The sequence below is a fragment of the Carassius gibelio genome, chromosome B9, assembly GCF_023724105.1.
Source record: "Carassius gibelio isolate Cgi1373 ecotype wild population from Czech Republic chromosome B9, carGib1.2-hapl.c, whole genome shotgun sequence".
NCBI classification, from domain to species: domain Eukaryota; kingdom Metazoa; phylum Chordata; class Actinopteri; order Cypriniformes; family Cyprinidae; genus Carassius; species Carassius gibelio.
In genome coordinates, this window is record NC_068404.1 from 6,456,105 (window position 1) to 6,740,079 (window position 283,975).

General features: G+C 37.2%; 11 protein-coding genes across 37 annotated transcripts; 6 read left to right on the forward strand and 5 right to left on the reverse strand.

Moving 5' to 3' along the window:
- Positions 1-68,096: 68,096 nt before the first annotated feature.
- On the reverse strand, positions 68,097-77,041 carry stx19 (syntaxin 19). The gene is made up of 2 exons (XM_052566262.1): positions 76,840-77,041; positions 68,097-70,020 (listed from the first exon to the last, which is right to left on the reverse strand). The coding sequence occupies exon 2, from the start codon at positions 69,921-69,923 to the stop codon at positions 69,036-69,038; it is 888 nt and encodes a 295-aa protein (XP_052422222.1). The 5' UTR covers positions 69,924-70,020; positions 76,840-77,041; the 3' UTR covers positions 68,097-69,035.
- Positions 77,042-78,644: 1,603 nt separating this feature from the next.
- Positions 78,645-84,509, reverse strand: LOC127965383 (radial spoke head 1 homolog). 2 transcript variants are annotated; one of them, XM_052566189.1, is made up of 8 exons: positions 84,314-84,499; positions 84,122-84,235; positions 83,909-84,014; positions 83,285-83,375; positions 82,997-83,132; positions 82,643-82,714; positions 79,144-79,255; positions 78,645-78,845 (listed from the first exon to the last, which is right to left on the reverse strand). In XM_052566189.1, the coding sequence occupies exons 1-7, from the start codon at positions 84,362-84,364 to the stop codon at positions 79,172-79,174; spliced, it is 654 nt and encodes a 217-aa protein (XP_052422149.1). In that variant the 5' UTR covers positions 84,365-84,499; the 3' UTR covers positions 78,645-78,845; positions 79,144-79,171. The 2 variants fall into 2 exon arrangements, with proteins under 2 accessions (XP_052422149.1, XP_052422150.1); XM_052566190.1 differs by lacking the exon at positions 82,643-82,714 and having other exon boundaries at positions 84,314-84,509.
- A 900-nt stretch (positions 84,510-85,409) lies between these two features.
- On the forward strand, positions 85,410-87,687 carry cln5 (CLN5 intracellular trafficking protein). Its single transcript, XM_052565544.1, has 4 exons — positions 85,410-85,602; positions 86,432-86,606; positions 86,683-86,908; positions 87,126-87,687. The coding sequence occupies exons 1-4, from the start codon at positions 85,529-85,531 to the stop codon at positions 87,608-87,610; spliced, it is 960 nt and encodes a 319-aa protein (XP_052421504.1). The 5' UTR covers positions 85,410-85,528; the 3' UTR covers positions 87,611-87,687.
- Positions 87,688-89,270: 1,583 nt separating this feature from the next.
- On the reverse strand, positions 89,271-98,325 carry fbxl3a (F-box and leucine-rich repeat protein 3a). Of its 2 annotated transcripts, none has more exons than XM_052565542.1 (5): positions 98,017-98,325; positions 96,992-97,370; positions 94,922-95,044; positions 94,674-94,845; positions 89,271-92,474 (listed from the first exon to the last, which is right to left on the reverse strand). In XM_052565542.1, exons 2-5 carry the CDS (start codon positions 97,349-97,351, stop codon positions 91,834-91,836), a joined length of 1,296 nt encoding a protein of 431 aa, XP_052421502.1. In that variant the 5' UTR covers positions 97,352-97,370; positions 98,017-98,325; the 3' UTR covers positions 89,271-91,833. The 2 variants fall into 2 exon arrangements, with proteins under 2 accessions (XP_052421502.1, XP_052421503.1); XM_052565543.1 differs by having other exon boundaries at positions 98,042-98,324.
- A 2,742-nt stretch (positions 98,326-101,067) lies between these two features.
- Positions 101,068-199,951, reverse strand: LOC127965571 (E3 ubiquitin-protein ligase MYCBP2). Of its 17 annotated transcripts, none has more exons than XM_052566396.1 (86): positions 199,260-199,951; positions 195,587-195,662; positions 184,868-185,083; positions 180,908-181,061; positions 180,631-180,827; positions 176,089-176,331; positions 175,800-175,871; positions 175,540-175,636; positions 175,149-175,222; positions 170,986-171,124; positions 170,786-170,862; positions 167,516-167,720; positions 167,268-167,432; positions 165,807-165,965; positions 165,339-165,543; positions 163,639-163,784; positions 163,210-163,296; positions 162,197-162,301; positions 160,206-160,325; positions 159,974-160,055; positions 158,977-159,094; positions 158,662-158,866; positions 158,408-158,561; positions 158,016-158,188; positions 156,372-156,497; positions 155,972-156,099; positions 155,801-155,892; positions 153,129-153,263; positions 152,953-153,036; positions 152,764-152,860; positions 151,352-151,544; positions 150,132-150,406; positions 148,970-149,191; positions 148,694-148,885; positions 146,978-147,184; positions 145,662-145,799; positions 145,400-145,578; positions 145,170-145,312; positions 144,826-144,926; positions 144,450-144,668; positions 142,160-142,382; positions 138,804-138,922; positions 138,327-138,414; positions 137,417-137,466; positions 137,160-137,332; positions 136,899-137,043; positions 136,617-136,823; positions 135,841-135,896; positions 135,627-135,742; positions 135,356-135,453; positions 132,137-132,253; positions 130,270-130,410; positions 126,935-127,009; positions 125,393-125,614; positions 124,029-124,161; positions 123,708-123,830; positions 120,245-120,409; positions 118,237-118,335; positions 116,067-117,683; positions 115,788-115,957; positions 115,444-115,688; positions 115,175-115,342; positions 114,887-115,044; positions 114,267-114,466; positions 113,928-114,077; positions 113,658-113,818; positions 113,377-113,533; positions 113,010-113,234; positions 111,990-112,055; positions 111,634-111,873; positions 111,462-111,551; positions 111,275-111,355; positions 110,908-111,174; positions 110,553-110,836; positions 110,029-110,125; positions 108,426-108,545; positions 108,086-108,187; positions 107,834-107,962; positions 107,533-107,665; positions 104,803-104,906; positions 104,501-104,689; positions 104,300-104,407; positions 103,823-104,032; positions 103,383-103,490; positions 102,500-102,665; positions 101,068-102,322 (listed from the first exon to the last, which is right to left on the reverse strand). In XM_052566396.1, the coding sequence occupies exons 1-86, from the start codon at positions 199,532-199,534 to the stop codon at positions 102,207-102,209; spliced, it is 14,286 nt and encodes a 4,761-aa protein (XP_052422356.1). In that variant the 5' UTR covers positions 199,535-199,951; the 3' UTR covers positions 101,068-102,206. The 17 variants fall into 17 exon arrangements, with proteins under 17 accessions (XP_052422356.1, XP_052422355.1, XP_052422354.1 ...); XM_052566395.1 differs by having other exon boundaries at positions 114,267-114,463; positions 163,210-163,320; XM_052566394.1 differs by having other exon boundaries at positions 163,210-163,320.
- Positions 199,952-203,527: 3,576 nt separating this feature from the next.
- Positions 203,528-213,840, forward strand: LOC127965364 (sciellin-like). 5 transcript variants are annotated; one of them, XM_052566154.1, is made up of 29 exons: positions 203,528-203,674; positions 204,908-204,955; positions 205,052-205,163; positions 205,312-205,374; positions 205,464-205,550; positions 206,334-206,369; positions 206,647-206,691; positions 206,781-206,852; positions 206,998-207,078; positions 207,329-207,382; positions 207,477-207,506; positions 207,597-207,668; positions 207,754-207,825; positions 209,264-209,317; positions 209,627-209,656; positions 209,770-209,832; positions 209,956-210,009; positions 210,358-210,387; positions 210,492-210,554; positions 210,681-210,734; positions 211,723-211,752; positions 211,829-211,897; positions 211,986-212,057; positions 212,259-212,315; positions 212,395-212,454; positions 212,574-212,642; positions 212,721-212,829; positions 213,107-213,209; positions 213,288-213,840. In XM_052566154.1, the coding sequence occupies exons 2-29, from the start codon at positions 204,916-204,918 to the stop codon at positions 213,302-213,304; spliced, it is 1,698 nt and encodes a 565-aa protein (XP_052422114.1). In that variant the 5' UTR covers positions 203,528-203,674; positions 204,908-204,915; the 3' UTR covers positions 213,305-213,840. The 5 variants fall into 5 exon arrangements, with proteins under 5 accessions (XP_052422114.1, XP_052422117.1, XP_052422116.1 ...); XM_052566157.1 differs by lacking the exons at positions 209,770-209,832; positions 209,956-210,009; positions 210,358-210,387 and having other exon boundaries at positions 203,535-203,674; positions 213,288-213,833; XM_052566156.1 differs by lacking the exons at positions 210,358-210,387; positions 210,492-210,554; positions 210,681-210,734 and having other exon boundaries at positions 203,536-203,674; positions 213,288-213,833.
- Positions 213,841-215,098: 1,258 nt separating this feature from the next.
- Positions 215,099-225,533, forward strand: slain1a (SLAIN motif family, member 1a). Of its 4 annotated transcripts, none has more exons than XM_052564904.1 (9): positions 215,099-215,691; positions 217,207-217,343; positions 219,145-219,261; positions 220,200-220,301; positions 221,015-221,164; positions 222,341-222,676; positions 222,929-223,108; positions 223,216-223,504; positions 224,733-225,533. In XM_052564904.1, exons 1-9 carry the CDS (start codon positions 215,303-215,305, stop codon positions 224,806-224,808), a joined length of 1,776 nt encoding a protein of 591 aa, XP_052420864.1. In that variant the 5' UTR covers positions 215,099-215,302; the 3' UTR covers positions 224,809-225,533. The 4 variants fall into 4 exon arrangements, with proteins under 4 accessions (XP_052420864.1, XP_052420865.1, XP_052420866.1 ...); XM_052564905.1 differs by having other exon boundaries at positions 220,203-220,301; XM_052564906.1 differs by lacking the exon at positions 219,145-219,261.
- A 6,487-nt stretch (positions 225,534-232,020) lies between these two features.
- wu:fc50b12 (uncharacterized protein LOC103911624 homolog) lies at positions 232,021-233,396 on the forward strand. 2 transcript variants are annotated; one of them, XM_052564524.1, is made up of 3 exons: positions 232,021-232,247; positions 232,331-232,494; positions 232,647-233,396. In XM_052564524.1, the coding sequence occupies exons 1-3, from the start codon at positions 232,227-232,229 to the stop codon at positions 232,879-232,881; spliced, it is 420 nt and encodes a 139-aa protein (XP_052420484.1). In that variant the 5' UTR covers positions 232,021-232,226; the 3' UTR covers positions 232,882-233,396. The 2 variants fall into 2 exon arrangements, with proteins under 2 accessions (XP_052420484.1, XP_052420485.1); XM_052564525.1 differs by having other exon boundaries at positions 232,201-232,247; positions 232,361-232,494.
- A 1,931-nt stretch (positions 233,397-235,327) lies between these two features.
- zgc:101559 (Ras-related protein Rab-33B-like) lies at positions 235,328-237,300 on the forward strand. The gene is made up of 2 exons (XM_052564523.1): positions 235,328-235,621; positions 235,952-237,300. The coding sequence occupies exons 1-2, from the start codon at positions 235,364-235,366 to the stop codon at positions 236,393-236,395; spliced, it is 702 nt and encodes a 233-aa protein (XP_052420483.1). The 5' UTR covers positions 235,328-235,363; the 3' UTR covers positions 236,396-237,300.
- Positions 237,301-238,756: 1,456 nt separating this feature from the next.
- On the forward strand, positions 238,757-243,362 carry rgcc (regulator of cell cycle). The gene is made up of 5 exons (XM_052566292.1): positions 238,757-239,420; positions 239,549-239,722; positions 241,717-241,818; positions 241,911-241,973; positions 242,885-243,362. Exons 1-5 carry the CDS (start codon positions 239,387-239,389, stop codon positions 242,890-242,892), a joined length of 381 nt encoding a protein of 126 aa, XP_052422252.1. The 5' UTR covers positions 238,757-239,386; the 3' UTR covers positions 242,893-243,362.
- An 18,312-nt stretch (positions 243,363-261,674) lies between these two features.
- LOC127965334 (von Willebrand factor A domain-containing protein 8-like) lies at positions 261,675-262,843 on the reverse strand. The gene is made up of 2 exons (XM_052566105.1): positions 262,665-262,843; positions 261,675-261,922 (listed from the first exon to the last, which is right to left on the reverse strand). The coding sequence occupies exons 1-2, from the start codon at positions 262,790-262,792 to the stop codon at positions 261,676-261,678; spliced, it is 375 nt and encodes a 124-aa protein (XP_052422065.1). The 5' UTR covers positions 262,793-262,843; the 3' UTR covers position 261,675.
- Between the last annotated feature and the right edge of the window lie 21,132 nt (positions 262,844-283,975).

Sequence of the window (283,975 nt, forward strand, 5' to 3'; positions counted from 1 at the left end):
ACCGTACCGAACCGAACCGTGACATCAGTGAATCGTATCGAACCGAACCGTGAATTTTGTGAACCGTTACACCCCTAATATATATATATATATATATCAATCACAGTTAACAATAGTAAATAAATCATTGAAAATCCCATTTTTAATTCCCTTAAATATCATATTTGAAAGTGTTTTTTTTTTTTTTACATTTTACTGAATGAGTAGAAGGTACAGTATGTTTACATTCATATAATTCATTGTCTGTATTGTATTCTTATTATATATTTAATGACTTACTAGATACAAATAATTTAAAATGTAAATAAAATCAGCAAGTCATAGACGTGTACAGTATCTTTCCGTTGTGGAAATTCCTAGTTCTTCTAAAATGATCAGAATAAGTAGATTAATTTGTGCCAGCTCTTCATCAACACCTCAGAAGTGTGAATATGAGCACTGTGTTTGGGCTCTCCGCAGGTGTGAAGGAGGGCACACACAGGCGTCTGATCTGGGTCACAGATTCTGCTAGGCTCAGATAAGACACTATTATGTTTAGGCCTGAGGGAGCCCCACATGGCTGCTCTTTAGACGCTGCTCTGGACACATGCACTGTACAGTGGGTGGCTAATAGATTTATTAAGGTCATCTCTGTGGTGCATGGACCGTAAATGAACACCTGCTGATGCACCACCCACCTTGGACAAACAACTATTACAGGATCAGTGATAAGTATGGAAGAATAAGAGTGATAAAAGTCTAGTTAATGATATGCCAAAAAGGAAAAAAAAAGAAAAATGTATCCTTGAAAAATTTTAACTTTATGTTAATGTTGGTTTCACACACATACACACAGAGAGAGATGCATGTGTATGCAAAAAAAGAAAAAGAAAAAAAAAAGTGTTTAAGGAGTTTAAAATATCAAATGGTGTAAAATCAATAAAATATATACACTACATATCTCACAATTCTGTTAATATCTCTCAACTTTCTGCATAAATATTGTAATTTTGCATTTATATCTTGCAATTATGAATACAGAACTGTGAGTTTGATTTGTGAGATAAAAACTCAGAATTGTGAGGGAAAAAAATCTGGATTATGAGATAAAAATAAAAAATAAATAAAAATAAAAAAGTTGCAGTGACCCTTTTTTCATCCTGAAGTGTAAGCAATCTTTAATTAAGTTTAATAAAAAAAAAAAAATCAATTCAATTCAATTATCTGTATTTCAAAGAAATTGTTATATATTGTATATTTATCAAAGATAGAAGAAATTCAGAAAAACTCAATTTTGAGCAGTACAACAGTTTTCAAGTTTTCAACACCTATAATATGATTATAATAAATGTTGAAGACTGGAGTAAGAACTGAGTAATGATGATGAAACAGCCTTGACATCACAGGAATTAATGACATTTTTAAAATATATTCAAATAGAAAATTAGGTCACACTTTATTTTAGGGTCCAATTCTCACTATTAACTATCCATTAACTATGACTTTTGCCTCAATTAACTCCTTATTTGCTGCTTATTAATAGTTTATGGTGGTTGTTAAGTTTAGGGTATTGGGTAGGATTATGGATGTCATGCATTATATGTACTTTATAATCACTAATAAACAGCCAATATGTTAATAATAGACATGATAATAAGCAACTAGTTAATGGACCATATACTAAAGTGTTACTGAAAATTATTATTATTTCAATTAAAATGTTCTATTATTATTTTAATGACAAAATAAGAGACTTCTTTCAAAAACATGAAAACATTTCTCAGACCTTTTGAACGGTTATATATGAAACCAACATTAATACATTTATAAGACTGAATTAATAACTTGCCACATGCATTTTAAAATAGATTTTGTAAGGTTTCTACGTTTTACACATCCTTATGCTTCACTGGCCCATATCCATTACATACAGTCGTTTTAATTTTATTTCAAACTTTCTCTCCCTCTATTTTGTCCTTTAATAAATCTTTTTCTGGACATCGGATGATTATTAACAGTCAACAGTCGTAGGCACTATCTAATTAGTGGGATTTAACTGTCTTACCACAGTTCCACTCCAAACAAACTAAAATAACCTGCAAATCACCAAGATATTTGGCACACACCGGACCCATTGACAGCCACAGAGAAAGGATTTAATTAGAGGATGTAATTTTTGCCATCCATCAGCAGTAAGTCTAAGTCTCCTGTAGTTTCAGTGCACTCTCCTTTTTCCTTCCCTTTCCCCTACCATCACAGTCTTCCACTCGTGTGTCTTATTTGTTAAAACGCAGGCCAGTTTGAACAAAGCAGGCATTGTTAGGAATAGGCTATGCCATCTGAAAGTGAATTTTTGGAACGTATTCCTCCAAAATACGAATCGAATATCACCACCGTAAATCTAAGACTGAAGATGAGTGTTAGGGAAAAGTGACAACACTTTCTGGCAAAGCGAAGGCTTCCCAAGGCTTTAGTTTTAGCGCTGCACATATGGCCAGCAGCTCCACAAGTTTCAGGCTTCTGTTCTCAGAACATAATGGATCGTCTGAGAAGCCCATGTTACAGCCCTCTATCGATAAAACATTTCATACCCCTACAGATATCGTTAGGCGTGTAATTTATTGTCTGATTTTAATGCAACCTATCTTTAGAATTCCAAGGCAGTCAAACATGGCTGTTCCCAGCGGGGTGAATGATGCCGGCTCGACTCGACCTAGAGAGCTTGAGAAGGAGCAGATGTGCTGCTGCAGATGTGCCTGATGTTCACAGGAAGAGCGGGGGAGAGCAGGTTCAGAGGCAATGAATTCAGTATGTGGGATGCTGCTCAATTTGTTCAGCAGGTGATCTACTGCTCTGCTCCAGGAGGACTCTTGTGGGCTGAGGATAATGAAATGAAATGTAAAGCAGACAGGCAGGTATAAGCTCAGAGTCAATGCCTTTGACACACTGTATCTTTCGCACATAAGTATAACAAGGCCGCAGGAGTGTTGTGTGTGATATTATGCTCCGATGGGGTAGGTGAACTACATTAGTCATGTGAGATGGGCGCTTTTATGTGCTCCTCGGATACTTATGAGGACTGTTAGCCAAACACCTAGTACACTGATTGGAGATGCAGTGGGGATATCTAGTAGAAATTATTATTATTATTATTATTTTTTATTATTATTTTTAAATATATCAACATGATGGAGTTAAAAAAAAATGCATTCACTATGTGGGTCCATGACATTATGCTCCTTTCTGTCTAGATAATACATTCATTTACACATAAAAAAATACATATAATGATCTGAATACAGCTGATATATTTATATATAGAGAGAGAGAGTTTTTTAATTTATTTATTTATTATTTTTTATGTTTTATGGGCAAAACAAAGCAGGGTTAGTAGTACAGTTAACGAAAACCAAACAACATTTCTCTTATTACGGCGGAAACAAACTCATTTTCATTTAGTTTAAAGCTTCAGTGGGGAACTTTTGCAAGATATTAATAAAAACATATTATAGTACCTCAATGATACTAAAATAAGGGGGGCGAGGTTGATACAACTGCCCTGGTATGATATTAAAAAAACGCCTTAAAAACTTGAATTAAGTAGTTTTGAGAAATCTTTTATTAGCATTTCCTGGGGTAGTCTTTCTTTATTTAATATTATTTATATATTCAGATCAAACGTTTTAATAAAATGTTTTATTGGTATTTAAATATGTGGTAAACTTTAAATCCTTTTTATATATAATTCAATATAAAAAATAGTTTTAATGCATTAATTATGTCTTGCTATTCACCTTATTAAGCATTATTTGATTTTGTAAATAATTGTAACCACAATCATAATACATCGGTGATACTTATCTATTTATTGCCTTTACCTTTCAAAAGTATAATGAATTAAAACACATAGAAACCTTCGAAATATTATAATGTGTCTTCCTTTTGAAATCAACATTCATTGAAAAATGTTTCTTTTGAAAAAAAAAATAATAATAAAAAATCGAATTTTCCGGATATTTAAAACGTTGTCAGCGCAGTCTGGACTGCACAGTACATGTCGTAGAGTTCAACTCTAATGATACCAGTCTGATTTCATAGCTGGCTTCATTCCAGCGGGGTTGTGTGAGTACGTCATCATAATCTCATGGTAAGTTATTGTTTTGTTGTAGTCTTTTTGACATGCATTTCAAAAACAAACTGCAAAAGAGTCCACTGTCCCAAACGGTGTGGCTACAAGTAGGGGATTAGGGGAGCTCCTCCGAGACAAAGTAGGTGGCAAGACTTTGAAGTCAAACGACCTCTAAACTTCCGCTCATGTGCAACGGATCAGATGACCAGAATGACAAACAAGACAGCTGAGTTTTCTTGAAAAAACTCCAGCGCTTTCAAAAGCCTCCAGCTGTTTGCAGCTGTAGCACAAAGCAGAGCAGCACCTTGCAAAGCCATAAGCAGCCTTTCTTTTGGCAGTCTCAGGGCTGAGTGAACGTCGTCCACACAGGTCACTTCCTGGAAAGGGTCTGGGGTCAGCGATAGAGTTGGCACGTCATGTGTTTATCATTGACTTGTTTTTCTGTCCTCAAAGACACTAGGATTCAAGAACAAAAATGTAGAAATGGATCAATGCCACAACCTGTTTCTGTTTCAATAGACACTTGTGCATTGTGCTGAAAAAGTCTTTGTTTTTGTTTTTTCGATAGATTTTTAGTAAAATATCCAAACATAACAAACTTATGGTAAAATTAAATAAATAATAATTAATAAGGATATAACTTAACTTCCTAAAGAGAATATCTAGAAGATACTGTATCTTGGGTCTCTTTTTCTCACCTCATTTGCAAGTGTTTTTTTTTTTTTTTTCTGGTTTTAAGCATACATTTTAGTTGTTGTTAGATTTGCTTTAACAAGAAGAAAAAATAGTTATGAATTGGCATTAGATTTGGTTGAAATATTCATGTTAGTTTACAGTGCATTAACTAGATTAATGTTAACAGATGATCTTTAAAAAAGGTGTTGGTAAATGTTTAAAATTAACGTTATCCAAGATTAATAAATGCTGTAAAAGTAGGCTATTGTTCATTGCAGATCATGTTAAAGGGATAGTTAACCCATAAAAGAAAATTCTGTCATCATTTATTACCCTCATGTCGTTCCAAACCTGTATGAATTTTTTTTTTCTTTTCTCCCTACTATAGTTGTGAACAAATGTGTTAGCCGTAATGCTAACGGAATGTTATCTGATCCTAGGCAAACTTTACATGATACTATTTTCATCTTAAAACAGGGGATCTGAAAATGCTAACTTCTAAAAACGGGTTCAAAGTGCAAGTGTTTGAAAACAATACCATTATTGTTTAAATGCAAATTTGTCATGCATAGCACATGTTTGTATAATGTTTCTTTACAAAGCGACATCGCCAACTACAGGGCTGGAGTACATAATACAGTGTTTTTGCAGATCTGTGTGAACAGGGATTGTTTTGACAATGAAAACTTTTCAGCTGATTTGTTTCGTTAACTCAGAATTTTTTATTTTACTGTATGTTCATGGAACATTCTTCTGAAATATTTTTTGCCATTATTGTTATTACTATGTTATTACTACTTGTTTCATATGGTTCGGGCAACATTCAAAAATAACCTTCCAATGATGATTGGAAGATTTGCAAAATAATATAAATGAACATTCCCTTAATGTCTTCACCCAACCAAGAAACAGTGTCTTTAAAACATTTTGAAAATGTTCTTAAAACATACGCTTGTTAACTATAATGTCAATGTTTCTAAAACAAAAGATATCAAGGATATTTTAACTGCTACAGAAGAAAAAAACACTATCGTGTTCAAAAATGTATTCAGCAACATGCAAATGATGACTGAAAAACAATTAAAAGTGTCGGCTGGTGGCATGATTGACTGGAAGCAGGGCCTCGGGGCCGGAGCGCAGGCCTAACAGTGTTTTATCACACACACGGCATGAGCTGGAGGAGATGTGCGCTGTGTGTGCCAGAAAGGATGATGGCTGAGACATACATCGAGGAGGGGGTCTCTGTAGTACTGAGACTGGACTGGCTCGTCAATCTCACTGGAACCATGGGAAAATTCAATGTCACTCCAAGTAGGAAACAGGTCGGGGGATTAAACACGCTTCTCTGTTCTTGTCTGCTTAACAAATGATCTGTCGGATGCGCAGGGGAAATTATCATCACAAATGCTCCACAATGAGGTTTTTCCACTTACAGCCGAGGAAAGAATCTTTCCTCTCCATCTCTATTTCATACAAATCTCAAGGTATTAAATATTAGCCCATGACATTCTGCACAATTAATATTGCATCTCTGGGAAGCATATTAATCACTCTGATGGCTTGTTTTTTTTCTTAGACCACAATGATTTGAATCTAAGATGAAATCTGAATTGTATTTGTTGTTTGGCTGGTTATCATGGCCCAGTTAGCCTCTGTTGGTGAATGCAGTAAGTACATCATACAGAATTTCTCTCAATTTACGGCTACTTAAAGATATTCAGACTATTCTTTTAGAAGTTATATCAAAACCTTTCATCAAAGTACTCCTAAAACTTTAACACAAAATGCATTCTTGCAACTTGCAGTTTTTTTTATCCACTTCAAATGTTGACTATTGTAGTTGTTGACTGCTCTAAACATTTTTGATGGTGTCTGAGATGCTTAATGGTTACACTTTTGGGGTAAGTAAACCCATGAATAGTATACTTGTAGTAGTCAATGAACATTAAACTGGGTTAAGAAAAATGTATTTTAGCATAAAAAATAAAGTTTTATTCAGACCTCCTTGGTTTAGGCAGAAGCTGCTATTCTTCTTTCTTTCTTTTTCCGCTCTTCATGTCTTAAAGATTTACCAGATGATTCTGTGATTGATTGTGTTGAATCGTCTGAAGTGGGACAACTAAAAACCACTCAAGCACACTTACTCATTTCCAAACATTTGCCACGGAGATGAAGAACAGACGTCTTCATTTCCATGGTCCGGATCAGGCATCCTCTTCCCCGGTTTGGAGAATTAGCTTGGGTCCATTACATCACTGCTGCTTTGCAATATGCATGTCGACATGAACTAATTATGAAACCCTAATCTGTACATCCCACAACAATACATCACGGCGAGGGTTTTTAAGCATGACAGCTATTGAATGTAGGCGTAATTACATTTGTCCTGAGTTTGCAGATTAATACTACGGTTGTCTTCAGAGTGAGGCTAATAAGTACAGAGGGCAACAGCTGGGTCTGTGATGTCTGTCGCGAGCGCAGCCTCCATCTTCACAATGATAATTGATTTCAGACAAAGGATGAGTGATTTGAAGAGGCTGCTCATCACACAATAACCGAGCCGGGCGACCACAGCTCGAACCCGTCTCCGGGCGAGATTCTCTTGATTATGACATTTGGTTGGCGCCGTTGAAGCTACTGCAGTTCACTCTTTACAATCGGCTCCCACTCTCTGATCTCATATTGGAGATATATCTCATACAGTGCTGCCACAGATCAAAAGCAGTTAACTGAACCCTATAGAAGATTTACAGGCCTCTAACAATCATCATCTTTCCCCTGTGACTTTTATGGTATGGACCAGAGGCTGGTGATCGAGTGCCCTTTTGCTGACTGATCTCTCAAAACTTCCCATCTGACCCTGGATGTGACACTTGGAGGTGCGACTGCAGTGATCTGTAGCTCTTGACTGTTTGACGCATTTTACCAGCTATACGTGAGATTCATTATCTTGACTTATGTAGCTTTAAAGTTTAGGCATTTTCGGCTGGTGAATGATCTTTGTTGGAGCGTACTTGTCCTGTCCTGTACTACACTGTAATTGTAGAAAAATCACTTGGCTTTATGTGGTAAGATTTCGTTATCAGGTTTTAAATCTGTCCAATCCTACAGAGGATAAACATTTGGAGGATGGATGGATGGTTTTTAAGGGGGGTATTTAACATGATCAAATCAACCTGATTTTGTTAGTTTACACCAATGGTTTCTAAACAAGATATATAAATAAATATAATAAAATGATTTAAAAAATAAATAGAAATATATCTAAATAAAAATATAATAATATGAAATAAGTGCATTTTTTTCACCTGCAGTAAACGGTTGGTGAAAGGGAGGTATTTTATTTTCACAAAATGTTTGTCATCAAAATCAGGACAAATTTAATTTGAAGTATATTCAGCAATTGATCATAATCAAATTTCAATATATAACATTAATAAAAGTCATTTAAAAACTACATTTTATTATTAAATTAAATTAAATTAAATTAAATTAAATTAAATTAAATTAAATTAAATTAAATTAAATTGAAAAAAACATTGTAGTTACACTAAAGGTTTTCAAACTGGGGTCTGGGAATTTTTAATAATTATTTTTTTATTAACAATAATATATAAAAAAAAAACAATTAATTATTTAAATTGATTTATGTAATTTAATTGTTAATATTATTAATTATATTTTTCCTCACAAATGAGCCCTAAAACTTATAGCTGTTTTATATTGTATTTTAAAATGAAAATGCACACTTCATTTTTAAGAATGTAATCAGCCTGGACAGTTTTGACATGATCTTGAAATGCACTATTTTTTAAAGTAATTTAAATTGGAACAGATGTTTGTTTCAGTGTCAGGGAATGCTCCAGTATGTTGAGTTGAATTCACTGAGGTGATTGGTGCTGAAGCAGGTCAGGCCGCTGCACTGAGGGCCGGTTGACCGGGCAACATCTGGACACCAGGGGGACGGGGTGGACGAGGCTCCCCGCGGACAGCAGCGGCCAGCAGACAAAGACACCACAGAGCTGCCTGGAAGCTGCATGCTGGGAGGAGAGCCCACAAGAGCAGAGCTATTAACCAGCCTGAGAAGAGCAGAGGGAATCAGCTGTATGCAAGCCATAACTCACTGGTAAAACAACACTGAGCGGTGACTGTTTTGACCTAAGAGTTCTCGACGCTGAGGTTGACGCTGCCCTACAGGCTACCAACCGCCGAAGAGGCTGCTCTAATGTCTGCTCTGAGCTTTCCCAATCCACAAATCTTGAGGAATGCAGTTGTTTTTGTGTTTTAATTTGATTCCTTTCATTAGCTTGTCTTGCCTCCCCCTGCATGTGCAGTGTTTCCATGCTCTTCAGACATGACCAATCCTTTCCGCCTTCCACCATGAAATCTGCTCCAGCCTTAAACATAGTAATTCCTCGGGAATTTTGAAACCCTAATCTCACTGCTGGACTCGTTTCAAATCAGGCTTTTCATATCTGGTCAAGACAGTGTCCTTCTGGGATGATTATATATATATATATAATATATATTTTTTTCAATATAAAATGTACTAAATATCTTTAAGGAACATGATCTTTACTAATGATTTTTGGCATGAAAGAAAATCTATAATTTTGACCCATACAGTGTATTTTTCACTATTGCTACAATTATACGTGCTACTTCTGACTAGTTTTGTTCTCCATGGTCACACACACACAAACACACACACACACACACACACACACACACTTTATAATTATTATAATTGTTGTTGTTTTTGTTCATAGGTTTATTTTATTTTTATACTTTGTTGGGTTTGCTCAAATGAGTAAACCTTAGATACTGAACAGATCAAAGTCACAGTTTAAAAGAGGATGCAGACATTTTATGTGTTTGTAAAATGACATTTTTATTTTATAAAAAAAAAAAAAAGATAACTTTATGATAACAGTTTATGAAACATATATAAAATTGTAACTTGTGCCTCTAATGCTTAGGAAACAAATGTTGGGACACCAAAGTAAAAGGGGCTGCTTGTTGTACTTATATTGTTCATTATAAATTTGAAGCTCTTTTTTCATCTCCATTATTTTGCATCTGTGCGACTCTTTGAATCCTGATAACATCTCAACTCTGTAAACTGCAAAGCGTACTCTCTTGTTGTTTCCATCATGATTTTTTCGAGATTTAAAAAGCGTTGAGACACGGTTGCTTTATTTACCTCATGGGAAACTGAGAAATTATTTCATGTTTGCGTCTTGGATGAAACAGATGTTGTGGCGATAACAAACTCTTTCATGAATCACAAACCACTTATTATGCTATTGTTCATTAAGTGTAACATGTTTCTCCAATTAGGCGCTGTCACAACAGGGTTTGTTCAGTTGGAGTGCGCTGCCAGACAAAAGCCTCCCGTTGGGAAGAGGGAGCGTGTTTTCCATGGATTCTGCATTGTTGATCCGCGGCACTAAGGTACAGCTATTTATTCCCCTCTTAATTATGCCTGACATTTACAATTACTGACCATTTGGGTTCTGGCCATGACTCTTTCACTAGTGCTTTGGATTGTCAAACACTGTTAGTAGCGCTTAGATCAGGCAGGGCTTTATGGGGACAGTGCAGAGGCCTTTACAAGCACATTGCGACTCGCTTCCAAAGCTTCTCAATTTCCTAGTAATGTCATAAGCAGATCAATGCACGCATTATTTAATTGTTTTACCAAAATCTAGATGTTACAGAGATGAAGCCTTTGTAAATAAAGATAACTTTACCAGGCTCTCAACCACAAATAAGAGCGGAAGAGATGAGTTGAGGAGGACGAGAGCGGTGAATGGAAACAGGGTTTGTGTTTAGGGTCAGAAACTACAGCAATTAGATGAACCTGTCTCATGTGAAGTGAGATGTATCTCTCTCTTTAGAAGAATGGGATTTCTTGTGGCAGGCCCTTTCAAACAAACTGGAGCTGTGACTCGTACAGTTTTAATTGTGTGATGGTCCACTAACACTTCTGGAGATCTTTGGAAATGTTAACTGTGGACGTGGCTCATGCAGTCAGATAAAATATTAAATGTTTGTCTTTCAGTTGGAGAAATGATCTCTTATGCAGCTTTAATGTGTATATGCTTTCCATTGTGTGAGGCTTTCATGCATGTGTTTCATCACGCAAGTCCCAAGATCACTATGAGAAATATGATTATGGCCATCAAGTAGATTTTTGCAGTCATAAAAATGATCTTAAGCACTTTTTAAAGTACCCCTGTTATGGGTTATGAAAGGTTCATATTTTGGTTTTGGGAGGCTCAACAACAGATTGACAGCATGCAAGGTCAAGACACACATTCATTGTCTTATAATATGCATTTATTTTTACCTTACTTGCTCAATGAATCCCAAACGATTCACCTGATGATACATTTTTCCAAACTCCTCCTTTGCGTGACGCTTATCTGCTGTGATTGGTCGGATTGGTCTCATTTTAATTTCATCATGCCTGACTGATAAAGCAGCGTTTGTGAGCGCAGTGCTGCTTTGTGTACAGCGTTACCAGGGAAACCGAAGCATCTAGCGGCAAAGAATAAATTAGCATTTTCCTTCAGACCAACAGGAAAAGACCAACAAGTGGGCGGCAATATGCCAATGTTTCATGTTGACTTCAACATGAAATGGCTCAGGATTCGTTTTAAAATAAAAATTTGTTTCAGTGATTCAGAGTCGACTCTTTCTGAGAGACAATAACTTTATAAACGGTGCACTTTCAGATTTAAAACTTTGCAGGACGTTTTCATTCACTAGAGCTGTGTTACACAATGCATGAAAATAATTTTGAAAAATCCATAGTGGGGACACTTTAAGAAACTGTTATGTTATCATATCATTGTAATTTTTATACGTACAGCATGGGATTTTTGGCCACCAGGGATCACTCAATCAAAATAATAACATAAGACGTACTTTGATGACGTCGGGAAAGAGCGTAAGGCTCATGGGAGTTGTTGTTCATTGAAACACACGCTCTGTCGCTCCTTGTCATTCCTCACTCATTCTAACTTAGTATTTTGACAATCATGTCTTTTCGAACTGAGAGATATATGAATTATGAGACCCCTATCAAATCAATATTCCATCTAGCTAGTAGTAATATATGTTAAAAAACACGGTCGCCTTTCATTATTAATTATAATTAAGTTTAAACTATGATATCGAACAAGATACTGAACTGCATTTGAAGCTACTTTATCCAGCTAAATATAAAACAAATGTAGATTTACATGAGAGTTAGTCTGCGTTTTACACAAGACATCATCGTTTCACAAAATATACGGATAGATACAGTTAGCTGAATGGATGCATACCCGTTTATCAGAATGCAAGCGAGTTCGGCATCTCTCTGTAGTTTCAGCTTGTCACGAAACTCTATCTTGGAAATGCTTATCTTGGAGATAAGTTTCTTATCTTGTCCCAAAACCATCTCGGGTCATTTATTTCACCAGTACGTTTGCGCTTCACAGAACATGCAGGCAAAGCATAATCATGATCCATAACTAAGTTATTGATTGAGGTATAAATATGAATATAAACAATATAAACATATAATATAATAGTCTCGATTAAGGCTAGCTACTACTTTTTCTTCTTCGTCTCGTCATTGCTTCTGTTCAGCTTTGTATTTGGCAGTTCCGCAGGAAGTTAGATAAACTAAAAGGGTCAAAGTTTAAATGACACCATAGACGGGCAACAAAACGGAAATAAAGAAACGTGCCATGTCTTCTAATTAAACTATAATTTTCTCCGGATTTGAAAGTTTGTGGAAACTGTCGGGATCAAAACCTCTTAAAGTCAGCTTTGCAATTTAATATGATCCACACCAATGAACTCTCTTTTTCTTAATTATACTTTAATACATTTTTTGATAATATTATATATGTATGTGCACTGTTATTATGTAGCCTATGTATAAATAAACACAAATACAGTATATATATTTTAAATATTTACATGTTTATACATTTATATATTCATATTCTTTTGTTTTATATTATATATAAATATATTTAATATATAAACATAACATATTTTTCTATATACATGCATGTCTTGTGTGTGTGTATATATATATATATATATATATATATATATATATATATATATATACGCACATAATAAATATGCTCACTATACACACATGTTATGTTAACAAAAACTTTAAATTTGGATGTGATTAATTGTTTGACAGCACTAAAATATATAAATAAACAAATAAAAACTGCAAATGTTTCTATGCGTTCAAATGCTTATATTTTTGAACCATGTCCCAGACTTTCCTCTCTTAAACTATGTGAAAATCCATAATGAATGCATTGATACGTTTTAACAAGTGCAGTATTAATAAATGTAATGTATTATTTATTAATGTATGTAATGTATTATTAATCTGTTATAGAAAAAATAATTAATGTAATGTAGTGTAAATGTATATATTTAATTTTGAAAACAAATAAATAGCTTTTTTTTTTTTTACACCAGAGCCCCCATTGAGACGAAATTACTAGCACAATTACATTTAAAAAATTGCAACTAAAACATTTTTTTTTTTTAAGTTATTGTATTTGTCTAATAGGTAGACAACAGTAAAGAGCTTGACATTAGTATTAGACATGATTTATGAACAAAATATCAAAACAAACAACATTATTACTTTCGTCTCCTATTTCCAAGCTGTAATATTGTCAAATTATACGAAAAGTGTGAAAATATTAGCATATGTTGGATGTGGGAGCTATTAAGTTCACAATTAACAAGACAAAGGAATCTGTCATTTTATTACAAAACTGGTTAAAATCTGATTTTCTCCACCAACGTCATTTCCATCGCAAAAAGAAGAGTGATTTAATGTGTGGTGCAGATGGCATTTATCATTTCTCCATGAAGGTTGAGGGAGGAAAAATTAGAGTTATCTTGTGATGCATCTGTAAACATTGTTGGATATTTGGACAAATTAAATAAAACTATTGAGACTAATAAAACGTGTGTTTTAATAGAGATCAAATTGTTGAAGCCAAAGTGCAGACATAAAAACAAAAGCCTTCAAAAGAGCATTGTCACGATCAGCAAACCTCTGTAGCTTGAACATAGATGTCTGAGTATTTATACTTTAAGTATAAAGTCTAATCTTACTTAATTCTCCTTGCAATCGAAGGTCGTACATGTCCCTTGTTGTAGATGTTGTATTTGGACAAAAAGCAATCTGGTTTGTTATTATCCAATCTCATCTGGAAGTGGCTTTCATCTGCAAAACATTCAGAGTCTAGTGTGTGGCCCGTTGAATAAGCTTTGAATCCACTGAGCTTGCTGATAATACCAAGACCTTATTGAAATCTGCTCCTGGAGTGCAACCAACATTTCTGAGGTCTTGCTCATGCAAGATATAAACAAGTCAAATGTTGTGCACAGCAGGTATTGACACTATAATCATACCCTTGGTTTGTCAATTCCGTTTAGAGTGCAACCAATCGGAAAACTGGCTGTATATCTTCTGCATATGGGATCCTTTTGTTTACAGTGCTTTGAAAAGCCTGCTGCTTATGTCTGACAGCCTGGTTTAATATGATGGGATGTTTAGATTGTTCCAATATGTTTGAAATCGTCTTACCCTCTATTGCCATTTAATTACTGCTTATTATGATCTTTTGAAAAAGAAAAGTACCACACTTTAAAAAAGAGTATATTTATTAGGTAGATAAGTGATGTTAAACAAATTTTACTTAAAGTGCGAACTGAATAGAATGTTTTGGACTCCTAATTGCATGTTAATTGCAATTAAATTAAAAAGTATTAGAGTTTAACTTTGCATTAAATGCAGTTAGCTCAACTGTAGAGTGCTTTCTGACCCACTACATCTTTGTCTCTATTTTACTACTGTGTGTGTGTGTGTGTGTGTGTGTGTGTGTGTGTGTGTGTGTGTGTGTGTGTGTGTGTGTGTGTGTGCCTCAAACTAAAATATGTCATTTCTATTGAAACTTGTCTGTGATGTTAAATATATTTGTAATTTTACATTTGTAATGATGAAGTTGCGGTTATATTAAATGTAAATGTAATTGAGAGTAACACACTATTTACAGTTATAAATACTTTAGCATGTTAGTCAACAAATCACAACATTGATTTAAAAAATGTAAATGTTAAATTACTACAAAATGTTTTGAATAAAGTCATGAAAGTGTGCTGTATGCACATTTAAATAGCCTTTTATTTAATATCATATTAAATGCAGGTACATATACATATATATATATATATATGTGCACTTTTAAGATTTTAAGTAGAGTACTGTGGATCCTTATTTAGCATGTATGGTATAATTATTCATTTATTTAGGAAATTACAAGACACTTAACCCATAACACACACAGCTACATTTATTCCCCCAACTGCCCTTGAGTTATAACTATAAAACTACTTGTTCTGTCAATGAAAATGTTATGATAATTAAACGGTAAGTGATCATTAATTATGATTACACATTTTTAATTCATTTTTTTATTTTATTATTATTTAATAATTGTATTAATTTATTTTCATTCGTATTTTATTTATTGAGCGAATTATTGATTGAGAGAAATTTAAATGTATTTTTAATTTACTTTGGAGGTTCACACATATATATATATATATATATATATATATATATATATATATATATATATATATATATATATATATATATATATATATATATATATATATATATATATATATAGGTGGGCATAGATAATTTTTTTTTTATCTAAATTAATCTCACTGTGATCTTGAAATTAATCTAGATGAATCTAGATTAAAATGGCTCATTCGAATTCTGCAGACGGCATTCAGAATATGTGTGTTATCCAAATAAAATTGACAAACAGTAAGTCTTTGAGAAGGGGTTTATCAAGCTAGGTGGTGCATTAGAAATGTACGTCTCATTTTTCCAAAATGCATCACAAACTGCTTGAAAAAGCAGTAAACTAATTCCACACTGCACAAGGTGCAAACAACCGTACGCCTGTTTCACACATACTCTGTCTGCAGTGGGTATGCATTGCATATTTTTTTTACGCACCCATGTTAACTGATTCCAGTTGCGTTCCAGGAGCGTTGCGTCTGCTGCAGTGCAGCGATCGTTTACGTACTGATTAGCGAACTGCAAACGCGTCCTGTGTGAAAGCACGTCGAGCCCTTGCTGCACCACATACGTAACGCTCACGGACTGCATAGACACTGCAGATGGAGTATGTGAGAAACAGGGGTGAAGGCTGTAGCTGGGGTCAGCGGGGAGCCGGTGAAGGTTGTACCAGTGGGCCCTGTTTGAAATTGTTTAATTTTTATATTCGTTTATTTTTAATTATTTGTGCTATTTACACAATGTTTAAGTTTTTTTCAAGTTTGTAGGTGTCAAGGTCATGAAACTAAATAATTAAATGTAAAAAAGCACTGGATAGTCTTCAATGTAAAACTGAAATATACAATGAAACCTACATTTATTCCGACATCTTCAACATTTCTCACATTATTAAAGTTTTTCTATATATAAAAAATATATCTGGTGTCTGAATAATTTTTGGTTTGACTGTTAAAACTACAAAGTATTCAAGAGCAGTGAGTGATTTTAATTTTAATTTTCTTGGATTAACATTACAGCAGCCAGTAGCTAAATTAGGCGCGCATCCAATATAATACACATCCCATTTTTTTTCCTCAACTGTTTACTTTAACTTAAGTAATAACTGACAGTTATTTCGAGCATAATTTCCAAGGTGGATAGTTTGACATATTTTGCATGAATTTGTTGGCACTAGAGCAAAAAGAAGCAAATTCGATGTTCAAGTGTTTTGAACAAAAACCTTTCTCTGCGTGAGCCCTGAACACCAGAACACCGCGAGTATTTAATTGTGCTCTTTCACATCTTGTTGTTTGTTTCAAACTGCGATCTGTATTTGTTCGTTCCGGTGCAGGAGGGACTTTGAGGAGAACATCGCAGAAGAGAGCTCGGTTCAATGTCGCTGTCCGTTAGGCTGGCCTCAACCAGTCGGTTATATAAAATATCAAGGTGCAAGTCATCATAGCTCTCAACCCAACTTTGAGAATAGATTAACGGCGATATTTTTTTTATCGCCCGATAAGAGTCTCGCGTTAACGCAGCACGTTAACGCCGATAACTGTCCACCACTAATATGTATATATATATATATATATATATATACACACACACACACACACACACACACACACATTATGCTTATACTGGAATTTACAGTTCTCTTTTAATTAAATCCAGAATGGTGCACAACCTTGGAGAAAGAAAAAAAAAGAAAAAAAAAATGTACGAAAAGCATGTGGTTAGCAGTAGGCTAGTTCAGTGCTGGTGCACAGCACACGTTGCTTTCACACTTCTGTCTACTTTAAGATGGAGACCCAGCATCCCAACAGAAAACCACCATAATTTAACATGGGAGTTTGCAGTCTTACTGGAGATGAAGCCACAGCAAGCAGAGCTCCGTGATGTTTGTTCCCTCACATGGACGAGAGTAAGAGGTGCTGTGGATCACACCTGTGACAGAAGGCCGGGACGCCACCACACTCACACTGCAAACACCAATCTCACACACCTGCGTGCCTGAAGCGCTAATTTATTTCAGAGCGCAGGCTGAGAAACGAGGAAAGGTATGTGTGCTGCTCACACGCTCCTGACCAAATCAACAGAGCGATTCGTCAAATAATTATTGCACTTAAAGAGTCATAATGTAGCCCACAGCCTACTTTCAAATAATCAATCTACTGTAAGACAATCATCATGCTTATATCCTCTAATCAGTTTGGGATATGGGCTTTAAGTTAAATTGCTGGACAGCCAGTTAATTTAAAAATGAAAATTCAAGTTTGGTTCCCCATGCAGATGTTTTCCTATCATTTTTAAGCCATCAGCTTGCAGATGCCTTTTCAATTTAGGGCGAGCTGACTTTTATGTAGCCACTGTTTTACCTTCGGAACATGCAGTTTACTTTCAGCTGAAAGACTGATTGCAGTGTGGTAAGTCACTTTGCTTGAAAAAAAAAAAAAACCTCTGGTCAAGTCAATGAAGGCTTTCATTGGTGCAGATGTTTCTAACTGGCTCATAAGAAGGCTTCTGGACATGTACTTGCATATCATTAATCAAAGACATTGAAATATTGCAGGAGGCTTATTTGTAACCTGGGAAAATATTTTCTACAAATTAGGACGAGGTCTGTTTTCTTTGGTCACACCTATAAGGTAACAGAACCGTTCCAGCTCTCTGCTCAAATGATGTTTCCCGACCGAGTCTGAAAACAGACGTCCGTTGAGATCATCTAACAACCGACTACTCACATTTCAATTTAGAGCATTAATATCCAAAATGAGAATTCATCAAACATCTATAAGGTAATCTGTGCTTTGAAATTAAAATCACATGTAAACCGGAATGACAATAATTAGCCCACTTCTACAGGACTATGGAAGGATTGCAGAAATGAATGAGAAAGGCTTGTGCAAACAATATCTGTCATGTGGGTGGGTATGGCTCGCGATCAGAGATAAATTAGTGAAGTAAAGTAGAGAACTGAATCTTGGGGGATTGCAGCGGACTGTAACCGTAATGCCAAGAGCAAAGGGCCACATATGTTTGCGGCATGATTGACTCGCTGAAAGCGAAAAGAAACATTCTGTGCCTACAAGGTTATATGCCTTACTACACATGGGTTGCAGATTATAATGTTTAGCACTCAGGATTTAGCACTATGATTTGTGTGTTGGTCATTCATCAGATGCCTAAACATCTTTATGCATCTGTTAGAAGATTTTTATTTTCATTTTTTTCCAGACTAGAGGATGATTTATGATGTAGAGGAGACCATGCTGAAACAAATCATTGATTTCCCTTTTGAAAAATAAAAAATAAAAAGGTTTGTTCAATTGTAAGGAGTGTGAAGCTGTTATGTACTTGAGCTCTTAAATGTATATTTAAAAAATACCTTTACTTGCAGATAATATAATATTGATTAAATAAAAGTCTGTTTAAGTGAACTTTAAAATAATAGACCTTTTTCAAAGTGTATTTTGTAATAATTTAAAATACATATTTTGTACTTTAAATTACATTTTAAATCACTGTTTTAATAATCTTTGTCATGCTTTAAAGAACTACGTTTTATATACTAAACGCATGGAAAGTAATTGATTATAATTTTAACTTGTACAGTCAATATTTTATAGTTAATATATTTTAATTGTTAAATTGTAACTTAATTAGTAAAAAAAAAAATATTATTACCATTACACGATTTGCCATTTTTAATACAAATGACGTTAAAGTATATTTTAGTTTACCATAAATGCTAGTCAGTACATTCAACACAGGCTATACAACAATGTTAATTGCATTTAATGTAAATTTACAGTTTTTCAACTGTTTGCACAATTTTTTTTTTACTTTGCCTCTTTTTAAAAAACTTTTCACACAAATCCAAGAATTACACACACAAAATCCAAAATGCCTCACGTATATTGCAAAATTAAAAGCACCGCATTCAAAATATCACAAACACATCTCAAAAGCAAACATTGTGTGTGTGTGTGTGTGTGTTTATATATATATATATATATATATATATATATATATATATATATATGTATAATTGTATATTGTGTGTGTGTTTAAAGTTGCATAAATTAAATATATTGCTGACATATATTTTAATGAAAAAATATCATATATTATTACTATATGTATACATCTTAAATTTGACAGTGTGGATTATTTATATATGTTGTAAATTTATATCTTCATCTACCCAAACAATGTATGTACCACCTTTATGATAACACATATGGCAATATCACTCTTGATATACTGTAGGTCAATATGTGAAATCATATTTCAGCTGGGACACTACAGGTTTTTAGATTGGATTTCATATATTTTATGTCTTTCTACATTTGTTTTCAGATTTATTTCCCATTTTGAAATCAATTATTATTATTATTATTTTTTTTTTTTTGCGATTTCTAATTTGTAAAATGATATAATAGTGGAAAATGGTGATGCGGAAAAGCTTCTATAGACTATTTCAGACACATGTTGCAAAAAAAACAGTTACAGACCAAATGTATTTCAACACTCTCTGGTCCACCTTAATGCATGCAACATGACTTTGATATCCTTCTTCCTCCCATAAAACCAGCAGGTGCTGCTTGTGTTGGGTTGACCTTCACGTCAGTCAGAGAGCTTTCATTCAGCAGCATCAAATGGAACAGGTGTTTCTGATACACTGAGATGGATTGGCTTTGTTTGTGGATGAACACTTTCATGAACAGACAAATCCTGTGCACAATCACATGACTACAGAGAGAGGACTGACATCAAAAGAGCATCCCTGGTTTACATTAGAGCTGCCCTGCAGTCTGTTCCTCATAAAACAAGCAGCATTAGCCACCATCACTTAGCTAATAACATCACTGGATTTAGTTGAGCTGCAATATGACAAAGCAATACAGTGTAATTCAGCCAGTTAAACAAGAGCAGCATCGCTGGACTGTGGCCAGCAGCCCTCACTGCATCCTTCTTCTGAATCGAGCTTTCTGTCTGTGTGCCTTTAACATGATATATTTACTGCTTTATTTCATTGTGCTCTATTGAAGATGTAATGTAATCATATTTGTAGTATTAATGAGGGCATTAGGTTCTTAACTGAGTTTTTTTTTTTTAGTTTTTTTTTTTTTAGTTTTACAATAGAAAAAAATGCTCTGAAGATGGAAACCTTTGCTTTTAGGATTCATTTAGGTTTCAAGTGGAAGATTTTGGGATAGGATTATATTTCAGAAACATCCAGAGGAGCCCTATATGAATGGAAAACCAATACGTGTAGCTAGAAGACAACTGGGATGAATTATTTTATGGCACGTCTACAGTCCTTCTAGAAACTCTAGAGACATTCATTATACAGTGATATATCCACAAAAGCATATCTGCTTTGGTAATAAGGGCCACAAAAAATATTATAGAAGAAATACACTTAAGTATAGCTTTAAATGAGTGCTTATTATGGAATTTTAAGAAAACTTTAGTAGTTGAGTGGTAACACTTTAGGGAATGCATATCTACTAGACAACTAAGTGTTTTCCTCAATTAACTCCTAATTTTTTATGTATTAATTGTTAGTAAGGTAGTTGTTAATACTGTCATGCTGAATAAATGCTTTATAAGTACTAATAAACAGCCTATATGCTAGTAATATGCATGCTAATATAAAACTGGTTAATAGTGAGAATTGGTCTCTAAACTAAAGCGTTACCAAATTAATATACTTTAAGAGAATTTACTTAAATATAAATAAAATATAATGTTTACTGCATGTAAATAAATATTTATTATAGTTTCAGTTTATATTAAAATTAAACTGGCTGAACTTTAGATTTCTTTTTACCCACTTAAGTTGGATTTAAGTACTTGAGTTTTTGTATGTAATTTCATGTCTATTGTCTTTGGAATATGGTTAAAGTTCACTGCTAAATGTATTAAGAAACATTTCTGATATATTTAAATAAGCTGTCATTCGCATTAAAACTTCTGTTATTTATTTAAATAAATTATCTATATTCAATGTATAATGTAATATTTAATGACATTTAACTACAGTTAAAATAAAAAATACAAATACATTAAATGTGCTTTTGTATGTTGGTTAACACATCAAAAAGAGTTTAGTTTTTTAAAGCATGAAAAACAAAATATTATTAAAACAAAGATTTTAAGTAAATCTTTTGGGTAACACTTTATTTTAAGGGGTCCTTGTTACACGTTACATGTACTATTATAATAAAAATAAATATTGCATAATAACATGCAAGTAACCCTAATCCTAAACCTAACCATAATTAATATTAATATTATTCACTACGTAATCTATATTACATTGTAACAAGGACACCTTAAAATAAAGTGTAACCAACTTTTGACATTAGTAAGTGCACTTTTTAAAAGTGTACTTAAGTGTGTTATAAAAGTGTACTCTTGAATAAGCATTTCTTGAATAAGTTATAGTCCATTGCATCTGACCTCATTAATACAGACTGTATGGTCACAGGTGTGCATTCATCAGCCTTTTATGGTTTCTAACTCGGCTCATCCAAACAGAATTTATAGACAGACCTACCTATATATAATCAACATTTAACAGCATCTGTAAAATAAATGTAAAGCTGCAACTCTTGAACTTCACTTGGAAAATATTCCAGATACTTGGAAACCATTCATTTCTAAAAAAAAAAAAAAGTCTTATTTTCGTTTGGAATCATCTGAAGGATTCGGGTCAAGGTTGAATTCCACTCTTTAGATAAAGATCGAGCACGGCCCGTTCATTTTTCACTGTAATCTAGCTTGTGTCTTAATTTTAAGCCACAAGCTCTCAGTGAAAAATGGCTTTGCTACACTCTCTTTATCACCTGGCGGCACTGATTCCTCGCACCAACCTGAGCAACACTTCCACACTTCTGCCCAATTCCATTTGCTCTTCTCTTCCGCTAAGATGACTAAGTATTCCCTCCATTAGCGGCCGTGGATCAGTCCCAGCCTTTTAAAATACAGTTGTGGGCTCTCTCATCAGTCAGCAGGGGCCATTTTAAAGCCCAGCATTTACACAGCGCCTGAGTGATTCATCACAATGACAAAGCACTGCTGTACTCCTGTAAACGATTGTTTCCCTTAAGATAAAAACAACTAGGGATTATGCATTGCTTTTTATGGATGCTTTCTGCAAACATCTGGCTGCACAATAAAGGGCTCTGAAATAACCTCACAGATCAAGCCCACAGTTCACAGAGGGCCTGATGGGATCGATATGTCATTGCTTAAGGTAGAACATAGGAGAGATTTTACGTAAGCGCTGACAACAAACAGGGAACATCCCAAAGAAGATGACGGGATAAATCCTGTTATTGTGTTTTTTGGCTCGGATGCTTCCGCTCCCTAAACACTAACTCATTAAATGCATTCAGAAAAGAAGAAGAAATAATGAAAAGCAGGCATTCGTCTGGAATTGTTGGAGTCAATTAAAGACGAGTTTGTTATTATTTCATAGCATATCAGAAATGGGTTCTGTGAAACGACTCCAAAATCAGTCACACGGTTCTGACGGTGTGTTGTGGGATATGGGAACGTTCCATTCGGATTGTTGCTCTGAAGCCACTGTATTAGTTAGTCCAGACTCTGTAACATTCATCAGCATGATCCCAAGGCATTCGCACGCTCCAGGGCACTTTCTTCTGGCTGGCGTTCTCACACCACACTTTGATTCGGGATGTTGACAGATCACCCCGGTTCCCTGACACAAATTGGTTTAATTGGGTAGAAGTCAAGTGGTGGTAGAGGGTCAGCTCAGCACTGTGGGCTTGTGGGTCTGAGGAGGGTGGGGTGTTGTGGGTAAACAAAAGAGGGGACTACCACTGGGGAGGTCAACTGGGTTCTGCCACTTTCCCCAACACAGCAAGACCTGAAAAGCTCTGATGGATTCTTTAACCTATTCATCCAGACACAGAGATCCAGATCTCCTGCATCCCATCATTAACTCACCATTAGTCAGCCCTGCTTCAGATACATGTTTGCATATCCTTTTCATAATCTGTAACATGTTTAGCATTTAAAATTAAGATCTTAAAAAGAAGATCATAAAAAGTTTTTTTTTTTTTTTTGGTGATTGTAGTTTTGATAATGTAAATACATAAAATAATAAATAAAAAAGCAAACTGCAAACATTTGCAAAAGTAAGACTTTTAGAAAGATTACTTATTACTTTATTGCATTAACTTTAACACATAACATGTAAACTAAAGTGAAGAATAGTAAAAAAAAAAAAAAGAAAAAAAAAAAGTTCCAAAAAAAAGCTGAACTTTAAAGAGCTTTTTAAGACCCAAATAAGTAGGGCATAAGTACATCTTTATATGTAATTTCATAATTATGTTGAGTTTGAAATATGGTTAAAAAGTACTGACTGACAAGCATTTATGGTAAACTAAAATATATTTTAATGTAATATTTTAATGTAAATTGTAACAGAAAAGTAAGTGAAAATGAATTTGTAATTGAAAATGTAAAATAAGTTGCAATTTAAAACATTTTTATAAAATATTTTAACTTTAAATGCAATATTGAATAAGATTATTTACAGCTATGATCTAGTACTTTACATGTGCTTCAGTATGTTAGTCAACACAAAAATAAGTCTACTTCTTTGAAGCACTATAAATTATTTTAAAAACATTTTACTTTTGAGATTTAAAGTCCACAAAGTCCACATTCAATATAAGTGCTACTTCTTTTTCAGAATGTAATTTTTCATTTTACTTTTAAAAATGGCTGAATATCAATACACATTCTGCAATGGGTTTGTAAAATCATGTGGAAAAGCTCAGAGATGAGAAGCGTAAACAATACGCTAATCAAGCATACACATGAAACGCAGATGATGGGACCTATTTAATGCCCATTCTTCTCCTTGTTGTTTTGATCTAAATGACTTCAGAGAGCCACTGATGGCCAGAAAATACAGAAGCTGCGTACATAGACCGCACAGAAGGGGAAATGCATGGTGGGTGGTATTTCATGCTGGACTACGTTTCAATAAGTCACGCCAAGCCGCGGGTGGATTTTGGCCTCAGTGGCATTTAGCGGAGTCGTTCTAGTTGTAAATGTATTCCATAGAGTGAGGTTAGTTCCTTCCTTTGCTATGCTCAAATTCAGCTGGTGACAAAGTGTGACAGGTGAGATAGTTCAAGAAGTCTGACCTTCACTGTGAGCCATAGGAAGTGTTGAAATAAGAGGAGAGCTAGTGCAGTGTGTGAAAATGATCAAGGAATGTTCCGGGTACAATACGAGATAAGCTCTTTTGACAGTATCGGTGACATGCTGTCGATTGCCACCCAAAATATTTGGACTCATTTAAGTACAGTAAAGCACTTACCACCAGGTCAACATTCCAGAAGGTTTCAAGCACTAAAATAAAGTGGTACAATGATTATTATTTGAGATGTAGAGTTGTCTAAATATTTTCTTTTTTATTTTTATGGTAGGAATACTTTTCTAAGTAGATGAACCTGTGGTTGAGTATTACTGATGGAACTTCTGTTGATTTACTGTCCATGTAAACGTTAACAGGCTTCGACTTGGTGTTACATGCATGACACACGTTAAAACAACTGGAAAAGACTTTGCACTTTTGTTGTTAAATAGAAAAAACAACTATTAGGGTGACTATATGTCAATTATAAAGGTACCTTGTAAAAAAATAATAATAATAATTCCGCAGCAGGCTTGTAAGTTGTGATGTTTCAGGAAATATGCAGAGTAGCAGGTGCTACACACATCCAGAAACAAGGTCTGGTTGAAGCCTGGAGCACAACAAACCAATATCAAAAAACTACCAGTGATGAAAGTTGACTGTGTTGCCTTGCATCGTCTGCAAGTTATACATAAAAGTTAGAACTTATAAAGCATATATTCTGCATAGCCATTTTCTATGTCCCTATAATACTACCCAAACCCATAAAATGATTTACATTTTTAATTTTGAACATTCTGAAAACATTCAGAAATAATGCTTTCATAAATGAATGGGAACACTAGTAAAACATTCTTAGAACATATTTTGGTTAGCTGGGATCTGGGTGTGTCTTTTTAACTTTTCTTCTCGTGCACTGGCTTACTGAACAGCCAATCAGAGTGATCTTTCTCTCCATCTGCATGCCAGCAATTGAGCATTCTCATCTGACAGACACTCCACTATGGCTCACAAGATCTCAGAACAAGCCATTTTTGGTTTTTCAGATCTTTGGATGTTTTTAGACAATCTGCTTAAAGGGCTTTGTATTCATCCACTGCAGTTGACAAGAGTTGTGTAACATGTAAATAAGGGGACTTCATTAACACTACAGAAGACAGAAAAGTGCAGACAATGTGTGCTGTCTGTTTAAAGTGTCCATTCTATAATCAAGACATGCTTCATTCACTACATGCACATGTGCAATAATTTTGCTATAAACAGAATAACTTTTAAATACTTATCCAGAATCATGGATGAAAATGCGTTATATCTGCTGCAATTAATCACACTATTCCACAGTTGCAGCACACTGTTATCCTTCATTATTTCATTCTCAGCATTCCAGAGAGTCCTTCACTTAGGTTTTGGGATATGCTTCATTATGTACGAAAGCTACTGTGTCTAAAAGGGCTAATAAATTTCCCAGTTCACTATTTAATTACAGGGTGGGATCTTCAGCCATTCTTTTGTTGAATTTTATGGGCTGTATTGCAATAGAAGTTTCCAGATAGAGAGAGGGGATCCAAGCCACAAGCTTGATGGATTACGTTGAAGGTTGAACAATGAGAGCGGGAAGTGGTGTGGGAAGAGATAAAAGCCTGTATGGAATGATGATGGTTTGTTGTTCATTGATTGCTGTCATTGCACACACGGTCACGACACACACACAGAAGCGTGCCATTGGCAGTAGAGAGAAATGTTTGGAAGTAGATTCTCTTCACAGGTATGTTGTTTTTGTGAAGGTCGAGTTACCTGAAGAAAGCTATTTGTTAGCATTCCCATTCATCTCAATGGCAGTTGCCCGGCTGGAGGTATGCAAATTATGGGCACTCAGTTCTGTACACATTTGCTTTTTGGGCCAATCACCTGAGTCGTAAATACCATGTGACCCATGACTCAGGAGCCACAGGAAAATTGGATATTATTAAACCTATTAAAATATAATGAAGCTCTTTCATGATCAAATAACTGAGGTCAAGCTGAGAAAGATCCCCACAGCTAGCCAATGATCTACAGTGCATGTATTTTAGGTCATTTGAATTACTGTAAATGTTTGTGTAACCTGGTTTACGCTCTTTAGAGTTCAGTTCATTGTTGTTGACTGTTTCTCACCATCTGAAGCCAAAGGAACGACAAAGCATCTTCTCTCACTTCAGCCACATGGGACTTCCAGACTCATGTGAACATGTCCTGCCTTGATTTGTGATATATTCCCGTTTCAACATCTTAGAAGCTGTTTTGATGTAATGTGGATGATATCACCGAGGGCAGACATCTAAACATATTTCTGCCTTAACTTATCACTGTCAGGTGAAATCCTTTTAATACCATCTGAGTTGTTATTCAGAGTGATTTAGTTCACACATGATTTCCATTTGGAAATGAGATAAGCACCCTATCATAACAATATTGTATGTTTTGAGCTGGTCATGGGTTTGGTAATGACTTGAGGGAAGCCAGAGACTTCTGCAGTCATAGAAGGAATTCAATTTATGGAGGATGGTCGCTGTGGAGATGCAGATAGAGGCGCGTCCAAAAACACATCCTTATCTTAATAGGATTAAACATTAATTTCCCATTATTCCCCTCAAAGACTGAATTGGCAAATCAAACTCCTATGAATTTTAATCAAAGCTCTCAATACTGTTATCCAGGCCTTTGCGTAATGCGTTTTATTTATGTCTTAGCTGAAGACGAGGAGGTTGAAATGAGATGGTTTCCTCATGAAACAACATTACTGACTGACTGAAAAAAAAAATGTGATGTTAAATAAAACCATTTTTAATATTACAGGCTTAAGTAAAACAACAACAAAAAAATTAAAGAACCGTTTTTCTATTTTAATGTATTGCTAAATGTAATGTATTCCTGTGGTGCAATGCTGAATTTTCAGCATCATCAGTGTCACATGATCCTTCAGAAATCATTCAAATGATTAGTACTGAAGAAACATTTTCTATAATCACAGGTAAAAACAGTTGTGCTGCTTCATAATTTTGTCAAAACATATAAATATATATATATTTTTTTTATGGATACATTGATGAATATAAAGTTAAAAATGGTGCATTTATTTGAAATGGAAATCTTTTGTAACATTACACAACATTAATTTGTTATTTTTAATCCATCTGAATGAAAGTATTTATACTTTAAAACAATGATTTATTTAAATGTATTTTTAACATTGATAGTGTTAAAGAAGCTGCAAACTTTGGGTGGGTTGACATGGTGCAAAGAGTATTGGAGGGTATACCAGAATGTGAATGATGGAAAATTTACATGCTTATACCATTAGTATGAAACTCAAAAACTGTACTGCTTAATTGTACTATGTGAATACTGTATACTCCAGAAATATTACATACAGTACATGTATTCCGAACATTCCCCATCAATGTGTAAAATGCAATGTCTGGAAAGCTAAGAAAAACTAACACAGAGATTCAGAACAAGATGGTTTTCACAGAGCCGCCATGATTGGAGCAGGAGAGAAAATCAAGTGCTCAGGATGTCTTTAAAACAGGAGTTAAATCTGTCTTTGTCATATATCATCAAAGAGAGTCATTAGGGTGACTGTGCTGCAATGAATCTGCTCAGAGCAGCTGTCCGATTCATATCTCCTTTAACAGTAACAGTACATTTACTGCTGCGTTCACAGAGGTGCCTGTACAGTAAATTATTGAGCTTCCTCCTAAAGAGTTTTGGAGTGTAACTCTATGAGGGTGTACCCTCTCCTGAGTTCAGCTAATGCTCAGACCAGTAAATCTGTCAGCTGATGGTTTTCCAAGATGGCAACAATGGGGCGGTCGGAGAAGGGAGGGTGGGACTCAGAGGTTCAAAGTTTGGGTCTGCAGGGATGAGGGCCTCTGAGATGCTGCACAAATGATGTGATAGATCTGGCCGCAAGGTTGTAAATAGCCTGCACACCGAGGACTAGGACACCGGGAGGTATACTTTATACATCAACATCCTCTCTGAAACACGACCCTTTGTGCACTGTTTTACAACTTTCTCTCTTCGCCGTCCATGTTTATAGCTGCGCATGTACATTTTAAAAGTATTTGCAAGAGACAAGTCAAGGACCTTGAAATCATTTATGCTTCACCTTTTTCTCATCAATGAAAAAAAAAAAAAGCCTCTATCTTGTAGTCATTCTTTTTTTTAAATGCAGAAATAAGCGGGTGTTTTCTACTAAATACTCTGCATCGTTTTGACAACATTGTCTTATATATGCGTACATAACTATTAAAAAAGGCAAAAGAAAAACTTTTGTTGTGTACAAATGCGCACCATTTGACAACAGCAATTTAACAAAGTAAATTCAATAACCCAAATGTTTATTTACAATATAAAATCAGAATGTTTATGTTTTTTTTACACTATAAATCACTGTATTTCCGACACTGGTGTTCTAAGTTTCTTTCTTTGCTTGAATTTTTATGAAAGGAATTAATGTCTAGTTTGGAGCTCGGAGGTCATACAAAACTGCATCACAATAGGCTTTAAAAAAGGTATTGATGCAGCACACACTATATTAAGAACTGAGAGAGATGACCATTTAATTAGGGACGTGTACTCTGGATGACATGCTTATGCTTTGTACTGTTTTAAAGCCGTGTTCATTTAAACCTGAACATTCTATTATTATGATGATGTCATGCACTGGAACACAGTCTTTAGTTTAGTTTTTTCTCTACCCTTGATTCTCTTCATCTACATGCCACTGTTTCAGCCCTTACTCTGGTAAAATATGGGCCAGGCAACAACATTAAACTTTAACACTGTAATGTACTGTATGTTGAACAATTGAAATGTTTATTACAGTATAAAGTGAGAGTGCTTTTGTTTTTACATACAGTGGCTGTGTTAGTTTCATGTTCTTGTTTCACTCCCTGTTCTGTTCTCACATAAATCATTATCTGCTGTCTATGTATTCATAAATAATACGGATAATGTGTAGCCAGGTGGTCATTATCACAAAATCAACCCCTTCAAATTGATACCAAACCTCTCCATTTCTCATTAATTTTGTATTCTGCAATAAAGGTCAGCTTTCTGTACACTATCCTCTGCTAACATTATTGCCCAATCACTATTTGACAGTCAGCACACCTGAATATCACTGCATTGTGAATAATACACCAACTTCTACTCTAAACACACCATTCTTACACCTGTTTGCACACCTTTCCATGTTAAGTAGCACCATGCCTGCTGTAATACCTGCTCTCTCATACAACACAAACTTGGGTGTGAATGTGAAGGGACAATATTAATTGAATAGTGTTTTGTGGTTGCGGATCCACTGGAAAATAGAGGCAGGTGAAAACAGTGAGCGGTGGAGATCACAGGCCTCCAGGACTGGCACGTCTGCGTGGTGAGGTAAGTGAAAATAGCTTTTCTTCTCATCAGAGGCTTCATTCAAGCTCGGTCAAGCGAGAAGGAGCTTAGAGGGGCCTGTGTTACGCTTTTCTTTTTTGTATTTTAACTTGCTCTCTTCAAAGCACAGAGAATATGGCTCCTATTTTTCATTACAGTATCTCTACTTGAAGAGGCATACGTTATTAAAATACATCGCAGAGTTAAAATGATTGATTCAATGTGTAATACTCTTGATTTGCTTAATACCAAGTGTTTAATGTTAGGTATTACAGATATAAAGTGGGATTGATAAAAACAGAAGGGGCATATCATAAATCCATTTCTTCATAATAGATTTTGAATGAATCACTGGCTGCGAATAATTCCTGGAATTTATATCTATTTAAAATTCAATTTAAAGTTGAAGGTATCCAAAAGCCTATTTTTCCTCGAAGAGATCTATATAATTCCTGAATAAAGATTTCCATTCATTTTAATGGCAGTTACATATGGTTGTATGGTTCAGTGGTTGTTTCGTAAATAAAAATACATTAAAATGAACACAATTTTTTTAACTGTATTGTATAGTGGCTTGCTCTTTGAAGGGCCGCCAATAGGGAAATATTAATGTTTGGTCCCACTTTATATTAACTACTATGTACTAACATTTAAATTAATAATTTGGTACAGTGCACTTATTGTGTACATACATGTTTTTACATTGTACTTATATTTAAAAAATATATATTTGTAATTACGGTGAGCGTAATTAGCGTGTCACCAAGTACAACTTGTTCCTGGATCAACATCCTTGTTGATCTTCGAAACAACATTTCAATCAACCATTCAGAATTGAGATATAACTTTTCAGGGAATATCTGTTTTAGGCTTCAGGGTTAGGTGCTTCTACACCCTTGTTAATCAGCTATAATTTCCCACTGATTTTAGGAATAAATTATAGGGTTAAGTTTGCATTGGGTTAAATCTATATTTTTAATAATAATGTTGATCCAGGAACATGTCGTACTTGGTGAAATCACGGCAACCGTATAATTAATTTCTGTAATTAAATTTATAATTACACTATTTCCCATCCCTTACACCTCAACCCACCCTTAAACCTTTAAACCTACCCATACCACCAAACCTGTCCCTAACCTTACCCACATCACACCTCTATTAGCAGTACATTGTACATATTTTTTGATGTAAGTACATAGTACTGATGTTAGTAGTTTAATTCTGGCATTTTCCATGGTTTACTAACAATCCGAAACTTTCCAACGGTTTTACTATATGTTGTGATCAAAGAAACTCCATCAGGCTAAACCATGAACACGTGTGAGAAAACCACACACTAAAAATCTTCCTCTCCAGTTTATCACATCTTATAGGAAGACAAATAGCGTTGACATTGTCACAGCATGTTGACGCCACCAACCTGCGATTCTCTGAGGCATTTCCCCTTTATCAGCTGCTCTCTGAACAGGTTATGTGACTAGAAGCTCTACCAGAAGGCCTATTGAATATTAATTGGCTGTACAGCAGATGGTTCACAATAGGGAGCAGGGTCTGCCCTGTGTCTGTCAGACCTCCAGAACCCATAAATGCATGTAAAACAAACAGCTTAATTGCATGTGAAAGGCTACTGAGTAGAGTTATACTCCTCGGTAGGGCACAAGGACAGAGCTACGGCCCTGTCTGAACATCATTGATTGCTAATGTATCCTGCTTGGACCTGTTTGCTCATTAGTAACATGGGACACGTTGAAATGCGGAGCTAATAAAGCTACATTAAGAAGAGCATACCTCAATTAAAACTATTATTGCTTTACATAGAATTTGTAGAATGTAGTACTTTTCCTTGACTTGACTGATGGATTCAGGGCTAAACATTTAGCAGAGACAGTATATGACTTTTTATTTTTGGCAATCCCAGCGGAAATTTTACCTTAAATGTAGCAGGATTTGCAATAAATTGTACAATCCAGACTTCTGTTCAATTATCCCACAGAACGTTCATGAGGAAGAGGCAAAGAACAAAACGGTTATCGTATCAGATATGAGTCTGATCTCAGTGCATATGGATCAGGTGTTTGTTTAGATGTGTCTTAAAGAGTCTTCATATTTGTACATTTTCTATCCAAAAAAACTGTTATGTGCTACATGTTTGAGCTTGTGTTGTCTTCTCAGTATTCAAGTAAGAACAGAAATAAACGCACATCATGTTTAGATTATTGGGGGAGGAAAAAACAAATGGAGCCCCAGAGACAAAATAAGACATTTTCTCATCATCCATCTGAGAAACAACACCTACAGCCTATTTACACCTCTGCAGGATGCCTGTCTTTCTCTGTGTGTGTGTGTGTGTGTGCGCGCGCACGCGTGTGCGTGTGTGTGTTAGAGATGAAAAGAGATTCTTTGTTTTTCTCCATTTTATTGGTCATATCTCTACCAAATCCAGAAGGAACGACCACGTTAATTACATATATGACACAGAAATCTAACTAAATCTGTTATTGTCAGATGTCAGTGGAACATGCATACTAATGTAATAAACTTTAACTGCAGTAATTCACAATTAAGAAATTACAGATGTATGCCAGAAAATATTAAGTTACATACAGTAATAATTCTGTCTATCAGTAAATATCAGTAATATGTATATCCAGCAATATGTAATATGCATGCTAATAAGCAGCTAGTTAACAGAACTGGCCCTTCATTATTTTTATTTAAAGGGGGGGGGGGTGCTCGTTTTCACTCAATATCCTGTTAATCTTGAGTACCTATAGAGTAGTACTGCATCCTTCATATCTCCAAAAAGTCTTTAGTTTTATTATATTTATAAGAGAAAAATAGTCTGTGCCGATTTTTTTCGGAAAAACACGAGTCGCTGGAGCTGTGACGTGTGGGCGGAGCTAAAGAATCACGAGCACCAGTAGGCTTTTGCGTTGAGAGCGTCTGGAAGCTGTGACATTACCAGATCCAGAGGCTGAAACTGAACGAGAGCAGCAGCAACGACTACAGCAGGACGTCTCTATGTGGTATGTATTGAAACTGTATATATTTGCTTAGCGGTTTTGGAAAATCCACTTTATGTCGTCTTTTTTTTTTTCTTTAAAGGTGTACAAGGTTTACTTGATGTGCTTACGCGGCGATAGCTAAGTTAACAACACAGAGATATTTGAAGCAGTTTTACTCACCGCATGCGGTTCAAACACACGATCGTGACCCTTTTTCATTGGGACTGCATTATCCTTAAGAAATAAACGATGTGCAAATCCGACGTCAAACTGGGCCTTGTTTTTAAAACAAGCATCTTCGAAATGCAGGGAACAAACAAAAACACTTGCACAACTCCGTCGATGCTCTGTAAAAATAACCTCCATCCACTGGTCCCTTAATGTTTTTTTTTTTTGGTAATCTGTGCAGGGTTGTCTTGCCCTGGCAACCAAAAACACACTTCTTTTGTGACATTTCGCTCTCGCTCTGATCAGTGAACGTCTGTTGTGCTCTCAGTGCTCTGCTATATGGGAGCGCGCCCTCTTCCGGGAGAAGTGCCCTTAGGACCCATATAAGGAAATTCCGCTCCATCTAACGTCACACAGAGCCATACTCGAAAAAAACTTTCCGAAACTTGTGACAAACCGGAAGGAGTATTTTTGGAACAAAAATACTCCTTCAAACGTACAACTTAATTTTTGACAATTTGTCCATGTTTAGCATGGGAATCCAACTCTTTAACAGTGTCAAAAACTCAGTATTCGTGAAATAGCATTTCACCCCCCTTTTAACTTTTTTTTTTTCATTAGCTTGCAGATGTCACTGTTTTAATTCATACAGTTTTACATTAGTAGTAAATGGGACCCACTTTATATTAAGCGGCCTTAACTACTATGCACTTACATTTTAATTAATAATTTAGTACAATGTACTTATTGTGTACATACATGTTTTTACATTGTACTTATATTTAAAAAAAACTACATGTAATTACATCTGTATTTAATTTCCGTAATTACATTTATAATTACACTGTTGACCCATACACCTTAACCCACCCTTAAACTTACCCATACCTCCAACCCTCTCCCTAACCTTACCCCTATCCCACCACAATAGCAGCAAAAGTGTTTTACAATACAATATGAACACAATAAGTACATTGTACTTATTTTTTTATGTAAGTACATAGTAGTTAAAGCCACCTAATATAAAGTGGGACCAGTAAAGGATTTAAAAATGAAAATTGTGAAATTATACAAATGATCATTTAACTTTTGTTTGTTCTAAAACACATTATAACAAATATATATTTATTTATACATACATCTGTTGTTTTATAGCATTTATGCCTATTACAGCATTCTGTCTGATGCAGCAGCCTTGGTGGTAAAAATGTCCTGACAGAGCAGGACGTAGTTTACTTTCACCTTGAGTGAGCAGACACTGCCAGCGTCCAGATGGCCTCAGACAGAGTATGAAGAAGACAAAGACGGAGACGAGTGCAAGAGAGAGAAAGAGAGAAATAAGAATTTGACATCTCATTCACCTTTCAGCCATCCGTGTACAGCTCATCACTCACAGGCCCATTGTTGATGTTACTTTGAATGTATTATTCTATTAAACAGATAGTCCGCCAGTTCACATGATCCTTCATGTAAATGGCATGCTGATAGGGTGAGTGTGTCTTCTTCTACAAACATCTTAGACTGGGGACACAGTGTCCTTTGACAAATAACGGAAACCAAAAAGGCTTCTTCATCCCAGCGCTCTGATTTGTTTAACCAAGATAAAGTAAAAACCTACAGGACCTTTTAATAACGACCCATAACCATCACAGGCACTGCATTATAGAGTGATATTACATAAATAGTATGAAATTTGATGAGGTTAAATGGTTCTTTCACCTCACAATGCGTGGGACTAGAAAAGAAAGGCTCTCAGCTGATTGTTTGATGACCTCCATCGGGTGACCAGTCTTAATAAGGTTGTGTCAGCTGCCTGGAGCGAACACACTGTTTTCAAAATAAGCAAATTCCTTCAGAGATTGGTATTCTGGTGTAGATCCACCCCTTCCCCAAATCACAGCCATCTTATGTGTCCCTAACTGATACATCCCAAGGCAAACAAACAGACAAATATGTTAATTATATTTCTCAAGGAGGAAGTTGTTTTTGGGAACGCATGATTATAAAATATTATAATGGCTGAAAAGCACTCTCAAATTTGAAGACATCTCAGTAGCAGTTCATAATGCACTAACCCAAATCCCAAAGAAACCATCACTTATGTGGTTTTTGTCTTACTCCAGGGGTATGTAGGGGAAAGTATAACAGATTGAGTTCCACAGTAACACCACCAGTTTAACATATAACATGTAGAAATTAGCTAGAGGGCTGAAAATCAAACACTTTCCTAAGCAGACATTGTAAAACTCTGTAAAGAAATAATTAAACATTTTTAATGATAATAGAAGTTATGTCACTGACAAAACTGTCAAAAAATAATTTACATATCAAAAACAAAGCAGAATGTGCATCTCCACAGAGTAGTGGTGTTATATTCTAACATCAAAGAGTGTATTTTAACAAATGGGTTGAGTGTATAATTTAATGACTTACAGTATAAAAGATGATTCAACTATCTTATGGTTATGTATGTATGTATTCCAGATTCCTGAGATGTAAACAAGACTATCGCCTCGTAGCACTCAAACCCATTATTATGAAGTGCTTTGAGCGACTGGTCCTAGCACACCTCAAGGACTGCCTTCCACCCACACTTGACCCACACCAATTTGCCTACCATAGGAATAAGAGCACAGAGGAAGCAGTATGCACAGTGCTGCACTCTGCACTCACACACTTGGACAATAACAACACATATGTTAGGATGTTGTTTGTTGTCTTCAGTTCAGCATTTAACACCGTAATTCCCTCAAAGCTGATTACAAAACTTGGAGACCTGGACATTAACACCTCCCTCTGCAACCAGATTATGGACTTTCTGACCAACATACCTCACCATGTTAGGTCAGGCCACACCCACTCCATCACCATCACACTTAACACCGGTGTACCACAGGGCTGTGTGCTGAGCCCATTCCTTTACTCCCTTTACACCCACGACTGCAAGCCTGTGCATGGAACCAACTCCATCATTAAGTTTATAGATGACACCACGGTGACTGGCCTCATCAGTGACAACGATGAGACTGCCTACAGGGAAGAGGTACAGCACCTGGCCACATGGTGCGCTGACAATAACCTGCTCCTTTACACCAGTAAGACAAAGGAGTTCATTGTTTAAGAAGAAAGGAAGCATGCATGACCCCATCCACATTAACGGGAGGGTTGTTGAACGTGTCTCCAGCTTCAAGTTCCTGGGAACCACCATCTCTCACTTCTACCGGTGTACGATCGAGAGCATCCTGACCAATTAAATCACAGTCTGGTATGGGAACTTCTCAGCGGCTGACCGCAAGGCACTGCAGAGGATGGTGAAAACTGCCCAACGCATCACAGGGAAACCACTTCCTGCTCTTGAGGACATCCAGAGGAAATGCTGCTTGAAGCTAGCAAATTTTACATATTGAGCAATTTTGTTTACAATTAGAAATAAAGCTGAATTTATGATCGTTTGAAAGGGCCATGAACTAAGCACTCAAAACGTTCTCATTAGTCTAAAAACAGCTTGCACTGAAACCAGTCTGCCAAAACAATAGCTTGTGGAAAGTATCACTCTATAATGTGATAGTATGGCTAAACACTGCCTCCGCAGAAAAAGATCAATGCCTGCTTCTACATCGCTGCCTGTTTAGCCCCACCCACCGATTTGCACATGTAGTGTTTACTAGAGAGGCAAACGGGCAGATCTACACAGAAACCAAATGATAAAGATGCGGCCAAGACAACAAAACACTGGAGTGCCAAGTTGTGGAATATTTGAATTGCATTGCCTCTCATCTGATCCCAACGTTAGGAAACAGACCACATCAATAAGAACTTGGTCCTTCGACACAGGAATTTCAGAACGATTGAAACCAAAAGATGATAGTGTGCTAACTGTTTTTATTACATGGTCACTATTGCTTTGTCTGTTATTATTGATCTTTTGATATGTACTGAGTATTTAAGTGTTTAACCTAAATCTGATGGTCACTTTTTCTGAAAGTGTTACAACCTACCCTACCGCTATCTCTTTATATTTTACACTGATGCATGAGGTATAGGAAATAGATTTCAGAATTTTTTTTTTTAAATCAAAACTTTTGAAAAGTTGAAAAGAAAGAATTCATAGCAGATAAATGTAACAGATGTTGAAATAAAACACTAGCTGATCTCCCTGCAGTTGCTGAATAAATGGATGTCACACTTATCGGTCGCATTTACCAACCGCATCCTTGTCTCCCTTGGTCTAGTGGGGTGGTCTAGAAACAGGACAGTTAAAAAAGACAAATAGTGAGGGAGGACTGGTCTGCATCAAAGCAAAACATGTAACCATATCCCAGACACCCTTAGAAAAAAAGACTCTTACATATCTAAGATAGGCACAGTTCAAACACACATCTGTATGTTTACATTTTCCTGCCAGAAAAACACTGACTTGATTCGTAGAAATAACTGGAGCAACTGAAACTCTTTACACACAGATAGTAAAATGAAGGTTGGATTATGGTGGAGGGGGGTGATGATGGGGGGTGTCGAAAGATTGATGTCAGTGCTGGTAATGAATTAGCCATTATCTGTGAAACTGTGGTGTCCTTGAACTCCAAGGCTTGCCATATGTTGCAGAGGACAGAGGGTCTGTGGAAAGGTGAGCACCTCAATCAGTGCTGTTTCCTTGGCTCAAAGCAGGTCAGCGAGACCTTGGTGGATTTGAGAAAACGAAACCCCTTGGGACCAGTTTGTGGGTCCAGTAGCTGGTTTCAGTGTGGTGAAAGTCCTTTTTACATCGATAACAATTATTTACACCACTATAACCAACTATTTTCAAACGGTGTTAAGCGGTTTTCTTTAGAAATGCAAAGGGGAAAAAAATAGTTTTATGTTATAAAAACATGCATTTAATACTTGTTTCCTAAAGGTTCATATAAACTATGAATTAAAATGATTTATTTACAGCATAACACAGATACATAAACATTAGGTTTAAAATTACCAAGAAAACTATTTTGTCAATTTTTTACATTTACAAACATAATGTTTTTATTATATCATTTTTTTATTGTGTTAGTTAGCTGTATTTTTTTTAACCTAATCAAAATAACCCAACTACCTGAGATTAATCAGAATGCACAATGAAAAAAAAAACTAGATTTTAGAAAATTGTTAAAAACAGTTACTTGTTTTTTTTCAAATTAACTCTTCAAATTTTAAAGATATTTCACCTTATTTAAAGCTCTATTTCCAGTTGCAGAAGTGAACCGACCGTCTTAGAGAGAAATTTAGCAATGATAGATATGAAATGTGTGCTAATGCATTGCTCCTCAGTAAGCACTTTTGTCCTTTAACACGTCTGCTGCAAATGAACATGTACTTCGCAGACAAAACACAAGTCTAGAATCACACTCTCGAGTCCCTCTGTGGAAAAAAAATAGAAAAAGAAAAGACAAGTCTGATTAATTGTATGTAATGTGGACTTGTAGTGTGCTTCAAATCTTAAAAGTATGTTTAAAAAAAAAACTTTACTTGCAGATACAGTATAATGAAATAAAGGTCCACTTAAAATGCACTCAGAGACAACATGCTTTTAACACACTGAAGTACACTTTAATAAGTGCACATTAACCATGATCTTTTAATAATATTTATCATGCTTTAAAGTGTACTTATTTTGATGTGTTGACTAACATACTAAATCACATAATGTTAACAGCAGTGTGTTTGATAACATAATAAATTAATACATTTTTAAATGTACTAAATTATAAGTATATTATTACCCTAAAGTACTCTCTTTAATTTTTCGCAAGGGTTGTCATAGTTGAGCATTTCTGCATGGACTGCATTAGGATTTGTCTGTTTGAAATGAATGAAACAATGTTCCACTGAGACTTTAAGTTCTATGCTCTTTCTCTTTTTTCTGCGCATATCAAGTGTAATTCAATTAGCTTTGTTCTCTTTTGTAACGTGATGAATAATTGCAGCTTTAACATGTTAATGGATTAGTTCCAGTAAACAGTGTTTCAGAAATTCACAGGCTACACTGGCATTGAGAAATAACAGAATGACTGAATTAATTTTGTTTTTTTTCCACAGAGCCGTCTCCTTGGGTTTCTTTTTTCTTTTCCTTCTTTTGGTTGATGGTTTTGAATGAAACACTGAGTTTAGCGCTGAAGTAGTGAATGCAAAAGAGGCCTGATGAATAAAGCCATCAGACTTATATTTACCAATTGTATAAAGTTATCTCAATGCCATTTCTGTGATAGGAAAATAAAAACTTGCAGACGTCCGCTGTGACAGCTGTCGGTGGTATGGGACGCACCAGGAGATATGTTGGGTTAGATTATACAGTCCCACTGAATACGTATCTCTTACGTATGTTATGACTGGTATGAACTGTGAACTTATGTTAGAAATAGCAGGATGTCGCATATATATATATATACAGTACAGACCAAAAGTTTGCAAACATTACTATTTTTAATGTTTTTGAAAGAAGTTTCTTCTGCTCATCAAGCCTGCATTTATTTGATCAAAAATACAGAGAAAACTGTAATATTGTGAAATATTATTACAACTTAAAATGATAGTTTTCTATTTGAATATACTTAAAAAAAATAATTTATTCCTGTGATACAAAGCTGAATTTTCAGCATCATTCCTCCAGCCTTCAGTGTCACATGTAACATCCAGTCGATCACATGATCATTTAGAAATCATTCTAATATTCTGATTTATTCTGAGTGTTGGAAACATTTCTGCTGTCTAATATATTTGATGAATAAAAGGTTAAAAAGAATTGCATTTATTCAAAAAAAAAAAAATTCTAATAATATATATTCTTTACTATCACTTTTTTATCAATTTAACACATCCTTGCTGAATAAAAGTATTGATTTTATTAAAAAAAAGAAAGAAAGAAAATTACTGACCCCAAATTACTGACCAGTAGTGTATATTGTTATTACTAAATTTTATTTTATTTTTTTTTTACTTTTTATTCATCAAAGTATCCTAAAAAAGTATCACATGTTCTGAAAAAATATTAAGCAGCAGAACTGTTTCCAACTTTGATTATGAATCATCATATTAGAATGATTTCTAAAGGATCATGTGATAATGATCCTACAAATTCAGCTTTGCATAACATAAATAAATGATCATTTAAAGTATAATACATTTAAAAACAATTATTTTAAATTGTAATAATATATCACAATATTACATTTTTTTCTTCTGTATTTTTGATCAAATAAATGCAGGCTTGATGAGCAGAAGAAACTTCTTTCAAAAACATTAAAAATAGTAATGTTTCCAAACTTTTGGTCTGTACTGTATATATATCAGTATGATAAAGTCTAACTTGTAATGTGAATAACCTTTATTCCTTTCACAAATCAAACTAAACTTAAAAGACTTTGCAGAAGCACAACCAATCACGCTCACGGAAAGTAACGAGTAACTGGTCAAACTAAAATGATGGATTTTGTTAATTAAATAAAACTGTAAATTCCCCCCGTGCTTAACAACAAAGAGCAGCTCCGAGGCCGTGTTCAGATGCCACAGAGGTACGGGACATAAAACTGACAAGCAAACTAATTATCTCCAAAATTACAACATCTTAATGTCCATGCTCATAAGACAGCTATGCTCATTAGTCAGGGAAGGAGGCCATTAAATTTGTTGTGAACACAGGCAGCTGTGTGGTGTTATAATCACGCCTGGCATAGAGATGTCCCTCTCTCAGCTGCACGAAACAATACAGGAGGTGAAGAGCGCCGCTGTGAGAGAAATACCACAGTGTTGAGGTAATTGACTGGAATAAGGTCATGCTTACTTGATTACAAATGGCGTTATCTTTGTTTTTGCTTTAAGATACTTGCTTTTCTTATGAGGCAAAACTGATCCGAATGTGACAGAAGGGTTAAAATGTGTTTATGTGTTTTTGTGTGTGTGTGTGTGTGTGTGTGTGCGCGTGTTTGTGTGTGTGTGTGTGTGTGTGTGTGTGTGTGTGTGTGTTTTACCCATTGTATGCGTGGCTCTGTAGTCCATGGCTGCTCATAACAGAGACTCTGTGTTTCTTTGTCCCACTTCTTTTTCCCTTCTCTCTTTTCTCTCGCCCCTGATTCAGCTTAATCCTGACGTTCACATTCGTCTCTTTTTGACACCACACAGGGTCCAGAGTGAGGGTTAATCTTCCATCCGATGTGAGCCGAGCTTTAATCGCGGGGCCAGGAATGAAAGTCACGCAGTCTTAGCTTACTTAAGATTGTACAAGACAAGTCACTGCTATTCCCCTCCGGAGAGTCCCTTTACACATTAAATATGAGATATCTGAGCTGGAAATCCCACATGAATGTCACACTGCTGTTTGTAGGAATCAGGAAATGTGATAAAGGACAAAGCTCACGTTCTACAGTGATAATAAAACTGGCTGTAGTTGCTTCTCTGTTATCACACAGACAGAGATTAGCATTATGAACAGACAGTTTCTTCGCTAAAAGGGATTTATCTGAGATACAAAACTCACATTTTCTTACAATTCACAGGTCAAAGCCTTTTATTTCTTGCTTTTATTACTAGAGTTGCTTTTATGCATTTTTAAAGTGTATAGTCCTTGATTAAATAAATAAAATGGAAAAATAAAATAGCTGTTTATATATATATATATATATATATATATATGTGTGTGTGTGTGTGTGTGTGTGTGTGTGTGTGTGTGTGTGTGTGTGTGTGTGTGTAATTTATCAATGTTATGACAAAGCTGGATTTTCAGGATCTTTACTCCATTCTTCAGTGTCACATGATCCTTCAGGAATCATTATAATAAGTTAATTCTAATAAGTTTATTATAAGTTCATTTACTATCAATGTCGGAAACCTTTGCGCTTATTTTTGTGCAAACATGATAAATGCCCTTACGAAAGGAAAATATATTTACCAATATATTTCTTAAAATATATTGTGATATATTGTAATATATTATTTTCCCTTTTTATTTTCTAATATTTTATATATTTGAATACATTTAATAATATATTGATGATACATATATTATATAATTTATTGATGATACATATATTATATAATATATTGCAAAATATACAAATGATTGCCGCTTTCAATATATTGCAATATATTGGAAAAATATCAATATATATAGGAATATATGCCTAATATATTACATGATATTTTCCAATATACTGCAATATATTTTTGTTTCCTAAGGGTGTTTTCAGTATTATTTGAAAAACAGAAAGTTTGCAAGAATAGCATTTATTTTAAATTAGAACTATTTTGTAATTTCTTTAAAAAAAAACATATTTTGTCACTTTTAATGCTGTATAAAATGTTCTTTCAGAAAAATAAAATCCCCCAATTTTTGAACAATAGTGTATATTCTCATGGTTTATCTCAGTCATGACAATTATATTTCTCTCTAAGACTTAGGCAAAACATCTGAGACAAAGTGGATACTTAAAGCTGAAGTCTCTGGAGCTCATCAATCATATCTCTGTGAAATGCTCTTTTGCGGACAGCGCTGTAATCAACTGAGTCGGGCTGGTTTTGTCCTGTGTGCTCTTAGAGAGCGAGACGGTTGTGGTCAGGTGTCCTCTCGTCCCTCTGTCTGCTCTCAGACAGGCAGCAGACTCCATTATATGCACTCAGCAGTGATGACCTAGTTAACAGAAAAGACTTCACTTTCCTCAGGCTGCATCTGCATGTTGACCTTACTGCTCATGCAATATTACTGCTTATTACAGTCACACATGCCCAACAATTGCACATAGTTCTCAAATCAGTTGTTTTTTTGTTGTGATTCTAGTTTCAGTGTTTGGAAACGGAAATGATAAAATCGCTATGAATGAACAACAAAATTATGATATTTTGACAGGTGTTCTGTGATCAATCTTGTTTTGAGAAAAAAAAATGCAGCAGGCATTTTCTTAAAAATGAAAGCAATCAGGAAAATGGACGTCTATGTGAAGCATGATTTACACAAAACGTTATGTTAGAGACAGCGATGTATTTCCTGTAACAAAAGACTCCGAGCGTATATTATATCCAGTGGATTCAAATAATTCAGGTCTGCTAATGTAGCTTCACTCAAAGTGGTAATCTAAAATTATATCTCCATAAAGAAAATGAAAGGCTATTTGACAAAATCGGAACGGTTGGTGACCACCAAATGCATTCCCTAAGTCTTATTAATTTCCTCATCAAAATCCAGTCTAGACATATGACCCCTGCTGAATTCTATTTCAGAAACGCAAAATGACAGTATTACTGTGAGAGAAAACCAGGGTAAGGGGTTCTGGAGGAGGCCAAAAATAAAATAAAATCAAAGAGGTGAGAGGAGAAATTATTCAATTCTTCTTTTCAAAGGAGCGGGCCAGTCAACTATTTACTTTTGCTGGTGGAGGAGAGCTCTCTTTGATGCAGTAATGAATAGATATGGTGTGAGCTCAGGGCTCAAGGCTATTTCACTGAAAAAAAAGTGCATATAATTCTTATTCTTTCTTACCCAAGACTATTAATTTCACATGCAGACCTTTCAACAGAAAATATGTCCCAATGCAAGAGCTCAGAATAGGAGAACAGAAAGGAAGCATAAATGAGATACGATGTCAAGGTAGTAATTATCATCGAATTTACACACACATTTTCCTTCATATAAAGGGAGAAACTTTAAAACAGCTGCAATGAAAAATCTGATTACAATCTCCTAAGAGTTTGTCTAATACGATAAAAAAAAAAAAAAAAAAAAAGTTGCTCGGTTTTGTTTGTGGTTTTTAGTCTTTTTAGTCTTTTGTCTATGAATGCATTGAAAAAAATACTTATGGTTTTTGTCTGTTCTGTCCTGTTTTGTTTGCACTTTTAAGTCTCTTTTAAGTCTTTTGTTTATGGATACAATTAAAATATTCTAGCAGTTCTAAAAATAAAAAATAAAAAGTTTTTTGTCCTGATCTGTTTTGCTTGTTTGTTTAGGACTGATTAGCGAATTATCTAGCAATTTAAAAATAAATAAATTACTTTTTATTTTTTATTTTTTTTTGTCTTTTCTGTTTTCTGTTCTGTTTTGTTTGCTTGTTTTTAAATTATACATTCTATTCTTAAAAGTAGTTTTAAAATAGCTTTTTATCTTGTTTGTTGTCTCTTTATAGTCTTGTCTCTAAATGCAGTGAATAGCCTACATTCAAATCATGTAATCAAGCTTTAAATTGTGACTTTTGTTTTTTTGTTTTGTTTGCTTGCTTGTTTTGGTTTTTAGTCTTTTTTTCTTATCTTTCATCTCTAAATGCAATAAAATGTTATACACATATACAGCAGGTAAAATTATTTTTGTGTGTGAGGGGTGGGGGTTGCTTGTTTGTTATGACTTTATACATCTCTTAGCACAAATGAATCTCAAGCTCAGTGACAGTCTGCTTTTTATTTTGACATGATTGTTCAGATGACAGAACCAGCATCTATGCTATTAGATCACCCTCTGTTGGCTAAATGCAGTACAACTTTGTTTCCAGACTGGCTCCTACGTATGGAATTATATTTGCTTCAATAAAAATGAACGTAACTTTATAAAGCTGTACGTAACTTTTTCAGAAAATATAAAAAATATGCCATTACAAAACAAGAAAAACACAATGAAAATGAAAAAAAAAAAAAATTAACTAAGATGCACAAATTTAACAGGCTCTTCAAATATGCTTCATTCTTTGTTAATGTTTTTCAACGATTCGTTTTCGCTAATCGTGGATTCTGAAAGCATTGCCGCAGATTTCACTTATGCTTCGCAGTTTTTAGTTTGGTGTTTTGACACAAACTTCTCGTGGGGGCGGGGTTAACATTGATCTACTCTGATTGGATAGTGAGCTTTTGATTGACAGGTGCTCTCTGACCAGGAACAGACGTCACCCAGTGGCACGCATATTGGAAAGCTCTCGCGGTGATTAAATCTGGTGTTTACCGCAAAAATTCTTTTTCACAGACAAAATGAAATAAATTTATTTTAAGCTCATACAGAGGTTCTACCCTGTAAAGAAGTTTATACAAAGATTTAAATCTGACATTGATCTTACACACTCTTTTTGTTTGAGTTCTGTAGAAACGGTACACTTATTCTGGTCATGTCATACACTCAGAAACTTTGGGATGATTTTGCCAGGCTTCTCAGTTCATATGAAAAACATTATATTTGGGTATTATGACTCTAACCCCACAAACGAAAATATACGTTTTGTTATTAATTTAAAATATTTCCTAAACAAATTTTACATTCACAAATGCAAATTCTCCAACTGTAAACCTGTCTTCTCTGTTTTCATAAAAGAAATGGAAAACTATTTGAATGTAATCTCAGTATCTACTAATAAAAAAGCTATAAGGACTGTTAGAATTTGTTCTGCTTTTGATCTCATTGTGTAATTTTGTTTAGATTTTGGCCCTCTTTTCTTTAGCTCTATTTTATTCTTTATTTATTTTTTTTATTTTTTTGGGGTCGATATTATGTGATGTATGTTTATACTTTTGTAAGTTTTTGTTCTCTCCATTAATAAAAAAAGAAAAAGAAAAAGGAAAAAAAAACTCTCGCAGTGATTTGTATGCAATACGTCGTGCTTTGTATTACTAAATATGTAAATAATATTTGACCTTCAATTGTCTCAGTCTGTAAAGATGAGCTCTCAGGAGACACGGAGCGGCATCATCTTCCTCCTCCGCTTGTCCTTCAGAGAGCTTGAAGTAAGCTTGTGTTACTGAAGTAACCAATAACATCGATACAAGTTTTTCGTGTTACAGTGTGCTACAGTTTGTTGCGGGTTATTATTGTCATTCAGTAACACATTCTTACTTCAAGCTGCCTTGAAGGACAATATTGGAAGGTCAAATATTATTTACATATTTAGTAATACAAATCACAGCAAGAGCTTTCTAATATACGCGCCACTGAGTGACGTCTGTACTTCCCAGTCAGAGAGCACCTGTCCATCAAAAGCTCACTGTCCAATCAGAGTAGATCAATGTTAACCCCACCCCCACGAGAGGTTTGTTTCAAAACACCAAACGAAAAACTGCGAAACGTAAGCAAAATCTGTGTCAGTGCATTCAGAATCCACGATTAGCGAAAACGAATCTTTAAAAAACATTAACAAAGGATGAAGCATATTTGAAGAGCCTGTTAAATTTGTGCAATTGAGTTAATTTTAGTTTAGTTTTTCTTCTTTTGTAATGGCATATTTTTGATAATTTCTGAAAAAGTTGTGATCAGTTTTATAAAGTTTAGTTCCTTTTTATTGAAGCAAATGTAATTCCATACTACAGAGCTCTAAAAATAAAAGAAGAGAAAATAATGAAAAATCATACTAACATTTTCAAGCACAAGGATCTCATGAATCTCATCTCATCTTCTCTGTAAGGCGCTATGAACACTTTTTTTAAAGTTATATTTGGTCAGTTTTATCACATCACCCACACTGTTTTTTATGTAAGTTGTTGTGTAAAACATTTAGAACAGTTTGTGGTTCTAGCTGGATGTACCACCAACTGCTGTAAAACAGCACTAACTGCTCATTCTGTATTAAAGTTTCCATTGTCTGGTTTTTATTTAAATCCATTCTATATGCTAAACCATAACACTGCTTTCTGAAGGAAAGGCTCATTTTAGTTGCATGTTTGAGAATTATTTTGTTTTTGTGTCTTTTTTTTACAGTCTGGATTAAGTTTTACAGCATGACTGAATGTATTGTAAGTACAATCCAAATACTCTAAGACAAACCGAACAAAAGATGTCACTGGAGTGGTATCCTTTCCAAAGGAACACATTTGTACCTCATTTATAAATTGTATATATTTGTATTGAGAAGGTTCCTCCCCAATGACAGCTTTTGTGTCCTTTTCTGAGAGTGTACACCTTAATAAATACCCCCCCCCCCCAAAAAAAAGTGAAATGTTATATTTTTATCTCAAATGATACACCATTTTCCTAAAGCAATACTGTAAGCACAAAACTAAAACTGCATATTCAGGTATTATCAAACAGTTGGAAGTGCTATTTGAGCCAATAGCCTTGTGGGATATTTTTTATTTATTTATTTATTTTATCTTTATTATTTCAGATACTGTCTTCAAACTTTTTAAAATGACACATACATCTAAAAATGATTAGTGAAGGGCTTTTTTTCTGGTGAGCGTCAGTCTGTCTCTTATGCTCACTCCTCCATTTGCCGTGCCATCACTGTCAGCAGCTTTGTCCCTTCTGCATCTTTCTCTCCCAGCAACAGGAAAGGCAAAGCACCACCTCTTAACCTTGCATCCATTCATGCGTGGCCAGCAGTGACATCAGCTAAAGCATCTGTGCTCAGGCCTGCCTCTGGAGGCCCCCAGTTCTGGCCCCTGCTTGGGGAAACTGGCACATGTGCACATGTGATACCAGGGGACGCTGACCTTGCACTGCCACTGGCCTGATACATCCTCCAGTCTTCTCACAAACACGATGACTTCCCCCCAGCTTTGCAAGATTATTATTCCCATACAGAGCAAGGAAATCTGATGAAAGCATTTGGGAGTATTGTAAAAACCTGAAATCTAGTGTAAATATACTGTATGCTGTATATTGCTTAAGTAACCAAAAATAAATAAATGCAATGTGCAAAGTTGTTGATGAAAAGTATGATTTTTATTCATGCTGGTTTCATATATTCACTGAATACATACATGTATCGATTAATCATTCATTGAAAAAATATATCATTATGATGATGATGATGTAGAAAAAAGAAAATATTTAGTATTGTGTCTTTGAATGCAATGAAAATATTCAATACATGTAGAGCAGGGTTTTTTTTTAATAAGTTGTATTTTTGTTTTGTTCGCTTTTTTTGGCTTTTAGTCTCTTTTAATGCAATGAAAATATGCAAAAGTTTACATATACAACAGTTTTAAAAATACTTGTTTTTTCTGTTGTTCTGTTCTGTTTTGTTTGCTAAAGTAAGGTCCAATTTGTTAATAGTAAATGCATAAGCTAACATGGACTAATAATGAGCTATAAAATATAAAGTATTTTTTTAATCTTTGACAATGTTAGTAAAAATAGAATTGTTTATTGTTTGTTCAAGTTACTGTTGTTCACACGTTAATATTAACAGATAGACTTTTTGATTTTACAAATATTACTATTATGTTATATATATTAACTAATGTAGATAATGTGTTAAATTAAACCATATTGTGTTACCAATATGATTTTACCAATATTATGCTTTTTACAGATATTTTTTTCATCATTAAACAACATAAACTAAGTCAACATTTTATTTTATTTTATTTTATTTTCACTTCATTTAACTTCATTTTAACTAACGTTGACATGTATTTTTACCACTTTTTTCTTTCTTTGCCCTGGTCAAAATGTAATTAATGCCAAACTCGGTGAACATTTTCCTTTCTCTAAATCAGAAATATAAACATGTCCATCATAGATGATGTGTATTTGAGTCACATCTCATTGCATGCATGATTGCATGTATGAACTAATGAATGATTTAAATAATAGTTTGGACAGAAAATGAGTGTCACGTCATTGACCCAGGTGTGCTGAAGCACAATGTTTGTCTAATAAGTATGACTTTAGAATATGAATTCATACCAAATGTTGAGCCTGTAAGCTTAAATGAGGCATTTGATCTTTTAATCAGAAGAACTGTGGAGATCTTTAAAGCACTGCAGCAATACTTGCCAATCATGGTTTAAGTTTCATCATGGAAAAGCTCTTCCTTACATCTTAAACCTGCTGAAGTAGGTTTGATTCTGCTCTTGTTTTCCATAATCGAAAGCCAGACATTTACCTCATTGTCCTATTGCATGAGAAGAAAATAATTGTTTCCCCTTTTACCATTTGGAAAAATGGACCCTACCTATTTGCAGTCTGACATTCAGCTTTGGGGCAGATGTATCTGGCTGACCTTGCTGGAGCTCTCATTGCTGCGCTGGACTCATGAGGTGTGTGAGCTGAAGCGTGGAGCAGGTGGCTGGAGGAGAGAATGAGCCGTATACTGGGTGCAGCACAGCCCCCTGCAATTAATCTAACATAATAACATCCATCCAATGCTGCTAATCGCAGACTGGACCAGCCCAGGAGGAGACGGTGATCTGCCTTCGCCTGACACTTTGATAATGCAAGTTTGGGGAAACTTCTTGCTTCCTCAAACAGTGATTCTAAGTTTTGTGTTTTCTTTTGTTTTGAACACTGTTTTTCATGTTCTGTTTTGTTTGTTTTTGTATTTGTTTTTGTTTTTGTTTTTGTTTTATTTTATTTTATTTTGTTTTAAACAGTGGTTCCCAGTTTTGTTTTGTGATTTGTTTTTGACAATTCTTAGTTTTATGTGTTTTGTGTTTTGTTATGAACAGTGGTTCAAAGTTTTGATTTGTGTTTTTTTCTGCTTTGTTTTAAAAAGTGCTTCTCAGTTTTGTTTTGTTTTATTTTATTTATTTATTTATTTTATTTTTTTTGGCTTCTGTGTATTGTTCTGTTTCGTTAATCCATTGGCAATAAAAACACTTTGTGCCCCCAGATTGACCACTGTATTTATTTATTATTTTTATTTTTTTGAACGATGTAAAGTTAAAGGGGGGGTGAAATGCTCGTTTTCACTCAATCTCCTGTTAATCTTGAGTACCGAGTAGTACTGCATCCTTCATATCTCCAAAAAGTCTTTAGTTTTATTATATTCATAAGAGAAAGATAGTCTGTACCGATTTTTCCCAGAAAAACACGACCGGCTGGAGGCGTGACGTGTGGGCTGAGCTAAAGAATCACGAGCGCGAGTAGGCTTTTGCTTTGAGAGCTAGAAGGACCAAAACAAACCATGCCTAACAGTCAGTTTCAGCGTATATTTATGATCCAGAATCAGATCCAGAGGCTGAAATTTAACAAGAACAGCAGCAGCAACAACGTCTCTATGTGGTACTGAAACTGTATATATTTGCTTAGCGGTTTTGTAAATGACTAAGCTCCACTTTGTCGTCTTTTTTTTTTTTTTTTTTAATCTGTACATGTGGAAAGTGCAGTTTGATGACAACATCGCATGTTGTTTACTTGATGTGCTTACGCGCCGATAGCTAAGTTAACAACACAGAGATATTTGAAGCAGTTTTACTCACCGCCTGCGGTTCCAACACACGATCGTGACCCTTTCTCGTTGGGACTGCATTATCCTTGAGAAATAAACGATGTGCAAATCCGTCGTCAAACTGGGCCTTGTTTGTAAAACAAGCATCTTCTAAATGCAGGGAACAAACACAAACACTTGCACAACTCCGTTGATGCTCTGTAAAAATAAACTTTTTTTGAAACTTTGTCCATGTTTAGCATGGGAATCAAACTCTTTAACAGTGTAAAAAAAATCAGTATGCATGAAATAGCATTTCACCCCCTCTCTACATCACTGTGTGGGTAGATTTGCATAACACTGCCCAAATGTTCACGCAAAGAAACAAGGTGTAACCTTTGATTGTCGCTGTTGCCGCCGACACCATGTTGTTATGATGCTGTTTCGTTGTGAAAATACTTTGTTTGGTCTTCCAAAAGAGGACATGACTAGAAATCAGTGGTTAAGTTGTATTTACAACACTGTTCCAGAACAGTTCAACCCAAATATTTAGTTAGCAGTACATTTTATGGAGGACTGTTTCCTGATCCTGGAAGAGAAGACTACAATGCCGGGTGTTCTGACTCACAGTCTGTAAATACGATTACATGTGTAAAGGATTTGCCACTGATGATTCAAAGGTGAGTTTTGACTAGTGTAGAGCTGATTCTATTGGAGCACAGTTCATTCACGGAGCTCACTTCTAACTAGCTGATTATCTGAATCAGGTTTGTCAACAAAGAGAGACATGCTAAATAAGCAGAGCTGGGGGCGCGAGGACTGGAATTGAGAACCGCTGATGTAGAGTAGAGCTTGTTGTTGTCGTTTTTCAGGTCACAGATGCAGACATAGTTTAATGTTTACACGGCACGATGCAACACAACTCGTAAAAAGACAGTATAAATCATCATAATCTGTAATTATGTCCCCACTGGATGTAATAAAGGGCTCGTTTGTAATGGGTTTCATTGTTTTTGTCTTGTCTCGTTCTAACCACGTTTCAGAAGGCGGGGAATAGAGGAGAAACAATATTGTACAATATGTGAAAAATAATGTGTTTTTTTAACCTTAAACCGCATAAACACATTTCATTACACCAAATACACAAAATAATATTTTTTTCTCTTTAATAAAACGAATCATGCAGTGAAAGAACGAGCACTGGCTTTACCTACTAGACTTCCTGCTGCATTAGCTAAACTTTAGCTAACTCACATGGCAGCTCTCTCATGAGTCAGGGATGTTAGCACGACAATTTAACTGTAGTTCAAGGCAAAGCTAGCTTATTCTTTTGTTCATCACCGCTCACCTCCACACCAAGATAAAACATAACTGGAAAGGGAGGCAGGGCTTCACATCTGCGGCTCTGTCTGTGATGTGCATGTGCCGATCAATGTGTGCTAAACTGCTGTGCTGCGCCTGCGCAGAAGGGAGAAAGGCAGTGGAACTCAACAGAGTCAACATTTTTCGACCCAACCTGATATTTTCATCTTTCAACTTTCTCTCCAAGAAGAAAAAGGGTAGGTGCTCAAGCCCCCTTTGATGTCTATGTGTGCACGTGCCTGGTCCCAACATGATTATCATGTACAGCTGGTATGACATCATGAATGCACAAGCAATCAATGTACAGTGGCACTTCTGCTGAAGTGTTCTTGAATGGATTATCAGCTGCAGATCTTAATCTACAGCTTTTGGCAGAGATCCCTGTCTGATTGGATGGGTCTTGCTCCCCGAATGACTCCAGTGGAATGATATATGGATTGGAAATAGTAATCCCATATTATGTATGGGCAAGTGAAAGCTTCACTCTGGAATAATGCTGGTAATTTATTGTGCTTTCCTTTTGTTACACGAGTGCACTTTATTTCCACTTCACCAGTGGGAGGTTTTTGGTATGTGTGAAAGATTGTGGGATAAAATAACTGCCTGGCCATTTTTTTTCTTCATATATGTTTTGTGTGTGTGTGTGTGTGTGTGTGTGTGTGTGTGTGTGTGTGTGTGTGTGTGTGTGTGTGTGTGTGCGTTGTGCGTGCGTGCGTGTGTGTGTGTGTGTGTGATATTTTCAGCAAGGAGGTGGAGAGCTGAGAGTCCTTGGTGACATTGCCCACAGCACTCTCACAATTACCCATTTGTATGCGTCCATGTGTGTGTGTACATCACTTGCAACAAGCTGCACCCACGTGCCTTTTCCCCAGAACAGCAAGGGCATGGCTCACATTTGCTTATTGAGTTATAGGGCATTGGTGTGAGAGCATAATGGAATTTTCATTGACTTGATTTATTCCAGGCATGATCTGTCATGAAGAAGAGGGTCATGGGACAAAGTCACTAACAAGCAACAGATATAGGTCTGATGAAGAGACCGACTCAAGTACAGATGCTGACAACATGGACATTTCTGCAAATGAGTAACATTTTTAAACTGTAAAAATGTATGTTTCTTTTTTTTTTTTTTTTTTTTTTTTTTTTTACTTTTCTACTTATCCTTTTGAAAAATAAGTTACTTTAGCATATGTTTGAAAAGTGTATGCTATATATATATATATATATATATATATATATATATATATATATATATATATATATATATATATATAGCATACTCTTTATATATTTTCAAAATCTGTTTTCTGTCGAAAATTGCTAAGTTAAGTTTCAGAAATAGCAAGTAAAGGAATGAATTAAATGTGAAATTCTGAAATAGAAACACTTAAGTAGTACTTTATTGTTAAAATATACTCCAATTATATATTTCTTTGTATTTACACCTTAAATCTTTTTTATTTAAAGCTTCGAAAAAATATATTTTTACTGTAATTAATATGGAACTAATGTACTTTAAGTGAATGCACTTAAGTGTGAACTGTGTGTAATGTTTTCAGACACATGAATGCTTATTAATTGAAATTAAATTAAAAATAATTAAAATTATGTGTATATTATATATGTGCCTTTAATACACATACAGTATAAAGTATAAATATATATTTATATTACATGCAAGTAGACTACTTAAGTCTAGAGTGATTTTTGATGCACTAGAAAGGCTTAATTATACCAATATGTAATTTTATGATTACAGCTATTGAAATTTTTTTAAACCGTACTGCTGGATTTATAGTAAGCTAAAATATGCTTTAATGTCATTTTTTTTAAACTTGCATGTCATTGCATTCGCAATTACACATTTGTAATGATGAAGTTGAAATGTATTGCATTTATATGTAATAACAGTACATACACTGAACAAAATTATAAATGCACCACTTTTGTTTTTGCCCCCATTTTTCATGAGCTGAACTTTTTCTATGTACACAAAAGGCCTATTTCTCTCAAATATTGTTCACAAATCTGTCTAAATCTGTGTTAGTGAGCACTTCTGCTTTGCCGAGATAATCCATCCATCTCACAGGTGTGGCATATCAAGATGCTGATTAGACAAAGCATGATTATTGCCTTTGACTGGACACAATAAACATTTCTAATAAACAATAGGACATTTATATATTCATTTAATATTTGAAGTATATAACTGTTTGTTGAGTATGATTCTTTTGCACAAAGATAAATTATTAGCAGCACCAAAAAGAAGAATAATGCTGCAGTTTTACATTCATACCTTTATTTTATAATGTCAATTTATGAAGAGAAAATTCAAATGAGAAAGAGACGTTTCCAAACTGCTTTGCCTACATCAGGATGCTGGAGCCTATCCCATCTCCTCAGGCCAAAGGCAGGGAAATACCCTAAATGGATGGCCAGTCCATCACAAAGTAACAGTGATTCACACCGCATATAAATCAAATGCCCAGAAAGTTTTGAGACAAACACTGGAGAATGTCTGTGTGTCTGCAGTGGAGCTGTTGAGTCACACACTGCTGTTTCCTGCACTCATCAATGATCCGCACAGATCACATCTCTCCAGTGCATTGTTCAACACTCTGATCATCCTGCACCTGCTCGGGAAACTCGACTTTTATGAAACACGTAGTTCTGTCTTTGAATTTAATTGAAATGCAGTGACATCTGGTTGCAATATGAGGAGAGGGACATGCTATTCGATACATCCAACCATGCTTAATTTATGACATACAATAGTGCTCAAACACTGAGTTCGAAAGTCAAGGGTCCCGTTTGTGGGTCATCCATCAAAAAAGAATTTGGAAATGTCAAAAGATGCCTATGCCAAAAACATGACACTTTCTGCATGCTTCCTATCAAACACACTTCTGTATTGTCTCTGTGCATTTTTATTGTTCTTTCCAGAGCAGCTGATTTCTCTGCTTTATGTTGACTGTCAGGCTGACAAATAAAACCAATCAGCCTCAGATGTCCAATATGTTGCCCAAGGCCAGAGAATGATCGGGCTCTCTGTGGCTAGAAAGGTATTGGAAAGAATCGAATTGTGTGGCAAACCATACGTCAGTAAACAAGTTATTCTCAAGCATGATAAATTTGCTAAGGTGGGTTAGTAAGCAGCAGTGATGGGATTTTAAACTGCAAAAGAGTGCTCGCCCAGCATCCCTGACCCCCTGCTATTAGACTGTCTCATTTTATGTGTGAGGGCATTATTTGGATAGACTGGTGATGTATGGGGCTTCAGTGTCATTTTCATGTTGTGGCATATGATAAAGTGGGCCAGACTAGTGTGCAGAGCGTCTCATTACATTCTCAGCTGTTGACTGAAGGTCTAAAGTACACAATTCATAATTCTTGAGTGGCACACACCACCACTTCATCCTCAATGACCCATTCAAACTCTCAGATTATGGCTTCCCTTACAGGGATAGAAGTGGAAATATCCACACATTTGTATCATTCTGAAAAGGAACTTTGAAGCTTTGTCATGAAACTCTTCTGTAACACTTCCTGTAACACATTTTTGGTAACAATTTACTTAAAGCCTTTATGTACAATGCATTATAAAGGGTTATACAGCATTATAATTATTCATAGTGTGCGTTGGGATACATTATACATTGTCATAAATAATTGTGACCGAATTTAAAATGCATAGCCTAACAAGTGTTATAATAAATTAACTGTGGTTACAATTAGTCGTGAGATTGCACAGTGCATTTTAAGATGCATTACAAGGCTCAATTCATTCATTAAAATTACTTTTATAATGCATTATACATTCAGGCTTTAAGTAAAGTGTAACCACATTTTCCTTAGTCCTCCACCTCCCCAGCACCACCTGTCTATATCTACTATGAATGAGGCATGTATTTAATCTATGTAATGTAAAGTATGTAATTCTGAGTAGGTTTCAACAGAAAGCTTCACTCATGCTAACAACAGCAACAAAGCAGTAATTTGCCAAGATTAACCATATTTTCAAGAGGTGATACTACACTCACTTAACATTTTGGCTCGATGTATGATTCTGATCTTGCATACTTTAATTGATCATCTAATGCTACTTTACACAAAAACAAAATATAGTTAAAAAGGGTTTTTAATTATTACTTAAAAGACAGAATTATAAACAAAGAGTACTGTTCAATAAATGGTCTTTATCCTTCCCCTACGTGCAAAGATGACACCAAAATAGAAATATTAATTATTCTTTTTAGCTAAAAGTAAGAATTACGTTAGACACATTTGCTTGCTGGTGATACAGTGCAGGTACAGTATGTCTGTTGTAACAGTCAACAGGTGTGTGGATGGAATTATGGGAAAAGAAGTCCATGAAGCAGAATAAAGACAATAAGTGTGACAAGAGTGAAGACGGTGAGGAGGAACTAGCTGAAATAATGCCCTGTCCCCGACTATATTTTAACAAATAAGATATTTTAACAATAATTTATAAACACTATAGCTCAAATGTGTGTACTTCCAGGTTTACCATATTTGATGTGCTCTTTGTATGTATAATGATCATTGCTGATATGTAAATAAAAGCCTAACGTACAGTATTTTTTGGACTATAAGTTGCACCTGAGTATAAGTCGCATCAGTCCAAAAACACGTAATGATGAGGAAAAAAACATATAAAAGTCACACTGGACTATAAGTCGCATTTATTAAGAACCAAGAACCAAGAGAAAACATTACCGTCTACAGCCGCGAGAGGGTTCATGTCAAATTAATTTTGATAAATAAGTCGCACCTGACTAGAAGTCTTAGATCCAGCCAAACTATGAAAAAAAGTGCAACTTATAGTCTGGAAAATACGGTAATCAATCTAAACTTTCATTTCTGAGTGAAGTGCTGTCATTAACAAAACATTTTGTTGCATTTTTGTATTGCAGTATATTGTGGCACAATATAATGTTACACCCCTACTATCTACACTCCATTCTTATCAATAAAATGCTGTTGAAATGTATTTCAAAAGTTAATTATGAACTGTTCTGTGACTGTTATTGCAAAACCTGACCCGTTATGTTACTAATGGTTACATTTTGGCAAAACACAAAACAAAAAGTTTGAGAATATGGGTTTATCAGAACTGTAATATCTGGTAAATAGGAGCAGTCTTTATTTAAAGCATCAAGCCAAGTATTATTTAAAAAGAGAGGCATTATTAACTTTTCACCCATTTAGTTTTACCAGGACTCAGAGTTTTCCACCCTCAGCATAGATGTGGTTTTCTGCTCACACCATGAGCTCTAAATTCCCAGCTACAGTAGAGAGGCTATGGAATGGTAATTGAATTCATTTTATATTTAGATTAAGCTAAATTACAGGGTTTGGCTGTACATTTTAACAGTAGCCCTCCCTTGTACATCACTGTTGGATTGTTGGAAAAATACTTAGAATCAAACAGCCATCAGAGAAATATGCAAACATGTTTTAAGCGTTCAGCATTCACATGATCTATATCTATGATTCATGTGACACGTTCTCCATATGAAATCCAAATGTGTTATTGGTAATCAATGTGTTGCTGTTCAGAACATGAATTCAGTTCTGCATCTGTTACCACGTTTGCACCGTTTGGCTTAGTCACTCATACCACGGAAGTGAGCATGCTGAGTTATACTGAGTCACACCGCTGGAAGAAAACGACTGGCCCAAAACGGCTCCACGTGAGCTCTCCGTAGTTCCTCTCCTGTTAATAGAGGAGTCGCTGTGAGACATGCATCATTCATATGACATAATGAGGTCACAACCACGTCAAGAGTATCCACAGGAACACAAACATTTAGCCGTAAAGCCTGGATATTTCTAAATCGCTGGTTTTCTTTCAGCTCTCGCTTTTCGTATGATGACAGTCCTGGCTTTGAGAAATGGTTTGCTTATGTGTTGGCTGCATTTTCCTCACTGTTTCAGTGATTCTGATGGTCACCCAGCGCCATCCCAATCACGGTCTACATGAAAGCGCTCCAGTCGGCCCACAATAGACAAGAGAACGACTCAATCGTGATTCAGAGCCACAGTTTAAATGCTCGCGAGTCTCAATTCAAATTCAGCCCAGACAAGTCTGCTTGATGTTGCTCACAATACATCATGTAACGCAGACCGCAATGATAAAATGCTATGTGCCATTAAGGACTTAAGGAATGCCATTATGTGCATTCCCAGGAAAAAAGTAATAAAAAGATGAAAAATTGTTGAAATTGAGTGCACTTCAGGCACTTTTATTAGTCAGGGGTTGATTTTTATTAACACTAACAGAATTGATCTCTTTTCTATGTGAAGGTCACATTTAAGACTAGTGAAATCTTTTTACAATGCTTTTATCATTTATTGTACTTAAAAAAAAAAATTAAAGCATAAATGTTATGTTTTGTCCCAGACACAGACATTCAGTCTTCAACCATGAAAATCCATTATATATATATATATATATATATATATATATATATATATATATATATATATATATATATATATATATATATATATATATATATATAAAGATTACATTTTTAAAACCGTGAGTGGATCTATTGCTAGTATACTTTGGGTAAATTTTACAGTTTTGCATTTAATGACCAATTTTATTCTAATATCAATACAATCCTCATCAATATTGACACATTTTGGGCTTAAAATTAAGAAATGTGCATTGTGCACAAGTAGTAGTCCAAATAACGTTTAACTATCATTTTTAAGTCTCAAGCAATATGTCAGTAAATATGTTAACATATTTGAACTATTCTTAGTATAAAATAAATGTATTTGAAATAAACTACTTTTTTTTTTTACTCTGGAAAAGTGTGTGGAAAAAAATAACAAAAGCCTACTTGATTATTATATTTATTTAGCAAAAATATCTACATTAATTTCTACACACCAAGATGTTAAGTGTGAAGAAAACAAAGAAAAATCACCTATGAATAGAATATATTTATTGTTCGTAATTTATAAGCAGCTGTTATTTAGTTAAATTATGAAAAGGCGATAACATGCATAAAAATCAGTCTCCGCAAGACAAAAGGAGTCTGCCATTATTCCAAAATTTGCTTCTGATTTCCATCACAGAATGCTATTAAACACAATTGATCATCTGAGATATCCTGGTGCTGGATACGCCTTTGTAATGGAAATAAAAAAAACTAGTGAGGGTGTGAAAAGTGCATTTCTTTTCTAAAAGTCCACAGGGTCAAAAGTGGCCCTGGTTGAAGAAACAGCCATAACTGAAACAAATGCATCACTAATTTTGTCGGCTGTTGCATATCAGTGCAGATTCACATTTTAAGCTGACAACGACATCGCTAATGCTGATGAAATGCATGAAACGGTAATGAAATGTGCAGTCATTTCCTCACAATGAGCGTTTGGAAAGTCTAAGTTATGTGGGAGATGATTGCTTATCACCCCCTGCCAAAAATGTAGATGATATTATAATTTGAAGCCGGATGAAATGGAATTCAGGTGAGTGTTGTCAGAGGTTTTAATGTAATGCAGGAACTGGATTGAAGAAAGGCACAGAATAGCAGTAAATGTGTTGAACAGCCTTTGTGATGAAAGATTTAAAACCTTTCTCCCGGTGCCTTTCAGAATAATGCAACTGTACACACAAGTCTTCAGGAAATCAAATAAACCAAGACCATAATATCAAAGCACTGTAATGCCGCAATCTTAGAGGAATTTCAGACATTTCACTGTGGATTTTCTCATCATCATTTTGAAGGAGGAAGGATTTCGACTCTGTGCGTGAGTGAGTTTGCACTGTTCGGAGTCAGTCTGAGAGAGACGAGAGAGGTTTTAAAGGCCTCGCCGGATGTTAAAGATTTTATGGACGCTTTTATTCACTTGTAACTCCTCGTTCTCCTGCCAGAGTAAATAAACACAATGATATTTCACCGTTTAAAAATGTGCAAGATTAAGAGCAGGAGTCTATATAAGATTAAAGCAGTTAAACACACACACATGCACACACACTTGCTCACATGGATGGAGGTATAAGGTTATATAATTAGACCTCCAATTTAAACCTTAAACTAGCTTTGAATTCTGATGAGTCAAAACATGCAACTTTACAAAGCAAATAATTCTAAACTTTTTAACTAGAGAAAGCTAAAGTATTAGAGAAAACATTAAAGTGCAAACTGATTGTAGTGTTGTTGTTTTTTGGACTCGTAACTGTTCTTTGCAATTAAAGGAAAATGTATTCTAGTTCATATACAATTAGCTGAACTTCGGTGTGCTTTATACCCCACTTACTGTATACACAGGACTTCAGAAAATGTGTATATATACTTTATATTTTATATTTTAAATGTACTTAAAGCAAAGATTAGAAGCACACTACAAGTGCACATTCAATACAATTAAGTGCACTTCTTCACATCGCTATGAACAATCCACTTCACGTTTTTTATATATTAAACAGTTCTGCTGAAACAGCTTTTTTTCTGACCATGAACATGAATTGCAATCACTAAACATGTTTAACGGCACTTCTAATGTTATGTGGGAAGCTATCCTTCATCCAAATCAAACAGTAACACATTAAGACATATGGTTTCTCTTCATTTTTATTCCGATGTTTACTTCAAACCCCAAAATAAAATCAACCCTCAACTAAAATGAAAATGCAGCACGAGAACATTTTCAAAGCCTTGGTCCCGTTTCAGACAGCTAATAGGCATGGGAACCAGTTTAAACCTGAACGCAGACTGAATGTGCCCATGAAGAGCGCAGTCATCTCTATTGTGACCTAAATTAACAGTAAAACATTCCCTTGTGCATTTAGCCATTAAGACTCGAGGAAAGCCAGAAGTTTGTGCATGTAAGTGTCAGGAAATTACGCAGACCACACGCTCCCAGACCAAACAGACCGATCTCCAAATTAGCTTTACGTGACTGAGGCTCATATCAGAGAGAATAATTTATAGGGCCATAAATAAGTAATTGCGTGGAGTTCGAATGATTAAAAGTTTGATATACAACATTGTGAAGTATTTGGACACAAGCTGGTGGCAGATCGATGTTTGGCTGGACAGATGTGAGTGTCAGGATTGAAGTGTACAGTAGGACATGGCCTTCACATTAGACTCCAAAAGAAGCCCACAGCTTTTATACTCCGTCCCACACACATTAAAAGACCCGCTTGCCTTCCGTTTTCTCATTTCCTTGCAGCATCTTTTCTTCTGTGTTCAGGTGTGTTATATCTAAATGTGTATTGATATGTTTTACAGTTTATAGTAGCAATACATTTTTAGCAAAAACCATATATAAGCGGAGTTGTATGAATAAAACTAGGCTGAACTCATCAGTGTAAATATATTTAGCAGTTATGGGTCTCATGATAGTCATAATGGGATCTAGTGTATGGGGTGGTTTATGGTGAATTGTGGAACCGCGCTGTGTGAAAACCAAGCCGTCGTAAATCCTAATGTGTAATTAAAAATGACAACAATATTATTTATTATCACTCCTATTAATCACTGCTTTTATTATATTTTCATCCACACAAAAAAGAAGTAAAACAAATTCAAGTACACATATGAGTATGTTTTACAAAAGAAAAAAGTTAAGTTAAGTCTTTTTACTTAATAAGTTCCCTTTTATGTATCTTCTCCTATTTATTTTTCTATTCATTTATTTTAGCTTACTAATTGTATATCCAAACTATCAAACCATAATTTTATAAAAGTAATAATATTTTATATTTGCTCTGTTGTTAAATAAATCTAAAACAATGTCAAATCTTAAACTAAATGAAACAATTATTCTAATGTGTATGTACATTTCATTTCATATTTGTTTTGTAATTTTTGTTACTCTCAGTGGTGATTCCCTCTAGATTTACAGTATTGTGATATGCTTATTATTTTTCCATACTGTTTGTACAGTAAAATAATAATAATATATTACAAAAGGTTTCAAGGGAGTACAACAAATACTACATGCTATAGAAATACTTAAATCATTATTTTAATAATTATATTATTAAATTACAGTAATGAGAGTGGGGTTTTGAGCATTTGGGCATTTGGAGGAGAGGGTGTTTAATTATCAAGAAATTATGTCATGATGCAAAAAATAAAAAAAATCCTGAAAATAATTTTTTTAAGCTCTTATCTTCTATTATTCTTTCTTGTAATGTTGGGATGAAATATGATCCAGACAGGTTTTAATAATGTGAAACCTAATTTACCAATTAATGGTATGACAGCACAACTCAAAAATTAAATATAATATATATATATATATATATATATATATATATATATATATATATATATATATATATATATATATATATATATATATATATATATATATATATATATATATGAACAACACTAAAAAGTGCAATTAAAAATAAAATTTTAACATTAGAACATTTTGACATCAAAAGACATCATAACATTTTCTTTCTTTAATTGGAATCTATTTGTGACTATGAATTTACATTTACATTTATTTATTTAGCAGACGCTTTTATCCAAAGTGACTTACAAATGAGGACAGTGGAAGCAATCAAAAAAACAACACAAGAGCAATGATATACAAGTGCTATGACAAGTTTACCTCAGAATGAAGAGAAAGTGACATGATTTGAGTCTCCATAACACTTTACACAATAACTTGAAAGATGTGCTTTGTGTGTGTGTGTGTGTGTGTGTGTGTGTGTGTGTGTGTGTGTGTGTGTTTGTGTGTTACTTGCAGTCTTTTACCTGTTAACAGTAAATATCTGCACGTGAAAGCCAGGTCTGTATACAGATTTTACAAACATTTGCAGAAGAATGTGTCTGATATAGAAAAACAGATGGCGGTATGTTAAAGTGTCTGGCAATATTTATGAGTGTTGCTCAAATAAGAAATTCAAGAAGTACAACTGTGGCAGCTGTGACATCAAAATGTCACAGCCACGGTCCTCTTCGGTCTGCACCTTGGAATTCACGAGTATCACTTTCACTGTGGAAGCCAGGATCCATCTCTCTCCCAAACCTGGACTGACAGAGCAGCAGCCGAGCGCCTCGGACTGCCACGGGACGGGCAGCTTGGGGAAAGAGATGCGGTGCTTTAGCAGATCCTGACTTCTCGGGGCAGGTGTTGAGATGTCCTGCAGTGTGAGCGAAGAACAGCGCGGGGTCGAGTGAGAGTAATATCCACCTGCATTAGAGCTGTTATAGCGCAGATAACAAGGCTTTCTTCCTGCACTCTCAACGTGGATTATTCTTTCATCTGTTTCCGGGAAATCAGATTAAAGTCTGGCCCTTCAGATGCATTTAGAAATCTGGCTGTGGTGCCTTTTCAAAATACATTTCTGTAAGATTTTCATCATTCTATCAGACAAAGAAGGTCTGTAAGGGCTGAAGAATTGCATTTTGGGATATGGGATATTATGAACGGAGGGCTAAACCAATGGTTGCAGTTCTCCCTGTGTTCAAGATTATGGCCTCATATGATTATCATTCAAGACTCAAGAGTGAACAGTAACTTTCCTTGGGGAAAAAAGAAATGTGATGGTGAATATGTCAACAAAAACAATGGTAACATTTTATTTGTAGGTGTACTTGTTACACATGTTAGGTGTACTTACTGTTATAATAATAACATGCAACAAACCCTGAACCAAACCCCAATCCTAATCATATAGTAAGTACATGTATTTAATTAATATTACTCTCTACTTAAATGTATAATTACACGGTAACAAGAACACATTCAAATAAAGTGTAATCAAAAAACGTAATAATGTGAAATGCCTCTAGAAATTGGCCTCTGAAATCTCTGTAACAAGTTCTCAATTGTTACCATCAGTTAATTCATTAACCAACATCAACTAATGATAAGCAACTTATATTTGCAGCATTTATTAACCCTTAATAACTAATGTTGACAAATCAAACCTTATTGTAAAGTGTGCAATTTATGCAAATTATGTCACTTCATTTAAAATGATACTTCACTATTTTGAGGTACATTCATGAACACAAATACATTTATTTTATTTTTTAAATAGAATGCTATGAATGTTAGAATGAATTAATGTAATTTTAAAACATATTTTTTTCATCATATTAACAATGTATAGTGTTAATTGCCAAAGTAAAATGTGTTTTTATGTTGTTGTTGTTTCAGACATTTAATGCGTATGCTCCCTTACATTAATCATATAAAGTATTATTTCTAACATAATAAGTCTATAATTAATTTTGAAATGATATCTTCTAGCATTACTGTGACCCATGGTTTGAAGAATGGGTGGACACACACACACACACACACATATATAGTGTTGTTTTTTGACAGATACTGTTGTGCCCTGACTAGTGAGCCAGTCCTATCAAACGCAGCTGGCTGCTTGTTGTAATTCTTGAAGCTCTCTCGTAATGTCGGCTCAAGATTTCCACAGTCGTCCTGGTTTGGCAGTGTGGCAGAGATGTGAGGCTCACAGAGCAAACACTGAAGCCACGCTCCCCAGCAGCAATCACAAAGCTTCAGACTGGTGAAGGCCTCTTCTTCTGGCGACCAAATGTCTAATGCACTCTTCACCACAACATTTCTCCTGATTGCTTCGCCAAATCTCTTGCTATCCACTGCAGACATGTCATGCCATAATGGATATCTGTCACCATCCTGAGTCTCCACATACAGCAAGACTCACTTCCAGACCAAATAACAGTTTAATGATGTTCAGTTTGGATTATTTGGGATCTCATTAACTCCAGTAAAGGCGTAGATGATGCATTGTAAATAAAATGTCTATACCACATGCTTTAGGTTAAATCTATTTCCTGATTAGCATTTTTCACTCTCATTTTCAGTGCTTTAATGTAAAGCTCACACTGAAGATAATATGTCACGGATCTATCTCATCTCTCGCTGTCACTCTCTGATTTTTTATCCTTTTTAATGCACAAATGGAGCAATTTCTATGGAAATAGTATTATCCTAGTTTAAAACACATTCATGAGGGGTGTTAACAGATAACATGCACTAGAACATCAAGATTTAATCTTAAAATTATATATGAATATATAAAGAATACTTTTGTTGCTTTAACATGTCACTCAAACACACACACGCACACACACATATATGGAAATAATATAAATAAATAGTCTAATTTATCTTTGGACACTTTATTGCATGTTAATTGCAATTAAATGAAATATAATTTGTATTATATTATATTGGTGAATGCTTTTATATTATATTAAATACAATTAACTGAAGTTCAGAGTTCAAAAGTATGATGCAAATAGATCTTTATGTCTATTTTTTAAATATTAATGAATATACTGATGATCATTAATAGCATACTAAAATATTAAAACTTGTCCTGTGCTACACAATTTAATTGTGAAGCTGCAATTTTGTTTTTTAAAAAACATTGACTGTAAGTATAGTTTCTAATTCTAATTAAAAACTTTACATAGTCAACACATTATGCACTGCATTACAGCATGACAAATTATTATTAAAACATAATGATATCAAATGTACTGTAAAAAAGGAATTTGGCATTATTTTATGTGCGCTTTTTAAAAGTGTATTTAAGAAACATAAGTGGTTTTAAGTGGTCTTTAATTTTAGTAATATTATATTATCTTCAAGGTTTTTAAAAAATATATAATTTTAAGAATTAAAGTACTGTACAGTACAGTTAAGAGCATGTTTTCCCAAGGGTTACTCCATACATGATTAACTCAAAAATTAGACATAAATATCTAAGTATTTTTACATGCTGTCATTACCATATTATTGAGACTGGGGCTTTTAGTCTTGAAATCACACAACTGACCTTTTTATTTCCTGAAAAGTGATTTCTAGAAAACACACATTTGAGTATTGTGGGAAAGCCATCACCTGAGTGACATTTCCTTAATGATCCACCACTAAACTCGCTCCTTACCGAGAGTGAGTTCATCCCTGGAGCCCTGTTCGTCTAATGAGGCAGCAAAATAAAGAAGTATTAGGGAAGCACGGCCCTCCAAATATCCGCGGTTCAGAGCATGCGTGTCACCGGTGGCGGTAAAAGAGACGGGCCAGCTGGGGCTGGGGTGGCTCCTATTGAGTGCAAGTGTTTCCTGAGGCAGTGAAACACTCTTCCAGGGACACTGCAGTCTGCCGAGCTGATGAACCTCATCAGGACCTGGCGGTTACAGCCAAAATATTACAGACCGGGACCAGGGAACAAAGAGCTCTATTCACTCATTCTGAAGCGGTCGGGTAGTGAAAGTTTATTAAACCACTGATGTGATCTTTTAAAAGCTGAATCAGTGATGTAATTCATGTTAATAAGGACGAGCAAATTTACTTTTGACCTTTTCTGCTTCCTACTTGGTAGGAAGTTCAATAAATTTTATATCAGTGCTTTGAGATAATGCTATTAGGTATTACCCATGTAACGTATACTTTACTTCACAGTACGGGTCAATTCATTGTTATAACTGGCCTAAGGGAAAAAAAAGACAGGATTTTTTTTTTTTTTTCAGAACGGTGCACATTCATCTTTTCCAGCAAATCCTTCTGTTTTCATTTTTCATGTTTTTTTATGCATTTGTTTAACAGTAACCTCTGAACAGAGGTGTTTATTGACCTCTTGAAAGAATTAATAGGATGTAGTTTCATCCTTACAAAGCACAAACCCTCGGAAGATTTCAGTTGTGATTGTGCAAGCAAAAAAAGTGCTGAGTTTTCTCCACACACCGCCTCTAACAAAATCACAGCAAGTTATTCAATTGGACAAATAGCATGATATAGCCACTGGGATGTTTAATCTTTTTATCTGGGTGTATTAATCATATTGTACCAATGTCAGTCCGTAAACTCTTTAAACCGGAGTGAAAATGCCAGTCCAGCCAAAAAGGCTGCTGCAACCGTAATACCATTCATCTCAGGGTGATATATATTTACCAGGATTATAATATAATATAATGTATTATTTCAATGTTTTTCTTTTTCGTTTGTTTTGTTTTATTGAGTTTTTCAGAGAACAGCCCAAAAACACAGTTATGTTCTTAAGCATTTTGAGAAGTGACTAAAGTGAAATATGTAATGTATAAAGAAAATAAAAATATATATCTTGTCCTATCTGAAGAATGGAAATGTTGACTGATTAAATCTTCCTTACTAAAACACTTTTACATTTAGTATATGCCTACATTTCCCCCAATACATTCATACACGCTGTAAACTAAAACCTTTATGTAGGCCTAGGCTATATTAGAAGGAATGATATGTTGTGGGGACTATTCTCAGATTCATGTCTAGAAAGCTGGGTTGTTGTTACTGAATGGAGGACTAAGCATCTATTATTTGTGTTCTTACTCTAATCTGATAACGATATGACACAGACCGAAGCACACAGTACACTGCAGACCTCGCAGAATACACCCACAAACACTCTCCAGCTCTTTCCCGATCAAACTCTTCGTCTTGCAGCTGCTGCAGTGTTGTGATGGTGGATTCAATCTCTTCTGTTGGAGCACCATCTAGTGTCCATCAGCTTTTACAGTCACATGAAGAGTAGCCTACAAGATCTTCGACTCTGAAAAGACGCTAACGTTTTATAAAGAGCTGATGCAATGAAAACAAAACTTGCCTTTGAATTATATAACTAGCATTAGCTACAAGCTAAATTACTTGTATTCGAGCAGCTCCACACGACGAGCAAGATGCTTCAACAGATCTTTGTGTGCCGATGAATTACCCAGATTTCTGTTATCATTTACCCAGGTATTATACGTGAAAATAGTTTTCTTTTAGTGTCCCTCGGAAGAATACTAGCGTCCCTTATGAGAGACGTTTTCTTTTTGAGTGAACTGCATTTTTAAAGACTCTTTTTGTGATTATATTTAAGTGTTGTGTGATTGACATAACTAGACAGTTGACCTTTGACTCGGATGTTGATTGACAGTGTGGAGGGTGCTCTGTCTGCTTACTTCAGAAGTACTTCGAAACGTCTTTGTAGTCTTCAACATAATGATACTTCACTTCTGTGACATTACCTGTTCAGTGATGTCCCACATGGACTTCTCTAAAATAGACTTCATGCTGAGGTCAAATGAAAATCAGGGACATTTTTGCAATGGCATAGACTCACATGGGATGTTGTTTGTTCAAGTACAGTAACCTTCATGTTGCCAATGCTATATACAATGTCCTCCTCCTCACTAATGTAGTCAAAGGAATGTGTGCATGTGCTTTCTCCTTCAAAAATCAAGGCCAATTTGTACTTCAAGTATTTGTCAACAGATGGCAATGTTGTCAAAGCGTTTAAACTTGCTGCTTCTTTTCCTATGAGGACTTCCTGCTTTGACAATGTTCATCTGACTCCATTCATTCAATGCAATCTCACTGTATGCAGCTTGAAAAAAAAAAAAACATAATAGTTTCTTTTAAAAATAATAATAATTTAGTCAAATGAAGTACATTTCAAGTTTTAATAATATTCAAGTATTGGTTTTTGGAAAATCGAAACATTCATGGGCTATTATTTTCTGACTTATTTCATTCATTCTATAGAACATACTCTTTTAACAATTGAGAAGTGAATGAAACACAATTTCAAAAGTTTGCATTGCAGGCCCCCAAAATGCCATTGTTGTGTAGCTTAATGAAAAACCAAAACGCATAAAACGTTTAAATCTTGCAGAAATCTTTCAGAAGTCCTTTTGCTTGAAAAAAAAGGACGTATTTGCTTAGTCTTATCTCTTATAACAGAATATCTATTTTTAGCTTAGATATTTGATCAACATAACGCAGACAATACATTAGTGAAGACAAATGTAAAATAATTCTGACATAAAAAACTGAAGTCAGCTAAATACGTTGGCAACTTCCAAAATAGTGCACCTTTTCCACAATAATAAATATAAAATAAACTTGCCTTTGATTAACTCTTACATAACTTATGTAATGTAACAAAACATAATAACCTTTTGTGAAATCTGTGACCATTTGAAGCTAAAGGTCTTCATTGCAACACTCTTAAAAATAAAGGTTCTTTATTGGCATCAATGGTTCCACAAAGAACCTTTACCAATCATGGAATCTTTTCATTACACAAAAGGTTCTTTACGGTGGAGAAAGATTCTTAAAATGTTCTTTACAATAAGAAAAAATGGTTCTTTTAAGAACTGTTCACTCAAAGGTTCTTTGGCATCGCTGTGAAAACACCCTTTTGGAACCTTCATTTTTAAGAGTCTTCCTATTTTAATATTTTCAACAAAAAAAAGTGCTTTGTGCCCTTGCTTTTTATCTTCATCAGACAGAGGTCAATGTCTGCAGTTAGTGTATTCAGCCCTGGAGAGCACAATGAACGAGCAATGTTCCCATGGTTTATTCTACCAGCCTTGCTCTGCTATCTGAACCAAGGACAGCAACAACAGCACAGTCTTCTGAGAGGGTTCTTCTTCTTGTATCTCGCAGCCATTTTGAACTTCTCCTTCGTGACTGCTACATAATCTTTTGTCTTCTCCACATTGGCTTGTATGTTCTCGATCTGGTGGCCTTGTTCTTCCACCAGCATGAACACTTCTAGAAAGAGATCTCGCAGGTCCTTCATGTTGCTCTCCAGGTTCAGGAGCTCTTTGTGGCGCTGCTCGATCTCTGAGAGCTGCGTACGGGTGATCTTTGCATCCACTATTATGTTCTCATTAAAGATCTCCCACTTGCCTTGCTCTATCATGTTGTCCACCTCATCTTCGGACACCTCGCGGCCCGATACCTCCAACTGACGGATGATGAACTGCTTGCATTTGTTCTGCTTGCTCAGGATCGAGTCATTGTGTTGGCGCATCACCTGCTGGAACTGGCGAAAGAGGGCTGCGTGCTGGGCCTTCTGGATACGGGACGTGGCGACATCCGGGCCCAGCTCGGCCTCGGTTTGCTTAGCCTGCTTGGAAAGCATGTCTAACCTTTTATGCAGGCTCTCGGCCAACAGCTTGATGTCTCGTGTCATGCTGCTCTCCTTTTTCATGATGCTGAGGCGCCTGATGGTGGCCACAAAGTTGCTCTGCTGCTGACTGAACTTACTGACTTCAGAGTTCAGCTCCTCGATGCTGTCACGAATGCTCTGAGCCTCCTTCAGGAAGATCTCCAGGACCGGCTCTGTCTCGAAGATCACGGCCTGCAGGCCTATGAGCGAGGATGGGTCCTCCTCCTCCTCCTCCTCGTTGAAGGGGTTGTTGTCCACCGGCTTATCGCTGGCCTTCATTCGCTGACGCAACTCCTCCATGCGGTCCTTCATGATTGCAGATACAGAAGACCTTGATGAAGACCAGGGCAGATTTTCTCTTAGATTTGAGTGTTGTATGTGTGTAAAATGTTCCTCTGCTTCTCATATCCTATAAATAACCAGAGAAGGGATATTGAGTTAACCATAACAGTAACAGTATTGTCACATTTGTCTTTTCGGTCCTCATATTTAGTGTCAGTTTTTTCTATGTAATTTCTGGTTTATGTAATTTCCTATAAAGGATAGTTCACCTGTAATGTAAATTGTCAATATTAGTTCACCCTCATGTTGTTCCAAATTTGCATGCTGTTTTTTTCTTCTTACAACCAGTTATATTTATAATATTTTAATATTTTATATTGTAATAATTTACTATTGTGTGACCATGCCTTTTAATCTATCTATCTATCTATCTATCTATCTATATATATATATATATATATATATATATATATATATATATATACATAAATTAAAAACACACATAATCCATATGAATTTAAATCTGGATTATCAGACATGATAATCAATGCTATTTTTGTCATTGGTGAAGCCAAAACTTTGGAGCTTAATTGGTTAAGTCTTCACAGAAACAACATCACAGACCCCTAAAGAGACATAGTGATGGGGAAAAATATATATATAGGTCTATCAGTGTTTTTGTAATCACTCGAAAATATTTTGCATTCCCCCAAGCTTTGCATATGCTCACTAAGAATATAAACGTTTTGCGTCTAAAGGCAAAGTTTCTTGGGAGCATGAAAAACAAAAGCAATTCAAGCACGCACGAAAAACAAAACAAATAGAAATTTAATTTTATATTTCATAAATATAAAATAAAAAAGTTAATAATAAGAATTTGGCCATAACCATAGCCCTACATTTGTTAAGTAAGACATTTTTTTTTAGTAGCCTACTAACGTTAGGCCTATTGTTTACATAGCTACTATAGTAACGTTAGTATTCATTCATATTTTAAATAAGCTTCTATTTTTATGTTTAGGCTACAGTTTATTTGTTTGTAACCTAATTTTAGTTTATACTTTATGAATTTTGTTAAGTACTTTTGTCGAAGTCTGATATTAACCATAAGATCATTTTGTCGAGGTAACGACATCCTTATGTCGTGGCCTCGAGATCCTATGTTGAGGGAACGACAAGTTTTTCTCGTGGCCACGAGTTTAATGCGTAAACAAACCTGCGTGACCATAGCAACCCAGGATTATCAGAGATGGAATCATTCATATTTTATTTTGAATTAAGTAATTATATTACTTAATATAATGAAGTAATATTATCATATTATCACGTTCCCACAAGTTATTATGCCGTGGTCACAACAAAACTAAGTAAACCGAACAAGCCACCTTATGGGCACCGTAGAGATCATCTTTCATTTATATAACGTTAGATTAGTGGACAGACGCACTGGCACAGAAATACTGTACAAGCTCACTGTTCGTCATGCTACTCATGCTACTCAACACTGAATCATGGGAGAGGGCTATGATTCTAGCCTATCTCTGAAGAGAAGTTACTGTTACTTTAACAGAAAACATAATAATGTTGCGATGGCATTTTCCTTTCATCCTACCTTAAAGAAGCATTAATAAGCATGCATCTGCTTTGTTTACATCGGTAACCAAGGAAATGGCATTACGAAAGTTCCATAAGCGCCACCTGTTGTCAGAGAGTGAGTTTGCATTTTTAGAATAATTTCACAAATCTACAGCCAGTCATACCATTCTGTTGCTTTTAAAGGGGACATATAATGTGATTTTTATTCCTTTCTTTTTGGAGTGTTACAAGCTCTTTGTGCATAAAGAAGGTCTGTAAAGTTGCAAAGACTAAAGTATCAAATCGAAAGAGCTATTCTTTAGTTAAAGACTTAAGTTAAGACTCTGCCACTCCACCTCAAAACTCCTCATGCCCCCACATCTCTACGTCACTATGCGGGAAGATTTGAGGAAATACATCAACTTTGCTCTGTGGACCGCCAGATTGGCTTTCACTGTTGATGAGGCGTAGTCCAGCCTGGGGTCATCACATGTGGTTGCCGTAACCGCTCCTTCTTTGAATCTGCCGGCCATTCCTCGCTCTAGCCCGTGACTGCCTCTCATTTCAAGCTCCCAGCTTATTCCTCACTCAAGCCACCGGCTTGCCACTCACTCAAGTCGCCGGCTTGTTCCTCACTCAAGCCCCCGGCTGTTCCTCACTCAAGCCACCGGCTTGCCACTCACTCAAGCCACCGGCTGTTTCTCACTCAAGCCCCCAACTTGTTCCTCACTCAAGCCACCGGCTGTGCCTCACTGTAGCCCCTGACTGTTCCTCACTCAAACCCCCAGCTGTTTCTCACTCAAGCCACCGGCTGTTTCTCACTCAAGCCCCCAACTTGTTCCTCACTCAAGCCACCGGCTGTGCCTCACTGTAGCCCCTGACTGTTCCTCACTCAAACCCCCAGCTGTTTCTCACTCAAGCCCCTGGCTTGTTCCACACTCAAGCCACCGGCTGTTCCTCACTCAAGCCACTGGCTGTTCCTCACTCAAACCCCCAGCTGTTTCTCACTCAAGCCCCCGGCTTGTTCCACACTCAAGCCACCGGCTGTTCCTCACTCAAGCCAACGGCTGTTCCTCACTCAAGCCACTGGCTGTTCCTCACTCAAGCCACCGACTGTTTCTCACTCAAGCCCCCGGCTTGTTCCACACTCAAGCCACCGGCTGTTCCTCACTCAAGCCACCGGCTGTTCCTCACTCAAGCCACCGGCTGTTTCTCACTCAAGCCCCCGGCTGTTCTTCACTCAATCCCCCGGCTGTTCCTCACTCAAGCCACCGGCTGTTCCTCACTCAAGCCACTGGCTGTTCCTCACTCAAGCCCCCGGCTTGTTCCTCACTGTAGCCCCCAGCTGTTCCTCACTCAAGCCACCGGCTGTTCCTCACTCAAGCCCCCGGCTTGTTCCTAGCTGTAGCCCCCAGCTGTTCCTCACTCAAGCCCCGGGATGTTCCTCACTCAAGCCACCGGCTGTTCCTCACTCAAGCCACCGGCTGCTCCTCACTCAAGCCACCGGGTGTTCCTCAGTCAAGCCCCCGGCTTGTTCCTCACTGTAGCCCCCAGCTGTTCCTCACTCAAGCCCCCGGCTGTTCCTCACTCAAGCCACCGGCTGTTCCTCACTCAAGCCACCGGCTGCTCCTCACTCAAGCCACCGGCTGTTCCTCAGTCAAGCCCCCGGCTTGTTCCTCACTGTAGCCCCCAGCTGTTCCTCACTCAAGCCACCAGCTGTTCCTCACTCAAGCCCCCGGCTTGTTCCTCACTGTAGCCCCCAGCTGTTCCTCACTCAAGCCCCCGGCTGTTCCTCACTCAAGCCACCGGCTGCTCCTCACTCAAGCCACCGGCTGTTCCTCAGTCAAGCCCCCGGCTTGTTCCTCACTGTAGCCCCCAGCTGTTCCTCACTCAAGCCCCCGGCTGTTCCTCACTCAAGCCACCGGCTGTTCCTCACTCAAGCCACCGGCTGCTCCTCACTCAAGCCACCGGCTGTTCCTCAGTCAAGCCCCCGGCTTGTTCCTCATTGTAGTCCCCAGCTGTTCCTCACTCAAGCCCCCGGCTGTTCCTCACTCAAGCCCCTGGCTTGTTCCTCACTCAAACCCTCGGCTGTTCTTCACTCTAGCCCCCGGCTGTTCCTCACTTTTTGCAAGGACAGCTTCTGACTCATGGTATGCAAAATTTACACACTCTAAAAAACACTGGGTTGTTTTTCAACCCAAATGCTGGGTTGCAACTGCTGGGTAGGACATTGGATTGTTTTAACCCAAGTTTGGGTTGAAAATTGGTCTCGGTTATAACCCATAATGGGAACGCGGACATGGAGGAGAGCACGCACGTCTCCAGTGCGAGAAGTCACCATTTTCTCAGCGTGAAAGAAGTTAGAAGTTAGTGAAAGACATTATGGAAATTAAGATTCAAAGTGTAAAGTTATAATTTATTGTTTTTGTCCGGGAGTAGTTTGACATTTCATGAAAGTAAAAAAAAAGAGCTTATATTGAAAAATATGTGGACGCCGTTTTCGCCTCAGAAATGGAGGTCTTAACAGCCTCTTTTAATGAACAGAAGAGGTAACGTTACTTTTAATATAACGTCCGTGAGTGTCTTATATCATATTTACAAAAGATTTTACAACCTTTTTGAGGTGTTAATAGACGGTTATGGTTACGGTTAGACTCATGTTAATTTAATCTTATTTTTCGTGGTTAAACTGAACGGACGTTAGTTTCCTAAAGGAAACAGCATTATGTAATAAAGACTAGCATAATTATTTTTAGGCTGTTGAAGTGGTAATTGTTAAGAATGTTTTACATGTAATATTTCAGATTTGTTGAGCTTGTGTCATCATTAGTCGCTTTTCCATTGTCGGTCAAGTGCAGTCAGTGCTTTAAACAGGCCGGGTGGGGCTAATAGCCTCAATGCAACGTGTAAAAAGACAGTATAAGTCATTATAATCAGTAATTATGTCCCCACTGGATACAACAACTGCCCTGTTTGTAATGCGTTTTATTGTTTTTGTCCTGTCATGCCAGTGTTCTGACCGGGACACGCCATAACAGTATATGCTGAGATGTGTAACATTTCCATTACACGCTTGAAACATTTAGCCAGTCACAACGCACTGGATAGCTGGCCAATCAGAGCACACCTTGCTTTTCAAAAAATCTAAGTGTTTCAGAAGGCGGGGCATAGGGGAGAAGCAATAATGTACATTATGTAGAAAATAATAATGTTTTTAAACCTTAAACCACACAAACACATTTCATTAGACCAAATATACAAAATATTTTTTTTGCTGTTCTGTTCTTTGGACTGTGATTAAAATGCTTTTTTTGTTTGTTTTGTTTTGTTTCATTCTGGAGTAGTTAACTTCCAGAATGAAAATCTATCATCATTTACTCACCCTCCACTTCCAAACCTGTGAGTTTCTTTCTTCTGTTGAAGATATTTTTTTTAAATGTTAGTATCCGAACAGTTGATGAGCACCATTGACTTGCATAGTATATTTATTTTCCTATTATGCATGTCAGTGGTGCTTATCAACTTATCAACTCCTTTAAGGCCAGTTAAGCCTGTAATAAAGCAAATAAACTGTCTGTTCTTGTACACTTTCATTCGTTCTTTTAGCATGCTTAAAGGGTTTAAAAAGTAATTCAATCGGTATCAAAATCAGTACAGCAATTAATACTTTTAAAGCTTTTTGACTTTGATATATTTTATAGAATATTTTCCATTAACAAAAACAATTGTAATAGTTTTAATTTTAGTTAACAATAACAAACCTGGTGTGATCATGTGTTTTTCTAGTAAAATCGTCCTAGTTGGTATTGAGTAACAGAAAACAGACTATATTTGTAAAGGTCACATTTTTGTCAGATGCTTATCCATGCATTATGCCTTCAGCTGCAGCTCTCGTGTCAAAGGAAGGATTAAACTCTGGCTTTTATTCAAAACCTGTGCTGTATTCCCAGTCCACATATCACTGCTGCGCATTCATCATGATCACTGTAATTTATAAAGTCTGTTCTGACACTGTACTGAACATGATATATTAGCATTCACTGGGATCTGCTTCCAAATATCCCACTGACTGGCTCCTTCACCAAAAGTAAGATGCATGACTGCTGATGTTTTATCCTTAGTCTAGATGCCTGGACTGTGGTTTTGGAAAGTGAGCATAACGCCAAGGCCTGGGTATTCTGAACTTGTCTGAGGAAAGTAAAATAGAGCGCTCCAAATCACCGACTATCCGGTTACTAGAAGGATTTCAAACAGGAAAGACTGCAGTTGCATGTGTGTGTGTGTGTGTGCGTGTGAACAGCCCACCCAAGCTCCTTAGGGAGAAAGATTATGAATATAAGAGTGGCCTTTGTTTTCTGCAGGATACTCGAGGAAGTCACACACACCTATGAATTGCACAACAATCTCTAATCCATTCTTCTGATTATGTTGGTTTACTGAATTTGCAATAACTAGATCATATTCAATCGTAAGATTCCTCTTTATTTGATCAGTGTCTCTGCTTTCCATGAGCCACGAGTTTATGTTTTAAATGATATTCAGGCTGTTATATTGATATTATTCCTTCCGCTGAGTGCTATTCTATTATAATTATTTTCATCATTTTAACTGGCGTTTGTTATTTTATATTACATTTACAGTTCTATATTATTCTATATATTATTATATTAATATATTATTATTATATATTACATTTATATATTAAATTTCAACAAAACACATATATTCAGTAAGCGTGTTTAATACTTTGCCCCTGTGTCATTCCACTTTATTATTCAGAGCTTGATTTCTGAACTTATTTGTATTATTTTCTTTGTATGTCTGGATTACTTGGGTTGTTACCGACATCTGGTGAAAAATTCATGTCAACAGCACCTTTAGAAATATATTTACTGACAAAAATGCTGTTGTGTTTAATACTTATTTTATATATGTTTGTGTGTGTGTGTGTACATTATTATTATTATTAATAATACATTACCAGTTTCAATATATATATATATATATATATATATATATATATATATATATATATATATATATATATACACACACACATACTAAAACAAAAATTTCTTAATCTGCCGCATTTGGATTGTTTGTGTTTTTTAATGATATGTTCAATTATGTATCCATATGTATCACACCATAGTGTTGAAAAACTGCATTTCTGTAATAATTCAATGTAATTTAATTGAATTGTACTAGATAACAGTGATTTATTTCTGTATTTCATATCTTCCACTGATCTACAGAAGAATGTTTCTTAAAAATCGAAATCCTGGATATCAATATATCATGCTTTCTCTTTCTCTTTCTCTCTACTAAACTGATAATCATGGGATAAAAAAGAAAAGAAAAAAAACATTACCTTGTATTGCTTTTAATCCCTGGCTGGTTGAATATTGTTTCATTTTGAGTAGTCCAGATTTTTTTTTAGTCAACTCTGTGTTATGGCATGGACTTGTGAGCTCTAAGCCGGATCTGTTGAAGCATTCAGGAAGCACTTGGAATATTCTCAGCTCCCAGCAACACAAATATGTGCAAGTGTGAGTTTTCCCTCTGCTCCACTGGTGCCAGTTACAGTATGAACTGTAGTGTATATGAAAGAAACACAACACAGACTCCTGGGAAATCTGGTCAAGCCAGTTTAAACCACACCCCCAGTCACAGTTAGACATCTGTTTGACCGATGGAGGGTGATGCTCATTAAACAGGAGAAGTGTGGGTGACCTGATTCAAAAAGGCATTGAAAGAGCACATGCGGTGACCCAAGCGTTGCCCTCGCCCTCTGCACCCGCTATTGTATATAAGACAACAATGAGCTCTGGAAACTTCTGCGATTATTATTGACAACGCTTGCCTACACAGACGTGTCTATTCTTAGCACCCATATTTAGTTTCCTGATCATTTCCACTAATTGTAGCACATTCATCTGAACCATGGTTAGTAAAAATAAGAAGAATGTCATTGGCCGCTTTTGTTGTTAAATAAGTATTAATACACGGGTGAGACAGTTTGACAAACCTGTTTAGGAAGCGTGTAAAGATAACATTTGAAAGCAAACTGTGTTATTTCTGTTAGATTTGATATAGCCTACTTATGCATTTAAACATGAATAGATGGTGATTAATACAGCTGGGATAAGAGCAATGTTTGTCTGATGATGAACAGTCAGTGTTTCATTTCCTAATTACCAGTACTTGTGCTAAATAAGCTTTTACTCATTTTAATAGTAAAAACACATTGTAATAAAACAATGATGAAAATAATGAGAATTTGAAAATAAATGATACCCTGAGGCATTATGGATATTATTATTGCAAGGGCACATTAATTTCCTCTAAAGAGACATTTAAGACATATATAGCATTACAAAAGAATTATTTTATTATTCAAATGAATATTGTTCTTTCTATCCGTGAAAATAAATAAATAAAGCAGTTCAACTGTTTTCTACATTAATAATAATAATAATGTTTCTTGAGCAGCAAATCAGCATATTAAAATATCTGAAGGATCATGACTGGAGGAATGATGCTGAAAATTCAGCTTTGATCACAGGAATAAATTGCATTTTTATTTATATTAAAATAGAAAACAGTTATTTTAAAATTGTAATAATATTAAGCAATATTACAGTTCCTGTGTTTTAATCAAAGGTAGAAATGGCTACACAAATCCAAGTAAACAGTGGCGAATGTAATACCATAATCAGATTTCAGGTTTCTGTATCAACAGTTAAATAATGGCTGTCAGAAATCATATGTTGCCCCTTTCCCTGAACTCAACTTCCCCTCGGATCAATCCTTTCTTCAGCTTTGGTCTGGACTGATCCTGACCAAATAATTGATGCAAATAGAAGAAGCATTCTGGGTCTCCCAAAGAAACTCTCAGTTGTCTGGTGTAATGCGCCCTCTGCTGGTTTTACAATCACAACACTTTTCAGTTCCAGCGCATCCAAATCACGTGAAAATCGATTTTTCTGTTTGTGAATTAGACTTCACAGTCTCTGAATACTCACCTCTGATTGGTCAGCTGCAGCTTTCTGTGGTCAGATAATTAGTGTAACTGTATAACTGACACTTGACACAAACTCATTTCCTTCATCATTGTGGCATGCTTCATGACTCATTCTTCTGATATCATTAATTAATTAAAACGCAAACAAATAGTGCATGTCCATTTATTTATTTGTCAAGAGGCCATGTAATAAGCGTGATAATGTACAGTCAGAAACTCATATGCCGATACAGGATCCCATTGTGACAGTGTCAGATATAATGAACCGGAGGTCCCCTTTTCTTTATCATCTTTTGGTGTTCTATGTTTCTGACGGTCTGTATGTCTTTCTCACTTTTCCACCACTGCTTGATCTGCAATGAGGAGACACAGTACTTCAGTTCAGCTTACTGTATATGAAAGTACTAAAATAATAAAACAGCAGTATATAGGTGATGTTTTATCACTGATGCACTTCCAGATTTTGTTTATATGAGGATGCACTCTGCATCATTTCTCATATTTGTGAATATGATGTTAGTAACATCAAACCCCCCTGAAAGGTGATAGAAGGTGACTACGAATGGTATATAATGACACAATGCATAATGATAAGCAGTCCTACAGTATATCATCAGTATGTTTGATATTCAGAGCTGGATATGAATGTACCCGAGGTGGCAGAATCCTTCTCATTGGTCTAAACAGAAAGCCCAGTAACTGCCTTTGGTTTCCACTTTAAGAAGGTGGTTATGAGAGTCTCATCTTCCTCTGCTTCTCTGTCCTGCAGTCAAAACATCTTATAAAAAAATAGGATTTGGTATCACGCAAAAATACTGTGCATCTTTTTTTTTTCAGTATATAAGGGACAATAGAGCTACAGTGATTGTCCACAAACTGTATGATGATGATCCAAAAATGTATTCATTTTAAATAAATTAAAAATGCACGTAAAACATTTTTTAAATATCTGACTTGAATTAATCTTGAGCTACAAAAACAACTTTTAAAAGACATATTTAATTAATTTGCCCTATTGTACCTGACTGTTAATCTCTAAAAGACACAGAATATCATGTTTTTATTGTCTTGGTATGCTCTCATGTATTAAGGTTTATCATGTTCTGTATTCATAGGCTTCATTTGCTTGTAACAGGTTTGAGATATGATAACATTTGTTTTATCTACTCAGAGGTTGGCAGCGTTTACTAGCATGCCACGCTGTAAACGTCTGACACTCAGGTGAAGTGCTTCATCCACTCGACGCTCTGAGGGCATTCCACGACTGACTACAGTCTATTAAGGGAAGAACTCTGCAGAAAACTGTTGTCTTCATGAGCCTCTGTTGGCATGAAGCAGGCAACAGGCAAACTGCACTACTGAGAGGCAAAAGGACACCATAAAACCTCATCTCCAAAAGCTGAAAGGGCAATAGAGAATCTGGCCCTGATCACGATGAGAACGCAATTTCACGGCCTTTTCTTCCTTACTGGTTGCTTCATCTAGTGCCTGCTGAAGATTTAGTGAAGCAAGTTCATTTTAAAACAAGAAAATTTGCCTTTTGAGAAAGTAGGTCCATATGTATTTGGACACAGGCAAAATTTGTATTATTTTAGCTGTTGACCAAAACATATTCACTTTACAGTTATATAATAAATAGGGGTGTTCCGATCACGATCGGCCGATCGTTATGCGTATCTCGTCAGTAAAGCCGGTTTTCTAATCAGCGGTTAATTCCATCAGGTGCGTGATTTCACATAGAACAGCTGTTACTACACAGAGCCGTTGTTAATAGAGAAGATGCGCAAATCATGTTAATTTTCAGCGTTTTTTGGCGCATCTTCTCAGTTAACAACGGCTCTGTGTAGTGACAGCTGCTCTATGTGAAATCATTCACCTGATGGAATTAACCGCTGATTAGAGAACCGGCTTTACTGACGAGATGCGCATTAACGATCGGCCGATCGTGATCGGAGCACCCCTAATAATAAATATGGGCACACTCAGCTTTAATTTGAGGGTGTTCTCATCACAATTGTTATGTACCTCCCCCTTTTTCAAGGGACCATTAGTAATTAGACTCAAAGCTGTTTCATGGACAGGTGTGAGCTATTATTTTGTTATTTCTACATGAATTAAGCAGGTAAAAGGTCTGGAGGTGATTCTATGAGTGCCATTTGCATTTGGAGGACAACAATGGAGGATGATCGGAGAATGATCGGAGAGTCCTCTCCATGGTAAAGAAATACCTTTCACAACATCCAAGAGAAGAACACTCTCCAAGAGGCAGACATTTCTCTGTCAAAGTTTACACCTACACTACACATCTACACTTCACCTGGGCAAATACAGAGGTTTTCTTCTTGATTGTTTCATTTCAATTCTATTCTGGTGGCCTGAGCCACAATTATGAAAATTGTGTCCTGTCCACACACACACACACATTTATATTTATATATATATATATATATATATATATATATTAGGGGTGTAACGATACGCGTATTCGTATTGAACCGTTCGGTACGACGCTTTCGGTTCGGTACGCGGTACGCATTATGTATACCGAACGGTTCGTTGGAGTATTTAATTATATTTGAAAAAAAAAAAAAAAAGAGAGAGAGAGAGAAATATAATGATATGCGTTCAACAAGGTAGCCCAATAACCCAAACAACGTAACAGGCAACGCCCCTGACACTCCCGAAGAAGAAAAAAACACCATCTTATATGTTTATGTTAGGCTACTCAGCAGGCGCTCGCTCACTCAGTACGCGCTGAAGGCTCGTTGCAAAATAGCCAATGCGTTTAACAGACTAGAAATGAGAAGATCCTCCAATAACCAACAGGTCTGGTGTTTGGGTGCACTTTGGATTCCCTTTAAGCTATAATGGTGATGGCAAGAGAGTGGTGGATAAAAAAACAACGGTATGTCGGATCTGCAACATGACAGGGTACACCAGCGGGAATACAAAAAAAAAAAAAAAACACCAGCGGGAATATCTGGGATATATGCGTCAGTACTATCTGGGAAAAGACAAAAAAAAAGGAGAAACATGCACGCAGCAAACTATCCCTGCAGCATTTAGACACTATAGCTTACAGGGAATCCAACCCAAACACCAGACCTGTTGGTTATTTTAGGATCTTATATTTCTGGTCTGTTAAATGCATTCGACATTTTGCAACGAGCCTTCAGCGCGTGCTGAGTGAGCGAGCGCCTTAGGGGCCGTTCACATATCGTGCCTAAAAACGCATGGAAAACGCTAAGCGCGTCTTTCTCCTACTTTCCAAAGCGCTCGGGCAGAAGCGCTCATGAGGCGTCTGTCTTTGCTAAGCAACAATGACGTGCTCTCTCCATGAGACGCGGAAATTTCAGCGAAGGATAAATGGATTTGCAGCTCTAAAAATCGCTTGCAGTAGCTCTGCTACTAAATTTATTTCAAAATTGCAATCCATATACAACTATGATCAGCTGTTCCTTCATCTTGGCTGAGCTCTCAACGTTGTTACGGGAAAGGATGAAGCTGATTGGTTGGTTCTTGTCACATGACCCGCGGTGCGCTTGCGGCATTCTGAAAAGTTGAGATGTTTTTACATTTTGCTGTATCTAAAACGTATCGAACCGAACCGAACCGAACCGTGACATCAGTGTATCGTATCGAACCGAACCGTGAATTTTGTGAACCGTTACACCCCTAATATATATATATATGAACCTAATTGTATATTTTCAGACACTTAACCACGTTAATTGAAATTTAGTGAAAATGTAATATAGTTTAGTTTAGCTTATAGTTTACAACATCAGAATGTAATGTGTACTTTCAATGTCGAACTTTTAATTTGACTTCATTTCAGTTTTTAAAGGTGTACTTGTGTTAAGAAATAGTCGTGAAACTGTGCTCTCTTTAAATAAACTTAATATAAATGATAATATTGTTATATATATATATATGTGTGTGTGTGTGTGTGTGTACTTTTAAGATTTTAACAACGCTACAAGTGCATATTCTGTACATTTAAGTGCACTTCTTTTTCATAAGGGTATGTAAACAATTCTCATAACAGATGTATACCAGCAAAACTCTTTCTGCAGGTTTTTATGATCATTTCACCTAAAATACATTCTCATGAATGTAAAGACATCTTGTAAAGCATGAAGAGACGTACCGGCTCTAACTGGAAATACTCTCCATGCTGCTCACAGCCAATGTCAAACACATACTTCCCTGGACCAGAGGGCTACAAAATAACAAATAAGAGATCACTGTGTGACAGAAAGGCAAGTGTCTTGCTATATTTAATGCTGGAGTTAATATAGAACAAATTAAAACAACGGTTTTTTTTAGGATGCACAATTTAAGTTAAGTCTATTTATTCGGCTATTTGGACTATACAGTTAGTTGCATTTTATTATTAAATAGTAATGGGTTTTCCTTGCTGTCTGCACTCAATTTGATCAGATCAACAAATCATTTGCTACAAGCCACCAGCTCAGAACCACAAATGTGGAGTGTTACCTACATTATTATTGAAAAAGTTGCCCTGATATCTGTGGTTCAGATGGATCAGCTGCCCAGTGGACGCCATCTTTCCCATGACCCATGTGCCCATGTACTGAGAGCCAGTTTCGTGATGTGTGTATGTACCCTGCCCATGTCTAAGAGAGAAACACAGAGATACAGTAGAAACTTTATAAGAATGCTTTGCCATTCATTTTTAGCTAAACTGAAGTCGTTATGAATACTTTTATAACTAATATCCATAGAGTAGACATATAGATAACCAGATTAGATCAGTGAGAAAGACTACCTTTGATGGTGCAGCCATTCCCCATCATATGTGTCTCCATTGGGGTATGTGTAAACACCATGACCCTGCCGCTGGTCATCCACCCAGCTTCCTGTGCAAGAAATATGACATGAGAAGATGGCATTTCATGCTATAAACTTAGACCACTATAATTATTATTACTACTTGAATACATTTTTAATTCTAAATTATATTACCAGCATAATATTGCTGATATGAAAAATGCACATTAATTTCTAAATGTTTTTTTTTAAAGTCAAATCAATGTTATTTGAGTGTCACTCTTATAATTGTATTAATATTTTGAATAAGCGTTTACATTTTCCATATTTATTTCATATTTATAAATAGTCTTGATTAATTACTTAGTTTTATTTATTTATTTTATTATTTCAGTTAGTAGTCTCAGTATTTCCACTTACTTCTTCTAACTGATGTTAGTAGTATAGTCTAGTATTTTATTTAGCTATAGTTAATTAACAAATATATTTTTAACCGTTTTAGTTCAAGATAACAACTCTCTGTTAAGTACATTGTTCATCATAACTAATCTGCATTAAAAAACTGAACCTAAATCAATGTTCTTGAGATATTATAACGTTAGAAAATGTTGACTTAAGTTACCTTCATATTTGGAGCCATCTGGGTAATAAAACACACCCTCTCCGTGTTTTAAATTCATGTACCATTCTCCAATGTATCTGGCCCCTTTCTTGAACTTATATGTCCCCTGATATACAGACAACACAAGCTTTATCGTATGTTTATGCTTATGAGAACAGAAACTGCATGTAGGGCAGAACTGATCTAACGGGTGTGTTTGATGAGCAGAATGACCTGGCCACATCTCTTGCCGGTTTCATAAGCTCCTTGGTAAGTGTCTCCCTTCGGCAGGACAGCTCTGCCCTGTCCATGTCTCTCTCCTGCTTCATTTCTGTCTCCCTCGTACTCCTGCAACACACGACTGTTGTCCCTTACTGTCTACTCACCGTTAGTTCAGCCGAACTAGCGTTACTGAGAGTAACTCACCCCCAGAGAGCCCTGCTCCTCGTCAAACTCTTCAGAGCCCGCGTCTGACATGATGAGCTAGAGATCACTGAACAGAGAAGAAGAACCACGCCGAAACAACCGCTTCACTTCCACACTGTTTACCGTTACCATAGCAATTAACTTCAGACCAACAACAACAACACTTTGTTATAAAACGTTACCACTTTTTATCCTATTTTTAAATTTTATTTTTTTATGTATATGTTTTTTAATACATTTTATGTTCTTTTTGTTGTTTTTATCTGTTATAGATAACGTTACTTTGAACTGTACGACGCTGCCTTATTTGCCTTTTACTTTCTGCATAAAATAACAGTTTTAAAACATTGAAAATAAATAATACTTTTTCAAAATAGACCACTAATTTGAAATGATGGATAGATTAACCTTGAATTTGGAGACAAATGCAAATAATTTTAAATACATTTTTAAGAAAATAATCACAAAGTTGCTTTTGACTCCTCATGTTTGATTTTAGTGTATACATTTTTATATTAATTTGTGTTGTAAATTTAATTTATACAATCTTTAGAAATCGTACACAATGGTAATTCAAAGTGCTTAACATAAAATAAAGTAAAATAGTAATGAAGAAAAATAAAAACAAACGATTTTAAAACTTTGGAAATTATTTAAAAATGGACTTATTTAAAATGAAAAACAGAAAATGATTTTTACATAAAATACAGTGAATACGTAAAATACAGTGCAATCGGTTCGGACACTGCACAGTGCTCAATCAGTAAATTCACAGCTAAACAGATGAGTTTTGAGTCTAGATTTAAATGTGACTAATGTTTTAGCACATCTGATCTCTTCTGGAAGCTGATTCCCCCTTGTTTTATTTGAACCCTTGATTTCTAAATAATCGATCTAATCGATCCTAATAATAATAATAATAATTATAATAATAATAATAAAAAGTGGTATTATTGTTATTGTTTAGATATAATATCAATCATATGAATGTTACGTTGGCTACTATTATGTATTATAATAACGAGACTTTTATTTTGACAGGATCGTAGCACGTGACAACAACAACAAAAAAAGCGCGTGACTGACCAGGTGACTCAATTTAGAGAGTCACGTGATCCATGTTCTCTAAAACAAGGATGTGAGACAGAAACAATCTTTTAGACAGCTGCAAGTCGGACAAACATCACATGAGTGTTTCTGCGAGCCCGTGCTGACATGAAGTTTTTGGTGTTCTTCTGTTGGATTGTGGGATCGCTCAGTGGACAGCAGCTCTGGCCTGTGCCTTACGAGTGAGTCAGAACCACAGTCAAATGTGTTCACTCTCACTGTCAGCTTGCTTCATAGTGTTTCGTTTTCAGTACACTGTTTGCAAGTTACTTTTCACAATGGTTTATTGGTTTCATTTTTTTATTTTATTTTATTTAGCAGGCTATTTAAATATTAATATGAAAATGAATCACACAATTGAATGTTAAACAATGATTTCTTACACGCATACAATTATACACTAACTTGTGTATATCTAACTTGTGTATATCTAACTTGTGCATATCTAACTTGTGTTGAATCATTTATTTTAGTGGTCAAATCTGTTCTTTAGAAGGGCGCCCCATAGTTTATCCCCAGTGATACACTATTTCATGGTTATATTCTGATTAATGTGACCCTGGACCACAAAACCTTAAGTCTTCAGTGTCGATTTTTCAAAATTGAGATGTATACTTCACATGAGAGCTGAATAAATAAGCTTTCTATTGATGTATGGTTTGTTAGGAACGGACAATATTTGACCGAGATGCAACTATTTGGAAATCTGAGAGTGCAAAAAAAAAAAAATAATAATAATAATTTTTCAAAATATTGCGAAAATCACCTTTAAACTTGTCCACATGAAGTCCTTAGCATATTAAATATCCTCACAGAACACGATCTTTACTTAACGATATCCTAATGATTTTTGGAATAAAAGAAAAATCTATAATTTTGTCCCATACAGTGTATTCTTGGCTATTGCTTCAAATATACTCCTGTTACTTATGACTGGTTTTGTGCTCCGGGGTCACAAATATTAATTTTGTTATATGACAAGCACCAACCCATTGTAATATTAATTTCTAGGCGACTTGACAGGCGTCCAGATGTGGATCCCTACTGCCAGGCTTTGTACCCGTTCTGCCCGAGCGGGGATCCAGACGGCCGGATCCCTGTGATGACCGACTCGGACATCATCTCGGTGTTCAGACTGCAGACTCCGGTGTGGGAGTTCAAATACGGAGACATGCTGGGAAAGTTTGTAAGTGAACAGCAGACCCCTGTCCTCTAAGAGTTTGCTCGCTGGAGTCTAACCGAAGGTTTTGCACACTCTTCAGCATATCATGCATGATGCCGTCGGCTTTGGAAGCGCAAGAACGGGACGAAACTTCACCTTGGAGTGGTACGAGCTGTTTCAGCTGGGGAACTGCACCTTTCCGCACGAGAGAGCGAGCGTGAGCGCGCCCTTCTGGTGTAATCAGGGAGCCGCCTGTTTCTACGAGGGCATCGATGACATCCACTGGAAACAGAACGGCACTCTGGAGAAGATCGGAGAGATTTCGGGTAAGCCTGGCGAAAATATTAATGATAATGATGTATTTGTATTACTATTAAACGCACACGCATGTCCATGTTTTATGGGTACATTCCATAGACATGATGGTTTTTATATTGTAAAAACTGTAAACCTACCCCTCACACACAAGTTTCTGTGAATTAAGAAAGCTGGTGTATCCCGAAGCTCTCAAACAAACAAACATGATGGTTTTATTTTTATTAGGCGAGGTGTTTAATGAGATGGCTCGCTGGGTTCAGGAGGACAACGAAACGGGTGTTTATTACGAGACTTGGACGGTCAAGTCAGATGCTGGTGCAAACGCCACCACGTGGTTTGAGTCCTACGACTGTTCTCAGTTTGTGCACCGCACATATAAGAAGTTGCTGGATTTGGGCGCCGAGCTGTCCAGCCAGACGCCTACTTATTACACCAAGATCTATCTGTTCAGCGGAGAGCCGGTCCATTTGGGAAACGACTCCATCTTTCAGCAGTCCTCCACCAAAGATCTGGCCACAGACATCAAGAAGTTCTTCCACTCGTTCCGCTCGCACCAGTCCTTCGTGGAAATGATTGAAAGCTTGTTGGAGGCTTTTGAAAAGGTGGTCCTAGAGAAGACCTTCTATTTCTACTACAACTCTGAATATTGGAAGCTGCCGATGAAATATCCTTACATTAAAATAACCTTTGAGGAGATTCCTCTACCATAACCACCATATTGTTTTTGCCTAAACGATATTGGACAACCCCTATTTTTGCTTGTAAATAAAATTACATTTTAAATGTTTTATTTCCTTTGCAGATGATGGCGGATTTATCAGATTAAGTGTTAATCATTTATACTAATGTCAGAAATCATTTTTAATGTCTTGTTGTCGCTGCACTGTATATTGATGAATATTGTTGCCTTCTTATACAGGTGCTGGTCATATAATTAGAATATCATCAAAAAGTTGATTTATTTCACTAATTCCATTCAAAATAATGAAACTTGAATATTATATTAATTCATTACACACAGACTGATATATTCCAAATGTCTATTTCTTTTAATCTTGATGATTATAACTCACAACTAAGGAAAATCCCAAATTTAGTATCTCAGGAAATTAGAATATTACAAGTATGAGCATGTACAGCACTCAATACTTAGTTTGGGCTCCTTTTACCTGAATTACTGCAGCAATGCGGTGTGACATGGAGTGGATCAGTCTGTGGCTCTGCTTAGGTGTTATGAGAGCCCAGGCTGCTCTGATAGTGGCCTTCAGCTCTTCTGCATTCTTGGGTCTGGCATATCGCATCTTCCTCTTCACAATACCCCATCGATTTTCTATGGGGTCAAGGTCAGGCGAGTTTACTGGCCAGTTAAGAACAGGGATACCATGGTCCTTAAACCAGGCACTGGTAGCTTTGGCACTGTGTGCAGGTGCCAAGTCCTGTTGGAAAATGAAATCTGCATCTCCATAAAGCTGGTCAGCAGCAGGAAGCATGAAGTGCTCTAAAACTTCCTTGTATACGGCTGTGTTGACCTTGGACCTCAGAAAACACAGTGGACCAACACCAGCAGATGACATGGCACCCCAAACCATCACTGACTGTGGAAACTTTACACTGGACCTCAAGCAACGTGGATTGTGTGCCTTTCCTCTCTTGCTCCAGAATCTGGGACCCTGATTTTTGACCCTGAAAATTTACTTTCATCAGAGAACATAACTTTGGACCACTCAGCAGCAGTCCAGTCCTTTTTGAAACGAGACACTTCTGACGCTGTCTGTTGTTCAAGAGTGGCTTGACACCAGGAATGTGAAGCTGAAACCCATGTCTTGCATACGTCTGTGTGTAGTGGTTCTTGAAGCACTGACTCCAACTGCAGTCCACTCTTTGTGAATCTCCCCCACATTTTTGAATGGGTTTCTACCACATCTTTTCCTCTCTATTAATGTGCTTGGACACAGAGCACTGTGAACAGCCAGCCTCTTTTGCAATGACCTTTTGTGTCTTGTCCTCCTTGTGCAAGGTGTCAATGGTCGTCTTTTGGACAACTGTCAAGTCAGCAGTCTTCCCCATGATTGTGTAGCCTACAGAACTAAACTGAGAGACCATTTAAAGGCCTTTGCAGGTGTTTTGAGTTAATCAGCTGATTAGAGTGTGGCGCCAGGTGTCTTCAATTTTGAACCTTTTCACAATATTCTAATTTCCTGAGATATTGAATTTGGGATTTTCCTTAGTTATCAGTTATAATCATCAAAATTAAAATAAATAAACAAGTTTCACTTTTTAAGTAGAATTAGTTAAATAAATCAACTTTTTGATGATATTCTAATTATATGACTAGCACCTTTAATTGATGATCTGTAAAACAGTCACACCAAGTTTTCACACAATGTTTATTCACCCTTATTTCAATAAAAGACAATGTTATATACATTTTTTGTACAACAACACAAAAATGAAATGTGATGCTTTCATATTCGCAATACAAGCAATATGCTCACTTGCTTCAGAAAAAAAAAAATCAAATACATAAGCACTGGGTTTGATGCTATTTGTACATTTTTTCTCATTTCCTGTGCTCTGGTTTGCATCGAGTTGTTGATGTAATTCACTCCAGCTTGCATATCCAAAAAAGCTAGTCTAACAAAAAGCTTTTTGTTTCAAATTGGCAAGATATGCACAGCTGACTAAAGCAGAGCTCGTGTATTTTAATTTGTATGTGAACTAATGGGCTGTGACTTCCCTTTTCTGATCGTTTTTTAAAAGAATATTTCACTTTCAAATGCTGGCAGGAATCTTAAGTTTCCTTAATTTAGTCACTACAACAATTTGCAAAAGATAAAACCGCTTTAATTCTAAAAACGGTTAAACAAATGAAAAAACAAAACAAAAAACTATTGACTAATGATATAATATGCATATAAATCAAAAAGGAGCATCTCACTTAAAGCTTAACTATCATAAGATGATAATTAATAATGAAAAAGTATATCAATAAATTATAATGATTAAATCTAATCCAAGGGTACAAAGAACCATCACAGAGTAATTCCCACTCATCTTAAAGAGATCAGCAAAGAAACACTTCAAACCTCCACAGAGAAATAAGCATTTCTATTTATATCAAACACACAGCATTTTATATACAGACACGTGGGACTTCCTTCTTAAAGGAAAATGTTTTCACTGCATCACTCCAATACTGAATCATATTGAACTGAAATTAAGGGGTGGATTTTAACGCAGCCAGATCGTGCATTGCGTACATATCCAGACTAATTCATTCATTATGTGGTCGTATCCCATCATTGCACAACATTCTTCATGCAATCTAATAGAAACCAGTCAACGCTTCATTGTATCCCTAAGGTGCTTTAACAATATTCTTCCAAATCTGAGGACCCAAGTGTGCTGTCAGCCAAACACTGATCCTTTCCTTTCCTTCCTCTCTGACAAACCTTGAAAATATGCTGTTTTATTATTCCCTGCTACACCAAAACATGAGCAATTAAACCACCAGAAAGAGAGATTTCAATTTGGTACATATATAAGGTGCAAAATATTCACTATACATCTTTGTACAAAAGCACTGCAATACCAAACCTGTAATATTATACAAATCACATAAAATATTGTTAATCATCTATCTACATAAACCAAAAGCCCAACCCACTTCCTTTTATCTTTATTTTTGTGTTGGTTAGTGAACCTTGGCCACTAGTTGGCAAGGGACAACCGTGTTATGGTTTTTCATGCCATTAAGATCTGCTGGAGATTCATAGTGAGAACTTGCAACACAAAGCAGCCTTCAGATTGGGCAGATTAATCAAAAGCCCAGATGCAACATCCTTGTAGACAAGCATTTGGCAAAATGGATGGTAAGTTGCTTAAACGTTGAGCCACTGAAGACAGATATAGATGCACAGCAGAACTAAGTGACTAAGAAATAGTGAAGCATCTGCTTAGGATGTCAACAAAGACAAAGAGCCTATTCCTTGAAAACCATGAATAATGACTATCTGCAGTGAAATAAAACAGCGGCCTGTTGCAGTTTCCTTTCTAGATTAAATGTATCATTTTTGTCCTGCAAAACAATCTGTTGTACAGTATATACATTTTTTTCCATGTACAGCAATATTTGATTTAGTTTTATAAAGAAAATGTCCAGAGAAAAAAAAAAGATAAATTAGTAAATTTAACAAAATATCAAGGACTTTTTCCCGAAAGCATCATATTCCTTTTAACATCGTAGACCCATTGCCACCAATGGAACTAGGATCAATGTATGCTTTTGGTAAACGCAGTGCAGGTTATGTTACATCTCAAAAATCAATAATGCAAACTTATTTTTCACAAGTAAGCTTAATTTTGTAATCTATAGTACAAAATACTTAGATCCTAGCAGTTTTTTAATATATAGATCATAGTGAATTTTGTTGCACTGCCTTTATGCAGATTAAATATCAATAGAGCTGTTGCAATTCCTTTATTGCAGTAACGAGTATCTAATGGGACTAATAATAAGTCAAACAATAATTATATTGGTAAAAAATGCTTGATTGTTATTTATGGCAAAAATCTTAATGGGAAATGGTTCATTGAAAAATAATATAAATGCCAGGTCATGTCATTCTACAAACCTGTGTGACTTTCTTCCGTGAAATGTTTTTGTGTATGTGTGTGTCAATACAATGACGTTAATGGACACCAAAACAGATATCAACATTCTTCAAAATATCTTCTTTCAAGATCCACAGAAGAAGATCATACATGTTTGAAAGGACTCAAGGGTGAGTAAATGATGTTCATTTCTGTGTGAACTATCACTTTACAACATTCCACATTCACTATAGCACTGTGGGAATATCCATCGCAAACTGTGAAACTCACAGAAAGCCATTGAGTCCATATTACCAAAGGCTTGCACGGTCTTCTGGTTTCACCAGGTGGGCATCATATCTGGAAACCAGACGCGCCCGAGGTGCTTGGACACTTCCCAGTGGATCTCATCCAGGCTGTATTTGTGGTCTGGGATGAGCACCTCCTCCATGATGGAGAGCTGGGAGAGACGGCGGCCACACATCTTCACGAACTCCACGAAAGCACTGCAGGAGACCTCGCACTCGCCCAGTCCGATGGCCGACAGGTGCTGGCAGCGCTCGGCGATACGGATCAGCTCCTCGTCCAGCGGCCGCAGACCGTTGGCACAGACCACCAGCTCCACCAGACGCGGACAATTCATGCCCACGCGGCCCAGGACCTCTTTACTGACCGAGCGGCCGAAGTACAGGTGCGTGACGGGGATCTCGTCACGGAAAAAGGGCCCAAACTCATCCTCGTACAGGAAGAAGTACATGACCAGGTTGAATTTGGGCGAATGGCGCACCATGGCGTCCCAGCTGCTCTTCTTGATGGTGTGGAACTGCTGGCCGGGGTTCTCGCTCACCACGTCTATGCGCAGATGCTCGAGGTGCACGTGCTTCTCGGAGGACAGCGCCAGCAGCAGCTCGTCGCTCAGTAAGTGATAGTTCAGAGCCAGCTCTCTCAGACCGTGACACTGATCAGCCACGCACAGAATACCTGCAACAACAGCAGACGGATGGGTTTCACCTAACTAGACACTACAGATAATATACAAAGCACAGCTGCTTGATCTAAATAAGGTGTTAATCAAGTTTCCTCGATTCAATTAAAATACTCGATTATATAAAATCAGAGACATTTTGCATGTGCCGAGTATAGGGATGGGCGATAGGGAGTAACAATTAACCGCAGGCCGGTTGAAAATCGATTAAAATATGTGATGATTCAAATCCGTTGAGATGCCAAACAAATCACAATTCAATTGGAGTAAGAGTTTATATGAATGTATATCAGAGGGGAACTGATTGTCTTTCAAAAAGACTGATCTGCTTTGTTTTTCAGCGGTAACCCAGGAAACACTGTATCATTGCTGTTCATAAGCGCCACCTGCTGGCAGAAAGTGAATTTGTGTCTCATTCAGAGCTTCTGCTGTTTCGTGCAGATGTTTTATGTAGTATGGTTTCACAAAACTAAAGCCAGACCAGTCTGTTTTTGCTTTAAATTTTGAAATTATACAATCTAATTTAGATTAAAAACTACTCATGCTGCATCTTTGTTTGGATGATAATCAAAATACAGTGGTTGCTTCATTTTAAATGGAAAGTGAACAGACAAAGCCTTAGATTGTTTATATGAAGAGATTTTTTTGTGTGTGTGTGTAACTTGCTTATTTGTTTTGGGATTCGTTTTAAAAAATAAAATTTAGTTTTTTTATATATTTCTATTTCACTAAGAAACATGCAGCGATAGTCCAATAAAAGAACACCACAGTAATTACTTTAGAATGTCTTCAATTTCATTTTGATAAAAAAAAGCATAAGAAAATTTATTTGTTAAATCAAAATCGTGAATCGAATCATGAGTGGAGTGAACAGTTACTTCCCTATCCCTAATGAGTGATATCTCGTCGTTAGAGATGTACCAGTAGAAATTCTTCTCAAGATAAGAACTAGTCTTCCCGCGATAATACCAATAAAATCTAGTAGTTAACACATTTCTGTGTGTGACTGTGCGAAGTGACATTGCAGAGTTTATTGATAAACAAGGAGCTCCTTTTACAATCTGGAACTGGTTTGGTTAGGGCTGTACAGTGCACAAAGAATCAGCCTGAATTAGTAGCATGTGTGAGCCTGTTGTCAAACCTGTTGTCCAACAAAGATATCATTTATTGACAAAATCATAAAGCATAATTCTACTGTGAATTCACAAACTTTACAATTAAATTGAATAAATACATCCAATGCAGGTTTAATATGCGCTGTATGTCCATGCATGTAGGTCACAATCGTGCGTGTCGGAACAGCTCTGTTCACAGTAAATGCCACTCCAACCGAACTGTCTAACTGTAACTGTTAACTGTTAATTTATGATGTGTGGAGCATCTCTGCACGTTTGGGTTTATTATAACGTTCATCTGGGAATGCAACATGTGCCATTTTCATCAGATTTGTAAGGAAAACACTTATAAACATAAACCATTTATGCACTTTTATTGGACTTCAAAATCTCAACCCCCATTCACTGTCATTATAAACCTGGGAAGAGTCAAGACATTTTTTAATATAACTATAAGAATATAAATAATTTTCATTTTGGGTGAACTATTCATTTAATGGGGTGGTGATGGCGCAGTGGATAGGACGCATGCCATTGGTCGGAGAGACCTGGGTTCGAATCCACTGGTTGACATCAATGTGTCCCTGAGCAAGACACCCCTAGTTGCTCCAGAGGCGTGCGACCTCTGACATATATAGCAATTGTAATTCGCTTTGGATAAAAGTGTCAGCTAAATGAATAAAAATGTAAATGTTAATGTGAACAAACCTAATGGTGTTTGCTGTCAGTGCTCCATATTTGTAGTCCATACAACCTTTGTAAACTATTTCAGATTTTCAGTGAATAAGGAATTCATTTGCTTTATTATTAACTGCTTTGTTACTTTCTTTGTTTTGCATGAAATGGCTTAGAAAGACTTTGTACCTAAAGCACAAGTGATATGGACTACTTTCGATTTGAAACTTAATAGCACCCGTCCGTAATTAACAGTTTTAATTAAAATTAATAAACTTTTTGAATAAAAGAATGTGCTCAAGCAACCGAATTCGGCGTTGAGTATATTTCCTGCACTGACCAACACTATAGAATCACAGTTCCCCAAATAGCATCACATTCCAGCGTCAGATGAGTAAGTCATACCTGCAGGAGAAACATGAGGGCAGCTGCTCATCTTCAGCAGCTTGAGTGTGTCACTGTTGTTGGCCACCAGGACCTTGAGCGAAGGATCATCCACTGGCGTGTCGTCAATTTTCAGAGACGACAGAGACTTGGAGTTGACAAACACCACGGTGAGTGCAGAGATGAAGTGGGACTGAAGAGAGGAAACAATCAGACATCAGAAAACAACCGACCCATCAGCCCAGCCTCAGTTACACAGGTCCTGATACCTTCGGCAGCTCCATGAAGCTCGGCCGAGCAGTGGAGATCAGCCCAAGCGTCTTCAGAGAGCAGTTGACCAGCTGAGACAGGATGTCACACGCAGCCTCCGCTGACTCTGTGCTGCTGTCCACCTGTGCACACAGACCACACACACTTAACATCAGCTCCAGCGACTCGACTGATCAGACGAGCCATGCTCAGAGCTACCGTAATACAGCCATCATATGCACATCCACTCACTTTTAATTAAAGCAAGTCTATATAATATTTACTGCTGGGCAAACGAATATTCGCATCCAAAATAGAGGTTTTGTGTAACAAATATATGTATGTGTACTATGTATATTTAATATGTATACACACACAAGCATGTATATATTTAAGAAATATATGATTTGTTTATATAAGTGCTGTCAAATGATTAATCGCAATTAATCGCCTCCAAAATAAAAGTTTTGTGTACGTTATTCATGTGTGTGTATTGTGTATATTTATCATGTGTATATAAATTCACACACATGTATGTATATATTTAAGAAAGATACGTTATGTTTATATATATAAATATATTTAATATGATATAATTTATATGAATATATAAATATATACACGTATTTTCAAAATATATGCTGTCTGTATATATGCATGATAAATATTCACAGTACACACTTATACATTATGTAAACAAAAACTTATTTTGGATGCGATTAATCGTGATGCATATATACACAGCAAATAAGAAGTTTATTGAAGCAAAAGCCGTAGTCAGTGGTTTGCTACTAGCAAGTATTGGGGCTGAAATAAAGTGTGACCGAAAAAATCTGTCATCATTTACTCACCCTCATGACAAACCCACAAGATATCAATTTATCTTTGAAACTAATACATTTCTAATGAAAAGCTAAGAGATTTCTGTCCCTCCATTGAATGTCTATGCAATCAGTTTTTAAGGCTTCAAAATGTTTATAAAGACATTTCAAAAGTTAACTATACCAAACCATTGGTTTAATCCAAGACATTCATCCATCATATCTAACAAGTATATCAGATCTATTCTGTTTACCATATGTGATCAGTGTTTATATGTAAATAAAAGCCTAGATTAAATCTGTTTGCATATTAAGTTGTCTCTTCAGAAGATCCGGTTTAAATAACTTGATTCCTACAGATTACATTATGTACTTTTTGATGTACTTTTGGTTGTGTGGACTTTCAGAGGTTTTATTACAAATATTTTAATTTGTATTTTAAAGATAATTGTCTTATAGGTTTGGAATGACATGATTTGGTTATATACATGTAAATTATAGTTTAGTTAGAATAGTACACCGTCCCAAAATATATATATATTTTAACACTGTTTTAAGCCTGTATGAGATTCTTTAATCTTTGAATCATAAAAAATTATATATACTGTATGTGACCTTGGGCCACCTCACCAGTCATAAGTCATATATTTGGAGCAATAGCAAACTATACACTGTATGGGACAAACTTATCTTTTTTCTTTTATGCTAAAAAGCATTAGGATATCAAGTTAAGATCATGTTCCATGAAGATATTTTGTAAATTTCCTACCGTAAATATATTCAAACTTAATATTTGATAAGTAATATGTATTGCCAAGAACTTCATTTGGACAAATTTATTTTCTCAAAATTTTTTTTTTTTTTACACCCTCAGATTGAGATTTTCAGATAGATGCATCTTAGCCAAATATTGTGGTTTCCTAAAAAAAAAAAAAAAAAACCTTATTAGAAAGCTTATATATTCAGCATTCAGATGATGTATAAATGTCAATTCCAAAGAAATGACAGTTATGACTGGTTTTGGCCACATATATGAATCCTGGTAACCAAACCAAATTTTGGTTTCCATCGCCACACATCGGTTACCAGCATTCTTCCAAATATCTTAATGCTCTGCAGAAAAAAAGATACTCATACAGGTTTGAAACCACATGATTTTGGTCAGTAAATTTAGCCTGAAATGTAAATTTTGGGTGAACTATCGCTTTGATGTGAGCTTGATTTCTGAGCTGTGATGTGGAGCCAGCTGGTAACCGTCCTCTTCCTCACCTTGAAGCTGACGTACTGTAGATGATTGGAGTGCCTCTTGATGATTTGTTTTATCAGGTCTGGATGGGTGGCCTTCAGGTAAGAGCTGGCGGGCTGGTTGAGCTCAAACTCGAAGCACCTCCACAGCTCGGGCATGTGGAAGGCCTCGTTCCAGCCGCGGCAGACCTGCGAGGCGAAGGCGCGGTCCAGGAGAGGCAGGAACTGGAAGATGTGGAGCAGGATCTCCTGCGGCAGGCGAGCCCAGTCGGGCGGCAGATCTCCAGAGTCCTCTGCGGGCTGTCTGACCCTCTTGCAGGAGTCCGTCGGCCCCTCGCAGGATGAGGTGCTGTCCTCACACTCTCTGCTCAACCTCCTTTTCATTCTCGAGGGCCTGCGAGAGCTGAGAAGCAAAAGAAATGACGTATAAACAGACCCAATGCAAACACACAGTGGCAGATACAAACATGCAGGACGCACGTTCGAACAGGACATGCATACTAAAATGAGATCATTTTACAGGTTTAGCTATATTTATTACGTTTGAATGGCTTTGAGCTTTTCTGGAAATAAGGGAAACGTAATATTAGTAGCATTCGTCCAAACTTTAGATTTTTCTTTTATACTAAAAACCATTAGGATATCAAGTAAAGCTCATGTTCCATGAAGATATTTAGTAAATTCCATACCATAAATATATAAATTCTTATTTTTGATTAGTGATATGCATTGCGAAGTACTTCATTTAGACAACTTTAAAGGCGATTTACTCAAATAGTTGCATCTCAGCCAAATACTGTCCTAACAAACCATGCATCAGCGGAAATCTTATTTGTTGTATAAATGTAAAATCAAAAACAAGTGACACATTTCACTCGAAGCGACTTTAAGTTGCGTAAAAAACTCGAAGGCTGACCAGCAATCAATTATCATGACGGATGAGATATTCTCCGTGAATAAACACACCATTAATCCAATAAACACATTGCACACAAGCATTTAGTCACAGAGGCGGTGATCTAGTTAGATTAAGCCAACAACAATCTTACTGCGCTGCTGCGGATCCCAAATGACCTGTTTTGCGCGTTGCTCGTGTTATCTCCACTCAGATCGCTCGCGAACAGTGAAAAATAATCCAAATCCTGAGAAGTGGTCTGAACGTTAACCAGGACCGGGAGCTGAACACATCCGAGCGGCGCAGGGCACACGCATTGGAGTCGAACGAGGGCGGATTTCTGTGTTTATGTGTTGTTTTCTCGGGAGTCTCGCAGATGTCGCTGCTTGACCTACTTCTCACTGCGCTGTCACTGTTTACCGAGGGACATCCCAGCGGCCCGCCTCCTCCAGCGATGAAAATGGCGCTGTTGTTGTTATTGTTGAGTCGGACGTGCGTGCGTGCGCGTGCGTGTGTGCGTGTGTGCGTGCGCGCGCGCGCGTGACTGGACTCTTCCTCCAGGAGGCGCTCACTCAGAAAGATCAATCATTTTTGTTTTTTTCTTTTGATAGACATTTATGAGTAGACGCGTTTAATGTGATTCTAATTATTAGTGTGAGGGACTTACAGTGACAGACTGTGATTGGTCGAGCCTATACACGAAGATAAAGGTTACATGCACCACGTGACAATAACAGCAGCATCCGTGACTCTAATGCAGTAAAGTTACTCTTGTTGTTTTTGATGTGCTTTTAAATGCGCTGAAAGTGCACAACTATGGTTTGCATGAATGATTTTTTTTTTCAGCACAATTTGAAACTTTCGTCTTAGATTCAATATTTGCTTGCATTCGTTAATATTCAGTTGCGTGTGTATACTTAGGAGTATCAGTAAAAATTGAAAAGCAGGTATTACCTACAATACTCTTTTGAGAAATAAATACATATTAAAAAGCTATACAGGTCCTTCAACAAAAATTAGCATATTGTGAAAAATATCTTTTTTTTTTCCATAATGTAATTATAAAAATTAAACTTTCATATATTTTAGATTCATTGCACACCAACTGAAATATTTCAGGTCTTTTATTGTTTTAATACTGATGATTTTGGCATACAGCTCATGAAAACCCAAAATTCCTATCTCAAAAAATTTGCATATTTCATCCGACCACTAAGAGAAAAGTGTTTTTAATACAAAAAAAGTCAACCTTCAAATAATTATGTTCAGTTATGCACTCAATACTTGGTCGGGAATCTTTTTGCAGAAATGACTGCTTCAATGCGGCGTGGCATGCAGGCGATCAGCCTGTGGCACTGCTGAGGTGTTATGGAGGCCCAGGATGCTTCGATAGCGGCCTTAAGCTCATCCAGAGTGTTGGGTCTTGCGTCTCTCAACTCTCTCTTCACAATATCCCACAGATTCTCTATGGGGATCAGGTCAGGAGAGTTGGCAGGCCAATTGAGCACAGTAATCCCATGGTCAGTAAACCATTTACCAGTGGTATTGGCACTGTGAGCAGGTGCCAGGTCGTGCTGAAAAACGAAATCTTCATCTCCATAAAGCTTTTCAGCAGATGGAAGCATGGAAGTGCTCCAAAATCTCCTGATAGCTAGCTTTATTGCCCCTGCCCTCGATAAAACACAGTGGACCAACACCAGCAGCTGACATGTTACCCCAGACCATCACTGACTGTGGGTACTTGACACTGGAGTACTTTGGACCACTGAGCAACAGTCCAGTGCTGCTTCTCTGTAGCCCATTTCCTGCACACGCCTGTGCACGGTGGCTCTGGATGTTTCTACTCCAGACTCAGTCCACTGCTTCCGCAGGTCCCCCAAGGTCTGGAATCGGTCCTTCTCCACAATCTTCCTCAGGGTCCGGTCACCTCTTCTCATTGTGCAGCGTTTTTTGCCACACTTTTTCCTTCCCACAGACTTCCCACTGAGGTGCCTTGATACAGCACTCTGGGAACAGCCTATTCGTTCAGAAATTTCTTTCTGTGTCTTACCCTCTCGCTTGAGGGTGTCAATGATGGCCTTCTGGACAGCAGTCAGGTCAGCAGTCTTACCCATGATTGCGGTTTTGAGTAATGAACCAGGCTGGGAGTTTTTAAAAGCCTCAGGAATCTTTTGCAGGTTTTAGAGTTAATTAGTTGATTCAGATGATTAGGTTAATAGCTCGTTTAGAGAACCTTTTCATGATATGCTAATTCTTTGAGATAGGAGATTTGGGGTTTTCATGAGCTGTATGCCAAAATCATCAGTATTAAAACAATAAAAGACCTGAAATATTTCAGTTGGTGTGCAATGAATCTAAAAATATGAAAGTTAAATTTTTATCATTACATTATGGAAAATAATGAACTTTTTCACAATATGCTATTTTTTTGAGGACCTGTAGAACATGGCATTACAAATGAAAAGTTTTTTTTTTCTTATCAGACCACAAAATAACTTTAATTTGCCTCTTTGCATTGGAATTTAAAACCATTTATTATATTTTAACCTTAAACACACTGTAACATAATTAATATAAATATTAGAAATATATTTTAGGTGATCATTAATGGAACATAATTATTGCACAAATAGTATTAAGTGCCAAAAGATCTAAAAAAATATTTTAAATACATATTACTGATATAAAATATTTAACTATGGTCACATTATAAGTAAGGAATTCCTGAAGGTTAAATTCAAGAAAAATATATTAAAGTTTCCAGCTCCATTGCTCTCCAGAATCAAATGATACAGTAAATGTCATCGATATGCTGTAATGTTGAAGGCAGATTGAAAATCATCTTGCATTACATCTATTCAAAACACATGATGTTGTGATAGGACAAAGTATTTATGCATATAAATGATATATTTGCATATTAACTGCATTTCTCACATCTGTTTTGCATTCTGGTCTTCTCACACAAACAGACAATTTGTGACTGACACAGCTTATATTATATGCCTAAGACAATATACATATACGAAATAAATGTACAACATTAAACAATAATCGGTTCCCCAAACTCTGCCCTTCTGAAGCTCCTAAAACATCTTGACAGGAGCCATGCTTTTCGCCTTTTTTATCTGTATTTTATATAAACAACTTTCATTTTTGAGCTTGCATGTTTCAGGATGAATGAAAAAAAAGCACAGGACACTCCTTTTGTAATGTACCTTGCTGAACAGAGAACCCGGTTTATTAATACCATTCAGCTCCATCCACAGATAATAATATAAAGCAGATTCACAAGTTGCATTTTTTAGTCTTTTACAGCAGCTGTTCATCAGCCCCCCCCCCCCCCCCCCCTCCAAAAAAAAAAAAACATTCCTTCCTATATGCCTCCAAAACAACCACTAAATAGCCACAATTTCTAATATATGTCGTTTTGCTTTGATTTGGTGTGAAGACTGGCCCCAAGGAGTCTTGTTCTTCCAATACAAAAGCAGAACATACTCACCTTCGTTTTTAAAATGACAGAAATAAGGGGTTTATATCACGTTATTGAGACAAAAGGGCAGACACTGCAGACAACAAGCCCCTTGATAACAATCTGACTACAGAAATGATGGCACACTTGCTGGGGAAAACACAACAAACAGCGTGTGCATCACTGTATCGAAATGTACAGCGGCTTTATTGACATACATTCCATATGTTTACATCTGCGAGGAGGAGGCACACCCAGTATTGCACTTCATTAAAAGTTCTGGCTCAAAACATAAGCCAGAATATCAAACGAAACTGAAGTGAAGAGAGTAGCAACGCCGGAATACACATATGAAGGGTTACTGTCATTATATACAAGATTAGATAAATCGTACACTATTTTCCTCCAGCGTCACATACTTAAGTCCTCTTAAAGCATTTGAATCTTACCCATGATGCACTCCGAAAGTGAAGGAATACTGTACAGGATTACGAAAACAAAGTCAGTTTACATACAACAATAAAATCTTAAACTTGTATTCCAGAAGCTGAAATCATGGCCCATCCACGTGGTCTCGGATCCCAAAATCCTCCATACATTGTTACCCTTCAGTGGTCAGGAGGTGTGCAACGTTCCTACAAGCCGCAGGGTTACAACGGCTGCATGCAAACACGTCACAACTTCGTTTTATTTTGTTCTTTTTTTTTCATTCTTTCTGCGTCTAAAGAGGGGAGGATGCACCCTGGGCCCGTCACAGCCCCCTCAGAACGGGACGTCCGGTGTATCTGCTCTCGGGCTGTGCTGAAGAGGGATCCGGCCGCCACAGGAGGGTGAATATATATATATATATAGAGAGAGATCATTGTAGGTGTTTAGAAGGTATGGGCATTTCTACACACGCCGCAGCCCAGAGCGAACTCCTCTCCGGTGGGAGGATGCACCACATGCAGGGGACACTCGCTTCCTTCTAACTGCTTTCCTTTTGGTCCTGTGAGGGAAGAAAGAAATTGAAGTCAACATGTTGTCGGCTGAAGAAGTTTCAATAACAGCTCGTAATGGAACAAAAGGCCAAATTCAAGAAGACGTGAGTTTCAGACAGACCAAAAATGGTGGTGGGACTTTTTTTTTTTTTTTTTATTATTATTCAAGCATTTAAGTGTTGTACCAGCAGGACAATGAGGCAGCTCTTCTTTCGGGACACTGGTCATCCTCTGGAAATCATCATGACAGGCGTTGCAAAAATGCGTCGTCCCAAAGCAGAAGAACACCGCCACAGAGCAACAGTAACGACATTTATACTCCAGGAAATCTGTCCCGTGTTTAGAGCACATCTGCAACAAAAAGAACGAGGGGTAAACAAACTCTCTCTCTCTCTGTTACAAACAATCCCATGAAATCAGAAACTGAAGCAACACTTTTATAATGCAAAAACATTCGATTTTCGAGGGTAAATGTGCATAACTGTCATGAAAATAATGTTAGAATTTATGATGATATGATTAATTTTATAAAAGTAACTATTTTTTAAATAATAAATATTTTAAGAATATTTGAATTTAAAAATGCATACATAATATATTTATAAATATTTGAGAAAGCATATATAATATATTTATAAATATTTGAAAAAAAAAATCATTTTTATGAAATAAGTTATTTAAGTGTAAAATATATGCTTAAATATATGCAGAAGTGCTGATAAACTGAAAAGCAGCCATGACTGAGCCACTGTATCACACTGATCAGCCAAGTAAACATTTACATTTGTAAAACTAAATCATTTGGATGCGCAGACCTCACGAATGTCAATAGGGAACAATCCCAGGATGAAGTATAATAGAGCATCTTATTTTTAGGGCAACCTGATTCTTACATGATAATCCTCACAAATTAACTTTTGAAGCCTAAATACCTTCACCTAAAGTCAAAAGTTAAAGTTAGGCTAAACATTTTTTCCTTGGCTTTCAGACTCATTTCTGCAGCTGTCTATTGTGTTAAAAACAGAATCCTAAACAAATGCAAGCACATGATGTGTGTGTCCCACTGACCTGTGCTCTGGACACATCTGAGCAAGCGCCACAGATGAGCTCACGGGGATCATAATCGTCACCTTGTCCTGCCTCGGCATCACAGCGAGCCTCTCCCCCAAAATAGGCCTGGATGAGTCAGAAGGCACACTGTTAGCACAACAGCTGGAGAAATGGCTTCATTATGGCAGTCTAAATCTCATTTCATGCTGGCAAATAGCTCTTGCTCCACAGGAGTGAGCTGCTTTAATCGTTTTTGCCAACCATGTTTTTCCATTCTATTCACAGTGAACAGAGACATCCTTAAAGGGACGGTTCACTCAAACCCAACTGTTCTCTTTCTGAAAGCTTCCTCAGCTATAATATACAAGGAGGAAGATGGTTTTAAAGCACTGCTTCCTGTGCTCCACTGAAGGTCTGAGAGCACCACAGAAAACAAACAACACTCGGGAAGATCGAACCTTTTTGCACTTGAAGCAGACGTAGTAAGCGTATCTGTTCATGGCAAATCCAGCGGGGTTGTTGTAGAACCGAGCTCCAGACATCGTGATGGCTTCACTCTTGTGCAGTCCTTCATACTCCAGTCTCATTAAAGCCTTCCTCCTCACGTCCTCATACAGCTCTTTGATGGGGTCCAGCAGATCTTTTAGGACAGAGTGGTTGATTTTGTTCTAAAAAGAAATGCGGAAACAGGAAAGACGCATCAAAATCGAACTGTGGCTTTTGCAATTATATATTTTTATTGCAATTTAAAATGTGAGCTGCTCACGTGTAAATGAACACAGTGCTGTCCTTCTCTCTGACAGCACATATGTCTACTTAAAATGCAATCTTGGCGATTAGATATCTCACCAAGCAATAGTGTGATTTAGATTTTATTCTGATTACCCACTCAGGCTGACTTTTACCTCAAAGTGAGTCCAGACTAGCTTATTTACCTTGCAAATAGGGCACGACATGAACCCGAAGGTTATCCTGGGCCCAAGCCAGCGGTTCTCCAGAACCCTTCTTGTGCACTGAAGATGGAACACGTGACTGCAGTCCATCTGCATATAAACCAGGACAAACAGTTACACTGTATGCATGTAACTATATATCCTCTATATGTCATCACACGCAGTGACTGTATTCTACTGTACCTGGATTGCTGGAGCAGCAGACAGAGCCTCAGTGAAGCAAATCATGCACATATCATCAGCGTCCTGTTTCAGACAGGTGGCGCTTTTGTCACAACCATGTAAACAGGGCAGACACAGCTCTTCATTTTTGACCCCTCCACACGGGTGACCGCACGGATGAGTCTTACTGCAGGCCAGCTTTGCGTACTCCTACACAACAGTTCAAATACATACTGTAAGTATGCTTATGAAATCACTGATTCCAGGAAAACATTTCACAGTGTAAAAAAAGTGGCCAGAAAAGTGGCATTTTAAGTAAATACCTGACAGTCTTGGTCTGAACATACACTTCCTACTGCAGACAGCTCTGTGCCGTTCCTGGTGCCACAGAAGCGGCAGACGTCTGAACTGCTGGAAGCGGGTTTCCCTGAAAGACAGTACAATAATGACATTTAAGCTATAACTAGCAATAAAATAAAGCCACTGGTCGAATAAAGAGGAATACTGGAAATAGGACGCGTCACAGCTATGGCCTAGCAGTTAGGGGTCAGAAACTATGCAGGCCTCAGGGCAAAAATGCCACCAAAACTGACAGAAATGCCACAGATATTTAAATAATGGGGGGAATATCATCCCTGTTGTGAATTGCTCTGTTTTTTAATGTTATCTAACATTTAACATACATTTCATAATATTCTGTTCCAGACTTGTAGCTGTATTTACAGTCTCAGAGGCGAGTTTAGATGAAACAACAACAAAACAAAAGATTCTAAAGAAACCCTTGATTCCCAACAGCTTGAAACAGTCATATACAGGTGCTGGTGATATAATTAGAATATCATCAAAAAGTTTATTTCACTAATTCCATTCAAAAAGTGAAACTTGTATATTATATTCATTCATTACAAACAGAATGATATATTTCAAATGTTTATTTCTTTTGATTTTGATTATTATAACTGACAACTAGGGAATTCAGTATCTGAGAAAATTTTAATTTGGTGAAAAGGTTCAATATTGAAGACACCTGGTGCCACACTCTAATCAGCTGATTAACTCAAAACACCTGCAAAGGCTTTAAATGGTCTCTCAGTTTAGTTCTGTAGGCTGCACAATCATGGAGAAGACTGCTGACTTGACAGTTGTCCAAAAGACGACCATTGACACCTTGCACAAGAAGGGCAAGACACAAAAGGTCATTGTAAAAGAGGCTGGCTGTTCACAGAGCTCTGTGTTCAAGCACATTAATAGAGAGGCGAAGGGAAGGAAAAGATGTGGTAGAAAAAAAGTGTACAAAGCAATAGAGATAACTGCACCCTGGAGTGGATTGTGAAACAAAACCCATTCAAAAAAGAGTGGACTGCAGCTGGAGTCAGTGCTTCAAGAACCACTACACACAGACGTACGTAAGACATGGGTTTCAGCTGTCGCACTCCTTGGGACAAGCCACTCTTGAACAACAGACAGCGTCAGAAGCGTCTCGCTTAAAAAAGGACTGGACTGCTGCTGAGTGGTCCAAAGTTATGTTCTCTGATGAAAGAAAATTTTGCATTTCCTTTGGAAATCAGGGTCCCAGATTCTGGAGCAAGAGAGGAAAGGCACACAATCCACGTTGCTTGAGGTCCAGTGTAAAGTTTCCACAGTCAGTGATGGTTTGGGGTGCCATGTCATCTGCTGGTGTTGGTCCACTGTGTTTTCTGAGGTCCAAGGTCAACACAGCCGTATACCAGGAAGTTTTAGAGCACTTCATTCTTCCTGCTGCTGATCAACTTTATGGAGATGCAGATTTCATTTTCCAGCAGGACTTGGCACCTGCACACAGTGCCAAAGCTACCAGTATCTGGTTTAAGGACCATGTTATCCCTGTTCTTGACTGGCCAGAAAATTCACCTGACCTTAACTCCATAGAAAATCTATGGGGTATTCAGACCCAAAAATGCAGAATAGCTGAAGGCCACTATCAGAGCAACCTGGGCTCTTATAACACCTGAGCAGTGCCACAGACTGATCGACTCCATGCCACACAGCATTGCTGCAGTAATTCAGGCAAAAGGAGCCCAAACTAAGTATTGAGTGCTGTACATGCTCATACTTGTCATGTTCATACTTTTCAGTTGAGAGTTCAGTTCAGATTTTCCTTAGTTTCAGTTATAATCATCAAAATGAAAATAAATAAAAAATGAAATACATCAGACTGTGTAATGAATGAATAAAATATACAAGCTTCACTTTTTGAATGGAATTAGTGAAATAAATCAACTTGTTGATGATATTCTAATTAGTGAATAACAAGTGTTCTCATGTCTTGTAAGTTACTTAAAGCTAGTTTATATATATATATATATATATATATATATATATATATATATATATATATATATATATATATATATATATATATATAGGCCAAAAAATGAAGGTTTGCTAGAGGTTTTGATAGACCTGGTACTGCGTGACTCCAAGTTGCCTTTTATTTCCTGAAGCAAATTAAAAATAACATGGACTGGCAAACAATATGATATGCAAACTAAATGTGTTCTTCTGGCATACCAGATAAAATAATACATGTGGAAAAAATCCTCTCCCTTCTACCACACGCTCTATTGTCCCCTGCAGCGCCTCCTCCTAACAACAATAATTGCATTTCAAGCACAAAACAGTTTAAGACGTGATTTTTGGGGGGCGTTACATAATGGCACAAATGCCAGTACTTTGACGAGCTTAAACATTAGTAAAACGTGTTGCGTGATTCAGTTGAATACTCTCCTCCCAGAAATTTTGTGTCTGAAAAGGAGACTCCTATAACTGCATATTCCACACCATTTCTGCTTTAATTCGTCACTGCGTGTCTTAAGTAAAACCAGACAGTGTAATTTTAACGCCAAAAGACGGTTTGTGCTGGTTCAAGCGGTTAGTAAAACTACAGCTCTAAAAACATACAAAAGGAACACTGCAGTGTCTACATAGACAAAGTTTGAGTCCTGTTTGCAGCATTCACCTTTTTCCTTCTTCTCTCTACATTATGAAACATTACTAAAGGAAGAGAAAGTCACCTGTGTGCTCACGAAACTCCACCATGGCCTTCATGGTCTTAGAGTCGGCCAACGCCATGAGCCAAAAGAGTTTGGTTCTACCGCAGCCTTCATGTAGGTCCACCTTAATGGCCTCCTCCTCTTCCTTAAAGACCTGCACGCAACATTAAATGTGTTATGAGCAACTTAAAATGGTATCATTTTTAAAAGCACCATTAACTCTGATCCCTGTTATTATTTTGAATAACATGATGTCATATGAACAACTAGCCAAATCGATCCATATGTTGATGATTAGCTGTGTGTTAGTGTCCAGGTTCACCTGTCTCTGGTGGGTCCGTGTGCGGCGGTGGAGATGGAGGAAGCGGTCGCAGTCCGTGCACAGGTTTCCACAAGCATTACACAGAATGATGGCTGCCGTCTCCCCGTCATCATGGTTATCACACATGGGCTGAGGATTAAACGTCAGGGTGAAGAGGTAAAGAGCTCATGCTCGGCAGAAGGACTAAATGTACTATTGCATTGATTGTGCTTTATAGCACCCTAGAGGCCAATTAGGCCCTGTGTCCCATACCATCTGCTTCTGCTGCCCATCTTTGCCCATCCAGCGTCCTGAAGACAGTCGGTCCACATGGTCCTGATCCAGGACACATAGTGAGGCCAATGCAAGCCATAGCTGAAGAGAAGAAGTAGAACCATTTGAAATTTAAACTCAGCTTCTTACATATACCCAGGTTTTCTATGACACTGGGTGCCCTGTTCATATTCATCTAGATCATAAAATTAACCGACTGAGATTTAGTTGTGCTGCTGACCCATATCAGATCACATGACTGGTAAACTCCTCCAGCTGAGGGATCCTGAGTAATACTGACCTAGTTGGCAAATGTTCAGTTATGACAGATGAAGCGTACCCGAGTGGTGGCGATGCAGCGCACTGGACAGCGATGCTCCTCTTCCATCTTAGTGAGTGCAATGATGGTCTCAGCAATAGCATTCTTAGTCACCCTGGACCAGGCATCTGAGAGGTGGCCCTGGGGTAAAAAGACACTTAAATGATAAGGGACCATTTCTGTAAATGTATCAAAACTAGGGCTGTCAGTTTACCCTGTTAACTTAATTAGTTATGGAAAAAAAAAATCTCAATCACCTGTGCGCTTTCACAAGGACTAGCATTAACTACACAGAGCCTCTGTTCACTGACAAGCTGCGCGAAACCACAATCATATTTTGTGCAGGTTGTCAGAGATCAACGGCTCTGTGTAGTTAATGCTGCTCCATGTGAAAGCACGCAGGTGATGGAGATTTACCGCTGATTACAGAACCGGCTTTACTGACAAAATGCGCATTAAATATTGTGTGCAATTTACACAATATTGTCTGTTTTTGCTCAATTTTGCAGAGAAAATATTATCCTTAAAGCCACTTTTGCCAGTGGTTGCCAATTGTTTGCCAATTGTTGTGAATCTCAGAGAAAAACAGCGGTGATTTGTTTCTGAATAAATCAGTGTTCTGAATCGAATGAACGAATGACTCAAAAACACATTTACTGCCACCTGCATTCAGTTTTAGTTTCTATGGAAGCCGGTTTCCGCCACTACTTAAAAATAAAACAAGGTAATTTCACATTTTTCTCTCGCAATTCTTTTTTTCTCAGAATTGCGAGTTTATATCATGCAATTCTTACTTTATAACTCGCAATTCTGTGTTTATATTTTCAGAATTATTCAGAATTATGAGATATAACGTCGCAATTGCAAAAAAAAAGAAAATTGCACACTTTTTTTCTCTCACAGTTGTGAGTTCATATCTTGCAAATCTTATTTTTTTCAGAATTTCAAATTAAAAAGTCAGAACTGCAAGATAAAAAGTGCCAATTGCCTTATTTTATTTTTTATCCAGTGGTGGAAATGGGCTTCCATAAGTTACTTATTTAGAGTATCATATCATTAAAAATTAAATAAAAAACCTTAAAGTGATAGTTCACTGAAAAAAAAAAATAATGTTATCGATTTCCCTCATGTCATTTCAAACCTGCATGACTTTCTTTGTGAAGCATAAAATGGTATTTTGAAGACTGTTGTTAACAAAGCGGTTTTGTTTGATGTTTATTAAATTATCTTCTTTTATGTTCCATAGTTTATGTTCAGCTGTTGTAGCCTAAATTGTAGTTTATTGGTAATATATTTTATGTTGAATCAAATAAAAAATTCTAAAAGGTACTATTTTAATGTCTACTTGATACTTTCTCACTTAACAATAATGACTTTAAATTATGTTTTGTGGGTAATTTCATCGGCAAATTTAATTAGCAGTTAATTAGATAAAATAATCAACACATCGTGTAATTAATTAGATTAAACATTTTAATCGACTGACAGCCCTAATTAAAATGTATCTGCAGGAGATTATATATAGATTATATATAATATCATTCATAAACATGCAGCTGAACATCTACTGCATACTGTTAAGACAGAAAAGGTGTTTGGGTTAAGATGGGCCATGGTTACTCACAGCAGCCATGTCTTTGACAAGTTTAATAATAATCTCCGCGATCTGAGGCGGAGTGGAGCCCTTCATCCACCAGTGACTGATTCCACGCCGTATGTAGCTGCACAAACACACACAAATAGAAACAAAGTTATTAAATATACATTTCTAAAATGAAGACCCTTAATAAGATAATCTCAGAACCTGTGTTTTAAACACAGCCCTGCATCTTAAAAAAAGATTTTAAGAATTATACACAAGTAAAAATAGTCTGTGACAAATTGTGAAAAAATAGTTTGAAACTGGCTCAGAGGAAGATAAGAATCATATATAAAGGATAAGTCAAGACTTCTCCAACATACATATAGTTGTCGAAAACAAAAATACTACGAAAATGCAGATATTCTGTGAAAACATGCTAGAGCAAAAAATACATTCTTTTTAGAATCAGCTGCCCCAAATTAGTAAGGAACAAGAACTGGATTTCATTCAGCAAATATGATCCAATGCAGTTTAATTTAAAAATGGCACAGTGCGAGCAAGCTGACCTTGAGTTGAAGATCATGGGTAGGGTGACTGTAGTGACTCCTTTGCCTGCAGCCGTGCCAGCTGTGCCAACTATAGTGGTGCCCTTGGCCTTGAGCTGCACAGTGAGGGCTTTGGCGATGCAGCCCAGAAACATATCTAAAATGCCCAGCTTGCTCCAGTCGCTCTTCTCTGTGGAGTGGATGATATCACTGATGTCTGCTGGCGGTAGAGCCTTCACGCCGATGACGCTGGCCAGACGCATGGGAGTGACCTCAGGAAGAACGCGTCTGAGCAGAGACGTCACCTGCACGGCAAGAACAGTGATGCTTTCCAGATCCTGATTCTAGATTAGCAGCTGTCGATGCATTCACAAACCTGTCTCTGGACGCGTGGCGAGGCGGTGTGAAGGAGGGAGAAGAGGTCCTGCAGTAGGGTGAGCTGCTGGGCCAGGTACTGCCGCCCAACATTAGATCCACTCAAGGCCAGCACCATAGACAACAGCTCGAAGCAGTACGCATCAGAAGAGGCGTCGTCGTCACTGGGCTGAGAGTTGGCGTTCTCCTTGCTGGAAATGGCGTGCTCCCATTCCTCCCGCACTCGCGTGGCCTCCATACGGATGGCCTGGACGATATGAGCACACACCTGCGGAGGCAAGCAGTCAGGTGATGAGCAACTGGACCCAGAAACAGTATTTGATGCATGTTTGGTTTTAGAGAGAGCCGAGTTGTTTTGATGGTGTTACCTGTTTCTGAAGGTTGGTCAGTTTGCTCCTGCTGAAAATAATGCCCACCATGTGCTCCTTCAGGTCTGCATCAGATGGAGCCTGAAGACGAAAACATTTGTAACATACCTGAACAACTTCATCTTATGCTTCAGCACTTGATATGGTTGTAACGAGCCACCAAACACAAACAGATGCTAGTGCTGACCTTGTCTTCACCCTCGGGTGAGGAGAGCAGGTTCTTCTCTTCTTGTTCCGGTGTTGGTTCTGCATCGCCACAAATTAGTTTCCCAAACACCTACACAAACATGACGATAGTTCAGAACGAGAGTTTGCTGTACATTGGTACTGGAACCGTACTGCGGTCTTTTTGGCCTCACCTGTGATGTAATGAGGCGGAAGACACGCAGTGTCTCAGCCTCGCAGTTCTTCTGCTGAGTTACACTGGCTGATATCTGCCCAGCAATCTTGATGCTCTCGCCCTCCTTCCAGCCAAGCACTTTGACCTGCCGTACCCTAAGCGTGTTCTCAGGACCCTTAAGCTCGATCTTGATCACGTGGTGGTCTCCTCCAGGCAGCTCGCTGGTCACCCAGCCCATGTGCCTCGAGTCCAAGTCAATCTGAGACAACAAAGTCCATTCAGAGAAACTTTTTCAAACTGACTTAATGTCATATGCAGAAGTATAGATCAGAGTATGCGTTAAAAGATTTATTTTAGTTTTCATTTAAGTCCCACCTGTTTGATTCTGCAGATATCTTCTACAGCCTTCCCACATAGGAATATCAATGACGTGACTTTATTCTGACAGAACACAAAGCACAGGTTATATTAATCACTAGATGTTTGAAGATACATGTATAAATTATGTTACAAAACAATCAACTTAAAATAGAAAAATGTGAAAAACTTCATATCTAAGGGTTTGAACATTATAGAGCCCTTATGCTAGGGCTGTGCAAAACATCGAATGTGATTTTCATGCGCATCTTGTCAGTAAAGGTGCTCCTGTGATTAGTAGTGTATCTCCAGCACGTGTGTTCAGGTCAGGATTGCCAGGTTTTCAAAACAAAACCTTCCCAATTACTTCTCAAAACTAGCCCAATTGCGTTTTGTTCCGGGCAATAAAATACACATTTTTTGGCGGGGTTCCCTTGGTAAAATGTGCATTTTAGGGGCTAAACATCAAGTTATTTGTATTGGGGTCGCTTTGACCCGTGGACATGAAAAACAGAGCCATAGTTCACTGACAATCTACACAAAATGGATTTCAAAATCGGAGGCGATTCTTTGCCAATTTTGAAAGCAATTTTGTGTAGCTTGTCGGCGGACCATGGCTCTGTGTAGTAAATGCCGCTCCACCTGAACCAGTGTTGCCAAATCCGCGGTTGTTTTCATTTTCGCGGGTTGAAGCAACCCCAATACCAATAACTTGATGTTTTGCCCCTAAAATGCAAATTTTACCAAGGCAACCTTGGCAAAAAACTTATATTTTAATCTCGGGAAGCAATTTTTATCAGGGAACCTCCTGGAAACGCGATTGGGCTAGTTTTGAGAAGAAAGTGGGCAGTATTTGTTTTGATAACCTGGCAACCCTGACCTGAACGCACATGCTGGAGATGTTTTTTTTTTTTTTTGCACAGCCCTACCTTATGCACTTTGAACACTTCATAAAATCAAACATAGAGAGTGGTATTAATATACTGACTGGGAAAGAATGGACAGAAAAACTGAAAGAACAATAATTTGTGAACTCACTCCAATGTCACGAGAGTTGTCGACATGGACAGAGACATATGACGCATTGATGCCTTTGACGCAGCTGATAGTGATGCTCTTTGTTTTGTTCTTATCTTCATCTCCAGACTCCCAGAACGTCTCAGTAGAGCCATCAGTCAGGCTGCCAATCATGGCTGGTCGGCTGGACGTTTTAATGTCTACCACGCTGGTCAGATCTTTCAGACAGGTCACCACACAAAGTTCCTGCAATACATGTAAAATACCTTCATTGTGATTTAAGCTGATTTAGATGTTGGCCTCTGGCAAACTAATAAATCTAAAGGCAATAGGAAAGAAAGTCTTTGTTGTCAATCAACACAGATGCAGGTAATGGAAAGTTTCCCACCTGACTAATCGCTTCATATCCTGACTGAACGCTGATGTTAAAACTCTCCTCGCTGTCCCCATCGTCTGATTTGGACAGGATGTTGTTGATGTGGTGAAACACGTTACTCTGGTGCAGGAACTGATGATCTGATTGCTTGAATTTAAGACTCCAGCATCTAATGAAACAGCCAAACAAATACTAGATTTGTACATTCATGAAGACAATGTTAGTTGACATCATTTATCATCACATTTACAGGAGGTCGCAAATGGTGTCTCTGTGAACTAGGCGAACGATACCTGAGGGCCATCTGCTGAAGTGAGCTTCCACTGGGAAGTGACATCATGAGGTCAGAGATGGTCTGGAGCAGACGGTGGAAGGTGTGGGGCAGCGGGTGAGCCGCCTCTCCAGCGATGAGAATGTCAGACAGGGGGTGCTCACATACACCTAAATCCTTCTCCTGCGAGAACAAGAAGAAAAACATCCAGTTTTAAAAAAAAAACTCTGTTCATCTTAAGACAATAGTGACTTCTTAATAAACCATTAGTAGTGTTGTCGTAAGGCCACACCTGCTCGAGGTTCTCCTTGTTCCCTTTGTTCTCTTCCTCCTCCTCTTCTTCTGTCTCAAAGGGAGACGGAGTCAGAGACGCCACAAAGTGCCACAGGATATCATGGAGGGAGGTGGTCTGGGTAACATTACACAGCAGCCAATTAAAAGCCTGAGAAGGAAATGCAGGACAAAAGGTTTGTTAAGAGTTCCCAGAACTTCTGACTAAACTTTAAGTCAATTGTTTTAACTGGATAAGGATTTGAATACATGTCTTTTAATACAGTGACTGCATTTTACAATTTGGGACAGGAAGAAGAGGACTGAAAGTCGGCAGAAGGCCAGAGATAATGTCGCTGACCTCCATGGCAAACACCCTGCAGGCTGATTTGCGGAGTGCATGCTTCATAGCCACCTCCAGGCCCTCTAGGTCATGATGCTGGATAACAAATGCCAGCACAGGCCACTGGAAGTTCCTTTCACCCTTGCTTAGAGAGCCGTGGGCTGAGATCAGTCGAGACAACTCGGGAGAAGGGTGGCGAAGTAGTGATGACCCAACTTCTGTAGAAACCAGCAGAAATTAACCCACATTTGAAATGTTTAACTTAGCAAATTAAGTTATCAAAATACTAATATTTTAGTATATCAAACATTGTTAAAATATATAGGTTAATATTGCTATGCATTATTTTATGATGCATACAAGCCAGTTTAATATCTAAGTTAAACAGTAAAACATGGACCAAATGACACAACGTTCATTGAATTCAAATCCCAGACGCAATGCAAGTTGGATAAAAGCACCAGTCAAATGCAAATGATAGACAGAATAACTTTAAGAGGCTGAAACTGGTTCAGTCCAGTATAGCGGCAGCACACCTGATGTAAATAAATTCTCTGATTTCACTCTCTGTCTTTATGGTAGTTAGCTTAATTAATAAAGCATTTGTAACTGTGCTGTACAAAGTGACACAACATTACCTGCATCGCCGCTGTGTACCCTGCGTCTCGGCACTGCTTTGACCCGTGCTGGGGAGGATGAGTGCTGCTTATCATACTCGGAGGCCACCACTGAATATGAGCGCTGGAATACTGTTCGCTTGGCCGTGTCACTGTCTGTGATTGGACTTGTCTCCAAACTAAAGGAAAAAAATCATATAAAGAAGTCAAATAGAGATAATAAGCACACAAAAAATGCCTCAATGTTCATAGGAGTCAGCATTAGAGCATGGTGCTTTGGGAGATACATGTAAGAATTTGTTACAGTACCTTGGGGGCATGGACTTCATGTTACTTCCTGGCTCTTCAAAAACATTGGGACATGCATCAGGAGTGACTGAAATATAGGGAGCAGGAACTGATGTAGAACGCAGGTAACGCATCTCATCCTGAAACAAGTTGTCATCTTGATAGGCCCCAAAGTTCTCAGTGTGTTGGCTGCAAAAAGGACATTAAGAAAAACTCAATGAGATACTGAATGCACTGAATTACTATAACAATGCTGCCCGTGTTCATTGTGATCAACACAAGTTATTTACCGGGCTAGAGTTTGCAGATAGAGGCAGCCCATCTTGTTGGGTAGTTCCTCAGACACTCCCTCTTTGAGGCTGGGCAGATGTGCATGGAAGGGTTTAGGTGGGTGATGGCAAAGTAGACTTGGCTCAGCAGCGCTGCTCAGAGACAGCAGGTAGAGTGCATTGGCACGGATCACCTGGTGGGCCTCCATCGTGGGCAGGGCCCGTGGGGTTTTCACCTGGAGAGGTTTCTTCCTTGACTGCTTGACCTAATCCAAGAACCACAGGGTTCAACCCCAGAAAGAGTCATTCAATGTTTTAGACATGTACAAATATGAATTTCCCTACAATGGTCGTGACAGGTATACCTTTTCTCTGGCAGCTGTTTGTTTCTCTCTCAGGTACTTCTCTCTACAACGATCACACACCAAGTACCAGGTGCTTCCTCCAATCCCACCATCTCCACAGTTACCAGCCCAGCCTCCACAAAAGTGACCAATACTGTTATAGCCCTGACCTCCAGCATACCGACCACAGCCTGAAAGAACCCAACACAGAAAAGTGACGATATACTGCATATATTAGTCTTTATATCCACTCTGAATAAAACCGAATGGAGTAAGACCCAAGAAATGACGGCACTGTACCTGGATGGGCCTGTCTCATGTGGTACGTAACAGGGTATGGGTGAGACTCTCCACACAGCTCACAAATGGTATCCTTCTCTGGGCCTCCCATTGCTAACTGCGCCATCTCCCCAAAGAGGTTCCCCCTAGGGCGAACCTCAGCTTTCTCCTTTTTCTTCTTCTCTTTCTTGGTCTTCTTGCTGTCCTTCTCATTCTCCTTCTTTTTAAGGATAGCACTGGAACCTGGACTCGGAAAGATCATATTCTGTGTAGCCGCTTTTATGGTCGCCATGGATATATCCTCCCAGAAGGCTACGAGGTGCTGGAGGGTGAGAGGCAAGATGGACTTAGACCTCATGGAGGAGTGGCTGGTCATCTCATAGGAGACCGCCTCACTTTTTCCATCCTCACACTTCTCTGGCAAGGGTGGCTCTTTCAGCATGGACAGAACCTTGTTCTTGTTGATGCTACCCATCTTGGAAATGTCTGGGCCATGTGGTGATATGTTGAACATGTTGAGGGCCGAGGAGATCTCCAGAGAGTGACGGTTCTTCAGTTTGCTCTCCTTCTCTTCCAAACCCTGCTGGCAGCTGAGAGAATTGCGGATGGGTGCATGTTCTTTGGTCAGCTCAGGGTTGAACTTGAGGAAGGAAGAACATGCCATGGCATCATGCACTATGCCTTCATGCCACAGGAAGGCAGCAAAAACAGCACGAGCACATTCTGCAACAGAAGGCGACATGGCTTGCTTGGCGGGTTCAGTGGGGCGCACGTTTTCACCCTTAAAGAGTGGCCCAGATTTGTCTTTTTTGGGTCTAACATGCCTGCTGGAGGTTTTACGGCTAACTTTGGGTGAAGAACGACTTTCAAGTTCCTCCTTGACTGGGGCTTTTCCAATACTAAAATGGACCTTGGAAGAGCCCTCTTCAGCATTGTGCAACTCTGCATTCTCATCATTGACTTCATCATTGGACAGCAAGGTGCTGGACCTACAAACCTCCACCACTTCGCTGTGGAGGTTCTCTTGAACTACATGGGGAGATGGGGCTCGGTTCTCAGAATTGCTGCTTCCTCCTTTGCTCTCTTTAGGTGACATTTTTGGCTTGGGAGATGTAGACCTGCCCCTCAGAGGTTCCATGAAAGGAACCTTCTTCTTTCTGAGGGTGTCAGGGTCTAGCGTATAGGAGTCAGATTTGGATCTCTCACGAGGAGGGTCCAGGTGAGCTTTAGAAGGACTAACTTTAGCAGGCAGGTTCTTATCATGAGGAGAGGATGAACGTGGAGAACTGTTGGTGGAAGGGCTAGATCTACCTGAACTGATGGTCTTCTGTTTGGGTGAGGAAGAACGGGAGCCAGGGTTCGGAGACTCAGCCCTAAGGCCTGAATTTCGGCCATCAGCTTTCAGGGCTTGTAGAGTGTTGTGGTTAGGGGAATGGGAGCGGCTGTGAGAGTCAGACCGCAGTTTGCCGGTGTCTGATTTGAGACAGAGGGCCTCGCTGGCAGACAGACTGTCATTGTTCTTGCTCTTCACCTGGTCAACCGATCGGCTAGAGTGACTGTCCGTTTTGGAGGACCGACTTTCTTGACGATGCTTGCTGCCTGGAGACATAGACCGACTGGCCAAGTTATCCCTGTCACCTGCGTATCATAACACACCATCAGTTACCAATGTGCAACTAATTTGTGCAGGAGGCACTCTACAAAGACTTGTCAGGCGTTTTCACAGACTGTAAGTAGGAAGAAATAATAATAATAAAATAACGAGACAAAAAAGAAGACATGTGAACATGTAAAGGAAAAATTAGTTACAACATAAGGAACTTAAAAAAAAAAACAAATGTAAAACAACAAAAGTAAAATTTAAAATGACATCTACAAGAATCCACTGAAATCCAAAAATGACCTTAAATTCTGATTTACTGACCAACATTTATTTACATAAAAATTAAAGTATTCACAAGACTTTAAGGTAGCAAATGCATAAATATCGATGCAAATGGAAAGCACCCAGGTCATGGGAAATGTTGGTCAAACTTGTAAACTTGTCCCCATATATATTCCAAACAACTACATACTCTGTTGCCATGCTTATAAGGGGAAATAAATGGACTGTGGAAGAGAGGATGACATGAAACCCCTCCCCTGTAGTGAGTCTCCAGGGTGCTCCCAGGAGAAGACATGCATTACCCACCCTTTTGTCTGAGAACAAGAGATGAGAGAGTGGTGCCAGGGCCGGTCGCATTGCTTTTGTGCACACGCTCACGTGAAGCAAGACTGCGTGATGAAGCATCTACAGCGGAAAACAGTGGCAAGGAAAGTAAGCAACAAGGCTTGAACCAAGGAAAACCATCAGAATGAGAGAGAAAGTGAGAGCCAATGAACAATGAAGAGTGGAAGAAAGAGTGTATGAGGGGAAAAAAGGACTCTGTCCCTGTTTACACTTGATATTTACAATCATATTGGTTGATCTAATTGCAAGTGGACAACTTATATTTGTAGTTTACACCTGGTATTAACATGCAATTCAAATGTGTCTGTGTCTACTTAAGTTTTCAAGGGGAATATTAAAGATTTTGTGACTACATGTATAACAAAACATTAGTTGCTATAGCCCCTTTCACACATATAGTCTTTACTAGTAAACTACAGGTAAATTACCATTACAAGATCATGTGTGAACAGGATACTGGTAAATTTGTTCTGGCAATTTACCAGTATGAGAAGATGTAACATTACAAGTAACATTACAGAGCAAGACCACCCCTTTATGCCTGTCACTCAGACTTCAAATATGTTCGACAGATAGGGAAACTAAAGTGCTTCTACTCACATGGGCGAATGAAAACAATGGCATCATTTTTAAAGATCATTCTTCAAAGAATTGATCAGTATTTTGGAGCTAATCTGTGAATGGTCTCTTACTGGTAAAAAGCCATAACTCCATTGCTTGTGTGAATAGCATATCTATGTATTTACTGGTAAATCATTCTGGCCATTTCACGGTAATTTACTGATGTAATAGTTTGTGCTCCTGATATAAAAGTTATTTTACAAAGTATGCATCTTAATTATGCATCCTGCATAGACAAACTGTTCTAATTCTAAGGCAGCATTACAAATATAATTTGTCTGCTTCCAGATATACTTTTAGAGTTTTAATCTCACCCAGAATATGATCTTTTAAGTGTAATGCTCCTTATTAAGGCAAGCTCCTACACTAACTGGGTATTTTAAGATTATCTGTGTAATAGCAGAGAAGTTCTGTAAAGTCTTGTTCATGCATGCGTATGATTTAAAAAAAAAAATACACACATGTTCAAACTACACAGGTAGTAAAAAAAAAAAAAAAAATTGTTTCAGTGCCATGAAATCTCAAGTTTTCTGACTACCTCCAAATGGACAAAAAATATATATGCAACCTCGCCCTGCAATTGGTGATCGGAAGACCCATGATGGATGTTAACACTAAGTGTAAACAGGGTAAGAGGAGCATCTAGGTACTGGGAAAGATGTATGAATAGAGAAAAAGCAACAAGTAGAAGGACAGACACTGAGAGAGAGACAGAGACTGCTAGAAGCAGGCACAAGACTAAAACAAAACTTGGGCATTAACCAGTGCAATTAGAGTGGCAGAAGAGTGAGAATAAAATATGAAGAACTGTTATGAAACTGAAATGCAGATTCAGAGTATTCTGGCTGTGGAAAATATTGAGACATTGGCACCTGAAATATATATATATATATATATATATATATATATATATATATATATATATATATATATATGTAAAATATATATTTTCTTTTTTCTTATGCAGATATATGCATTGTAGATTATACTGGGGGATTGTTTTGATTACGTGAACAGATTCCTGGACCTTTTGGTGATTATTTAGCTAATGAACGATCAAATTAAGAAGAAAAACAAAATGCAATAAAATTAACAGAAACATCTGACATGAAACACACTGTTAGGAGCTACAGTAGAAACAGAAGAGGAGCTTAAATGTTATTTGGCCACTGAGGTTAAAATGAGATGAGAAAGAATCGCCAATTCAAACATAGCAAGCAAGCGGGTGGACGCCGACAAAAAAGCGGGGGAAATAAGCCTAAACGGATCTGAACACAACCTATGGGACACTAAACAAATAAGCGCTTAAGACAAGCACCGTCACTACCTTATAGACAGACAGACTTACTCGGAAGCTGTGGATGCGGTTGAGGCTGCTGGGAAAGGGATTGTCCAAACACAAATGGGCTGTGGACAAGGGAAGAGGGAGGTTTGGCAGCTTGCTCAAATATGGAAGGAGTTGGGAGGAAAGGCCCAGATTGAATGGAATTCAGTATGGCACTCAGCCGGTCACCTGCAATGCGGAAGACAATGGGAGTGCTGTAGCTTATATGATCCTTAAAAGGAGCCATACAAAACGCTCGTCAGTTTAACGCCCCACACAAGCATTCACTGGAAGTATTGGGGTGTGTGAGTGGGTCAGCTGAACCAACGTGAGGGGAATAAGGAAAGGCCGGGGGAGCCGTAGATCAGGTTTTCATGAAACCTCATATCTGGAACATCTATAAGGTCACAGATAAAACATTGGCAGACAAAGCCAATGCTCTTCTTTCATTCCTTTTATAGTGCAACTCATGGACATTCTGTGGGGGGAGGGGGATTGTCCATATTGTATGAAACTGTTTAATATATTAACCTAATAAGTAGCATGACATTACTGAAAACTAAGATTTTATTTGAGTTGTTAAAGTCAACATGAAATGACTTCCATCATGCAATGCGTTTCTGACAAGATAGTTATAGAGAGAAAAAAAAAAAAAGTAGGGTGGGAACTGATTTTATCTCAGGAACTGATTGGATCACAAAAAAATATGCATTTCATATGAGAATGGAAAGTGTAACAGAGTTTGCAGTGAATTCTGATAAGGCTTTTTGATTGTTTAAGATCAGGTTCACCCTTGAGAACAGATCAAGCTATCCCTATAGAAGTATTTATGATCATTCTTAACATTCATCATTTTATTATTATTATTATTATTATTATTTAAAAAGACTTGTTTTTCTTTGGAAGATCAAGCAATTTTAAGGTTAATATTGACTCCATGTTGACTTTAATCTAGGAGCATTTAGTTAAGCACCATGGTTAGGTCAAGTGTATTTGATTCAGTTAAGACTTAAGTATAAGAGGTGATGAAGGACCCATCAGACAGCGGTCTATGGGTAACGCCACTAAGCAGCGGTGCATGAGAACAGTATGGTGAGAGCCAGTGGACAATAATTGGGTAAGACCCAGCTGCAGCACACAGAGTCTTGCCCAAGCATACAATGATGCCTTCACACACCACAGACGACAGCCAAGACACAGATCACAGCATGCAGAGCACAACTACTCTGATTACACACAGCTGAATTAAGACAAATGATTGTGTTTGCTTATTAATCAGGGGTCATACAGCGCTTTAATTAGATAAAAGACACTCTCTCTCGTCTGCTCTCTCTATAATGAAATGAAAATCTTAACTTACTATCTTGGAAATAAAGCTTTATGTCTTTAAATCTGTAGTGTAAATAGTCAGTTATTTCTTTGAATAAATTCAGATTTCAGAATGAGCACTTCGTTTGTTATATATGTTGAGGTCGTATCCGATTGATGTTTATCATATTCATGATATTTGCTTCTGTGATGAATGTAGGTTTTTAATAAGTAGCATTAGGGGAAATTTAAAATATTACAAAAAAATAATAATAACCGTTTACACGCCTAGGGTGTTTGCACTGTAATAATGTACAGAAATACTTCAGATTTATAAACGCTGACTTGTTAGGTGATGTTTTCTCATTAAAATCATACAATTTCCTATTAATTCAATAGAACGTTTAAGCACACTAGGGATGACGTCATGATCAATCCAGGTCTATATTATAGATCAGTGGATATGACCAAAAACCTCACTGTATATGAGTTTAATCACAATATGAGTTTAATTCACTGTAATTATATTTCATATAGTTATTTTTGTTTTAAACAAGTTCTTTCCGATAGATAAAAAAATTTATATTATAGGAATGCCATAATTCTTGTCACTAGTATCAATATCACAAAAAAAACAACAACTAATACTAGTCTAAATAAATAAAAAAAAATTTAAAAACTGTAGACAAATAAACAGTCAGCAAATAAGAAACTAAGTACCAGCAATAGGACAAAACATGAAAACCTACAGTAGAACAAATAAGAAATGCTACGTACATTGTATAAAGTAATCAAATGTATAAAAATACTGCATATTCTTCACTGTCAATTAAATATGTATTTCATTGTATTAAAGTTACAAAAGTGATTTAGTCAAGAGCAGTGAGGGATTTTCTTATTGCGATTAATTGCTAAAACGGTATTATCACGGTATTGAAATTGAATCATAATACAGTATACCAGGTTTAATAACTTTTATCTTATAACAAAAATTACTACGCAATAAAGCAATATAGAAAAATATATAAAGTTAACAGTTTTACTATAGAACTATAAAGACCAATCGGTACCACTTTACAAAAAGACCTCCTTAGTTAACCATTAAGATTCACAAGTTAATCATCTTTGTTAAAAAATACAAGTCTTAGTTCATGTTTGCTCATTAAAAAACACAGCTGCAACTTTCGATTTTAACAACATGCTATTAAATATTGGAATACCTAAAATTAATGAATGTTCAGAATAATTTTTCATTGGCAGTTTATGTTAACTAATGAATTAACTAATGTTAACTAATGAAGCCTTAATGTAAAGTGTGAACGAACAATAAAGAATCAAAAATACTTAAAAACAATATCTAGGGCATGTTGTAGTCCAGATTAAATTGAAAAAGTATTTGGTGCTGTGTTGAACCACACAGCTAATCCACAAATCTGAATGGTTATTTAAAATTATTTAACTATGTTTTAGAATGAAGAATAGCTGCTTTATTTATGGGGTTTCCAGGATAAGGGCTGTATTTTCTGCAGTTTAGCGCCATCTGCTGTCAGAGAGTGAATGTGCTTTCATTCAGAGTCTCTCATGTGTTCCTCCATGTGCTTCTCATGCATGCTTATTTACATCAGAGCGCACACTCTTTCAAGCAGCATACAGAAGTGTTGTGCATTTTGACCAGTTGATGGGAAAATTATTCTTAAAATGCATTTCAAATTCTGAATAATTTGTAATATACAATTATTCACGGTATTTAGAAGTGCCCACGATAACAATTTCATGCATATTCATTACCGTGATATATATCATTGCAGAATACCAGCACATGTCCACATCGGACTGCTGTCACTCTAAGAGCTGCCCAGATCCAATATAACGTTACACATGTTTTCTTTCACAGCTGTTTCAATGGCTTTAAATCACTAGTTTTGAAACGGCAATGCTTAAAAATGTGTGCAAACTATATGTAGCACAGCAACATCACGTGAGTATTGCTATAGAAACAATAGTCAAAATTATCTAGCAGTTGACAAATTTAGACTGGTTCTACTGGTATATCACCCACCCCCTAGAACATGGTATGAAAAAAGATGAAATTGAATCATATAAACAAAGGTGTGGCTGTAACTTAATTCATCACTTTTTTTTCTTTTTATTTACATCTCTCCAGGATCTTTACTCTCACCTTTGTTGTTGATGCCGTAGTCGAAGCCCTGAGCTCCCGAGCTGTCCATGCCCCTGTTAAACGCCTGGACTGAGAACGGGCTGGGAGGAGGGGTCTGGGCTCCATGCTCCAAAATCGCTTGCTCTGTCCCAGAGAGAAACAAAAAGCATTAATCATCATCAACAACCAATAGCCAGCTGAATTTCAACTTGTGGTTTAAGCATGCATTTCATTACTGGTTTCCAATTTAAAGAAACAGTTAACCTAAAATTAGAATTGTACATTAGACATGTTGCTTTGGCAACTAACTGAAATACATTTAAGTACGTGTGTTAGCGTTACCTTCCTCGTGACGCAGGTACTGGTTTCCCCCTCTGTCTCGGGCCAGAGACCAGGCCTCCCCATCATCGCTCTCACAGAACTCCACCACACTGTTCTTATCCAGCTGAACCCAGGTGCCCTCTGGGTTAATCACCTGATACAGACACAGCTTTATTTACCTCCTCTCTCTCCAACACACACCACCACCACACACACACACACACAACATCAATCCAAAAGAGCATGACTGATCAGCAAGAAAAACTCAGCGGAGGCTCTAAAATGACGTGGAAACAAACCTATGATGTACCATTAAATTCTCAGGATTTATTAATTGAAACCAGTTAAAATGAAGACACTGTTGTATATCTGACGTGAGAAGAATAGCAGTATTTGTGTAAGTGGGGAGGCTCAGAGACAGCGAGTTTAGGAGAGCATCTGAGGACAGCATGACACACCACACCCTCTACTGAGAGAAGAAAGAGGCAAAGTCCATGTTCACACATGGAGACCGTTCAAATGCCATTAAACACAGGTGTTTACCAAGATTGTGCACCATTCAGAATTCCCATTCAATTCCTGACTTTGAATCGAGACAAAATCAGATGCAGAATTGTCATTTGAATTGAAGAAAGTACAATTATAATGAAATAAAATTCAAAGAAAATGTATCTAAATTTAATCTGTTTTTCTACATTGTCTTTTCTACAATATCTTCATTGTTACCTATAGAAAGTATAGCACGACAATTATAATACTCCATCAAATAAAAATATATAATGTAATAATAATTTGACAATTACTCAAAGTAATGATGTAATTATTTGTGTTCTGTTTCACAACTAAAATGTGCATGTCTGAATTTCTTTTTTGAAGTTGCTCTTCCTATCATTCCAATTCAAAATCCAGTTCCATCTCATATGGGTCAGAACTAAATCAATTCAAATTCACAATCCCAAATCGAAAGGGAACCTATTCTGAATTTTGCTCAACCCAGGTGTTTACAGAGTGGAAATTATTATTTTACTTTTTTTTTTTTAATTCCCAAGCTTCATCTGTCATTATTGTTAATAGGTAATTAGGATCATTCATTAATTGTTGCATCACACAGAGCATGCCAGATTACACTGTACTGTCACTGTGCAAAAGCTGAAGCCATGCTGGGTGATTCTTGAGAGGGGTTTTAATAATGTGCACAGAACAACAACACACCCACACCAGAGCCATAGCATGTATGGCCTTTATCAAAAGACGCTACACAAAAGGTTCTCTAATTGTCTAAAGAAAAATGAAGAATTTGTGTTACAGAAACTGCAGAACTAGCAAGAAATCTGTCTAATTAGTCATTTATTGGCAGCCACAGTAACACAGTTGGGAGTCCATACCTCGCCTACCGCCTTGACTTTGTTCCCCAGAACTAACATTCCAATGGGGATACCTCTAAGGTTTGGGCAGCTTCTGATGTTGTGACCCGAAGGTCCGGTCTTCACTACCTTATAAAGACCCGGTCCGCCACCCTGGCCTGTGCCCAGGTCACCAACATTGGCATCCTGGGAAGGGTGGCCACTGGTCTCCTTTCCATAATCATCCAAATTTGACCTGCCCTCCTGCAAAACCAAAAAACACTGGTTAATTTTATAAATGAGTTGTGCATTATAAAATGTATGCTTTCAAAATATTCAATCTATTTTTTATTTTTATTTATTAAAAGACAATAAGACTTCATTTTAATGGAGTTAATATTATTTTCAACAAAGAGAGATTATGATTAAGGGACAATTGCATAAACTTGACATTCCTTTCCACTAAAAATAAAACAATATAAAAAATTGAAAATGCATTTCATAGAAGCAGTAAACTTGCTAACTTGTGTTTCTAAATACAAAGAAAACAATCTTTACAAACATCAACTTATCATAACTGTGACTTGTAACTAATTGTAGGTTGTGAAATTAAGATCGTTATAACAAACATAACAGATGTCAAGTTCTGAGGACTAATACTATTTAGACATGCTGTTCATAAACTGACAAAAATCATTTTGCCTTTGTGTGAGGGAAAACAAAAACATGCATCCACATATTCTGTTTTAAGAAGTCTTTCACCTAATAATATAAATTCTGTCATTATTATTATTATTATGCATGATGTTGTTATATGTACCATGGAACACAAAAGGAGAATTTTGAAGAATCTTTTCCATATATGGTTGGACTTCTTTAACACCATCATCGAACTTATCCTCATAAATTGTTTTTCTGAGCTTAACAGATGTGGTCAATACTAACGGTCATCAAAAATGTGTAAAAATGTATTTACCTTTTGTGTTTCATGGAATTAAATAGCATACGATTAAAAAAAAAGGACAATAATGACAATTTTTTATTTGTGGGTGAACTGTTCCTTTAAATCAGGGATCCTCAAATCTGGACCAAAAGATCCACTTTCCTGTAGAGTTTAGCTCTAACCCTAATCAAACACACCTGAGCATGCTAATCAGCGCTAATCAATGTCTTAGGGATCATTAGAAAATCATAGGCAGGTGACTTTCGTCAGGGTTGGAGCTAAACCCTGAAGCCCATTGGAGGAAGATTTGAGGAACCCTGCTTTAAATCCTCATGCAACTGAATTTCAATTGTGGACTAAGACATGAAAACACAAAAAGATTTTCCCAAGATTAACATAAATGTAATGTAATGACAATTAGGTTCTTATAACACACTCAAAACGTGTTACTGGAATCTTTGTGCATACAAGGAAAAGATGGCAAAATATATTTGTTTCACTCACACAATTAAACATGCAACTCTGATGATTCTCCAGCACTACGTGTAAAAATCACAATCTGAAACGTCTTGAAATCATGAGAAACACTGGTGAAAAGCAAAGCAGCAGCCAAGCTACACACACCTCATCTCACAACTCACCTGAGGAAAACAAGTTAAGGTCGTCCAAGACAAAAAGTCGATATCCCTGACTCCTTGGCTAGTGCTAAAGATATTCTGAGCAACAGATTACAAGCAAGTCAAAACACGATGGGGAATTCCCTTCAATTAGAAACGCAGATGGCATGGTTAAGTCTTTTTTTGGAAGAGATGGATTTGTTGTGGTGACGGTTTCTTTGTGTATTTGAATTCTTTGGAAATGAGACAGTACAAGAACTTGAAGGTCTAGGAAACGAAACGATCCTAAAACTAGAATTCTGTGTGAATTTCAATCACATCGAAATACGGCAAATGAAAAATAAACCACATAAGAAATACGAAGATTCATAATCTTCCAAAAAAGATTGGTGGTGTGTCATGCTGTTCATACTGGGAGCCTTGATGATATTTTCACATCCAGATGTAATTATGCTCTCAGAATCACTCGCTTTCAGGCCAGGTTTGGACAACGGCTTGTTTCATGGCAGAACCTCATTTAAAAAAGTTGTGGGACCCCGACAGCTAATTTAGTTTAAGAAATAGAAACGGATCAATCACCTTGAAAAGGCTGCACAGAAATTTTTAATAGCAAATTAATCTTTACAATTTCAGATTGGTTATGTGAAGAGATTCACAGCTCATGTCATGACCAGGAAACAGCAAAGCTCTGTCCACTGATGCCCGTTACCACACAAGAGCTATTTTTCACACCACATATAATGAGTAACAACACAGTAGGGCTGCACAATTAATCGAAGAGATCATGATTATAGCTGCCACAATAAACTAAGGCCGGGCATACACTGTGCGATTTTCATCCGATTTTGAGCCGAATTCTGACTCGTGCGACTCTTTTTTAGGTCGGGCCGATTTTCAGCATTTTCGTGCGTCGTTTGTCGTGCAGTGTTCATGCAGTGTACAAGAGGAAACGAGAGGCGATTAAACTCTCCTGACCGGCAGTCGGTTGGTCGGATGGATTTCTGACATGTCAGAAATTTTGGTAGCCTCTCATGAGGTATCGCACTATTGAAGCAGGGCTACGAACCGATTTTCGGCGTTTCCCTCACTGCGCGTGCGCGAAACCATAATCGAAACCATGGTGATACGGCGTGTAGTGTGGACTGAAGTGATGGAGGGAAAATTTGTGGAGTTATGACAAAGAAAAATAAAAAAAGGAGGGAAGAAAACGCCTGCTTACCTCCAGTTCGTTCACGTTGCAAAATGGATAAACCATATTGGCCACGGCCTCCGAGCCACCGTCTAGACATGCCTACGCCTTTTTTTTTTTTTGGACGTTTCAGCACACAGAATTGCGCATATCACCAAAGCAGTGCGTTTATCCCAGGAAAGCATGTTTATTCAGAAACCGCCACAAACATCTGGGTTCTGGGGGATCATACATGTTGATTTCGGTTGATTCCTCACGTATAGTGTGAGCAGTCAAATCGCAACTCGACGATCGGACCGTACAGTGAGCGCATAAAAATCGTGAGCTTTGGCTTTACATCGCATGCAATCTACTCGTATAGTGTGGGTTGGTACCTTGCCGAAATCGCACAGTGTATGCCCGCCTTAATCCTGAAGTATCGATTACAGCATTTCCTTTAGGTGTATTCCTGTCAACTTGTTTGAGCATTGGATTCGGTTTTGTGTTTTATTTCTGTTACATTAAAAAAGCCTTCTAAGAAACATGACCTGACATTACAAGAAAATGCTGTAGAAGCAAATCGAAACAATGCAGATAGTGTAGATCTTAACATGAGTGATATGCCAAACCTAGAACACTGGAATACACTAAACAACATCTGCACAGGATTCTGATTTAATGCTAGTTGGAGAAAGTCAAAGTCAGTCTGCAGAATGTGGGATGCACTAATTGGGCTATTTTAGTTTTTTGCTTCAGAATCTGGCCCTGTTTTCATCTGGTATTAAGATACATTTTGGTCAATTCGGATCACAACTAGAGGGAGACAGACATTCCCATTCACACTTGGTGTTTTAATTAATCTCTTTTGTTCATTTTCAACCACTTTCCAGATTACTTTAAAGGGAGGGTCAAAGGTTGGGTGTAAGAATGGGCTTTTTCCTATCTATCGATCTAAAACTGCGGAAAAGCTTGCACGCTTTACATATAAACATACAATGAAAAACAATGTGGAGAGCAACGGCTTTCCTTTCTGCTCTGATAGCTGCAAAACTACGCTGAACAATGTTGGTTTGTGTTTTAATCCAGAATGGTAAGAGATGTGCTTTTTATTATTTTTTTCTGACTAATATATCTGCACATAGACGGATCGGTTGATAGACGCAGATTTCAAACGCTCCCGTGTGCTTCTATGTAAATGCTCCGTGAAGAGTGAGAAGCGATGATCATTGTAGCCAATCACAGTCATATCTGTTGAGCGCAAGAACACATTGGCCAATCAGCAATGTTTAAGAATCCGCTCAACAGCGCTCCAATGTTAGCGGGAGATGGACATTTTTAAAATGAAAAAATTAGGTACTTTTGACAACCCTAGCTTGTAAACAACAAATCATTCACTTGCACATAATTGAGAATTAAAATATCAGTCAGCTGATGACATAGTTAACAAGTTTGCGAATTATTTTGAATAAAAAAAGGAAAAGCTAAATAGAAAAGCAATACTTCTGTCATACAGCGCTATTGTGGCTGCGATGTGTCGTGTGTCAATTATGACAAACATTAAGGTAATATTTTCTAATATGTTCTAAAACAAACATTTATTTTGTGATTAATCAAATTGAAAGCCTTGGTCATGTGTCTCCTATCAAAGAGGTGCACTTTTGTTGACACAGTTTTTCTCTGTAACTGTTTACAAAGTTGACAAGTGTATGATGCCCAGTGCTTCAAAATCTGCTAAGTATATTCCAGTCTTTATAATAAACAAGGTGTCATGCCATTTAATGTGAACACAAATGCAAACCGACATTCGAACATTGTCATAATCGTGCAGCCCTACACAGTGTGCATGAGTTAGTGACTTTCAACCAGAGGTTAATAAGACAAAGGACTGGCAACATGCACCCACCCATAACACTCTTCATCCTGGTCTCCGAGTAATCGTGCCCAAACGCAACTACGCTGTAGCACTAACACATGCAGACACATTTAGTTGGTCTTTGTAAGTATTTGACAAAGCATGCTTGTACACATTTGGGAGTGGGTCATTAGATGCCCATGATTCACTGTAAAAGAGCCAAACTGAAGTATATCGAATTATCACCCTAAATATGCTGCCAGTTACAAATCCCGTTCCCAAATGAGAAAAATGTAGGGGGCTTGGGCTAATCTACGAAGGGGGAGGCCTTTTACTTACGTCGACAGGGACGAGGAGGCTTCGGCCCAGATGCTGGTTAAAAGAGAGGCACCAGGCTTCAATGTACCCATTCATGTTGGGAACATACTTCTTTACAGTCTCATCATTCAGTCTGAGCCAGACACCATCATCATTGTGGATCTATGGGAAACAAGCAACAGAGCGGAGCCATGCCCTCCTGTAACTGCTAACACGCCTCTCGCACGAGCCTCTGAGGCTGCAGAGCCAATCGCGTTAATGCGCAGCACCAACCAATTGGATTTACAGTGGAAGTGCAGTGGAGGGGAAAATGAGATGCGTCATCTACAGAATTTGTATATGCATGTAAATGCTGTTAGTGGTTATCAGCAAGGAACAACAGACCCTTTCACGTGACTCGAGTTCAAGCTTCAATCATGCTCAGCTCGAGAGTCATGCGCTACTTCGAGCATTTAAAAAGCACTGCAGTGCAATCAAAAGGGTAACTTCTGCCAGTTAGCAAGACAGTATGAAGTTTATACTACCACTCAAAAATTTGGACATGAAAAAAAAAAAAAAAAAAAAAAAAATTATATATATATATATATATATATATATATATATTTATTTTCTTAATTTCCATTCCAACAAATCCATTAAAAAAAAAAGTTATTTTATTTTTGAAAAGCAATCAATCTGCAAAAAAAAAAATCTGCATTAAACATTGATCTAAATTTGGCAATATAATATTTAAATAATTATTAGATAAAAAAAAACCTTCAAAAGTCTGTGGGCAGTAAGATTCATTGAATTACTTAAGAAATCAAAGTAAGAAATTAATACTTTAATTCAGCAAAAATGTATCAAATAGACCAATAATTATTTATAAATGTTACAAAAGACTTCCAAGAAATGCTGAAGAATCCTGGAAAAACATACAACAGTTTCCCCTAAAATATTAAGCAGCATCTGAACTGTTTTCAATAATGATAAAAATGTTGAAAGTGTTTCTTGAGCACCAAATCAGCAAATAAGGATAATTTCTGAAAGATCATGTGACACTAAAGACTGGAGTAATGATGCTGAAAATTCAGCTTTGATCACAGGAATAAATTCAATTTCTAAATATGTTAAAAAGTATATTAAAACAATTATAAAATAGTGAAGTTATTTTTAATTGTAAAACTTTTTTTTAGATGCAGATACTTCTATAAACATACTTATTTTATTGACAAAACTTCTAAACAGTAGTGTCTAAATATTAAAATGACAGATATGAATTGATAAAATTATGCAATTAATAAGATGCATATACAAAGTGTTTCATAAAATAAAATAAAAAAAGAAAATCAGTTAAATATGTCCAAACTTTTGACTGCAGGGTGTTTTTGTCATAAATAGTTTGGCCTGTCATGCAAAAGTCATGCAGTTTTTCCAATTAGATGTGCTTTGAAAGGTCAAGAGGAAATGATTGAGGCAAGTTTCTAGGTAAGGCTGTAGCTGATGCTTTTCTCCGTTCAATGCACCTGCCAGTCATGTGAAAGGGCCTTCAGAGCAACCGACAGCATTGTGGATGTGAGATTGGGTCTAATAGGAGCTATGAGTGATAGGCATGCAGCAATGGGCTTTTTAGCAATTGGCAGGAATAGATAGTTCCTATTTGAGATTTAACTACAGCCTCAAAGTCTCCCGCATGTGAATGAAGCAAAGGATAGGCAAATAAACGCTGGTGACCAAATCAAAAGTCAAACTGAAAGCTTAGAGAGAAGCAGAATTTGTTTTAAAAGCCTTTTGTTTTAAAACAGAGCATTAATAAACCATCCATAGTTATGTTCACCAATAAAAGAAAGAGAAAACAGAAAAAGGACTTGAATTCAGAACAGTTTGGCCCTAGTCTAGAGCGGTTTACCTCGTCAATGAATGTGATGGTGCCATTGACTTGGACTATGCCTATCTGTTCGCTCTGCAGAGAGGGGTGACTACGCACACGCAGCCCTGCGCTGTCCTTGGCCACGAATTTGCGCACCTGAGAGAAGCAGAGGGGGAGAGACAGTGAGACAGATGAGAAGATGGCAGGAAGCTGCAGTCAGAGAGGAAGGCTTCACAGCACAGAGATCACAGAACCGTACATCCTGTCAGACGAAAGAAACGTCCGATCCGATGAGAGACATTCGGTAGCAAAGAGCAGGAAAGACATTTGATTTTGTGCAGTTGTGTTGCTTGTTTCCCAGTTCAATGCGCAGTAAAGAAATACACAGTGGAAAAAAACAAACAGGAACACTATTTGCACTCGTATATATAAAGAGCATCTAGCCCACCACATTAACTTTCAACTATATAAACAAAAACGGATATGTGCACAATTATAAATAATTATAATTATAATTAAATTATAAATAAGAAATGGATGCTAGGTGTAAGCTACGTGTAAAATTACTAAATCTTTATAATAATTAAATAATAAATAATGGAAATTGAGATGGACTTGCACATATTACATGTCGAGCCACTGGATGTCAACTTCCAGAATCAGACATGTACATACATCTTTTTCAGCGGAAAACATTTTTGATCATCACTTCCAGAGAAAAAGTTGAGTCCAGTTGTGCACATTTAGACTACCACTGAAATGTTTGGGATCATCATTAATGAATCCTTTTATACAGAAAAAGATGCATTAAAAGTGACAATAAAAGAAGAAAAAAAGGATGTTAAAGAGGTCACATGATGCAATTAAAATTTGTCCTTTCTCTTTAGAGTGTTACAAGCTCTTGGTGCATGATAGGGGTGTCGCGATATATGTGATATTCAAAGCAACAATTATCAATATCGTGTTAATTTAGTGTGTGACGTATACCGGTATTAGCGATAACCACAACATTTAAAACACCACATGTAAAGACTCCAGCGGCAGTACCTGGTTGAGCTCCCAGGTGGCAGTATAGTGCCGTAACGCTGACATCTGAGACACAAAAAGACGACGCAGCTGGTCCGAGGAGAGCCGTGTTCATCGGAGTAAGTTGCCATTATTTTACTAGTCACAGAATGGAAAACTTTTTATATTAACCTGATGATAGCGGTTTCCTGTGTGTTAAACATAGAAGTAAACAGTGATTATTTTAATAAGTACCGCATTTTCTTTACTCGTCTTATTTTTGTATTTGCAATTAATACGGCCTGAGCGTAGTAACACTTTATTTCTTTGTTCAAATATATTAACAGTTACACAATTAAATCTGATCTTGAGATGAGATATCACATTTCTACATTAACCCTCTGAGGTCTAAGGGTATTTTTGGGGCCTGGAGAAGTTTCGCCATGCCCTGACATTTTTTCAGTTGTTTATAAACATCTAAACGGCTAAATTCTAATATAACTGTAATATACATTATATTAGTTCAAGTTAATTTCAGCATTTACTTATGCATTATTAAAATCACAAGTTGTGTTTGTAAACATTAATTCATTAAAACTGTGAACTAACAGGAACGACTATTTTTATTAACATTAACAAAGATGAATAAATTGTGTAATAAATTTATTTTCCTTTATTCATTCATGTTAGTTAATACATCAATGTTAATAAATGACATCTTATTGTAAAGTGTTACCATTAATATTTATTCATCATACTGTTGAACTTGACAGTATTTTCTCACGTTATTTCATAGGAGCTTAAAAAAAGATGGAAAAAGCCAGTCTTGTGGCCTGTGTTTATCAGTAACCATATGTTCAACAAATAAAGTAAAAAATAATTTGACTGATATCCGCCCCCCAAGGTTTCTATAGATATCATGATGTATCGTTATTGTGAATTCTAATGGCCACAATAACCGTGATATGTAAAATCTAATATCGCGACAGCCCTAGTGCATGAAGATCTGTAAAGTTGCAAAGGCTAAAATCTCAAACTCAAAGAGATATTCTTTATAAAACTTAAGACTTGTCCATGCCCTCCTAAAACGCTCCATTTAAACACGCCCCCACATCTACGTCTCTATGTGGGAAGATTTGCATGATGCCGCCCCAATGTTCATGCAAAGACAGACTTATTTTGCCGCCGCTGTCATATTGTGGAGATGCTGTTTGTTTCATTGTAAAGTGAAACTACTTTAAAATCACAACTAGAAATCAGTGGTTAAGTTGTATTTACAACACTGTTCCAGAACAGTTCAATCCAAATATTCAGATGTGTGCAGCACATTTTACGGAGGACTGGGACAGTTTCCTGTGAGAGTAACCTTCAATACGGAGTCTGTTTCTATGAAGTGGAGTAGTTTTAACTTTGCAAGGACAGTCTGATGCTTCTGAATCATAGTCTGTAAGTACGTTTTCATATTTAAAGAATTTGCCAATGATGATTCAAACGTGAGTTTTAAGCAGTGTAGAGTAGAGCTTGTTGTTTGTCGTTTCTCTGATAACATATGCAGACATGGTTTTATGTTTACGCAGCGCAATATGCAATGCAACGCAAGTCATTATAATCAATAATTATGTCCCCAATGGATGCAACAAATGCCTCGTTTATATTGGGTTTTATTGTTTTTGTCTTGTTGCGCCAGGACACAGCATCACAGTATGGTAATGGGCATCGACAGCTTGAGGTATTTAGCCAATCACAAAGCACTGGAAAGCTGGCCAATCAGAGCACACCTAGCTTTTCAGAACGACCAGCATTGTAATAAAACAGTGTTTTAGAAGGCGAGGCACATAAAATAATGTGTTTTTCGAACATTTAACCACATAAACACATTGCATTACACCAAATACACAAAATAATGTTCTTTTTAGCAGCATCATTTGACCCCTTTAATATAAGATTTATATTTCAAATAAATGCTGTTCTTTTAAACATTCATCAAAAAGCAGGGGGAAATGTGTTAAGGTTTTCACAAAAAAATATTAAGCAGAACAACTGTTTTCAACATTGTTTCTTGAGCAGCAAATCAACATATCCGAATGATTTCTGAAGGATCATGTGACACTGAAGACTGGAGTAATGATACTGAAAATCAGCTTGCATCATAGGGATAAATCATTTTGAAAATATATTACCAATCCCAAACTTTTGAATGTGGTATAAATTAAATGGCTGAAGTGGTCAGATTTGGGGAATTTGGGAACTCACCTTGCAAGGCTGAGGTTCAGCTTTAGGTTTGACCATCTGTGTGCCAGGAGGGATCATTCCTTTGGGTGGATCTTTGACCTCCACCTCTAGACCAGCATCTGAAAAAAACATTATTCTAGTCAGCAAACCCATTTCATGAGCTCTGTAGTATCAGTTATATTACCAGAGTTACTACAATGGTTAAAAACAAAAACAAAACATGATCCACTTTAGACACCCTCTAAACACAAAGCTCTAATATGAATATGAAGAAATCCTGAAAAGCATTCACCAATCTCAATGCCATCGATGGTCACATGAATGGTGTACAGCCCAACAGCACCAGGGGTCCAGTTAGCACTGTAGGTGCCGTCGGTGTTTGCCCGGATAAGCATGTTCTCACTGGGTCTGAATAAAAAAAGTGAACACACTGAAGATGAAACCTGTTCTTAAATTTGAATTTGTCTGCAATTTATGTATGACAGGTAGAAAAATAGTCTTTGAACCTCTTTGGTGTCGGTGAGGCAAAGCGAAGCTCTTCAAAGGAGTAATTTTCATATGCCTGCATTAAAAAAAAAAGTTGTATGTAGATGTAGAAAATGTAGAAAAGTTGACATTTAATGAAAATTCACCCTATATATTATGTAAATGCATGTTTTTGATCTTATATTGAATGATTCTTCCGAGAATTAACTGCATCTAATGAACAAACAATGGATAGAATCAAATATCTGCCCGACATTTTTGTCCTTAATCCATTTCACGTAGTAGTACATCAAAACTCTTATTGTGATTTTAAATGCATACTTTAAAAAAATCACTACGTTTGTTTGTAGGACTGCACAATTTGGCCAAAAAAATCTTACTGTTAATTTCACCATGAAAAATAAAAAATAGAGAAAAACTGATATTTAAACAATCCTACTATTACTACTAATAATTTGATTGTACTCCACATTGCAACTGTAAAATTACAATAACAATCTTAATGGCTGGCTTAATTTAATAATTTTCAAATGTTAAATTAGTGAACATTTATTTGATGGAAAACCCCAGAGGGCCCTTAAAAGTTCTCTTTTGTTGTTGCTTCTCATTACAGGTTTGGAAAATGGTTAAAATGTGAAAATTTTAATAAAATTAAACTGCAGCCTTTGAAATTTATTAATGGCACTAAGCCATATCACAATTTCAGAACTATATTAATTAATTGCGCAGCCCCAGTCCAAATAATTTTTGCAGCTATGCAGCTACTGTATTCATCAAGTCAGGAGATGAGGGGAACCTTCATCATGGTGATGGCGATGTATCTGGCCTCTTTGATGATCATGGGCTCATATGTCGCCTCCAGTTTGGGCGGTGGATGGCCACCGTATGTGAGGTCAGAGCCTGATGTGGAATTAGAGGAGCTGCCTGGCAAACGCTGCAGTTTCTTCATGTTCTCCTGCTGGATGGACTTCTTCTGAGAGACAGGAACAGCCTTGACTTCAACCTACAACACAGAGCAGAGGCAGTTAGATGTATGCTGGTTTCATAACATACCTTTTGATACCAGAAAGATGTTAACCTTCATGTTTGGCACATGCACAACATCTCCATATTGGTCTTTGGTCTGCACCACAACAGTAGTGGGCCAGCCACAGCGGATGTCGTCTTTGTTCAGGATGAGCGAGGTCTTCTGAGGGTCTGCGTAGGAGTCTGGCTGAAGCCACCTGGGATGGCAGAATGGTAAAGATGCTAGAATGAGGGCCAGGTATTGAAGAATGTATAGATGGTACATAATAGATTCTTCATGAATAAAGGGATCTGAAAAATGTTGGATGGAGACCTGGCGAGCCGTCCGCCGCTGGAGTTCTGCACACAGGTGATGAAGTCCTCTAGGAAGGAGTGTTCGTTAGTCTGCAGGTGCAGTGGCAGGTTGCCCTCCAGCGCCTCTAGGATTGTGGGAGAGTGAGTGAGGGCCAGTCCCTTCCCCAGGAGCCCTGAGTGGGCTTTACAAACCTGTTTGACACAAGCACATGATTACAGCTCAGTCTGATGATGGTACTGTGCTCATAAACACCAAAACTTGTTCTAATTCAGTACCTGGAGTGAGGCCTCCTCTAAAATCTCCAAATCCTCCTCCAGTTCATTTCCTGTAAAATGGTACATAATCCACATAATCAGATGAAAAAGACACAAAGTGCATGCTTATGAATTTATCAGTGGCACCAATAAAGGAAATATTAAGTTTCCTTTTTCAATAGCTCAGATAGAGCTTTTCCAGTAACAAGCTATTTTTTAAGACTTGTTCCAGTGTAAAGTGACAAAAATTACTGTTTAAATTGTGTTAGGCTTTACAGAAAGCTTTAACCACCTCTCAGCTTTAAAAAGCTTGTTTCATTCTTGTGAATCACTTCATTTTGAAATTATTCATTTGTACATTCTTTTTTAAAGCAAATAAATATAGTTAAACTTACTAAATTTATCTACTATCAAAAGTATAAATTAAAAATGAATCCTTTTTTATCCATTAAAATCCTGTTACTCTATCTGAGATTAATTCAAACAACTTTATATGTAAACATGTAAATAAATACACTACCGTTCATATATTTGAGGTCAATATGATTTTTTTATGTTCTTAAAAGAATGTTTCTTAATCAAGGCTTCATATATTTGATAAAAATACAGTGTACATACAGAAACGCAGTAATAATACAGTAATACTGTGAAATATGTAATAGAACTGTTTTCCATTATAATATATTTTAAAATAAAAACAAATTCTGTTATGGCAAAGCTGAATTTTCAGCATCACTACTTCTTTAGTGTCACACAATCCTACTGAAATCAGTCTAATATGCTGATTTGCTGCACAACAAACATTCCTAAAGTATTATCAGTGTTGAAAACAGTTCAACAGTGGAAACTGAGATTTTTTGATGAATAGAGAATTTAAGGGAACAGAATTTACTTATCTTCTCCAGCACTGGCAAGCAGCAGTCATTCTTACCTATGGGTAGGGCAAGATCCTTTTTCATGAGTGCAGCTGCACACACGCTTCCCAGATAGGACAATTCCTTCTCCAGCTGAATAATTCCCTAAAACCACAGCCACATTTACATTACATTCTGATTTACAGCTACATGACAGGTGCATCAAATACATATGGACGGCATGGATCACTATTCCTTTCTCTGGTCAAAAACCATCTGTAATTCAGATGCTAGTAGTGGTAAATAACTTTTAGATGTCCAAGCTGAAAACGTGGACATTTCCACCTACATTTCAATACACACTTGTTGTGTGAACAACAGCACTGCTTATGTTTCTTTTCTTCACATTTCTGTAAATGTTGACCTGCAAATTATGTAATTTACCAATACAGGAACACATAGGGTAAAAAGAAGGGTAAATGGGCTCCTCAAATGTTAATACTTCATTTCATGCACTGGGCTCAGGTTTAAGACATTCATACTGAACTTCATACCTCATCAAGACCAGGATTAAACTCATAACCAACAGCTACACATTTGAATCCATAGAAACAGGCTTTCTCATCTTTCACATAATCTGATGCAGTTTCCAAGGAGAAGTGGGCTTCGTTACCTGATATTAGAGAAAGGGAATCAGTTATCGGGCACGTCTGTTAGTTTTTTATTACTGTCAGTGTTATTACAGTTAATAAAAGTAAAAAAATAAAATTATATATAACTTAATATACTAAAATAACAGAAAAAAACTAATGAAAAACTAAGAGAGACAAAAATAATTACTAAAACCTCAACTATTATTAAAATAAAAATGGAAAATACAAAAATAAAAACCGATTCAAAATTTTCAGTAAAAGAAATATTGTATCTCAGCAATACACAAATATAACTGATAAGGTATCATCTGTGCATATAAACGCAGTCCTCACAGAAATAACATTATAAAAACAATCCCAAAATCTTCCTGATTGGGATCTGGATATGATCTTTATAAAACCTCTGCAGACAAAATAAAGCTTTATGTGCTGACAAATGTAAAGACTTCCGCAAAAGGGCCTAGAAGTGATGTTAAAGGGTTAGTTCACCGAAATATGATAATTATGCCATTAATAACTCACCCTCATGTCATTCCAAACCCGTAAGACCTCATTTCATCTTCAGAACACAGTTTAAGATATTTTAGATTTAGTCCGAGAGCTCTCAGTCCCTCCATTGAAGCTGTGTATACTGTATACTGTCCATGTCCAGAAAGGTAAGAAAAACATCATCAAAGTAGTCCATGTGACATCAGAGGGTCAGTTAGAATTTTTTGAAGCATTGAAAATACATTTTAGTGATGTACGGCTTGTGAACGATTCACTCAAAGTAACCGGATCTTCTTGAACCAGTTCACCAAATTGAACTGATTCATTTGAAACGGTTCTCGTCTCCAATACGCATTAATCTAGAAATGACTTAAGCTGTTAACTTTTTTTAATGTGGCTGACACTCCCACTGAGTTCAAACAAACCAATATCCCGGAGTAATTCATTTACTCAAACAGTACACTGACTGAACTGCTGTTAAGAGAGAACTGAAGATGAACACCGAGCCGAGCCAGATAATGAACAAAAGATTGACTTGTTCTCGAGTCAAGAACCGTTTCTGTCAGACGCGTCCAATTTGGGAACCGAGGAGCTGATGATAATGTGCATGTGTGATTCAGTGTGAAGCAGACTGACACACAGCAGATCTGAACTGAACTGATTCTTTTGCTGATTGATTCTGAGATAATGTTATAAGCGCGGGTAAACCGAAGGCTTGAATCAAGGGCAATCATCGCCAATTACGCCATTATGTCAAGCACAAAAGAACCGATCAACCATTTTCTTCAACCGGTTTATTGAATCGAACTGTCCCAAAGAACTACTGGTGATCTGAAAACCAATGCAACCGGTTCTTCACTTGTGAAAGAGTCAGTCATTCGTTCGTTATCTGGCTCGGTTCATCTTCAGTTCTCTCTTCACAGCAGTTCAGTCAGTGTACTGTTGGAGTACATGAATTACTCCGGGATATTGGTTTGTTTGAACTCAGAGGGAGTGTCAGCCACATTAAAAAAAGCTAAAAGCTTAAAGGGGGGGGGGGGGGGGGGTTGGGAGGAAATGCTCATTTTCACTCAATATCCTCTTAATCTCGAGTACCTATAGAGTAGTACTGCATCCTTCATATCTCCAAAAAGTCTTTAGTTTTATTATATTTATAAGAGAAAAATAGTCTGTGCCGATTTTTTTCGGAAAAACACAAGCGTCTGGAGGCGTGACGTGTGGGCGGAGCTAAAGAATCACGAGCGCCAGTAGGCTTTTGCGTTGAGAGCGTTTGGAAGTTGTGTCATTACCGTGAGGAAAAAAACAAGGCATTACTGTGAGGAAAAAACCATCATCCAAAACAAACCATGGCTAACAGTCAGATTCAGCGTATATTTATGATCCAGAATCAGATCCAGAGGCTGAAACTGAACGAGAGCAGCAGCAGCAACGACTACAGCAGGACGTCTCTATGTGGTATGTATTGAAACTGTATATATTTGCTTAGCGGTTTTGGAAAATGACTAAGTTCCACTTTATGTCGTCTTTTTTTTTTTTTTAAAGGTGTACAAGGTTTACTTGATGTGCTTACGCGCCGATACCTAAGTTAACAACACAGAGATATTTGAAGCAGTTTTACTCACCGCCTGCGGTTCCAACACACGATCGTGACCCTTTTTCGTTTGGATTGCATCATCCTTAAGAAATAAACGATGTGCAAATCCGGCGTCAAACTGGGCCTTGTTTGTAAAACAAGCATCTTCGAAATGCAGGGAACAAACACAAACACTTGCACAACTCCGTTGATGCTCTGTAAAAATAAACTCCATCCACTGGTCCCTTAATGCTGTTTTTTTTTTGGTAATCTGTGCAGGGTTGCTTGCCCTCGCAACCAAAAACATTTCGTGACGCTCTCGCTCTGATCAGTGAATGTCTGTGCTCTCAGTGCTCTGCTCTACGGGAGCGTGCACTCTTCCGGCAGAAGTGCCCTTAAGACCCATATAAGGAAATTCCGCTCCATCTAACGTCACACAGAGCCATACTCGTAAAAAACTTTCCGAAACTTGTGACAAACCGGAAGGAGTATTTTTGGAACAGAAATACTCCTTCAAACGTACAACTTAATTTTTGAAACTTTGTCCATGTTTAGCATGGGAATCCAACTCTTTAACAGTGTAAAAAACTCAGTATGCATGAAATAGCATTTCACCCCCCCTTTAAGTAATTTGTGAATTAATGCTTATTGGAGACGCAAGCTGTTTAAAACGATTCAGTTCGATTTGATGAACTGGTTCAAAAAGATCCGGTTACATCGAGTGATTCGTTCGTGAACCACATCACAAAACTGCAGTGTTTTGAACTCACTCACAACAGACACGGAAGAGAAGACAATGCTTAATAAAGTCATAGTTTTTGCTATTTTTGGACCAAAATGTATTTTCGATGTTTAAAAAAAAAAAAGTACCTTTCTGGACATGGACAGTATACTATATACACACATTCAATGGAGGGACTGAGAGTTCTCTGACTAAATCTAAAATATCTTAAACTGTGTTCCAAAGATGGACTGAGGTCTTACGAGTTTGGAACGACATGAGGGTCAGTCATTTATTACATGATTTTCATTTTTGGGTGAACTATCCCTTTAAGTAAACAATCTCAATAAATGGGTTCTTATTAATAACTGAACATCAACAAATACTGACACGTAAACAGCATGTTAATCAGCATGAAGAATACGTTAACATTTATGAAGCTCTTCATTTGGCTGTCTGCGACATCGCTCTTACCTGGCAGCACCAAGACAGAGGTGGGCCAGCCAGTGGAGCCAGAGAACTTTTTGAGCTCGGTCCAGCTGTTGATGGTCTCGTGAGCCAGAGATTTGGAGCCGAGCCCAGAGAAGTGCATCGATCGGCTGGGGATCAGGAGACGGAGGACATCTTCTGGCTGTGCTGTGCCACACTGAGGATCAAACTCAATGGTCACCCAGCGAACGCAGTCTGGGAAGGAAACCTGGAAATCAGCACAGGGGGATGTGATTAAACCACTCTCGTTGAGGTACACTGGTCATACTGCATCTCAACTTGCAACAAGTTGACTGTACATTCTTGTACATCCCTGTACATCTTAATATTTAAGACTACAGTTTACATTCATGCACATTATTTTGCGTTCTATATTTAATTCTACAATATACATTTTTTATATTTTATTCTTATATTTTTATTGTTTACTTTTATTTCATTCTTACATAGCTTTATTTATGTATATTTTAATCTGTGTTGTTTTCTTTAATAATTGCACTGTCCATGGAGCGGACCTGACTCACATTTCACTGCTGGTTATATATGCTATATATAATTTTGTATGTGACGAATAAAAATCTTGAATCTTGAATCTTGACTGAATGATCTGGTTGGTTGTATAGGGTGCAGATAGGGAGTTGATAGGTTGTTCTGGGTGAATTAAATAAGATGTTGGTGGGGAATGAATATGATTTTTTTCTGGGGAGTTATTTTGGTGTTCTGGCGATTGTATAGGATGTTGCTGGGGAGTTGATTGGGTGTTCTGGGCAATTGATTAGGATCCTGGTAGGAACTGAATAGGATGTTGCTTGGGAGTTGTATAGGATGTTGCTGGGGGACTGATTGGGTGTTTTTGGGCAACTGAATAGAGTGTTGCTGGGGAGTCGATTGGGTGTTCTGGGCGATCGAATAGGATGTTGCTGGGGAGTCGATTGTCTGTTCTAGGCGATTTTATAGGATGTGGCTGGGGAGTTGATTGGTTGTTCTAGGCGATTAAACAAAATGTTGGATGGGGACGGAATACAATTTTGCTGGGGAGTTGATTGGGTGTTCTCAGCGATTGAATTAGGATGTTGCTGAGTTGACTGGGTGTTCTGGGCGATTGAATGGGATCCTGGTAGGAATTGATTAGGATATTTTTTTGGGAGTCGATTGTCTGTTCTAGGCGATTGTATAGGATGTAGCTGGAGAGCTGAATGGGTGCTCTGGGTGATTGTTTAGCCTGTTAACTGTCACTCACGTTTTTGAAGATAGACATGAATGTGCATGATACAAACCTAAATTTTTATAATTCATGACTGAAAAAATTTTGTAACATGATTTTGATGTGTCATTTACATGGTAATGCAATGTCTGATTTTAAAATGGGTTTTAAAGGATGAATTTTGATATTTTATGTTTTCAAGTGATATATAACTTCTGATGATTTCTAAAATGTGATAGAGAAAAAGGCAACGAGGAAGTCTATTTTTTAAACAAAGGTCAAAGCTCCTTTTGTAATGTAGATTTCTGAGGGTGCACTCTTTTCATAAATTGATCTATTACTTTTCCTACATAATTTTTAACAAAAAATATTGGTATAATATATATTTGGGAGTCTTACACCTTTCCAACAATATATAGTTTGTCAAGATTAGATTACATTTTTATTGTAATATAGTATAGTCAACGTAGGTGTCCCGTATACGGGACGGGGTGACATTTAACAGGTTAGGGTGTTGCTGGGGAGTTGACTGAGTGTTCTGGGTGATTGTTTAGGATGTTCAGGGTGATTATTTAGGATGTTGTTGGGGAGTTGATTGGGCGTCCTGGGTGAATGTTTAGGGTGTTGCTGGGCAGTTAATTGGGCTTTCTGGGCGACTGTTTCAGGAGTTGCTGAGGAGTTTATTAAAATTATTAGAAAAATGTGCATGAAAACCATTAATCAGTATAAGCGCGTGAAACCTTTCCCTACTGTTTAAATTGCAGTTTATGCCACCTTTGTGTCTTATTTATAACTGAATCTAAAACTTTTCGACCTGCATTTACATGTAATGACTGATTGGTCAGCATCTGTGGTTTTTAAAGTCTGACTACTTTTGTATGGTTATCAAGAACAGTCAGACAATGGTAACGTCATGTCCTGTAAGCAGTTTCTAAAGTGTCATGAGTGGTTGCTAGAGCTTTGCTAAGTTATTCTAGTTAGTTGGCAGGGTGGTGTAAACAGGTTGCTAGATCATAAATAGCCAGATTTGCCCATATTCTGTTGAATGTCAAGAAATGAGAACTAATGTACCTTGTACTGGGTGACAGCAGCCTGCTTGTAGGGGTGATCACTCTCTATGACAGCATAATGATTTGAGGTGGTGCAAGCTGACAGGCCCTGCTCTGGCTGGTTCCCAGTGGTGCTGTCTGTGGACTGGTTGGGATTGAAAGCAGGAGGGGCATATTTCTGGTTCAAGGCAGAAACAGCTGGAAGAAGCTCCTGGACCAAACCAAACACTTCCACCGCAGCCTAACAGAAGACAGTAATTACAATTTTAAAACAGTTAGGTGCTGAGAAAGATATCAGGAGAAAAAGGGAACTAACAATGTTTGACTTGGCAGAGGAGACTGATCATTATCACATCAAGAGCCAAGTTTGCTAATTACATGAAGAAAAACTCCCATACCTTAGGGACAGAGGCAGCCACAGGACCAATGTAAGCCAAAATAAGTGGAAGCAGCATTGAGAAAAGACTGGAGGAACTCAGGAGTTCTGGAATGTCTTCAACTGTAGAGACATCAGTAATATCAATGTATATCCAACAAATAACATTAAACAGTAATAATAATAATCTCAAATGTTAGCAGTAGGTAAGGTTTTTACATTTTTTGAAAGAAACCCCTTATTTTCAACAAAGCTGAACATTAGCATTAGCTCAACAAATGGTGTGCGTACGGTTTGGGACTATGATTTTTGGCAACCAATAGCAGATGGGAAAGTTAGTAGGAAGCCTACAGAAGTGATCCTCACCGTCCACAGCAAAGGCCCTGTGGAGGAGGTCTTTGGCCGCCCGCACCACCACACTGACTACAGAAAGAGCACGACTGCAGTTCTTGTCTTCTTCATTAGCTTTGCTTAACAGCTGTGATTGCAGGTCACCATCATATTCACTCCTGTAGCAAACAACCCGGATCAACAAGATGTAACATTTTATAATAGTTTTGATTTTTTTTAGACAGTGAAAGGATAAACGGACAGACCTGTAATAGAGAATCTGGGGGACCTGTCCTCTGGTCTGGTTGGTACCGTTGCTGCTCAGGCTGCAGGTGCTGAATGTGAAGGAAACTCCATCAGAGCACTGTACGGTGGTTATGCCTCCGTCCCCATTGGCTGTGCGGCTGCCATAGTTGCGCAGGCGGACTGCATATTTCACATTCTCCTGCAAGAGCAACAGGGTAGGAGTCAGTTTGTGTTGAAGTGAAGTTTATGCTCCGCGTGATTCATGTGTAAAATTCACAGCACCTTCAGAGGAACAGCTTTGTCCAGACGGATCTCAGCGATGTCACTGGGGGAGTCGTCAGTGCTGTAAGTGCCTTTGACCAGTTCTAGAGACGTCCATCTGTGGGAGTGGGCGGAATCTCCAGGGTGCTCCGTCTGAGCCTGATGAAACGGGACAGATGGACAGAACAGGAACACAGAGAAAAACAACAGGGTAAGACATTGGGACAACTCATTCACAAACACTCTAACTTACAGGAACAGTTCACCCAAAAACGAGTTTGTCTCAGATTTGGCCCCAAGTACCATATTTTGCAGAATATAAGTCACTTTTTTTGCATGCATAGACATCATATCAGTTCAAGCACTGCTAACATGACATCGCAGCCTATTCATCATCAAACAAAAATGCATTCAACCAAACAGTTACACAACTCAATTGAAATTATTTTTTGTACAACAGGGCAGTGCCAGTCAGTCTGACAGCTTCCCCATTATGGTGGTATATCAAACATATTAGTACCCATGTGAAGTTTGCTGTTTTACATGGATATTGTAACAAAGCCAGGTTTACAATAGGAAACAATCAAATGTCACATTATTAATATAAAAACAATAAAATAATACATTTTTGTTAAACTGAGAGGTACGTGGGCCCAGAAATTTGGATTAAGTTCATCTTTATATTCGGTTTGTTGAGCTGCTCACCCTTTTTTCCTTGATTTTAACAATATTAGTTGAGCTACAGTACCAGACTAAAGATTAACCCTTTTCTTTCGCTTCTCAATTTCTCACCATCTATCTTTATTGCAGGGGATTTCCACTTATTGTATGGCATTTAAACATTTATTAAAGTAGATTTTCCTTGTTTCAATCACTTTTAATCCTAACGTTTGCATTCTTTAATGTGGTCAAGTAGAATAACGCTGCGGATCAGCTATATTTTTACTTCTAAAAGTCTTTATTTGTTGAAAGACATTGGTCAGTGCAAGAAGACAATTGATGGTGAATTAGAAATGACTGGTCTGTGTGTCTGTACGGAAAAGCTGTATCTTTTGGTTTCAGTTTTTATTTCTCTCTGTACAGAACATTTCCCATATGCCACTTTTCTAGGACTTTCTGAATCTTGACAGACATGTTCACAATAAACTGTTGTTGTATAGAAAAGAGCTGTGTGAGGAATAATCCTCATTTTATGTTCCACCTTAAAATTAACATCATGCAGGTATGGAATCATATGAGAATGAGTAAATAATGACACAACATTCATTTTTGTACAAACATTGTACAAAAGTCTAGCATCCATGTAACATCAGGTCATGAAAACAAAATAGACTTACATCATCAGCGAGCACCTCCAGCTCGTACTCATGGATGCCTCCTCCTCCATACACACAGAAACCCACCAGCACCACCCCTGGCTTGTCCACCGTGAAGCAGATGGCATCGGGGGAGCCGTTCCCTGTGTTCCAGCTGCGTCCCTGGCTGGTCTTGGTGAAGCGGTTTGGGGTGGACTTCACAGAGTGCAGGGAGTTCAGCCCGTCCACCTGCACAACAATAAAGAAGTCTCAAAAGTGTTGACAAGAATTTACATTGCATTACACTGAAGGTTCAGTTGTGTAATTTTGGGGTGAACTGTCCCTTTAAGATGAAGTGTCACTTCTTTTCCCAGCAGGTGGCAGCAGGACAGATAACTGAGGGAGGATATTTTTGTTTTAAACAGGGGCCTCCATAAAAACTGCCACTTACAACCATTATTTTTATGAGCTACAGCAAACAGCAGAAATTGGATGCCATTTGTGCAACTCTATTAGTGATTTGTATTTCACATTTGGAAATGGACAGTGTTAAAGAGAAATAAAGCAGCTGTAACGCTCTTCATAACATACTCAAATAGAGCATGACGGGCCAGTTGCTATGGCAGCGAGCCAATGGCCTTTTCTGAAGGCGCTGGAAGAGAGATGGACTGCAGCAGACTGTTGTGGTCCGGTGGAAGACACCTGTGCGCATGACTAAGCTTCATGAATCCCGCATGAGCAGGCTGACATGGAATCTGCATGATTTACATTTGTATACTGATTTTAGATTTTTTTTTTTTTTTTTTTTACATTTTAGAAAAAAAAGTAATTCAAAGGATTTAAACAGGGTAAATGTTTAACGAAGTTGGAGTAGTACAGTCTTGTTGATCAGATTACAAAAAAATTAATAAAAAAGGTACTCATCAAATCAAAACAAATGATAAAATAAAATTAAATATCAGTATTTCTACAACAATAGTATCATAAACAGGTATTCAAGAGCAGGCTTTAAGATAGTTTAGATCCTACCTGTCCGATGACTAACACTTTGCTTATTTAAACGGGGAGTTATCTCAATTATCACCAGTAAAGTATGGAGTGCCACTAGGATCTGTCCTAGGTCCTCTGCTATTTTCAATATACATGTTACACATTGGCAATATTATTTCAATTTCCATTTAAATCATTAATTATACCTTACTATATTATTAAAAATATATAAATATTTCTTATTTTTTTCAATATTATATTTTTGTTATATTCTAATAATATATCATAATATATTAATCACTTTTTATCTCTCTTTCTCTCACACACACAAGCGTACATTATATGACATGCAGGATTTCCAACTCTCTGCACATACAATAAAAAAATTACCATATGAATAATATAGGAATAAAATATGACAATGTACACAAGTCAGAATTCAAATTATATAAATTGTATTTTATATAAAAATGTACCAGTTCTCTCTCTCTCTATATATATATAGAGAGAGAGAGCGAGCGAGAGATTTTAAATATACTTACATAGATCTGTCTTTATGTTTATATAATTTTAAAAACTTTATTTTAATATAAACCTTTTAAATAAAGGACATGGGACAAGGATGTTCAGAATAATTCAAAAACTGCTCTCTGGTTACAGTTTTTGCGTGGGATTCTGCCCATGAAGGACAAAGAGATGAGGAAGAGTGTGTGTGTGTGTGTGTGAAAGAAAGGAATGAGAGGTAAGCGAGGGATTTGTCCTCCTAACCTCAGAGCCGAGAGCAGAGGCGGTGAGCTCACTGACGATACTGGCCAGCAGGCCGCAGGTGTTGGACACCAGATGAGGAGAAAAGAGCTCAACCTCCTTCCTCAGACTCTTCCTTACAGGAAGCACCACAATGACAAGCATCTTCTCCAGAACCTCCCGGAAAGTCGTCATGCCCATGAGATTCTCTTCAGTCTAATATGATAAAGAGAACTTTGTAACTGCTTAGGCAGATAAACATGACCAAAATGTGAAAGATGAAAGGACGTTAGTACTCACGTGGCTGAGCTTCTCCATGTGTGCCACCAGCAGGGGGAAGCGGTGAGCGAGGGCAGAGTCGTTCTCAATGCTGACCTGCTTGACGAGGGAGCGCAGCAACACCTCCCCATCATACGCGATGGGCAAGACGGAGGTCAGCTTGACCGATGTGTTACAAAGTGCTGACATCACCGCGGCCAGCAGACGGCTGCTCGACGTGCGGAAGTTGGCTTCTTGAATGTCCTGAAGGTCAACATAAAGGTCATCGTTGTGATCAGTAGAGCCTCTGCTGCATCTATCTGGACTATGTCTGATACCAGCAAAGTGATAATTTATTTGGTCAGAAATGTGGAAATATATGGAAAATTAATTAATTTATTTATTAAATAAGAGAATCTCTTTGATTTAGTGTCCCATTGGAGATATTTTAGAGCTAAAATTCATCAGCTTTAAACCAGCAGTGTGAGCTGGGAAATAAAAGTGGTTCAGCTGAAAAAAAAAATCTGTTAAAGAGGCTCTGTAGGTGAATATCACAAAAAATTTACATATTTACATATTACATATTCATAATTAACTTTCAGACAAAATAAAATATACATGAAAATATGAATCATAATTACAATTTAATAATAATTACAAAAATAATATGTAGAAGTAAAATTTTACAAACACACATTTACAAAATAGCATTATAGTCAATTTATATAGAAAAATGACAGGTATAGCTTACGCTACATGTATACTAAATATATTTAAAAAATACATTGTATTGTACGTTTTTTAAATATTTTTATTACAAGTATGCACATTTCCCTACAAATAGAGAACATTTTAATTAAGTTATGTATTTCACATTATTCTCAATCACTTGATTTCAAACAGTATAATAAAATGAAAATAAAGCATTGTATTATAGAGCAAAAATTAAAAGCAGTATATTAACAAACAACCACTTTCAACATTTTAAAACAATAAATCATTATTTGGTTTTGCATTAGAATAATTTTTATACATTTTAGCTTGTAAATTATTTGTGAAAAATATTGGACTTTTTCTGGGTGAAATTCTGAGGTTTATTATTTAGATTCATCCATTTATGACTTACAGATTAGAAATGAGGCCACATCAGTCATCAGCTGATTTAAGAACAACTTGAAGCCGAAGTGTTGGTGATGGTGATTACCTGGTCCAGGCAGTTGAGCAGGTCACAGAGGCAGGCCCACTGCAGGGCCGGCGTGGGGTAGAATGAGTGGAAGCAGGCAGTGAAGGTGTTGTGGCACTCTTGCAGGACGGCCTCCAGCAGTGTGAGGGGTTGACTTAGATACCCCTGCGGGTCGTTGTCCAGCTTGGTCAGGCAGTTGTCCATGCCCTCTGACAGGATCTTCTTCAGGAGGCTGCGTGTCTTTCCTACACACTCCGCCAGCTTGCTGGACTCCTCCACTACCGCTTTGGTACTGGCTAGATAGGAGACACAAACAGGCATTATAAGACGCAATGTGGACCAGACAGTGTGACAACAGAAATCCTTGTGCAAGCTATTTTGAAATCTTTTTAGACAAAGTAAAGGAGTACAATCCTTCAGCATGTTCTTTTAATGCAAATGTCAAGGGAACAGGGATACTCTCCAAATTTGTGAATAAAGTCGTTATTTTTGTTTTCTTTGCTCACAAAAAGTATTATTTTATGTTGAGCCACTGATGTCACATGGACTGTTTCACTGATGTCCTTACTAGGTTTCTGGACCTGGGAACATTTCAGTTGCGTTGCTGACTACGGAGGGTAGGAGAGCTCTCTGATTTAATAAAAAATATCTTAATTTGTGATATGACGATGAACAAAGGTCTCACAGGTTTAGAATGACGTGAGTAATCCATGACAGAATTTTCATTTTTGGGTGAACTAACCCTTTAACACTAGTCTTTACGGAACAGTCTCAAAACTGAACATCTTTAACACTTGCCCAAAGCTGTCGTCTTCTTAATTACATGAACTTAAAAACCTAGCGTGACATGAGACCCTGACAATCAATATAGACTTCATCTGTCACTCCAGGGAACTCCACTTGTGACATCGACAGTCTGACTCAGCATGAAGTGACAGCACAGATTCAGTGTATAACTATATAAGTCCGGGTGACAAGGTCTTGTACTACAGTGTCAAGAGAGTGACAGCGGTGCTCAAAATCTATATTACTTAGGTGAGCGTCCCATTAGCTGGGTTTTAGCCAAAAGCTTCACTTATACAGTCACTGGGGTAACAGAATGAATGAAAGGGGCCTGTCTTAAGCGCACGATTTCAGCTTTAATAATGAGATGTACACTACAAAAATCATGCTGTTTCCAAACAGCTAATGGGGCACCACCTTAACGTCCTTAAAATGTGAGCAGAAATGGTGTGTAATACCAGAAATGGGGAAGATCTCGCAGATGTAGACGCGCAACAGTCGCAGGCAGCAGGTGCCAACAAAGCGCAGGCGCTCCAGGTCCAGAAGGGTGGCTGTGAACTGGAAGCCTTTGAGGCCCCTCAGCTCCTCCACCCCCAACACCAGCGTGGTCCAGCTCCAGTGCAGGACACTCAGCAGAGACTCGAAACAGTCCTGGGACACCAACAAACACACACAGCTGGGAAATGAACCAAGGATCTGAACTATTATTAACTTTAACTTGTTCGTTTGACTGCACAAAGCGGATAGGCCGCATGGAAAAAAAAGCACCAACAGTCAAGGGATTTCAAACAAGCAATAAAACACACTCAAGTACAAACCCTTTCAAATAGAACTGGTGCCAAATCTGTTGTTTGTTATTTATTTGTCTTTTTTTTTTTTTTTTTTTTTTTTTTTTTTTACAGGGCACAAGGATATTATATGACAATTTTAACTAGTGTTGCTAATATATCCATTTCTGGAAACAGCAGGTCAAAATATCAGCATGAGTACGTTTATGGGTCAATGACAAACAAGGTTACTTGAGATGAAAAGAAGATCTAATATATCTAAGAGTCTAATATAATATCTATATCATCACATTTAAAATGTGTGCCAAATTGTAAGTATATCTATGTCTATATATTATGCATAATTGTCTATTTATGTGTATATTTATGTTTCAAAACTTTTTGAAAAATATTGAAACAAATTTCAAACAAATATGGATTCTATGCTGCAACTATCGTGTAACAAGTAATGCTTTTAACACTCCAAAAAATTCATGAAATTTTGACTCTCATATATTTGTAATGTTTTCTTTTGGTTTTTCCATTTAACAACACTGCCATGAAAAAAAAAGGTCAAAATGTAGAGATTAAGTTGACTGATATATTATATACAGTATATAATAATTACTTCATTATGTTGGTTCATTTGGCAAAATCATTTTATATTATATTAAATTCAATACGTTATACAAAACTGCTTCACTGCTAGTTAAAAAAAATGAATTCCAGATTTACAGATATATTGTGCAGTGTAAGGAGCTTCATTGATTATAATGGAGTTTTGTGAGATTGCAATGAACTAAGATGAGTGACAGCTTGATTATGATTATTAAGGGAGTTTGCAAACGTGAAACCGATTTAATACAACAGTTTAATAAACAAGTTAATGTTAATTGATTTATATTGTCTGACAAGATTGTCTATTGCCTTATTTGGCTCTTTTCGTCAACAAAAATAGTTTAAGTCAAAGTAACAGCTGAGCCGCTGCGCATCTCCATTCAAACACAGTGGTGTTTAATTTATGAACAAACTGGAAAAACTGAAAAAACATTAAGCTTCACATTATAGGCCCATGAGCACTCATTGTGTTTTTGTACACATACCACAGACACGGTCCTGGCGAAAGAACGCTTGAGGATGTGCACAGGCTCACTGGTCTGCTGCTTTCCTTTGGATGCGTTACCATCATTAGAGGGCAACCTGGAAAACCAAAACACAAAACGTGCACGTGACAGAAAGAACACTCCTGATGTAGCTATGTTTCGAGTACAGCGTTGAAATTTCTCATGTACCTGTAAAGCAGCTGAGGAATCTGTCCAGCATTCACATCAGTACCGTTGTTTGATTTCTTTGAGCTCTTGAACTGAAAGACCACACTGCAGCAGAGAGTTCATGGTTATAACGATCGTCTTGACAGAATTATAATGCTGTACTGATCACACAGTCACAGTAATGCGTGTGTCTGTACCCGTCATCAGTGGTGATGGTGGCCTGGCCGTGAGAGCCGCAGTCACTGCTGGGTCCAGACACACGAGCCCACGCCACATACCACCAGCCCAGCTGCAGCAGCACAGGCTCATCGAACATCATGGCATACTTCTCCCTGCACACACCAAACAAAACATCAAAATAACATCAGTCTTTACCAGGCAGTTGCACTCAATGTCTTTAATCAGCTGGTGTTTATTTTTAACAGATCTAAGAAGTTAGTTCACTTCATGTTCAGTTACAACAGATGCAGCTCAAATGCATGGAAGCCCCTTTCTGCCACTGAATAAAAAATAAAAAGGTTATTCCAACTTTTAAGCTCACAATTCCGACCTTTTTTAAACTGAATTGTGAGATATATACTTGCAATAGCGAGTTATAAAGTCAAAAGTCAAAAACGAGCAATTCTGAAATAATAAAAAAAAAAAATTAATTGCTAGTTTATATCTTGCAATTCAGACTTTTTTTCTCGAAATTTGGAGTTAAGTCAGAATTGCGTGATATAAAAACTTGCAATTGCGAGTTAAAGACCAATTTCTTTTGTGGTGGGGGGGGGGGGTTCATATGTTCTCAGAGTTGCGAGTTTATGTCTCACAATTCTGACTTTATAACTAGCAATTGCGAGAAAAAAGTCTGAATTTCGAGTTTTTATCTTGCAATTGTGACTATATCTAGCAACTCTGACTTTTTTTTTTGCAATTGGGAGTTATAAATTAAGAATTGCGTGATATAAAAACTCGATATTGGGATTTAAAGTCCAATTTTGAGGGGGTGGGGTGATATGATCTTAGAATTGCAACTTTTTCTCTCACAATTCTGACTTTTTTACTCAGAACTGCTTTTTACGAACTTCCTTTCTCAAGAATTTTAAGTTTATAAAAAATTCAGAAATGCGAGTTTGTATAAAGCAGTTCTGACAAAAAAAGTACAATAACTTTTTAATAATAATAATTTTAAAAAGTCTTACCATACAATTTGCCTTCATTTTGAACAGAATATCTATCATTTAAAACTAATCAAATCTATATCTCTACAAAATATATAACTATATAAAAAAAAAAAAAAAAAAAAAATTGAAATGAGCAAGGATGCCCTGGAAACTAACTGGAATGAAATGCATTAGTTGAAATACTAAAGAAAAATTAATATTTTAAAGCCAAATTGTTTTTTTTTTTTTTTTTTTTTTTTTTAATTATCAAAAACTAATAAGACAAAAGCACATTCTAAAATTACTAAACCATAAAAAAAAATACAATGAAAATATAAAAATGAACCTGACTCAAAATATGAATATGCCGTTATATTGATGTATTACAGAATATATAAAAATACTATAATAGTATATAAACACCACAAAAATAAAAATGTTTCTAATTTTAAGATTGGCTCTGTTGGCTTATGTACATACAAGCAGTGTTGTAGTCGAGTCACCAACTGTCGAGTCCAAGTCGAGTCTCGAGTCTCAGTGTTCGAGTCCGAGTCCAAGTCGAGTCACCATTACCAGAGTTCGAGTCCGAGTCGAGTCTCGAGTCCCGTAGCCCTACTGGAATTTTTTTTTTATGTTTGTTTTTTTTGAGTAAATAATAGCAACGGAGTTGGTTGGAATTGAAGTCCATTATATGAAGAAAACATCCTGAAATGTTTTCTTTAAAATACATAATTTGAGAAAAAATGCCATGGATATCCTGGATGGCATTGGGAGTAGTAAATGATTAGGAAATTTTCTTTTTTTTTTTTTTTTTGTGAACCAATCCTTCAACACTGTATTACAGAAATACACTCGGCAAAAAAAAGAAACGTGCATATTACAATGAGTGTGAGGGTCTGTGTGTGTGTGTGTGTGTGTGTGATAGAGAGAGAGAGTGTGTGAGTGTTTGTGTGTGTGTGAGAGAGAGAGAGAGAGAGAGAGAGAGAGCGTTTGTGTGTGAGTGATCGAGTGATTTAGCGTGAGTGCGTTTGTATGTGTTCAAGTGAATGTGTGCGTGACAGCACACGGTTGGTCAGAAAGCAACGTGTAACTATAAGGGTCATTCAAATATCGCGTCTTTTGCACGCTCAAGTTCGTTATTTCCAATGTACTGTAGGCGCGCGGTATGCACGCTCATAATGGAAGTGTATGCGCGCTCATAACGGCAGCATCCAGGCGCGTCCGCACCGAGTTAAAAACATCTCAATTTTTCAGAATGCCGCAAGCGCACCATGGGTCATGTGACAAGAACTAACCAATCAGCTTCATCCTTTCCCGCAAGTGCCCGAGCGCTTTGGAAAAAAAGTAAAGTGAAAGTAAAGTGAGTTACGTCAGTGAGTGTGTTTTCAAGCAAAGAGAACGAGAGGTAGCAATGTCTGTGAGCGGCCGCTCTTGGGCACGAAACATTTTTATATCATTTTTAGTCAAAAACAACGTGATGAATGCTCGAGTCCGAGTCCAAGTACGAGTCATCAGTCCGCGAGTCCAAGTCGAGTCACGAGTCCAGAGAATGGAGTCTCGAGTCGGACTCGAGTCCAAATAATAGTGACTCGAGTTGGACTCGAGTCCGAGTCCAGGACTCGAGTACTCCATCACTGCATACAAGTAATTATAGCAATTATGTATCCGTTATCCTCTAGAATGAAATGATATATTCTTGGATGTACTGATTTACATAGCCTTACCGAGCAGCACAGTCGTATGCCAGAACATCTGTCTCGGCCAGCAGGTCTCCATCAGTCTCATGGTCTCCTCCATCTGGCCCCAGCTCAAACAGCTGCAAACACAATCACAGCTCTCAATCACAAACTCCTGAGAATTAAGTGGGCTATGGAGACACTTAGATAGCACCTGACCTTGATCTTTGCAGTGTACTCCCCTCGGCCACCAAAAAGACCCAATCCTCCTAACAGGATGTCAGCATCGGCGCAGAAGCGGATGGCCTCCACCGAGTGGGCAGAGTAACCCCAGCCCCCTCCGTGACCTAGAAAAAACAATCAACAAATGCAATCTGACTAAAAACCGTACTAAATTTAGCCTTCTTTTATTGCTGGAGGTTGCCAAGTGATTCTGTTTGTTTTTGATCGTAATAGATGTTCCTACTGATTCACGTAGCTTTTGAACATCTAATCACCCATTGTGTGTACAACTCATGTTGCTGGACGGTGTCAGTTTGCTGTCTGTGAATGTGCCTTAGTATAGTGCCTAATATGGTATCTGGTGATGTAGCAGCTGTATGATTATACATGAACTCACTCTCAAAGCGGTTGACCACGCTGTAGTCCTCTTTAGAGTAGACCTTCATCACAGCCTGAGTCTCTTCCTCAGCACTGGCCACACACATCTTCAGCTCCTGCATCGCAGCCAGTGTGTCCAGACACCCTGCACACAAATACTCACACACTACAACTCAAGACTCCAAAGCAGTTTTCTTCTTATTCTTCTTTTTTAAACTTTGGTCTACTTATAAATGTTCATTAATTTTGTTTTGCGTCAAAACATTTAAGTCATAATATAGTTTATTCTGTTAATTTCCCACTTCCGTCACTACCCTTAGAATAAAACTGTTCTAAAGTTTATAAGTATAATATAGTTTTTAAAATACTCGATCCTCTAATAACAGCCTTTTTACAAAGCAAGATAAAAATAAATTATTTTTGCTGCTCTTTATAATTAAAACAATTAAAAACTTATTATAATCCATTAATAATTAAATTATGATAATTTAAAACAATGTTATTATTTATTCATTATAATAATTAAACTCCTTACAATAATGTACTTAAAACACAAATTCCATGCAGTCTATGCAACCCTGCATAGACAGCAACACAACTGACCAAAGATGCTTTAATATATTATGCGTTTTATTACACCGTTGACGACCGCACAAAGTAGCATTATACATTATTACAGAACTTTCAAATGTATCTAGTATGATAAAACTAGTATAACGCATGACCTGACGGATCAGGAGCAGTCGACAGTGGCATAATAAAAGCTCTGTTGCTTTGGAGCTGTGTATCACGCTCGTTCAGCCGCCTCGTTTCGCTTCCACGGCTTTCAGCCTCACCCTGCTTCATTCTACTACGTTTATAAATCTTTAATACATGAGCTCATCCATGAACATGATTTCGGCCCGAGTCCCGTCGGATTGCATCGGCTGTGGGGACGAAGACGACAACTCCTACGATTCCACACTGGCATCATTACGCTACGCCTGTTTCTTTGTTTGTTTTGACTACGCACCCTCCAGTGGCCAAAACATATTGTGTATAAACATTACGTATTGTGCCTTTAATTTGAGAAAAATCTGGGCTAAAGTCATGTAGTGTATTCCAACCTTAAGGATCTGCAGAGCAGTAGGTGCTACACACAGTCAGAAATAGTAAAGGTTTAGCTGATTTAACCATAATTTACTCTTTACAATTGTTATTCTGTTCAGTGTTAAAATAATATCATCTATCCTAATTCCACTGAATTACTTCACCGTCACTGGATGAGACAAATTTCAGAATAGTAAAAAGGCGTGGCTTATATGAAACACAGTAAGCTACAAAACTGAGAGGGAGCTGTTTTTCTAACTGGAAAAGTTTTGAAAGTTACACTGTGTTACACAAAGTTTCCACAGTAAAATGATCTCTTATTCTCAAAAGATCCAGGGAAATTTGATTTGACAGACAAAGCTCAAAGACTGTCGATCTTGCTTAGACAACGCCAGTCAAGCAGCACCATTTCCTCTCTGTACAGCTTAGCTCGAGAAACTGCTAGCAAGCTCTGAATGTCCTACCATCATGTGACAGGCTTTGAGAATCAGCTTGACAAGAGAGTGCTGTGACCTGCACGTTAAACAGCAGTAGAGCTGAGGTAGTGCGTGGCAGTGTGATGCTGTTGTCGTACCCAGGATGTGCAGCGCTCCGTGGGAGCGGGTGGTGCTGGCGTGGGAGCCCGAAGGCAGAGCCAGCTCAGGACTCAGGATGCTGCAGAGGGCCTGGATGTCCGAGGCGGTGGGCACACGGGCGTCTGCTATCACCGCGTTATAGCAGCACATCTCACGTGTGGCAGGTAGGAATCTGGTAAAATGATAAGACGGCTTTAAGTGAGAAGATATAGTTTGGGGCACAAGTTAAGCATGCAGCATGTCATTCATCAGTCAATGTTAGAGAATAATTTATTGTCTGCAGAACAGATGTCGAGCACTGAAACCCTGAGAAACTGTGTACAGTTTTTTTTTTAGGTTGCATGATCGTAAAGGCATTATCACGAGTCTGCTGGCTCCAGATGAGCCTCACCTCCAGATGACATCATAGACAGGGTCCAAACAGAGACCGAAGCCCTGGAGGTCCTCCTGCTCGGAGTCATTGAAGGTGCGGCAGCTCCCGTCCAGTTTGTTGATCAGTAAGCATTTGAAGGGAGGAGGCTCAGATACCGATGTTGGAACCAAACCTAGAGAGGCCAGGACAGGAGGGAACAGTCAAAGGCTTTAACGGGAGACACAACACATGGGCTTTTGAAACCACAACATGGAGGCAACGAGAGAGAGTACCGATGATGTGTTTGCTGGCGAAGATCTCAGAGGTGGCCAGGATGTGTGAGTTGATTAGTGCCTCGTCGATTCTAAAGAAGGTTTGATCACCGCTGGCCCCGATCCACGTGGCTTTTCGGCCGTACTTGGCGCCAATGTTGGGCATCGGAGAGGGCTTGGCGTTCCAGTAGGGCATGTCTAGGATGGGCCGTCCTAACTGCCCTTTCTGTTGAGACGACATGAGATATATCTTCAGGTTCTTAACCAACATATGGATGGAAAAATCTTGAACTTGACTGACGAGAGAACAAGTCTGAGGTGGAACAGCTAACTTACAGAGAAGCTCCCGAAGGTGAAGACCTGTCCGTCCGTGAGAAGCACTGCAGTGTGGTTACTTCCTGCCGTCACCTGAGTACTGGGGCCGGGCAGAGCTTGCACCAGAGAGGGAGACCCCCTGTGTGTTTGGATAAAAATCAAAGTAGAATAGGTTAAGGGTTCTGTTGTTGTTGTAGTTATAGTTTGTTTGTTTTTATTTTTTTATTTTATAAAATTAAAGATTTTAATTAACTTAATTGAAATAAAGAAATCATCAAAATAAAAAACAAACAACTAAAATATTTAAAATAAATTAAATAATTTTGTATAAAAAATTTAATTAATATGAAACCAACAAATAAATACATATACATTAATATGTGTGTGTGTGTGTGTATGTGTGTGTGTGTGTGTGTGTGTGTATGTATGTATGTATGTATGTGTGTGTGTGTATATATATATATATATATATATATATATATATATATATATATATATATATATATATATATAATACAATATATAAATACATAAAATAAATATAATTACTTAAAACAATTAAATATTAAAATAAATTAAATAAAAAAACAATTAAAAACTAAAATGCATTTACATGCAAAAAAAATATTTAAAATAAATGAATAATTTTATGATTTAAAGTAAAATGCATAAATATATAAATACATAAAATTTAATTAAATTGAACTGTAACAATTAAACTATTAAAATAATAAAACATTAAAATAAATACACAAATATTTAAAACAAATAATTAGATAAAATACAAAAATAAATACAATAAGTACAATTAAATAATTAAAGTTATGTATATAAATAACGACAATAATTTAAAAAAATAATAATTACCATATATAAATAAAATAAAATTACATTTATTTGTTATTAATTTTCCTGCATTCGTAGAGTTCTGGGCTATTTTTATGATTGTAATTTTTGGAGATTGACAACTGTTATCACAAAAATTGTGTTAACTCCATTCCCTTTAAACCCTCATTACCTAGAATTAACATCTCCATGTCCGAGTTGTCCATGCTGTCCATAACCAAAGGTGTAAACATCTCCATTCTCCATTAACACCACTGCCAAAAAAACAGATTTACCATTACAAATGGACACATGACTTCAAATCATACTTGGCATATCAACAAATATCGACCCAAAGTAATGATGAGGCACATGAACGATGGCCTCCTGTCACATCATCAAGGTCAGATGTGATCTTGACTCACCGGAGTGGTGGAAACCACAGCTGACCTGCACGGCTCGCAGCTCACAGTCGAAGCGTACGGCCCCCGGAGGATATGTAGTGATCTTACTGGCATCTTTGTCCCCGCGTTCACTGCTGCCATCTGTAACACAGAAGAGAGTGTGAGCCTGGGCGGACGGACGGTAAAGGGCAGACAAGGACAGCAAGAGACATGATGGATGTCTAAAAGCAGCGAGTAAAGCCGGGAACTGTTAACTACCTGGGAAGAGAAATGACCTGGTGCCTCAGAGGAAAGGAGAAAAACAGAGAAGAAATGAAATATTGGCATGCGTGGACAGAGGTGGAACAGAGCAAAGGAGAGAAGATTAACTGAGCGGGAAGTTGTGATTGTATACAACTTTAAATTCCCTCTATCAAGGGTTAATAAAAGAGATCTGGCATTGACCGGAGGCACAGATCCAATGAAGAAACAGGAAAAGTTGACTCATTTCACTCCACACTGATTAAAATAGTGTACATCTGTAAATGTGCCACGACAGTGTAAAAGTAAGTGCAGCTCTGTGTCCCCTGCATGCAGAAATACACACAGATAATGCATTTTACAGAACAGAACATACTGTTCGATTTAGACCAGGGTCACAAATTCAGGATTCAGAGCAAAAATGCCACTGAAGGTGACAAAAATGCCCCACATATTTAAAATATCTTTGATCATATTTGATAGAATGTTATGAAATAATGGTTTTAGGGACATTGCAAATGACCAACATGTATCTGTATTCACTGGTGCAGCGGTAAATGTGGTTCAATTCGATCTGAAATGAACAGACTTTGTGTTGAATCGCATAAGAAAATGCCTTAAAAATAATGGTTAGTGGTAGAGAGGAATAGTAGAAATGTGGAATTTCTGTTTTATGTCATTCCAAAACCTATATGCTGTCATTATATTGGTTAATCTTTGATAATTCAGCTAATAATGTTCATTGTCAAGTAATCTTTTTAATTGGCTTTCAAGTTTAAATACAAAACTGGTTCTTGTAGGCGACATTATGTGATCAATTACTGAATTGATTATGATATTCAATAGCTATAATGGGAGAAGATGGAAGATCAAAGTCTTTTGTGGTGTTTAATTTACTCATTTAGCAGACACTTTTATCCAAAGCGACTTACAGTGCACTCAGGCTATCAATTTTTAGCTATCATGTGTTCCCGGGGAATCGAACCCACAACCTTGCGCTTGATAAGGCAATGCTCTACCAATTGAGCCACAGGAACAAAGGTGTTTGATAGTTGGGATCACCATGAACTAGAGGTGTCACGATATACCAGTATTGACAATAATCACAATATTAAAAAATATGATATTGATAATAACAATAACATAACAGGGTTAATACTCCAGTGCCGGTCACAGCTTCACACTACAGCGTGGTAGGCCAAATATTAAGACACATTCAGATGGAGATTCAGCATGGCTAGTATTTCAATGTTTCTTAAAATAACTACAAGACATAACGCTCTATTTATATTGGCCATGCACTAGGATTTATTTTAAGCCCTTGTAAAAAAAAAAAATCTTGACTCAAAATGATAAAAGTCAGACTTAGATGCAATTCGCTATTTTAAGCAGACAGCACATTTGGCGAACGCTTTTTTGTTTTGTTTTTGCAATTGACGCGGCATGACAAATCCCGAGTCCTGCTACAGTTCAGAAAGAAGAGCCGTGTTTGGTTTAATTGTGATATTTTCCACCAGACAGCGGGGTCTAACGGTTTAACAAACACACTGAGCACAACATTCAACATACGGCCAACTGTTTTTTATGTTAGAAGAGAACAGAGGTAGTAAAATAACGTTTTACTAACGACAGAGGAAGAGATGCAGATAGACAGAGACGCTACTGTGTCCAGAGAAAGCTGGAGAAGGCAGCAGAGGAGATTTTGTTGAAGGAAGGGAGAGAGAGGGGCATTATGGGGCTCCGGGTGGAGCCTGTAGTGAAGACCGCAGTACCTTTGAGTTTCTCCCGCATTAGCTTAAAGGCCTGAAGGGGTCTTAGTCTGGCTAGCACCTGCTCACGCTGGTTCATTAAAAGGGGGCCAGGGAAAACAAGGGGGCCTATGAGGGGAAAGAGAAACTTTCACATGCATGGGGCAAAGCATCTCACAAATGGAAAATAAAGTATGGTATATAACACATGGTGTATATAATGAGAAGGGAACATCCAGAAGCAAACCAACTCCCAGAGGAAACAAGCTCATGTGAAGTAGTTTAGATGTATGATGTATGATGTGCTCATAATCCAGGAGAATGGATGCACGTTGCCTGTCCATCAAATTCTCCTGTCATATTATGGTGTAAAATAAAAATTATTTTGTTTTTGAGAGCTGGGTGATATACCTAAAAACTTAAAAAATAAAATAAAAAATTGAGATTTTTAACAAAATAGCTGTTGCTGGCAAGTAGTAAATATTGATTAACATTAATAATTGATCCAAAATACCAGTAAAGACATTTATAATGTTACAAAAACAAATATTTTAATATCAAATAAATATAGTTTTATTCAGCAAAGAATCCTAAAAGAAATGGATCATTGTTTCCACAAACATATTAAGCAGTGCAACTGTTTTAAACATTGATAATAATTTGAAAAGTTTCTTCAGCATCAAATCAGCATATCAGAATGATTTCTGAAGGATCGTGTGAAACTGAAGACTGGAGGAATGATGCTGAATATTCAGCGCTGCATCAAAGGAATAAATTACATTTTCAAACATATTAAAATAGAAAATGTAGTTTTTTTTTTTTGCATTTTTGATTAAATAAATGCACCCTCAGTTAGCACCAGAGATGTCTTTCAAATATAGACCCCAAACTTTTAAACAGTAATGTATATCAGTTGCAAAAATAAGCTTTCATATATCACCCACCTCTGGCTTTACACAGTAAAATACTATGAAGATAAAAATAACCTGCATCCTAATGCAGTAGCATGTTGGAGTGTCTGGGTGTACTCGTCATACCTCGGCCCTCTTCCAGCCGGTGCCGGCGGTTGATGCGCTGTCTCTTCTCCTCCTGTCGAATCTGGGTGTGCTCCTCTATATTGACGCCTGGGGGAGGAGGGACAGGCACAGCTAAAATAACAGAGGTCCAGCACAGACAGGGGCCAACGGAGGAGAAAAATGAGAAACAACACAGGCAGGTGAATGATGAGCATGAGATGCAATCCAAGAGCAGAGAGATGATCCCAACAAAACACACACACAGACACAGTGCTGCTTCACAAGGCAAACATACAGAGACGACACTGATCTGCATTAGAAATGGCTAATTTATATATTTACACACACACACACACATATATATATAAGACAGTATGGTTGAACACATGACAGGATGTGATTTGATGGCTATGGAACAGTAGTGAGTGTGACTGGAGGACACCTCAGTACCTAACAGCAGGTCCAGCGGTATCATTTCCTTCACGGCATCAAAGATTCCTCTCTGTCTGGCCTCCTGACCATCCAGCTCTCTGGCACAAGCCTTACAGCAGCCACATGACGAACAGCCCGACTCACCAGAGCCACAGCCACAAATCCTGCAGAGGACAGACACAAACAAATAGTGATGCAACGAACTGCAGCAGTGACTTGATATATAGAATAATACATTTCAAAAGAAGAACGTCACAAATTACTACTACTTCCATTACAGCACTTAAGTACATCTTTCAGTCTTTTTATGATTAGTTTTCTTTTTTTTTTAAATCAGCCTCCTCTAATCTAAATAAGCAGCATGTATCAGCATGGCAGCTTAAGGTTTAAAGGAATAGTAAGAATTGATTTAGATCACTTGCTCGTCAATGGATGCTCTGCAGTGAATGGGTGCCGTCAGAATGAGAGTCCAAACAGCTGATAAAAACATCACAATAATCCACACCACTCCAGAACATCAATTCATATCTTGTGAAGAGAAAAGCTGCATGTTTGTAATAAACCCATCATTAGGGTGTTTTAACATTAAACGGTCGCTTCTGGAGAGAACATCAGTCCATATCCCATAATAAAACTTCTCCAGTAGAACAATTCCATCACCTGCTTCTGACTCACTTTAAAACTAGCAGATACATTTGTTAGGAACTGTTTTTGTTCTGTGCATATTTCTCTCCTGATACAAAGATGACGACTTTTTCGCTGAAAAAAGCAATTGTATTGATAGAAGACCAGTGTTCATTTCATCAACAAAGACGAGGACGAAATATATCCGTTGACGAACATTTTTTTCTGTAAGGAAGACGAGACGATGACAAGCTAAAACTAATATATGATGATAAAAACTATGATGAAATGCATGCCACGTCTTCTTCAATAAGACGAAACGGGACTAATGTTATTTGAGGACCACCAGACATTCAAAATACATCCTATAGGTAACCGTGTTGTCCTTCAAAATGTGCGTCCCTGTCATTTGACAGCAAACGGATAAGGGACGTCCGCATATCTAGTCTCAGTATGGCAGCCACAGTGGATGGATAGGCTACCAAAACACAAACTAGCGATTTGAAACAATGGATCTTAAAAATGAGTTTGTTTCTTACAAACATGCAGCTTTTCACTTCACTGGAGTTGTGCTGGTGACTTGTGGATTATTATGATGTTTTAATCAGCTGTTTGGACTCTCATTCTGACGGCACCCATTCACTACAGGAGGATCTATTGGTGATAACAATGATACATTTTTCCAAATCTGTTGAGATTAATAAACAAACTGTTCCACATCTCAGACGGCCTGAAGATGAGTACATTTACATTTTTTGGTTAAACTATTTTCTTAAAATAATAAGACAATGTCTTTTCAAGAGCAAGAGGTCAGTTCTTTTCACTTGTTCTCACTCTAACCCAGAGGTGTCAAACTCAATTCCTGGAGGGCTGGAGCCTGCAACACGCATACCATGTAGTTTTCAAATAATCCTGAAGGACTTGATTAGTTGGATCAGGTGGGAATTTAGTTTGACACCCCTGCTCTAACCACATTACATTACTTTATGTGGGCCAACTAAAAAAAATTCTGTTTTCATGTCAATTTCTTATTCTGAATATTGTCAATAGCTGGATAATGGTGATCCGTGTAATCTGTGTTTGGTTTCTCTCACCCTCCTGGCGCTCTGTCAGGTCTGCCGCTGCTCACACAGCTGGCTCCGTACCCGGTGCAGTCTCCACACACGGTGCACACCATACACTGGTCCAGCTTCCACTTGTGCATGCCTGGCTGACACATCATAGACTTCTCCTCCTTCTCATCCAGCTCGTCCTCCAAGTCCTCGTCCATTGCGGTGGCCATGTTCTCCACTCCGAACGCTATGGCAAGAAAACATCAAATATCACAAACACCCTTTCTGACCACACATCTTGAGAATAATCACAGCATGTGTCAGAATCAACTTCAATAATATCCTTTTCCCTTTTAAAGTTTTGTGATAGAAGCACCAAATAAGGTCAGGAAAAATGATTTCGCTATCACTCTGTTTGTTGTCTCTTTCTGAAGATGGTCAGAAGTTTTCAGGGCTTTTTCGTTCTGTATAATTGTCATGTTTAGTTTGAAAAGCTTGAGAAGTCCTCACCCTTCCCTGCCTGGCTCATGGCTCCAGTGTCTCGGCCACACTGGCCCTTGTTGTTCACTCCAAATGTCCACACCTCCCCGCTCTTGGTCAGGACACAGGTGTGAGCTTTTCCCATGGCTACCTGAGTTACAAAGTGTCCCTTCAGATCGGACACCTGACCTGTGATGATGAGAGGAGGGAAACAAATTAACCATTACAACAATTTTTCCCATAATAGTTTAAAACGAAGAAGCTGGCAAGAGAAAAATTAATAAATAAAATGACCTGATGATATTTCATTGTGGAGTAACCATCAATCACAGCTTATTCATTTTCATAAACAATTAAGAAAATTGCGATTAATCGCATCAAAAATAAAAATGTTGTTTACATAATATATGTGTGTGTACGGTGTATATTTATTATGTATTTATAAATATGCACACTTGTATGTATATATTTCAGAAAAATTGGTTGTTTTATATTAAATGTATTTATTTATAATATAAATTATATGAATATAAATAGACGTAAATATATGTAAATATTTTCAAAATATATACTGTGTGTGTTTATATATACATAATAAATATACACAGAACACACACATATATTATGCAACAAAACCGTTTACTTTGTATGCGATTAATCGCGATTAATTGTTTGACAGCACTAAAACTTATCAGAACATTTTTTGTCTGTTATTACAAATACTTAATGTAGGGCCAAATGATTTGAAAACTCTGACAGAAACATGGAATCCAGTCATAAAAATGTAATTTACAAGAAAGCCTGTCAACCGCATCTTAATTATAACTGGTCTAACTTACGATCAAAACACCAGGTTTACATATAGACTAAGTTGGTTATGTCTAAAATGAAAGTAAACAGTTGAGAGAAAAATGGATGTGTGTCTGTATATTAGATGTGTGCAGGTCATAAAGGGACAGGACTGAACATGCTGCCAATTACCCCGCCACATACTGGTCTGGCATGTATACTACATTGTTTTGTGTCTGTTTCACGTGTGTATGCAGTCATTTCTTGAGACGGACTGGATTGGATAGAGAAAGCTCTGGCTTCGTGTGGATGTAACCTAAAGTTACAAACACCTACAGTTTGAAGACTGAATATGCATATGAATTTGAATATGCATCAAGTGGTTTCATATCCTAAAACTGTTCTTTATTTAAAAAATATGACTCGGTGAATTGCGATCTGAGTATCCCATGTGTAGAGCATGAACTGCAGGAATATTTGCTATTTCAGCAAAGTTAAGCTGGCAGGAAAAAAATAATCGAAACCACCATATTTGGATGTTCAGACTAAATAGATCCCCCTTTTTGTGAATGTGGAGCATGTACTGGCTCTAAATAATCTCTCGCACAGGAGACAGATATACAGTCTTACAGACAGCTTTATGACAGGTCATCATTTCATCCCCGCCATCTTTAACGGGCATCTGGAAGGTTCATCACTTACTGGTACTGTCACTGTAAACGGCATCCTTGCCAAACATGTAGAGCTCTCCATCTTTAGTGACAATGCTGCTACTGCCATTGTTGCAGGCCGTGTAGATGGCCGTCTTGGTCTCCAGTTTGATCATCTTCTTGGGTTTGTAGGGCTTTGGTTGTCTCCTGCTCTTTGCTAAAAACAAACACGGTTGAGCTATGTGCTAAAACATCAGTATAGCAGATCAAGCGTGTACATGATAATAATTTCTGTCATACTTGACTCTCCGTCCTCCCCTTTGCTGGCGGAGCCCGTGAAGAAGACGCTCCCATCCTCCGCCACCAGCAGTGCGTGGGAGCCGTCATGGCCCACCGAGAACTGCACAATCTTGGGTGACTTCGTAACTGGCAGCTCCACCCACTTCCCAGCCGACGGGCCGCCCTGCTTGATACCGAGGCTCTGATACTTTCCAGTATAGTAGATCTGCATCAGAGGAGAGGAAGACATTCATGTTTACATCTCCCTTGGGTTTTATTAAGTCCGTGCTCAATGGCTTCACAAATAACTCTGTCAGATAAAAGAAATGAAGCGCTGAGAGATATTCAAGAACTGTCACATGGACACTAATCAAGGCACTCAAGTACTGATGGGACAACTATTTTGCACCAGCCAATAATTGCACCCAACTGGAGTTATAAAAGGGAAAGTTCATGAAAATATATAATATCTGTCATTATTTACTTAACTTCTTTTCATTCTAAATTTGTATGATTTTTTTACTCTTCCATAGACTGTATAAGTATTCCAAATGACTTTGTGCTTTATATTCCAAGTCATCTGAAGCTTCTGAAATATCCTCGCCATTGTTATTAGAAAATATGATTTGTGTAAATTGAATGTTAGTTGGTTACAACATATTCAAGAACAAATGCTATACATGTACCATTCAACAAACCTTGCATGACATGTCTTGATGTGTCCCGAGTTTTTAATCATTTATATGTTTTATTTTTTATTTATCATAATTTTTTGTTGTTGTGTGTATTTGTCCTTGTTAGCTGTTTTTGTTTCTTTTATATGTGTCAGGTTTCATTAATTTTTTTATTTTTTGTTTTAATTTAGCACATCAAGTCAAACAATTAAAATAAGAAATGTTGAGTATATGTTTTTATATTTTACTTGTTTATTAAATGTAGTAAATGGTTTTGTTTTATGGTTTTAGTCTCAGGTCACTATAATAACCCTGAAACACACATATAATGATATTACTGACTTTTTAAAACTCATTTTAGTAAAGCGTTTGGAAATCTTAGAGGTCATAAATGAAATATAGTATTATAGTATTTTTAAACAAAACTGTGTCATGTGGGAGGCTAATACTGCACTTCTGGAATGGTAAACACAATAACTACAATCAATGATGACAAAAAACTCACGTCAGCATTTCTGCAGTCCATTAATGTACGTGTGTGAAAAACTACATGACCTTCTTTTATTGCAGTCCATGGCGTTTATTGGGAAAGATGCCCAGTCACGACTCCAGGGCTGTTTTTACAGCCACGCTCACTGGACTGGATAATCTCCAGATAAGGTAAAGAGTGAGTGTAGTCTTACAGAATGATAAACCTACAGCGGCTCTCATATCTCATGAGGCCTGGCACACACCGCACCTCCCTAAAACACACTCCATCACTACACATCAATCAGACACACCCAGCGTCCGTGTTTAACTTTTTGCCACACCTGACAATGGCAGGTCAACTGAGATAATTGCCCAGCCATAAATTATTAACCGATATTATTTAACAAAGCTTTTTTTAACTTGCTAATCAAGTTAGTTGCCAGATGTCTAAACTGTTTTATGTACTTGCCAAAGCCAATTTGTACTTGCATTAATGCTCATTGTGTGTCAGTTTTGGATCCTGGCCACTACACCCTGCATTTGTACTGCTTTAGGATCACGTGTAAATACACACAAGCTGTGCTCACTTTGGCCTCTCAAACGCTCCAGCCTCACCGAGTGTCAAAGAGCCTCTGCGCTCAACTGGAAGGGTAGAATAATCAAATTAGTTCCAGTTATTTAAGCATGTGTGCGGCTCTACAGGCTGCCATCCCTTTCACACCAGAGACCGCATCACTGCCATGAGCACTGCCCAACAGACCTATTCTCAACCTCACACACTGCCGAAACAAGCAGGTACACACTTACTCACTCACACAACTATCTGAAGTAGATTTAAGAGGAGCGCAACATAAATGTGCATATTTAATGGCCAGATGATTGTGAACTAGCTGAGCACTATGCTTCAGTGCACTTTTATTACTTGTCAACAGACTCAGGGTTTTCTAATCATACAAAATTTATTTTACTTCTAGTTTGGATTCACAGTCATTTCACTGCACAAAAATAAATGTATATATGCATTTATGCATTTCTTTTTAACAATTTTATTGTTATATTTATTATTTATATATTGACTATAGAAACCTCATTTTAGGACCATTATTTTTCACATGGTGATTTTTATTCAATTATCATTAAATACAACAATTTTTAAATCAGCAATTAATTACCTACAATAAAAATACAAAAAATAATACCTCAAACACATACAATTTAGCAAAACTGCTAAATCATACATGCACTTAATTGACATGGAAATTGCATCTTAATGCAAAACATGATCATAAACCAGAAGTTGCGACAGACTACCATACTGCAATATTGCACATTCAATACTGTACATTCAAACTACATCAAACTATTAATCGTGATTAATCGCAACCAAAATAACATTTTTGTTTACATGATATATGTGTGTATACTGTGTATATTTATTATGCATATAAGAATACAAACACATGCATGTATTTAAGAAACAATTGTTAGCTCAATTGGTAGAGCATTGCTAATCAAGCACAAGGTTGGGGGTTCGATTCCCCGGGAACACATGATAGGTAAAAATTGATAGCCTGAGTTCACTAAGTCGCTATGAATAAAAACGTCTGCTAAATGCATAAATTGAATTGAATTTAATATGTATATAATATAAATATATATAAATGTTTATACATGCAAATATGAAAAATATATATATACTGTATGTGTGTGTATTTATATATACACATGATAAATATACACAGTACACACATTATATTATGTAAACAAAAACATTTATTTTGCATGCGATTAATCGCAATTAATCGTTTGACAGCACTAATTATAAGATAAAGGACTCTGATTAAAGATTACAAGGTTAACAAAACCATAAATACATACACATATTGGATTTCAAGTATATATAAGTTTTTATTTCACATTAATTTAATAGTCCTTAAATAGGCTTAGGTTCCAATATATACTTTCTTAAATCCCTAACATGTTCTGCAAAGGTTTACTGGCATTCAGCCAATCATGATCTGCTTTATCTCGACTTCTAAGCTGATGCTGTAAATATGTTAGACAGTAGCACTTCCACCACCACGTATTTCAGACGCAGTTAAATACCAGCACAGAGACACTGAGGAACATAGAGAGGTATGTCTACCTTCCCAGAAGCCGTTTTCATCAAAGCAAACTCTCTGCCAGCTCCAATCAGGGCTGCTTCCTCATCAAACCCTGTGCCTGAGGACATAAACACACACACACCGCAAAAGAGACAACAACAAGTTAGTTCATTTCAATGCGCTTCCTCTTAAACACTGATGTGCATGTGTAGATGTGTGTGCACAGAAGCGCCGCTCTCACTGATGATATGAAGGTCTTTCTCCAGGTCAAAGAGGGAGATGCCACAGGCATGAAGACACTTCCTGGCCAGTTTGAGCTGCAGTTCCTGCTGTAGGGCCGGGTCTGAGCTGGTGGCGTAGATCCGCACCACAAAGCCATCCTAAATAAACCCAAACATACACACAAAAACATGAATCTTCCTAAAAACTACACCTGCTTGTCAATGGAAAGTCAACGTTTGGTAGCGAGTAGAAGCATTTAAAGCACAATTATATGGTTTTAAACATTTAAGATGAGCTGCAAAAGGAAGTTCTTTAGGAGAGTGATGTGAGGTATTTTTTCAATGCAAAAAACCCCAGCTAAATACGCAAATTCATCTACAGGCAAGCATTTGTAGGTTGATTGCGCTAAAGAGATGTTTTGATTACACTTTATTGTACAGTATTTGCACTTTCAGTGTATTTACCCAGGAGAATACTCATAATATACCCTAACTACATGGGTTAAGTTAGGTTTAGGGATAGATTCAGGATTACTACCTAGTTAATTATTTATTACACATTTATTGTAATTGCTATAAGTACATAGGAACAGGACTGTAAAATGTTTTCAACACATTGTTCTGTTTGTTTGAACGTACCAGTTAGTTTGACATAGTGATCTTCTCTTGAAATAGCAACCAATGGCGGGACTATCTGTTGCAGCAATTCTGTTACATTCCTTCTGTCTTGGTAAATTGCCAAACCAAACTCAAGCCTAGGAACTATTTGGGATTTTGCAGTGTCACTCTTTTGCTCACTTCAACTGCAGCCTTTGAATACTTCCTTCACAACTATCTTTCTGCTAGTTAGTGAGCTTTATGCACTGCCTGGACTGATTTGCACATACGCAGTCCTAATAATGACATTTTATGGAAATTTCATGGGCAACAAAAGGTACACTGTAAATAGTGTAGTGATTTTACATACAAAAAAAATCACTAAGCAGCTTTCTAATCTGCGTTGTTGATCAACTTGAATCTATTGCAAAATATAAATTGAGTCATTCCCTCTGGCATGAAAATTCCTACTGAAATTACTGGATTTAGCTCATAGCAATCATACTTTCAATAAAAAGAGAGATCTATTTCATTAAAAATGAAAAACAAAACCAAAGTCTTGTGGGTTTGGAACGACATAAGGATGAATCATTGATGACAATTTTTGAACTATACCTTTAAAGTTGCAGGTTTGCAGCGTTGCATTAATGTGGAGTGGACTGCATATTTTCACATTTTGAATTTCCTAATGTTTTTTGTTTGTTTTTATTACAAACAGGAGCCTAGAGACATCATATCCTGCTTTTTTACTATGATAATTCTGCATACCTAAAGTCCAGTGTGACCGCGTTTTAATACTGAACAGTTAAACTTTCTTCTGATGACAGCTCACCAGAATAGTCATAATCTCAGAGGCTTTGACACCATTAGAGGTTTTAGCCTCTCATCTGAGGAAGCACAGTGAGCATGTGAGAGTCAAAGAAAGAATTGAACTGTGTTAGCATTGCACATGGGAGATGCAAAGCAAAAACGCACCCTCACTAGCAGCAGCCTCAGACATACTGATCCAGCTTCATCCAGAAACACACACACTTCAGGGTGTGTACAATATGGGTGAGACTAGGGTTTGCAGTCTGTGAGTTTGCATATGTGAGCATGTGATAAAAAATAGAAAACGACACACTGGAGTCTTTGTAAGTGAGTGAGATTTCAAACACCTCGCTCTTTGCTCCAGGCAAAATCACGCTGCTAACAAATATACATGGCATAACAGTTCATAGCATTAACCCTTAACACCCCCACCCCCAACCCCAGCACACCCTCACTTATCATCTCTCATTCATGTATGCATAAAGAGATCATCAAATGAATTATCACATCCCCTCCCCGTACTGCTGCCCACTCACAATCAGTCCTAAGAGAAATGCCCACGTCCACTGCTGCAGTCCCTCCCCTGCCTACATGGCTATTATGTACAAGCACATATAGAGACACACACACACACACACACACAGCACGGCTGAAATGGGTTGAAACAAAAGAGATCAGGTGCTGCTGACAGCCACAATCACACCACTTGAGAAAAAGGCACTGATCGTGTTTGTATGATGTGCAGGGGGAGGAAACGAGGAATCTGTTGTCGTCTGATGAAGACCGCAGCATGGAGAGAACCGGCTGTTCATTTTAAATTTCACAAACTAAACATTTCTTGGGGTTCTTGCACTATTATCCATCTATTAAACTCTCAGACTCACAGTCTAATGGTGTGTTCACACCAAACGTGAAGAATATATTCCCATCGCGTCCTTCGCTCTAGATCACTCGGGGGATGTTTTTCGCGTCACTCGTGCTTTGTTTTTATTTGTGCAAGTCAGGCCAAAAACATCCGCGAGTATAAACATGTTAAGGATAAAATACGATTGTGTCTGGGTTCACAACACAATACAGAGGCAGAAACAACTCGGTGAAGTAGTATCATAGATTTTGGGGTGCCCGCAAACAGCTACAATATTGAGCTTCTCCATTTTCTGATTCAACCAGATGTGCCAATAAGCTCAGGCGAATTTTCAGCTGGAGTTTAAACGTTTTAGCTTGTGCAGAAGACTCGATTGAGGCGAATATCTCATGTTTGTTGGCAAACCGTCATTCGCATTGCCTGACGCAAATTCACCTCTATTCGAGTCTTTGCATTGGCTTTGTATGTAATCTACTCGCGTGAATAATTACATTTGTGTTGGTTGGCAACATAAGTTGGTTGCAAAAATAATTGAAGAATTAACTGTTAAATGACTGTTAAACTGTTAAAATATTACTGTTTAACATAAGCATGTTTCTAATTTAATGGCAAGAAACTTTAAACAGCAGGGGGAAAAAATTAAAATAAAAAGCACATGCAAATATTTTTATTAGAGGTCTACCGATTTATCAGTTTTGCCGATTAATCGGCACTGATAGATGTAGAACAATCGCTTATCGGCAAAAATCCATGTGGGGTAAAATTAAAATGGAAAAAAACAGAATCCAGAAAAATTAACAGAATTTGGAAATAAAATGGAATTTATGAAAAAATTAAACAGATTTAATAGGGCCCTATTAAAGTGGTAATTTCAACATTTTGCTATTACTGTTATTATTATTATTACTACAACATTTTTTTTTTTTTTTTAAATGAAAACTATTTTAGTTTTTTGTTGTTGTTGTTGTTGTTTCAGTATCCATTTTAAAAACTATCAGTTAATTAATTGGTATTGGCCAGTGTGGTCCAACCTTGCTATCGTTATCGGCAAAATCCAATATCGGTCGACCTCTAAGTTTTATATATACACATTAAGTCGTATACATTGAGTCTTAAGATTTTTTAATGCTTTTGAAAGACATCTCTTATACTCACAATGAATACATTTATTTGATAAAAAATACAGTAAAAACAGTAATATTGTGAAATATTATTACAATTTAAAATAACCATTTTCTATTTGGATATATTATAAAATGGAATTTATTACAGTGATGCAAAGCTGAATTTTTAGCATCATTACTCCAGTCTTCAGTGTCACGTGATCCTTCAGAAATCATTCTAATATGCTGATTTGCTGCTCAAGAAAACCGTAAAAACAGTAACAACTATTGTAAACAACTATCATTGTAAATGTATCTTTTTTTTTTCAAGATTCTTCAATGAATAGAAAGTTAAAATGAACCGCATTTATTTGATGTAGGAACATTTTGTAACATTAGAAAATGTCTTTACTAAAATGTCTTGATATCATATCCTTGATGGATAAAGGCATTTATTACTAAAAAACAAAACATTTAGAACTTTAGTGCATTACATTATATTACATTATTCTGAGAAATTCCTTTGCTCAGTAGACCTTTACAAATCAGTATAATCATTACCAAAGAAAGCCTGATATATACAATTATATTTATATTCAATAAATATCTCTCGCTTTGTTTGCCATCTAAGATCGATTTTTTCCACTTGGCACAGTGCATTGTGGGATTGCCTTCACCATGAAGAATTTATACATAGTTGCCTTTTCATTTGGTATAATTATGCAGCCCACATTTTGAAAAAGCCTTTGTGACTATGATGCATCCAAAGACAGCTCACTAGGTTTTGCCAAATAATAAAACCACTTACATCTTTGCAGGCTGCAATCTGGTTGATATATTCTCCATCAGTGAATATGATATTCTGACCATCTGCTTGTAGACCTGAGAAGAGAGACATTTTAATTTATTATAGACACTTTTTTACAGTTCCAGACTACATTCCAAATTACAGGAACATTACACTGAAGAAACGCTTGTTAATCAACATAATACGTTTTATTTTATATAAACTACTTCATAAAACTACATAATATATTCATTGCTTTGTAGATGACAAATTAAAGGCTATTGACAACTCATGGAAATAAGGGACAAGCCCCTAAATACATCCTCTTTAAATTGGAAACATGTCAACACAGATAAGCCATTTATTTGCTCTGCTCTTAGCGATCAATAGCACATAAGAGGGGCGTTTGTACCTGGCATTGTGATGGTGCCCTCCTGCTCCAGAGTCTCTGGGTTGATCTTAAAGGCCGCCATACTGTGACTGTTCATGTCTCGATACAGCAAACAACCCTGTAAAGCAAACCGCCACAGGAACATTTCTTTTGTAAGGCTGTTCAATGAATGTCATTTTTGGTTGAAAACCTCATAAGCACCTAATGCTTCATTTATGCCATATTAAGTACTTTATATAGACAGACAATCGCGAGAAGCTCATAAAACAAGAGGTCAGTACCTGGGCAAATCCCAGCCATGACCTCTTCTCCTTACGGTTCCTGATCCGTGATGTGGAGTTGTACACATGGCCCTGCAATCAACAGCCTCTTATTAGCAGCTACACAAACACATGGATGTACAACCTGCTGCATCAGCAATGCAAACCACATCCACAACTTCACAAATCTCAAAATTATCTGTATGGAAACATTCAAATTGCACATAAGGAAGTTTTATATACTTATTTAGTGCTTAGTAAAATTAACTTCTATAATTTGAATTGTGCAGTAAATAAAGGATGTCTTTACCCGCACAGTGCCACTGTACCCAGAGCCCACTTTGTAGAGGCCATCTTTACAGAGCAGGTAGAGGAAGGAACCATCAGTCTGAAGAAGACAGCGTTCATCTTCATCGATGTTCACCTCCTTCAGAACCCATTTGTTCATTAGTGCGGCTCTCTTGATGCCGTTCCCAAACCAGTCCTGGATCTGGATCTTTCCCACCAGCACTGCCTGCACGCTCCTCTGAAGGGCATTCAGGATTGTTGGAACCTTTTGTTACACAAATATAATCGGGTCAGAGAGTACTTAAAAATAGTCTTCAAGAGTTCCTGAGCATTCTTCACCCAGAGAATGCACATAAATACAGAGTAAAGGCGGTCGCACACCGGACGAGAAGCGCCGCGTCGCGTCGCGCCACATGTAGGACAACTCAAGGTATCGCACACTGGACGCGCACATTCTATATGCGTGAGCGCAATTTCGCAGCAAGATGGGAGTTTTAACTTCATCTATTATTATTATTTTAAATATATGATTTTAATTGATAAAAGCTGAGTTTTGAACGTTAATTAATGAAAAGAATCTGTGTTATTATAATAAGTCTGTTATTGTTTTGTTGTATCTGTTGTCTAGGCAACTGTGCAGCTGAAAACGTAACCAAACACTTTTTGTAATGTTTTATTTGAATGAAACAAGTGTACTGTATTTTAATTTCAGTTTCAGTTTATAACATCTGGGTTTTTTTAATATAAAACTATGCGGATGGCGCTCTGTGGCGCGGCAGAAATTTGAACATCGTTCTGAGTCGTAGCTGGGCGCCGCGGACAGACGCCGAATGGCGCCGCCGGTGTGTGTACTCACATAGAGAATAATGTGTTCGAATTTTAAAGACGTGGCGCGACGCGACGCGGCGCTGCGCTTCTCGTCCGGTGTGCGACCCCCTTAACTTTTCATGTCTTCTTGCACTTAAACGGACAAATTCACAAAAATGGCAAGATGCCCATCTTATTGAGTATCCTGTAAACCGCTCATTTAAGTGAAAAAAGAAAAAAAATAACATTTTTATTATTTATTAATTTTACTCTAATTAGTGACCAGTGTTGTGGGTAACGCGTTACAAAGTAACGCGTTAGAGTACTCTAATTACTTTTTTCCTGAAATGTGTAACTTAACGCGTTAGTTTCGTGCGTAAGTAATCAGTAACTTCGTTATTTTTTTAAAAAAGTAATCCGTTATTTTAAGGAAAGGAAAATCCCGACTGCAGCCTGCTTTTTGTCAGACAGTAGTCCTAGGTCTACTGTGCCACCTGCGGATGTATCAGCGGAGCCGAAGCTCTGTGATCGTAATGCGTCTGTGCCCTGCGCCTGACCCTGTGTGTGTGTGTGTGTGGTTTTTTTTTTTTTTTTTTTGAACTCCCGGCAAGATGGCAGAGTGGACAGCGTTTGGTTTATGGAAGTACGCACATTATTTTCAATTTGTCAATGAAAAAGAAAAGAACATAATGGTAAAATGCACACTGCGTTGGTGAAAAGCTTCTGTCGACCGCCAAAAATTCTACCTCAAATTTATCGCTACGTTTTAATCACTACTTTGAAGAGTAAATGTAAGAGGACTGTGTTAAAGCGAATAGGCTTGTGACTGTGAGTGACACTTTAATAATAATTAGTTCGGCTATTAAGCGATTTGTCATTTGCCTGTGTGGCAGTGAAGGATTTAATTCGGTTTGTTATCATTTTTGTTTGACAGGCAGCTGTTAATTTCTGTTAGATCGTTGGCTGGCTGATTGTTCATCATTTCTAAATGGATTTAAATCTGCAAGCCTGTTTAAGGTTGTGTTTACAAGTAAGCATAATTGTACTTTGATAACTGCATTATTTAAAGTTAAAGAAAAATCAGGAGTTATCTTGTGGTGCTCATAATATACAGTAGCCTAGGCTACCTGGGCTGGGTAGGTGCAAATTTTGATTAATAATATGTTCTTTGATAATAAATAAATAAAACGCCATGTGGAATAGCCTATTGCTGACTGTCTTTCCTGTTATTGTTATCCTGCAGTGTTAATTTAGTCGGATGACTGACGTTATTCTTTGTCGGGAGTCACGACTTAGGTGCATTTAAAGGGGCCGGGGGCTGTGTCTGTCATGTGTGAGCCGCTGCAAACGGCTTTTAATTTTTGGTAACGCATGAGTACTCTAACGCGTTACTTTTATGAATAGGTAACGCTGTATCATAACTGATTACTTTTAATTGATGGTAACGTTGTAACCTAACTAACTACTTTCCAAAGTAACTATACCCAAAACTGTTAGTGACAGTATATTACATCTGTGCAATACACTGTATATAAAAAAATTATAATACATAGTTTTAAATAACGATTATTGGAGTACACTTCTTTATTATTTCTATTTGTACCATTTGCTAGCAATTTCTGAGTAAAACTGTTGCAGTAAATAAATCCTGTGTTGTTTTTTTCAGTGTAGGTCTAAAACTGACAGCAGCTTAATTTAGCCTACCTTTCATTTGATAACTTTATTAAATGTCTGTTGTATTTCATACTGTTCCTGAATGCTACTGTTAGAATGTTTTCTGTTACCTGTCTTTAATAATGTTTGAACTTATTAGTTTGCTTGTAGTTTTTGCTGTGGCATTTAAACTGCACTCAGGAATTGGGACATTTTTTATAATTTTGTACAATTTTGGTGTCACAATAACCTTATTTGTTAAAATACAATTCAACATGGGTCAAAATAATAATAAAAAAAAAAAAACTCTTCTGTGGTAAGACCAGTGAAAATATCGGCAGGCCAAAAACTGGCGTTGATCAGAACGACTTGGTTGATTTGTCACTGGTTTGAATCAGTCTAATGACTCACTCTGTGGCTGAATAACACTGACATGACTCACTCAGTGATGTTACGTTTCAAAATGAACAAGTGTTACTGTTGTACTTTAAGGCTTGTGAGACCTACAACACTGCAGTTACTGACTGGTTGTTCATTTGACTGTGTGAAGTTAAGATGAAGACCTACCAAACCCCTCTCTGCACTTCTTGACCTTCACAAGATGGACAGCATGCCCCCCCTTCAGCTAGCTCACATCATATCCCCAGGACACTTTATTTCCCCTTGTTTAATATTTATGTTGATCTCTATTTAACATAAACCACTGTGTCTGTCTCCGCTGACCCCGCCGAAGAGTTCAGCTGATGGCAGTAAGGTACTCTGATGAGTGATGCTACAGATGACAAAGAGGTTTATTGATATTTTAGAACATCAATGTTACTGCTTTAGATGACTCTTCAGTCAATAATGACATTTAGTTTTATTGCACCAGCTCTCCATTTGATGAAGTACACTTCTCTCTTCTTGAACTTTGACTCAAGTCTCACACTGCCCGCTTTCTAATTATTTCAATAAATCGATTTCGAATCCATGATTCAGCGATTTTCTCATGGACATTCCTGTTGCTTTTTCAGATAGAAAGAACATACAAAGAAGTAAATATTGAGGTTTACTTCTATGTAACATTATATTTGTGAATATGAATTAAAACGATTAAATACTGTTTAAGCTTAAGTCCATTTTCATTGTATGTTACGTAAATGCATTAAGCATTTGCCAATTTTTTTAACACATTTACACATAAACCATAAACAATACACTTGAAAAATAAATATATTTCTACCATATATACAATTTATATATAAAATCAAATACATACTGAGAGAAATCTATTATTTCATAAAAAGTTGAAAAACATTGTCCAGCTCTGCAAAGCACTTGATCTGGATATACATGTCAACATTTGCCTGTTTTTCGGTTTCATTCTGAACTGCTCCAAGTTGGCCGTGTGCACTGTAAACTGACAGTGAGCGACGGCTCAGATATCACACTTTACACAAGCTATGCAACTTACTCATGCTCCAATTAGGTTGTAGTTACCTTGGTAACAACAAATGAACTCTGTGTTTCTCTGATGTCTAAATCAGTGTGTGATACTGACAGAGAACATTTAAAACATTTAAAGAAGCAAAAATATGACAGACCTATATCATGCAGATGGTAGACTGAGGAGTAATTGGCTGAGGGACTCTGCGCAGGCAGAGTAATATAATAAAGAAGGGAAATCGGAGGGATTTGACATGTTCAGGCAATTCAATTGTTGACCTCCTCATGCAGTTGCGGCTATCACACGCTGAGAGACGAGCGGTAATGTGCTGTCATCCTGACCTCAGATGAACAGCAGCGTTTTATGCACTCTAAAACCTCAAATTCACTTACCAAGCAAGAAATCCACTAAACTGTTAAAAATCTGATTATTGTTAAAAAAAAACTTTTCTTAAGTTTGGATTCTTTAGAAGGAGATGCAGAGCGGTAGGTGCTACATACAGTCAGAAACAGTACAAATTTTACAGACTTTACCACATTTTACTTTTAGTGTTAGATCTTCTAGTGTTTAGGAATAAGAAATATTACCAACTTCTATTTAGAAACTGTTCAGTGGCATCAGTGGAAGGAGCATCTTCCTCAACACTTTAAAGCATGCAGTCTCAAAACACTGACTCACTTGGATGGTCTGGCATGCATGGCTGCCGTTGTTGGTGAGGATGGCAGACACAGCCTGGAGGATTTTGCCAGTGTCTCCCCAGGCCACCACCAGGCTGAAGAGGCAGGCGCAGGACAACGCTGTGAGGGTCTGACCGGTGGGGTCGTTCATCCCTGTGCTCCGCACGGTGGTCTCCAGCAGAAGATGAAAGAGAGACTCTGCAGGGCCAACAGTGGTGTCATGATTAAACCATACAGAGCAAGTCATCACTTTATTTGAACAGGAGAAGGTATCTCACCCAGCACGTCTGGAGGTTCAGTCTGAAAGCTCTCCGGCTGTTGTCCCTGGAGCATATCTAAAAGGGCCTGAAGGCTCCGTAAGCACAGTGACGGGTGTGAGAAACGAGTCTCTTTGATGAGCTCAAACACTCCACACAGCCCAATACCAATGATCTGAGGAGCAGAGGAACACAGCTGTGAAGTAACATTAATCCAAAATAGAGATCCACCAAAATAGATTTTAATGGCCAATGTCAATATCTAGACAGTCGGCTGACCCAATTTGAGCATTTTCTCAGACATTTTCTGACATTTGAAAACAATGATTCAAAATAGGGCCAAGACCGTCTACTCTGATTTGTGGATATCTCTTTAGTAGGGCTGTGCATAAAATCAAATGCGATTTTCACGCGCATCTTGTCAGTAAAGGCACTCCTATGATTAGCAGTATTAGCAGTATCTCCAGCATGTGCTTTCAGATCAGGATTGCCAGGTTTTCAAAACAAAACCTGCCCAATTACTTCTCAAAACTATCCCAATCGCCTTTCGTTCCGGGTTTCCCTTGGTAAAGTTTGCATTTTAGGGGCTAAACATCACATTATTGGGATTCGGGTCGCTTCGACCTGCAAACATGAAAAACAACCGCAGACTTGGCAACAATGGTTGGCCGTTACTACACAGAGCCGTAGTTCACAGCAGTGTTAATTTCGTTGACTAAATATTTTCGTCATTATTTTCGTCACGAATATATTTTTGCGGACGAAAACGAAACAAAAACTAAAAAAGAAGGCACTGATGGAGACTAAAACTATGACTAAATTGATTGACATTATCAATTCGTCAACGAATAAAGGACGAGACGAAAATAGACTGTGACGAAAATCAAATCAGCAGACGGGAGAGATGCGAGGAATGAACAAAAGAACCGGCAAAACGGAATAGGCGAGACTGCATGAGAGAAGAGAACCAATCCGAGCCTGACTTATTGAGACATGAAGCAAAGGTTTTCAGTTTTTAAATGAGCTCCCGGGAAGACGGCATTCGAAGAGGTGATGTCTAAAAGAGCGACAAAATGTCCACAGCTCACTTCACGTTTGACGACGAACAAAACAAAACAAAGTGTAAAGCACGCAGAGCGCTCATTCGTGGCAAGAACACAACCAATTTGAAAATACATTTACAGACGAGCCACCTGGACATTTTCTCAAATGTAATTTCACAACGATATTCTTTTGTTAGATGAGAGCACAATACTAATACGTAATATTATGATACATACATTTGATTAATACTAATGTTTAGTATATTTTGTAATGTTCTACTTGTTGACAATATCACAAATATTTCTATATTAGTCATGTGGAACGTAAATGTTCACATCCTATATCATTATACATACTAATCTAGCAATATTGTAGTATTTAAAACATACAATATTGCTAGACAAATGAATACCTTATAAAATCTTGTTACTTTTTTTATCCACCCAACTTATTAAATATTTACTTTAAATTTATGCACTTATTGTTCAGCTCAGCTGTAAGCTTTAAGGTCCTGGACCTAACTTTATTTTTCTTTTATTGATGGTCAATTGGCAGCTAGTTATTGTTTACATTATCATGACAGTGTTTGTTGCTGCATAAAAGCTTTTGAATCGAAATAAAGACACAGTTGTGTTGAAATAAAGTTGAATTTGTGTTTTATATATTTTGGTTAAGTTTGTTTCCTATACCAGGAAAATTGTCTAGTAAATCTGTTATTGATTTTAGTCTTATTTTAGTCGACTAAAATAAGACTAAAATTAAAACAATTCAGATGACTAAAACTTGACTAAAACTAAAAAGAATTATAGTCAAAAGACTAAGACTAAAACTAAATTAAAATTTTGTGTCAAAATTAACACTGGTTCACAGAAAATCTACACAAAATCGATTTCAAAATCGGAGGCGTTTCTTTGTTTGATTTTGAAAGCGATTTTGTGTAGCTTGTCGGTGGACCTGAACCAGTGTTGCCAAGTCTGCGGTTGTTTTTCATGTCCATGGGTTGAAGCGACCCCAACACCAATAACGTGATGTTTAGCCCCTAAAATGCAATTTTTTTCCAAGGCTACCTTGCCAAAAAAACTTGTATTTTAACTAGGGCTGCGCCAATCACGATCGGCCGATCACATAGCTGCTCTATGTGAAATCACGCACCTGATGGAATGTACAGCTGATTAGAGAACTGGCTTTATTGACGAGATGTGCATTAATGATCGGCCGATCGTGTTCGGAGCACCCCTAATTTTAACCATGGGACGTAATTTTTATCGGAGAACCTGCTGGAAACGCGATTGGGCTAGTTTTGGACTAGTTTTGAGAACCAATTGGGCAGGATTTGTTTTGAAAACCTGGTAACCCTAACACACGTGCTGGAGATGTACTTCTAATCACAGGAGCGCCTTTACTGATGAGACGGGCAAGAAAATCGCATTAGATTTTTTGCACAGCCCTACTCTTTAGGATTGTGGGTAATGTAGTATTTAAGAGGGAATTATAAAATGAAACATGGAGTGGCTTTCGAAGAAGCATTTAACATCAATGAACTACTAAGCTCATGGTAGGTCAATCATGAAAGGTTAATATGTAATTGTTCAAGCTTAATTTCTCTACAAGAATTTCTCTTCTTTTGTTTTTTCACTTAGAGAACTTATCCGTCACACTCGTTTTCTCCCTCTGCAAGCAACCTAAGTCAAGTAATACTTATTCCAGCACAAACCTAAAATAATCATGTGGCTTATTCAGTATAAAACCATCATCATGCAACAGAAATGCCATATCTGAGATCAATGAGTGTGGAAAAATCTATCACTATAGCAACAGGGTTGTGCCGAGTACAGATGGGCTTGCTTTAACAAAAAAATAATAAAAACTGAGGAGCGACTGTGTTTGTTAATACAAACAGACTTTTAATGCGGTGTTGCCGTTTCACCTAATGGGTTTATGTGAGCACCAGCATGTAGAACATTCAGGTCATATGAGAATGTAAGTTACTTTGACTATGCCTCTTTTCTCTAAATGTTAAGATACAGATCTTGCTGTGTAGCATTCCTCAGTGACCTCATTACAGACTTGATCATTATCAGAGATATTTTAATGAAGGAATCTTTGGGAGGTTTCTTTGTGGAAATGGTTTATTCCTGAAAGTGCTTCCTTCTGGTTTTAAGACACTGTATTGGGCTGTCATAACAAGAGACCTGGTTCATCTTTCAAGGTCATAATCTAAATCAGGAATTTTGCCTTTGTCCATAGGACGTCCAAGAGAGATAACAAATGCTCCGGGATAAATATAAAAGCATCTTCAATAGTGAATCATAACACCCTTACACAATTTACAAATCTTAAAATAATAGTCATCAGGGGTATAACACGGGACCAATCTGCATATTCCTATCTAGATTCTGATCTTAGGTCATCGACTTTTTGCTATCCATTAGAACAAGTCTTTATTTTTCATCAATCCAACTTCAGAGCTTGTGAGGCTTTAATCAGTGTCATTTCTGACTACCGTAGATATTAATATAGCCTATAGATAAGATAAACATTCACAGATTTTTGTTGAATAAAAATGGTATGCTGATTTAAAACAATTTGTGCAGTTTAAGAATTTTTGTTTCCTTTATTATTAGAACATGTTTTTAAAAGTTACAAGTGCTACATATTGTCAACTGGATCGCTAGGCAACTAGAAACGTTAAGTGGAATCACAACCAGAAATATTCCTTGCCATTTTAATTTCTAAAATCTAAATAATCTAAAAATCTAAATAATCTCAAATTAAAAAAATCCCCTCTCACAAGAGTGTATTAGGCTGCCTAGCAAGATTAAAGCATCACAAATGAGAATACTCCAAGAAAGCCTACAAACTGATCCTAAAGGTAGGCAGCAAAACTATTTAATCACATGACTGGGCATCATATATGCATTAATGTCGTGAACTGACCTTGGGCAGTTTGATGGCGGGTTCGCGGTACTCCTCCTCCTCCTCACTGTCGGAGTCGCCGCTCTGCACAGAGTTGCGGGAGGCCAGGGCCAACGCGGCCTCCTTCTGCTGCCAGTCCAGCACGCAGTGCCGAACATTACAGTAGACGTTGAATGCAGAGGGGTTGCTGTGGAGTTTGATGTCAGGCACTGGAAAGGCCCCATCCAGAGTCTCTGACTGCCAGACGACAAAAAGATATACAGAATTAGGAGTGATACACAGGGAAGGAGCAAGGAGAAAGACTGTGATAAGAGACAGCAGGCTATGATGCGTGTAGAACTACAGGCTTTGGGGAACACTGTACTTCATACATTTTTCTGAGGCAACTAGAGGCGTTACTGTTTATATTAGTTTGTGCACCGGTTGACCGGTCATAAATCGGAACCGGACGTTTTTGCTTAAAATACGCAATCGGCAATTGGCTGGTTTTGGAGGAAGTGCGACAGCGTGAGCATATTACATAGTAATCATTCGCTATCATGTCATTTGTGTGGAAGTTAGAGCTGCAATTAACGATTATTTTTTCTGTCGACTACTCTAACGATTATTTAATTACAATAAATAATCCAATGTTAATTTTAGATTAACTAATGAATCCTTAGGATAACTTAAATAATCCAATGTTATTTTTTTGATTAGCAAAAAATATACAAGTACAACTTCTAATATAATACTTCAACCTTTATTCATTTTCAACCAATGTGGTTGAAGTTTTTACAGTATACAAAAATAAAGAGGCAAAGAAAATTATTTTACTATGGTAAATATGAGTTCACGATAGCACTTATAATTAAACCACAGCAGCCACAAATTTGTCTGTGACTGTTGTCTCGCGAAATTTCCGCGTCTTCATGGAGAGAGCACGTCATGGTTGCTTAGCAACGGCAGACATCCCAGGGGCACAACTGCCCGAGCGCTTTGGAACGGAGACAGTGCCGCGACTAGCGTTTTTTAGGCGCAAAATGTGAACGGCCCCTAACGCGTGTTCGAAACCCACACCAACACAGACTTTATTTTTTATTTTATCCTTACTTCAGCCGCTACGGGTGATCATACCAATAACTTGTTATCTTTACAAGAATATCAGAATCATGCAATGATCAAGTCTGCTATTATTAGAAACTTAATAATATCACATCAGTTTGTACTTTTAGAATCGCCAAATCAGCTGCAGTCGTTCCATCACATCTGCAGCAGAGACCTGAACCAGGAAGTTGGTCACCAGATCACACGGTGACCAGTTAAACGGTAACACCGGAGAGTGCCAGGATTTTTTCCTCTGAGGTGCTCATGCGTCGCAGTTGTGCTGCCATGGTACACCATATTGGTTTTTCAAAGGGAAAAAATGGCCATTTTATTTGGCCTCTGTTAGAAGTATTCCCATACTTTTGATAACAGTGGTCTCTGTTTTTGTGATAGAATGCAACTTTCTCCATTCCCAGTATGCCATTAAGTGAGATGTAAACGGTGTGACGTGTCGACACATTTCACGCACGTCGACGTATTTTTGTAGTCGACGTAATCGATGAGACATAATTTAGTCACCCAGTGTGAAGATTTAGTTTCAAATGCAAGTGATTTACTCGCAATGTAGAGGGCTGTTATTTCAAGAACATGTAAAAAATAAACCTGTTCTCAGATAGGCTACCAAAGACAACAAGATTCGGCATCCACTTCTTCTTTCGAAATACTCTCCTTCTGTGTTTTTTTTTTTTTTTTTGGTGTAAACTGGTTTTCAAAACAGCACCACTCTTACCCTTTTGTGCAACAGCAGCTGTTCCGGGTACGTGATTGAGCTCCAATCTGATTGGATGGCCCGTTTCATCGCAGAGTTAGGGGTGGGGGGTTGACACACAAATTCTCGCGAATGATCGTGCCTTGTGTGAATTGCCCCATCTGGGATCTATTTTTTAATTTCAAATGCATCAATGTGACAAACATTTGCACCAATTTTCATGTTCAGCGTAGGGTTCTCACTTTTAGTTTGAAAATCGATTGCACAATCGATCGGACCAACCAAAAAAAGTTTGAAAATGAAAATAGGGGAATCAATTTTAACCAAATATGTACACTATTAATTTTAAAAGAATTAAACAATTAAAAAATATAGATACAACAAAACTCACAAACAAGCAGAAAAAGAAAATAAAGAATTCAGAAAGTGCAGTGTGCGTTGCGAAAGCCAGACAGAAAATACCAGCAATTTTACGCGCCTATAAGACCCAGGGACGTCGAAAGTGACCTCTTATGCTGCGTTCACACCAAACGCGAATAGAGCATCTGGCGCGAATGATTTTAATGTTAAGTCAAATGTAAAGATGCGTTTACGCGCGTCTGAAGGTCTCGGGCGCGGTAGACGCGAATTCGCCTCATTCCCACATCTAGTTACAGGAGATTCTGAGTTATGAAAAGGACCGTTGCAAGCTGACAGCAACCGGCTTTTGTGGTGGAAAATTGGCAGTAATACCCCCACCTTGCGCGGCTGTACCTGAGTCTCCCTGGGACATCAGTGCGGTCGGAGCACGTCTTCTCAACAGCTGGACATATAGTGAATAAAAAACGCTCTGCTCTGGACCCCGAAAATGTTGATCGACTTGTTTTCCTGTCCAATAAATTTGTAATGGCCATAGTAAGTGCCGGTTACATTCAATAAAAAACACACACATGGCCTGTTCTCAAGTCCATTTAAAGTTTCATTTTTTGATCAGTTGTTTGAAATTGATTGAATCATTATTTAAAATAATCTTGGAGACTTTTGAATTGCCTAAATCATAAATGCAGCTGGGTTGAAGCCTGCAGTGATGTTTTTCTTTTGTTATGGCAGCCGTCCCCTCTGCATATATTATTTTTCGAGAATGTTTCACTCCTGTTGTTGTTTGTTATTCTGCACGAAACTGCATGCCAATAAATAAGAAATATTGCTGACTTGTGCATTTCCAGCACTCTCTTTAGGTTCGTCTGTTATTTGAGGTTAAAAAAGGAAAAGTTTTTTTTTTTTTTTTTTACATGGAAAATCGATTTTACAATCGATTCAATAAACACTTTATGTCTTAAAAATCGAAAAAGATTTTTTCACAAATGTGACAGCCCTAGTTCAGTACGTTGTAAAATAGCTTATATACACACAAGTCTGTAACCACACATCAGTTCAACTTCATTTCAGTGCATCATTTTGTCATGGACAATGTAACTTTGTCTTTACATTCTGAATAACACTCATGTTGATATGTTACTTCATATGCCATCTGTGAGTAGAGCAAAGCAGTCCTGCCCACTGATTACAGCATGGATACATCCACAATCACATAAACAGTGTCAAAATGTCAACCGTTGCACAGTATATTCCGTCATATCGTCCAGCCCTACAATGTATCTAAAGTTTCATTCATCAATCCTTCCCTTGATAGGCTTGACTAATCAATTTGTCTATCAGCCCATAATAAAGGATGATGTAATGCAGGGAAGGTCATTCATTTTTAGGCAGACACCACAGAGAATTCTACCCCCGTTTTTGGCACAGCGATGTCAGATATCTAAAGTCATTAGGAAGCCACACATCTGAGCCAAGCCTAGCAGCTCAGCCCACTTCCTGTAATTTACTATCACTGCTGTAAAGCAAGAACAGCTTGGTTAAGGTGTTACCCAACAAACAGACAGCTTCTGATTTGGGGAGGATGTCTCTTTTGCTTCTGAAATCTTGTCCTCATCAAACAGCGAAGTGGCTGCTGATGGAAGAGACTGCCTCTGACTTTACTCTCCAATCCAATGTCCTGGATTTGCAATGCCCCAGTTTGGCAGTAAAATCAATGTGAAGCTCACTGAAGTAAATAAGGTACAGCTTACTGAGGAAAAAGAAAGTTATGCCTGCTATTTTTTATTATATTAGTCATTTAGCCTAGAGCTCAAGAAACTATGCCTCTAATATTCAAACTATATAAATGACGCCAGTTTCCAATAGTACATTAAATTGCGGAGCAAATCTACTAATGCAAATGAAATTCTACTTGAAAAAAAATGTTTTACCCAAATCCTCAATTGAATTCAGTATGAAGTCAAGATAACATGGTCTTTCTATTGAGTTTTCCTTGCGAGCAAAGAGCAAATGAGTTAGTTTTTATTTAGCCTAAAATCGAGAAAGGAAAAAAAACTGAGTTGGACAAACAACTTTTTAATAAAATTTTACTTATTTTCTTTACTGACTAATTCTGACACACACTAAATAATGAAAACAAAAGATTAGGTAAAATAATGAATATACAGTGAATTTCTAGAGTTGAATTTTCTAGCTAAAAATTAGATAAAATGTAAAATTATGTGACACTATTTACAAGCTGTTTTATTGACGTCTTTACAAACACTGAATGAGTGATTACATGTCACATGATACATTTCAGTCATTTGAAATGTTTTTTCAACACATTCTGAATTTCTTTCATGCTTATTTTGTGCTATTGCTAGTAGTAAAGAGGAAGAGATGACTGTTCATGCGAGCACCAAAACAACATTTTTGACTCGTGCTGGCAAAATGAATGTGAATGCGTGTGGGTTAACGGAGTAATAGGCGAATTTAGTCGAATTTGAGGTTTTCACAAATATGAGTTCATTAAACCCACGTCTAGCGATGCCAATGCTCGAAATAGTTATTAAACATCTATAATTATCTTTATTTGTCCATTTTCTGAGGGCATTACCTTTTCTCCATTGTTTAGATGGAAAATGGAAAAGGTTATTTATCAATTATTTGTTTATATATATTTCTACTGCAGATTTTTGAATTTGTTCTAATTTATAATAACAAAGATCAACTAAAAATAGCTATATTGTGATTATTAATATAGTAATTATTCTTAAGAAAAGAACTGGAAGAAAAGATACAATGTTGCTAGGTGATTTTGCTTTGAAACCTTCATAAAACTTCAACTTGAGCTCCATCATTTTTCATCAATCATTTAGAAGGTCTTAAATTAAATAAATATAATTTCATTTTTTTGATTGCTCATTATGACTCATTTCGCCAGCACAGTTCACAATTATTGTTTAATTTCATAACACTGACAGAATTTGAAAGTTGAGACTTTTTTTCTTATAAAAAGTAGCAATGCTCGGCAATGTTTTGTTGAACTAAAAATAGCATAAATCATTTCTTGGGATTGGTTAATCAATTAAGTAGTGGTTAACAAAGAAATGTATATTTTCAAGCCAGCTCTAATATATACACTATGATTACATAACTGAAACTTGCTAACAAAAAAAAACAAAAACAAATGCCAGCCTTAAAAAGCAGCCCTGTGAACTATACTACAAAAATACTGTGATCAACAAAGAGGACTTCCGCTGTTTTCTTCCCCAGACTACACTGACATTTGAGTTCATTCGATAACAGCGCATTGAGCCTCATACTGAGAAAGGAACCAACGGACATAACAAGCTCTTGGAAGAACAACCTTTAACAAACCATAATTGCACAAGACAAGGAAAGGAGATCTTCCTTTATACCTGTACAATGGGAGAATACATACATGCCTTATAGATGAGGAACACACAATAAAGTCTAATATATGAGCCTGAAACAGTAAGGGATGTTTCAGATTATCACATTAGCTCGAAAAATGGAAATGTATGTACTTTGATAAACTGAAACTCCTTAAGCTCTTGGCATTCAAACTATGCCATTTCTTTACATACAATACCAAAATGGGTCAAAATTGATTCAACAAACACTTAATGCACAGAGATGACCATAAGCACAGGATTTATAAATTGCAGCTCTGTGGTGTTTGAAAATTCAATATCTTTAGCGCCTACACTGGTTCCTTATGAGCATATATATTTCAGTGAGCATACTTCAGTGCCTGTGTCAGCAAAAGGGGTGACAATAACGCTGTGCTCTGTGGTAATATCAATCATACACATTGCGGACACACAGTGATGTGTAAATTAAACCTGCACTGTATCAGCTATTCTGCTCTATGGCCAGCAATTGGTGTCTTGCTTTAACAAGTGGCAAACCATGGAGCAAGAACTCAGCTAAATAAAACGTTCGGGGCCTGAAGGTTGCATTGAGAATATGAAAGTCAGTTGTCCCTACAAAGGTACATGAGTCATGCTATATACAAAGTCCCATCACTGCTGTCTGAAATGTCAGAGGTAGATAATATCATCTTACAAGAAATGCTGGTTACAGGTAAAATGAGATTAGCTAGTTTTAAGATCTTTGCTTATGCAAGTATACATTTTACAAACTAAATTTAATTATACATAGAAGTTATAAATACAACAATTGGAGTGTTTTTAAAAAACTTTCTACTTCAAAATTCTGTTACTTGCAATTTCTTTGTAATCATTTGAAAATGTACAAGTAATTCTAAATGAATATTTTTTCTAGGGCTGGGATAAACGATTATTTTTTAAACAATTAATCTAGCGATTATTTTTTCGATGAATCGATGAATCGATTAATCTAACGATAAATTTTTTCAGACCGATTCGATTTCTATTATCTCCCCATTAATTGACTACTAACAATTTATACATGTTGATTTACATATCTGAATGAAAAAACATGAATTCCTTAACATTGCAATATATGTTTATTGCTCTTAAAATTACAAAATAAAAGACTAAGAATGCATTACTTTGCACTTGTATAGAGATAGCATTCAATAAAACCTTGAAGCCTTGAAAACACATACAGTAGCTTACTGAAACAAGCTTACTGAACACATAGGGCCTAGCTTACTGAACAAAAAGTTATTCTTTCAGATGAAAATAACAACTTGATGTCTAGCATTCAATTAAAAAGGTCACCCAAAATACTTGTTTAGAACAATTGAAAGAATAGAGTAACCAATGTAAACTTGAGGGCTTTAAGCTAATACAGAGAGTGCTTTTCCAAAAAAATGAATAAATAAAAATTAACAGTGGGAGCCAGCAGCCTGTCATGGAGAAAAAAAAAAAATCTCAGAATACTCCACGTGAAACTTTGGCGTTCCGCCCTTTTTCTATCGTGTCTAATGAATTTGATGAAAGAGCCAGTAAGATGAAAATTCTAAGCTTCCTATCACTGTTTATAAGTCCTGTACATTAGGTTTAAATCCATCCAAGGTTAAAAAACATTGCTATTTTGTTAAAATATCATTTTAAAATTACCTCAATTCTCAGAGATCCCCAAACGGTTCGCGCGAAGCTGTTCAAAAGATTCAGTTTCCTTAAACCCCACCTTTCGGTAGCATACTGTGTTCTGATTGGTCAACTAACATAGTCAGGTTTGATTGGTTGTTCCGCACACACCTTCACGGTAAACACTGCGTTAGCATCTTTTTGGGGTGAATTATGTCTTATTCCTCTCATTGCAAAGCAAATAATAAAATATAAAAAATTTAACAGTCTCGCTACTTTGTCTTCTGTGTGGGTGTATTCAAGCTGCGCGCTTCTGTCTGAATCTGAATAGCGCGTTCAGCGCGGGGGCGTGGTCACATTAGATATAATGAAGGGAGACGTGAAAAACAGACATTGCGTTGTTTTCATATGGATTACTTTATCACAGAATATCAGTTCGGCAGCACTTGTTTAGTTTTACAGTAGACATGTCAAGCTTTCTATAGATATCTCTCTCATGTCTCTTCGTTGAGTATTCACGGAGTTACACTTCATTTTAATGACGTGTTTGTAAATGAAGATCAGCGCAGACAGGCTGCAGACAGCACACATACTGATAAGACGCTCGGGAGAAAACAAACACATAACTTCATAATCCTACTTTGCGTTGTGATTCGGAGATGCTCGTTGGTCTAAATAAAGTTGGTAATGAACCCTCTTTTATGGCCAAACGCTTTGAAAATCCCGCTGTACTCACCGAGATTAGAAAAGCAGTCATCAGTGAAATGTTGTGAACACAACAAAAGAGATTTGTTGTACTGCTCTGGTATTGTGGTGAAAATGAATTTTAGCCATTGGTTCTTCTGATCTTCATTCTTTGGTAGTGAAAATAAAACAAACTTGCCTTTACAATTAAAAACACACTGTCTCCTCGACATTAAGCTCTCACACCAACCAGAGCGTCTGTGTGGGGGAGGGGCAGGTCAGAGTTCGTTTCTCTCAAGACGGTAGGCGGAGATTATTATGCAAAGTGTTCCTAGTGACGTACATAGAGATGGGCAAAAGATTTGAAATCTATAATGACTCGTTTCAGCGATTCAGAGTCGACTCCTTACTTTAGAAGCCAATAACTTTATAAATCATGTACTTTTTGGTTTAATTACTTTGCACATTGTTTACACTGATGGACAGCTACATCATACACTGTAATACAGGTAATTTTTGATTTCCCATCTGTGTGGCTCTTTAATATGCACAAGGGAGAGAGAGAGCAAGAAGCGCTTGTGTTGTTTGAAGACTGTTGAGTTTGCACGCGGCCATGCGCAGCCAGGGCTCTCTCTCGCATGCGCCTGGTGCATCGATTCTACATCACTCACCGATCAAATAAGGCTTTGACAGCCGCCAAAAAAATATCAATGCAGAAAAACCCCTGGATTATATAACAGAGCCGTAGATTGCTGACAAGCTACGCAATATCGCGTTCATTGTAGAAGGCGATTCATCTGTGATAATGAACGCGATATTGCATAGCTTGTCAGCGATCTACGGCTCTGTCTATTAAATGCCACATCTACAAGTGGTCATTTACCGGTAATAGCTTTTTTTTGCTATTTAAGTGTTTGCTTTCCTATATTATAAAACGTTCAGTTTTATATATGGGGAAAACCTATTAAGGATGAACTAATATCATCACATTAAAAATAACTTTCAAATTCGGTAACTCCTAAATCATTCATGTGCTGCGAAAAGTTGTGTGAAGCATTTAAAATCACTCGAAAACATTAGACCATTTCTTCACTGTATCTTCCAGAGCTGTGTATAACGGTGTCTCGGCTCCGGCTCGAGCAGATAAACGGTCTGCGCAGCCCGAACTAGTAGCGCGAATTCGTTCTGCTTTCGGTTTGTTTATCCAGTGTAGCTCTTGTAAATCGGTCATGATGAGAACGCAAGGCCTTTCTTTGACTGAATGCACATTGCGAGGACGTCACGGGACGCTTCTTTTGCGAAAATTGGTCTGAAAACTTGCATTTCCCCATGTTTTAATTACTGAATGGAAGCAATCTCGCATACATGTTTGGCAGCAAGCCAGCCGGGCACCCAGTTGAACACCTCACATGATATCGCTCAGGTCCTACTCTCAACATATACATAAATCCACGCATATACATAAATCCAATTTTAGAAGAAAGGCCTGCACTTAACACAAATTGAAACAGTCTCTATAAAAAATTGGGCTCGAAAATGTAATACCTCGCCAGTTGACGTTCATTACTTTTTAATTACCTTAATTTTGGCTAATTTCATTTACTACCTTTCACAACCCCTCGGAGACCCTGCACAACTTTCCAGAGAGTTTATGTTCACATACAGCTACATGGCACACTACAAGAATGGTAATAGTCGAAAAAGCATAATGGGGCACTTTAAAGCAAATACACAAACATCAAATATATCCATCAAAGCTAAATAAATGTCATGCTCCATCAATATCGGCCAGTCTTAGTCATCAGAAGCACAAAGCTTCTCTGGGATTGTGTAATCTATCCCAGAGAAGCAAAGAAATCAAACCAGAAGGGCAGCACACATACGAAGGCACCATCAGACAAAGCAATGTGAAGTGCTTGAACCTGACAGACATTTCAGCAGCACGTCTTGGAGATGAGCACCTCCCTGCTGGAGAAACTCCACCCGTCTGTTTATGAGCAAACAAAGCCAAGGAGCTCCTTTAAGGAGGCTGTGGCAGAAAGGAAAGATATAAGTGAGCTCTTTCTCCTTAGCCAGCAGGGTTTTCGGGTGGAGGATTACGACGACATATCTACAATCACATTATTCTCTCTTATCCCTGCCTGCGAAGCACTCGCATCCACTAGGGAAAACAGAGTGCCTGGGAAAGGCTATCCAAACACAATCAGGCATTAACCCCCACACATGCTTTGGAGAATGGCAAGACAATACACAATTTCCAATAAAATACATTTTGGGTCTCTGCCTATTTTCTGAGCGCTGGTAAACGCTGCAGATGTAGCGAGACAAACACCATAGGTGCTCAGTGCAGGAGATGGAGGAAGCTGTTGCCATGGAAACGTGCAACACGCGGGTCGCCGAGCAACAGCCAATCATGACCCCACCATTCCTGCATCCTCCGCCATGTGTGCGAGTGTTTACTGGCGTCTTCTCAACTGTGACAACTAAGCAGTTTCCAAGCATGAAAATATGTATGTATACATATGTACTTTATTGTGATCACTGTCAAAACAGCTAATAAAAATCTTAATGGAATCAGAGCTGCACCTAAATGGCCAAATAGAAATTGCAGACAGAAGATTTCAATGGATAATCAATGCTACATCAACATTTGGCAAAAGAACCACTGTTACATGATGTTAAAACGAGAAAGGTTATAGTTTTTAAAACACAGTCAGCAGAAGTCTTTGAATGGATACTTCTTTAAAATTTGAATGTGAATATGGAAATGATGCTACCAATAATGGCTTTTAAACCCTACAGTTTCACTGTTTAAATGTGGCAGAAAATGAGTAGCAATGAAGACTACAGTATCCAGAGTCAGATTCACAATCTTACCTTTGTTCTTGTTTTCACTTTTGATTTGACTTTTTGCCGCCTTTTTAGCTTCTTCTTGCTCAAAACTTTCTTTCCCCTGGAGAAGAATGACACATGTTAGTGGTTTCGCAGTGTGATCTATCAATAATCACAAATGACATGGTTTCTGAAGATTAATTCAAATCATAGCCTTTTTAAGACCAAGTATAGAAAATGTAAGGGATGTTTCAATATGTTCTATACACACTTAAGGAGCAGACAGTGAGTTGTATTAACAACACTTCACAGTCTGAAAATACAATTTCCAACAGATCACCGTTAAGTTTTACTCCATTTCACAAAAAACTAAGAATATGAAAATCATTTTAAATGTAGCACAAATAGAGATGCACTTCATCAGCATTTTTTCTTGTTTTCCATTGCAAATGTCTAAAGATTCTTAAAGGGTTCATATTCTGAGAGATAAAAATTCCCTTTTTGGCAGTCTGCCAAAATGACAGCTTTTGAAATGTTCTACTCTATGATGTAAAAGTGTGGATAAGCACCGCCTCCGCAGAAGATCAACATCACTGCCCGTTTAGCCCCGCCCACCAATTTGCATGTTACGTCTATGAGAGAGGCAAATGCGCAAGTCTACGCAGAGACTAAACGATAAAGATGGCTCTGAAGACGACAACGCTGTGCAGTGCCAACTCGATCTCAACATTAGGAAAGAGTGGATGATCTTTATTTTAAATTAAGTATTTTAACAAAGTTTAAGTAAAGATAAATGTACATTTACCACAAAAATGTATAAACCCATCTTTAAAAATATATTTAAGAACAATACACTGAGGAAGAATAGTTTTTTGTTTAGTTTTTTGCAGTGCATGCGACATCCAATGCAGTTACTTTCTGCTCAAATCTAATACTTTATTAAGACCCACATAAACCCTGAATTAATACCAAGCTCTATTTAGATAATAATATACAAAGTGCAATAATTCTGGTTCAAAAGTGCAGGTCATTCTGTCCAAGAACCTTCCACTTGAAAAGGAAACGATTATCTAACACATGGAAACTGACTAAACACAGTTCATTTTGGGTTTTTTATGCTGTTGTTCAGAGATGGATTTATGCCTAGAAAAACTGAACAGCAGTAGCGGTCCAAAAACCATGCAGTGTGTCAATCCAGCACCTCATAAACACGACTTCGTTCTCTGGTGGACTTTGCAATTCGAGAGACAGAAATAGTGTACTCGATGATTTTTGGATAATGGTCACACAGATTTCTTAATTGGTCAGCACGTGCAGTCATTCATGTAATGTGTGGTTTTAACATGCATTTTTAATAAGGATGGATTTTAAGAGCAGTAATATCTTAAAGAGATGCTATGCTGCCATGTTAACACCTTTGCAATAAAGCATATGTTGGTCTTTCTCACACTGGTTTAAATTTGCTTACACACAGTAAAACTACACTGTTTGTCTAACATGAGAGACTGCAAGTAGTCTGAATCCTAGTGGAAACCCCACACAAGAAAGCGCTCCTGCAGCGGGAGATCATAGTTTTCTTTTCATCAAGAGAGCCATCTGGATCTGCTATTATGTAGAACGTTATGAAGGAATGGTGCTGAAGTGCTAGAGTTTGTGAGCAGCAGTAAACAGCTGAACAACAGCAGCTGATCATATGCAGTGAAAAGTGAAAGCACAGAGGCTGCTTGTGATGAAGAGCCTGAAGGTTGGGAGGGGCGTTCAATGGTTCAGCACACTTTGCACATTATCAACCGGCGGCGTCATGAGTGGATGGTGTAAGTTTACACTATGAAGCCACTGGTAAAAGGATTATTAGACCTCAAGGATTGTAATTCCCAGAGATTGGAATGTGGGGGAAAATGTGGTCAATTTATTTTCGATTTTGCAAACTAATACAAAATAAGACACGCATTTTAAGGACCTTCATCGAATATATTCTAATGAACACATTTGTATGATTTTTTTTTTTTATAAATTTTGCATAAAGAAGTCAATAACAACATAACATATAGCATTCTTGTTTTTCTTGATCTTAATCTCAAAAGATCTTTAAAAAATGTATTAGATTATTTTTATTGACCTGTAGTCATTCTGTGCTTATTAATCTGGACTAGAGTTGTATATGTTCGTTTAATTTTGCCTCATATGATTTTTTTTTTTTTTTTAAGGTAAACTCTTAATTTAATATTCATTAAAAGAAATTAGGCAAAACTAAAACCAAAAATTGTAAAGGTTATTTTTAATGAGTATTTTGATTTATTTATTCAATCACATAAGAAATCAACTAATTAGCAAAGAGGTTAAATATAATTTAAGAGTAGGAACTTGCAGTTTTTTAGTAACTGCTGCTTGTAAATGACTACCAAACCTCAAGAAAAATCACTTTATCTATGCTTCCCAGTAATTTTAAGAAGGAAAAAATGTGGTCACTCATTTTCACATTTTTTTATACAATTTGAGACAATTTTAGACATATTTTTGTAAGAACATTACCACAACTTGATAATGAAAAAGAAAACGGCACAGACAAAAGCAAAAAATAATAATAATAACATAGCAATATAGACAAAAATATATAGAATACTAAATACAATTACTTAATTATGACAATAAAGAGAAATAAAATAGATTATTTTTATTATCCTCTAGTCAGATTTTATATGTGAAATTATTATTATTATTTGTAGAATTCGTATAGATTTAATCAATCTGGCCATTCTAAATTTGAAATGAAAGTCTTCTGTACCAGTCGGTTTAATTTATTGAACCTGTCAGATATGCTGCATTTCATTTGCTCATGAGCTAATTATGAGTATGTTCTCATTTTGACATAATTCCTTCTTTTTGGCAACTGTGAAACAATTGATGGATTAAGCAAAGGTCGCAGTATGAATATATGAACAGAAACAATAATGATTTGTACAGTGGGATCACTAACGAGCTCTGAGGTGAAGCACATCAGTGTGTGTGTGTGTGTGTGTGTCTGTCTGTCTACAGCAGGGTGACGTCAGGCACAACAGAACCCAGCCCTTCACCTCAGTGAGACACACGCCTGCTGCTTTGAATACACACGATACCATATGTAATATCGTTAAATAAGTCAGGGTTATGTAAGTATAGTAGCTTATTATGAATAACAATCACCCTGAACATGCAATTCAGCAAAGCAGGCTGATATCCACAACCTGAACTGCCTGACAATATTTCGCTTGTCTTTAATGTACACAAACTTGATGCGAAAGGTTTAGTATATTCTTCTTCGCATAACATATCATTGATTGTCTGTTCACTGTATTTGAAGCCAGTTTAGTGTTATTATACACATTAAACTCATTCAACCACGTCCTATTAGCACAACACTAACGTTACATCATGAGCAGCTGCTTAATAGCTAACGTTATAGCTATTGATCTAGTCATGCAAGGTGTCTCGAAACGGCACTGTTGACCATGACAGCAGAGTGAACGTGATTTTAAAAAGGGCATAAGTCAAAATCATCACACACTGAGCTTCTGCGTTGACCTGCGTGAGATGAAACGAGTGTTTTAGCTGCGCTCGCTAAGGAAGTTAGCCGCATGCTAACTAATTGCTAACGTTAAGTTACTGTTGTTTTGTTTACAAACACGTCCATCGGTACGCCGGTTTGTCGTCCCGAACCGAGCCAGTGAATCAGACCCACCTGCCGAGGTGGAGCCCCTGCTCTTTGTCGGTGATCGCGGTGGTGTATATCCTCCGGTACCGCTCCGCCAGAGCTCGCCCTGAGAGAAGAAGCTGGTAGCGGCTCCGACAGTCCGAGCGTGTCCCCGCAACGGGACAGGAGCCCATCCCTGATCCGATCGATGCGAACTCGTTTCCAGCTCCGGGAATGACCCTGACTCCCATCCCCGTGGAGTGGGACGAGGAGGACGGGATCCCGCTGCCCCCGGCACCCGCTGCCGCAGCAGCACACATCATCGTTTAGGAGAACAACGCATATATTAGATATCAATGTCAGTCAACAGAGCTAAAAGTCCCAAGCACCTTCCATAAATCCACTCCGTGAAGCCGCAAAAACGCCCGGCGAATTACATCCGAGTACGTTGTCTCCAATTTAAACGACGTTTACGGTTAACGTTAGCCGCTCTGTTGCGACTGCGATATAAGCGTCTCTTCTTTACTCAACTCGGGTAAAAAAACAACCGTTATTTCCTCGATTGCAGGCAATCCAACTGCCTTTAGTGAAAGAAGTCAAGAGCGCGAGCTGACGTGTGTGCCTTGCGTTTGTTCCTGCTGTTTTTCTTGACTCTGTAAAGACAGCACCCCTAACAGCGCTGCCATCTTAGCTTCATCATCCTTCCCTGTTCATGTCGCTGCTGACTGTCAAGCATGCTGGGATACATTCCCATCCGAAGCACACACCGGCTGGGACTCAAAACGCAGTGCGCTGCCTACCTAGACACTGTTTGGGCGCGATGCGCGCGACGAGTTGGAAGGCGCCTAGAGTGCTTTCTTGCTAGTGGACTCGGTAGGTTTTTAAACGCGCCCGCTGTAGTGACGAAGCGCGTCAGATGCGGGTTTGGATGCTTTAACTTTCGTTTCTTCTCAATTTGAATTTGAATCATGCAGCCAATTCCACAATATGTTAGTTTTGTAAGCTTACTATGCCCTTACAATGACATGAGCTATGAATGTCTGGCAACAACTGGTGATATAGGCCTATTTATAAGCTCCTTTATACGTTGTTATTGTATGATTATTAATCTGGAATACTTGATTCTGATTGGTCAACAGCAGCATGCCGTTATAGGACGTAATTTCACATTTTCACTTAATTCTCACGTAATAAAATAATTGCAACGAATTAATTGGTTTCATTTATTTGGCTAGTAGTAAGGCTATAAAGAAATAGTTCACTTAAAAATGAAAATTACGTCATCATTCACCCTCATGTAACAAAAAACTTATACGACTTATTGTTTTGATTGTTTGTTTTAGGGGAGCACAGACAGACAGATGCTAACAAACCGCTTTGTTATCAAAATTGTTTGATTACCAACATTCTTCAAATACTGTATTTATATATATAGTGCACTTATTTTTCTCATGGGGACACATATCCCCATTATTCATATAGATATTCATAAAGATTAAAAAAAAAAAAAAAAACTAATTGCCAGTTGGTTTGGCGGGAGCAGTCACTCTCTTCTTCAGAGAGCTGAAGCATGGCAATGCAGCAGAAGGAACAAAAAAAATTGTGGATAGCCTACTGTTCATGCAACCTTTGCATTTAAAATCTAATCATGAATAATCTAATAGACAATCCACCCACAGTGCACTACTTAAAATAAAGGCTCGGTTTCAAATATATCACACTAGAATGATCAGCAGGTGTGAGACATGTGGATGTCTATAAAACAGGAGAAGAGAGATAAAGAGAAAAGGTCAGGCTATATGAGAGTAAGTGCACATGCAATAAGGTCATAATAAGGTTTCTTACAACACAATATGCACAAGTATCCTAAAATTAAAACAAATGTTTAATGCAGCGAGATTCTTACTTATTTCCTGCAGTCAATTCATGAACGCAAATTAGACAATGCAATGTCTTGCCCCATCTAGTGGTGAGAAACGTCATTGCTGTCTATCTATCTGTCTGTCTGTCTAAAATAAGCATGCCATGTTGCATGATGATACAACTTTGATTTATTAAAGAAAGCTTACAAATAAGGTTTATTCTGAATCACTTTTCTTGCGACAATATTGACAATATCTACACTTTATTATGCAGGTTTTTTTTTCACTTAGATTTTTCAAATAAATTTCACTCACGGAATTAAGTAAAATCCTAACTTAAAAAATACATTTATTGAATTCAATAAATAAATAAATTGATGTGCTCTCTGCAGTCCGTTTTTTTTTCTTTGTAGATCCCGCCTTCTCGCACGCCACTATTGGTCGATTATGTAGGATGCCTGCACGCCATTGGTCGAACTACTTATCAGTCATTACCTTCAGCAAGTATGAAAACAATAAGAAAACAAAGAAATCTAGGCACTTTGGGCAATTTAGAAATGTCCTGGGAAAGAGGACGTATGATCAGTCAATTATTTAAGGCAAGTGTTCACACAAACTTACTTTATTTTAGACATACACTTTTAATTTGTTACTGCCTTTGACGTTAGCACAGCTATTCTCATTGAATGGAACAACTAACTGTAATCCTACAAGCTAACCACAAGTTCCACAAAACGTCAACAACAGAAACTCTTTTAAATGTCTAGCTGAACTTTGGGTTTCCTTTACACATTAAATAGCACTTCATTTCAACATTTACTCTCCCAAATGAGTCCTATGGAAAGGATGCTGGAAACTTAAACTCTCCATGCTGTTTCATTTATAGAAACAAATAAATTAAATTTCAACTTCATTTTCAGATATTTGAGTGAACTGAACATTCAATTAAATTAAGTTGTACTAATAAAATGTCCAGCAGTTATGTTACTTGTCTTACAAAATTGAACAAGCAGATAAAATAACCTTATTTAAACCTTAGATGCACAATGTTTCCTGTTAAATAAATACAATCATTGTTTTCTTAGTCCAAACCTTGTATTTGCAAACATTAATATTTGCATTAAAATGATGAGGCATTTTTGGCGTAGCATCAGAAGCAGCTTCTTCCTCATTGAATGTCAACGAGTTTGATTGTCTTTTGCATATTACACACTTTAAAACTATTGAGAAAGGGTGTGATTAACATGAACCGTAGTGTCACACCCCACAGACATACTCTGCATGTTTTCTGTCAGACATACGTTACCTCTCACAAGCCACATGCTTCTGCAGCAACACCCCCGTTCATTTAGAACAAGCAAAATTATATATTCTGGCTCAGAAGGTTTCATCCTCTGAGGTTCAGAGCTGTATTATTATATAATGTATTCTCGCCGAGCCTCCACCATGTAACTTTGATTTCAGCCTGCTCTAGTACACAGAAAATACTGAAATACTTTTCACTCTACATTTCACAAGTAATTACAAAGACATGGAAAGTAACTTGTGTTAATAGTTAAAAGTAGAAAGTCTGCAATAGTTGTGGAAGCCCGGTTTCCGCCACTAAAAAATAAAATAAAAATAAAACAAGGCAATTGTGACTTTTTATCTTGTAATTCTGAATGTACAACTTCTGCGAAAAACAGAAAGTCAGAATTTCTAGATATAAACTCGCAATTTGCGAGAAAAAAATCAGAATTGCAAGAAAAAAAGTCGCAATTACCTTGTTTTATTTTTTATCCAGTGGCATTAACAGGCTTCCATAAATAGTAGCCTATTTTCTTGTAAAAGCACTAATATATATTTTTTTATTTACAACTTAACTTGAACAGTTTTTTTTTTTTAACAATGCACTGAAAAAATAGTGTTGAAATCATAATTGCTAGTAAATATCACAAATAATTACAAAGAAATGGCACCATTGAATTAACAGTGAAATTTTGAAGTAGGACGACTTATTTTCTTGTAAACACACTCCAATAATCTTTATTTATTTAATTTACAATTTCGACAAATGATTTTTAGTGTACACTAAAAATATGGAGATGTAGGCGACTTTGAAACAATATAAAATATACAATATAATTTTCGCAATTACACAGAAACAAGTAATTAATTGATGTTAACATTACATTTTAATTCCAGTTAAGTGCTTGATTCTGAACAAATATTATAAGCAATAAACAATCAGAATGACAGACTTTTGAACTTGTAAACCTTGAGAGCAACACCCCAAACAGTTTTATCTTGCCATCTTGGTGGAGGTTGTTATGGTGGCTTTCACATAGTTTCCTAAGACAGACAATTGGCTGCTGATGTCCTGCCATCCATTACTTAGTGCTTTTTTCATCAGCTGGAGGGAAAGACCTCATGAAGACACACCCTTTACAGTAAGCTACACTGACATAGCTGTGCTGACAGTTCAGGTTCAGTTGCATGAAGCCACACCCTTCACTGGTCTGCCTTCCCTACCCAGGTCAAATATGTAAGAGGGGAAGAGCAGAAAACTGTATGTTATTCTCACTTAACCTCTATCACGTCCCGCGCACCTGAAATACTGAGGTATGACTGTTCTCTACCCACATAGACTTCTATCTGTATGTGTGTCTATGAATTCTGTTTTAATTCTATTTACATGGTTAATATTTTGAATATGTCTATTTGTTTGTAAAATTAAAGGGTTTTTAGGTTAGTGATCAGTTCTAAAGCATGTTCATTTAAACGGATTCTCTTATGAAATGGATGTATTGTATGACTGTGATCAAACACTGTTTAGTATTTAGTAATAACACAGTGCAGTCTTACTAAAGAACAGTTTACTATGTCAAGGTCAATGTCAGAACATTAAGTTTAATGCAGTTTCTTTTCTTTTTTGTTTTCAGAAATAAAATTAAACTAGTGCTTCTATGCGTCAAAAGTGTGACAGTGATTTTCCTCTCAAATCAAAATACAAATACATCCGTTTCTCCATATAGTAGTTTTTCCTGGACTGTTATTTTTTACAATAATGATTGGCAAAACATTGTAAATTCCCACAGAGATTATTCTGATTTGTAATTGTTTTTTTATAAATGGGCATGCACTTTTGACTCATGCATGGACTTTTAAATAAACACCAAGATATAATGTTAAATTTATGATATATATTTATATGATGCGTTAATATTATAAAAATGTATATAAATTGTTTGGATATGAATTCCTTATTGTTTATTTGAAAATATAAAAAATGCATAAAGTAGCCTATATTAAAGTGTGTAGTCTCTTTAAAATTGCATCATGCACGTCCGCTGCATGCATAATAATTAAAAAAGAATTAGTAACATATTGTTTCAGATAGTTTTAGATGGAGTTTAGCAGGTGAGCTTCCTACAATTAATTCCCAGAATATGAAGATCAGCAAAGGAAAGTACATATTTATATGGAATATTTTTACAATTTGAACTACGATACAAAAAATCCAGCGAAGCCTCCCGTGTAGCTGAGTGATGTTCAGTACAGTTTATTTCCAAGCATGAGAATGTTGCTATGGTTTGAGTGGCAGGTGTTTGAACAGGGTGTGTGTGTTCAGGAATCAGGACAAACTAGTTTAGGGTGTATCCAGAAAGGCATGAATTAAAAGGACAGTGCTACATCAAACACTACTAGGAATGGAATGTGTTAACCGTGATTTGTGAAATTATGCATTTAATGCACTTGATCTAGTGGCAGCATCTTGTGGATGGTATTATTGTTAGAAGTGACTGCACTGTATCTACTGGAAATGTAATAATGTGTACCAATTCCATCTTACAGCGTAAACCATGTCTTTCACTCCAAAGTCATACAGTAAACCCCAAACAGGTGAGAAAACGCCTTAAAATTGAATTATTTTCATTATATATCATGCTAATTCAAGTCATTTTATTTACCTGTTGTTGTTTTTTTTATTGAAAACAGTTACAACTTCAAGCACTAGATCCATTAAAACAGTGGATGATGGCAAAAAGAAATCCCTGCTGAAGGACAATAGCTGGATTAAGACAAATGTGAACGAGAATGAACAAGTCGAGTAAGTTTTCAACACATTCATCAGTTAACAGACATAACCTGATTAACATCTCACCTCTGTAATATTTATGTTGATCAGTGGGATTTATGTGTGTCTGACAGACTAGACAATTGATAAGCTAAATATATTTTTCCCTTTCTCTCAACAGACGTGAATCGAACTTCGGCAGAAGTGTTCTGAGTCGTTACAAGTCCAACGAAAACCTTGTCAGGTGGGTAATCTCATGTCTGGATCAACATGCTGCTATTAAAATAGTTATTTGAGATCCTTATGATCTTTATTTTTTATTTTGTTATGAAGCCCTCAAGATAAAACTAGCAAAACTGAGAGCAAAACCAGCACTGTCACCACTTCATCAGGTACCTCTGTCCAAGCTCTCAGTAAAAGGTAATACACTGCTGAAGACGCACTTGAGACTTTCTTACATCACACATCTTATCAAATGTGTTACAAATGTGCAGCAGATTACACACAGTACAAACCAATACTCACTCGTGTGCTAGCCCATTTCTGCCACATTAGAAAAACAACTGTTAAATCCAAATGATGACCTAAACATTTTAATTATAAGATAAAAGGTTGAAATTATGAGATACATTATTCATTATGAGATACATAATTATGAGATAAAAAGTCAGAATTATGACGGAAAGTTGAAATAATGATATAAAATGTAGAATTATGAGATAAAAAGTCAGAATTATGACGGAAAGTTGAAATAATGATATAAAATGTAGAATTATGAGATAAAAAGCCAATATTATGACAGAAGTTGAATTATGTTATAATTATGAGATAAAATGTTAAATGAGATACAAAGTGAAAATTAGTCGGAAATTTTGATACTAAGTTGAAATTGAAATTGTCATTCATAAAAAAAATTAAAATGATGACATAAGAAGTCAAAACGAGATAAAAAGTAACGGTTATAATATGGCAATTTCTACTTTTTAACTCATAATTTTGACTTCATATGTATTGTATTTCATAAATATGACTTGGTATCTCATAATTTAGTTTTCATTTCATAATATTGATATTTTATGTCAAACTGATGACTTTTATGTCATAATTATGATTTACCGAAGCAAGATTTCTGAAGTTTTTTTGGAGAAAGTTTATGTAATAAAATCTAATCAAGTGCTCTCACTGATTGCTTTCAATATGTAGATTTGGTGGTAGCCAGGACAAGCTGAATGAAACCAGGTAAATATACACACTCTTTTCTAGCACAGAAATAAATCATGAGCTTTATTGCTGAAATCTGTTTCACAGTAAAAATCTTGAACTCACTTTATACAGAGTATGATACAGCACAATAATACTTAATCTGTTGAAGAATGTAGACTCACATTTACAATACGATTAGTCACCAGCGTTTGCTGTATTTAAAACCTGTTTGTAAGAGTGTTCAGAAGCCAAAAAAAGCTTGGAATTGAAAGCATTTTAAGAGCTCAATTATCTTCCCAACCCAACCCTACAGAACCACAGGAACTAAAACAACAGTGAAAACAGAGCCGAGGAGAAGGTAACGCCTCTGAGACACACCTGCTTAATGACTGATTGACTGACCGAATGAAGACTAGCTTCTTACACACCTGATGATTGCTCTTTCAGCTCTACTTCTTCCACAACAACAACAATCAAGGATGGCACAAAGATAACCGAGACAACTGTGACCACTACCAGGTAAGATGCTGAAAAGACATCATATCAATAACTATTTCACACTATAATCATCTTTGCTTGCAATCGCCGAACATGTTATGAATTCCACGGTCAGTTCACACAGGCAGTTGAACTGTTTTAAAATGTGTTGTCTTCTGGTCCTTAGCCAGGATGTGGTGAAATCATCTACCAAGTCTGAAACACTCAGCGATAAAGACCTGGCAGATTTAAACACCAGGAGTTCTGGGTAAATCAGCTCAATTCAAAATACATTCATTCATTTGGATACAAAAAATGAATGTCAAACCAAGTGGCATTTATTTAAAAGATATAGCACAAACACACTTTTCACAGAAATTAAAAAAATGTGTTTAGTTGTAGATGATGACTAATAGATATACTGTTCTAATAAGATAAATGAATGAATGAATTTCATATTCATATTTGTCGCTTAAATGTGCAAAATATGTCTCACTGCATTTTATCTGTTATTAAAGAAAGTACAAGACTGAGGTTATTACAGTCAAGTCATCAAAGGACACTGTTGATGGGTGAGAGTTATAAAATGAAGTTGAAATAATCTCATAATTCAATTAATCTTTTATTTTTGTGAGTATTAAAATGAAACCTATAATTCTCTTTTAGACCAACCTCACCTGTCAAGACCTCCACAAGGTACAGTAACTCGATTAGCCTTGTTTAGATTGCTGACTAAACTGAGCAAATGTGGCTGTTTTCTTAACCTCTTAACATGTTCAATTCTAGCATCAAAACCTACACCAAAGAGGATGTTTCACCAGCTAAAAGAACATCATATTCAGTCCGATCCACAAAGAGGTGAGGATCTGACAGACAATTACAAGTAAATGCTTTTCAGTCATCGTAAAACAAAGAGCATCACTGACTGAATGCTTTTCCACAGCACTGAGGATCACCTGTTTGATACTCTCATACCAACATCGGTCAAATCAGCCAACACTAAACCAGACCACAGGTATGTGGTATTTGCATATCAATAAACTAGTGCTGTCAAATGATTAATCGCGATTAATCGCATCCAAACTAAACATTTTATTTACATAACATATGTGTGTGTACTTGTGTATATTTATTATGTACAGGTGCATCTCAAAAAATGTAAATATAGTGAAGAAGTTATTTTCTTCGTTACGTTATGTAAAGTAAAACATTTCATTATTTGAGCTTAAAGCTCATGAGTCAAAAATCCAGTATCTCAATATATTAGAATATTTATATGTGAATTTCAATAAATAGTCATCCCTACAGTATTAATTCCGAGAGTCTCTTGTTCTTTGAAACCACAATAATGGGGAAGACTGCTGACTTGGCAGTGGACCAGAAGAAGATCACTGACACCCTCCACAAAGAGGTCACAAAGGGTCATTACTGAAAGGGCTGGCTAACAGAGTGCTGTATCAAAGCATATTAAATGTAAAGTTGACTGGAAGGAAGGAACTGGATAGGATAAGGTGTGGAATAAGGAGAAAAATAATTGGCCTGTTGCTCAGTTATCCAAAGTCCTTTTTTCAGATGAAAGTAAATTTAGCATTTCATTCGAAAATCAAGGCCTGGAGTCTGGAGGAAGACTGGAGAGGAACAGCATCCAAACTGTTTGAAGTCCAGTGTGAAGCTTCTGAAGTCAGGGATGATTTGGGGAGCCGTGATGTTTGCTGGTGTTGGTCCATTGTGTTTTAATCAAGTCCAAAGTCAATGCAGCCGTCTACCAGGAGATTTTGGAGCATTTTATGCTTCCATCTGCTGACAAGCTTTATGGAGATGCAAATTTCATTTTCCAGCAGGACTTTAGCACCTGCCAACAGTGCTAAAACCACTTCCAAGTGGTTTGATAACCATGATATTACTGTGCCAGCAAACATGTATATTTGTATATTTTCAAGAGAAAGATGAGAAACAGTCAATCAATACAGACAAGCTGATGCTGGAGTTTGTGCTAAAGGACCCCCGACCAAGTAATGAGTGCATAAAAAATCAACATATTTTAAAGAACTTGAACTTTTCTGTTTTGTTAAATCTTTTTTTTTTTTTTTTTTTTTTGATCATAGGAAATATTTAATGTTTTGAGATACTGGATTTTTGATTTTCATGAGTTGTAAGCTCTAATCATCAAAATTAAAGCAAAAAAAAATGATTTTTTTTTTTTTGCATGTAATGAATCTAGAATATATGAAAGTTTCACTTTATGAAATACGTTACCAAAACTTTTTTATGATATTCAGATTTTTTGAGATGCACCTGTATATATAAACATACACACACAGTACATATTTTGAAAATATTAACATATATTTACATTTATATATTTATATTCATATAATTTATATTATATTGTATGATTGTAAAAATCTTGTATTTATTCTAGAAAATAGTGAACTTGTTTTGTGTCTCTAAAGTGACTACAAGACTGAAGTGGTTACTGTGAAGACATCAAAGGACATCAGTGATGTGTGAGTGTCATAGATCAGTTCTTCTCAACACAAGGGTCACGACCCACAGATGAAGGATAGCAATGCTAAACAAATATAAATTATAGAAAAAAAGATAAATAGTGAAATGCAAACATATGTTCATGCATGAACAAAATCACAAAAATCTATTCCTGTACATTTGTGTTTACATTAAGAAATTAAAAGCAGTTTCCTTTTGCAATGTAAAATCTGTGTTATCTGATATGATCTCATAATTTGGATGCAATTTTTTGTTTGCGTTTGTTTTAATGTTGTATTAACACTGAACCTGTAATTCTTCTTGTCTAGACCAACTTCACCTGTCAAGACCACTACAAGGTAACCACAGCCTTGCTGACTAACCAGAAACAAAATACAGCTGCAGATCGTTGACCAACCTGGAAAAATGTAGTTATAGCTTTTATTAACCTCTTAACCTGTTTGATTTACAGCATCAAGACCTACACCAAGGAGGATGTTTCACCAACTAAAACAACATCCTACAGCACAAAGAGGTGAGCACTTAAGAGACTGTTCACATCACAATTGTCATTGTAAAATATAATGCCGTGCAATGACATGAACTTGCATTTAGAGACTGAATCGTTGCTCACTGAACATTGTTTGTGTCTCTAAAGTGACTACAAGACTGAAGTGGTTACTGTGAAGTCTTCGAAGGACATCATTGATGTGTGAGTGTCATTAGTTCTTCTCCACACAAGGGTCACGACCCACAGATCATCTGAATGTCTGGTTAGGGGAAGAGGATAAATAGCAATATTCCAGGCAATTTACCATATATTCATGCATAAATTTAATATAAACAACTTTTAAGGTTATGCCATACATTTTGTTACACTTCATTTTAATGAATGTGAGTAATTTAAGGAAATTTCTGTGTGCTTTTGAAAAAACTATTTTGGTATACTGCATTGTGAACGCTTGATGTGCAATTTAAAATCTGTGTAAAATGATGTGATTTCATAATTCATTTACTGTTTTTGCATATATTAACAATGAGCGTAATTCTTTTTGTCTAGACCAACCTCACCTGTCAAGACCACTACAAGGTACAGTAACCACAGCCTCGCTGACTAACCAGAAACAAAATACAGCTGCAGATGCAAAAATGCGGTTATTATTTTATTAACCTTTTAACCTGTTTCATTTACAGCATCAAGACCTACACCAAGGAGGACGTTTCACCAACTAAAACAACATCCTACAGCACAAAGAGGTGAAAGATTCACATCACAATTCTAGTTTTTATAAAAAAAATATATATAAAAATTAAATACAGTGCGGTGAACTTGCATTAAGAGACTGAATTGTTGCTCACTGAACATTGTTTGTGTCTCTAAAGTGACTACAAGACTGAAGTGGTCACTGTGAAGTCTTCAAAGGACATCAGTGATGTGTGAGTGTCATAGATTAGTGCTTCTCAACACAAGGGTCAAGACCCACAGATGACCTTCATCTATTCTAATAGTTCACACACAACAGAAGAAAAAATTATGCAGCTAAAAATACAACAAACCATATAATCATGCATTGATAGAATAGATAAATGAATAAGCTCTATCTTTTGCCAAAATACTCAGTTGTTTTATAAATGTTACTAATGAATCCCTTGTGAAAAAAAATAGTGCTGTCAAACAATTAATCACAATTAATCACGTACAAAATAAAAGTTTTTGTTTGCATAATATTTGTGTGTGTTATAAATAAATATATTTAATATGTAACAAAAAAAAATTCTGATGTTTGTATTTATGTATGCATAATAAATATAAACAGCATAAATACATATGTAAGCAAAAACGCGATTAATCGTTTGACAGCACTAGAAAAAAATCTACTTTAGCATACTTTTAAAAGAACATACTTGAGTGGGACGTGAATGTAATGTTTTCAGACACTTAATTGCATGGTAATTAAACTGTATTATAGAGTTGAACTTGACCCAATTAAAGAGGACTAAAATACATATTTAAATCTCATTTCATAATTCTTTTTTGTCAAATGTATTCAAATACATTTTTAATTTGGAAACTACATTTTTTTCATTAAAAAATATATAAACCTTAAAAGTAATATTTAATAAAAAAAAAAAAACGAATTAATTATAACAGTTAATTATAATAAAGTATTTTACATGCAAGCTAGCCAATGCATTACAGTAGGGGTACTTTAAAGCAAGACAAAATATTTATAATCTCCTTTTAAATTAAAACTATAATGAACAGAATATTTGAAGGATATTTTTGTCCTAAACCACTGTAGTAATATCGAACCTACACAAAATCTCTTAATTTGCTTGCTGATGTTTTGTTGTATTTGGAGTGCATTGACCTAAAGCCTATTATATATATATATATATATATATATATTTTTTTTTTTTCTAGACCAACTTCACCAGTCAAGACCACCACAAGGTACAGTAACTCCAGCTTACAGTCTTCTGATTAGCCTGAAATAATAAGATTAACCTCTTAACATGTTCAATTCTAGCATCAAAACCTACACCGAGGATGTTTCACCAACTAAAACAACATCATATTCTGTCCGATCCACAAAGAGGTGAGAATCTGACAGATATTATAAGTAGCTCCACGCCCGTCAATGCTTTTCACACAAACAACGTGACTGACCTGATGCTTTTCTTCAGCACTGAGGATCAACTGTTCGATACTCTCATACCTTCATCAATCAAGTCAGCCAACACAACGTATGACAGCAGGTATGTGCCATTTACATATTTATAAGGTGTGAACCCATTCGTGGCGAGTTTGACATTTGCTTCGGCCTTTAAGTAGTTTAACCAGTCTTACGGCTGACAGGCTAAAAGCACAAAAGCAGCTGCACATTCATACTTTCCATTAGAGCTTCACTCTCACTGCAGCAGTGTTTATTCTATCATGGACTTTTATCGTTCCTACAGTCGCGAGGATGTATCAGTCTCCAAATCCATCAGAACCGTCTATTCGACAAACGAGAGGTAGGAGGCATTTTCTTATTCAAGCGTCTTTGCCTGATACATTATCTGTTGTTTATTGCACTTATTTATCTGCATATAGAGATGAGTGGAGTACAGTCACAAGTCCTTCTTACACCAGGACATCTTACACAGAGAGCAGGTTCAGTATCCACTGCTACATATTCAGATGTCTTGTCAATTAAAACACTACTCCGTTCCAAGAATTACGGATCACATTTGACCAGGTTTGTAGACTTATTAAGGTCTTGTTGTCTACAGGCCTGTTGATTACCTGTCTGACACGCTCTCATCCAAAACCACCACGACTGTGTACACATCACCGGAAAGGTATGGAAGTAATACATATTTGCCCATGCTTGATGTGATATTTAGTGCACACGTGAAAGGCGTATCATTTTGTTGCAGGGTAGTAAGTGGGAAGGACATCTGCACGGTCTGCCATAAAAACATGTACACGGATGAAAAGATTGTCCTGGATGACATGAATATCAACTGTCACGCAAGTTGTTTCAAGGTTAGCTATTTTATTTTTCAAGCTCTTTTCAAATGTGTAGTAATTGTTTTCATTAAATCAGTATTTAGGTGAGTGCAGCATGAAATATGAACGGTTTATTTTAGAATTGTTGGTGCTATTAATGCTTTAATATGTGTCTTTTTTTTACTTTATGGCATAACTTTATTTTAATTTCAATAAAACCTAAAACAATAAAATTTGAAATATATAATTGATGTTTTATTAAAGAAAATGATTTCTTATTAGAATAATCGTATTGTTTCTTTTGTTATTTTAGTGTGGGGTGTGTCATCTTTCTCTGGGACACCTGAAGGCGGGGGACAGTTTGTGGGTGTACCGTCGTGCCATCCACTGTGAGAGCTGCTTTGGTGTCACTAAGGGTAAGATTCGCTCTACTCTATTTTTCAATATTATGGATGATACAGTCAATGTGTTTACTAAATTAATTTGTTTTACAGGCAAATGGCTCCGCTGAAACCACAGTTAGCGTTAATGAAGTGATGTTATGAGAGAGACTCTTCCAAAACTTTCCCGGGCCATTTGAAGTTTCTGGTGGTGGACTTCTGTCTGATAATAGACTTTGGGGTTTATTAATTGCATTGATTGCTATTCTCCCCGATGATGTGACAAGGATCTTATCTAATTACCAAAATAATACGAATATTTTTAAAGAAGAATATTTTTCCTAATACATGACAATAAATATATTTTTTGAGTTGCTTCATTTTCTTCTTCCCTTTTGTTGTATTGTTAAAGCAAAGCGTATATGTATATGATGAGAAGATTTCATATTTCTCCTGAAGTTTCATCTGATTGTCTTTTATCGTTCAGATCTGGTTAAACATCATTCCAGAGATAAGTTATGCAGTAGCTTTCACCTCGGTAGCTATTAATCGAATATGCTTGTGTTGTATTTCTAATGAATTGCAGTCTTTCAGAAATATGCTGTGATTAAGATCAGACTCTTCAATTTGTATCTTATGAAAGGATTCATAAGAGGATGCAAATAAAGAGCTAAAGCTTGTTATTGCATGTATTAATTAATTTTTATTTATTTTTTTATTTATTTTTTGCTTGAGTGGGTCAACTTTTAATTTGATATTTCTTGACCTTTTAATCCTTTAAAATTTTTATTTTATCTGGATTTCTGTATTTTTTATTATTTTTTTAAAGGGAGACTAACCAACTAAACTTTCATTAACTTCATTAGTTGCTTGTTTATTGAGCCATTGATTTCCCACACAAATAAATAAATAAAAATACAATTAAAATGGCGTCACTTCCTGGAAGATGATGTCATTAATTAAGTGACTTTTGTTAGTTTAAGGATTTTACAAAGACTATCAGAATCTAAGTTGACACAGAGGACAAAGGAAAATATTCTCAAATTATACATTAAAACAATTAGAAATATTACAATTAGATAATGGAAAATTGAAGAAACACCTGAAATATTTCTTTATAAATTATCGATTTTTCAGCAGAAAAGTTCAATCCAAAGAACACAGACACACAAACGGTTTAGGATTTACCTTGAAATTATTTTCTCTCGGAAATTGCTTGTAATTTTTACAAATAATGAGAAAGAAAAAAGTAACACTGAATTTAACATGGAATTCTCACATAGAAAGACTAATGTAATAAAGTACTCCATTTAAATTGTGATATTATGATAAAATAACTAATACATTTACAGTAGCTACAAAAATAAAATTGTGAGTTTAATAGCTCATCCAAATTATTAAGACACTACATTCAAATATTTGGAGTCAGTAAGAGTTAAATTTTTTTAAGGATATCTGAAGCTCACCAAACTATATTTATTTGATCAAAATACAATAAAAAGGGGAAAATTGTTGCAATTAATATATTTTCATGAGCAATGTATTCCTCTGACGCAAAGCTGAATGCCAGCATCATTACAGTGTTCAGTGACACATGATCCTTCAGAAATCGAGGATGGTGAATACAGTTGTGCTACTTCCTATTTTTAAGGGTTCTTTGAAGAATAGAAAGTTCAAAAGAAGAGCACGTAGGCCTATATGAAATGTAAATATTTCGTAACACTGTAAATGTCCTACCGTCACTTTGGATCAATGTAATGCATCCTTGCTAATTAAAATTATTAATTTAAAAAAATTATAAATCATATTGACCTTAATTTAAACGCGTATTGTATTGGGAATAGAATAGAATAGAATTGAATAGAATAGAATAGAATAGAACACTCCAGATGTAAGGCACCATTTTCTCGCTAGTCATCTGATTGGAAAGAAGGCTGTCGAGGAGCTGCATGGGTAAGTTTTTGTTTTTTTGTTCCTGGTGGTTCTGTGGTGGTCGTGTGTTGTTTTGAACCGAGGGGGAGGAGACAGAGACACATCAGCATCTGAATGAAGCGTGCAAGCCGTCTGAAAGCACTGCGAGTCTGGGCACACAGGGTAAACAGCACCGCCACCATCTTACTACTGTTTATATGCTTTTCTCTTCAATGGACGGGCTATTGTTCAACCCGCAGACGATGGCGGACGTCAATGGCAACAGTAAGATAATGAACGCAGAGCTGGAGGTGAAAAAGCTTCAGGAGCTCGTGAGAAAACTGGAGAGGCAGAACGAGCAGCTCAGGACGAGGGCAAACGCCGCGAACAACTGCACCTCCGGCGGCCGTCTCGGCCCAGACACCGGGAGCTACTGCCTTTCATCCTCCTGTTCTCCATCTTTTGGACCCTCGGAGGAGCACTATCCGTATTTTCATCCGCAGTCAGTGACTGGTGCTGATGAGGAAGATGCCACTGTACTGGATGAGGTGGAAATACTAGACCTTCGTGTTGTTCTTCCCATCGATGGAGAGTCTGATTACATCTGGTACTGATGCTGCATTATTTGCTCCGTAAACAATCGGTTTCCAGCGTTTGCATGTTCTTTGTCATCGCTTAAATAGCTACAGTTCCCGTGAAATGTCACAATAAGTAGTAGACCATGTGTCCAGATCCATTGTTAGTCACTGTTGGTGAGTGTCTAAACAGCACTGATGCAGGGTCTCTTGAATGTGTAATATTGAATTATTATTCTTAAGATCTTTTGTCTTCTAAATGTGAAGTGCACAGATGCATAATTATTTGACTGTTCGTCTGTGATCATTTCACACCAGATGGTCACAAGTGTTTTAACTTGAACGTGATCACTACACAGACAAATAAAAACAGCTAATCTGGCCTAGCTTCGTTATGGGACGCAACATTAGTCTTGATTGCAAAACTCCTACAGTGGGACTCGAAAGTCTGAGACCACATTGAAAAAAAAGCTAAAAGTGTAAGATAAATTGAAGAAATAAATTGTAGAAATAATTAATATTTTTTAATTCCTAGGGAAGTAACAAATCTGTGTCCAAGTGGACACTTTTATACAGATCAGAAGTTCTTGCTTCCATTCTGTTCTTCCACCACACATTTTTATGGTCAGCTAAGATCACTTCTGTATTATTAGTATATTTATACATTAGACTTCAAAGACTTTAATCAAAATGGTCTACTGAGGAGTCTGTCTCATCCATAATGCATGCCTATTTGCCTGTTTTGGGGGGGGTTAAGTATATTGTAGAAAAAAATATTTTGCCTGTTGATTCCCCAGTTCATGTGCTCTGAGAATATACATTACCAAGTAAAAGACTTTAAGATGTTTTTTCAGCTGAGTTCAAATGTGTTCCTGTGGCTCAGTAATAGAGCAATGCATTAGCAGCGCAAAAGGTTGTGGGTTCAATTCCCAGGGAACGCACATACTCATAAAATAAAAAGTTATAGCCTGAATGCACTGTAAGTTGTTTTGAATGAAAGTGTCTGATAAATGTCACATCCATATTGTTGGAATTGCCGATGCTGAAGAACTTGTGGATTTCATGCAACTTGAATGCTGCCAACACAATTTCATGGCACCTCAAAAAATTCTTGGGTTTTTAAAAAAAGAGAGACGAACCAAATACTAGGCCATTATTAAGATAGGTTGCTATGCTGATAATATAATCTATAATGACAAAAAAGTTATGTTTGAAAGATGCACAAAAATGCCTCAGAGGTAAAGCCCACTTTATGTGTCCATACTGCACGACACAAGATATAGATTAGACTGAAATATGTATTTAAAACATTATGTTACATGTTCCTGAAAACCATAACATAAGGTAACATCAGGACACTCACAGAGGTCAAATAAACATCATTCACATCCTATAGTATTTATTTTTAATCTTGCTAAATAGTTAGTAGGATACTTTTAATAAATTAGCTCATGTTTTTATACTTATTTTAGATAGAGATCAGTTATGTTTCAAACAAATGTAAAGTAAAGATTGGGAAGTTTCTAACCATGTTTTTATGTCACCAGGTTGTACGTGTCTCCAAAAGCCAAGCTGTTTCCTCATCTTCTCCTCAGTCCTCTTCAGTGGTGCAGACATGTGCTGGACAACCCCAGACCAGAAGTGGAGTTAGCCAAACGCTCATTGTGCTACAAACTGGACCAAGGTACCAACCATCATTCCCATGGATATAGAGTATGAAATGTGAATGTCTAAAATGTCAATGTCAAATTTGAGTTAGACCATTATAGCTTTTTTAAAGAAATATTTCACCCAAGGGATGCAGCTTGTTTCTTCATCAGATAAGATTTGGAGAAATTTACATCAGTTGCTCACCAGTGGATGCTGTGCAGTGGATGGGTGCCGTCAGACTGAGAGTCCAAACAGCTGATAAAAACATCACAATAATCCACAGCACTCCAGTCCATCAGTAAACATCTTGTGAAGTTTTTAAAAGAAACAAATCCATCAAAGTGTTTGTTTGGGGTTTTTTTAACATCAAAACTTTGCTTTATCCATAATATTGTGAAAAACTATATAGTGAAAAGGCAATCTTGTCTGAATCGGGAGGGAAACAAGTGAAAACAGTTCCAAACAGATATGTTGTTATGTTTTTTATGTAAGACAGCAACAGGGGGGGACTTTTTTTGGAAGTTTTATTATGGATTATGGACCCGTATTTTGACCAGAAGCGATGGTTTAGAGTTAAAAACATCTTGATGATGGATTTGTTTATTACAAACATGCAGCTTTACACTTTACAAGACATTAATTGTTGGACTGGAGTGGTGTGGATTATTGTGATGTTTTTAATCAGCTGTTTGGGCTCTCATTCTGACGGCACCCATTCACTATAGTGCATCCACTGATGAGCAAGTGACATAATGCTAATTACTTCAAATCAAAGTGGCATGAAAGTTAAGTTTTTTTTGTTGTTGTTGTTGTTGTTGTTTTGTGTGTGTGTGTGAACTATTTCTTTAATGGAGTCTAGATATAATGCAGATACATATACAATTAAATTTGATAAAGCTGTAAGATGAATCTGAAAATGAACAGTGGCAGACTGGGGAGTGACAGACTTTTACTCAGCCTAATATAAAATAAAACTTGGTATGATGATAAATAATAAGACCTTGAGAAGATACAAAATTAGCACTGCAGCTTCTTGGTAGCTATGTCAGTGTCGGATAACCTACATTTTCTGTACTTCTGCTGGAGGAGATGGTATCCATAGAAACAACAGAATCCGCTCTAACCCACACTGATGTATTGGAGACGGTTCTGGGGACATGGTGGAATGTTTCTGTACTGTATCAGTTATTCCTTTGGATCAGTCCATACATAAATGATGCATGAGGCGCACGTATACAGAGACGTGTGTTGTGGAGTTGCGGGCGCTCTGAAAGGCTTTTGAAAGGCCAGATTCAGCGAGAGCTTGGCTCTCTGTAAACGGGGTCATGAATACATCTTTGTTCCGGCAGCCTCTGAAAACCTTTGTTTTTCTGGGTAGCCGTGAATGCTTGTTTTTATGCAATCGTGAAAAAGGCTAATTGTTAAGGTAGGCATAAGTACGCTTGACAACCCAGTTTCACTCTTTTAAAGGGATAGTTTGACCCAGAATGAACCTTTCAAACCTTTCAAAGGAGAAATTGAGAAGAATGTCCTAGTTAGTGTTTTCCAAAACTGTCAGAAATAGCTTACATTTCTTAATTGTGGGAACTGATTTATATATATATATATATATATATATATATATATATATATATATATATATATATATATATATATATATATATATATATATATATATATATATATATATATATATATAAATAATAACTAAAGAAACTTTATTAGTTACATATTTATTATCCTTATTCACAAAAGTACACTAACCATGCTATTAATATGTTAATGTTGCTGTTTGTCATGTTTATTTATTAATTGCACTTCTCTTTTCCCATTAGCCAAAAGATGGAGAGGTGTCCTCTCTTCAAGCGCTCTGTACAGTCCTGTAGATGAACTCTCTGCTTTAAGCAGCTGTTCTAAACCCTATATTAAACCTGCACTAACTGAGCAAACAGGTAACACTTGCGCCTCACTCATCCTAACTCAAGACCAGAAACTATTTCTCATTATTATTCATTACATGCTTTCTCTAACTCTCTCTATTGGGCTAATAGAGGTTCTGTACTCTATGCCTGATAAACTACTTAGTTGTCTGTGTATTATACAATCCCTTGTTGAAAAGAAGTAGACTTACATAGCTTACTTTAAATAAGAATGCTTATTACATAAATTATATACTTTAAAATTGAACTAGATGTAATGCTTTCAGCCACTTTATTACAAAAAAATTATATTGTTTTAAAATTAAATGCAATTAGCTCAACTTCAGAGTGCTTCAGAGGAGGACTAAAGTATATCTTTATATGTAATATGTCTTTCAAAAAATATACAGTGTACTGCTGAATGTACTGGCATTTATGATATAATAAAATATACTTTAATATCATTTCAGTAACAATTTATTTTAAAGGGGGGGTGAAATGCTATTTCATGCATACTAAGTTTTTTACACTGTTAAAGAGTTGGATTCCCATGCTAAACATGGACAAAGTTTCAGAATTGCTGAGAAAGAACATATTGATTTTTTTCCCAGGCATCAGATATCGTTTCCATCAGTCAGATCAGCATTTTTCAAGCCATGAGGAATATGATACATCACTGATGAGTTCATGGTGTCTGGAAGTGACCGCTGCAGCATATGTTACACAAGACAGAGATTTGCTTGTGATACTTTGTCACAGAAGGTCTGCATATGGTCCTGGTTGGACTATAGATTTATATGCATTAGATCAGTTGTTCTCAACCGGTTTTGCTTTAGGGCACAGCTTTGACAGTGGACAGCAAATGACAACCCAACAAAGAATTTCTTTAGTAAAAAAGTTAAGTCATTGTTTATAAAGGTGATTTTTACTCCATACCATATTTAGATTTATCTATCATCTCTCTCCTGAAGCAGATCCACCTTCACCAAACCATCAGAAGACTCTCACAGGGAGAAACTGCTCCAGCCTAAACGAAAGATCTCCCACATTCCTCTATCACACGGCTACACAAGGTAAGCTTGACCAAGATCTCCCATCATTTTCCATTAGAATTAAGTCACTTATGCCAACCAAGGTTGCATTTATTTGATCAAAAACAATATTTTATAATGTTATTAAATATTAATATAACTGTTTTCTATTTCAATATATTTGAAATGTAATTTGTTCCTGTGAGGTAAAGCTCAGTTTTCTGCATCATTACCCCTGTCTTCAGTGTCACATGATCCTTTCTAAATAATATACTGATTAACTGCTCAAACAACGGCTTTCTTTACTTTCATTTACTGCTTTCTTATTATTATCGGCGTTGAAAACTATTTTTTGAATTGGTTCAAACTCTAAATTTTGATTTACTATTAATCAAAAATATTTCTTTCCCCAAACACAACAACATTCACACAAAGTAAAAGATCATATCATTAGATTTTCAGTAGATGTTAGCCAAAATGATATTTAACCTAGCTCAGTATGATCTTTTTTTTTTGCCTTTTTACAATTTAATTTCAGCATAAATAAAATGAGAGTACAATTTTCATTTAAGATTGTTAGTCAATGTTTAACTTACTATAAAATAAAGACACCTTCAGTAATTTCTGCGGTTAGTAAATCAGTATGTATTCTGCACATCAACACTGTGAGTCAAGCAAACATGCTATTTAAATGTTTGTGTTTGACTCCATGATTTTCAATCAATATAAAAATGTACTTTAAATGTCTCTTTCAGGGAACAGTCATCATCAAAGGCCCCTCAGTCCTCAGTCGTCAATAGACAGTGACCTAAGTGTCTCTGAACTGGAGGACGACTCCATCTCTATGAGCTATAAGCTTCAGGACATGACTGATGTGGAGGTCATGGCCCGACTGCAGGAGGAGAGTAAGTCTACATAAATACATCAGATGGTCACCCTAATGTCATTACAAACCTGTATGATTTGTTTCTGTGGAACGAAGGTATTTTGAAGAATGTTGGTCACCAAACACGTTCAGTTCCTATAAACTGCCATTATAATTAAAGCTGCAAGTAGCATTGAAAGGGTCCTCGCATCAGGCTCACTGCCACCCGGTGGCTTTAGGAAAACAGCGACCGGTCAGCAATATGCATTTAAAGCAGTAAATATAGGAGGAATATGTCACTTATATGTGTCAAACCTCCTGCTGCCAGCTGGTGGCACTATGACTATAACTCAATATTGACATGTAGATGTCTTCAGGCCAGGATTTTTATCAAACATATAGTTTGGTGCAGATTGAACATGGTATGTTTGAGTTAGTGTAAAACATGACATATCCTGTTGCCAACGAGTGGCGCTATGATTATAAATTAATATTGGTGTTTAGATATTGTCAGATCAGGAGTTATCAGATGTGTGAAGTTTGAGGCAGATCGGACATTGCTTATTTAAGTTAGTGTAAAACAAGTCATTTCCTGTTGCCAGCAGGTGGCGCTATAATCATAATAGAATACTGGCCTTTAGATGTGTTTAGGTCAAGACTCTTATCAAACGTGAACTTTGGGGCAGATAGGATGTTGTATGCATGAGTTTCATGATGAAACAGGCTGCCATGGACACGACCTTCAACGAAAATTTAAGATCTTCGCAATTTAACATCACAAAGGGCTTTCAATTACACTGAGCAAATATGGTGTTGATCTGTTTAAATCTCCAGGGGGAGTTTGTTTAAATACAACACCTGAAAATGGCAAAAACAGCACAAAATTTGCATATAAATTTAAAATAACAGACTTCCTGTTGTGTTTCAAACATGGCAGTTGAGCCATTTTGCCACATCCACTTCTGAAACCCATATCAGATGTTAAGTTTCATGAGTTTTCGAGCACATTTAGGTCCTAAAAATTGCAATTTGTTTTGGATTAGAAGAAGAAAAAGAAGAAAAACTTCCAATAGGCTCCTCACACCACAGGTGGAAGTCAGTGTACAATGGAAGTCAAAGGGAAGCAAAACTGTTATGTTAACAACATTCTTCAAAAGCTTGGACTGGGTCAGAAGAAGTATTTTGTTCTCAGGATGCTTCATGTGTTTGTGTTTAGGTCTACGGCAGGAGTACGCGAGCACCACTGCCACAGCTACGCGCCGTAGTGCCAGTTTTTCGGTGCACACAAGCGCGCGCAGGAGCATGCGGAGTGAGGCCGAGCTGGAGGAAGAGGAGGAGTACGATCAGCTGTCCGCTCCGCAGCCACGGCTCTTCCGGACGTCCTCCATGCAGCGCAGCACGTCCCACTCCCAGAGCCTCTCCAGCATGAGAGAGTGCCGGCGCAGCCCCTCCACGCCTCAGTACCTCAGCAGCCCGTCCTACCAGCAGCTGCACATGCCCAACCTCAGCTCCAGCACAGCCCCAGAGACCCAGAGCTACAGAGCCCACACAGGTCAGGATGGACATATACTGATAACACTGACACAGCAATAACTCACTGCTACTGGTGACCCCAGTCTCTCTGTTTTGATATGAAAGCTGTTGGGTAGAATCAATTACTGAGTGGTGCCATCTAGTGTCTGGAAACCAAACTGAAGTTAAATAGTCTTGGAGATAAATATGTTGAGCACAAAACTTATTTTTTTTAGGATTACCCAATTAAAACAAGAAAACAACCAAAACACCAAACTGACCTGTTTTTCAGACAAGCTACGGAGGAGCATGCCAAACCTCCTTCGAGCTCCCAGCATCCCCAGTGTCATCAGTGTGCCCGGTGTTCCTGCTCCGGCCGCTCACGTTGCCACATCATCCTCATCTTTGTCATTACTCCGAAACAGTCAGAGTTTTGATTCCCACAGCGGTCTGGCCAAGATACAGTCTGCAAGTAAGTCCAAACATCACAGTAAATGATAATAATTATCTTAGTTCCTGATTATGTCGCATTCTTTATGAACCTCGGGTCAATTTTCATTGCTCTCTGTTCAATCTCAGTTCCCTGTCCGGGCCAGTTACAGCAGCGGGTTCAGAGCGTGGGCAACTTCTCAACACGGCCCCCTCTGAAAGCCACGGCGTACGTGAGCCCTACCATCCAGAGTGCCACCACAATGCCTTCCTCTGTTAGTCTCGGCTCTATCCCCAGCAGCAGCAGCAGCAGCAGCAGCATCCCTCTCCCCAGCAAACCCAGCGCCCCCTCCTCCACTCGCAGCGCTCTACCTCGCCCTGCTTCCTTTGTTGGGACAAGTGGGGTCTCGCGCAGTAAAATTGGCCAGCCCATGCGCAGGTAATCATTCTTCCTCTCCTTTTTTTTTGAATGTATTACTGTACATTCACTCATGGGCTTCTCATCCAGGAGACTGGTTTTGCTTTTTATAACATTAGCTGTTCCAGAGAGGACAAGTGTTTTATTGTTAAACATTTACTGGTAATTACAGAATTTCATATTCATTGAAGCAAATGCTCATGTAGTTAGCAGTAAATTTCAGACAAGCTCAGAAAATGTATTGCTGTTGGCTGCAAAATAGTGTTAGGCTTCTGTTCAATGATATGGACACAAAACAAACCATAGTCACTTTTTGTAATTCAATAATTGATTTATCTGCAAAAACAACTTGATTTAGAGCTTTTCTCTGCAAAATACTGATTTTGCTATTTCTTTTTCATTAATGAATCAGCATATTGTAGTTAATTCAGTTATAATTTTTAATACTTGACAGCCCTAAAAATACTATCAGGAATGATTGATTCTTATATTATATTAAATTTACTAACATGCAGGTTTTTTATGTGTTTTTTTGTTGTTGTTGTTTTTTTTTTTTTTGTAGGAGATTATTACTTTTATTAATGATGCATTCAACTGATCAAAAGTGAAGGAATAAAGTCATTTATAATGTTACAAAAGATGAGCTTCATGAGCTTTTTATTTCTTTAAATAAACCTATATATATATAACCTATATATATATAATAGTTTCCACAAAATCCTAAGTATGAAAACTGTTTTGATAATAATAATAATAAATGTTTCTTGAGCATATTCAGAAAAATATAATGATTTCTGAAGGATCATGTGACACTGAAAATTCAGATTTGATCACAGGAATAAATTACACTTTAAAGTAAAAAATAAAAATAAAAAAAACAGTTATTTTAGATTATAAAAATATTTCTGTTGTTACTGTATTGTTATCAAATAAATGCAACCTTGATGAGCATCACACTCTCTGAACCAAAACTTTTGAGCAGTAGTGTAGCTTAATGTTTTAAAATGATTTAAATATATTTAATTTCATACACAGTTAGCCTATTTCATTATTAATTCATGTTTGTTCATAGTTCATTAGAATACAACTCATGTTCATTTATGCAACTTGAATTGTATTAATTTATGCAGAAATGTACATTAATTGGTTACAATTGTTCATTTTTAGTTCATGATGGTAAAAGATTTTGATATTTTGTTTACACTATACTGTATAATAGATGAATTAACACTAGTCACTGTCGTTTCAGTTTACTGACCCCACCGAAGAGTGTCTCTGCTCTGAGCGCCCTGCGTGACGGCAGCTGGAGGGACGGCTGCTATTAAACTGCTCTGACCTTAAATGTCTCAGGCCCAGCTGGCTGGGCTCAACTGGGCACATCTAGACCTTACGTGGAAATCAGATTACATCAAGTGAATCGAAGTTGAAAAGCACTGTTAACAAATGCAATACAGCACCACTGCAATATGCCTGATGGCTGAAACCCAGAGCATTATTCATACAAGTGTTTACGTGCAAATAATTTGCCTAATTGCAGCACAATTTTTTAACCATTGAAACCAATTGTCGAATGATATTAATAATTAGATACGAAGGATAAGGAGAGTATTGGTTTTGGTAGATGTTATAATTTAATAAGCATAAGTCATTGTCTCTCAAATAGCACTTTTACTGTTAACTTGCATTGTTACATTAGATAACCAGTATTGCCAGAGTAGTACCCGATTGGTTTCTTTTGCACAAGTTGCATTCCTTTTTTAATAATGTTGTCAATTATGATGCAACATATGGCAAGTGAATTATGAGGGTGATCTGGTGCATTTGTAAAAGCAGATGAAATGGACTGTAAAACACTAAATGCAGCCTAGAGTGAAAGGCATGCATTGAAGATTGTATGTTTACATGATGCTCGTGATACAGAGCACCGTGGACAAGACATTTGCACATCAAATGGTGACATTTGTTTTTCTTTCTTTTTTTTAAACAGCTTGGATGGAATGGAATGGATAGTATGTTTTTCCAGTGTTGAATAAAAGGCTTTTGAACTGAATTCTAATGTTTAGAAATGTTTCGTACTAAAATATGATATTTAAGAGAGTATTTAGAGTATTCAAGAGACTACTATTTTTTTTTACTTGTCTTAGGCTGTTTGTCTGATTTGCATAAGATCTGGTATGCACTATATTGAGATATTATCGACAAAATGATGTTATATTCATTCAATCATTTAGCAGATTTTATTTCGCATTTAGCTTATTTTTTACGGAATTTATTTCAGTGTAAGGCATTATAAACAATCACAAATGATTCTGTTGAGTTTACAAATTCAATGACCAATCAGAAGCGTTCAGATCAGTCATTGCATTGAGTTTTGTTCTGTGCGCACTGATATAAACGACAAAGTGCAGATGTACTTAAAGAGATTATGTTTTTCTTAACAATATCAGAAATATACACATAAACAAAGTAAGATATTCATTTTACAGTGCAGACAATGTCTGATTATAAGGGGAGTTTTTATTATTTTATTTTATTTATTTTTGAGAGCACTTAAAGCTCGCTAGACTGAATAATATTATTTTTGATAATGTAAATGTTTTTGCTCTTTTTCTATGTCATTCCCTCGCTATTTGAATTGTAAATGAAAGCTTTATAAGTAGGCTATCTAGCGTTTTTATTCAATTGTGGTCATGTAAAATACAAATTCAGTCAAACTTAAAAAAAAAAAAATATTGTATGACATGACATACATATTTAGTATCAGCCTAAAAATATGGGATTTATTATGTGCGCAATTATTAGATTAGAGCTGAAAATGTAACGGACACCTAGCAGATGCAGGTAAATATGCTTTTTATGCCACATATCACAAGCTGTTGAGTCGGAAATTTTCCAATAAAACCAAATAATCCACACATAAAATTAAAACTTTGTAGCCTACATAAACATTCTATTTCTGTTATGACATAACACTAGTACTGAATATTAGCGTTTCGTTTAGTTCTTGTGTGCGACTAAAGATATCTGTCTTACCATTAGGGTAATCTCTAGAAATAATAACTTATTTAGTTTTTTTTATTTTTTTAGTTTTTTTTATCACGAAATGTGTATAAAGGTAATTGAAAAGGAGTAAATGAGCATGGTAAATTCAGTATCCCACAATTTTATGTCAATTATTTATTTATTTAATGATAATGTATTAAAACATAAGAAAATAGTTTTTATGTGTGTTAAAATGCAGCATGAATCATTTGTGTAAAACATTTTTCATGTTGTGCTCGTCTCTCTTCATCTACATGCCACCATTCGAGCAACACAAATGAGGGTCATGTGACAGTATTCAATTAACACGACAGGTTCAGTAATCCAAATTGTATTACAAAATCTGATAAAATAGATAGATAGATATTGTAGACTTTTATTACTAAAATGCAATTAATATGAACACATATTGTATTGTAATCAAATGATCAAGTGATCAAATGCACCAAGACCTTTTTTTTTTCTTTAAAATAAGTGTATGTCTGATATTAGTCTACTGTTTATTTCTGTGCAATCTACACGCCACTGTTTGAGCACCACAATGGTAAATGTGGATCAAATGTGACAACTGTTTGTTCAGTAATCTAAATTTTATTACTAAATCTGAATGCAATTAATCTGAATACATTCAAATATTGGATTAAAGTGTTCATGTGCATCAAGACATTTTCCCCTGTAAAATAAGCGTAAATGCAACACTTGCACGAGAAGTTCAGTAATTTTTTTGTTTCATTTGAGGAGAATGAGAAAATCACAGTTTCTGATGCTGGTCCAGGTCTAAAAAAAAAAAAAACCTTTTTCTATATGCACACTACAGTGGAAAATTTCTCAAGAATTGGCCATTAAATTAACTCGGTCTCCCAACTTTTTACTCCAGAACATGATTCTAATGCACTGTTTAAAAATATTGACCTCAGTCTTGTTCAAATATTGATGCACAGCTGCCCAAGTACATCTTGATATAATTCGTTTTTAATAACTCTTCAGTCATTAAAGAACAGAAGAGGTCTGGACTTGCAGCTATTCTAACTTAACATGTAACAAATGCATAGAACTGTAACGGTAAAGTATGAGAGGAAGCAAATGCAAGAGTTATTATGATTTAATGAGCCAAGTTCACATAGAACGTCAGAGAATAAACAGAAAGCCAACAGGATGGATATGGGGCAGATCTCCCGCGGCCAGGGATCAGGTCCAGAACCAGACAACAGGAGAGCGTGTTGCAGGGACTGAGACGGGCGATCCTGAGGTGAGTTGAGGAGATGAAGAACCCATGGTGGGTATGAAATGAAGCGATCCATCTTGAGTGAAACAGGAAACTATCAAGAGCGAAAAACCAGGCACGAACACGGGAGACTTCAAACAACGATCTGACAAACACAAGACGAAAGACGGCAATAAATAGGGAGCAGGAAATGAGAGGCAGCTGCAGCTGATGGGTGTGACGACTGGGTGAAGGAGGAGCTGGGAGCAAGTGCGAGTTAACAATGTTTAATGAGATAATGCAGACAATACAAAACTGGAACACAAATAATGCTGGGATGAAGATACTGTCCAAGATGGTGGATGGAAGTGATGAGTCCTGAAGGTGGAGGTGGGTTGGCAGCAGAAGAGAGTGGCACAGGAACTCCGGGGAAGCGAGCCGAAGGTAAGACGTGTTGCTTGAAGGTGGTTGCGAAGAGTGGACGGGGTTCCGGGGGGAAGACACGGACATCCAAATGCAAAACACACAAGTAAGCAAGGCACGGTAAACAAACAGGAAACAACGATCTCAAAAATTCTTTCCAAAATTTGGATATAAATTGGGATCCCCTGTCAGAAACCATGTCTACCGGGAGGCCATGTAGCCGAAAGACGTGATCTAGGACAGTGACCGCTGTCTCCTTGGCTGTCGGTAATTTGGGCAAGGGAATGAAATGTGCCACCTACGAGAACCAGTCCACTACGGTCAAAACGACTGTCATGCCATTAGAGGGCGGGAGGGCGTTAATAAAATCTAGTGCGATGTGGGCCCAGGGTCTCGAAGGGACAGACAGCGGTTGAAGGAGCCCATCAGGAGGTCGTTTAGATGACTTACCACTGGCGCAAACTGAACAAGCCAAAACAAAATCATGGACGTCATGAGCCATAAGTGGCCACCAGAATCGTTGTTTAACTAACCCATTGGTTCGGCTTATCCCTGGATGACAAGCAATGTAAGAGCAGTGACCCCACTGAATAACTTCGGACCGTAACTCCTCCGGAACAAACAATCGATTCGGTGGGCAACCGAGGGGAGGCGTTACCCCTTCTAAGGCCATCTTGACCTTCGATTTGACCTCCCATATGATTGTGGAGATAACTACTTTCTCAGGTAAAATGCACTCAGGAGTAACCGGGCGTTTGGATGGATCAAAAATGCGAGATAAGGAATCGGGTATGATGTTTTTGGAACCCTGGGGGTACTAGAGAGAACAGTCAAAATGTCTGAAAAAAGGGCCCACCGAGTCTGCCTAAAGTTGAGTTTTTTAGCAGAGCTAATATATTCGAGGTTCTTATGGTCGGTCCAAACATTAAAAGGTACCCCTGACCCTTCTAACCAATGATGCCATTCCTCCAATGCTAACTTGACGGCCAACAATTCTCTGTTGCCAATGTCATAGTTAGGTTCGGCAGGTGATAGACGATGGGGAAAAATGCACAAGGATACATCTTGTTGTCTGAGGAAGTGCATTGGGAAAGAACTGCACCTACCCCCACCTCTGATGTGTCGACCTCCACCATGAGCTGACTTCTGGGATCAGAACCACTGCCTTCTCCTGAAACACAGAACCAGACACAGGCGAACAAGCCGACACCAGACAGGACTCGTGACAATGCTCGCTCCACATAGTTATGGAATTCGAGCCCCAATCCATCCGAGGATTATGTTTAGCCAGCCAAGGGTGGCCTTAAACAACGGTTGCACCAGGGGAGTTCAGGAGGAGGAATGAAATTGTCTCTGTGTGATTGCCGGAGGTGATGAGGGTTATGGGACCAGTCGTAAAGATGACGTGAAGTTTTAGCTGGTGTGCCAGATGAGTGTCTATATTACCCTCTGCCCCAGAATCCAGGAGTGCTTGACAGGAGTAGGTGTCATTGGCCCATCTCAGTCTCACCGGAAGGAGAGTGGATGATAAGGACTTCCCGGCAGAGATCCCAGCCGATAGTAGCCTCAACTTTACTACCGGGCTTGCTCTTTTACTGGGCAAGAGTGTAAGAAATGTCCAGAGCCACCACAGTAAAGGCAAAGTCCACAGGACCTCTGCCTCTCTCTCTTCTCTCGGGACTGCTGAGCTCTCCCCACCTGCATGGGCTCGTGATTGACGACAGGACCGACCGTGTTCTCCGTGCTGCTGCTACGAACTCCAGTACTTCCGGGAGTGTGTATGGATCGAGTGAGTTGCTCCAGTCGATCAATGCGGGCATCAACCCGTAGAGCCAAGTCAATTAATCCGTTGAGTCTAGGAGGTAAATCCAGCATGTAAATCTCTCTCTGAACACGGTTGGCCAGCCCATGCAGGAACATATCCCACTGCGCCTCCTCGTTCCATTTGCACTCTGCCGCCAGTGTACGAAATTCGATAGAGTAGTCCACAACAGGACAGTCACTCTATCTAAGATCCACAACTCTTCTGGCAGCCTCCTTGCCGGCTATCGCTCGATTAAAGACCCTCTTCATTTTTTGCGGCGAGTGCATGGAAAGAGGCGCAGCATGGGTCCCGGTTCTCCCACACCACCGTTCCCCACAAGGCTGCCTGTCCCGTCAGTAGCGTGAGGACAAACACAATTTTAGACTCCTCCGTCTCGAACGTTGGGGCTGCAATGAGAGATGCACTGAACATCAGGTAAGGATTGCTCTACATAAGTTCGGTTCACTGGCATAACTCTCGGGAATGGGTAGGTGGGGCTCTGGTTGATGGCTCGTCTCAGGTACAGCACGGGGAACAGGCGGTGCGGGCGGCGCAGTGGGAATGCTAAGTTGTTGGATCTGCTGGGTGAGCTTGGACACCTCCGTCACGAGCGCTTGAACTGTGTGTCCGGTGTTGGTAATGCTCTCCTACTGCTGATCCATCCGGGAGATGCTATGATGGATGAAATCCGCCATCAAGGTTGAGCTTGCTGGTTCCATGAATGTTCAGATCGTTCTGTAATGGTAAAGTATGAGAGGAAGCAAATGCAAGAGTAATGATGATTTAATGAGCCAAGTTCACACAGCACATCAGAGTATAAACAGAAAGCCAACAGGATGGATATGGGGCAGATCTCTCACGGCCAGGGATCAGGTCCGGAACCAGACAGCAAGAGAGCTTGTTGCAGGGACTGAGACGGGCGATCCTGAGGTGAGTTGAGGAGATGAAGAACCCACAGTGAGTATGAATTGAAGCGATCCGTCTTGAGTGAAACAGGAAACTATCAAATAAATTATCATAAACTATCATAAACCAGGCACAAACATGGGAGACTTGAAACAATGATCTGACAAACACAAGACGAAAGACAGGGCAGTAAATAGGGAGCAGGAAATGAGAGGCAGCTGCAGCTGATGGGACAACTGGAGGTCACGCCCACATGAAACAATAAGTGATAACAAAGTCCTTTCAGGCAAGTCGTGCCACTCGGCCGCCATCTTGGCAATGCCTCCGGGCAGCTATCAGCTCCTATCTAAATGAATGGGCAGAGAGTCAGAACTGTACTTTCACTGATCACCGGGACATAAAAACAACATGTATAGAAACAGCAGTAAAATATGATAATATGAAAATCGCTGAAAACATTTGATTTATTTTCCCCCAAAATAAGGTTTAAAACATCTTTTCCCCCACAGGTTATACCTTTACAACGCATGCGCAAGGTTTCCTGAACTGTGCGCATACGTCAGTGGAAACAGACGATTAAATGTTTCCCGGCTTGACTGTTAAAAGCAGATGATTGGCTTTCCAGCGGGAGGGGCAGGACGTGTGCACACAACCGCCATCTTTGCCGTTACGGGTTTTCCTTATATAGTTGCATTGAGGATTGAGGAAGTGGCATGTCTCTTATAAACTCTCTCTGCTGATAACAAGACACACACCTAACCCTACCCACATATTGTACAAAAATAAAGAAATACAATTCTGTGAAATGCTTATAGATCATTTCATGTTAATGTAACTTTGACATATGTCACAATAATATTATTGTAAATATATTTGTCAAGTTGGCAGACACGATTAAATATATTGCTGTCCTTTTAAAATCGAGATAATTTTACAATATTTTACAATATCTCTGTTAGGATAATATATAGTTTAATATGTCTATAAACACCTAATCATTTAGCGTTTTTGTATGATTAATAATTGTACAAACGTTTATGTGTTAAACTGTAATAATTTAAAAAATTACACACACACTGACTCACTGAATTCTTAATGTAAAAGCTTTAGTGAACTATGTGATGTTTTAATTTTTAACCAGACAGGTGTGTGTTGGACAGTCTCTCTGACAACCACTGACCGCTCCAGTCGCATACGCGACAACAGCACACAATTTGTAAGTGTTTTAAACTATGTATATGGATTGTGAATGTAATTAATTTCAAGTAGAAAGACATTAGATGGTACTGTTCTGACAGACTTCACACTGTAACTTTTGTTTCTTGCCTGTGGAACCAACAAGATTCCTTGTGTAAGTGGATAAAATGCCAAACAAGGCACAAGAGGTGAGTCATCTCTACAATATTATTATTAAAACTGCCATCTTTTCCCTATTATATGTCAATGCGTACTGTACTTTGTCCTTTAGGATGCTGTGATCAATATGAAATCTGTGCAGGAGATTGCCAAGCAGTTAGGGTTCGAGTGGACCGTCCTAGCGTTTGAACTGGGATTCACCAGAAATGATGTCAGACAGTTTCATGCCACATCCAAAGAAAAGAGGGTTCAGGCTCAGAGAATGCTGGAATCATGGTGTGTATTGATCCAACACACTATTAAATGTAACTGTTTATTATTGTTTTTTAAATAAGACTTTATTTTACAGAACTTACACTCTTTTTCTATGAGAGCTGTGCTTGTGTTAATTGGTGATAGCTCCGATGAGCTGTGTTGTTGATTGATAGGTATGAGCGTTCCTGGGACAAACCGAACAAAACCAAGCTTCTGCAGGACGGTCTTGAGCGGGCGGGCCGTCGTGATCTAGCTGAGAGACTGCGCTGCTTGCACTGGGGTCACCAGAAGCTCAGCCGCAGAGTCGAGCTGCCCTCTGCCTTCCCCTTCATCATTACTGTCCACAAGACCATAGACAACAAGGACGCCTTGAGCAGGATTAATGTGCTCAATCGCAGTTATAACTAATACCATTTGGCAAAGAATAATGATGTGAGCTAAAGTCTGATTGATGCTGAAAATGCTGTTCTAAACTTTCTTTATTTTTCATTACAACCTGTATGCTTGTAGTTTAGTTAAAATCGTTAAAATATAGTTTACATACTAGATAAGTGCATTTTAATACATTTTAATTAGAATATATTTTCATTTCATTGTAATAAAGATGTTAATTAACTGAAAACATTACATCCAATTCAGATTATTTCCATGATAATGTTAATTAATCATGTTAATTTTATCCAGCATGATTTGAGAATTATCCAGATTTTCAATGTGGCCGTAGACTTTTAGATCCCAATCTACATAACAGAATATTCAATAGTATTCAATAGTTTTATATATTCGATACGTTTTTACACACCTCATGAAACCAATCTTCTTGTAACTACTTATTCAGTTGCATGAATCATATTCTGCTTATTTTTCTATCATTCAATCAAACTCTCATACAATATGTTTACATTCACAATGCATTTACTTATGTTTCGATAATAAAATAGGTCCACTTGAAAAGCAGTGAGATCTAGTGAAATTGAATGCTCAGATAAACCATGACTTTCCATTCTGACAATTTTGTTTATTTTTAAATCAGATTATATTACTTTAATTAGCACATACATTTAATTTTAAATTATATATATAGTATATTCAAAATGTAAAATTCTCAGAGAAGAATTTAGAAGTGACCGAAGACTACACAAGGTTAATATAATTTTATATTAACGCTTCTATTTAGAATTTTTAAAAATTGTAGCTTCACTAGAATGGTACGAAACTTGGTGACTTTTATGGCACTTGGTCTGTGAAAAAAAAAAAAGTTGAGGGCATTTATTCTATTTTTATTCCAATTTTTCTTTGTTTTGTTCTTTCGATAATAAAAAGGTCATAACTGTGTCTTCTCTTATATGAAATTTATATTCTAATTCTAATTATATTAATAGTTTGACTGACGCAGACTCGAACTCCAGCAGCTCAAACTCATTTTCAGATGAAAATTGGTAGTCGCTGCAGTTATAAAGTGTACGGCAAGCAGGAATAGTTCACCCAAAAATGAAAATTCTGTCATCATTTACTCACCATCATGTCGTTCTAAACCTGTATGAGTTGCTTTCTTATATAGAACATAAAAGAAGATATTTTGAAGATTGTTGATAATCAAGCAGTTGGTGATTGCCATTGACTTCCATACTAGGGAAAATAAAATACTATGGAAGTCAATGGCAACCACCAACTGTTCAAAATAAGAAAGCAATACAGGTTTGGAACAACATTAGGGTGATTAAATGGTGACAGAATTTTCATTTTTGGGTGACATATTGCAGTTTTACTAGAATTAAAGAGCTCTACAATTAAATTCTTACTACTAAAAATTCCTGTTATAGAGAGCTCTCTAAATCAATTCTTACTTGTAAAAAAAACAACATGAAAGATGATTAATTGCAGAGCTATTTATTAAAGCACTCTCTAATTCAGTTGTTAGTAGTAAGAATTGCATTAAAGAGCTCTCTAATTGTAAATCTTACTAGTAGGAATTGAATTGTAGAGCTCTGTAATTGAATTCCTATTAGTAAGAATGTATTTACAAAGCTCTAATGCAATTAGAGAGCTATATAATTCAGTTGTTACTAGTAAAATTTAAATTATGAAAAGTAACTCTTTTTAATAATTTAAGCTAAAATAGCCTGCCATAAAAGTGTTCCAATTTGGAACTGAGCCAAATGTGAATATGCTGCAAAGTATTTAGAGATATAGGTGTTGAAAGTATTAGCCTGGCTCAATGTGGCTCATGCAGCCTGGGTAAAACCTACTTGAAATTCATTCTGTTATGACTATTATGAGTATTATGAAACAAATTCTTACCTTTATGAGCATGGCCAGTGAATGACACCTTGTCGCAGGATTATATACTGGTTTAAAGCATTGTTAGTATTTTGACTCTGCCAGTCTTTGAAGATCATAAATAAAGAACAGTATTAGCTGGAATCTTCAAGAGGGTATAATGGGGCAAACAGTCCCTCTTATAAAAAAAAAAAAAAAAAACGTGTCTATTTCTGGTCACTCACAACGTGTATTTGATCAGAAGAAAACAAATATTTATTTTTATATAAAACTGATGGGGGGGAGGGGGGGGGGTAATTAATGTGAAAATATATGATAAACGAGGTTTCAGATATAAAGGATGCATTGTTTGGGGCAAAGTGTTAGCTAATACACTTCTGATTTACAAAGACAACATTTAAATACAATATAAAAATAACCCATCGTTCAGGAAAGATGGAGCTTTTACTGTTTATTTCACATATCTTGGGGCATTTCATAACCTCTCAATTGTGCTATAACTACACTTATTCACCTATGTTATTCTGCTAACAGTAAATGCAAAGGTCACGGGGGTTCACTTTAAGATCTCGTTCTTATCCTCTCGCGATATTTACCGAGTATCGGAGCTATGGCAATAGAGAACACAACGGGCAACAATGATTTCTCGACGATTTACACAAGAGACGGTCTGGCCAACGACTCGTGTCCGGATCACGACAGTCCTCGGGAGAGGGTCTTTAAGATAATAGTCATCGGGGATTCAAATGTGGGAAAGACGTGTCTAACTTACCGCTTTTGCGGTGGTAAATTTCTCCAAAACCCCGAGGCAACAATCGGGGTAGATTTCAGAGAGAGAACCCTGCACCTCGATGGAGAAAACATAAAGGTAAGAATCCAAACAGAAAGGTTTAAAAAGCATTTTGAGCATGAATAAGGAGTATGGCATTCTTCTTAACCCAGCGGATGTAGCCTATTGTGTGAACTGTTGACAGAGCTAGACAAACAACACTTTAAATATTTGTAAATAATGTAATATGTTTTCAATAGATTAGTGTAGCTATTGTTTACTTGTATTAACGTGTAAGTTAGTTAGATTTCAAACCTATACATTTTAATGTCACGTGATGTGTGTATGTACTGTATTATAGGACTTTGGACTCTAAACTGCTAGTATGTTTTATATCCACACTGATGCAAATTGCTTTCTCCTTCTCAGTTGCAGATCTGGGACACGGCGGGACAGGAACGCTTCAGGAAGAGCATGGTGGAGCACTACTACAGAAACGTGCATGCCATCATCTTTGTGTACGACGTGACCAGCCTGGCTTCATTTGAGAGTCTGCCCGAGTGGATTGAGGAGTGCAGCCGTCACTCAGTCCCTCCAATGGTCCCACGCATCCTAGTTGGGAACAAATGTGACTTGAGAGGAGCGAGAGAGGTGTCCACATTTTTAGCTCAGCGACTAGCTGACAGCTACAACTTCCCGCTTTTTGAGACGTCTGCAAGAGACCCTGCGGAAAAAGAGCACGTCGATGCCATTTTCCTCACGCTGGCCTACAGGCTGAAGAATCACAAGCCGCTGAGACTGAAACAGCCGAGTGAGAGCAACTTCTTACAGCTCGCTGGTGGACAGGAGGAGAAGACATCCTGTTTGTGCTAGTGCACTTTGGCCCGTACAGTTTCATGCAATAATTTAGGGTGGAGTTCTGTATGAAGTTAAGACAGAAAGAGTGACTGGTAGATATACAGTACAGTATATGTCTATAGGATTGCATTTGGATTGTGCAGTTTACAGATTTCTTTGGAAACATAGACTGTGGAGCATTTTGAGGGTTTAACTCACATGCAGCAAGGGATGCCTATATGTCTTATTACTACATATTATTATTATTTAAGAGTGAAACATGCTCAATGTCATGAAGACCTCATTCAAGAGAGACTGTTATAACATTTTCAGTCTGTAATAACTTTGCATGTTGTTTCAGTGTTATTATTCCACAGGTTGTCGCTGTGAAACTTCTAAACGCAATCTTGTGCATGTCTGATGTATATGAAATAACACATTGGTCCTCATTATTGTGCACCGTGAGCGTTCTACTATGCTTGCGGATACAGATCAATTACTATTATATTTATTTTGCACTTGATTCTCAATTGTATTTCTTTTGAAAGCATATATTATATCTAAACTGAACCAGACAGACTGCATAACTAAAGCTATTAATGACTCCATCATAAACACTAGTGGGTGCCACTGTCAAAGCATTCAGAGCATTATTATGAAGCAAAGAGAGATAAAAAAAAATCTTTATCATAAATGTGAGCACATATTATCCCAACCTCAATGTGATGCATTTGTGAAACACAGTAATATACAACATATTAGTGTTTTCTGTCATCTTTTACAAGCAAATCAATGAGACTTCAACACATCTAAAAAGGCTCGATTTCCATCATTTATTTATGTTTTTATTCACGGCCCTTTTTGTGAGCAGTAGCATTTGGAAAACAGGGACTGTATTGCACTTTAAATTGAGATTGTATCATATCTGACGTTTGTCTTGATTATTCAGCATCATGTATAATTTGTTGTACTTGAGAGAAAATTGTCATTGTGTAAATAGTTTGCAGTGCCAGTGACTATCAGATGTGTTTGAAAGTGAATATGAAAATAAAATGTGCAAAAAAAAGAATTATTTTGTGTTAGTATATAACAGTTGTGATCAATCTGGATCAAAGAGGAATTTAAAAGATTTTAAATATAAAATAGATTCTGACAGTAAAGGAAAAAATAGAAATATCAGGAAAATGTTAGAATTAAAAATCATGGACTTTTCTGTAGTGACCATAATTTATTTTGGTTATGTTCGTAATATGAATTTCGGAAATGAGGCTTTAAAAGTACAATCTTTGGAAAAAAGTATTTGATAAGTTCAAAATTAGTCTTTGAAATTATATATATATATATATATATATATATATATATATATATATATATATATATATATATATATATATATAATTATTATTATTTTTATTTATTTTGACTGCAACATTCGGCAAATTCTTGGGACAGTTTTATTTTGTGAACTGAACAGATCTCAGCCTCTCAGACAGTAAGTGTTGTTTTTTACACCTTCCATGTGCACTTAAATCCTAAAGTCAGCAGGCAAGTGCAGCTGCAAACACGTCTTGTTTTACCATGTGTCTACCTGTAAACTTCAACACCAGAGCTGTGAAGAATTCTTCTTCAAGTGATAAATCCCACAGCCCCACTAAAAATAACAAAAAGCAGGATTTAAACGCTTATGATTAAGTAGTTAGGCCTCAAAAGTATATTTTGTCCTTGTGAAAATGCCTGTGGACTGGAAAGTACCGAAGCTTCTGAAATCAGTGACAAATATTTAATGCATGTGATCACACCTGACCAATAATTTAATTAAATTTTTTATTTAATTTTTTTTATTATTTTTTATCTGAATCTAATATAATTTCAATGAACTAATAACTTGAGTGCACATACGTTTAGTCACCACCAGATGTCTGCAGAAACTTAATTTGGACAAGATGAGTTTTGTGAATAACAGTAACAAGAATAGCAACGATTAGAGTTTTAGACACACAATTAGACGTATTAGACACAGAAAATGCAAATACTTTGGATTTAACGCCAATATATGTATATATTTATATATAAATTAAAACAGAAAAAATTGGCTAATATACACATAATGCATTTGTTTTACATTAAATTATGTTGTTACATCTAAACCATCACCCTTACTTTTAATTCTATGTGATTTATGTAATTGCATTTATTGATAAAAACTTTGGTGAAGCACCAAGTAGTTTTGGAATATTTATTACCACATTTATATCTTACATTGAAAATACATTATTTTGGGGAAACGTAAAGCAGAAAATGAGAAATTATATATAATTTCCCATTTTATTCTAATATAATGAGTTACAAGAAACATTTATTATTATAATCGATTTTTATCAGTGTTGAAAACAAAATCTATGTGTGTGTGTCATTTATATAATCATAATCATTATCACAATTAAACAACTTTTTTTTTTTTTTATCTCTTTTATATGACATGTATTGCTTCTACCCGTCTTGTTTGGGCCAAAACTGACAATTTACATGAAACAAAGCACGAAGAATTAACATTTTAATAAATATATTGAGCCATATGTGAACATTCCAAAGGGCTTTGCATTACAACACAGTTAGCCATTTTCCAGTAACATATTGCTGTATTGCTGGTAAAACATTGCAACAAGTGAAGTCATCGCAAAAGGGTGACCATGATGGAGTTATGGTTAAAAATAAAGCGGTACTGATGTCGTCGCATATATGTCATAGTAGCTGTTTACAAACACGTAGTTCAGGGAGGAATGACGCCAGTCCATGTAACTCACACTGTGGGCTAAAACGAGCGCGAGCGTCTCATTGGCGATGCGTTGTCCACGTCCAGCACGCCCCGTCAGTCACCGCCCTCTCCCAGAGCCGGGCGATATTTAAAACACCCCACAGAGCGCGCTCACATACACAGCACAGACAGAGGAGAGTGTGTCAGCACGAGGACTCTGGGTAATATCCGATATTTGGGAGTTTTACACACTAAAGGAGTACCCACAGAAGATGAAGTCTCCAAAGATAAAGTCACAGAGCAAATGTAAGTCAAAAAAATCATTCACTTAATGCAGTGAAACCCTACACGTACTAGTGCGCATGCTTGTTACACTGAGGCGATACTTCTGTTTCTGCAAGTCTGCAACAAATCTCTTGCGTTGCGTTTGACAGCGTTTCTTGAGGAGGACGACGACCTCAGCGCCGTGTTGTGTGAATTCGACGCTGTCATCGAGGACTTCTCGTCCCCCGTGGAGAAGCGACACTTCAGATATGATGAGCACCTGAAGACCGTGAAGAGACGGAGCAGCGCGAGCGTCAGCGACAGCGGCATCAGCGACTCCGAGAGTGAGTATGCAGCAGGAGAAAGTTGCTTTGATTATTCCAGAAGAGCCTTTATCTCTGCCTCACTCACGACTAAAGCCCCGGGCCTCAGAAGTTACAGTGCTAATCTAATCTCATCTAATCTAATCTGAGCACACAGAACAGCCGGGGTTCATTAAACGCCTTTTAAAAGACCTTGAGATTTCTGATAGTCATCTGTAATAGCTGTTAGGAGAAGAGAGTTCAGTCAGACCCTGAGACAGTCTGGATCTGAGCACAGCATGAAGCCAGTGACAAAGAGCCAGAGCCTTGCTCAGACGTTTTGTGGAGACTTCAGGGTATCAATTTCAAGTGAAACACTCCCTTTTGTCTTAGCCTGAGTCCTATTATATCCAAACCTCCTTGTGTGTTGAAGTGTGGATGGGATGCATCCAGAATCTGAAGATGGATTGCATTGTGAATGGATATATGGAAGCAGTCTGATTGCTTATGAGTGCATAGAAATGCTCTAGAGGTGTTCTTGTGTTTAATGATTAAGCAACAAGTGATCTCTTTACCCCACCCTTTTCCTTCTGGAACAAACAGGGAATGTGACAGACTCTGTGCTTGCACAATAAACCTTCCTCTGGTGCAAGTGATGACATTATGTGCCCTGTAGTCGCCCTCATGGATCTGTGCAACTGCATTTTGGATCCAATCAAGCCTGTTGCCATTCTGACACACGTGCCATTGATCTGGATCAGTGGCTACAAGCGCTTTTGCTTCAGGACTTTATACTGGATAAAACATCAGCCTCCCCTTTAAAAACTGTTAAGCGTATCCTTGAGAAAAAGAGAGAACAATGCTTTTTTCCCAATTAATTAATCTAATTGTGTATAGATATATGACTATTTGGCTGATTTTAAGGTTTAAAAGCACTAATGTAGATGAGAGGATACTCAGGATCTAATGACTGAGGCGATGGGAAAAGTTGAGCTTCCATGTAATAGCATGCCTGCTCTGCCTTGGATTCAAACGAACCTGTTTGAGGGTGGGTCGCAGTTGAACCTGCTTTGAAAGTGTGCTCGTGAGAGAGAGAGAGAGAGGCTATTATTAGAGGAGTATGCATTGATTACAAACTCAACCCGCTCTACTAGCACAGATTAACCCCTGGCACCCCCTTCCCCTCCGGTTATGGGTCACTGCACATGTTTGGCAAGCCTGTGTGGTGGAGAGCAGTGCTGCTCAACACAACTGAATACTATAGACCTTCAGACTAGAGTTTTTCCAGCTGCACCTTGAATTTCAATGGTTTCGTGCTCTCGGCACGGAAAAGTGGGTTATGCCTTATTTTTACAGTGTCTTTGTTAGACATGTTAAATGTACTTACTGTTATAATTACAATAAATTATGCATAATTATGTTACTAACCCTAACCATAAAGTAAGTATATGTAGTTAATATTACTCTATTACGTAAATGTATAATTGCACTTTAACAAGGACACCTTAAAATAAAGTGTAACTGAAAAGTGTACAAATGTTGCAAGTGGAATAGTGTTTAATGTAGTTCATGTTGTTTTTTGTTTTTGTTTTTTTTGTGGACATTGCATGTGAATTTCATGTCATGACATATGAATTGGCAACAAAATACAGTAGAGTTTTCAATCCTAAAGGCCCGTTCACACCAAGAACTAGAACTAGAAGTGATTCCAGTGGTTTTTGTTGGTGTGGATTTCCTTATTTAACAGAGAACATGAATGATTATTAAAACTATAGTTCCACTTATCATTATAGTTATCATCCATGATGTGAATGGGCCTTATTTCTGCAGAGTTACATGTTGGGCTGTATTGTATTTGCATTACAGCATTGCTTTTTCTTTGCTCTCTGTGTCTGTCACTTTAGATTTAGTCACTTTAGTGACAGACTCTGTAGCTGTTATCCACCGGTTGTGGTGGAGTTCGAGAAGGCAGTGTGCTGTTACTGTACACATACAGGAAGCTTCAGTTTTTCATTTCTGACTTCCTCCTGTAACAGGTGCAGAGTCCTTGAACAGAAACAGTTTCAGCTTCAGTGATGAGAAGCTCAACTCTCCCAGCGTCTTCTCGACAAACAGTCCCTTGGTCACATCTCCTAAACGTATGTTTGTTTTTGACATATTTAATGCGAATGCGTCGGTTTTAGGTTTATTTGCTGTACTATGTTGATCAACTGGGTATTGTCTTCTTCAGCTAAACTCGGAGACACTAAAGAGCTAGAGGACTTCATTGCCGACCTTGACAGAACATTAGCAAGTAAGTATTAAATGATGTCAGATTTAAAATCTAAAATAGGGTGAACTGTTTCTGGTTTAAAACATGCATAAAATCATGCTGCAGTTTAGTTCTTCTCTGTTGATGGCAAGGGCTAAATGAAAAAAAAAAACCTTAACATTTAGATGGTTGCATAGTTATTAAAATATGTTTTAAAAGAAAGTACATTATACAAATATTTAACAATATTACTGTTTTTACTATATTTTGATCAAATAGATCAAATCAGATTATTTCAGCATTGGTAAGCATAAGAGACTAGATTATGATTATTAATTTTTTTTCATACCACCCACTCCTTTTATCAACCATCATATAAACGGATCATGGGAAGAAACAAGACACTCTCGTATCAACAAATGGAGTTTTCAATCTCTTATTGAAAGATTGAGGGCATGCTAGTCATAATCAGTCATACACACACACACTCCTACACTCTTCCTCTGTGATGCATTAACACAGTTAAGTTGATTTGCATTGGAGCTCCTTCAGTCTAGAGTGCTATACCTTGCCTCAGAGAGAGAGAAGAATGCATGTGTGTAAACCTGCAATGTACTGTAACAGTAACCAGAGAGGGATTGATTCTACCTGTCGCCGAGAGAGCAGTCATATTATGTGTATTTTAAAGTTGATTTTGCTTCAGAACTGTCATAAATCTTTTTTTTTTTTTTATGACAGCTTTCCTCTTTTGCTTATGTGTGTGAATTCAGACACCTTTAAATGTTTCCCAGTGTGCCATGCAAGCTTTTAAATGCTCTTCTGTTTATGCAGCTAATGAAAGACTTGCTAATAGGACTGCGGTGTTTATGCATACACACTGAGAATAACCCTGACACCCGAGGACATGAAAATGTACTTAGTCTGTTCCCTGCTTGGCTGTGTTTTTCCTCCAGGCATGTGAGTGAGAGACGGGATGACTGGGGCCCATCACGTTGTAGCTCCGCTGGGGGATGACAGCCAGACTGCTCCTGACAAACCTGAACTACTGTGAAGATGGAAAAGACATGGTCAGGGTTTCACATGCTGAACGTGTATACTTACGCCCATACAAACTCTCAAATACAAACGCATAAAAATACACTTTTGACAGGAATGGCTGTGCTCTCTGAAAAACTTGAGCTGTAAGATTATTTAAATAGCTTTTTATTGAAATATATTTTTAATTTTATAGAGTTGGTTGTAAATTTATCTGCAATACCGTTTTGTGTATATATATTTTTGTATTTCATGTAAATATCGCCTTGCTATAAGCCTTTTCTGTCACATAAGAATGAATGTATTCTTAATTCATTAGAAAAACTGGAAAAGCAATAATAACGTGTATTTAATACAACTAATGTCTTCTAAGAAATTAAAGGTGACAGATTTTAAGATGTGTCATGGCATTATTTCATTGTGTGTCTGGTTGCATCAGAAGCTGGTTTCTGCAGTATTCTCACTCTCGGTGTGGACCAAAGATTTACTTTAGGACACTAAGAGTGCATTACTAATTAATTCAGGCTGTGGGTCAGTCAGCTAAAGCTCTTGAGCAGTCTGCGAATGATTGACCCCACAGCAGGGGCTTGAGACCGTGAGCAGTTGCTCTGCAGAAAATGACACCTGGTCACCTCCTCAGCACTTTGCGTCCAAATCTGTGTCTGGATCCTGCCACAGTAATCGTCTGTCACCGTACATTTCTTATGTGATCATTAAACCGAAAGAAATCCTCTTGACAGAAAGTTGATTTATTATTTGATTGGACTTGAAAATGTTAAACCATCAAAAAATCCGAAAAATAACTTATGCTGACTAAAGCTGCATTTATTTGATCGAAAAACACTGAATATAGTAATATAGTGAGATATTACACATAGCTGTCTTCTATTTGAATATATTGTGAAATGTATTGCTGTGATCACAGCTGAATTGTCAGCATGCATCATTACTCCAGTCTTCAGTGTCACATCATCCTTCAGGAATCATACTAATCATAATATGCTGATTTGCAAGAAACATTTATTATCAATATTGAAGACTGTTGTGCTGCTTAATGTTGTGGAAACCATGATTTTTTGCTCAGCAATTCATCATTTATTTGAGTTTTTTGTTGCATTATAACTGTTCAATTTAATACATGCTTGATGCATGGAAGAAAAACGTTAAACTTGCCGATCTTGAGGTCATAGCGTACTTCTTTTGCAGCAGCTGTCATTGGATAAAGTCTATTTAAAAACAGTATAAAACAGTATAGAGTTGGCCTACATACTCCAGTAATATCTACACCGTAAGCTAGTCTTGATCATGGTCAAAGATGTTCAGAAATACAATTTTCAGTTGACACTTTATAATTTCATTTGCAAAAAACCCCATGATGCTCCGTGAATAGAAGGTAAAACATCCCAGGACTGTATGTCCTGGCAATGCTCCAATGTGTCATTTGAAATTCAAATTTAAGAAAATGAAGTGAGCATGCGGTCTGGTAAAGTCATTGCTCAAACATCAGCTAGGGCGCGGTCACATTAGTGAAATACAGCAGGCAAAAAAAGCTTCATTGTCTATTGTCATTAGTAGCCATGTATGAAGCACAGTTAACAGAAGTCACTTTCAAACCAAGCAGCTTTCTGTTGATCAACGCATCGAATCCACAAGCAAATCCATTCACCTGTGCAAATTACATCTGTAAATGTGACTGCACCTTACAGTGTGGTACAAATGAGTAGTTCATAGGATGAACAATGTTAAAAAAAACGGCTATAAAATGCAGACACCTTGAGACCATATATTAATTTGCCAAGACAACACAATGCTTAGTGACTGTATCCACCCTACACATAAGCTGTGGGCACATTTACTGTTGCTCTGAAATATTGTGGGTGATTCAGTCATATAAATAGAAATTTGTCATGGGAATTCGTCAGACTGGTCAACAGAAAGCTGCTTGGTTTGAGAGTGACCTCAGTGTGAACTGTGCTTCATACATCCCTACACTCTTAAGAATAGATCTCTGTGAAATTGCATGCTAATGAATCACTCCCAGAAGGTTTGTTCATTGCAGTTATTAATATTAACGAATGACGTTAACATTGTTGCCTTATATCATATTGCCGCTCAATCCATTTTTAATAAAAGACAGTTGTTTGGAAATTCATGAGGCCTCATCAAGTTCATCAGATCAGATCAAACTGTAGCACAATCCAGCTGAGCATCGGTCCGCATGAAACGGATGTTTCCCGGTGTGTTTCTTCAGTGCAGCTGGCACATGCAGCACACCCACTGTCCTGCAGCTGTTCTGCACCTGTGCTCAGTGTTGTGCTCAGGACAGCAGCAGCGGTGCTCTCGCGTCCTCTTCAGCACAGGCCTGCGGGTGCTAAATGTGCTGACATAACAGCTCAACTCCAAGATAAGTTGCTTGGCACCTCCTGGCAGCTCTGGCTCTGTGGGCTTGGCTGGATGAGGACGGCCAGTGGTCTGGAAGTGTGGGAAAATGGGAGAGGTGAATAACATGTCCGGCTGGACATTCAGCCAAGACAAACAACTTTCCCAAGTGGCAGATCAGTGTCCGTATGTGGGAGAAATTCACCAAGAATGAGTTATGACAACTTCGAACAAACTAGAGGAGTACAAACAATGATATAAACAAATGTTTAAGTTGATTACTCAAGTTAATAAACAACTACTTTAACATAACTGAGCCTTTAATTAATCTTATCTCTTTCAGTCATAATAGCTTGCATAGCACGTTATTCATGTCAATTTAATGAATGATAAATGGTATAATGATAAATTAAAATTAAGATTATTTTTATAGCACTTTTCATGATACAAATCATTGCAAAGCAGATTTACAGAAAATATGAAGTTTCATGACATTTAGGAGTAGGTTATTAGTGGTCACTATGACAGAAATTTACAGTAAGAATCATGCAGCTAGTTACAAATGACACGTAATCAAACAGAGGGTGAACACTAGTAACTGCAATTATTATATGCTGTGATTTTAACTTTGTGTTTGCGATTAAGCAAAATTTGTTCTTAACTGTCCAATTGAACTCCAACAGATCCTTCACTTTACTAAAAAACAGAGATGCAGCCAATCTCTCTTGGAAGTAGAAATCCACTGCATAAATTAAAAGACATCATTTACTACAACTCATGAAAAATAAAAAACAAAATTAAATAAAACAATGCAGACATTTGGTGATAGGTTCCCTGATTTTTTTCTTAGGATGTATTTACATGGCATTATTTTCAATTAAACACAGAAATTTACTGTGCGATGTGGGTGTTCATTTACACAACAACTGCATTCTTGGGGCCCTGGAAATGAAAACATTTAAAAATAGGTTTCAATGTGCAAAATATTAAAAATGATACTACTATCATCTCCATGTAAACTGTTCAGTCTATATTAATGTGTGCAGGTGTGTAGTGTTTCCTTACAATGTAACATCACCAACTACTGGCCTGGCATGATTAATACAGCGACTTTACTCAATTTGTAAATGGGGATCATATTTTGTCTGAACACAAAACGCAAAGGAAATACGTTTCTGTTTTTAGTATATTCGCTGTCGGGTGAACGTATATTTTGAGTGCACTGACACATCAGCGTGTTCCCAGACATCAGACATTAAACAGTTAAAACAGAGCATTTCTCTGTGAACTCATGCTGTTAGACAAGATGGAAATAACAGTGATTTTTCCTCCAGTGACAGCAGCTGGGGGCAAACATGAGCTATAGTCCATCCTGAAAGAGGCCACGACGCTACGTCTGACAGACTGTGTGCAGAAAATTCACTGAAGAAACATCAGCACAGGCATACTCTTACAGCCACGTGATTTCTCTAAAGAGCTCAGGAAATGCAAACATTCATATTCATAACTGACAGGCCTGTGAAATGTTCTCTTTGTGAATAGTTCACTTTTAGCTTTTGTTCCACAATGATCAGCATTTCAAAGGTGAACACCATGCACTTTCCTGGCTGTTTTTGCTAAATTGGAGTTGAGAGTGGAAATGATCATCTGTCATCGATGAATTATCTGTGACTGCTCTTCGCTGGGTCATTTCCAGCTAGACTGGAAATGAACTTCTTGTCTGAGGGTCTTTACAGTGAGAAGCTCTGAGTTGATTAAAATGATTACTCTGTTAATGTGGTTCAACTGATTAAGTGTGAGCGCTGGCATCTGAACCTTTTCAGGGGGTTTAGGTCCACTTCCAAACAAACTCTGGTGCAGTTCCCTTGATATATGAATGCAACATGGACCAAAGACGTCTAAATCAACCAAAAACAAGACGTTGTGATGTAATAAAATGCAACCCTAAAAAGGACAGAATCCTCAAGGAGGAAGGACGGAGGAATACCCGTTGACTCCTTTACACAGTTTATAAGCTCTTGTTGAATATTGAAATGTTACTATGTTAACCAACAATCAACAGAATCGACCTAGAGACTACTGGCACTGAAGACTGGAATAACGATGCTGAAAATCACAGGAATAAATGACATTTTACAACAGATTACAGTAGAAAACTGTTTTTTTGCAATATGTTTGATCAAATAAATGCAGCCTTAGTGAGCATAAAGAGAATTCTTTGAAAAACATAACAAAAATCTTGAAGATGAAGGTATCACGTCATATTAAATGAGTCCTCTTTGATGTTTGATGGCGGTGTCCAGTGAGGCACATTGATTTAAAGTGAAGGAACTCCCAGGCTGAAGACTCTCAGCCCCTTCATTGTGTCTGTCCTTCCCCTGACCCCCAGTCTCCAGCCAACTCTCACCCAAACCCATGGCAAAAGAGCCCAGGTCAAAGGTCACACAAAAAGACTCCTGGGTTCCAGAAGGAGAAAGGACAGCGGAAGCTTGACGCTTGAAGAATTTCTCTCTTTGAACAGCGTGAAATACTGCTTAATCCAGTTTGACGTAACGTCTGAAAACACCACAGGAGCTCAAAGAGTCTAAATGATTCAGGGAGAAAGAGAAAATTAAAATTGTCAGCATAATTGCTTGTCTTTCAGTGTTTCTACAGAACTAATGGGTGAATGAAACGGATAACACAAGATGGTTGTAACTTCACTGAGCTCAAGTGTTCAACCTGTTACCAACGTTTTATACATTTTTATTTCCCCCCCTGGTTTCAAAAAACGAATTATACGAAGGTACACGGACCCAAATCGTACTATGGTATTCTAAAAAAAAAAAAGAAGGGGAAAAAGGATTTAGCTGACTGTAGAAAATTGATTTAATTTGATTTAAAATGTAATTTAATGTCTATTTAATATTTACTTCATTTAATTTATACAATATAAAAAAGTCAATATAAAATATAAAACTACCTTTTTAAACTACGGCTGAGATTTGGCACTGCTGAAAAAATAAAAATAATATAAATAAATAAAATTTTGTGTGCTAACTGGTTCCTCATTACAATAATAAAGCAGTAGTGAAATGCAGTGGTGTCCCAGATGGTGTGTCGTAATTCAGACTCATTTTTCATTGTGATCAGACCGTCTGATGTCCATCTGCTGCACGGCTCTGAGGCAAGCTAAACTATCCTCATCCTAGTGCTGTTTCCTGACAGGAGAAGGTCTCATGAAAGTTTGCAATCAAAAAACACTAATCTTCTTTTATATATATATATATATATAATAAAAAGCTCTCATATCTTACATCACAACTTGCCATAATCGGCAGATTCCACTGGTTAACCCAAGACTGAAGGGTTAAAATGAATCTAAAATGGGATGAAAGCACATGCAGTCATCACTGACCCCTGGCCAGTTGAAATAGCTTTAAAGGAAAATGCAATGGGAGGTCACCAAGTCTTCTGATTGTATTGTCATAAGTGAATCATTTGCTCTTTGTTCATTCAGAAAATAAGACGAGAGGTCACATGAATCCAGAGATCAATGTGTGTAAGAGATAAGATTCAGCTTTCAATGCAAACTACACTTGTTTGACAATGACATTGATAAGAGAGCAGAGTTTGATTTGTGAATTTCTATGGGTGACCATGAATAATCACTATTTAATCTGCGACCTTCACGTACAGCAGCTCTTTTACTCACAAGAATTCACAACAAAAATTGTCCTTTTGTGTTTAACAAAACAAAAAACAGCATATGGTAGAACATGAGGGAGAATAAACAATATCAGAATTTAAATTTTAGCTTAATATTCCCTTCAATTGTACGAGCAGCATCCAGGGGCCCTAGTGTGAGACTGTGAGCTTGTAGCACTATCATCTGTAATGCTGAACAATTTGTTCCTCTTCATTCCTCAATGCATCTGTCAGTACAGCTCACTTATCTGCTGGTGGCAGGCCACTGGCTGCCAGAGGAGAACAGAAGGCCACTTTTGAGAACATAAACCTCAAACTCTCAAACAAATCCTCCACATTGGTTTGCACAGCTTCTGAGAGGGTTAGATATTGTACTGAAATATTTAAGAACTCATAACCGCAGCAAATGAGCCATTTCAAACAGACACCGTTTCACCGCATGAAACAAACACAACCCCCCGGACCCTAATCTCATTTTCCTCTTGTCAGTCCGAAGAGGTGGGTGAGAGGAGTGTGTGAATCCCAGCAGCCTCAGGGGTGAAAGAGCACAGCACCAACAGATCATCTCCTCTTTCTGTCAGGGGTCGGTGTGTGTGGAACGGGTCAGTATTACACACTTCAGACTCACATCGGTTTACTGGACCGTTACTAAAGACTCCAAAGTTCTTCACTGAGTGCAGGATTAAAAGAGGGATTTGGACAATTTCAGCCTGGAGCAGCGTCCCCCTGAGAACGGTCATCTGTCAATGCCCACTCATTAGACCTGCACCAACTTTCACTCCAGGCTACTTTCAACATCATGTGAAAGAATGCTGGGCTGAGTTACAGTAGTTCTGGGGATGACCAACATGCTGACTTTAGCATGAGCTTAAACAATGTTTTATTACCATTTATTATTGTTATTATTATTATTATAACTAATGTAACATCAAGCCCGGTAACACTTTAGAATAAGGTTTCATTAGTTAATGTTAGTTAACTACTTTCGTTAACATGAACTAAGCAAGAACAATCCTTCTACAGCATTTATAAGTCTTAGTTCATGTTAATTTCAACATTTACTAATGCATTATTTAATTCAAAAGTTGTGCTTGTTAACATTAGTTAATGCACTGTGAATTACCATGAACTAACAATGAATAACTGTATTTTCATTAACTAACATTAACAAAGATGAATAAATACAGTAATACGTGTATTATTCATTGTTTGTTCATGTTAATTAATACATTAACTAACATTAATTAATGGAACCTTATTCTAAAGTGTTACCTCAAGCCCTTTTTATTTTTTATTTCATTTTACTTTGGCTTGAGATAGAATAAACCTAAAGTTTGGAACTTTTTCATTGCACATTTTTTAATGGTTGTTAATGCATTCATTCATTCATTCATTCATGCATTAATAAATAAACAAGTGTTCTTTTAGGAACTCTTCACAATTTTCTTTGAGTAACCAAAAATGTGTCTTCTGTTGCATTGCTGCAAAACTCCACTTTTGGAACCTTTATTTTATTTATTGCAGTTTTTATTGACTTTTCCATAAACACTTATTCTCACAACAAATATTCAATTTTCTATAACCATGTCAAAAAACAAATCCCTACAAAACACCTGCACACACACCCACACAAAAGATCATACAAAATACATTAAATCGTATTATAATGCCAAACAATAGGTTGCCACTTTGGGGGTGTAAGTGAGAAATCCAACACAACTAACATCAACAATACATTTATGTTGTAAAGTTGGGGTTGATATTATTATGATGCACATTAAAATGTATCCTCATCAAGCAGTTTGATCCTTTATTATAATATTATATATAATATCACAAAGTTCAACAAATGACGTCAAGGGGCTAGAACATTTATTTTTAGGAGTTGAGGCTACAGTTTTTACCACATTTAACTCAAGCAGTAGCCTGAACAATTTTTATTTTTTTTTTACTTTTAAGAAGTATAACATTAGTTATAATACGATTTTATTTCATTTTTTATTTCAGTTTGTTTGGTCAGGGTGCTCAAAGCAGAGTAAACTGAACATTTGGGCCTGAAGTCACTTTAGCATTAGAAGGTCTGCTTTGAGTCCATGTCTGTGTCAGGACACCTAAGGCTCTCCGCATCTGGACGCCTGCAGGGATGGGTGTGCAGTGACCCTGTCTCATTACTGCCCACCTCAGTGCAGAGCTGGTTCTCCTCAAACAAGAGAGACAGATGCTCAGTCTTTCCTCTGGCTTCACCTCTGCCTCTTCTCCAGATACGCCACTCGCCCTGTTCCTACCTGCCCTGATTTATGAGTCCTGTGCAATATTTTCCACCACACAAATGACGTTGTGGAAGATTATCAATAGAGTACTAAGCCTAAAAGAACAGTCTTCCGATTCAGGAAGGATGCCTTAGAGGCCTTAAAGGCAGTTGTAGGGAAATAAACAGTGTTAGTGCTGTGACGTTCAGGACGCAGGTGTAAGGTTTCGACGATTTAACATTCCCAGATAAGACATAAACAAATATTAACGTCAACATTATGACATGTTGTCTCCATATCCTTCCCTGTATATCTTAACTGCCTCATTCAGCAGAGTAATTTTCAGCAGTGGAGCCACAGTAACGGTTTTAAATGATGTAAATAAGTCTCCGGTGATCACATGACGCTGTGATCTGTGCAACATGACCTGCAGGCATGCAGAACGGAGTCCAGGGATAAACGTGTGGGCACAGTGTTTCCTGATACTAAAGTTACTCTAGGACAGCACACACAGACCTGATAGTGCACGTCACCTCAATAGGAGCTGCTTATGTTATATTTACTCTCTGCTCAAGCACCAGCTTGGTGTTTCTTTTAAATATCAAGAAAATGCAAATAGACATATTTCCACACTTCCTTCATACTTAAATAACTGGATAGAAACTTCAATTAAATCATGACGAAATCTGTAAATTCTACTTTTAAACTGACTGTTTTCCTAATGCATGGTCATGGTCTCATTATGCACAGTTCACTATATTGATCGTTGATTCAAATGAATAAAAAGAAAGTCTACATTGGTCTTAGCAAGGGAATATGCAATTTTTAATGCTTTGTGAATTAAATTAAGGCCGAGGGATAGATGCACAATCTGTTCAATTGGCCGTACTGATCATTTGTCGTTTGTCTAAATTGTCCGCAATGGGCGTCTAATAGAAATAAATCAAATTCTGGCATTGTAAAGCATCAGGCCATCGTGTACGTTCACAAGAAGAGAACTGAAATGTTTCAGACTTCAGGTTCTGAGTCTTGTTACACACCCTGCCACTGTACACACTGTATAAAAGAGCTTCATTCAGAGCTGTTTAACTTTCCGAAATATTTGTTTATAGTGTTTATATTGGTGCATACTAGGAATTATTTGCATGTGAAATATGTGCATGCTTTTCTTTACCCACATTTACTGAAATTATGATGGGAGGTGAAACCTAGTGTATGGACTCAGTCGATTTGAGTTAACATGCTCTTCCAGGTTAAAGTTCCTGAGACTGAAGCGGGTCAGTGTGTTAATACTGATGTCCTGCAGGAATGCACATGAGCAGAGGGAGTGTGTGCTCTGAATGACTGAAGCAGAGATACGATCAGAAACAGCCCCTTCACAGACTGCCTGTCTCTATGATACATCAGTGTCTTGTTAAAATATGACTTGTTCTGGAACAATCTTGCATAATGCATCATTTACTTTCTCCTGGGAGAAAGGCAATAATTTAGGGGAAAATGGTGAGGATGACTGTGTGAACAACAGTTACTTCAACATCAAAATAAACTAGCTTTAAGAAAGAATTTTCTATGTTGGAAAGATTCATTTGCAACAGCATTAAGAGGATCCACACAGAAGGTCTTCCTGCGAAACAAAACAACACAAAACACACACACACACACACACACACACACGCACACACACACACACACACACACACACACACACACACACACACACACACACGCACACACACACACACACACACACACACACACACACACACAGACAGAGAAACAAAGTTTAGAACAGAAAAGTTTCTACATTTGTAACTTTAGTGTGGTTTGGTCCCATACTTAAACTAAAACAAGCAAACAAACAACAGAAACAAAATAAAACAAGACATATTTAAGATTTAGGAACACAAAACCAGTCAACCAGAAATTGAGATTTATAAGCTTTATTAGGATCGGACAATATTTGGCCGAGATCCAACTATTTGAAAATCTGGAGTCTGAGGGTGAAAAAAAATCTAAATATTGAGAAAATCTCCTTGAAAGTTGAAAAGTCCAAATGAATTTTCTTAGCAATGCACATTACTAATCAAAAATTGCATTTTGATATATTTACGGAAGAAAATATACAAAATATCTTCATAAAACATGATCTTTACTTAATATCCTAATGATTTTTGGCATAAAAGATCATTTTGACCTGTACAATGTTTTTTTTGGCTATTGCTTCAAATATACTCCAGCGACTCTAGTTAACAGTATTATTAGGTGAAAACAAACAATAAAAAACAATAATAGTAATAAATAAACTTAAATATTTCTAAAATGTTGAATCTAATTTAAATAGTTTTGTTAAAAAAAAAGATGAGAAACTGATGTTTTAACAAATAAGTTTGTGTACTAGTGTAAACAAACAAAACAAAACACACAAGAAAACTCAATGTTTTTTTTTGTTTTGTTTTTTTTTTACATGAGAAACCAATACATTTCTAACAAATAATTTTGCTTAAACTTTTGGCTGTAGTGTTGTCGGGGTTCCCGGGGGGTTTTCTACAGCACAAATCAAGTGATGAAATGCTAAGTGACCGTTCACTGGCATCATGCAGCAGTAAAAGGCCAGTGTGCAGCTGTGGACAGAGCCTGGACTCAGTGCTGGGAAACTGAGAAGTGTGGGTCAGTGTGGGCCAGCTGGACACACACACCCACAGGAACTGAATATCCTGCTAAACTAATCAGCATCCCTGACACGCTGGAGAGTACAGCACAGCGTCACACCCGTCTGACATAATCCAGTGAATGAGGAGAAGAGAGGGAATCACTCAATATGAAGTAAAAACATACCATCAAGAAAAAACATCCCGGAACTTTAAATAGACAGTTCACTCACAAATGACAAATCTGTCATCATTTATTCACCCTCATTTCCATGCAAACTTGATGAGCTTCTCTTTTTTCGATGGACACAAATGATAAATGATAAATGTCTTTCTCAATCATTTAAGGATTAAAAAACATATATAAAGTAAATAAAGGCATGACTTTCATTTTTGTGTAAGTTAGTCTTTTGACAGTAACAAAACAAACTGAGAAACACAAGGCTGATTGGATGTTGTTAAGATTTATAAACCAAGTCAGACTCGGCCCAAGACATCTGGACGTGTTTGCATCCCATGTGACACCAGCGCTTGTGGAAGCTGCAGTGTTTTGGCAGAGTAAAGCAGCGGTCGAGGGTGAACTGCAGGGCTGGAATCTGCTTCCCCTCTCCAGCACTGATCTGAGAAACAAAAAAAAAATGATGATGATCCGGTGTCCAATCTTATCCATCATGCACTATAGCCTCACACTGAACTACTGGCACCTTGTTGGTCTTGATGGACGAGGTCGGTCAGAGCCTGAATATTCATATTCTCCTCTTTGACACCCCCATGAGGGTGAACAGGACAGGTTCAGACCGAGGGAAACTGCATTCCTGCACGAACTTGGTTCAGAGAATAATGGATGGCAGTTCAAAATATACATACTATCACACAAACTCAGGACTCAGTAGTTTGAATGAAATTAGAAAATACTTGAGGAATAAGCTATGAGAAACTGTGCTGTGTTGACCAACTGGAATATGAAAAGCATGTTTCGAGAGCATCAAGTGTTAAGGACAGTCTAGTGCTGGCAGTTTCTAATGGAGTAATTGGGTAGTAATGACAGCTCTGTGTTAAAGTCCTCCTGATGAGCACCTGGGGTCGTTCATTGGCCTCCCACGTTCCTAACAAAGCCCAGATCCCCTACACACACACACACACACACACACACACACACACACACACACACACACACACATACACAGAGAGAGAGAGCAGCAGCAGACTGTGGTAATCCTGACCCAAAAGCCATGAGAGATATAGTCAGAGCTGACACATCTCCTCTATGCCCCGACACCTGGCCTCATATACTTTCTCGTGGAAAACCCCTTACATGACCCTTTCCAAAGAATCCCTCATTGTCTGGTAATGGAAAATGAGACAACAGCTGACAGACCGTTAAATATACGCTTGTCCCAAACTTGCCAAAGTTCTGTCATCATTTAGTCACTGGTGCTGCGGTGTGAATCCTTATGCTGCTCTTTACCATATAGCAAAATGTAATAGTGAACGTGGCACCGTAAATGTAATGCCTAATTGTAACTCATGTTATACAATAGCATTGTGTGAGGAAAAGACTGAAATTGAAAAAACAACTAATTAAAAAAATCTTTGTATTCTCATTTTAGAGAATGGAAATGAAAATGCAGAGTACGTTTTCATTGAATACAAGCCCGTTCACACCAAGAAAGATAACGATAACCAGCTTATAAATCAGCCAATCAGAATCCATCCTTCTTTAAAGAGCTTAAGTGTTTAAAGTGGTAGACAATAAAACTGCAGCATGTGCTTACAATAAAAAAACATTATTATATGTTGATACGGACACTAATATAGTTATATTTATCATTAGTTACCTTTACAGTTGTTAATTACTTTACAGTAATATCAAAGGTCACCTATTATTCCCATTTTTACAAGATGTAATAAAATGTGTCCGTGAAGTTTCAGCTCAAAAAATATCCCACAGATCATTATATCATTTTAAAAATGCCTATTTTGAGAGGAAGCAGAAACAGGCCGTTTTCATGCAAGTTTCTTTAAATGCAAATGAGCTGCTGCTTCCCGCCCCCTTTGCCAAAACAACGCCTTCCTCAGACAATAAAAATATGTTTGATTTTGATTATCATGTGCCGAAATTGAGTTTTAAAGCATATCAGCTTAAACTTCTGATATCCGGTTTTCTGAGCTCACACATCGGAAGCACGTGCACAGAAAACGTCCGTCAACATGCGTGTGAGTACTAAACATTCTCTTTCATGTCTTATTGTGATAAAACTGTCAAATACTCACAAGTTTATGTTAAAACATGCATAACACAGTCAAGATATTGCATGTTTATATTAGATCTGCGTATTTAGTGACAGCAGCCTAATACACATCACCTATACTGCTGACTACTCATTTAATATGACCCAAACTAGAAAATGAAAATAGAAAATTGCTCACACAAAATCACATTTTGATGTTTGCATCTCATAACCAGCTCAATATTTCTGGCTTTTCTGACATCATAAACTTGCTCGGTAGCTCACCTGGTGCAGGGATGTGAAACTCTCAAATAAGAGTCGTTTGCTTTTAATTCTGTTGGTTAGGTTTAGGATTAAGTGCAAGTGGTATATTGTTTTTCAAACACTCATATTCTTGTTTATCACCAATCAGCAGAAATTTAATTTCCGAACTGAAGCTTACATACAAAATCAGCATCTGAGCTAACATCTCACTTTGTAAGTGTAGTGGAATGTGCAAGAAGAAACACTATATTTTACAGCAATGTCACCACAGGGCACATTTTTCTAATGAGTGCAGGTTGACAAATATGGAGTTGTGAGATGTAATCTGAATTGGTTGAAAGCATAATTAAATTCTGTGGCTTCAGATCCCATGTGCTAATTAGCTGCTTCCTCTTTCCATCCCTCTGTCCAGTAACAGCGGCTTCAGGAAGCTTGTGAGCACAAGCACATGTGAGTCAGACTAACCTCATCAAATACTGCCAAACACAGGGAACAAACACGCTTGCAGACGTCCGTTTGTGTAGGTGTTTATTAGCACACTCCCATTGTGTGAGTGTGTGTGTGTGTGTGTGCATTAGTAGCTTTAAATAGAGGATGATGTCCATGCAGAGGTCACATTCCTCCAGGCATGAGCGTGTGATGAGTTTGATCATTGCACAACTACTGTATGAAACTGTGTCATCACAAATCCAGAATAAGTCAGACCACACCTCCTCCCCCAGTAAATCCTACATGAAAAACAGCGCCTGAAGGAAATGTGCAACATTCATGAAGCGAATCCATTGTAGTTCTGCTTCAAATAACTGTGTTCGGCTGGGAAAATGACAGAACGTAGGGACTGACGTGACAAATGCAGATTAAAGGTGGTTGTTTGAGGCGCAGGTGGGTGTTTTGACATCTGCTCGAGGAGCCTGAGGAACATGAAAGAAATGATCATGTTATTGCCTGAACAAAACCACTGCCTGAATAGCTACATATCACAGAGGAAATAAACATTTACCCGCAGCCATCAGCACGCTCCTGAGAAGACTAGACACTTTTTCTTTGTTTCAAGCACTAGATCGAAAAACACAAGCAGGTCTTCTGAAGTGGTGAATCTGTAAGAACACAAGCAGAACACAGCAGTCAATGGACAGACGTCACAAGGAAACACATCATGGAAATCCTTAACACTGATGTTTCTATCAAAAAGGATCACATTTTCCACAAAAATATTAGACACAACTGTTTTCAATATTTATAATAATAAGAAATGTTTCTTGATCATCAGATCAGCATGTGAGAATGATTTCTGAAGGATCATGTGACACTCAAGACTGGAGTAATGATGCTGAAAATCTATCATAGGAATAAATCACATTTATACATACATTCAAACAGAAAACATCCATCCAACAAGTTATTTTTTCATTTTTAATCTAATAAATGTAGCCTTAATGAGCATAAGTCTTTTATAGACGTCTAAAAACTTTTCAGAAACATGAAAAAGTTTTATTAAACTGAATGGTCCATTGTCTTAAAACTGACAGTGAATTCAAAGTCTATATATATATATATATATATATATATATATATATATATATATATATATATATATATATATATATATTACACATACTACAGATAAACATATATCTTTATTGTTCATTTAATCTGTTAACATGTATTCATTACATCATTCTACATCTGAAACAGACCAAATCAAAATCTAAAGATATGAGGAAGACAATAATATTACATGCTGAGCTGCGATTAACAAGTCAACTCAGACTTAAATTATGACCTTCAATGGCTGTTATTGTCAGTCATTACATTGTTTTTTACAAGACATGTTGGCGCTCACAAAATACAATTAATCCTGATGAGTAGTAAACGAGGCCTGTGTGGGTGAATGAAATGTGATGATTCATTTATTTGCTTATGCTGGAGTCTTGGCACGCCATTTCAGTGTGGCGGTGCACATATGTGTGAACATGCATGCTGTGTTCTGCCCTTCAAGGCACAGAGGAGCCGTTTGGGCTCTGTTCCAAAACCTTGTGACCTGCTTTGCTGTTTACAGAATACATATCATAACTGAAATTAAACTCTTAAAGGATGCTCTGCATTGGCAGAAACTCGTACAAATGGTGCTCTTTGCATAAAAGGATTTTTAAAGGATTTTGGTGTTGGCATGATGCTAAGCTAATGGCATGACAATCAAATAAGCACAACATCCCACATGGAAAAGCACTTGAATTAATTTGTTGCTTTAATTCTATAGTTGCTGTGGTAATATAACAACTATAGTAATATAAACGGTCCCACTTTATATTAGGTGGCCTTAACTACAATGTACTTACATAAAAAATAAGTACAATGTACTTATTTTGTTCATATTGTATTGTAAAACACTTTTGCTGCTATTGAGGTGGGATGGGGTAAGGTTAGGGAGAGGGTTGGAGGTATGGGTAAGTTTAAGGGTGGGTTAAGGTGTAAAGTATGGGTCAACAGTGTAATTATAAATGTAATTACAGAAATTAAATACAGATGTAATTACATGTCATTTTTTTTTTAAATGTAAGTACAATGTCAAAATATGTATGTACACAATAAGTACATTGTACTACAATATTAATTAAAATGTAAGTACATAGTAGTCAAGGCCACTTAATATAAAGTGGGTCCATATAAACAAATTACTAGTAAAGTACACTACTGTATATTTATTATAGTTTATCAGTTCGCTATAGTTAATACTATACAGTTTGCTATAGCATTCATTTAAGTTCTGTAAATACTATAATATATACAGTATAATATACTATTATAGTATGGTTCAAAAACACTATAGTATTACTATAAATTACTATAGTATTTTTTCATGTGGGATGTCACAGTACACACAAATAGAGAGTGAAATAGTAAATTTTGAATTGTCCTCTGAACTGTTATTTGGATTACATTCGTTAAGCAAAACAACTCACATGTTCAAGGCCCAGAAAGGTAGTAAGGACATCATTAAAATAGTCCATGTGACATCCGCAGTTCAGCTGTAATGTTACAAAGCTAAGAGAACACTTTTTTTTGCACAAAGAAAACAATAATAGCAAACTTTAATCAACAATTCTTCTCGTTCGTGGCAGTCTTTGATGTCACGTGGACTATTTTAATGATGTCCTTACTACCTTTCTGGGTCTTGAATGTGGTAGTTCCCTTGCTGTCTATGGAGGGTCAGAAAGCAGATATCTTAATTTGTGTTCTGAAGGTGAATGAAGGTTTGGAATGACTTGGAGTAATTAATGACAAATTTGAAATTTTTTAAATCTCTTTAACTGAAGTATACTTTTGAGTTTAAGTAGGCAGCTCAGTAGGTTCTGGAAGAGAGTGTCCAGTAGAACTGTGTGTGTTTTCAGTAGAACGTTCCTGCTACCTGCTGGCTCTCCAAAGTTCAACTCATCACGCTGGGCAGATTCTATAAATTACAGTGCCACTTTCTCCTCGGCAACAACTCGGGAGTGTGGCGTAACTGGAGCCAGGAGCAGGATTCCTCAGCTCAGTGTGAGGGGCAGGGTGACAGGCCGGGCGTCAGCGGGTCCAGCGGACAGGAAGGAAAAAAAACCTGTTGACATACATAGAGCACTTGGAAATCAAGCATCTCAGAGCAGTTTACGCAAGCAGTGAAGAAGTACATGCGGTCAGGTGGACGACATTCCTCACTCAGCACTGCTAACATGGGCCCGGTGCAGAGCAGAGGTCAGGACAGGAAGTCTCCCTCAAGCTGACTCACAAACACAGGATGCACAGAAGGCTATACTTTTCTGCAGTAAAAATACCCTCATCTTCGGGTGCTGAAAACGCAACTTTGTCTGTTCTTTTGACCTGCTATTTCTGTGAGCCGCTGTTTTTCCTTTCGAGTTGCGCACAGCTCTGTGTCAGACCTGTCAGAAATCACGCATACATTTTCATCTGCGCTCATTTGGTTAAAGAGTGATGAGTTTGTAACTGGACGGCTGAGGAATGCGGTGTGGAATTGCATTTGAGGTTCCAGTTTCTCGTGGACGGGAAGAGATTTATGAGGAAGTCTTGGCTGATGGGGCAGAGGTGGTGTGCGGCTGACTCTCTCTCTCTCTTTCTCCTTCGCCTCCATAAGTTACAGGATGTGTGCACTTTACAATGATGTTTTTAGAGGACACTGGGAAAATCCCAACAAACTTGACGAAAGAGTGCAAACTCTTACATAACATAGGGCTCTTGAAAACAAAACCGGTTACACTCAGACACGCCTCATGTTCTAATAATACACTCTTAACCAGAGCTGGGCAATAAATATATATTTGATACTTACAATATTCCCAAGGATGTGTTAGTGGTATGTATAAAATCAAGCAACTTTGCTGTAAATATTAATTTGTACTTATTTTACAATATCATTTTGTAGTATATAATAATGTAATAATGCAATATTTCCTAATAACATGCTATTTAGCAAGTTTCGCAGCTAAATTAAACAGTATCATGAGAACTGTTTGTCACCCAATTGGGGGGGGGGGGGGGGTTCAAAAGTACATGCATTAAAAAGGGATGCTAAAAACAGAGCTGATTTTGACAAGGTAAAAAGGATGTTGTATGTTACTATGTTAAATTTAAAAGTTATTTTCATTGAGACCCTAAAGAATCATATCAACTTGTGGACAATGGGCATCCAATGACTCCTTTAAAACAACAACAGTCAAAATTTAAATATCATCTATTAATAATTCCATAACACTATGCACTTGTACAGATATTCTAGACTCGTACAGTTCAGTCCTGGTACATCACAGAATAGCTATGGATTTGTATGTAGTATAGTCCATACAAAAACACGTGCCCCTTGAGTCTGGTGTACGGGTGTATGGAGTGCAGAGAGGTCTCTGGTCTTTTTTGACATATCCAGGACACCAAATAAATAAATAATTATCTTACCATTTCTATGGGAATTTTACTTTTTTTGTAATTCCATTTATTCCCAATGTGAATTCTCATTACATGTATTCTGAACTTATTATTGTATTGAAGGAATATGTTAAAATATATGTGTGTTTTTTTTTAAATCAGCTTACATAAACAGTAATGTTTCACTTTTTTTTACTGTATTCATGGGCATTTCACTTATTAGCTTTTTGTAATTCCATTTATTCTGAATGGGGATTCTCATTTCTGTCATTCCAAACTATAAATATAAATATATTACATTGCATTAAAATAATGAAAGGGAGAAAATGTGCTCAGTTTAAGTATAATTCCTTTTTAGTCTTTCTTTTGTTTTTCCAGTAAAATGTAACCCTGATTTTCTGTTGCTCCGTGATGCAGAGATCACTGTCATCAGTGACATGTCAATTTCAGTGTGATTCGCCCAACTGCAGTTCTCTCGGGCACTGGACAGCATGGTGGATGTGAAAATCTGCTGAAGGATTTGGGGGATCTGCTTGGTGTCCATGGTGACAAAAGATCGCCCGGCCGGCAGTGTCCTCTGGAGCCTGGATGTCGGAGAGAAAGAAAAGAGCCCCCACATCAAACATTAACAATGCAAATGAGCTTTTCCTCCCCAGTTCCTACTCCTGCCTAGGAGGGACAATGGCTGTCATTCACAGTGGGGCTGATCAGATACAGGGGCTTGGGAAAAGCCTGTCGGTTAAGAGGCTGAAAGCAAAGTCCTTTCACTTAGCTGCCACCCCTCCCTCCTCACTAATCATTCATTACTGTCATTTAGTCCCTTTAAAAAGAAGACACATGGACTGCTCTTTAAATCACGGAGGCCATGAAAAGACAGTCTATATGGGACATGTCCGACCACCACAGTGGCGCCTTCCGCATGCCTTCAAGCTCTCCTTATGTGCCCTCTGTGAGTCAAGACCCACAAAATCCACCAAATAACATGAACAATGCACCAAAGAGAGCTTACATGAGCCTATAGACTCTTGTCTTTTATTGGAAAAAGGACTTACAAATCACACAGGCCACAGTAAAGAGATGACAGAAAGGGAATGCTAATTACATTTCGAACTCATTATACCTTATATTGCCGCCCTAAACATTCGAGACTTTGCACTGCAATTAGCACTGAGATGGCCCTTGTTTTTCTTAAGTGAACTCTAGAAACAAACTTTCCCTGCACGGCAGTTCTGCTGAAATGCCACTGGCTGCTTCTAATCCAGGCTTAACCTTTAACCAAGCACACTAATGTTTAACATGCAAACTGCTGCGGGACATCGACCTCACCTGTCCGCCTGATCTCCCAGGGAACAGATGAAGACGGCGAACGCATTGACCTGCGGGTTACTGGTGAGGGTGCATGCGAACCGGTCGAGGCTGATCCTGTAGCGCTCCAGGTTGGTGTCTCTCAGCATGATGACGAAATGCTTGTCGCTTCTTCATGCGTCAGCTCCTTCATGGCATGTTCGGTGCCCTCCTGCGTGTAGTCTCCACTCATGCAGAACTGCGAGTGGACATGCATGGTCTCGGACGGTGGCGTACAGCAGAAGAAGAGGTTATAATGCATATTCAGACCATATACGAAACAGTTTGTTTTGAGTGCACTTCCTGTGGGTTGGCTGGCGCACACAGTTTACACATTGAAGTTAAATACAAAAACAGCCAGAAGCCTTGGAGTTATGATTGATGATCAGTTGACTTTCTCAGACCACATTGCTAAAACTGTCCGATCCTGCAGATTTGCTTTATTCAACATTAAGGAGATCAGGCCCTTTCGGATCATGCTGCACAACTCCTTGTTCAAGCTCTTGTTCTGTCCAGGCTGGACTATTGCAATGCTCTCTTGGCAGGTCTTCCAGTCAGTTTTATCAAACCTTTACAGCAGCAAGATACATTTTTAATGAGCCAAAAAGAATTCACGTCACACCTCTTTTTATCAATTTGCACTGGCTAGCAATAGATGCTCGCATAAAATTCAAGGCATTGATGTTTGCCTACAAAACCACCACTGGATCTGTACCTTTACCTAAGTTCATTACTTCAGACTTATGTGCCCCTCTAGAAGCTTGCATTCTGCAAGTGAACGTCGCTTGATTGTGCCATCCCAAAGAAACACAAAGACACTTTTATGGACTTTTAAATTAAATGTTCCCTCCTGGTGGAATGACCTCCCCAACTCAATCCGAGCAGCTCAACTCAATCCGAGTACCATCTTCAAGAAAAGGGCTTAAAAAAAACATCTCTTCCATCTTTATTTGACCCTCTAACTTTTGCACTCACTATTCTAATTTAATTCTTAAAAGTGTATTCTATATAATTTATTTTCAATTTTATACAATTATAAAAAAGACCTCTAACACTAGCTTGCTTCATTCTTTTTCTATTCTATTGGTTTTCTTTTTATTTATTTTATTATTTAAAAGCTTTTGCTATGTGTACTGTGTTCAACCTTACTGAGACTTCTTATAGCACTTACATATCATTGCTCTTTTGTTGCTTTTAATTGCTTCCATTGTCCTCATTTGTAAATCACTTTGGATAAAAGCATCTGCTAAATGACTAAATGTAATGTAAGTTGATTCTGGACAACACATCAGTATTTTTGCACATGGTTAATAGTCTAAAATATGCCGCACTTCCACCGCAGGAACTTTACCCAGGAACTAGGGACTTTGGGATGGTGTTTCCATCGCAGGAACCAGGAACTAAATAAAGTTCTGGGTAAAAAAATGCCTCTCAGAAAGTCCCAGCTGTAGTTCTTTTTCAAAGTTCCGGAAGTTTCTGGGGCGGGACTTGGGCACTAAACATCCTGATTGGTTGAGTTCACGCAGCATTGGTTGAGTTCAACCACCATTTATTCAGATTATTTCCTAAATATTACTGTTATTGTGTCATGAAATTTAGTTTTAAATGTATTTCAGGCGAGAATGTAGTTATTTTAAACTCAAATCTGCAGTTTATTTAAAAAGATTAAAAAATGTGTTTTGTTGATTTCGGAGATGATCAGCTCCACGCGATCAGTGGGAGCTCAGTGCTCATTTTCACTGACTAGAGCAGTCTCGACTCGACTAGCCCTTCTGACATTAGCCGCTAGCTCTTACGTCTCTTTAGTGGTTAAACATAACATATAATTCGTTTTGGATTAATTTAACAGGTAATCTTTGGTCTTTATTCAACTAATCCATTAATTTGTTAAAATAAAAAATAAAAAGAGGCTATATAAAAATGTATGCTATACATGTAGGCTTTTCCATTTCCATTAACTACATTTCTGCGGCTATTAGTATGTTTAAATGAAATGAAAGGAGGCGACAGTGTTTATATCATATTTTGTCTTATTGTTAATATACAGAGAGGAAAACTGCAGTAGCCAAGGCGAGCTGACTGATGTTATTAAGTATGCTGCTGTTTGCAGAATTACTGGTCTTACGTCGTCCCGTCCGCAGGAGATCACACTCCCAAATCGAACTCGCAAAGTCCTAACAATTGAGGATGCAAGTCCAAAATTTGCATACTTTGTATTGAGAAACGCAGGCAGTTTTACTTCACCAGACTATTTGCCTAATCTTCATGGTACTTTAGACCGTGGTGGAAATGCAGAAAGCAACAGGTCTGGGGGAAAAAAGTTTGGTGGAATTGCGGTGGAAACGCAGCTATAGCTGCTGGAGGATTATCTGCCTCATTTGAGCATACTAGTTTTTTTACCTGCTGTCCGATTAGACACACTTTCAACTTGTTTGAAATTTGAGCTGGCACACACTAGAACAGCACAGGCACACTTTGACATATAAGAGGTCATTGTGTTATAAAGACATCCTGTAAGTTTCAGAACTCTACACTTTCTTGTTAGTCTAAAAACAGCTTATATTGAAGCCATATACGAAACAGGGCCTTATATTGAAGCCAGTCCGCCAAATCGACAGTCAGACTGCATTGGTTTAGCATATGTTCTGTTCTTTGATGTGTTAGTGTGGATAAGCACCGCCTCCACAGAAGATGATCAACGCCTGCTTATACATCACTGCCTGTTTAGCCCCATCCAGGAAATAAAAATATTACAATAGGTAAATGACAAGAGCAGAAAATGCAGGTATACACAGAAACCAAAGAATAAAATTAATTTGAAGAAATGTATTCTTCATAGTTCACTTCATTTTACCACGGATTTGTTTCCAAACAAAGCCAAATTTGATGCAGATTTTCAAAAGATTAAACTAAAGGTCAATGCTGTGCCAACTATATTGGATCTGACAGTAATGTCGCAACCCACAAGTGTGAGTAACTGTTTTCATTACATGATCACTATCGCTTTATCTATTAAACAGAGCGTTTGATGAATTTTTTATGCATTTTTAACCTAAATCACAGCAGTGTGAAAGCTGTGAAAGATGTAGACGTCAAAAGCAACTGATAGCCAATCATAGCAGTGGGCGTTTACTTCTGAGTCTACAATCTGCCACGCCTTTCCAAACACAGCGTTGCCAAAAGCGTTCTAATAAGGGGGGTAAAAACAGGACAGAAAATAGCCTATTACTTTAAAATTAGGATGCTTTTGATGTTAATATTTTAATAATATTTTAAGTTGACCTCAGAAATCAGTACAAAATAAAAAAAAAACACAAAGGGAATTCATGACAACTTTAAAGGATTTTTTGCAGTGATGGCTGAAACCTGGGTAACTAGAATTTTGCTTTGGAAAAAAAATGGGATTGTTCCAGTTTTTAAGGCCCCAATCTGGCTGCAGTCGTGCGTCAGTGAATCCCAGAGAACATCTCTGAGAATTTATGCTTGACTTTCTTCCTGATGTGGTCACATAAGACAATAGGAGGAATTCTAGGAGTAACGCTGTCTCCTACGTCAGCACATGTGAATTCATAAGAGCATCGACTTCAAAACAAACACGGGAAATGAGGTCACCCCTGCATCACAGAAGCATTACTGTACCTTCAAAACATTCAGCCTCTCTTTGCTGTTCTTGGGCACTTTGTCACATCTGACCAGCTCTATGTCAAACCCGTCTCCAGAGTGCCACATAATATCATACTGCAGAAGAAAAAAACAGGTAGGAGGAGAAGTGTTAGACCACACTGCTAAGAAAACAACAAGCCAAACAATGATCTGCCCAATGCAGTGTACAATAGGGTATTTTTGTCATTTTAGATTTCTGAGATGTGTCAAAAATGGACATCAAGATGAGACACATTTGACAAGTGAGACAGGACACACACCACAATACTGGATAATACTCTACCATATAACTGTACAACAGTTTCTGTCTGGAATCCATCACAAAGAAAACTCAAAGTTTTAGAACATTTATGTAGACTTTGCGATCAGAATCTCAGAGATTAATTTTTTCACAGATAATAAAGTTTATTCCATAAACAGCATTTACTTCCAAGTCACAAAATCCTTGTGATGTGATGCTGATGTAAATAAGTTATTATTACATAACCATCTGGATGGCAAACACATAGTTTTGATGTTATGAATTACACTCATGAATAGTCAAATCAAAATGAGAAGTTTCATAATAATCTTTTGTCCAGCTCAACAGTGAGCGGGTGTCTTTGCCAACAATGCAGCAGTTGATGGCATTGACAATCTGAAATACATCAAATTCCATTACGTCAATGTCTTCTGCCGTATCGTATCAAGGGGACACTAGTCTCAGACCTCAAGCAACATGCCCATGGATGCATACTGTAAAGCAAGGTTGCAGAAGTTGATTGAAATTCCTAGATCAGATCTGACCGCTTAACTTTACACAATATCTGGAAGTCTGAGTGGACTGGTTTTAATCTGTATAACATATTTTCAAGGTTACTTTATCAGAAAAATCGTCAGTTTGGACCAGACTCTAGTGTTGATTGTCAAAGGTTGACAATATGAGACTAAAGGAACACAGAGTACTGTGTAACCAGCAGAGCTAAGCGGATCTAGGGAGAAGTGAGAAGAAAGTATGTGACACCTGCCTTTAGATCAAAGGTGAATGAGCTATCAGATGCACGTTTATGTAATGCAGATTATGTAAGTGTCACAGAGAAACAGATATATGACAGGCCAGCTGGAAGAGCAAGCAGCTCGTTTAACAGCTAACATGGGGCCATAAAGTCTGGTGGCCCTCACACACACACACACACACGAACAAACACACACACACATGCACACACATTAACATACTGACCATCTCACATTTCACTGTCACTTTATTCATCCATTACACTCTACAGTAACTGAGCACAAAAGCAAGTATCAGTACTGTGTCAGCAAGTATATATATATATATACTTTTTTTGCATTTAAAAAAAAAAATTATTTACATTTTTATTTCATGAAAATGTTAAGCAGAACAACTGTTTTCAGCTCTAATGATAGATAACAAGAAATGTTTCTAGAGCCGTAAATCATCATATTAGAATGATTTCTGAAGGATCATGTTACACTGAAGACTGAAAACTCAGCTTTGCATCACAGGAATAAATTAAAATATATTCAAATAACTTTATTTTAAAGTTATTTTAAATTGTAATAATATTTCTCAATATTACTACAATTATTTTACTGTATTTTTTGATCAAATAAATGCAATCTAGCTCTGTATAAGAAACGTTTATTTCAACCAAAGATCTAAATCAGAGATGCTGCTAATTACAACCTCTATTTTATTTGAACTGCACTAGCTGCACTTGTTATGGACTTAATGGAAAATAAGCGCGTTAAAAATCATCACTACTATGGAGGACCAAACCTGCAGATATAAAATAATAGTAAAAATAATAAAATAAATAAATAAATGACATGATAAAAACTAATTTGGTGCATTTGTTATTACATTTTATCTTAAATAAATTTTTTATTACCCTTTTAATTTTTTTTTCATTGGTTTGGTCCTCCACACTACTGTTTTTTGTTTTTTTTTTCATGGTCAAAAATGCATAATAAAATTTAAGCAATCAATAAGGATGCAATGCCGTGCACTGTGATTGAGTGATAGAAGAGTTTTCAGTGCCGTTGGTAGCCAAATTACTACAACGTACACAGCTGTTTTATAAATATAACCCAATCTATATTTATATCGTCCAGTCTAAGATCTGACCCCACACATCGAAAGTGTTGATGCACATTAGAGCAGAGCAGGATAATGTGAGCCATTGATAGCCGCAGCTGCATCTTCCGCTGTCTTCCTCCCCCAAACTCCCCGGGATGGAGATAACAGATCATCTTTTGTGCCTCCCCTACAAATCTTTGAGCAGCTCCCAACAAGAGCCATGATTCACTGCCTCCAGAGCATCTGCCAGTAGTTCAGACGGACAGAGACGGAGAGATGGAGGCAGGAAAAAGAGGAACATCAAGTAAAAGAGAGACTGAGAGACAGATGCGTCCCAGAGAGCTGCTAACCACTAATCTAAACCTAAACCAGCATGACCGTCTCCATGGCAAACGATACCTTACTTCATTTTTATTTCCAATGGCAACCTCCATAACAGTGTGACAGCATCTGTGTTGGGGACATCCCTATTACTCATCAGAAGGGCCCAGGGTTTTCACTCTTTGAGGCTGTTTCCATGGTGTGTTGCCTGGACAAGGTTTATTGTAAACAGATTTGGCTATTTTTATTGAGTTTGTGGTGAGAAGACTCCTACAGATCAGCATGCACTGACTATATTTGAACTCTGTGGTCAACTTGAGATGAGATGGCCATCAAAATTTGTTTGACTGAGCAAAGGCTTCAATTCATTTTAAATGAAAGGCTCTGTCCCAAAAATTAGTGAGACACCTTGCTGTCTAAATATTCTAGTCTTTAAAGGCAGCAATTTCATTCAAATGTAATGACTGAGCTGGTAATCTGGTGCTGGTTAGTTTAAACCATTCTTCCAGCCTGACTAAAATCTCTCTAACATCAGTAAACCAGGAGAGATTTTTTTTTCTTGGCAGGGATGTTGCAAAGCTATGATGATGTTTTACTGCCAAAAAAAAAAAAAAGTAAAAAAAATAGAAGATTTCAAGATTGAAGAGAAAAAGGTACAAATTACAAGAATAAAGTCGTAGCAATATGATAATTAAGTCAAAATTAAAAGAATAAAGTCAGAATAAAGAAAAAATATTTTGAGAGAAAATTCAGAATTATGAGAATGAAGTCCGCAATATAATAATAAAGTCTAAATATTTTTAGAAGTCAAAATTACAAAATTATGAGAATAATGTAGCAATACGAGAATAGTCAAAATATTTTGAGAAAAAGTAAAAATTGTCAATAGTCAAACTAATTTGAGAAACATTTTTTTTAATAAAGTCGTAGCAATACGAGTATAACGTTAAAATTACGAGAATAAGGTCAGCAATATGAGAATAGTCTAAATATTTTAACTTTAAAGTCAAATATTTTGAGAGAAAAAAGTATGTTACGAGAATAAAGTTGCAGCAATACAAGACTAATCAAAATATATTAAAAAAAGTCTAAATTATGTCAATATAGTCTTATCAATACAATAATAGTCAAAATATTTGGAGAATAATGTCAAAATTATGAATAAAAATGAGCAATATGAGAATAAAGTCAAAATTATGAGAATATATTAGAAATATTTTGAGAAAAAAAAAATCTGTTTTAAGCTGTAGCAATTACAAAATTAAAGTTAATTAAAGTGGTGTACCAGCCACCCAATAACAGCAATACGATTTGTGCTTTTGGCACTTTTAATATAAAACAAAGTCTCAGCTCTCACATACTGTTTTATAGCAAAACAATGCAAACAGTATGAATATGTGTTTTTCACGCTCTTTAATGAAGCGTGACAACGCTGTAGTCGTCTCATTTCAAGCAGCATGTGTATCAATCATTTTTGATTTTGCAACTAAATTCTTGTAATCTTGACATTACTCTCAAAATATTTTGACTTTATTCTTGTAATTCTGACTTTGTTGTAGTATTGCTATGACTGAATTCTCATAATTTTGACTTTTCTCAAATAATTCAAATTCAATCTCATAATCTTGTGCTACTACATACTGACCCCAAACTTTTGAAGAATACTGTACATTTACAACCACTTGTGATCAATTCCATGGAGCGCTTCAGGCGGCCGTCCACACCATTAAAGCGATACATGCTGCCAGAGATGTCCGCTAGCAGACGAAAAGCTTCGGCTTCTGCTGAGGAGACCCGAGCTGCAGCCAGACCAGAGGAAAAACCAAAGTCATCCACACATCCAGACTCAAATGACCAGACTAATATTTCATTAGGAAAATTGTTAAAAACAGTTACTATGTGGCTGCATTAATTACATTTATAGTTAATCAGAAAATAACATTCATACATTATTTATTCACCCTGTGCCTTTCCAAACTATTTATGCTTTTCTTTTTCCCCCATGGAACCAAAATGAGAAATTTGGAAGAATGTAGGTGCTTCTCTTTTCCACACAACAAAATGTCATAATGTCCACCACATGTTGTTTCATCTAATATTTCTTGTTTCTTGTCTGTCATTAAAATGTCTGTATCTGAGGCATCATGTGCATCGCATTAAACACTTTCATCAACTTATAAGTTATAGCTTTTATTATAGCTACTGTATATGGGTGCTATAGTTTTTCTTTCTTTCAATACACTTGGCCAAAGAGAAAACTTTGTATGTTTCCTAAATACCTGCAAACACTATTGGCCCTATCATACACCCGGCGCAACCCATTGCAAGGCGCAGCTCAAGTTTGCTAGTTTCAGTCCAGCGCTGTTTGCCTTTTCCCGTCCAGCACCACATTGTTTAATTAGCAAATGCATTTGCTCCTATGTGTGCGCCCATGGGTGTGCTGGTCTAAAAAAGAGGTGTGTTCAGCTGCATTGTTGGCGCATTGCTATTTTAAGGAGCTGAAAATAGACTGCGCCATAGACCAACTCAAACCTGGTCTAAATTCTGGCGCAATGTTTTTTCTTTGTTATTTAAAGAGCACACACGCTGCTTATTAAACACAGGGACGCACAGCAGCACACAAACATGCCAAATATTACAAATTAAAAGATTGCAATGCATAATATTTTTTGTAAGCTAATTAAATATATATAAATATGCTTACATGTCATAATGGATAGTCATCGTATGTATCAGAATTAATCTATTTGCTCACACACGAGCAGCTTTGTTTCATCTCGGAGACGCGTTCTGTTTTTTGTACTTGTGCAACGAGTACAGGCACGAGTGCAACTGACTTTTAAAGGGAATGGAAGATGAGACTCTGATTGGTTTATTGCACGTTACGCCCAAAAAACACCCATTACTCATTAAGAGAATAGGGACAACCCGTTTAGACCATGCAGCCGAGCGCGCCGTCGTTAAAATAGCAAAAGTGGATTTGGCGTGCACCTCCGCCGTGTGCTTTACACTTTTTTAAATTTATTTTCTTAATAAAAATTAATGATTCTAAAAATAACACTTCATGGTTGAATCATTCACAGTAAGATCAGTAACATTAATAAAACTGAATTTTCCTTTCATGCCAACTTGATTATTTAACCTAACTACGGTTATTTACTGTAAACGAGAGAATGTGTATTCGTGTGTGTTTGTATTTGTTCTATGTTCAAATTGTTTTCCTATTATAAGCACATAGAACAACGTTTTGAGAGGTGCAACACTAGCACTATAACAAAATAAAACAATATGTAAATAAATGAAATGAACAATACATTTTTACTTATTATATGGAACTGTAGGTAAACAATGTTAAGAAATGGAACCTTACAGGTAAAGTGTTACTGCAGAACAAAAGTAATATACAAAATATTAGAAATTTTCTAACTAAATTGTGAGCATGCATTTCTCAGTCATAACCACGACCCCCAGAGGGTCCTTGACCTCCTCGGCTTCAAACATGGATCCTAATATCAACAAACACCCATAGAAGCACTTCCACATGTGGCTGTCGTTACATGGGCGAGCATGTCAGGTCTCCATGAAGAACAATTGGCAAACACGTCACTGTTGATCACACACACACACACACACACACACACATGAACACAAGGCACAGGCATGTGAACACACACAGATCCAGACACAGTCACAGACATACACACCTCTTTCACCCATCATTATTATACAGGTAGTGAGGAAAGAATATGCTCTTGCACAAGTTCTAGACAGAAATGTGAAGTAATAAAGAGTCACGAGCTGAAGATGGCACCCCAGGGACTGACTGAACGGATGAGATCATCTGCTCTATTCTGTGTCACATCTCAAGTCTCTAATGCTCCATCTCCACACAAATGCAGCCATTGCTTAAACAGATTTCAGACCTGAATGATGAAAGGCTGGACTACGTTACAGCATAACCTGGCCACAAACAAAAACAGCACCCCAGAGCTTTTATTAATGACACATATTCCCATGTGTTAATCAATAACTAGAATGTTTGATATTAAAGTTATCTGAAACCATTTTGTGTAAATAAATTAAAAAAAATAAAGCACAAACATCAATCATTATGTAAAAATAGAGGAAATGAGCATGCACAATTAGCTTCTCAAAATCTGCAAATGAAAAACGTTATTTTTATTATTTTTTTTTTTTGGAAACTTCTGAAAAACATAACTAAGTATAACATTGTAAACAGCATTAATAGTCCTCAAGCATGTGTCTCAGCAGAGTCTCTTTGAGTGCATGTAGCACACACTACAGCACGACCTGCTGCAAACACGTCAGGGAGGTGTGTGAACCTTCAGGAGAGTAAAAAAAACATATGCTACTACCATGATGAGCAGTGATTACAGAGTAAAGACACAGCTACAAATGTGCTGTTTTGCTCTTTTTACAGCTTTCATATACATTCCTTTGAAGATAGAGGAGCTGTATATGTTTTTTTCTTTTCGTGTGTGCTTCTTTGTTCACCATACATTCAAAAGTTTAGACAAACTTAACTAAATTTATATTTCTCATTATCTTAGTCCACTATTATGGCTTTTTTTTAAATAACCTTTCATGCAGTGTGTAACACAGCTCTAGTAAATGAAAACGTCCTGCAAAGTTTTAAATCTGAAATTGCACTGTCTATAAAGACATTGTCCCTCAAAAGAAAGAGTCGACTCTGAATCATTGAAATGAGTCGATTTTAAAATGAATCCCAAGCCGTTTCATGTTGATGTCACTAGGTGCCACTTTTGGAGCGGTTTCCCTGGTAACGCTGTACACAAAGCAACACTGCGCTCACAAACGCTGCTCTATCAGTCAGGCATGATGAAATAAAAATGAGAACAATCACAGCAGATTAGTGTCATGCAAAGGAGGAGTTTGGAAAAAATTAATAGTTAAACTCATCGTTTGGGAGTTGTTGAGCAAGTCAGGTAAAAATAAATGCATATTATTATACGATGAAAGTTTTTTATATATTTATTTATTTTACCTTGCATGCATGTCAACCTCTTGGTGGGGACTCCCAAAACCATAATATGAGCCTTTCATAACCAATAATAGGGGCACTTTAATAAATAAATATAACTGCGTATGATTGTTTCCCTCCCATAATATGCAGCCAATAAGCACACATTTGATATTTTTTATACTGTATTTCATTTTTAATGCAGTTGGAAACTGGACAGGAAAGGATAAGTGGTCAATGTTTTTCTAGTAGTGTCTCAATAGTGTTTAAAAAGCATTGCAAGGTGGACACAACAAAACTGGTTAAAAGCTGTAGAATTACTCCAAGTTGTTGAAAATAATACAGAATGTGTAGACGTTTCCAAACTCTGAGTGTGTGTCGGCATCTTTAGAGGAGCAAATGAATAGGCACTGGTCAAATTACTATCTGGAAAAGCCCGAGCGGTGAACAGAGGCTCAGGGTGAGGCGGAGGTTAAGTTCTTCTCAGGACAGAACCTGTGCAGAGCGATGCCAGCGCGCTCATCTGGACCACACACAGGCCTGTGCGTCTGCCAGCTCTCTTTACAGCACTATCGTAGGTGAAAGGAGATAGCGCTGATTTAGAGGAGCGGACTGTGAAAGACAGACAAGAGATAATCCATGTCACCATGTTTTCACATAAACACATCTGTCTTTGAGCAGAGCTCCTCACACGGGCTGCCAAAGAGGAACCTGATCCTCCCAATGGCTGGAGCCGGCGCTCTGTTCACACAACACAGGGAATCCTCACGAGCACTCGGCTCAGAGCGCACACAGATCTCAGATCAGATCGAGCCGCCGCTGCACGCTTTGTACAATGTAGATGGGGAAAATAGCTGGTCTTCAATCAGCATTTTCTGAGAAACTCCACCCTTGTTCCAGCGCTCTGTCCACCCACACACAAACAAAAAAGACCAGGCATGCTACCGGACATCTCTCCATACAGAACGAGGGCTGTCTGTGTCCATATCGACAGATCAATCGGGCCGGGCGCCTAATAATAATATCAACGCACGCTGGGAGTCACAGGATGTCTTGGCTCTTGTGAGTTGGCAAGGTGAAAGAAAAGTGTCTGTGTGGTGCACTGCACACTAGAGCTTGCACGAACAATCAATGAGACTAATAGGCAAGCCAGTGACTCTTATCACTGTATCATATTCAAACCCAAATGAAACTATGAGTATGCAATGCCGTAGTTATGTCGTCAGTTAAGTCATGTAGTTACAACAAAGGTGATTAAGCTGCCTTAAAACTGTGCATGTAAGTATTTATTATTTATGAGTAACATTTAAAGCAGTGTCAGATCTGTGTCAAGTTCAGCAGCTGCATTCACTGATGCTCCAGAAGGAAACAAAATGCATTAAGAGCTGGGGGTGAAAACTTTTGAACATGTTGAACTTTTTTTTTTTTTTTTTACATTTTGAACAAATTTTTCTTATTTTGTTGATATATATATATTTCTTCCATTTAATTCTGCCCTTCGTAATCAACAGAAGATACTTGTATGTTTCCCAGAACACAAATTAAGTACAATTTACCTTGATCTTCAAATTCTGAAAGTTTTCACCCCCCAGCTCTTAATGCATCTAGTTTCCTTCTGGAGCATCAGTGAATGTTTGAATCTTTTTAATAGTTGTGTTTGAGTGCCTCAACTCTCCTCAGTGTGAAAAGATGTATCTCAAAATCATACAGTCACTGCTTAAAGATTTTTCTGAAGAAGAGTTTTCAGTTTAAATGTTCAGAACAAACAAACAAGGGACCCATGCACAAACATCACAAAACAGAAAGACAGTCGTGGATCATCAGGTGACCACACACAGTATTAAGAAACTTTTGAATGGGCTTATTTTAATAATTTTTTGTCTTGTGGACTAAATGTAAACATCTTTTATTTACAATATTTGGACCCACTTTATATTAAGTGGCCTTAACTACTATGTACTTACATTTTAATTAATAATTTAGTACAATGTACTTATTGTGTACATACATGTTTTTACATTGTATTTATATTTTAAAAAAAAACGACATGTAATTACATCTGTATTTAATTTCTGTAATTACATTTATAATTACACTGTTGACCCATACTTTACACCTTAACCCACCCTTAAACTTACCCATACCTCCAACCCTCTCCCTAACCGTACCCCTATCCCACCACAATAGCAGCAAAAGTGTTTTACAATACAATATGAACACATTAAGTACATTGTACTTATTTTTTTATTAAAGTACATAGTAGTTAGGGCCACCTAATATAAAGTGGGACCCAATATTTTACTCAGGACAGTAATATATAAAAAATAACATGCATTAAGTATGACCTCTCTTATTTTTTTTTAATTATTCAAATTTTCACAGATTCTGCACGGGGTGCCCAAACTTCGAGCCCCACTGTATGTACATAAAATCATACATTTATTCAACAAGGACTTCTGAAAAAAGTAATAGCGTTAATGTTACCACAAAAATATTGAGTATATATAGCATAAGTGTTTTCAACATTTAAAATATGAAAAGTTTTTTTAGCAGTAAATCAGCATATTACAATGATTACTGTGTGACCCTGAAGTCTGGAGTAACGATGTTGAAAATTCAGCTTTAACATCACAGAAATAACTTACATTTCACAATATATTAAAATATAAAAGCTATTTTATATTGTTAAATCTCACAGTTTTTACTGTACCTTTGGTCTAATAAATGCAGCCTTGATAAGCACAAGATACTTTTTTTTCAAAACCATTGAAATCATGCTGAACCCAAATTTTGAAATTTATTGTAAGCCTTATCATAATGCAATTAAAATGATAAGTTAAAAAGTTTATCTAAATTTCACTAAAATTGAGATCAATAACATTTCCTAGCATGAAAATGTTTGGGAATGGCTGGACCCTGCTGAAGCAGGACTACTAGAGGTGTTTTCTGTACCTGCAGACTGTCCAGAATGATACCTGACCGCTCCTGAGAAACACTCGTATGTGGTGGCATCATACTCACTCATCTCCATTTCCTTGAGCCAGAAATAAAAACATGAGACTTCAGTCATAGAAACTAAATCTGCAGTGTTTACACTGACTAACCAGTAAAATTACTGCTCATGTGAGATTTCAACAAACCTCTAACCATACAGTAAATATTCAACTTTAGTGTGTGCCAATCTGTTTATTACATATATGAATAATTCTTCAAAATCATGTTTCTTATTAAGCAACCACTTAGCAGCCACCCTAGTAACCTCACATGCATATTCTTCTAGCATTGTGTCTGTGAGATTTGTACAGATAAGAGCTACTAACATTTTCCTCAGAAAATCTCTCTTCATTCAGACTCTTCCCCTGAGGCGTTTAAACTTGCAAACAATGTGTAGTAAGTCTTTAAGGAGCGTTCTGAGGCTGAGGATTTCAGAGGACATTGATCGACACAGGTTCTGTTTAGTCACACATTAAGTACAGCTGTCAAGATAGAGAATAACGCACACTTGAGGGTAGGAGATGTAGGATAAACATTTCTCTTGGGGCAAGTCCCTACAGCTCCACGACCAGCAACACACACACACACACACACACACACACACCCAGGTGCTCAAAGCCCAGTCAGACTCATCAGTTTGGGAATAATAAAGAAACCAAAGCTTATTTCAGTGGTTCTCAAACCTTTTGACTTGAAGGCCCCTAGATGTTTGAAAGACCCCCCCCCCCCCCACATTCCACCCCCATTTGAGACAAGATACCTTTAATTAATGAAGCCTAATATTAAAAAAAATTATACATGACTACGATACGAGAAATTGTATTTTTTGATACCTAAATTAATATATATTCTACATTTACACACGTAGAGAATGCAAAAGAAAATTACAAACCATACAAATACAATTGATACACATATTACACATATTACATACACATGTTAAATAAACTAGTTTTTCTAATACAGTTAACAGTTTAACATGCATATTTTATTTTGATTAACATTAAAAAGAGACAGACAGGTATTTAATTAGGCTGCTGTCCCTTTAAGACAGAATGAACTATTGACACATATGCAGTTTTCACTCACCTGTTTCTGTTCACTTAAGCCATAATGACTGTATTTACGTGAGATACTCTATTAATAGTACCATCAAACCAAACCTTAAGGACTGGCTAAGCAAGAGCTGCTATGTCGAGCCTTACAAACAATTTAATTTGTTTGTATTTATTTATTTTGTGGTGAAATATGGCCAGTTGCATCATGTTCCTGACAGGTTTTTTGAGGCTCCCTCAGTCATGTGATGCACAGGTGGGGTAAAGACAATAATCCCTAAACGGATTCTACAGTTAATCCTGCTCTTCTGCTCAGACCCAGGATGTGCCTGCATGAATGTGTGTGTGCGTTACAGAGATGCGTTTGATGTCATGAGGAGGAAACAGAGTGTGAAGAGCGTCTAGACCTCAGCGGCCCACAGAGCTCAGGTGCGATCACACACCCGCACTATCAGGCGTGAGATCAGACCAGACGGTGTGATCTGAAGCCCTATCTCAAAATACTGTGACACTGTGTTTCCTTTCAAAAGAAATCATCCCTCACCTCTCCATCAGCACCTGGAGCAAAAATGTCACAGAAGTGATCGTTTCTGTGCTACAAAAGATAATGCAACATGTAAGGAGCGCTCTCTTGTCGCTCGTGGTATCATCGCTCTCCTTCTTCCTGCTGTGTTACTCTTTCTCACACACGCACAGGCTGTGGGTTTCCTGTCTGGCCTCTGAAGCTCACATTCTTTGCACAGTGTTATTGGAGAGAGGACAGACTGCTGCTGCTATTTTCTCCTGAATTCCAAACCTGTCCACAGAGAGAGAGAGAGAGAGAAAGAGAGAGAGAGAGAGAGAGAGAGAGAGCTGGCCAGCGTGGCCCTGCAGCCAATGAGAGTGAAAAAGTGCTCTGTTTCACTCGACTGACTAACACAAACACAACAGAAACAGAGGAAATTGCTTCTAATAACTATATAATAGTCTTTTTTACAGCAAAAATATCAATATTCCCTTAAAACAAGATATATAAACATTTCATTTGTACGTTTTGGACAGATTTTTTCCCCTTAAAAAATGAAATACTTATTTAGAAACTGCATTTTGCATTTACTCTGGTTATCTTTGTGTGCTATTAAATTTGTTTGATGATCTGAGTCATTGCAGTATGATAAATATGAAAAAAAAAAAATTAAACAGGAAGGGGGCAAAAACTTATTCACAGCATTGTAGTTCAGCCAAATTGAAATAATATTTTTACAAAGTAAAGTTGTTTAGGTGCAACACATACTTGCAAAAAAGGTAGATAAGGTTCCTCTTCCTGTGGAAACCCCTGACACAAGCAATGTCAGCTGAGATTGAAATATTGTGAACGTGACAGAGAGCATGCAGATCACAACAATGTGCAGCACAAAGTGAACAAATGCCATCTGAGAGTAAAAGAATTCAACAGCACTACAAACAAACATCCACCCATCCTGCCCTGCGTTTCATGCCACCGTCTTAACACCATGCATAGAAAAGAACACACAATCTGAAGGAAGGATAGCATGCATTCCTCTGCTTCCCCCTTTGAATTTCTCACTAAATTTAATTTCAATGGCGACACACAGCTTTAAAAGGGGCCATATTCTGCACTTACCCAGTGTTTGTCCGCTACTAATCGTATTCAAGGTTTATTGCACCAAAACAAAAACTATAGTTTTATGTGAGCATTTTCTGTCCTCTCTCTAACTTTCAGAAGTGAAAAAGTTGTTTTAGTAACTTTAATAAAACCATTTAATTTCAAAAGGACAAGAAAAAGCATATTAAACCCCCTTTTAAGAACAAAATAAGCTTTAAAAACAAGCAAAGGACATATCAAAAATATTAAGGCCTAACTGCATCAATTTGACTTTATTTAATCACATTTTCAAAATGCATTCACTTAAAGTTCTTAGATTTAGTACAAAACTGTTCATTGTAAAAACATATTAAAAGTATGAACTATAAAAATACGGTTAGCTGTGGAGTAGGCAATATACATTTCTTTAAAATGTATGAGATTAAAACAAATTGGATTTATGGACCATAAATATGGTTATTGTAAACAAAGTTGGTAATAGAAATTTGACCGTTTCATTTATGTATGACTAACAAAAATCATCACATTAAATTTATAAGTGTGTGTTTTTGCGCTTTGTGCAGTCCACTGGGCCAAACAGAGGTTTCTTTCACTTGTTTCATGCAGCGTAGTGAATCGCAGCATTCAGAGGCTGCATATTTGAGATATCTGGGCTCCGTAGTGTTCATTCTGTGATCTGGAACATGCTGTTTTTTATAAGCCACTCATAATAGTATCTCCGGTCTGTTTTAAAGCATAGTCCTGCACTTGATGCAGGTTGATTGTCTTATTGTGAATGAATCAGTGTGTGCGATTTCCGTTTCCTCTAGTGTCGCTTAGGCCATGTGGTTATTGGATCATGTTAGCTTAAATAGCCAAAAACTATTGTTTTAGCAAACACATATTCATTTGGGCATTTAACATCACTTTTCATGACCCAATAAGCTCTCGATGCTTAAAAAAACAACTTTTCCAAACAATGTTCTGTTTTACTCAGAGGTCATATTATGGAATTAAAATGCACTGCAATTAATGTTGACTTATAATACAAAAATATTTAAATTAATATCTCACATACAAACCCGATTCCAAAAAAGTTGGACACTGTACAGATTGATGTGAATAAAAACAGAATGCAATGATGTGGAAGTTTCAAATTTCAATATTTTATTCAGAATACAACATAGATGACATATCAAATGTTTAAACTGAGAAAATGTACCGTTTTAAGGGGAAAATAAGTTGGCATCAACACATCTCAAAAAAGTTGGGACAAGACCATGTTTACCACTGTGTGGCATCCCCTCTTCTTTTTATAACAGACATCTGCAAACATCTGGGGACTGAGGAGACAAGAAGCTCAAGTTTAGGAATAGGAATATTGTCCCATTCTTGTATAATACAAGCTTCTAGTTGCTCAACTGTCTTAGGTCTTCTTTGTCACATCTTCCTCTTTATGGCGCGCCAAATGTTTTCTATGGGTGAAAGATCTGGACTGCAGGCTGGCCATTTCAGTACCCGGATCCTTCTTCTACGCAGATGTTGATGTTGTAATTAATGCAGTATGTGGTCTGACATTGTCATGTTGGAAAATGTAAGGTCTTCCCTGAAAGAGATGATGTCTGGATGGGAGAATATGTTGTTCTAGAACTTGGATATACATTTCAGCATTGATGGTGCCTTTCCAGATGTGTAAGCTGCCCATGCCACACGCACTCATGCAACCCTTAAACTGGCTTCTGAACTGACCGCTGATAACAACTTGGGTTGTCCTTGTCCTCTTTAGCCTGGATGATATGGTGTCCCAGTTTTCCAAAAAGAACTTCAAATTTTGATTTGTCTGACCACTGACCTAAATTATCCTTGGCCCAGAGAAAACGCCTGCGCTTCTGGATCATGTTTAGATATGGCTTCTTTTTTTTACCTATAGTACCGGCAATGTTTTCTGGAAGTATTCCTGAGCCCATGTTGTGATTTCCATTACAGTATTATTCCTGTATGTGATGCAGTGCCGTCTAAGGGCCCGAAGATCACAGGCATCCAGTATGGTTTTCCGGCCTTGACCTTTACGCACAGAGATTGTTCCAGATTCTCTGAATCTTTGGATGACATTATGCACTGTAGATGATGATAACTTCAAACTCTTTGCAAACTCTATTTTTCGCTGCAGCATTGGGGGAATTGGTGATCCTCTGCCCATCTTGACTTCTGATAGACACTGCCACTCTGAGAGGCTCTTTTTATACCTAATCATGTTGCCAGTTGACCTAATGAATTGCAAATCGGTCCTCCAGCTTTTCCTTATATGTACATTTAACTTTTCCAGCTTCTTTTTGCTACCTGTCCCAACTTTTTTGGAATGTGTAACTGAAATCCAAATGAGCCAATATTTGTCATGAGATTACAAAATGTCTCACTTTTAACATTTTATATTTTATCTATAATTTATTGTGGATAAACTATAAGTTTATGAGATTTGCTCACAATTTGTACAGTGTCCAAACTTTTTTGGAATCTGGTTTGTATATATTTTGTTTTTAAACTTATGATTGTACATCAAGTCAAACAAAAACACAATTTGAAAGGCAAACTTGGCAACTAGATGAATTATTATTAAAAAAAAAAAAATTCACTGCAGCTCAATACAGTGCATTATGGGATTGCCTTTTCATCAAAGGACATATGCATTACTAATCCATTTACTGCATACTCGGGCAGCTCAGTACATTATAAAACATAGCCTAACCCATGAATATAGTCACAAGCACAGAGTGTGAGCTACATTGACAGAGCACTGCAGAATATCTGAAGAGATTAACAAGCACTGAGAGCAGAGGGTAAAGGTCACACAGGGTCAAGTGTAGGCTTTTTGGTGAAACCTGTGAGGGTTTCAACTGTTTGAGTGATGAATAAGAGAGACAGATGTGTGTACCTCTGCTTAAAAGCCTTCTCGGCCGTACTGCTCTCTTCACCTCATTGGGCACGGCGTCTTTCTCCGCCTGAGAAATTTGGTAAACTTTGTGTCTGGCGTCCAGACGTAGGGACCTTCTTTCCCTCCGAGACCCGCTGGATCTCTGCTTTCTACACAAACATAGAGGCACTATGTTGAGTTCCTATATAAGTGTTATATTTTTTGGATTAATGATGGAAGCAAATGCAAAAAAACAGCCTGTGTGCTGATATTGATCAGGGTCTGCGCACATTAACTGTAAAGCTTTTGATAGACAGTGCAATGGGATGTGATTTACTGTTCGTGTGCCTCCAGCCCACTGGCTCCCCCTACATGAGGGGCATTTCTGGGGTCAATCTTGCTGTGTTTGGAGGAGCTGAGATCTTGTCCACTGTCTCTCTGAATGGTGATCTGAAACAAATAGACGCTTTCAAAAACCAGATCTTTGTTGAAATTTTATCTGAACATTCACTCTTTTGATCTTCATCTTTTTGTTAAGTGGAAAACGAGACACATATGCATTCAAATGATGACTGCAAAGGAAATGCCCCACTTACAAGGAAAAGGTTTGCTTACACTGACTTTTTAATGTAAAAAATGAATTAAGTCTGGAATCACAATCGCAGGAAACAATGAGTCATGCGACTGAATGTTGATTTTCATGAGGAGCTGGCAGGAAAAAGGTCACAAACTGACTGACAATGCAAAAGTTCATTTATTTTAAATCATAGAAATCCAGAAAGATGGAAGAATTTTTTTTTTTTTTTTTATGGAGTACATATGTGTAATGGGGAACCTCACAGATTTGTGGTACGCCACTAGATATCGCAACAGATTTTAATGTGTGATCCTCATCCATTTAGTGGTATTCTCTCACTTCTCTGATCTTCCTTCACACAGTCCATTAATATCATAAAACACTGGGCCTCTCTTTAATACCCACGCACACATCCGGAAGGTTGTGGCTTTCTCATGACCTCCACACACTCCTTTCCAGCCCCTGCTGTGTGCAAATACAGTCTGAACATAACTGTTAGAATGTCCTATGAAGGCTTCCTAGATGTTGCGACAGCAGGACTTTGAAGTGTGATTGTATCTTCAGGAGAGATAGCAGCACAGCTGGACTGTGAGAGAACAGACACTTAGTGTTCCCAAATGTTCCTTTGCTGCTATTAATATAAAGGCCATTTCTCATTATACAACGACCCTGCGTGTTTTCACTGGGTAAGGTCATGAGGTCAATGAACTTGAAGTCACTTGAAGCTGAAAGGAAGTACACGTGTAGGGGACGAGTACATATGCATCAATCTGAAATGAAGTCATGCAAATTTGACATTTCTGTGTGTGTGTAGAGAGAGAGATGGCTTACAGATGCTCAGGACGAACGTGGTTTATAGAGAGATTAACTACATTTGGCAACATGTACAGAATGGCCACACCAGCAAGATGCCGTTGCAGACTACAGATAATTGATGAACGATAATTCATATCAGATGTCTGTACAACACTTGTGCTCTGTATACATCTCCAAATGATTGCATTCTGGGATTTGATGTTTTTCCTGTGTTTAGTCTGAAGAAGGGGTAGCGCAGGGACAGTGGTGGGAAAAGATGTTGCTTCCCATCTCTAGGGAAGATCAG

Coding starts and splice junctions, on each gene's coding strand:
- stx19 (XM_052566262.1), bottom strand. CDS start 69,923: ATGAAGGACCGCATGGAGGAGTTGCGTCAGCGAATGAAGGCCAGCGAT.
- LOC127965383 (XM_052566189.1), bottom strand. CDS start 84,364: ATGTCAGACGCGGGCTCTGAAGAGTTTGACGAGGAGCAGGGCTCTCTG. Junction 84,236..84,313: donor AGGAGCAGGGCTCTCTGGGG/GTGAGTTACTCT, acceptor CGTGTGTTGCAG/GAGTACGAGGGAGACAGAAA. Junction 79,256..82,642: donor AGTATTTCCAGTTAGAGCCG/GTACGTCTCTTC, acceptor TTTTGACTGCAG/GACAGAGAAGCAGAGGAAGA.
- cln5 (XM_052565544.1), top strand. CDS start 85,529: ATGAAGTTTTTGGTGTTCTTCTGTTGGATTGTGGGATCGCTCAGTGGA. Junction 85,603..86,431: donor CTCTGGCCTGTGCCTTACGA/GTGAGTCAGAAC, acceptor ATTAATTTCTAG/GCGACTTGACAGGCGTCCAG. Junction 86,607..86,682: donor GAGACATGCTGGGAAAGTTT/GTAAGTGAACAG, acceptor CACACTCTTCAG/CATATCATGCATGATGCCGT.
- fbxl3a (XM_052565542.1), bottom strand. CDS start 97,351: ATGAAAAGGAGGTTGAGCAGAGAGTGTGAGGACAGCACCTCATCCTGC. Junction 95,045..96,991: donor TACAGTACGTCAGCTTCAAG/GTGAGGAAGAGG, acceptor CTGTGTGCACAG/GTGGACAGCAGCACAGAGTC. Junction 92,475..94,673: donor CCCTCATGTTTCTCCTGCAG/GTATGACTTACT, acceptor CTGTTGTTGCAG/GTATTCTGTGCGTGGCTGAT.
- LOC127965571 (XM_052566394.1), bottom strand. CDS start 199,534: ATGATGTGTGCTGCTGCGGCAGCGGGTGCCGGGGGCAGCGGGATCCCG. Junction 114,467..114,886: donor GGTACACAGCGGCGATGCAG/GTAATGTTGTGT, acceptor TGGTTTCTACAG/AAGTTGGGTCATCACTACTT. Junction 102,666..103,382: donor CAGATGTGTCCAGAGCACAG/GTCAGTGGGACA, acceptor TTTTTGTTGCAG/ATGTGCTCTAAACACGGGAC.
- LOC127965364 (XM_052566154.1), top strand. CDS start 204,916: ATGTCTTTCACTCCAAAGTCATACAGTAAACCCCAAACAG. Junction 205,164..205,311: donor AACGAGAATGAACAAGTCGA/GTAAGTTTTCAA, acceptor TTCTCTCAACAG/ACGTGAATCGAACTTCGGCA. Junction 210,388..210,491: donor CCTGTCAAGACCACTACAAG/GTACAGTAACCA, acceptor TTTCATTTACAG/CATCAAGACCTACACCAAGG.
- slain1a (XM_052564904.1), top strand. CDS start 215,303: ATGCTTTTCTCTTCAATGGACGGGCTATTGTTCAACCCGCAGACGATG. Junction 222,677..222,928: donor GAGCTACAGAGCCCACACAG/GTCAGGATGGAC, acceptor CCTGTTTTTCAG/ACAAGCTACGGAGGAGCATG. Junction 223,505..224,732: donor ATTGGCCAGCCCATGCGCAG/GTAATCATTCTT, acceptor CTGTCGTTTCAG/TTTACTGACCCCACCGAAGA.
- wu:fc50b12 (XM_052564524.1), top strand. CDS start 232,227: ATGCCAAACAAGGCACAAGAG. Junction 232,248..232,330: donor TGCCAAACAAGGCACAAGAG/GTGAGTCATCTC, acceptor TTTGTCCTTTAG/GATGCTGTGATCAATATGAA. Junction 232,495..232,646: donor CAGAGAATGCTGGAATCATG/GTGTGTATTGAT, acceptor GTTGATTGATAG/GTATGAGCGTTCCTGGGACA.
- zgc:101559 (XM_052564523.1), top strand. CDS start 235,364: ATGGCAATAGAGAACACAACGGGCAACAATGATTTCTCGACGATTTAC. Junction 235,622..235,951: donor TCGATGGAGAAAACATAAAG/GTAAGAATCCAA, acceptor TCTCCTTCTCAG/TTGCAGATCTGGGACACGGC.
- rgcc (XM_052566292.1), top strand. CDS start 239,387: ATGAAGTCTCCAAAGATAAAGTCACAGAGCAAAT. Junction 239,723..241,716: donor CGGCATCAGCGACTCCGAGA/GTGAGTATGCAG, acceptor CTCCTGTAACAG/GTGCAGAGTCCTTGAACAGA. Junction 241,819..241,910: donor CTTGGTCACATCTCCTAAAC/GTATGTTTGTTT, acceptor TGTCTTCTTCAG/CTAAACTCGGAGACACTAAA.
- LOC127965334 (XM_052566105.1), bottom strand. CDS start 262,792: ATGCTGAGAGACACCAACCTGGAGCGCTACAGGATCAGCCTCGACCGG. Junction 261,923..262,664: donor CTGGGAGATCAGGCGGACAG/GTGAGGTCGATG, acceptor TCCGACATCCAG/GCTCCAGAGGACACTGCCGG.